At 43.3% G+C, this 288,091-nt stretch overlaps 9 protein-coding genes and 1 pseudogene across 16 annotated transcripts in view; 5 read left to right on the forward strand and 5 right to left on the reverse strand.

Annotated features, from left to right (window-relative positions):
- The window catches only part of RUSC2 (RUN and SH3 domain containing 2), a 51,684-nt gene extending 50,031 nt beyond the window's left edge, over window positions 1-1,653 (reverse strand). Inside the window, exon 1 of the mRNA XM_079790461.1 lies at window positions 1,353-1,653. The gene's annotated coding sequence lies outside the window, so the exon portion shown is untranslated. The remainder of the gene's footprint in view (window positions 1-1,352) is intronic.
- A 10,988-nt stretch (window positions 1,654-12,641) lies between these two features.
- On the reverse strand, window positions 12,642-75,007 carry LOC307111153 (phospholipid-transporting ATPase FetA-like; the record flags this gene model as incomplete). The annotated part of the gene is made up of 25 exons (XM_079790829.1): window positions 12,642-13,198; window positions 14,513-14,596; window positions 20,272-20,419; window positions 20,802-20,907; window positions 22,087-22,198; window positions 23,510-23,674; window positions 27,669-27,784; window positions 28,397-28,585; window positions 31,007-31,172; window positions 33,436-33,479; window positions 35,304-35,512; window positions 37,938-38,134; window positions 39,986-40,074; window positions 42,087-42,245; window positions 43,377-43,459; window positions 44,480-44,550; window positions 44,867-44,939; window positions 47,854-47,915; window positions 50,052-50,150; window positions 51,212-51,325; window positions 54,875-54,933; window positions 56,749-56,829; window positions 64,264-64,308; window positions 64,672-64,715; window positions 74,934-75,007. 25 exons carry the CDS (start codon window positions 75,005-75,007, stop codon window positions 12,824-12,826), a joined length of 2,964 nt encoding a protein of 987 aa, XP_079646955.1. The 3' UTR covers window positions 12,642-12,823.
- Window positions 75,008-75,143: 136 nt separating this feature from the next.
- UNC13B (unc-13 homolog B) lies at window positions 75,144-222,383 on the reverse strand. The gene is made up of 39 exons (XM_079789685.1): window positions 222,080-222,383; window positions 191,991-192,020; window positions 188,084-188,183; window positions 186,433-186,550; window positions 185,052-185,175; window positions 179,675-179,748; window positions 174,593-174,650; window positions 164,310-164,550; window positions 148,541-148,852; window positions 145,552-145,642; window positions 111,896-111,942; window positions 109,347-109,425; window positions 106,964-107,038; window positions 106,248-106,467; window positions 101,972-102,199; window positions 101,217-101,358; window positions 99,256-99,425; window positions 98,681-98,796; window positions 98,212-98,375; window positions 94,589-94,739; window positions 91,847-91,915; window positions 90,375-90,464; window positions 89,920-90,048; window positions 88,576-88,703; window positions 87,850-87,935; window positions 86,284-86,410; window positions 85,939-86,035; window positions 85,574-85,717; window positions 85,192-85,269; window positions 84,582-84,659; window positions 84,256-84,344; window positions 83,863-84,015; window positions 83,630-83,753; window positions 83,467-83,523; window positions 83,127-83,207; window positions 82,074-82,221; window positions 79,409-79,501; window positions 79,069-79,228; window positions 75,144-78,909 (listed from the first exon to the last, which is right to left on the reverse strand). The coding sequence occupies exons 1-39, from the start codon at window positions 222,099-222,101 to the stop codon at window positions 78,624-78,626; spliced, it is 4,779 nt and encodes a 1,592-aa protein (XP_079645811.1). The 5' UTR covers window positions 222,102-222,383; the 3' UTR covers window positions 75,144-78,623.
- LOC307111081 (uncharacterized protein) lies at window positions 150,106-159,010 on the reverse strand. The gene has a single exon (XM_079790778.1). The coding sequence runs from the start codon at window positions 158,898-158,900 to the stop codon at window positions 150,939-150,941; it is 7,962 nt and encodes a 2,653-aa protein (XP_079646904.1). The 5' UTR covers window positions 158,901-159,010; the 3' UTR covers window positions 150,106-150,938.
- Window positions 210,956-211,767, reverse strand: LOC307111082 (dolichol-phosphate mannosyltransferase subunit 1-like; annotated as a pseudogene). Its single transcript has one exon. The product of its transcript is annotated as a dolichol-phosphate mannosyltransferase subunit 1-like (transcript).
- A 6,472-nt stretch (window positions 222,384-228,855) lies between the features above and the next one.
- On the forward strand, window positions 228,856-240,707 carry ATOSB (atos homolog B). Of its 2 annotated transcripts, none has more exons than XM_079790275.1 (9): window positions 228,856-228,966; window positions 236,158-236,301; window positions 236,545-237,514; window positions 238,176-238,234; window positions 238,428-238,533; window positions 238,661-238,819; window positions 239,036-239,104; window positions 239,194-239,369; window positions 239,490-240,707. In XM_079790275.1, the coding sequence occupies exons 3-9, from the start codon at window positions 236,621-236,623 to the stop codon at window positions 239,641-239,643; spliced, it is 1,617 nt and encodes a 538-aa protein (XP_079646401.1). In that variant the 5' UTR covers window positions 228,856-228,966; window positions 236,158-236,301; window positions 236,545-236,620; the 3' UTR covers window positions 239,644-240,707. The 2 variants fall into 2 exon arrangements, with proteins under 2 accessions (XP_079646401.1, XP_079646400.1); XM_079790274.1 differs by lacking the exon at window positions 228,856-228,966 and adding an exon at window positions 233,363-233,627.
- A 1,019-nt stretch (window positions 240,708-241,726) lies between these two features.
- Window positions 241,727-245,008, forward strand: STOML2 (stomatin like 2). Its single transcript, XM_079789597.1, has 10 exons — window positions 241,727-241,859; window positions 242,067-242,204; window positions 242,664-242,763; window positions 242,901-242,959; window positions 243,051-243,152; window positions 243,291-243,425; window positions 243,555-243,699; window positions 243,831-243,910; window positions 244,144-244,272; window positions 244,720-245,008. The coding sequence occupies exons 1-10, from the start codon at window positions 241,815-241,817 to the stop codon at window positions 244,855-244,857; spliced, it is 1,071 nt and encodes a 356-aa protein (XP_079645723.1). The 5' UTR covers window positions 241,727-241,814; the 3' UTR covers window positions 244,858-245,008.
- Window positions 245,009-247,768: 2,760 nt separating this feature from the next.
- Window positions 247,769-257,528, forward strand: PIGO (phosphatidylinositol glycan anchor biosynthesis class O). 5 transcript variants are annotated; one of them, XM_079790466.1, is made up of 11 exons: window positions 247,769-247,839; window positions 248,600-249,111; window positions 249,708-249,851; window positions 250,037-250,160; window positions 250,468-250,627; window positions 250,820-250,999; window positions 251,255-252,779; window positions 253,385-253,591; window positions 253,806-254,023; window positions 254,861-254,931; window positions 255,086-257,528. In XM_079790466.1, the coding sequence occupies exons 2-11, from the start codon at window positions 248,601-248,603 to the stop codon at window positions 255,213-255,215; spliced, it is 3,270 nt and encodes a 1,089-aa protein (XP_079646592.1). In that variant the 5' UTR covers window positions 247,769-247,839; window position 248,600; the 3' UTR covers window positions 255,216-257,528. The 5 variants fall into 5 exon arrangements, with proteins under 5 accessions (XP_079646592.1, XP_079646589.1, XP_079646591.1 ...); XM_079790463.1 differs by having other exon boundaries at window positions 247,782-247,839; window positions 248,379-249,111; XM_079790465.1 differs by lacking the exon at window positions 247,769-247,839 and adding an exon at window positions 248,130-248,240.
- A 3,398-nt stretch (window positions 257,529-260,926) lies between these two features.
- Window positions 260,927-267,407, forward strand: FANCG (FA complementation group G). 2 transcript variants are annotated; one of them, XR_013814531.1, is made up of 14 exons: window positions 260,927-261,395; window positions 261,601-261,691; window positions 262,117-262,248; window positions 262,745-262,953; window positions 263,611-263,746; window positions 263,892-264,022; window positions 264,123-264,269; window positions 264,395-264,546; window positions 265,065-265,131; window positions 265,379-265,668; window positions 265,822-265,868; window positions 266,060-266,215; window positions 266,685-266,776; window positions 266,933-267,407. XR_013814531.1 is itself a non-coding variant. In XM_079790738.1 (14 exons), the coding sequence occupies exons 1-14, from the start codon at window positions 261,300-261,302 to the stop codon at window positions 267,036-267,038; spliced, it is 1,884 nt and encodes a 627-aa protein (XP_079646864.1). In that variant the 5' UTR covers window positions 260,927-261,299; the 3' UTR covers window positions 267,039-267,407. The 2 variants fall into 2 exon arrangements, 1 of the variants encoding a protein (XP_079646864.1); XM_079790738.1 differs by having other exon boundaries at window positions 266,653-266,776.
- Window positions 267,408-268,968: 1,561 nt separating this feature from the next.
- VCP (valosin containing protein) lies at window positions 268,969-286,352 on the forward strand. Its single transcript, XM_079789986.1, has 17 exons — window positions 268,969-269,271; window positions 274,109-274,220; window positions 274,406-274,578; window positions 275,670-275,812; window positions 276,605-276,735; window positions 277,246-277,377; window positions 278,979-279,081; window positions 280,183-280,316; window positions 280,396-280,531; window positions 281,115-281,227; window positions 281,638-281,802; window positions 281,894-282,016; window positions 282,277-282,489; window positions 282,683-282,991; window positions 283,264-283,419; window positions 285,372-285,526; window positions 285,693-286,352. The coding sequence occupies exons 1-17, from the start codon at window positions 269,255-269,257 to the stop codon at window positions 285,796-285,798; spliced, it is 2,421 nt and encodes an 806-aa protein (XP_079646112.1). The 5' UTR covers window positions 268,969-269,254; the 3' UTR covers window positions 285,799-286,352.
- Window positions 286,353-288,091: the final 1,739 nt, after the last annotated feature.

Raw genomic sequence — 288,091 nt, forward strand, 5'->3', positions numbered from 1 at the left:
AGGAATCTTTGATATCTGTCACACTAGGCCTGCCTGGGATGTTTATCCTCCTGACGGAGATAGGGGGTGGGGTGGTGGTGCGGGTTGGGTAGCCAGGAGCTAAAGGGTAAAATAACTAAGGTTCTTCATTCCTCCGACCTGTCCCCGAAGCGCCCGCTGACCAGCTACACTGAGTCAACTTTAAAGGCTGTGGCTAACCTCCAGAATCCTTCCCCAGAGGGAGCAGTTAGTCTCTTGGGCAAGAGGAGTGGTTCACCTGGGCAAAGCTCTTTCCAGATTATCTGGGCAGCCTCTAAGGCACTAACCAATACAAATTTCTGCAGCCCCAGCCCTGACTTTCTTTTTTCTTTTTCTTTTTGTAAGTAGAACATAAGTGGGAACAGCTGATACACAGAAGCTAGTATGTAAAAGAAATTAGATGCATGACTTGAAAGACTGAATATATTCCGTTTTATGCTCCCAATATGAGCACTGCAAGTACCCCCACCCCCACCCCCAAAGCTCTTCCTTTTTTACCCTTTCATGTGCCTAGTGACACCTGTCCCACTCAAGCACTCTGCTCACAGCCTCTGCGTCGGGCTCATTCATTTATTCATCCACCATCCAATATTTTACTGAGTGCCACCACGTGCCCCACACGGTCCCTGGGCACTGGGGGTACAAAGGAGTAGTGCGCGGTCCTCGCCTCCAGGGCGGTCCCCCGGGTCCACAGGGGCGGCCTGGCGGTCCCAAGCCGGTCGGGGGCAACAGAATCCCGGCGCCCTTCGCAGCAGGTGAGCGCAGTGGCCGGGCGCTGGCAAACGGCCAGGCCACAGGTTTCCGCGAGGTAAGCTGGATGCACCTGAGTTCCCCTCCCGGCTGATACCAACTGGGCACCGGGTACCGCGGGGCGGAGAGCGCAGAGGACCGGCTGGGGCTGGCCGTGCGGAGGTCCCCACCGCAGTCCCGGCTGCAGGCGGGGCCTCGGCGCTCCCCAGGCCGCACCAGAGGTACGGGCACAACGATGGCCACTGGGCGCGCGTCAGCCGAGCGGGTGTCTCCGAAGGGACAGTTTGAGGAGACGGTTGGGCCGGATCTGGGGTGGACTCCCAAGGGCAGAGGTGGCCCTGGGTGTTTGCAGGTCCCGTGGGTGGTAGAGTCGAAGGGTCAGGAAGAGGACGGAGGATGGTTGGGTCCGGAGGGTCAGGGCGGACGGGAGGATGGGGATGCGGGAACGAGCGGGAGGCGCTGAGGGAAGGGCGGTGCCGAGGGCTGGATAAGCGGGCAGACAGGGGGCCTTCTTCTAAGGGGTCCTTCGGGAGTGAGGGCGCAGGGTGGCCCGGACCCCGCTGGCCGCGAAGAGGCCTCCCTACCTGGTCTCTCGTCTCACGTGGTCGATCCTGCGGCGGCGGCGGCGGCGGCGGCGGCTCGCACCCTCCAGAGATTGCGCTGCAGCCGGGCAGGCCGGCGCCCCCCTCCTCTCCAGGCGGGTTGGTAACGCCCGGCCCCCCTGCAGCTGCGAGGCCGATGGTCCACTCTGGACTGCCCTCCAGCCGCCCCTCCGGACGGCGCGTGGGTCCGACCCACTAGGCTCCGGTGCTCGCCGACCTCTTCGGCTCCGGCTGGGAAGGGCGCAGCGAGTCACGCGCAGTGCTTTCCCGCGAGGGAGCGGCCGGGCTCCGGCGGGGGCCCCGCCTTCTGCCGCCCGCGCCCCGCCCCTTCGGGGTGGTGTGCGCCGGAGCGGGGCTTGGGTGGGCAGGAACCTAGAACCCCGGGCGCAGGCCCGCTGGTTTCCAAGGCAGGTGCCGCGGCTCAGCCACCTCCGCCTAAAACGGAGACGAGCAATCCTGCCAGAGCTCTTGGGGAAAATTGAAAAAACGACCAAACTAAGGCCTGATCGCAGCTGAGACCGATTGAATCAACCTCACTGGGGTGGTGCCCAGGCTTTGATAATTTTGAAAGCACCCCATGTGTAAGCCAGGGTTAAGAAGCCCTGGTACAACCTGGAACTGACAAAGACTCTCTCCTTTGACCCAAACTTGAGGCAGGCCCTTCTGAGACCCCTGCTGGACTTAGGCTTGACCGCGGGCTTCCCTCGCTGGTCTTGTAGAATCCAGTTTGAGCAAGGACCCTGGTAAGTCAGTTTAGTGAAGATTCCCCATCCTTAGTATTGCACCACCCTGGATATCTTAGCACCCTGGGCTGGCGTCAGCGAGAATTTTGTTGAATCAGTCTAGCAGGAAACCCTCCCCGCTGACGTTTCCTCTTAGTGATCGCTATGGTCTGGGTGCTAAGGTCCACATGAATGTTAGACCAAGTGCTATGGTCCAAAATTCATATGTGGAAATCCTAACACCCAAAGGTGATAGTATTTGTAGATGGGGCCTTTGGGATGTGATGAGGTCATGAGGGTGGAGCCCACATGAATAAGTTTAGTGCTCATGAAGATCTCACAGAGCTGCCCTAGCTGGTTTGGCTCAGTGGGTAGCGCATCAGCCTACAGACTGAAGGGTCCTGGGTTCCATTCCAGTCAAGGGCTCATGATTGGGTGTGTAGGGCGTGCAGGAGGCAGCCCATGGATGATTCTCTCTCATCATTGATGTTTCTCTCTCTCTCTTCCTCTCCCTTTCTGAAATCAATAAAAAATGTCTTTAAAAAAAATCTCACAGAGCTTCCTAGTCCAATCCTACAAGAAGTCTGCAACCTGGGGGGGGGGGGGGGGGGGGAAAGAACCTACTCAGCACTCTGATTTCGGGCTTCCAGTTTCCAGAACTGAAAAATTATTATTGCTTATAAGCTACCCTATCTGGTAGTATTGTAACAGCCTGAACAGATGAAGACTACTTTTCTTTCTTTTTTGTTGTGGTTTTTAATTCTCACCTGAGGATATTTTCTCCACAGATTTTTTTAAGAGAGTGGAAGGGAGTGGGAGAGACAGAACCATCGATGTGAGGGAGACACATCAATTGCTTGCCTCTAGCATTCACCCTGAAGGGGCCAGGGATTGAGCCTGCAAATGAGGTATGTGCATTTGTTTTTAACTGAACCTGCAGGTCTTCGGTCTGTGGGCCGATGCCCTAACCACTGAGACAAACTGGCTAGCGCAAGACTAATTTTTCATTCACTGACCCCTACCCTTGTTCCTTGGCTATAAATCCCTATTTGTCCTTGTTGGGATCTGAGTTGAGCTCAATCTCTCCTCCACTGCAAGACTTCATTGCAGTGGTCCCAAAACTTATCACAATAGTCCCCCTTAAATAAAGTCTGTCTTACCATTTTTAACAAGTGTCATGAATAATTTTTTCTTTAACAAAACTCATGCGCTTCCCACTCCTTATGGTAGACAGGGTGTGTGTGAGACATCGAGGATCCTACTGTCTCCTTCTTCTAGCTAAGGGCAGGGTGGGGGCAGGTGGTCATTCAGCAAATAGTTATTAGAAGCACGCCAGGTACCATGCTCCGTGGCAGAGTTAGAGACTGTGCCTTGTGCTCTGGGCACTCACAGGCTTGTTGGGTCACAGTCAATAAAGCAGATGTCACTTTGTGTAATGCATCATCCAGCCTCACCCAAGTGACGTGACCTGAGTTTTAAAGAATGAGTGGGAGATAAAGGGTGTGGAGGAAGCAGCAAAGAACAAAGGGGTGAAATAACTGACATGATGGAGGTGTGGGTGCAATGGAGAGGCACAGCAGAGATGGTCAGGGGAGTGATGTTGAAGAGCCTCCGGGGACATACTAAGGAACTCACCAGTAAGCAGTGGAGACACTGAAGGGCTTTATGTGGAGGCAGTAATGGCAAATCAAATACAAACTTTAGAAATAAAATTCTGAGGGTGGAGAGGGCTTGGACTACCAGCAGGGGGACCAATGAAAAGCCACGCTAGTACAGTTAAATGGTTCAGGGAGGAGACTTATCCCAAAATAGGCCAGTTAGAATCCCTTCCCTGAGAATTTGGACTTGGGGGAGAGAGACTACACCCTTACTCATGGTTAGACTTATAATGGAAGTTTGAAAACTGTGTGTGACTATCTTTAACTTGCCAAATGGCCTGAGTAGCAAAGAAACTCTATTTGCTAAGAAGACTCAGTCTGTTGTTGTATAAAGAGGAGCCCAGTCAAGACACAAAAAGACGGGTCCCAGGTTCTTGGGGCCTTCCAGCAGCCCGTTCCACTTCTTACTGAAGCCCAACTTGATTCCTGACCCGGGTTGATGACACATCCTTCTATCCATTCATACAGTCTCATGCAGCAAGTGTGGGTTACTTCCTGTTATTTGTGTCAAGGGATAATTTCCAAAAAGGTAAAATCATGTCTTATACAAATGTAAAATAAACACATATTAAAACTCACTAATTATGAGGGAACCAGCAAGATACTAAAATCAGTTCAAATGAGGATTTGACTTCCAGAAATGTCTATTTTCTACCAAAGTTAATTTGCAGCACTGGAAACGGGATTTGTTTGCATTGTTATGGGCGGAAACACCTTGCATTATTACTAGTATTTTGAACAGAATTGCAATTTGGAAATCTCAATCTAGTTGGAGTGTGAATATTGAATTAGAGGAAGGTAAAGAGGCCAGTTAGGTAATTATGATGAGAAGTGAGAGGGCCTGAATTAGGGCAGCGTCTGAGGGGTTAGATAAGAGGAGATAGATTCAAGAGAGTTTAGGGTGTAGAATCTATAGGACTTTATTGAAGTGTGTCATTGGGGGTGGGGGTGGGGGTGGGGGCAGAGTAGAGCCAATAGTCTAGGATGACTCCAGGATCCTTCAAATGCCGAGTCTTCTCCAAAACCCTCTGCTTGTATCTTAGAGGACCTGGGGCCAGAATTGCAGGGAAATGCTGGGTCTAGGACAATGCTCCCTTGTTTTCCTGTTTCTGGCAGTGATAAATAAGGTTATTTCCCCCACAGATTCTTAAAGAAAAAGGTGCAGGTGAACCATATGGTCCTGTGATCTCTCCTTGTTCCTGAGAGACTGTAGGTGAGGAACAAGTGTAAACCTGGCCCATGTAAACTCGGACTTGATGTTAGGAGGACCAACCCAGCTTCAGAAAGCCCCTTGTGAGGCTGTCTCCAGGAATGAAACTTCATTAAAGTGGCCAGACTAATGAAATGATTTTTAAACTTCAGACTTTAAAATTAAGGCTTGCCCTAGCCAGTTTGGCTCAGTGGATAGAACGTTGGATCCCAGGTTCGATTCCCATCAAGGGCACATACCTTAGTTGCAGGCTCCTCTCTGGCCCAGGGCCCTGGTCAGCGTGTGTGCAGGAGGCAACCAATCAATGTGTTTCTCTCTCAGAAATATTTATCTCTGTCTCTCCCTCTCTCTTTTCAACTCTCTGAAAATCAATGGGGAAATATCCTTGGGTGAGGATTAAAAACAAACAAACAAACAAATAAAATAAAGGCTTTTCCCATTTTCATGTTGGCCTTACTGCAAATGGCCATGTTGAGTGGGAAATGGAGGTGGCACCTGGCTGTCTACCTTCTCCCACTATCTCTTCTCCTTTCCCAGCTTGCTATCTCTCTTTCTCCAGGTTTTGTGCATGGTGGAAGGAGAGATGAGGAAGGTTCTTACTCAACTAATAGTATCACAAACTAATTTTAGTGCTTGGCGGATATCTAAAGCCAACTCTTTCTCAAGGAGCCCTTTTGGAGGTTTTTCAGAGAGTCCCTCCCTGTTGGTGGAGATTTCTCCTATACCTAGTTACTTTAAATACCTAGGTGAATTTATTCCCTTTATCTTTTTTACCAATAGGAAAAATAGTCTTTTAAAAATTATTGCTATTAGAGTGTTCACTAATAAAATCACATTTTCTAAATATAAAGGATTATGTAGCCAGCTATTTTAATAGCTTATATAAAACATTTTCAAATTTCTTTTCCTCCAGTTTCCCAGAAGTCTTCTGCTGTATTATAACTACTCATGCATAGACTCTAAAGTCTATGATTGTCAGTTAGTTGGGTTTTTTATTTGTTTTAAACTTCAATTCTCTTTAAGTAAAATCTATTAGTTTATAATGCTCAATATAGCTCATTCAAGAAAAATAAATACCTACACTCTTTTTTTTATTAAAGAGCTTATAATATTTATTCATAATATAATAAAAGTTTAATAAGAGTAAAATTAATTTCCTATGCTTATATAAAAATTTAACTTCAGAGTTGTAGAAAGTGGATTCACTTACTATTTACTTAAAAATATTTTTTATTGCCCTAACTGGTTTGGCTCAGTGGATAGAGCATCGGCCTGCAGACTGAAAGGTCCCAGGTTCGATTCCAGTCAAGGGCATGTACCTTGGTTGTGGGCACATCCCCAGAAGGGGGTGTGCAGGAGGCAGCTGATCGATGTTCCTCTCATCAATGTTTCTAATCTCTATCCCTCTCTGTAAAAAATCAATAAAATATATTTTAAAAATATATATATTTTTATTATTGACAGTATTACATAATTGGTCACTTACAACTCCTTTAGAAATCTCTAGGCATTAAAAAAATCAATTTTACTGAAATATAATTTACAATAAAATGTAGATTTTAAGTGTATAGTTTGATAAGTTTTGACAAATGTATATAAGATATAAAATCAAGATATAGAAAATTTGCCTGGCCAGAGTGGCTCAGTGGTTGAGTATCAACCTATGAACCAGGAGGTCATGGTTCAATTCCCGGTTAGGGCACATAACCAGGTGGTGGGCTCAATCCCCAGTGTGGGGCATGCAAGAGGCAGCCAATCAATGATTCTCTCTCATTATTGGTGTTTCTATCTCTCTCCCTCTCCTTTTATCTCTGAAATCAATAAAAATACAAAAAATCCTATCTAATAAAAGGGTAATATGCAAATTAACCATCACTCCGTCACAAAGATGGCAGTGCCCATAGCCACAAGATGGCGGCACCCAATCCTCTCAGCCCCACCAGAGTCCCCCAGTCCCGGGGGGGAGGTAAGGGCGGGCAGCCACTGAGAGTGGGCAGCGTGAGCAGCCTGACGGAATGCTTGCTGCCACGGAGAGCCTCTGGACAGCGGGTGTGGAGCAGCCAGGCCCCACAGAGAGCTTCCGGTGCATGGATTCGTGTGCAGGGCTACTAGTATATTTATAGAAAATTTACCCCATGCCCATTTACAGAAAATCAACCCCACCCTCAGGCAACCTTCTATCTAATTAGAAATCTGTAGGCATTTAACAGCATTATCTCATGTTTCCTTCTGCTGAGGTCTCCTTGACCTTTCAGATGCTATCTCTGACAAGATAAAAACACCCTACTAGGTCTCTTATGTGGCCCATATCTGGTCTATGGGGAGCACCCATGCATCCCTTTGTCCTGAAAGACAATGGGAATATTAGGCCTATCTCACCATAGCCACCTTGGCTTGCTCTGCCAGAGAACAAATAGTTAATTGTTCTCTTGCTTTTTAGATTTTCCAGTTATGTCAGGTATGAATTCTCTTGAGCCCCCCAAACACATTAATCATATCAATCTCTCCAAGTAATTTCCTTAAAACCATCTCAACTTGAATTGAACTGGGGTGGGGGTGGGGGACTCAAAGCCCTCTAGCAAGTCTGTCTAAAGATCTCTCTCTAATGTCTGAATTTCTGGCCCTTTTCTCAAGGTGGGTGAGATCATTAAGTGCTACAATTTTTTTTTTTTTTAATCTCACACCTCTTTTTTTGTGTGTGTTAATCCTCACTCGAGGATATTTTTTTTCATTGACTTTAGAGAGAGTGGAAGCGAGTGGCAGGGGGAGAGAGAGAGAGAGAGAAAGAGAGAGAGATCAGTTGCTTCCTGCACGTGCCACGTGCCCTGACCAGGGTTGGGGATCAAACCTGCAACCCAGGTATGTGCCCTTGACTGGGAATTGAACCCATATCCCTTTGGTGCACTGAGTACACCGGCCAAGGCTCAGACCCCTTTTTGCAAGTCTTGCATGGTCATCATACCTCACTTTGGAATGTCTTGGATCCTCAGCAGAGACTGACTCAGATTTCCCAAGATGCATATAAACCACTGGGAGAGGATGCCAATTGTTCAGGGTCTTGAGGGGAATATTATTGGTCCAAATTGTATTTGTACAAATTTCTTAAATGGGAGACCATGAGTAACCATGTTTCATAAAAAAGGCCCCTAAAGTATAACTGGAAACGAGATGCCAAAGGATAAGATTCATTTTGGGAAAAACAAACAAAAAAAAACAAACAAAAAAAAAAAAACACAGAGTAAGAGACAAGTTTAGGACAAATAAGGGGTGGTAGATTTCATTCATTTACTCATTTATTGAAAAACAGCAATCTAAGAGCTAGCAGTTTCCTGGGTGATAGGTATACAAAAATGACACAAAATTCTTGCCCTCAAGGAGATCATCATGGCCTAGCAGAGAAGTAAACCACAATTAAAATAGGCACGTGAGTGAAAATGCATTCAACTCTTGGTAATAAAAATAAGGGAGATGTACAAGGTGATTTGGTGAATAGGAGCTTGGGTGTCAGTGAAGTCTCCCAGAGGAAGCGACCAAAACTGGGAGTGAAGAGCAGTAGACATTAGCTAGATGAAGGAGGGATGTGTATACTAACAGGACAGAATAGAGAGATCCAAAGCATAAAGGCTTCTGAAGATAATGGGAAATTTGAGAAACTGTGTATAGTTTGGTATGGCAGAAATGAAGGTATAAAGATGGAGAGGTAGGCAGCACCAAGGCAGGGAAGTTGTGAGGAGTCACTAAAAAATTTTAAACTGGCAAATGGCATGATCTGATTTGTACTTTTGAAAGCTCATTCTCTGTGGTGTGGATAATGAATTGAAAAGAAGCAGAGTCAGAGGCAGGGAGACCGGAGAGGAGGCTGTTGCCATGTAATAGGCAAGAAATGATGAAAGCAATGGAACTGGAGATGAATAAGAAGGGAAAGATCTGAAGACATTTCTAAGACAGAGTAAGTGGAACTTGGTAACAGAATGGATTGCATTAGAGCAGTGATGGGCAACCTTTTGAGCTTGGTGTGTCAAACTTCGCCAAAAAACTGAGCATAACTCGGGTAGTGTGTCACTCTGAGGAAAAAACTAACTCCAAGACTCTAGTCGCAAATGTTTCATCCTCAGGAGCAGCAAATGTTTCATCCTTGGCATGCGGCCACGTGTCATCAGAAATGGCTATGCGTGTCAGTGCTGACACGCGTGTCATAGGTTCGCCATCACTGCATTAGAGGAATACCAGGGAGGAGTCCAGAAGGACTTCCAGGTTTCTGGTTTGAGGTATTTATTGGGTGGTGGTGCTATTTAGGGAAACGAGAAAAATAAGCAGAGAAGCAGATTTCAATTCTTTCATTTGTTCATTCATTCAACAGACATTTATTAAAGGCCCATTACATGCTATGAATAGACCATAAATAAATGATTAAAATGCCCTGTGAAAAGTGTCAATGATAGAGGTATGCACAGGGGAGCAATTGAATAAATATGATAGGTATATAAATCACATTGAGGAATTAGGGGAAGCCCTTGGAGGAGACAATGCCTAATCTGAGCTTCTTTAAAAAATTTAGGTGAAATTCATATAACATAAAATTAACCATTTTAAAGTATACAGTTCAGTGGCATTTAGTACAAAGTGTTGTTCAACCACCACCTCTATCTAGTTCCAACTATTCTGAATTTTGAAGGGTGACTAGGAGTTTGCTAGATGAAGAAGGGGGTGAGGGAAAGCATTTTGGGATATGGGAACAGCATGTTTGATGACATGAAGGACAGAAATGGAATGCAGAAGGGGGAGTAGTGAAAGACAAGGCTAAAGAGGGCCCGATGATAAAATGTCCCAATTTTAACTTGATCCAGAAGACATGGGAAGCCCTTAAAGGATGCAAAGCTGGGGTTTGACATGATCAAGTTTGCCTTTCAGACAGATTATCTGGGGATGCTTTAGACAGGAAGAAGCCAGGAAGATGAGTTGGGAGATTTTATGCAGCAATACAGGCGAGAGATGATTAAAGTCTGACCAAGGGCAATGGTAGTAATAATGGAGGGAAAACAAGACATAATAAAGATGGAGAATTCACACGACTTCATGACTTATTAGACATCAGACTAGATGAAGACTATAAGATGATTCCCATTATTCTGCCTTGGGTGACTGGAATGATGGTGGTAGCATACTGGGATGAAATTTTTTTTTTGGGGGGGGGGATTGTAATTACAGGTTGGTGGGTTGAGTGTGAGTTTCCTGAGATTCAACTAAGTGAAGGGTCTCAGAGTCAGTTTAGTAAATGGATCCGGATTTCAGAAGAGAGGTCTTGGATAGAGAGAGAATTGAGAATCTTTTTGTTGGTAAACGTATCATGAGATTGGATAAAATCAGTCAGGAAAAGTGTACAGAGAAGGATGAGCAGATGCTCATTAGGTTCATTTAAGGTGTGCTAAGAGGATAGAGCTGTATGGTGAAATATTGAGGTCAAGAAAGAGTTTAGCAGCAGGGGGCAGAAGAGTGGCATGGAGTTTTAAAAGGGAGAGAAAAGGGGGTAAGGGAAATGCTGGTTTAGTTTGAAGGGGGAGAGGGGTGAGTTTGTGGTTCAATGATATTGCTTGGACTGTGTTATTGGCCCTGGGGCCCCAACAGACCATACAAACCTCTCCACTCCAAAATAAGCAATTTATTGCTCCACCAACTTTTTTACAAACAATTTCACAAGTAAATACAATTTATTCTCAAAATAATTTTATGGAATGAAGACAAATGTTCACCAATTATGGCTATATCCCCTCAAGAAAAGATTTAATCCTCTGAAATTTCTTCTTCCCAATTCTAAGGCCCAAAAAATTATCAGTTTTGGGTCAAAGGCATCAAAGAGAGAAGAAGGCAAAATTTTGAACTGTCTTTAAGGCAAGAACCACCTCCATTTAAAGAAAAATTTTTTTTTTGTCCAGATACTCTCCTTCAGCTTCTTATGACCATTATTTTTACAGATGTCTCCTCCTTTTGTTACCCAAGGCCAACAAAAGACTCTTCCTGAGTCCCCCAGATAAACCTGAGAAGGGTGCCTGAATGGGACTGTTTGTGTGGGGCTCTAGCAAGGTTAATGGTTGTTCTGAGTATGGAAAACAGGACCCCGAGTTGGGTTCTTAGGTTCCATTTTCTTTTCCCTTCCTCACACTGCCCCTCTCAACCCACTACTTCCACATTAGCTTGTCTGGACTAAAACTTAGAAGGGGTGATAGAAGGGAGGCCTAAAGTCACTTTTTTCTTGAAATGCTGCAACTCTGACAGATATCTGGGAGCTCTTTCTTTACCTTTCTTTGCCTTACCTGGGCACAGCCTGCTAGGGAATGAAGAGGCTGAGCCCGTGGAGTGAGAGTGGAAGCGCAGGTTTATGCTGCTTTCCCAGGGTAACTAAGCCCTCCTTACTAAGTTAGGTGAAAACAAGGGAGGAAGAGCAATGACGGACTCCTTTGGGGTTTCCCTAAAGGCCTCTACTTTTTATGAGGACTGTTTCTCTTGGGCCACTTGGACTTCATAAACATGCCAGAAGTGATGAGGGGCCCAAAGCCCTGTTTATGGGAGAATGCGTAGGCAGAACGTCGAGAGCCTGTCATTTTCAGTTTACTCCGGACTGGGTATGTCAGTGGATGTCTCATGCCATGAATTGTGTCAAAAACCTATAGCCAGAGCAGGGGGACAGGGTTTTTATCCACAGAGGCAAAGGCAAAGAGGGTCATGAATTGCATTATATCTCAGTAGATTCCCTGTTCCACTCACCTTATCCACACTTAAGGGCCATAATAGTGGTTTGAGAAACTGGTACCCAATGGCAGGCAACACACAGAGGACCACGCTGAGCATAATACTCAGCCACAGTTGTGGCACATTCAGAGTGTTCTTTGCCACACCTGCAAACAATGAGCCAGGAGGGGAAAGGCTGAACCAGAGCATAGAGGAAGGGGCTGTCAGCCAGAACTTAGATACCTCTACAGTCCAAAGAAGGAAGTTATTGATTTGGGGACAGTTTAGTCTCCTCAGAAATAATATAAATGCAAAAGGATTGCAGTGAGGCCCTTTTTACAACCAAAGTCACTGTGAATTCACATGCCTTTGTCTCCCTCTAAAGGCCGGGCAGGACATGAGAGTTGGAGGTTGGTTATAGGAATCATAGAGCATTGGACTGGACACAAAAGTGGGATAGAGGACTTTTGGAGGAGGGAAATGAATGGCTTGATAGAGGTGGGAGCCAGCTACATCTACGTATATACTCTCCCTGTCCTCATCAGAGTGAATATGAGAGAAGGGAAATTAATATGGGAGACAATAAGGCAGGATCCCACAGTGAAAAGAATATTGGACTAGGAACCAGGAGACCTAGATTTGAGTCATTTAAAATTTAAAAACCTTCAGTATCTAAAATGGTGCTAATAATTCTTGCTCTGACTACCTCAGAGGATGCTTGTAAAGATCAAATTAGATAAGAAATTGAAAATGTCTTCAAACTCTATAAGGTAAAATAGTTCCCCTAGCTAGATTCTGAGTCCTTCTAGGGCAAACAAAGGTCATGTCTTGCTTCTGTCTATCTCCACAGAGCCTAGCACATAGTAATAGCTTCTCAGTAAACATTTATTAATGTCCCACCCTACCTCCCCACCCCCTCCCCCCGGACACACACTGGACAGAGCCTTACCTAGGAATTGGAAGATATTGGGTAATATTATGCACAAGCCATCATCACTGTACAGGAAGAATAAGATGCAAAAGTAGAAACCCAGGCTACCCCAGGTGAATAAGTGATTTATCATCGTCCAGTAGGTTGTCTCCAGGGCAATCTGAAAAACACCCTCTTATGTGCAATATTCTATAACCTGGGACCTATCAGCCACTTCCATTCTCCAATTCTATAATAGAGGATTCTCCCTTCCCACCTTCCCTCCTTGCTTCCCTCCCTCTCTTCCAGACAGCCTCCCCATCCAATGCCCTTACCCCCACCACTACTGTCCACACCTGCATTGTGACCACCCAAAGCAAGGAGGTCTGCACTATCAGGGAGAAGGACTGGTAGTCAGAGATTTCCTTCCCATCACTGCGCACCGAGTTGAAAATGGTACCCATAGGTATAAAGAACAGCACGAAGGAACTGTAGATCCCATGTACTAAACACTTGAAAAATTCCTTCTTGTTGAAATAGAGGTTGAGTTGGCCTGGCTCATACAGCTCTGGGAAGCGTAGGCTCCATGTTTCATTCACATCCTGGAAACATCAGAAGGTAAGGAGGAAGGCTCAGGAAGGTCCCATCTCCATCAGAGTAGAGGCTTCTCCCCATACTGAATCTGCTGCCAGCTGCCTAGGAGCTTCCTCATGGATTACTTGAGAAGTGGGACCAGAGTACAGATCAGTGACCACAGACACTGCTTTAAGTCCTACTCTCTAGGCAAGGATCTAGCTGGTGGAAGAAAGCTAGGAGAAGGTCAAGATGGTGGGAAGGACCTAGAGGCAATGAGGATTGGGGACTTTAAGAAAGGAGGCAATTAGGATTGGGATAGCTGGAAGGGAGGATTGGATCTTGGGGTGGGGGAGGCAGTTGGGATATGAGTCCCCAGTTTTAAGTATTCCAGTGGGAGGAGAGGGGGAAGCCAATGGGGACCAGAGAGTTGATGGGAGGTATCCATGTTCTGTGATGCCTCTCACATTCCCATGGCTACTGGTGACTCAGGTAAGAGGATTCTCTACATGGATGACATTGGATCATCCTCTTCTCCTAAATCTGAAACTCTGGATAACAAAGCTTGGGGCTTATTTTGAGAGGTTGTGGATCCCTAGAATTAGACCATTGAAGCTAGTTAGGACTGTTGAGTGACCCAACCCATCCCTCTTGCTCCTCTGAGGCTGGCAGCTACGTCATGGAGAATTTTCCTTCCTACCCTGCTGGAGATTGGGGACCATGATCCCATAATGTCCTCTTTCAGCTACTTTATTCCTCTTTGGAGACTCCTTTTCTATTCCATGTGCCCAGGACTGGAGGTTGAGGTAGAAGAGGAGAGAGAGGTAGGGCACCAGGACCTCCAATGCATAGGATATTTCTGACAGGGACAGATGGCTCCCTTGGGCTGACTCCCTATAATCCAAAGGTATCATACCCACACCCCCATGCTTAGACTTCAAGAACCCTCATCTAGGTCTCCCTGCATTGTCTTATCTCCTTATCTCTGTATGGGTCTCTCCTCTCTTAAAGTCCCTTGCTTTATCTAGTCCTACCCCAATGACTATTTCCTTTCACTACTTTGGTACATACTCAAATTATTACACAGCACAATTTCCATGTTACTCTCTACGAAGATAAAATGCACACAAGAAAGCTTGGATTTCTAAAACTGATGATTAGTCTATGTGGAGGAGGATTCTTTATCCCATGATACCTCTCCAGTGATGAGCCCCCTTCCTTGCTCTGGAAATTATTCCATTTACACATGTACAGCCCAGCTCTTTCTGTCCTCCTCACTCTTCAGAATATTCCTCAAGGGCCCAGGGGCTTCAGCTCTGACTAAGGCTTGCTGCTAGTCTTACCTGGTCAAATAGACTCAAGCCCAAGACCGGGAGGCAGGTGTAGACCAGGTTGTAGAAAGTGATAAACCAGGTATCATAAACTGTCTGAAAGGATACCAAGGTGATTTCTTAGATTCTCTTCTTCTCCAAAGTCCCAGCTCCACCTCCCAGGTCCCAAGCAGCCCTTCCCCCCCCCCCCCCCACCTGCCGCTGCCTTCCCCCTCTCCACTTATCCATCACTACCCTAATTTAAAGTAGGATTTGAATTTCAGAAATCTGAGATGGCTGACTCCAGTCTCTATTGGTCCTACTCTACCTAGAACTCTGGCTACCAAGCTGAGGCAAGGCTATATCAAGTTTGTTTGTGGCCAGCCTTATGGGGTTGATTTGGACCAACCCTACCATGACCAGCACTGCCCCCTCCCTGCACAGAAAGGACCTGGAGGGTGCTAGGGAATGCTAGCTATACCCCTCAGGAATGTAAACCTTTGGGTTTTTTTCTTTATCTGCTTTGTGGAATTAAGTAGCTTCTATAACACTGGACACTTTCTAACATTGGCAAGCAGGATAGGATAGACCTACTGACCCTTCCCTATCTAGGTGCTCCATCCTAGGGCCTAGAGAGGGCTCCTTTCCTTACTAGCCACAAGAGGTCAGCAGCAACACATACTACTGTCTGCTGACTAGTCCTTTTCTCCTGGAGCCAAAGGCAACAGAGGTAGTAGGGCTCTCCCAAGAGAATTGTTCCCGAGGATGTTTTTCTTGGGAATCTTTGAGAGACTCTTGAAAAACTTCTTATAGGAAAACTTCTCATAGGAAAAGGGACTCCTTGGGGAATATCAAAATCAAGGTGTCACTTCTCCCCACTACTGTGGGAGAGATTTCATATTCAAATGGGGAATTACCGTATTTCCCGGCGTATAAGACGACTTTTTAACCCAGGAAAATCTTCTATACGCCCAGTTGTCTTATACGCCGGAAAATACGGTAATTCATTAGCGCAGACCTAGATGCGCAAGAAAATAGACAGGGCTTGCTTAACAACATTTCACTGAAGAAGCTATAGGTCTGGGATGTGACTAACCACCATGATCTGCCCAGTTAGAAATGTGTGAGTTATTACAGCACCCCTTTTTCATCTGCAGAACTGTTGTAGGCAGTTAGATAGGCACAAGCTGAGTAGAAATGATAGCCCAGGTGTAGAGGGTGCCTAGCAACGGGCAAAACTACAAGCCCTTGCACAACCACTCCCTTAACTATCAATCCCTGGAGATGACATCTAGCCTTCGGCTGTGTTTCAGTTCCAGAGCCAGAAAAGTAGCAAAACCAGATGGAATGACTGACGCCACGGCTGACATCAGGACCAGCTGCATTGACTAATGACCACCTCTGCTCTGGTGCTGACCTATCAGTGGAGACCATGACGCTGAGGAGACACACCTGGAAAGCTGATGCATCTACCTTCCAATAAAAGCCTTCAGGATGGAGGACCCAGTGGGGGGTCTCTCTGGAGCACACCTGAGCCCTTCCCTTCTCCCCTCCCCCCAGGTGCTCCAAGAGGCCTTCTTTTGTCTCTCTAACTTGATCCTGAGCCCACTTATACGGCTCACTCCTGCTGCCTCTGAGACATTCTAAATAAACGTTCTCTTACAGTTTAAAAAAATAATTAGAACAAAAATAGTGTGTGGGTTTTTTTTTTTTTTTCTTTTGGAGGGGGGTGTTGGGTTGGGGAAGGAGAAATAAAGGGAAGCTGTGTTTCCAGGTATGGCTATAGGTGAACACATAACCAGCCTGCTGGCAAGACCCAGAGGCCCCTTGAGGCTTAGCCTGTTCCAAAAAGATTACTTTGAATGCTTAAAAAAATAGGAAGAAAGAAAGAAAAACTCCCATTACATATGTTTGAAAACTCTAGGTCTCTGTCAGGAAAAAGTTGAAAATATCTTATGGGAGAGTTCTGAAGGTAGGAGTCATGGCCAAATCAGAGCCAGGCCAGATAAATTAGGGTTTGGAAATCTAAGGCTAAGTGTAGGGTTCGGAGATGGGATGGGCATGGGTGAGGAGCTTTACAGATGGATGGCAGCATGTCAGACATTTGGTTTCTAGAGGAGAAAAAGTCTGAGCTGGCTGAAGTGGGGATGACGAGAGCAGACCCAGTTTACCAAAGTGGGAAATGCCACCTGACCTCCTACCTGTGCAGAGAACCCGCTGTAGAAGGAATACCAGAAGTGCAGCAGAGTGAAGGCGAAGTTTTTGTAAAAGAAGTAGCTGAGAAACTTGCACATGCGATTATAGGACCAGCGGCCGTGGACCAAGAGTAGACGCTGAAGATAGTGGAACTGGCAGAAGGTGAAGTCGCTGTTGAGCATGGCCTGCATCCCCTCCTGGCCACTGATACCGACCCCAATGTGGGCAGCTGCAAAAGAAACCCCAGAAGCTTCTCAGTCACAGATGTTGAAAGTGTAAAAGGAAGGCTGAGGTCATGTTGTACAAGTCCCTTATTTTACATTTGGAAAACAGTTAGACTCAGCTCAATATGGCACTTAGTGCAGCCTTTCCTCCTTAGTGGACTGCCCACAAGTCAGAAAACAGCTCCTTCATCTGCACTGTTTTGGATGCTGCTGCTCAAGAATGCCTGTCATGTCTAGTTTTAGAAATGGTCTTGAATGGTTTTTTACCACCTGCTATAGCCATCTGGGCTCTGTCTTACTGTCCAGATGTTGAGGTAAACATTTCTTCATATCTCTTGAAGCCACTTAAATCAATTAGAAATGCAGGATGGATGCCAATCTAACACAATATTTAATTATTTAAGTTTATCTAAGCAGCTAAAATCCAACTGTTGGGAGGAATAAGTGATCTACTACTTTGTTACTGTTCTTCAGGAAGTCTAAGGTGACTTTTTCTGGATAAAAAAGATAACATGGAAATTTCTAAAACTTTTAATTAGTCTGTTGTAGTGTAGGTCAAATTCATTGATTTTTTTCTGGCACAAAACTATTGCATTGCTTAATGGATAATTAAAAACTCTAAGGTCCTAAAAAACAGATACATTCTAGAAACTGGGGGAGAGAGAAAGAACACTTCCTAGTAGAATATCTGCTAGTGTTTCCTGTGTGGAGGGAGGCTGGACTGGAGGACCTCAAGATGTTGTCCATATCTCACAGAACTACAAGCTGTTGGAGGCTAACAACATTCAGCTGAAATTAAAACCAGTTTCAGCCATTTGTTTCTATTGGTCCAAAGTATCAATCAGTGAGTCTGCTATTCTCTTCCAGCCAGAGGAGTCAAGGCAAGCTCTCTAGAACACTGCCTTAGGGAGGAAAAGATCCCTGCATTGGGCCTCACAGTTAATTTCCTGGTTGGATGGCCCTGTCTTCAGCCTAATTTTGCTCAGGCCTAAAGCCTTCAAAAAAGGAAGATTATCACTCCTGTCCAGGGGTCCTTTCTGTGGGCTTTGATGCCATCTCAGAAAGATAGTGTGGTAGTAGCACAGCCTGTTCTGTGTATATATGCATGGGTTCTTGTGGGAGCTGTGTGTATCTATATGTGTGTAAGTGTTAAGGAAATGAATCTAAATGTGCATGCATACCTCTAGGTATGGGCTGATGTATATATCCTATCTAATAAAAGAGTAATATGGAAATTGACCATACCTCCGCTACACCCACAGGCCATGCCCACCAGCCAATCAGGAGCAAGTATGCAAATTAATCCAACCAAGATGGCTGTGGCCACGGAGCTGCAGCAAGCAGGAGGCTTGGGTTTCCCTGGCAATGGAGGAAGCCAAGCTTCCCTGCCTCCCTGGCCGGCCCAGGCCTATACTCAAGGCTACAAAGTTTCAATTATAGAAGATAAATAAATCCCAACAAAAATGGCAGCAGCCATGGAGCTGGAGAGAGCAGGAGGCTTGAGTTGCCCCCGGCAATGGAGGAAGCCAAGCTTCCTTGCCGCCCTGGCTGGCCCAGGCCTCTATTCAAGGCTACAAAGTTTCAATTATAGAAGATAAATAAATTTCAACAAAAATGGCTGTGGCCACGGAGTGAGCAGGAGGCTTGGCTCTGCTCAAGGCTACAAAGTTTCAATTATAGAAGATAAATAAACCCCAGATACCAGGGCCTCCACTTGTGTCACTGGGGTGCGTGGCCAGCCTGCAAACCACCACAGGCCCCTCGCCCAGGCCGTCCCAAGGGAATCCCCACCCTGATCCAGGACACCCTTCAGGGCAAACGAGCTGGCCCCCACCCATGCACCAGGCCTCTATTCTATCTAATCAAAGAGTAATATGCAAATTGACCATCACTCCAACACACAAGATGGCTGCCCCTATGTGGTCAAAGATGGCTGCCTCCATGTGGACATAAGATGGCCACCACAAGATGGCCAGCAGGGTAGAGCATTTGGGAGGGACCAGGTCTGCAAGGGAGGGCAGTTGGGGGCGATCAAGCCTGCAGGGGAGGGTAGTCAGGGGTCACCAGGCTGGCAGAGGAAGGAAGTTGGGGGCGACCAGGCCTGCAGGGAAGGGCAGTTGCGGGGGACTCAGGCCTGCAGGGGAGGGCAGTTAGGGGTGACCAGGCCTGCAGGGGAGGGCAGTTAGGGGCAATCAGGCTGGCAGGGGAGCAGTTAGGCATCAATCAGGCTGTCAGGGGAGTGGTTAGGGGGTGATCAGGCTGGCAGGCAGAAGTGGTTAGGGGCAATCAGGAAAGCAAGCAAGCAAGCAAGCAGTTGAGAGCCAGCAGTCCTGGATTGTGAGAGGGATGTCCGACTGCCCGTTTAGGATCGGGTCTAATCAGGGAGTCGGACATCCCTTGAGGGGTCCCAGATTGGAGAGGGTGGAGGCTGAGCTGAGGGACACCCCCCCCCCCCGTGCATGAATTTCGTGCACCAGGCCTCTAGTGTGTAAATAAATGGGAATGCAGGTATAGAGGAGCATGAATGTAGTTGAAAAACAGTATCAATGTACAATATAGTATATGATATACAGGAGTGTGAGCCAGTAACACAGTGTCACCCAGATCAGTTTTGCCAATAGAGGAAGGAAAGGGCAAGCCTGGGGGCTCACATGCCTTTGATCATGCCGACATCATTGGCCCCATCCCCGATGGCCAGTGTCACCACCTTCTTGTACTTCTTCACCAGCTCTACCACCTGGGCCTTCTGAAGGGGTGTCATCCGGCAGCAGACCACCCCATTGCTCATGCATGCTACTCGCAGCAGTTCCAACTCCAGGTTCCCTTCTAGAGCACAGGCCTGCAGCATCAGGGCACATCCACATTTCAGGCTGCCCAAAAGGTTCTCAGGGCAGGACCTTCCTAGGCCCCTCCCCGCCCCTCCCCCCCATACTCTCCTGTACTACAGAGAGAAATCAGGCATAGCTGTTCCCAAGGTGCTCTATCCCAAGGATCCTAGGCATCCTCACATCTGACCCAGCCTCCAGCAGGAAACCAGTCAGGGTCTCTCACTGGGTCTAATCAGTTGACTGGGCTATAAAGCCAAATTTCCTTTTGGAGGACCTGGTTCTGCTCACTTACCCCCTTCCCCTAAGTGACAGGCCACATCAGTAGTAAAGAATTTGGATAAGGAAGGAATGTACTCTTGGCTCCCCCCACCCCTCAATATTCCAGCCTAGAGAAGGCTTGGGAAAGGTGTTTGTCAGGCAAGGGCACCTGAAAGGAGGGGGAATGGGGTGACTCATGGGTCTTGAAATTTCCCTGAAGTGGGCTGGACCTAGCAGAAAAGTTCCTTGGAGGAAGAGAACAGAGCTGTAGTTCTGTGTTGCCCACCAGACTGTAGCCATTGATGATCAAGCCATAGTTGCCATTGGGCTCCTCCTCAGGTATCCTGACAGGCTTTTTGGGCTTCGTGGCGAGGTACCTGTTTATTGGGTCTGATTCCTGTAGAGACTCAGGTTTCATCTTGTATAATGCTGACCTGAAAACCAAGAGGAGTGGTCAGTGTCTGACCTGAAGCCCCAGAACTTAGGAAGGAAAATGTGCCCCAGAGTGAAAGTGGGCAAGATGGACATAGAGCCTCTGAAAAGCACCAGCCAGGATGTCCGACTTGAGACCTGCCACTGCCTTAGGTCCCTGACCATTCACACACCACACTTCACCTCCCCACCCTACCCCCACACTCCAACCTCTTGAACCCTAATGCTTATTCACAAAATTCTCTCAAATATTGTAGGCTTTTTGTTTTACCCCTCCTCCATTTCTCTTCTGTTCCTCTGGTAGTGTGGGGGTCTCACTAGGTGAAGAGGTGGGTGGGAACTCTTGTGTGCAGGGATAGGCTGTGGCCGCTCTCTCATCGATACCTGAGTTCTTTCTCAACAGTCTCATTATCCTTGCCTTCCACGAAAAGCAGCCCATCCATTTCATCCTCAAAGATGTTAGAGGCATAGGCAATGTTCACAGCAGTCTCTGCAGGGAATGGGGAACACAGGTCACACTTTCACTGGAACAGGGTGTTTTCACAGTATATAGTTACACGGACACTAACAGTAGGCTACCGAGCCCGTCTGTCCACATTTGCCATGGATGCAAAGTGCATTTTTCACAAGTCAGTGGAGACCATATTCAAACATGGTCAGACAGAAGACTGTCTACTTGGTAGAGACTTGTGAGTTATTTCTTGATAACTAGAATTATTCTGGCTTAGCCTTCTCTACAAAGCCTTCCTGTTTCTTAAAGCAATTTCAGTTTGTATCCACTTCTGCAGGCAATCAGGATGTATTTCCTTGAATAGAACTATGCACATTTCTATGCTGGATTTTATGAGAGACTGAGATGTTTAGGCTGTAGTCTTTCCTTTACATCAAGAAATCTGAAATTCAGAATAAATTCATACTAAGGAAAAAAAAAAAGTCCTGAACCTTGGCTGAAAGTGGTATTAATAGTCAGAGGAGAGTTGCAATTGTCAGAAAAACTTTCTTGGAGAAAGGCTTTGAGGATGAATAAGACTTGTCTAGGGGAAGAAAAACATTTCAAATGGGGAAACAACTCAAACAGAGGCTCTACAGGAGAAATTTGTTTTGGGACATATTGGAGGTAATGGTTGCATTAGGATGGAGATAAGGATGTGTAGGCAATAGGTTATCAAGGTCTGCAGGGCCAGACAGTAGAGTCCACCTACCATGTAGAGTCACTGTAGGGACGTGAGCAGCGGAGTAACATAAAAGCAGAATGTTTTAGGTTGTTTGTAGGTTATACTAAAATGAATAAGGGCTAGAAACAGAGAGAAGTGTCAGCCAGCAGGGGGACAAAGGCCGAACTAGGGTGGTGACATAGCCAAGAGGATTTTCAGAGGAACTGATGAGACATGGTGAGAGAATGAATCTTTGGGACAACAGAGAGGGTATAGTCAAAGACAACTCTAGAATTTTTAGGTTGTGAGCTCCTCGATGACAGACATCTGTATCCTCTGCCTAATACAGTAACTAGCATAAAGTATGTAGTTAGCAAATTGTATGTAAGACTGGAATTGTCCTAATGGACTTGACCTGGGTTATAAGGTATTTTTCAAATAAATGAATAAGAAAAGGAAGAAGTGGCTAAGGTGGATAGGGAACATGATTGGTCAGATGAGGTACTCCCCTTTACCTTGCTTATCTCCAGTTAAAACCCAGATTTTAATTTTGGCTTTGTTCAGCGTTTTGATTGTCTGAGGTACTTCATCTTGCAGCTTATCTTCTATGGCTGTGGCCCCTAAGAGCTTCGAACAGAGATAGCAACAAGTGAGGAAAAAGGAGAGTCACAGCATTTAGTGCTACCCAACAATTCAACGGGCACTTCAGCATCCTCTGTAGAAAGCTGGCCCTGTCCTGGCATGAGGAACCCAATAATATAAAACTCAGCACACTCTACCTCTCAACAGATGGAGCTTTTCAACCACACACTGAAATCAAATTTGGAAACAGACTATTAGGGACCAGAGAGGGAAAAGACTTGCTCAAGTCATACATGATGCTGTGTGCCACTTCTAAACCATTTGTTTCTCAACATACTTTCACTTCTCTCTGGATTCACAGCATGCTTCCTGCCTTTGGTCTCCAAAAGCTGTGGGTTCCAGATAAAGGACCCCCTACATCCCATTCCAGTTTTTATTTCAACCCTACAAGAGCTTGGGTGGACCTCTTTTGTTTGTACCTACTACAGCCCTCTAAGGTTTTTAAGGCCTTTACCCATGAAAAGGGAAAGAGCTAGATTAAAAGCTTCTGGTCCTCAAATGCTTCTCTGTCTCATGTCCTTTAAGTCTCTCCTTACTTGCGCTGTTCCAGCCACCCTAGCTGTCTTGCTGTTCATTTAACAAGATAAGCCTGCTCCTGTTTCAGGGTCTTTGTTCTTGCCATTTCTTCTGTCAAATTAATCCCAAAGAGACCTGCTTGGCTTGCCTGGCACACAGGAGGAATTTAATAAATATGCCAAATGAATGAGAGAATATTTTTGTCTTAAGTCTTCCATCAATTAGTTCTGGACTATATAATCTGTGCTTTATTCAGATCCTGATTTCTCCCAGATGACTTAGCTTCTGTGAGCAAATTTGGGATAAGAAACATTGCCAGAGTCTTACTTGGTTTGGCTCAATGGATAGAGTGTAGGCCTGCGGACTGAAGGGTCCCGGGTTCGATTCTGGTTAAGGGCACGTACCTTGGTTGCAGGCTCCTGACCCTGGCAACCAATCGATGTGGCTCTTTCACATCAGTGTTTCTCTCTGTCTCTCTCTCTCTCCCTTCCACTCTCTCTAAAAATCAATGGAAAAAATATCCTTGGGTGAGGATTAAAAAAGAAAAAAAAAAGAAAAGAAACATTGCCAGAAAGATGAAATTTATAACTAGTGCATTTTTCATTATTTATGGATTTCAAAGATCCAGGATATTCTGAATTAGCTTGGATTCAGTATCCAGTATCCAGAGAGAGCCTGAAGCTATTGCTTTGCTGGCAGCCACTCTCAGAGCCCTTGGTCAGTTGGCTGACCACCATCCCCCATCGTGCCCGTGTCTGTCCCTGGCTTCTTCCCACTAACCGTCAAGTCTTTTTCGATCTCTTCATAGACACTTGATATTTTACTTTCCCGGTCCTCCAAAGACAAGGAGACTTCACTGTGTTTCCTGTACCAGGCATGGAAGAACGACTTGTCCAGTTCTCGATAGGCCACCATGAGGGTGCGAAGGCCTTCACTGGCAAATTCCTGGAAGACATGTATGTGCACTGAGTGGACCTGGGCTGGGCTGGGGCTAAGTCCAGGGAGCGGCAACTGACTCCACAGGCCCCGTCTATCTGCAAAATAGGGTTTAATAGTTAGTACCATGGGCAAGTACCTACCCTAACCAGAAAGCAACTGCTGAGCTTTCTCAGCAAAATGTCTTTAAGGATTGAGCCAGCAGAGTTGGGGGCAAAGTTTGAGAGTACTGACAGAAGGTTTTAGCTTCCATCTGTAATTAGTTAATTTGCAGTGCGACCATAGGAGAAACCAAGTCTTCTAGATTTATTTCCTGTAAAATTCAGCCCCTACAGAGAAGTTAATGATGTCTACAATATGAAAATGAAGGGAGTAAAAAGAAAAAAGTTCTTATAAAAAAAAGTTGTTATAAAAAGGTATTTCTATTTTTGACAAGCATACATTCATTTTATTTTCCTGTCTCTGACTTCCTTCATTAAGCATTCAATGAACATCTCAAATAGCACACATATTACATATTTGTCTACAGCTGGTTGACTCAGCAGTGTTAGTGAGGCCACTGCTGAAATGCTTTCTGGGTGAGCTAGCATCTTTTTACTCCGTGGCCACTGAGATATATCCTAACCATAGCTGGCTGTCTTGCAGAAGTATAGTCCTGGTCACAAGGAGGGCTGGGTGAGAATGTGGGTGGTTTAGGGTAGAACTCAACTGAGGGTGGGTCAGAAGCAGATTTTGTATACTGAGAATTGCACATGAATAACAATTCTACATGATCACTGTTATAGTGAGCTTCAAAACAATTCACTTTTGCATTATAAGAACAAAGAGAAATAGAATTTATCATCTTGATATTTTGCTCTTAGTTCCCTGTGTAACTCCCAGTGCTTGATGTTAGCTGTCAGGTAAAATTAACATAAGGCAGTATATGTAAGGAATGCCATTTAAAAAATCTCTGTACTGTTGGCAGGTGAAGCTATGAAACAGAAGGCTGAGAGAAGATCTTAGAAACTTCTTAAGAAGAAAAAAATATGGCAGAAACTGATTTCGCATAGGATACTGATAACAGGAGTTGGCAAGCTTAACAATACACTGACAAGTTATTTTTTAAAAATATATATTTTTTATTGATTTCAGAGAAAAATGGAGGGAGGGAGGGAGGGAGGGAGAGAGAGAAAGAGAGAGAGAGAGAGACAGAGAGAGAGAGAGAGAGAGAGAGAGAGAGAGAGAGAGAGAGAGAGAGAGAGAGGAATATCAATGATGAGAAAGAATCATTGATCAGCTGCCTCCTGCACACCCCCCACCGGGGATCAAGCCCACAACCTGGGCATGTGCCCTTGACTGGAATCAAACCCAGCTTGGCCATCCCACACAGCCAGACGCCACCAGGAAGCACAGAAATGCCAAAGCCCCAATGGAACGGGTTGCGAAACAGACCCCAGTTCTCATACTGGAGCAGAAACAAGAAAACAGTGGCACCGGTTGGACCTCAGCTGGGACTGTGCCTGCGGGCCTGTCTGCAGGGTTCCTGCACCCTGGCCGTGGCCCAGTGGCCGAGGAAGCTCTGCAAGCCTTGATTCCGGAGTTATGGATCTTAGCAAGTAGGCAGGCGCACAAAGGTGGAGTCGGAAATAGCAAGGTTAGACTGTGTGAGTGTGTGCATTTATACACATATATGCCCATTTCCCCCAGTCTTTTTCTGAGCTGTTTGAGCGCATGCTCTACACATGACAGGATGCCTGGATACTCCCCTGTGTATTTACCAAAAGCAGACACTCCTACATAACAATTCTCCACCCAACCACGTGAGGAAATCTCCATTCAAATGGTATTAAGGTTCAATCCACAGACCCCATTTAAATTTTGACAACTGTGTCAACAATGTTCCTCATTCCCCCACCCCCAGGATCCCATCCACATAGGATGGGTCCTCTGTCATTCCTGTCCCTGACAGTTTTTCAGTTTTAATTAAAAATCATAGACTTTTGCCAAAACCGATTTGGCTCAGTGGATAGAGCGTTGGCCTGCGTACTGAAGGGTCCCAGGTTCGATTCCGGTCAAGGGCATGTACCTTTGTTGCGGGCACGTCCCCAGTGGGGGGTGTGCAGGAGGCAGCTGATCGATGTTTCTCTCTCATCGATGTTTCTAACTCTCTATCCCTCTCTCTTCCTCTCTGTAAAATATCAATAAAATATATTTTTAAAAAAATCATAGACTTTTGCCCTAAAATAAATAAATAAATAAATAAATAAATAAATAAATAAATAAATAAATACAGACAGACCCACTGGCGCTCTGAGTTAGGAGCCAGAGGTCCCGGATTGCAAGAGGGATATCCGACTGCCAGTTTAGGCCCAATCCCACAGGGCCTAAACTGGCAGTCGGACATCCCCTGAGAGATCCCAGATTGGAGAGGGTGCAGGCCGGGCTGAGGGACCCTCCCCCGCCCTGCATGAATTTCATGCACCGGGCCACTAGTCTTATATAAATAAAATCATACAACATGTGGCCTTTTGTGACTGGCTTCTTGCACAATGCTTTCAAGGTTCATTCACATTGTAGCATGTATGAGTATGTCATCCCCCCCCCTTTTTTTTTTAAATCCTCATCTGAGGACATATATATTGATTTTAGAGGGAGATGAAGGGAGAGAGAGAGAAACAATGTGAGAGAAACATCAATTGGTTGCCTCCTGTACGTACCCTGACCAGGGATCAAACCTGCAACTTTTCAGTGTATGGAACAATGCTCCAACCAACTGAGAGTCACAATCGCCAGGGTGCTGTCATTTCTTTTTGTGCCTGAATAATTCATTGTATGAATACACCACATTTTGTTTATCCATTCATCCATTGATGGGCATTTGGGTTGTTTCTACTTTTTTGCTATTGTGAATAATGCTGCTATGAACATTTGTGTATAAGTTTCTATGTGGATGCATATTTTTATTTCTCTTGGAAATATGCCTAGCAGGGAATTGCTGAGTCATATAATAACTCAACACCTAATATTATCAAGAACTGCCAGACTGTTTTCCAAAATGGCTCCATTATTTTATATTCCCATAAGCAATGTATGAAGGTTAAAATTTCTCTACGTCCTTGTCAATACTTACTATTGTCTGGTCATCTTTGTTATTTTAGCTACCCCAGTGATGTAAAGTAGTATCTTATGGTTTTGATTTGTATTTTTTTGATGGCTAATGACACTAAATATCTTTCATGTGCTTATTGGCCATTTGTTCAGACTTCTGACTATGTGTTAAATATAGAGTCAAGCCAAAATGGCCCAAATAGCATGTTCTCTAATATATTTCCTCTTTAAATATTTTTTTCTGATCTACCTCTTCCTCATCCCATTCCATGTCCTATACCCCCAACCCTCTATATATCCAGGTATAAGGATAGCTCCCCTGGCAGGAGAGAAGAGAGCAGCGAAAGCCCCCAGAGAATATGGATTTAGCTTTCCTTCCCAGTGCCAGCACACTGGAGCCACTCTCTGATATATCTCAAATCCAAGAGGTTGGATATGGAGTGGGGTAGGTAGAGGGGAGGTAGATTCTAATTCTGTAGTCAACAGAGGATGGTATAAAACAGTCCCCAAACAGCTCAGGCCTGGTGATTTCTGCTCCGTGCCCTAAAAACAATCTAATCTCATCATGGCTGGTGGGATGGGGCCTCCCATACCAGCAGACCTATTCTGAAGCAAATTCTAGGTCTGACGATGAGACCTCCAAAGCCAGGAATTAGAACTATTCTGATTGTGGTAAGTGGTCCCACCGACATAATCCTTGTTATGCTCCTGAGATCCTGTGCCATCCAACTCCTTGACAATGTGGTCAGTGATAATCCCACAGATTGAGGTAGTTTTTATTCTTCCATCAATTAAAGAGACACAGACACCAATATACACCCATATAGAAACACGACAGAGGGACACATGTGGACACATATCCAGGTACACAGAACCACCCTCAGCTTCCCTCCCCTACAACCTACACACTTACATCTAAATGTTCCATGGTCACATCTTTGAGGGCTGTACAGGATGGAAGAAGCAGCTGACAAAGGATGGTGTCTGCTCCCTTGCAGAACAACATTATCCGATCTTCAGGTGTCCTCACTAAGAATAAGCAAACCAAGCAAAGTAACCATATAGGCCCACTGTTAGAAGAACTTGTCTGGGCCACTAAGGGATAGCAGGTAAGTGATGTGGTGAAGGCTGGTGAGAATGAGAGAGCACTTTATGAAATCAGTTCTTCCATGGGTTAAATATCACCTATGGAAGACTGATGCAGATCCACATTTAGCTTCTCAAGTCTGAGTTCCATACTAAGGCTCACACCTAGTAAGTACCAAGGATGAAGAATGACCCAAACTAATTGAGCAAAAGATAGTATAAATTTCCCCTATATTTCTGCCCCCATCTCTTACTCCAGGTTAAGTCTTTATAGATTTATTCTCTGTTTTTATCTTAGCTTTAAGGGTTTTTACAAGGCACTACTCAGGAACACTAAAGAAGGGCCCCTACATATGGTAGCAAGCCCCCTTTGTGTTTAAATATAAAGATACGTAACAGAGAAAGTGGAAATGGCTGTGCGTTAGTATTTGAAGCATGGTACCTGTGAGAAGGCATGTGAGTGGGAGAAAACATGTATGTGTAAAGAGAAAGTCAATGTGTAAAAGTATATGAAAGACAAATAAGGAGAGAGGACCTACTGGGAGGGGCACCTACCAATAACAGACATCCTCTTGCGCACATTGCTGAAGTCCAAAATAGCCAGCAGATGGTAGACTTTGGTTTTTCCCATTTCAACTACCGTGATTGTCTCAGGCGAACGGGAACGCAACACAAAGCCAAAGTTCCTGGCAGCAGTAACCAAGGCACCTTCATCTGGGGACTGAGCCTGGTATACCAGCTCCCCTGGCAGGAGAGAAGAGAGCAGCGAAAGCCCACAGAGAGGTGCAACTGAAGTCCACCCAGAAGTGACACTGTCTTCCAAATGGTTTACATAAAGATGGTGCCCAAGAGGGGACATTTTTCTTTAAAAATTCCTCATAGTTTGGCCCTAAACGGCCAGGTTGTATAGAACAAGTCAAATTGTTTTCTTTCCAATATTTTCAACTCATTTCACAGACCTGAGTTAGTATTACAGAGGTACATGGTACATGCAACATATACAGATGAACAAAGACATAGGTAGTTATTTTCCACCTTTAGTGGATAAAGATGGCTTAGGGGGCTTGTTAAAAATGCAAGTTCCTTGGCCTACCCAAACTTACTAATCCAGACTCACAAAATCTCAGAGGAGGGCCCAAGAAAAAGAATTTTCAACACATCTCCTGTGTGAGTTTCATTCAGATGGTCCTGCATAAAGTGCTCCTGTATGAAACCGGCCAAACTTTATTTAAATAAATACTGCTAAATGGTAATAACATTGATGGTTTAATAAACAATTTAAAAATATATATGAATGAGTATTGTCATCTTTGAAATTCTAATCTTGACAAGCTAAATGACTTACCGTATTTTCCGGCGTATAAGACGACTTTTTAACCCAGGGAAATCTTCTATACACCCAGTCGTCTTATATGCTGGAAAATATGGTACTTTGTCCAATCAGTCTTTCAATCTGATATTACTCAAGACATTTCTTGAGTTCCTCTTTTAGTTTCTCTTTCACTACAACCTGAGATATATTTTGGATTATTTATCTTCTGAAGGACAACTTAATTTTTAAAAATAGTTATTAAGCCCTGACCGGTTTGGCTCAGTGGATAGAGCGTCGGCCTGCGGACTCAAGGGTGCCAGGTTCAATTCCGGTCAAGGGCATGTATCTTGGTTGCGGACACATCCCCAGTAAGGAGTGTGCAGGAGGCAGCTGATCGATGTTTCTCTTTCATCGATGTTTCTAACTCTCTATCCCTCTCCCTTCCTCTCTGTAAAAAAATCAATAAAATATATATTTTTAAAAAAACAAAAAACAGTTATTAATAATCAGAGTCTTATACTTGTGAATGAGGTAGGTGGGGAGTATAATTTTAGGTCAGCCATAAGGTATATCTATGGGACAATAAGACTATTTTCTACTGTATTTCTTTGTCATTCAAGGTATAGTAAACAAAGTCCAAATATGCTCCAAGCAATAGCAGCTTTTGGAATGTGAGGCCTGGAGAGGCGGGGTGGGAGCTCATGGGGTCAGGAGACGTGAAATTTGGCTTCCTATCTCATCTCTGCCATTCTTATGGGATTTTAGGAAAGTCCTTTAATTTCTTTTAGCTTCAGTTTCCTTGAAAACTGGGTTCATTTTTCATTTTTTGCTTACCTCAGAGGGCCGTTGTAAAGATTGTAGGAGATAATATAAATGAAAACAATTTATAAAACTGTAAAGTAATCAAGTAGAAGTATTATATAAAGAGTGTATTAACTTTAAAGGATGTGATTTATTCAGTTGCTTAAGTTCTTTTTTGTTAAGAAAAAAAGTCTTCTTAATTTAAATTGGTCATTTCTCATTGTTTCTAAAAAAGGTTTGGATAAATTCCTGGAAAATATAGTTATACAGGGTGAAGCAAAAGTAGGTTTATAGTTGTTTGTATAGAAAATAATACAATAATAAATGATAATACAATAATAAACTATGTTTCACATATCCACATCTACTGTTGCCCCACCCTGTATTTCATTACTAAAGAAACTAGGATATGTGGGGATTCCTTTAAATTATGAAGTAACAAAAGGACAATTCTATTCACCTTTCAGGAAGTCTTGTCAGAGACAGTGGGAGTGATCTTGGGGACAATTCAGATGGACTCTATGACAGAATATCACATAGTCTCAACATTAGAAGCTCCCTAAATAGCAACAAGTCTGACCCCTATCCAATGATTGAATCTTCTTTAAGACCAAGAGATTGTTTTCTACTTGACTATCTCCAGTGACTAAGAGCTCACTACTTATCTTGACTATCCATTCCATTGCTAGGTAACACTTCCTATTAGAAAGTTCTTTCTTAGCCCTGGCTGGTATTGCTTAGTGGTCAGAGCATTGGTCTGTGCACTGGACGGTCATGGGTTCAATCCCTGGCCCCGGTCGGGGTGCATGTAGATGGCAATTAATTGATGTGTCTCTCTCACCTCTCTCTCTCTCCCCCGCCCCCACTTCCCTCCCACTCATATAAAAGCAATGGAAAAAATATCTTCAGGTGAGGATTAAAAATAATAATAATAAACATTAAAAAAGAAAGTTCTTTCTTAGACTAAGAAAGGTAACGAACCACCCCCACCTCCAGCCAGCCTGGACTCTATGACATATTCTCAGTTCGTGAGGCCTCGGGCCCCTTCTCACCTTCCACTTTCTCCTCTGCCATGACAGTGTGACACAATGCGAGTGAGCGAAAAAACAAGTGCACCCAAGGATCTCGCTTTTTTACTGCATCCACCAATGTCTTGTCATAAAATGCAAACTTAGGATCAGCCAGTTTGTTGTAGCTGAAGTTGACCTTTTCTGTTTTCTGGAACACATAAGCCAGAACAAACTTCTCAGCAGCAGCTTGACACTTTGTAAAAGGTCAATTTGGGAGCAATTTCTGTAATGTGATAAGAACTCTTAGGAAGATGGGAAGAGAAAAGCAAGAGAACTGGTTTCTAAGGCCTTTTTAGCTCTGACCTAGACCACCCATTCATTTGGGCCAGAAAAGATTCATCCCACAGGAGACAAGCTGAGCACTGCTTGGCAGACCCTTCTTACTCCCTTTCTCCCCCAGCTACCACGAATGATCAATGGCCAGCTTCAGTCTCTATTCTTCCAAGTCCCAAAATCCATGATAATCAAACCTGAGGACAGGAGGGGGTAACTGCGCCCTATTAGTAAATGGTATCTGGAAAAAGTGTTGTCTGTAGCTGTCCTCTGCCTGATTTGGGGAGCTGGGAATAGAACTGAGTTCTGATATCACTATGGTATCAGGTCAGTGATATCACTGTGTTACATTATTCTGATTTAACTCCACAAGGAGGCTAGAGGAGAATACTGCAAGATACAGGCAAGGCTGCATTGCAAGGACTCTTCAGTACATGCCACTTGTTCCAGATTTCACTTTAAACCATTTTACTTGACCTGCCAGCATATCTGACTCCTTTCTGCTTCTAATCCGCATGGTCCTTGACTTTGCCTCAGTCTTTGGACTTAATATTAATTACCATTTTCCTGGCTATGACCTTGGCTCCTATAGATAGACATGCCTCTCATTCTCCATTTCAGCTAGGCTGCTGGTAGCCACCTTGGGTAAACATCTTTTTCTTTTTCTTTTTTTTTTTTCTGGTTTAATTTGCCTCTGAGGCTCTTTCATCCCCCGGAGTGTGATATTAACAGATTTCTCTAGTGCATACTAGAACTCTCAAGGATATTTCTCCAGTTCTTTATAGTTGTGGTACTACTTGGGCTGGGATCCAATATGTCAAATATAGACACAGTTGTCCTGCTGATGCTCTGCTGGGGTAAGGGGAGTTTGTAGTGAGCTATATGGGCTTTTTTCTATATCCCATATAGAAAGAGTTTTGTCATTGCAGTAAGGAAGTATAGTCAGGTCCAATGCCAAGCCCTAGACCTGGTCAACTACAGTTATAACTCTGGGAAGTTTGTGGGTTCAGTAATTTAAGATAAATCATAATATAGCATCCCCTGAGGCTTTTCTAGAATTGGGTTCTTGTACTGGCACATTCTTTAAAATTAGAAGCTGGTGTGTGAGGAGAGATAAACTGAAGAGGGAGGCATGAGGCTGATCTGCATTAATATGTGAACAGGCAGTTCACAAAATAACTTTAAATGGGCAATAAAGTGATCGGGAAGGAAAATAAACATAAAAATAGTTCAACCTGATTAGTAATCAAAGAAAGGTAAATTAAATGAGATATCATTTTTCATCAATTAAATTTCTAAATATTAAAACACTTTTAATAGCCAGTATTGACAAAGGTAGGGGAAAAATGAATTTTCATATATTATATTTTGATGTCATCTATCTGAAGGGCAATATTAAATGCAATAAAAATGTGGCTACCCTTTGATCAACCAATTTCACTTCTAAGACTTTATTCCAAGGACATATTTATCAGAAGAGGAGACAAAAATGTGTGTATTGGGTGCTTACCACAATGCTATTTATAATAGCAAAACAAAAGGGAACAAAAATAGGTCTTGGTTAAATGAAGGTATATCAATACAATTGGATACAACGCTCATTCAAAATGACGATGACATGGAAAGAGGACCACAATATAGTGTTAAGTGAATAGAAAGAGGCTGAAAATAGCCTGTATGCTATGATTCTTTTCTCCTTCCCTCCCTTTCTCTCTTTCTTCTTATCTATCTATCTATCTATCTATCAATCTATCATATTTAGGTTTATATGTATGTGTATATATACATAGGAAAAGCATATGTTACATTGGTTACCTAAACAGGATTAAATGATTTTAACTTTCTTCTTCAGAGATTTCTGTATTGTTTGAATTTTTTTTAAGTGAGCGCAGATTTTTTTTTAACAGAAACAACCCCCCCCCCCCGCACCAATAAAGCCATTTTCATTTTAAAACACAAACCCAAATCTCCTCAAATAAACATAGGTCATTTATATAATGCCTTCTGATATGATGGGGCCAATAAAAGCTTTAATATTTCAGGGACTAAGGGCCTCCCAACTTGTGTTAAGATGCCACCGTGTACCAAGGCCTCCCTCAGCTCCCATATGCATTTCACAGGGAACTGTAATCACTCACCTCAGAGACTTCCACCCTCTGTCCATACATGTCATAGACAGTACCTGTTAGCAAGTAAAAAGAGCAGAGACTTGACAAGGGTTTTAAAGAAAAGTTTAACTTTTTTGTAGTAAAATATATATAACATAAAATATGCCATTTTAAACACTTCTAGTGTACAATTCAGTGGCATAAATTACATTCATAATGCTGTGCAACTATCACCATTATATATCCAAAACTTTTTCAGCATCCTACACAGAATCTCCCCATTCTTCCCTATTCCCAGACCTTGGTAACTTCTAATGTATTTTCTATACATTTGCCTATTCTATAGATTCCAAAGAATCATACAATATTTTCTTTTGTGTCTGGCTTATTTCATTTAGCATAATGTTTTAAAGAACATCCATGTTGTAGCATGTGTCAGAACTTCATTACCTTTTTTTAATCATTGACTTTACTTTTTATGACTAACATTCCATTGTATGGATATACCACAATTTGTTTTCCATTTATCTGTTGATGCACACAGGAGTTGTTTCTACTATTGGGCTATTATGCATAGTACTGCAATGAACACTAACATATATCTATCTGCTTGAATTCTGTTGTCAACTTTTTGGAGTATATACCTAGGAATGAAGTGACCGGGTTACATGGTAATTTAAAGGAGGGTTTTTAAAAGCTTTTTTTCTTTTGATTCTATTATCCTAGACTTGCAGTCAAGCTGCCTGGAAGCCACTCAGGCCACCTAGTCCTCAGTGCTACAGTAAGCTTCCTTCCTCAAGCCCACGGTAAGAAGAAGGTATCTGCTTGGGTCCCAACTCTTTTCCCTTAAGTGAGAGTGAGGGGAGGCTGGAGGTTAGTCACTGGATCTATGAGAGACTTCATACCTCAGGAAGCTCTCCAATCAGAAAAGTTACCTAGGAGAGATCTGAAAATAGAGCTAGAATGTTTAGGATCTAGGTCAGTCGATAGTACAGACAGAATGGGGGTGGGAGGCATTCTGAGGCCAAGCACAGAAACACCTATGATCCTTTTCAACCTTATCTAGTATATGGTATGGTCTTACAATAAGCCAGAGAATAAGATCCTCACCCAAATCAATTCATCCAAAAATAAACCTTGTTTGACAGGGGTAATAGGAAATATTAGAGTGCTAGCTTTCTTTTAAAAGAAAAAATTTTAATTATTTTTTAGTTGAGGAGAAATTCATGTAACACACAAATAATCATTTCAAAGTGTACAATTCAGGGGCATTTAGTGCATTCACAATATTGTGTACCTACCACATCTCTCTAGTTTCTAAGTTTTTTCATCATTCCAGAAGACATCCCACAGGCTCTAGCTTTTTAGGTGTGATTGCCTATCTCTGCTAGTTAGTGCACTGGGCATGAATGTTCACACACATGAGGCCTTAATACTATCACAAAAACAAGCTTATGATTAAGGTATGAAATAAACGAGGAATGGGGCATGGAAGATACTGAGCAAACTCTGACTACACTTTGAAGGCTTCTCTCAAGACTGTTTATTGGCCCGAGGGAGAATCCGAAATTAGTAGCTACAGTAATATGCTGGTTTCTCTATCTGATTTAATATGAGAGTGAACTGACATTCCAAGACATCAGAAATTCCTTGGGACAGAGATTAAGTTTGTATATCTTGATATTTCCAAGGTCTAACATGATAGTTTGCATCTATAAGGTACTAATTAAATACTTTTGAATAGAACTGAATGGGCTAAGTGATCTTTACATTTTATCTAGTGAATAGAGAAGGCTATGAGAATAAGAGGCAAATGTGAATTTAGATCTTGATTATTCTTGAAAACAATCTGCAAAGTAGTTCTCCAGGACTCAGGAAAAGCAAGAAGACATGCATACCATATAGTGTCCCATGGATAGAACACTTGTTGAAAACCATGATGTTCTTAGTCAGGGTCCCTGTTTTGTCTGAGAACAGGTATTTGACCTGGCCGAGCTCCTCATTAAGAGTGGTGGTACAAGCCTGTGCTGGTGTGTTCTTTGGCGCATAAAACATCTTCTGATCCCAGTTGATATAGAAACTGTTGCCCAATCTTATTATCTCAACACTAAGGAGAAAGCAAGAAAAGAAGGGTCCTGGATCAGAGTAGGACAAACAAATACATTATCCTGGTTTCCTTACCAGTCCTGTGGTAGGCCATGGCCAACATCTGAAAATCATATCAGAGTATCTTCCTTGGGAACTTACAATCAATCTTGGATCACAGGACCCTTGCTACCAGCCAACCCATTGTAATTCTGATTTTGACCATTATCACACAAAGCATTACCATCTGGATCCAGAGATACCTGATTACTTTTGCTGGGGCATTTCCCTTTTCACTCTTTCTTCTTCCAAAACATACCTAGGAAAAGTCACAAATGTTGAACTTCTGCAGTAATGTAAGGCCTGCAAGAGCTAACTTATAAAAGGCTGCCCAGGCTTAATTAGATGATTATTGTTGCTGTCATGTAAATCCATTGTTGGGAGAGAGAGAAAGAAACTTGAAACACTCAGAGCTTTGTTGTTTCAGAAGAAGGGAAGGATCAATGAAAATCAGAAACAGCTTACAGGAGCTGAACCTCTGATAAATTTCCAGGCAGAAACAACCTAACTATAGGGTAGCTTCTCCCCCTATTGGCCTTCTTTTCATTTTATCTGACTTTTCCCTACTGCCTTTGTCACATTCAGAGGTAACAGAGAGGATATGAGAATAAAGAGAAAAATAACATGCCTTAAAGATTCTTTATGGTTAACATAAAGCATCTTCATTTTAAAACAGTGAAAACTATCAAGGTGCCTTCTTCCTATGATCATTCATACTTAATATGGGTTAGATTGCTTAATTAGCAGCCCTGTCTGAGGTGCATTTGAGCAACATGGATTTTTTTGTTTGTTTGTTTGAGGGAGGAGGTGCTCAGACCCACATTTTTTATTCTCTTCATTTGTTGTCACCCCCACTTCCTTCACCACACCAGCCACAATAGCAGCCACAATCTCTCTAAACAGAAACATTTAATCTCATTATTTCTTTCCTTAGAAAGATCTTTGCTGCTTTTAGGATAAAATCCAAACTCCTTGGCTTGACAATTAAGTCTTTCCTGGATCTGATCCTAAACTACCATCTAACATCTTAGTTTAGATTGTTCACTGTTCTATGACCAGATCAAGCTTTAAAAAAATCTCCCAAACTTTGTATATGCTGATATTTCTGCTGGCAATATTCTTTTCCTATTTTCTGCTTGGTGAATTTTATTCTTTTCTCAATTATGAATTTATTACCTTTTTCTGTAAACACCTAAGCCTTTCTAGGCAGAACTAATCCATTCCTTTTCAAGGCTCCCATAGCATTCACATATGTATTTCTATTACATAATTTTTTATATTGCACCATAATCATTTATTTAAGTATCTGTTTCCATGGCTATGCTGTAAGTTTATTTAAAGGGCTGCCTTGTAGTTAATGTTTCTTTCTCTAGCATCTAATACAGTGTGTGGCTCATAGTAAGTGCTCAACAAATATTTGTAATTTAACAAGATAATTTAATTATGTAGGATGCTTTTCAGGTTGGAATGCCACAGTGCAGGTTTTAGGAAATCTGGAAAGAAGGATGAGAAAATGTTTGAGAAGTGTGTATGTGAGAGGAAACGTTGAAAATAGAAAAAAGGAAATCAGAGTAAACACTTTTAACTATTTCAATTTTTGTCCACGGTACTAATGAAAAGGGGAGAGGAGACATCCTTCTTCTTCTCTCCTCCAACTTTTAGGAAGCAGAACGTAGGTCACAATTACACCTATCTACCATTTCTCACATTGTTTCTATGGGAAATGGATTCTGAGTTTTGAATGACTGATTTAAATGAATCAGTTATTCAAACTGCTAATGAATGTTTGGACTCTATCTCATTGATAAACTAGGGGCTGCCTGGTTTATGCTTTAGCATCACACAATTTGTGTGTATTTTTTTCTAGTTATCTCATGTGCTTGTATGTCTAATTCAGTCACTTACATTATAAGTTATTTGAGGGCAGGACAAATTTCTTTTTGTATAACCCACACAGTATCTAGCACAGTATGCTGGACATAGAAAACATTTATGCAATCTCTAGATGATTCTCAGAGTGTTTTGTACACCGGGCACTGTGGAAAGTAGTGGGTTAAAGAGCACACAGTCTGCCGAAACCGGTGTGGCTCAGTGGATAGAGCGTCGGCCTGCGGACTGAAGGGTCCCAGGTTCGATTCCGGTCAAGGGCATGTACCTTGGTTGCGGGCACATCCCCAGTGGGGGGTGTGCAAGAGGCAGCTGATCGATGTTTCTAACTCTCTATCCCTCTCTCTTCCTCTCTGTAAAAAATCAATAAAATATATTTAAAAAAAAATAAAGAGCACACAGTCTATGCTTTCTAAAAGTTCACACTGTAGTTGGGGAGTTCATCAGGGATTATGAGTCAGCTCCTCCACCTATAACCCAAAGTGATCGAAGAAGCCTACCTGACATAGAGTGAAATAGGCACCATCGTGTTGAGAATAATGAAGTAGGACCAGAATATGAGGATGGCAGACACAAACGATGAAGAGACATAGTTTTTCCATGGCAGAATATCCTGGAAGTAGTAGCCTCTCTTGCTCTCCCAAATGCTATGCCCAATTGCTAGGATAAAACACATGCAGCCTAAAAACAGGAAAATCTAGAAAACAAAAACAAAAACAAAAAGAATTAACATTTCATCCAAGGCATATGCTACTTCAGTTCTGCCCTTTGAAGCCTTATATCTCAACAAAGCTCCTCTCTCTTCTTGAAGGGTGGGGGAGCTTATGGGGAAAGTGCTGTAGGCGGTAGTACACAGGAGAAAGCCCAGCAGGAGCTATCCTTGGGGTTTTGAATGGATATGATATATTAAATAATATTTAATATTTAATTACTAAAATATATTAAATAATATTTAAGTGCCGGGAACTGTGCTAAGTACTTTACATATATTATTTTATTTAATATTTATAATACCCCTCTTTTAATAATAGACGAGGAACTTGATATTAAGAGTGGGAAACTATTTTGCCTAAAGTCATCTAGCAAACCTATCTAGGAGAGATAGGTTTGAACCAGTTCCAGAACCCAAACTCCTAATCACTCCATTATTGAAGTGAGATGCTGCTTTAACAAAAGTCTAAAATGTGGGGCACTGGCTTAACAGTTGGGGTTAGGTAGGTGGTAAGATACTGTTATAAAAGGCTTAAATATGACAATCACATTAATAAAGACTTTGGTAAAACGTGAAGACAGACCTGCTGAGCCTTATAGCTTCTAAGGGAGGTGGCTAGAAAGAATTAGAATATCAGTGTGTGTTGACTGCCTTTGACAAGGTATCAAAGAAAGAACTGAACTAGGAAAATAATTGTCCAATTTATAAGCAGAAATGAAAAAAAAAGAGGGAGAAATTTGTGTCATCAAAGGATTGAAAAAGCCTATTACTTTTAGAAAGTAAAGAGGAAGAGGTAAGATTATGATCTTAAACACACAAGTCCCAATAATTCTTTCTAATTGAATTTTGCCTGGAGGCAAAGTTGAGATTAAAGATGATACCTTCTTACCCAAGAGTATTGTTCCAGATAACAGCAATTTTCATGCCATTAAGTTGAGAGAGAAAGGCATGGAGGAGCATGGAAGCAAAGAAATACGATAAATTTGAGAACTATGTTTAGAAAAGAACTTTGGTGAGAGGAGATAACACCCCAGAACTCCTTTACAAGGCCAGCATTACCCTGATACCAAATCCAGACAAGGACACTACAAGAAAAGAAAGCTACAGGCCACTATTCTGATGAACATAGATGCAAAACTTCTCAACAAAGTAGTAACAAACCAAATTCAACAGCACATTAAAGAATCATATATCATGACCAAGTGGGAATTAGACATTACTGAAAGAAACTGAAGAAAATGCAAATATATGTAAAGATATCCCATGTTCATAGATTGGAAGTGTTAATATTGTTAAAATGTCCATACTACTCAAAGCTATCTATAGATTCAATGAAATCCCCATCAAGGTTATAATTTTTACAGAAATAGAAAACCAATTCTAAAATGTGTATGGAACCATGAAAGACTCAAAATAGCCAAGGCAATCTTGACAAAGAAAAACAGAGCATTACAACTTCCCACCCCCTGCCTTAGATTCATCTAAGTGTTTGAAAATCATCAGTTCAAGTAAGGGGTTCTATTAGCCATGTAAGATTTTATTAAAGTGGTCATGAGTAAGACTGGTTATGAGAAAATAAAAACACGTCTTAATTTCGAGGCCCTTGATCCATCTTAAATAAATCATGACTATCTTCCACAACAAAGGTATATACTAGAGAATTCCTTATCAATTGGCTCTGTTCTTTTCTGCTTCAGACTTTAGTATGTGGGGGTCCCAAATATTGCTTGAGACTTTCAAAGAACTAAATTCCAAGTTGGAAATACCAGCTACTCCCACGGCAGGAAGGGAAGTATGTCTATTCATAAAGAAATACAAAGAAAGTCTTTAACTTACCCAGAGCACAAGGACATTCATGAGATGGTCTATGTGTGTCCGTTTAAAAGAGGATTTTCCACTGTTCTGCATTAATTTGGTGTCTGGCCCTAATTGAAACAGGGAGACATCAGCTCTTAGAATTACTGAATATACCCAGAGGCTTGACATTGGGTTGGAATGTGCCTTTATGATCATCTAATCAAACCTCTTTTCAGTGCCAGGGAGAAAGCCCTGTGGTAAGGCTCATTGTTGGTGCAGTAACTCAAAGAATAGAAAATTTATATCTAAGAATAACTCCAAGTATTTCTGCAAAGTAATCTTTCACAGATAAGCTGAGTCAGAATAAAAGCCACAGCTTCTCTCTCAGTGCCACCTGGTTTATTTAGCTTAGAAAAGGGATTTTCTGATAAGGAGATTTTTATTTTTAGAAAACCCACCGTTGAACCAAGTTTTATTTAAAGTTTCTATTTGAGAAAGGGAGAAAGGAAAAGGCAATGATTTCTGAGTTGGAAGCTGGGGATCTGAGACTTCTTTGGAGCTGAGACAGAAAGTCCATATTTCTTCATGACAGGGCAGATAGTAAGCAGAAGTAAAAAGCTTTTAATGACCACAGGCACTAGAATTAGATATTACTGGATATTGGATATTACTAGAGAGATATGGTTGCAGAGAAAACGTAAGAGGTTTGGAAGAAAGTGTAAGTAGCAATTTCTCTGGCCTTTTACCATTTGATTATTAGTCTTATACTTATTCTAATAAAGGAATTTCATCAATGTTTACATAAGAGGGAGCGGAAACTTCCCTGGCATGTGGACAAACTTATGCAGTACATAAGCTATGCCATTCTTTCCTCTTAGGCATTCCTTGAAGGGCTGGAACTAATGAGAAGTTGGCTGAGAGACTGAAAGCTACAAAGGACAGTATCTTCCAAGGGTTCGTAGAAAGACCGCCCCTTCCCCAGGTTTCAAGAGGAGGGTGGAGATCACAGCAGAACTGACACATAAGGTAGCAGGAACAGCGATTCAGTTCTGCCCTGCATACCTTGAGAGGCTCTAGGTGGCATCAGTGCTCCTCTGTTCTGAACTCCCCAAAGTCCCCAGAGATTTTTCACTATCATGCAACCAAGAGTCAGAGGGAAATCTTAACTAGCTTTGTGCTGGTTGGCAACTTCACAGCTGTTGCTTTAAGGAAAAAACGTTTTGCTGAAAATGAGCTTTTTATGCATAGCAATATGTGTGGGTAGTTAAGTACAGTGAAAAAAGTAAGTCTATAAATCTTTTTTGAGTTTGGGACTAGGTAGCCTAGAAGCTGCCCCTTATAGGTCAAGAATCAATGAAGACAGTTCCACCAAGGCCTCCCTGGACTCTTAAGCTTCTCTCTAGGGCTTGGATCCCATTATTTTCCACAGAAGTGAGGCATCTAGGATCCCCAGTCTAGGAGTAAATTCTCTAGGAGGGGAGGTCTGAGTTGAGTAGAATTCACTGTAGTAAATTTTCCTTGATGCTACCTTCAGAATGCTATCTCACTATGGTTGTTGTCAGCAATGCCCACTGTCACCGAGGGCATAGAGTAGCACAGAAGGTTCCTCCATTTTCCTGAACCATATCATAACCCGAGAAAATCCTTCATTAAGTATAAGGGATTAGATCCTAAATGACATCTCAAGAGAGGCCACTGCTAATGATCCACATGTGCCTTTTCTTTGGCATGAACCCTTCACATTAGAGTTTACATTCTTCTCCATAGTGAGCACTGTGTTTATTCTCTCCTCAGGGGAGTAGTCCACATGTATACTCTCCCCTTTTACAAGTTCCCCCTTCATAGGCCAATTCTATGTGTACTTCTATATGTATTCCTTCTCTTGTGTCCAGTTATGATTTGGAACACAAAGCCTTCCTCTAACAAAGGAAGAGTTGATATGCGGGCAATTCATTGCTTGGGGAAAAAAGTTTTCTTTTTAAATCCATCCATCCATCCATCCATCCATCCATCCATCCATCCATCCATCCCATCCACCTCCCTTTCTATCTGTCTCAAAGCCATAGTGTTCTGATATATACCTGAGTACTACATCTACATCCAGCAGGCTGGGGTCTAACTGTGGCTCAGGGAGACGTACCAGTATAAATCACTAAGCCATAGCACCAATCTGTATTCCTGATGATGCATCCTCGGAGCAGCAGCCTATCAAGGTCCAGGAGGTAGTTTTTCCCCCTATAAGTTAGTACTCCTGTGAATCTGCCCAGCTTGTTATTGGGAGCATCACACCTCACTTCTCCTGAAAAAAAAAAAAAAAAAAAAGAGTAAGAGTGCTGGTTCTATAAATAAGCCTTTCCTAATAGGATAGAAGGAGGCTTAACATAAAAGAGGAAAGAATATCCCTCTTTCAAAATACATACACATCTTTTCCCTATCTTCTCCCCATTTCAGATGCTGCCCATTTCTCACCAGCTCCCTTTAGAAAGGCAGACAATGGTTTCTGGGCATCAGAGAAGAGTAATTCTGTTTGTGACATGGCTTATCCAGAGAGAGTCACAGATGAGAAAAACCCACATGGTAACTTATCACTATCAGTACCGCTAGATCATATGAGCTCTGAATCTGAAAAAAATTTAAAACTACTTAACTTAAAGCAAACCTAAAAAAAAAACACCACCACAAAATCAAACCTAGTATTTTCAAAATGAAAATAATTTGACTTGTTCCTGATTAGTAAAGCAAAATATGCCCTTTGTAAATATGTATATAATATTACAAGGAGAAAGGAGAAGTAAAATTCACCAATTGCCTAGAGATAAGTGCTATTAACCTTTTGAAGTACATCCTTCAACTTTTTTCTACACTTGTACTCATAAACATGTTTCAAAAAACAAGTTTATGCTATATATACTAAGCACAGTCTATTGTAATAATTTTCCATTTATGACTATCCTATTCCTATATAATAATAGGCTAATATGCAAATTGACCGAACTGCATAATGACCGGTTGCTATGATGTGCACTGACCACCAGGGGGCAGATGCTCAACGCAGGAGCTTCCCCATGGTGGTCAGTGCGCTCCCACAGGGGGAGCATTGCTCAGCTAGAAGCCGAGCTCATGGTTGGCGAGTGCATTGGTGGTGGTGGGAGCCTCTCCCGCCTCTGCCTCCATGGCAGTCAGACATCCCCCAAAAGCTCCTGGACTGCGAGAGGGTGCAGGCTGGACTAAGGGATGACCCCCTCCCCAGTGCATGAATTTCGTGCGCCAGGCCTCTAGTGTTACAAATATTTTTCCATGTCAATAAATACCAACTTGAATATTGTTTTTTAAAAAATTATATAGAATTCACTGTATGAATATAAATACTTTATTGAACCATTCCTATACTGACAAAAATTTGGGCGGGCAAACCTATATGCTAACTTACCATCGAAGGCAGAAAGCAGATTCAAGTCATTTTCCATTTCACTGGTAACATGGATGGCCTGCTTCACTTTCAGGTTGGTTTCACTAGAGTAAAACACACAGAACCAGCATACAGGACACATACACAACAGCAGTATAGGTCCAGTTTCTCCTACTTCTTCATGGAGTTTTAGAAAATAGATATTGCCAACAGAACTTGGGCTATAGGTTTGAGCTGTAAGAGTCACTCCTACTATTCTCTCTCAATGACAGTATTGAGGTGGAATGGCTCTACAAGGAAGCTATTTTTAGCACACCCTCTCCTCTCTCACGGCAACACACCACAATTCTTTTAAACAACCCATAAGATCTTGCTGAATAGATAGATGCTCTAGAGCAGCTGAAGAGACATCACAAAACAACGTGGAGGAGGCCCCTGCTCCCTTCAAGAATAAGGAGCATGCCCTGATAAAAACCTGCACACACCTTCAAGTAAACAAACTAATCACTTCATAAATATTTATAGAACTCATGAGGGGATCCCAATTAACCATTTGCTGATATAGGACTGCACAGAGACAGAAGCAAAAATAGAAGCCATATTTCAAAAATCTTGTGGTCACCAAGAGGAATAGTTGTGAGAATGCAGATCCATTCAAAACTTTATAGGGCAAGCTCTCTGAAGATGGTCTCTATCATCCTAAGACCTTAGCTTTTGTATGCTAATGAATTTCTACCTTAAATCCTTTATAGAACATGGTGTTTTATCAGTAAATAGTTACCTCCATACTGGCCCCAGAAACTTTGGAACTCTATTCTGAAAATTTAAAGTTCTGTTAACCTCTTTCCTGTCACTCAGCATTATTAAATACAGGCAGAGAATATGAAGTTTATTTGCCCAGATTCTGTGCCCAGTGAATGCTCAGTTAATGCTATCAAGAGCTTAGCCTTAGACTCGAGGTCCCAAGAGTCTGGCCTCCTATCTTCTTTTGGCTGGATATTTCTAGCCTCTTTAGTACTTCCACCTGAGAATACAATTCATTCTTGGCATCATGTTCTCCCTCAGTGAAAAATCCTCTAAGCTGCCTCAATCACCTTAATGGACCATTAGGAGGGAACACTTACCCATCCAGTTCTGCTGTTTCTATATATGTCATACTGTAGGGCTCACTGCTAGAGAGTAATAGTATATCAGCCTGTGGTCAGAAAAGTCAGAGAAAATAAGGAAAGCGGGAAGGCGGACTTTTAACATTCCAATGTGACAAGAGCAGTTACTTTCTTTGTCTAGGACCCATCACTGCTACCATATACTCTTCTCCCAGAACTAGTCTCACACTGTCTGTAGCTATGGTGAGAGGGGACAAGAACAAGCTTCTTATCACAGGAACTGTTGATCTCTGCATGCAAATTGAGGCAGATGAGAGTTCCTAAAAGCAGTGGCTGTACAAGTGCTAAAAGGGTTCCCTTATACACACTTAAGCCCAAAGAGAAAAAGCCCAAAGAGATACTCACTGTGACAGGCTGATTATTTTCTAATTTTATTATGTCTCCCACTTGGATATTCATCCATTTTTTCTTCTCCATCCTATAAGAAAATAACCCTTGAATACCTGCTTTGAGAATTCTCCCAAAGTTCGGTTTTGACAATCAAAGAAAAAAAAAAAAAAAGCAAAAAAAAAAAAAAGCTGAGATGAACTTAAGGCTCAGAGGACAACCAGTTTGTGATGCATCGCTACTACAATCAAGAATATGGCCCAATTTTTTCTTCAAATTCCAGGGTTATATTTCTTTAAATCTTACTCAAATCCAACTTTCTTTTAATCTTATACTATAAACATAATCACTATGTTGTTACAAAATCACTATTTATATATCCTTGAGCCTTTTTCCTTTGGTTTCAAGTATCATCTCTATGCAGATAAATCTCAATACGTTTATTTATTTTGTTCCTAATTTTCAAATCAGGGCAATAGTACTAAAGGGTAGTAGCTGTAAGCTTTGGAGAAAAACATCTGAGTGTTTTATTTTGTCTTGATTCAACATTCACTTTTGCCAGTTCTCTGGCATTCTGTCTGCCATGATTTTCACCAGTAGAACACAGCACTACAGAATTCGGGCTTCTCCTGTAGATAAAAGCTTGCATATATTACCTTTTAAATGTATGTTTTTAAAATAAAAATTTTAAATGTTATAATGTATAGTTATATTACATGTATATAATGTATATTTGTATTATGTATTGTTATATATGTTTTGTTATACAAGGAGCTGTCAAACTATTACTACTTTGTTCCTGGATATTATAACAACCATGTGTCCCAGATTCAGGAGAGGAGGAGATAGTTCTTCCCAATTTAAAATATTCGGTCCTATTGTGTCATAAGTACATTTTTAATTTCCAAGCATTTCATTCTAACTTTTGGTTTAGAAAATTTGGTCATATAGATAGGGAAGGCATTGCTTGGACTGCAGAGGAGATCACTTATGTTAAGTTCTCTGTTTTTTGTGAATGGTACCTCCTGGAGTTCCGTAACACTCTGGTACTTTTCCTAATACAAATACTTAGAAGTGCTAGATAAAATAAAGCCAACATTTTTTTTTTTTCAAAAGCAAGGCTATATTGAACACAAAGTGAGGAGCCAGGAAAAAAAACAGGATTGAAATTCAGAACAGAAGTATGTTCTGAAGTTGTTGTTGCCCTGAGTGGGGGAGGGGACTGCCAGTCAGTATTAATAATTAGTAACTTGAGTTTTACTTCAGACCTCCAAAGGGCCAAGAGATTAAGCCTTAGAATCTTGAGAGGCAGAGGGTTGGAACTAAGAACCCCTCATAAGCCAAGACTCTGGAAAGGGCAACACCATTAGAAAAAAAGTGGTCTAAAAAAAATCAACTCATTGGCAAGAAAGTTTGTCTATTTTACCCTGGAGGGTTGGGGCCAGGGAGTGGAGGACTCCCCTGAGAATTTGTAACCTCATGAAGCACGGGGGAAGGTGATACCCATGAGTTACTTGGCAAAAGCAAACAAAAAACCCCTCGGAGGGATACCACCTGAGCTCAGGCCACTTAGAATTCCCATAAAGAAAGTTCCACTAAGATGTGCTTTAACCAAAATTATTGAGAAATAAAAACAACAGAAATCACAACTTGCAAAACAGACAAACTTTTACAGTAGCCGCTCTGCTCAGACCCATGTGCTCTGAAGAAAGCTACTTCTGGAATATAGACTGTTTCAACAACCAGCCTCACTGACAATGTTCAATTACTCAGACACTCCCTGGGAGACTAAGTAAAGTCTGCTTGTGAACTCCCACCACAACACCACTCTGACAAATTCTTCAATTATCTCACAAAACCCAAGTGCTCAAATTACTTCATTTGATCAGAAACTCCCTAGCCCTGCAAATTTCTAAAACACTCACTTTTGTCTTTTCTTTTTATCTCTATTTATGTTCTTCTAAAATGTTCTTTTGACACTACTGCCTTTTTTGGTTGTACTTATGAAAGGCTTCAATAGATCAAAACACTTGAGGAAATAATCCACCTTGAGTAAGGATCAGCAACCACAATAAATAAAAGGATTAGATCTCCAAGAACTTCACACTATAGAATTACCTGATTAAAACGATAGTTACTGGATGTTCTATAAGGCCTACATGAAAAAAGACTGGACCTCAATCATGAACCTTCTGAGTTGTACTTCTTTGCAACCTGCTTCTGCACACACTGGTCAGTTTTCCTCTCATACAATCTCTATTTGTTGAATTCTTCCCCATCTCTTAAAGCCTAGCACAAACATCACCTCCCAAAAGTCTTCCTTAATTCCTTTAACCAGCTATGATTCCTCATTTTTATTAATTCTTATAATAATTTTTGTACCTCTTATGACAGTTTTCATATTTTGCTTTATATAGGAATTATTCCTGCCTCTCTTCATTCCTTCCATAAGTGAACTGCTCATATTTTGCAACACCCCACCCAATATAAACATTGACCTAACACTTGAGATAGCTATGACCAAACACCACAGCAGTGGGGTCAATGACAATACTTTCTTTAGATTGTTAACAAAAAGATGGTCTGGCCAAAGGCTACAGAAAGAATGGCCAATAAGGCATATTAGAATCCACTGAGGTTCTAAAGAGAGAGGTCTCCATGCTGACCACAGCACTAATAATAACCACTTGCACTTTAATACCATGTCACAATTTATTAATTGCTGTAATATATATTATTTCATTTTTATTTTCATAAACATCCTCTAAGGTAGAGAATATGATCTCTACTTTATGGATAAGAAATATGAGGTCCAGAGAGGTCTGAGGTCATATGGTGCGTTCAGGGTATGCTAGACCTAGAAACAAATTCTTCTTATGTCCAATCTGAGGTTCTTTTTATTGTCCTGAACTACCTTTCCAAAGCCCCCAGCACATCAAGTGTTCACAAGGCCAACCCTCTCCCGAGCCGGTCCTGCCTAAACTAGCTTCCCTAGAAGGACTTACCTGCCATTCATCAGGACCAGAACAGAACGGTTGTTGACCTGATTGTCGTTTTGGTGCCTTTTCTAAAATTATACACACACACAAAAAAAAGTTCAGGTAACAGAATTGAGCAAATGGCATGTAGAAACTTAATATTTTGAAGTATTATCCAATGTAGTTCACCCTCTTTGTAATTTTTCTCGACCCCCCAAAGTCATTCCACTATTATCCATTGACGCTTTTATTTCTCTATCCCTCTCCCTTCCTCTCTCTCTCTCTAAAAATCAATAAAAAACATTAAAAAACAAACAAACCAGGTCAAGAAGCTGATTGTCTCTGAGAAGCTGAAAAGGGAATTCTGAAAAAGAACCAAGGGAGAAGAAAGAGAAAATCTTGGCTTTAAAGATCAAAAGCCAAAGCCCAGGGGATGAGAACAAACAACTTACATCAAAGGCCACCGAGGAGAGAATGGAAAAACATGGGCAGAATGGAGTCTCATACTCCTTGGAAGGTACAGGGAAAGCTAATTATCCTTAAGCATACTCCCATCCCACCCCAACCATGGTCCACATTCAGAAGCCCACAGTGTATGCAATGAGGACTCCACAAACTTTTCCAATAGCAGCTCTCCTCAGTCATCAATGCAAAGACCAAATAGAAGGGGGACAAATACAGGGTATGTCCTGGTGCTAGGACTCACATGAATCCCCTCCTTTCAGTTGAGATTTCTCCCTGAGAAAAGGGTAGGACTGGGAAGGAGGCAGAGAGAATCCTGAATTGGTCAGAATATTTTATCCTAAAGAGATTGAGTTCTAAACCAGAAGTAAATGGGTTATTCTGAATTGGCAAGTTAAGTGTTTTGTTTTTAAAAAGGCCAGGGTGGTTGTTACCAGCAACATTGAGCTTAGTTATAGAAAAATAAAGTAACAATTTTGCATTGTGACTTCAGTCACAATCGAAATTTAAACCATGTGCTAATTCTGGGTTTAAAGAGTTACAGAGTTAAAGAGCTGGAGAAACATCCTTCTCTCCAACTTTGCTCTAAATATCTATTCTGGTAAAATCAGAACTTTCTTATGGAAGATGCAAGCAGGTCAACAGGACTGGCTTCCCAAATCCCACTAGTAGGCATGGTACTGGGTCCTCACCCTACCCTTCTATGCAGGACCTGCTGTAAGGAGCAAAGAGGAAGCCATGCAGCACTCACTGAGAGCGAGTTTCTCCCTCCAAGGACAGGAAGAGTCATAAGGCTTTCTAAAACCAGAGGGTTCTTGGCGGTGTATACTTAATAGCATTGAAAGTCAGAAAGGGAGCCCAGCCAATGTGGCTCAGTGGTTGACCTGGAGGGCACGGTTCAATTCCCAGTCAGGGCACATGCCTGGGTTGTGGGCTCAATTCCCAGTGTGGGGTGTACAGGAGGCAGCCGATCAGTGATTCTCTCTCATCATTGATGTTTCTATCTTTCTCTTTCTCTCCTTTCCTCTCTGAAATCAATAAAAATATATTTTAAAAAAATAATTTGAGCCCTAGCCAGTTTGGCTCAGTAGATAGAGGGTCGGCCTGCAGACCAAAGGGTCCCAGGTTCGATTCCGGTCAAGAGCATGTACCCTGGTTGCAGGCTCCTCCCAGGCCCCGGCCCTGGTTGGGACTCGTGCAGGAGGCAACCAATGGATGTGTTTCTCTCACATCAATGTTTCTCTGTCTTTCCCTCTCTCTTCCACTCTCCCTAAAAGTGAGGATTAACAACAACAAAAAACACCAAAAAAAAAAAAAGTTTGAAAGTCGGAAAGGGAAATAGGGAGAGTTGGAGAGGAGAAATGAAATGTGCAAAGGGGAGATGAGAATAGGAAAAAGAGTGAGGAGGAGACCAAAGGATGAAGGGAAAATAGATATAAAAACAAGAGAAGAGGGAATGGAGAAAGAAGGATGAGAGCAAACCCAGAGAAAGCTAAGAGGGGAGTGAAAGAAGAGGTGAGTTATTAAAAAAAATGGAAGGAAGCCTGGAAAAGGGGCTGAGTGGTGGTAATAGGAAGACAGAGAATGACCTTGCGTTGCCTCTTTCTGGCCATGCACAGACCACAAATCTTGGGCCTATGAAAATTACATATTCCTCTCTCCATTCAATGCTTCTTCTTAGCACTCGATAGTTCTGGGAAGTCCTTCTTGTCCCCTAGCCTGACTAGGTAGTGAGGAACTAAAGGCCTAGAAAGCCATGTTACCACGTCATCGATGGCATCTTTCACTGCTGTTACGGACAGCACCACTATCAGGGGTATCACAGTTGTGTACCAGGCCAAGGAGGAGATCTGGGGAATCAACTGTGAGAGGGGAGGAGAGAGAAACTTGGGTCAGAAAGCTTAAAGGACAATATACTTCCCCCTCCCACAACACCATTTTCATCTCCATAGGTTCATAATAAATTCAACTATCCTGGTTGCTTTTCACTGTTTGCAGCCTTCAGATAATCCCCAAATATAAGTAAACATCTCCCAAGGACTAAGGAAAAAAGAAGAGACTACCAGTTGCTACCTATGTGTCCTGAACTCTACCACATTTGTCTTGATGGCAAAGGGCCATTTCTCCTGTGAAAATGAGGCTGCTGGGGGTAGGCAGGTAAGAGTGGACATGGGAAAAATCACAGACCCTCCCACACTTCTTCAGCACAAGGAAATGAGATGATCAGTCCCTCTCTCCTAATTTGGGCCCAACCTGTCCTACTTCCTTGCTCTGTGCTGATATGCTTATGTTCTAGACGAGTGATGGGCAACCTTTTGAGGTTGGTGTGTCAAACTTCGCCAAAAAACTGAGCATAACTCGGGTAGTGTGTCACTTTGAGGAAAAAAACATTATTTCGCAAATGTTTCATCCTCAGGAGCAGCAAATGTTTCATCCTCGGCATGTGGCCGCCTCAGCGGCCGCGTGTCATCAGAAATGGCTACGTGTGTCAGTGCTGACACGTGTGTCATAGGTTCGCCATCACTGTTCTAGACCATGCTCTTCTGCAGCATGCCTGCATTTTAACTTTCTGTCAGGTAGGCTGGGACAAGAAGGAGGAATAGGGATGTAGCTGTGGTTTGGGTGAAGAGTCTTTAGCCTCCTATGGTCAGGCTGAACTGTGGCCGTGCAGCCATAACGAGGGGCTCCCCTTCCTTGGGACCCTGTGACCTTGTTTCCTTCCTCCTGGAGAGGCTTGTTTCATCCTGGCTAATCCTGACCAAAGCTACTCTAGAGGACTGGCCCAAGATCCCAGCCATCCACTTGCCTGTTACCTAATGACAAGAGGGCATTTCTCAGTTTAGGGATGAGACGGACGGATTATACAACCTGACCCCAGAGAGGCTGATAAAATGTTCTGTGGAAAAGGTCACAAAGGCAATACCTGTAGGATTAGCAAAACGAGAAAATATGCATTGGCGAGTCTCTGGAACTGTTCAAATAGGTTCATGGGCAAGAAGTTAAAGACATTATATTTTGAGGTCTTGATGGTATTGTTCTGTGAGTAAAAGAAAACAAGCACAATTAGAGGAACAAAAGACCCCCACCTCCCAGGCTTAACAAAAAGGACCAAGGCCATTCTGAAATGGTAAAAAGCCACAACCCCCTACCAAAGGAAGGAAAGAAGTATTTGTCTCCCCCTCCTGCAATGTTTTCTTTGAGGCCTAGAGCGGTCTAGAGGATGCAAAGATGTCGAGGCTGATCAATATGGGTTTTTTTTTGGGAGGCAGAAGGTATTTCTGCACTGGAGAGAATTCTTTGTTTATTGACACTATTGATAATGATAAAATCAACAATAAAAACGTACACTTAGTGAATATTTATTACCTGCAAGGCAGTGTTCTAATCATTTTTATATGTAGCCACTTATTTAATCCTCAAAACAACCCTATGAGGGAATACTATATGATCACCTTATGATGAGTAAATTGAGGCACTGAAGTTATTTGCTGAAGATCACACTGTTAGTTGCAGAGTTGGGATTGTGCTGTCCCCTGAGATTCAGTCCACTTGTATAGCCATCCAAATACTTTCTTTTCTTAGAATCATAAATCCTTCTATTTCATCTTACCCTCCTCACTTCTAAGTAGGCAAGTTATTTGTGTTTGCTCCACTCCAGAGTTCTCTAATGAAGGTTTTCTTAGTCTGGAAAACTCATTTTGTGTGTCTTTACATGCTGGTTTCATTGCTGAAGGATGTCAATGCCAAAAGCAAATTACTGTCTTTCACACCTAGCTCACTGAACGTTCCGACACTGGTTGCTGTCAGCATTAGAAAATCATCTGCCCCTTAATTGTCCTAAGAGAGATGGATGGAATAGTTTTGGCCTACATCTAAGCTATATTTTGCTAAGTGAAAATGGGAACTTGCTACCTCTTCAGTCTCAATCTGAAGATGTTGACAGAACCATCTTACTTTCTATCTTTGAGTCTACAATCATTTGACCTAAGATGTCAGAGCTTGAATCTAAGCACTCAAGAAAAGCAGAAGAATGAGACCAAGTAATTCCCTATGAACAGGGCTTCTCCTCCACCTCCTCCATCTATAAAGCCGAAAGAAAAGAATAAACCCACCTACAGGCCTGGAGTACAGATACTACTCAAGCATGAGGAATCGTGCTGGGCCCTGCCTTGGGAAGACATCAGCGTCCTCTTGGAGAACCAAAATCATTCAGTCCTGAGGCTAAACTTGCCCAGGAAGGCTAGATAGGCTACCCAGCCAAGACTTGCCCAAGGTCTATTTCCAAAGGGAAGAGAAACTGGTCAAATAGCTTAGCACTTAGGAGTTTAGAGATCCAAGCCAAAACTAAGGTTTCCTTGGTGTTTTTCCTTTATTTTCTCCATAATTTCTCCAATTAACAATCAATTGCACACTATACATTTCTCAAGGCTTGCTCTGTTCACAGCCCTATGTTGGGCTATACTAGTAGAAGCTGAAAAACAACTAAACAAGATCTATTCCCAGAGAAGCACAGAGCTTTGTCTTGCATGGAGTTCTAACTAAATGATCTATAAGGGCCATTCTAGTCCTGAGAGTATGTTATTCTAACACAGAAATAGTTTTCTTTTATTATTATTACTACAGGCCTGTTGCACAATATTCATGCAAGAATAGGCCTTCCTTCCCTTGGCTTCGCTCCAGGCCGCCTGGGAGCCTGCAAATCCTCACTCCCGGCTGGAGCACCACTCCTGTAACTCCCTCCGCTGCCCCCCATCCTCCTCATAGCAGGCGTCCCGCCCCTCCTGGCTGCTCCCATGCCTGCATATGCAAATCAACCCACCATCTTTGTCATGTTAATTTGCATAATCACTCCTGATTGGCTGTGGGCATAGCGGGGGTACGGTCAATTTACATGTTTGTCTATTATTAGGTAAGATAAGACACCTTGGATTTTTTTTTTTAAATATTTTTATTGATTTTTCACAGAGAGGAAGGGAGAGGGATAGAGAGCTAGAAACATCGATGAGAGAGAGACATCGACCAGCTGCCTCCTGCACACCCCCCACCGGGGGATGTGCCGCAACCATTGTACATGCCCTTGACCGGAATCGAACCTGGGACCCTCCAGTCCGCAGACCGACGCTCTATCCACTGAGCCAAACCGGTTTCGGCGACACCTTGGATTTTTGGTGTCTAAGTCCAAATGGCTCTGATACTTGGACCCAAAGACCTTTTCATCTCTTGCCTTACTGAATCAGCTGACTGTCACTATCGATTATTCATTTGATCTTATAGCTAATTAATGTATTTCATTTAGGTAGCATTTGTTTAGCAAATGAAGACAAAAGCCATGCTGATTCTGTCTCAAGACAGAAGTATCAGTACTTCTTCACTAACTTGGCAACTAGAGTGTTTTGTTCTACTCTTAAATGTCAAGTCAGAAGCAATATCTCAAGAATGTAGAACATCTGCTTAACTATGAACTTCCTCAGTGTTTAGTTATTTTGGCACATGTGATAAAATTTAAGCATGATAGAGGTGGTGGTGGTGGAATTTGGGCTCTTTATTTATTTGGGCAGTGTACTTGATTGATGGCTAAATGGGGGAATAGAGGAGAACAGAAGGCCAAGTACATAATGGAAATCAGTATTTAGGGGTTTGGAAGAGGAAACGGTGTAGGAATGGAAGAAATTATAGAAATAGGAGGAAAATGAACATTGGGAAGGGTCAGGGAAATGGAATCAGTCAAATCTGTTTATTTATTCATTAACTATTGGTTGCCTCCTGGACGTGCCCGCACTGTGGCTGGGGAATGAACCTGAAACCGAGGTATGTGCCTTTGACTGAGAATCAAGCCAATGACCCTTAAGTCTGTGGGCCGACATTCTAATCACTGAGTCACAATGGCCAGGGTGATGAAGACATTTTAAATGTTCATCAATAGGAAACTGGTAAAATAAATTAAGGTATCCTATATAATAAAAGGCTAATATGCAAATTGTCCCCTTGGGAGTTCGACTAGGAGACTGGGAGTTTGATCGCTGGATATGACATGCGCTGACCACCAGGGGGTGGTGCGGAACATGGCGGGCGACCAGCGGCTGAGGTGGAGCGGAGCGAGGGAAGGAGGAGGCGGGGAGGCTGGGAGGCAGGGAACCTGACTGGCCCTGATCGCAGGCCAGGCCTAGGGATCCTACCCGTGCATGAATTTCATGCACTGGGCTTCTAGTATCAATATAATGGAAAACTATGCTGCTATTAAATGAATTAGGTAGATCTATATGTATTATAATAGATGTCTAAATGAAAAAAAAATTGTGGATCTATGCTTTCATCTGTGTTAGAAAAATCAACAAGTATTTCTTTTCTAGGAGTTATATATAAAACCCAAAATATGAGATATATTATTCCCTGAGCCTAGGCCACTGGATTAATTTTGGTTCTGAGCCCTCACTGCACCAGCCTTCAATGTATAGGAATGTGAAAAAAAGCAGAACCTAAGTTATAGGATCTACATCTACAATGAAGTTCCTGCCCCACCAACAAAGGGGAATATTAGAGGGAGATTTCAGCACCCTTCTGAAATAGCCAGAGACCTGATACTCACTGGATATCCAAACATACTGTTGAATTCTTCATTGTTGGCTTGCAGATATCTCTCTTGTTCTAAGAAAGAGGAGAGAAATGATGAGAAGGATGCTTCTCTGCAGATCAGTCTGGGATGCTGGCTGCTAGTGAAGATTCACTACCTCACACTTTCTTGTTGAGGATATCTGTTTAAAAATGGGATTTTTGTCTCTTTATTCAAAGAATCAAGAAAGCCCTGGCCAGTGTGGCTCAGCTGGTTGGAGCATTGTCCTGTGCACTGAAGGACACGTGGACATGTGTTTGATTCTTGGTTAGGGCACACACCCAGGTTGTGGGTTCAATCCCCAGTAGGGGCGCTTACAGAAGGCAACCAATTGATGTTTCTCTCTTACACCAATGTTTCTCTCTCTCTCTCTTTCTCTCTCCGTCTCCCTCTCACTCTAAAATCAATAACAACATATCCCCAGGTGAGAATTAAAAAAAAAAAAAGAATCAAGTAATACAATAAAAATAAAACCCTCCAGGGTTTCAGTTTTCTGAAGGCAACAGGACAAGGCTGTTATAAACATTCATGTGCAAGTTTTTGTGTGGACATGTTTTCATTTCTCTTGGGTATATACCTAGGAGTAGAATTGATGGGTCATATGACAAGTCTATGTTTAACTTTATGAGAAACTGCCAAATAGTTTTTCACAGCAGTTGCATTATTTTATAATTGCATTATTTTACATTCCCTGCATAATGTATGAGGGTTCTCATTTCTTCACATCCTTGCCAACACTTGTTAGTGCCTGCTTTTTATTCTAACCATCTTAGTGGATGTGAAGTAGCATCTCACTGTATTGCCAGCATGTAACACGGTCATTGGCATTCATTTTGTGATCAATAAATATTTGTTGAATAAATAAATCAGTCTTGATTGATGATTACGAAATTCATTTGCCTTGAATTTACTACTCCCCACAGTATTCTGCTCTCTATTATTCTGTTCATAAGAACATGCAGGAGAAATTGGTCAGTTCATTTGTTTTCCTCAGCCCTTTCTCCTTTAGCAGCTATGAGAACAGGCGAGAACTGCCTGGTTTTCCCTTGGTTGGGAGTTCACTGACTTTCTCTTCCTGAAACTAGGGCCTGTGGCTTGGAATGGACTTCTTTCTGTAACTCAGGCCTGTGCCCTTAGAATGGGCTTCCTCCAGGAATCAGACAACTGCACAATGACAGAAAGTAAAGAACACAGAGTGTGGCCTTAAATCAGTGACCTAATTTCATTATCTGCACCTTCTCTATTCCTCAAAAGAAAGCTGAAATATATAACTACATTCTGGCTTGCTTTTTCAAAATTTTATGTTAAAAAATTTACCTTTTCCCATGTCAGGCAGTTTCATTCTGAAAGCTGGCTTGGGTGTGATTACCCCAGTTCCCTTTAGTATTTGGCTTCACCGAAGGAAAGCATGGAAGTAAATGAAAATACTTCCTGACACCATAGCCATATCCATTTGCTGTGGCCACAAATAGGCAGCAAAGCTTAACCTTATCTGCCTTGGCAACTTCTTTTCACATTGACCACTTCTTTTCGGCAGGAGGCAGTTGGGAAGGGTGGGGAGAGGAAAAGGAACACATGCTTTCCTGGTGAACTTCCAAATGAAAGTACAAAAGATGAGAGATTGTAACTACTCCAGTTAGAATTCTCAGATGTCAAAACAGTAGACCTTACACTAGTAAGTACAAAGTATTTACTTTTGTGAAGCATATTTCCTCTACTCGTCAGTTGTTTAGTAGATTGGCAGTTTGATTGGTAGACTGGATAGTCTGTTTATCTGTTATATGCAAGCACACATTTTTTAGAGGCAATAATAATGACATGCAGACTTAGATATCTCTGAGTTCACCTACCTCCACCACTTTGTCTTTCCTCACTCCGGCTTTCATATATAGACATTGCAGAGTAGTACCAACTATAATTCAATAGAATTTCTGTAAAGGAAATAAAAATATTTAGAATGAGAATTTCTCATGCCAATAATATTTTACTTAAACATGTTCTTAAGTAACAAGGAACTTGATCTCTGAAATTGAAAATAATCTACCTCTAAGATAGATATGCTAAATTTTAGAATTCATTTCATTTGTCCTCAACATAAAGTTATATTTTCAAAGCTTGGGAAACAGATTCCAGTTCCTGGCAACTAAGTCTAAACTGATGACCACAATCTGTCAGACAAGTTATCTGAACCGTGGAAACAGGTAAAAGAAATTATTAGGTGATCTTTCGTGTAATTCTGGGATTACACCTTTGCTTAGTTTTCTACTGCCTGGCCTATACTATAACTCTGTAGGGCAGAGGTTAACTTATATATATTTATTCAGTAGAGATACAAATATTTAAGTCTGGTGAAAAAGATAACTCCAAAGGTTATGATTTATGGACTTTAGGACTGTAAATGCTTAGCTCCTATATTTTCACTTCAAGTGGTCTTAACATCTTACTTGCTTCCTCATAAATTAATGAGTTTAATAAAATCTTTGATACCTGTTCATTTTATATATGTGAGAGTCATGTTCCTTAACCTTTTAAAAGTTATCAAATCCCGTGAGTTTGCTACACAGAAAATCCCTTCTTTCTCTCCATCCTTAACCCAATTCAGAAAAGGCCAATAAAGTATATTTTAGTTAATCGATATTTTTCAGGTCTCCTAATTCACTAACTGTGGATAAGCCAAGACTAGAAAACTGTACAGGCATTTTCATCTTAATCATCCCAAACAAGATTAGATGGGGGGGGGGGGGGCAGGAATCACTTGAGGGAAGTGCAAAAAGTCCAAGTAAAAGGGATTCCCAGGAAACCAAGAGATATTCAACTGCCAGAAAAACAACAACAAAACCCTGGACAACTATGATCACTTTGCAATGAGAATGAGATTCCAGTTCTGCCCTCTGTGAGTCCCAAGTGACTTCCTTAAGGATACAGTTGCATCAAATAACGTCAGGAGTCAGGGAGTTAACAGCAGTTAGGTGTGAAACAGTAGAAAATAAAGTGCTGGGTATTGTGACAAATTGGTGAGTGCATGCCTTCTATAAAAGTATCCAAATACGAAAAAGAAAATTAAGCATTGTGCAGGCCAAATAAAATTCACTTGTGCTTGTTAGCTACAAGTTTTGTACCCCAACCTAAGGTTTCTATTTCTTCTGTCGATAGAATCGGTGTTCTCCTACCCAATGTTAGTAGTTCTAATATCACCATTCTCTAAGCACCCAGTCCTACTCTCAGCTGCCTATACTCCCTAGATAGGCTTGGGGTTCCTGCTGCTGCTGAGAAAGGAGAGCCAAGGATGGGATGTCTTGAAGTTCTGGATTCTCTCCAATCCCTGTAGGGCCATCAAGCAGTTTTGAGAGGGCAGTCGGGCCAAATCCACACAGTAGCACAGCTTAGAATGTGAAATGGTTAGAAGGCACTAAGCCAGTGGGCACATGAGTAATGACTGTTTGGCTGGAATCAGACACTCACCCAATCTTGTGACATTCTCTGCAGGCACATCACATTACATAGCAGCCAACTGGAAAGTACATTTAATCTCAGAAGAGGGATGGAAGAATGTGAGGGAAGGGAGATAACAAATGGGATGGGGTTGGGGGGGAGAGAGAAAGGGGCGGGGGGTGGGAGGGGGAGAAGGATTAGGAGCCAGAGAACTGAGTTTTATTTCAAAGTTGGCCACTAAATAATGATAATGTGATTTGGGGTAAGTTATTAACTATTTCATGCCCCGAATTTCTTCTAAAAAGATAATTTTTTTTAAAGAAACAGGAAATAAAAAATTAGGCAGATACATGAAAGAGAAAGACTCACTAAGAAATAAAATTTTCAGAGAGAGGTTGAGGGGTAATTATGTGTTACACACTAAGAACAGCATTAGTTCCCATTATGGGGTTGAGAGGAAGAGTTGAGAGAGGATAAAATTAAATAAGGTATTAAAATGTCTGCCACTTTGCTTGGCACAAAGTAGTCAATCAATAAATGGCAGTGCTTTATAATTTTAATATATACGCCTGCCAGAAAGGCAAAATATTTAAAGTCTTAATAATATTGTGTTAAAGAGAAAATGTAACTTCCAGAACACTTACATACTATTGGTGATATTAAAAATCAGATAACCACTTTGGAAAACAATTTGGTCTTACCTAGTAAAGTTGATGGAACATTTACCCTATTTTGATACCTGTTCAAAATCAGATAACCACTTTGGAAAACAATTTGGTCTTACCTAGTAAAGTTGATGGAACATTTACCCTATTTTGATACCTTTTCCCTAGGGTATATACCTACATTTTTAGGTATATACCCTAGGGAAACTCTCATAAAATGGCATATACAAGGATGCTGTACAGTAGCACTGATCATAACAGCAAAACTTGAAACCAACCAAATAGCTATTAAAGGTGAATAGAGAAATAACTTGTGGTATGTTCATACAATGAAAGCTATGTAATAGTGAAGATGAGTGAACTACAGTTATACACATTAATATTGTTAAATCTCAGGAATATAATATTTATGAAAAAAATTGCAAAAAAAGATGTACAGTACTAATTCATTTTCATAAAGTTAAAGATCATGCAAAACTACATCATTAGGGATACATATTTTCATGGTAAGCCTGTAAGAAGCAAGAGAATAAAACATATAGAATTCAGAATAGAAGTTAGAGAGAGGGAGGAGGCAAGGGATTGAGAAAAGCATACTGAGAGCTTCCAGCCACACTTGTGCTCATCTTATTGTTGCCCTTTACAATTTACACATGTTATAAACTTTGTATCTATTCACTATATAATAACAGAGAGGAGAAACCAAGATGGCGGCATAGGTAAACACCTGAACTGCTGCCTCACACAACAATTTCAAAACTACAACTAAAAGACAAAATGGATATCATCCAGAACGACAGGAAGGCTGGCTGAGTGGAAATTCTACAACTAGAAGGAAAGAGAAAAGCACACTGAGACTCACAGGAGCTGTGGAAGTAAAGTGCAGAGGTACGGAGGCGCGTGCACAGAGAGGGCTGGCAACTGAGAGGACTGCCTTTCTCAATCGGGAGGGAGACAAAAGCTCCCGACTGCTCTGAACTCCAGTTCCGGGTGAGACTCTGGGGACCCAGACTCATATGGGGAGAAACTGGACTGTCTGGCAGCAGGCGGAACTCGAGGGTGGCTTTCTCTCAGAGGTGCTTGCAGTGATTACCGCGGGACACTGAGACCCAGGGGCCTCTTAGGACAGGGCTGACGGGAAGCCATTGCCATTTGTTCCACCCTGAGATCCCGCCCCATGAAGCCATTGCTGTTTGCTCCACGCTGCGACTCCACCCCATCCAAGCTGAGCGCAGAGGCTTTTGCATATGAATAGCCTGGTCCTCTAAATTCTAAACTTACCTAACAAACTGCAGCTGAGTCAGAGAGACCCAGAACATCCAATAGAAGGCCCAAGGCCCCGCAGCAGCTTGCATTCCTCACATCTGGGCCTCGTCTGGGCACCTCCAAAATCCAAACAAAGAAGAGGAATCTGCAGATCTCTCCATAGCTCCTGCTGGGTGGCCTCAGGCAGAGGCTAAATTAGCACCTCCTTGGAGATCCAAGAGCCAGTGTAGCCAGGGGTCAGAGTAGGACCATCCAGATTACAACTCCTCAGATCCATAAGGGACATATTCAGGGGGCAGACTCAGTGAGCACCAAAGCCCCACTGAAGCAAGTCTTGTCTCATAAGGGTGTCTCCAGCACAGAAGTTCTCCCATCGTAGACACAGCTGATCCTCACAGCCAATTGGCCTGGAGGTCAATTCCTCCCAGTGATACCAACAACAATCAAGGCTTAACTACAACAAGACTGTGCACACAGCCCACAAAGGGGTGCACCAAGAGTATCCACCTCAGGTAACTGGGGAGGCTGAGCCACTGGGCCCTATAGGACACCTAGCACACAAAGCCACTTTATCAACTCAGGGAAGCAGCCAAAATGCAGAGACAAAGAAACAGGTCACAAATGAAAGAAATGGAGGAAAGCAAACGACTGGATATAGAGTTTAAAACCACGGTTATAAGGTTTTTCAAGAACTTTCTAGAAAAGGCCGATAAATTTAGCGAGACCCTTGAGGATATGAAAAAGGACCAACTAGAAATTAAGCATACACTGACTGAAATAAAAAATAATATACAGAGATCCAACAGCCAACTAGAGGATCACAAGAATCAAGTCAAAGATTTGAAATACAAAGAAGCAAAAAACACCCAACCAGAAAAGAAAAAAGATTCCAAAAATATGAAGATAGTGTAAGGAGCCTCTGGGACAACTTCAAGCGTACCAACATCAGAATTATGGGGGTGCCAGAAGAAGAGAGAGCAAGATACTGAAAAACAATTTGAAGAAATAATGACTGAAAACTTCCCCTACCCGGTGAAAGAAATAGATTTAAAAGTCCAGGAAGCACAGAGAACCCCAAACAAAAGGAATCCAAAGAGAACCACACCAAGACACATCATAATTAAAATGCCAAGAGCAAAAGACAAAGAGAGAATATTAAAAGCAGCAAGAGAAAAACAGTTACCTACAAGGGAGCACCCATACGATTGTCAGCTGATTTCTCAACAGAAACTATGCAGGCCAGACGGGAGTGGCAAGAAATATTCAAAGTGATGAATAGCAAGAACCTACAACCAAGATTACTCTACCCAGCAAAGCTATCATTCAGAATTGAAGGTCAGATAAAGAGCTTCACAGATAAGAAAAAGCTAAAGGAGTTCATCACCGCCAAACCAGTACTATATGAAATGCTGAAAGGTATTCTTTAAGAAGAGGAAGAAGAAGAAAAAGGTAAAGATAAAAATTATGAACAACAAATACATATCTATCAACAAGTGAATCTAAAAATCGAGTGAATAAAAAATCTGATGAACAGAATAAACTGGTGAATATAATAGAATCAGGGGCATAGAAAGGGAGTGGACTGACAATTCTCGGGGGGGAAGGGGTGTCGGGGGTGTGGGAAGAGACTGGACAAAAATCATACACCTATAGATGAGGACAGTGGGCGGGGGTAAGGGCAGAGGGTGGGGTGTGAACTGGGTAGAGGGGAGCTATGGGGGGAAAAAAGAGGAATAATTGTAATAATCTGAACAATAAATATTTATTAAAAAATATATATATATATAATTACAAAAGGCCTAAAAATTTTAAGTGAATATATCAACTGTATAGGAAATACTCTTCCTGTATTACTCATAAAAGTAATTTTTAAAATACCCTTATTGAAAGAGTCGGTACAATTTGGGTTACTACATTTAAAAAAAATGTTTTGAGATAATTTTTAATTTTCAGAATATTTCCAAAAATAGCATAGAGAATTTCCATATAACTTTCACCCATATTACTCTTATGTAAACATCTTATAGAACCACAGAACCATGAACAGACTAAGAAGTTAACCTTGGCACAATGCTATTAACTGAAGTGCATAAACTATTTATTTTTTAACCAATTCTCTCCACTAATGTACTTTTTTAAAATTCCAGGATCCCACATTGTATTTAGTTGTATATTTCCTCCAACATGTGACTGTTCCTCATTTCTTTCTTGTTTTTTGTTATCTTAATACTTTTGAAGGTTACTGGACAGTTGTTTTGTAGAATGTGCCGCAACTTGAGTTTTGTTTTAAGTTAGGGATTCTTTTCACAATATTCACCACATCCCTCTTTCCCACTTCTCTCTCCAGGGGTAATCATTGTTCATGGTTATGTTTTGATATCTAGTAGGAAATATTTCCTTGTCCTTCTTTAAAAATTTTATTTTATGCTATTCTTACATTTTCTCCTAAAGAATATTGAAATCAATTTGTCATGTCCTAAAAATTCCTGTGCTACTTTTAGATTGAATTCCTTCAAATTGTAGATTAATTTGAAGAGAATGGACATATTTTCAACATCAAAAATTTTTACCATTCACTCTATAAATATATATTAAGCACCTAAGCACCTACTTTGTACCAGTCATTTTAGCATTTGACATACATCAGTGAACAAAACAGACAAAGAATTCTTATCTTTGTGGAACTTACATTTTGCAAGTAAAGGTAGGCAATAAACAATAAAATAATAAACAATTATAAATTATGTAGGAAAATTATAAAGGCTATATTAAAAGGGGGTAATAATAGTAAGATAAGGGTGATTATGAATATGAGGGTGAGAGGAGGTGCTAGGGTAATCAAGGTAGGCCTATGGAAATATTGAGATTGAACAAAAACTTGAAAAAGAGAATTAGCCAAAGGGCTACCTGTAGGAAGAGCTTAAATCAGAGGAATAATTACAACAAACATTAGGAAGGAACAGTCAGACTAACTGGAACAGCAAGGTAAGGAGCAGAGTGGTAGAAGAGGAGGTCAGGGAGGGTAGGGGAAGGGTCTATATGGTCTAAAAGGCTAATGTAAGGACCTTGGCTTTTACTCTGTATTCCATCCAGAATGCCTATATTTTGCCATTTATTCAGGCCATGATTTTGTCCATCAATAAAGTCTTACAGTTTTCTTCATATAGCTTTTGTGCATTTCTTTTTATATTTATTCTTACGTGTTTTAAGTTGCTAGTGTGAATAGAATTTTTATTCCAATACATTTTCTAATTGGTTACTGCTATTAAGAAAACTATTGATTTTTGTATATTGGTTATATATCTGGAGGTCCCTTAATTTTCATGAGGAGATTACCAACTTTATCCAGCGTGGGTGGTTATTGATATCTGATTCTACCCTGTGTCCTTAATAGTACCCTCTCCATACACTGTTGCATTAAAAGGCTCTTAAAATGTACCATAGCTGCAGGGTATCTTTCTAGGTTTTTGTGTCCAAAACATGCTCCATTGCACCCATTAGGATGGGTAGTATTGAAAAAACCAAAAACAGAAAAGAAGTGTTGGCAAAGATATGGAGAAATTAGAACGCCTATGCATTGTTGGTGAAAATGTAAAATGGTACCGCTGTTATGAAAGACAGTGTGGTGGTTCCTCTAAAAATTAAAATTATCATATAATCAAGCAATTCCATTTGTGTGTACATATCCAAAAGAACTGAGCCCTAGCTGGTTTGGCTCAGTAGATAGAGAGGACTGAAGGGTCCTGGGTTCAATTCCAGTCAAGGGCACATGCCCGGGTTGTGGGCTTGATCCCCACTTAGGGGGTGTGCAGGAAGCAGCTGATCAATTATTCTCTCTCATCATTGATGTTCCTATCTCCCTCTCCCTCTCCCTTCCTCTCTGAAATCAATAAACATATATTTTTAAAAATAAATAAAATAAAAATGTATTTTTAAAAAACCACTTCCTCCATTGTTATCATAGCTTTCTGTTTTAAACAACTTCAAAATTAAATCACTTACCTGTCTGCCTCAAGTCTTCAGGTAGAATGTTCCTCTCACTTCCCTCTAAAAAGAACATTCAAGCATTACTCTCAAATGTGAGGTAATATCACCAGTGGTAATAACCACTTTTGATAATAATCTCAAGTTCAGCATTATAACTTTTTTCTTCACACCTTTACAGCAAAAAAAATAGTCTTAAGCCCATCCAGAGGGAAGCGGGTTTTGCACTAAGAAATTTCTTAGAGATCCAAAATTGTAAAAAGTTTCTTGGTGAGCTTCGTTCAATCCTTTAATGAATGCTCTGACAGCACAAGCGGTCAATTTCTTGGCTTTGTGGGTGGAACATGGGACAGTGTAGTAGTAAGCAAATACCATTATTGATTGGTGAACTCCGGATATCTTAGCAGATATAAGCTGAGCACTTACCTGAAATATAAAGTTTTATGTATTTCATCTCAGAGAAACACCACCTAAGAATAAAACAAAAAACTCCTTGTCAGTCCAGGTCCTGCTGATATAATAATACCTACCATTTATCAAAATTTACTGTGTACTAGACACTTTACAAGTGCTTTACACATTTAATCTTGTTTAATTTTCACTAACACCTGGGCCTAGAAAGAGGGCACTTTTCTCCTCCTCCTCCTCCTCCTCCTCCTCCTCCTCCTCCTCCTCCTCCTCCTCCTCCTCCTCCTCCTCCTCCTCCTCCTCCTCCTCCTCCTCCTGCCCTTTCCCTTTTTCTTCTTCTTCTTTTACAAATAAATACCCTGAGGCTTAAGATTAAGTGATTTACTCACGATCAGACAATCAGAATGTGATAGTTACAGTGGCAGATTTGAATCCCTGCTTGCCTGACTGCTCTTGACTACTATACTATATCATCTCTTTATAGACTTGGCCACAGATGAAGAGATGGTTGTGAAGCAGGTTTTTAGGGCAGTAACTGAGAACTATGGTCAAATAAGAAGGAGTAGAATTTAAAGTCTTAAATACCCAGATGCTTCTCTTTGATAGATCAGACACTGAGCTCAGGGGGGAATCCATTAATCTGTCCCAATACTTCAGCATCCCTTATTTACGTTTGACCCACAAACTCTTAGAGCAATCTTTCCCAAAAGTGTGGTCCATAGACCAACTGTTTCAAAGAGACATGGAAAACATAGACACCTGTCTCCTTCCCTGGATGTATGGGATCAGACTCTCTGGGGAGGGTGGCAGCAAGAATTTTAGACTACTCATCATCTTGAGGCAAAAGAGTTAGGGTAATCAGAAGGAAGTAAATGGAAAGCTAACCTCCATAATAATCAGTCTGACAATGGACCAAATTGGTGTTAAGAAAAACATAGAACATAGCTCTCGTGAGAAAGCAAAAGGTCATAACATTGTTTGGACCTGTAAACTATTCGGAAAATTGTCTATTACAATGGTTTTCTAACAGTGCTCCATGAAGCATGAATTCTAAAATGGGACACAAGAAAAAGGGATTGGCAGTTGGAACTTAATGTCCTAAGACAGCAACTGCAGAAGCTTCACTGGTATGTATGTTGTAGCCTGGATTTTTGTGTAAGATTTTATCTAACTGCATGGTTTTGCTGATTTAAAAAAATGCAAAACCTTGGCTGCACACAGGGAATTAAAAAAAAATAATCTCAAGGCCCAGAATTTTCCCCAGACCAATTAAATTAAATATATGGGAGTGGCTTCCAGGCATCAGTCTTTTTCGGTACCACGTGATTCCAATGTGTTGCCAAGGTTGGGAACCAATCTGATCTCTGCTTTCTCATTTGAGATCAAAGGAGACTAAGATCCAAAGAATTTAAAGGAAATCAGGACTAGGATAAGGATCACCTGACTTCTAGCTCACTGTGCTGAGTTTTCTCTCCACAATTCAGAATGAACCAATTATTCCTCTAAGGTAGAGAGCATCTGAATCAAAACTGTTATGTAATTTCACCTTTACAGAGCTCTCTAGACTTTTAAAGAGTACTTCATATATATTCTATTTTTAAATTCCTATAAAGACACTGGGAAGGAGACAGTGCAAAACTTATTAGATCTGTTTTAGAGATGAGGAAATCAGAGGTCAATTAACTCGAAGTGGCTTAGAGGTAGAGCCACAATTAAAATCTTTATCTAACTTCTGAATTAAACTTGGCAAGTGTTTACTGAGTGCAGAGTATGTATTGTTGTGACATGGTCAAAGATGCAAAAATAAATAAAACATCATCCATGCCCTCAATTCGTGTACAAACTTCGTGGAAAGACAGAGACAATTAGAATACTGTATTACCTGGCTTATCCCTTGGACTAGCAAAAGCTGAAAACTTCCCTCAATTGGCCTTGATGACCAAGATCAATTCTTTCCAAATTCAGTCTGTAGCTTCTAGTTTCTTCATGACTATGGCTACTGAACCTAAGAGATTTGTATATAATTACTGCATCTCTAAGCAAGGCCATGTAGTTGAAAAATTCTTGATGGTGGTAGAGAAGAGAGAATGATGTAATTTCAGTGAGGTTCATTTCATACTCTCCAAAGCCAAGGATATGACTCAGCATAAGACTGGGAGATTCCAAAACAAAGAACTGGATGGGTAAGAAAGGGTGTTTACAGAAATAATTATTTCCTTTTCACAGTTTAGAATGTATATTATTGAAGATGACTACTGTACACCAAAAGGGAAAATAATATGCAGGAAATAATATTTGTATCTATAATTCAGAATGGTGAAGGTCACAGATGGATAAGAATGTTCCAAGACAACTTTTTCATGAATAATTAATTCATCAGACATTGCAAAATGTTGCATCCAGATTTTATTATATAAAAGTTAAAGACAGAACCAGGAACCCCGGTTTTATTTATAGACTGAAAAAATTGGCCAGGAAGTCTAGCACAGCTGTTTTCAAACTTTAGAATGCGTCAGAATCACCTGACAGGCTGGGTTCCAACCCCAGAGTTTCTCATTCTTGTGGTGGGGTTCAACAGTTTACATTTCTTACAAATTCAGGTGATGCTGATGCTGTTGGTTCTAGTCTCATACTTTGAGAACTGCTGCTTTATCCACAAGATACACACACATTCGTTGACAACTTAGCTAACTCTATCATTGACCTTGTAATGATACCCCACCAACCTAATGGCCAATTAAGACTAAGTAAGAAAAAAGGTATGACTAGTAAACTAAGGAGATAATTTATTTAAGAGTACAAATGAATGAATCTGTGAAATATGTGTTGGGCAGAGGCAACCAAGTGAGGTAAAACTAACAAGTAGGAAATACCATTGCCCTTCAAAAGCCTTTACCTATTTTGAGGCAGACATGAATTTTATTTCTTATACTCAAGATAACACCCATTGAACCTCTTCAATATTATCCAGGGTTCCATCCTCATTCTTTTTTCTTTTTGTTTCCTCACTGGTCATTTTTTCTGAGTTTTGTTAATCACCCCCATGATTTCAATTTATATATATATATAATCAGTGGTGGCCCCAGGTTAAGAGCTCCCTATCTGCATGCTAATGATTTAAAAATCCATACCTTGAGCCTAACATTTTATCCTGGGTTTCAATACTACATATCCAAATGTCTACTTAACATCTATATTTGGATGTCACATAAATGCCTCAAAATCTACACGTACTGATGAGTGACTACTTAATGGGGCTAGGGTGACGAAAGCATTCTGGAACTAGGTAGTGATGGTTGCACAAGACTGTGAATATACTTAATGTCACTGAACTGTACACTTTAAAATGGTAAAATGGCAAAGTTTACTTAATGTGTATTTTACCACAATAAAAAAAAATTACATTTACAAAACTGAAATCACCATCTCTTTTCCCACCTGTCATATACCCAAAATCTGTGCTTTTATATTTCTGGTCTTTAATATCAGTTACTAATCCTATGATTTACCTATGTGCCCAAGCCAGAAATCTGAGAGTTATCTTTGACAATGCTCTTTCACTCTCCCACTTATAATGAATCATGAAATTCTGTACATTCTCCTTCATTAATAGAGAGTTATCTTGGAATAGTCATCTACTTCCCTCTATCCCTAAAGTTTCTCCCTAAGTTCAGGCTACCATCTTTAGCCTTGTCTCATTTTGCACCTTTTCACCCTCCATTGCAACACCACTTCAAATAACTTCATTATTACCTAGCCAGAGTGATCTCTCTAAAATACTGTCTTTTTGTTACTCTTTTTGCTTAAAAATCTACCACTGCCTTCAGGAGAAAAATCTAAATTCCACTTCATAATCTGGCTTTTGCTTACTTTACTAGTCTTTCATTTTTCCATTTTTTTTTAATTTCAAGAAAAACTATTTTAAATATAATAATGTTACATGCAATAAACCTTAATATTTCAAGAATAAAAGGATTTTAAGTATAATAATACTGCCAAAACTATACTTAGTATTATATCACAAAAGTTATAGGAAATATTAAAAATCTGCAAATAACAGAATTACTTCTATTATATTCTAGTATATTTCCCCCGCCCCCCCCCCCCCGATCTATTTTTGTTCATCAGTTTATGTTGTTCATTATATTCCACAAATGAGTGAGATCATATAACATTTATCTTTCTCTGACTGGGTTATTTTGCTTAGCATGATGCTTTTAAAGTCTATTTTGTCAAATATGAGTATTGCTACTCCAGCTTTTTTTTTTCCTTTTCCATTTGCATGGAAAAATTTTCCTATCCTTTCACTTTCCATCCTGTGTGTGTCTTTTGTTTTGAGGTGGGCCTCTTGTAGATATCATATAGTTGGGTCATGCTTTGTATCCATTCAGCTACCCTACACCTTTTGATTGGAGCATTTAATCCATTTACATTTAGGGTTATTATTGAGAGGTACTTATTTATAGCCATTTTAATTCTGTATGGCTAGGTCTCTCTCTCTGTTTCTTCTTCTCAGCAATCCCTTACAGCAATCCCTTAGCATTTCTTGTAATGCTGACTGGGTGGTGGTGAACTCTTTTAGCCTTTGTGTGTGTGTGTGTGTGTGTCTTGGAATCTATTTGACTGTCTATTTTGAATGATAGTCTTGCTGGATATAGTAATCTTGGTCTCAGATCCTTGCTTTCCATTACCTGGAGTGCTTCATGCCATTCCCTTCTGGCCTGTAGAGTTTCTGATGAGAAATCAGGTGTCAGCCTTATGGGAACTCCTTTGTAGGTAAGTTTTCTTTTCTCTTGCTGCCTTTAAGATTCTCTGTCTTTAATTTTTGGCATTTTAATTATGATGTGTCTGGGTGTGGGTCTGTTTGGGTTCTTCTTGTTTGGGGTTCTCTGTGCCTCTTGAACTTGTGCGACTTTTTCCTTTACCAGGTTAGGGAAGTTTTCTACCATTATTTCTTCAAACACCTTCTCTATTCCTTTCTCCCTTTCTGCCTCTTCTGACACACCTACTATTCTAATATTGTTACATTTCATATTGTCCCACAACTCCCTTAAGCTGTCCTCCTGTTTTTTGTTTTTTTTCTTTTTAGTTCTCTAACTGAATGATATTTTCAACTCTTGTCTTCTAATTCATTGATTTGATCCTCAGCTTCCCCTAATCTGCTGAGTATTCCTTCCAATATGTTCTTTATTTGTGTTATGTCATTCTTTATCTCAGACTATTCTTTTTTCCTAGTTACTATATCTTTTTTCATACTGTTGAGCATTTTTAACATCATTACTGTGAACTCTGTTTCAGATAAATTTCTTATCTCTGCTTCATTTATCTCTTCTTCTGGAGAATTCACTGGTTCTTTCGTTTGGGGGTTGTTTCCTCATTTTGGTTGTCTGTTTGGGTTTGTGACTATGTTTTAGGTAGATTCTCTATACTTCTCCATCTCTAGTGCAGGACAGTGTTAAAGGCTGTTTCTGACTAATTGGATCAGGCAAAGACTCCAAGCCTCCAGAGACTGCCTCTGTTTACAGACTAATAGGATTCCGACTTGAATGGCCCCCAGGCAATCTTCCTCAGGTGTGGTGAGAATTCTTTTTCAATAGGGTGGGGCAGTTGCTTCTGCCTGGAGGGTAATTGTTACTTTTAATCTCTTAAGTGGCCTCAGGACAAGGTGTTTTCCAATAGGGTGTGTCCACTGTCTTCTCCACAGGCAAGGCAGATGTCTATGTGGGAAAGATGTCCTCCACTGTGTAAGGCAGGGATGGGCAACCTTTTGAGCTTGGTGTGTCAAACTTCGCCAAAAAACTGAGCATAACTCGGGTAGTGTGTCATTTTGAGGAAAAAACATTATTTCGCAAATGTTTCATCCTCAGGAGCAGCAAATGTTTCATCCTCGGCATGCAGCCGCCTCAGCGGCCGCGTGTCATCAGAAATGGCTACGCGTGACGCGTGTCATAAGTTCGCCATCACTGGTGTAAGGGAATAACTCATCCCAGGAAACTTGGGGTGTCTGCCTTCTGAGCTCTATCCCCCGAGTCCCCAGTCCTGGGTTCTGCTCTCACAGCTCTAGTCCACTTCACCCTTCCTCTGCCAGAGCACAAGATGGGTGGCTCCACAGGGAATTTTTGTGCATTGGCCCTTTAAAAGGGTGCCCGAACTTTCAACTGCCACTCCCTGGCAGACAGCACCCCACTGCTTTTCACAGCTAGATGTTATGTGAGTACCTCCTCAGTTTGGTGCTCTCTGCTGGGGAGCCCAGCTTCGGGATTAGATCCCAGAGTTCTCAGTGGCACCCTATTCCCCCCGCCCCCAGCTCAGATATCTCTCCGGGACTTCAGTTGCCATCTATGGGTGCTTGGCCAGCCCTTTCGCGCCTCCGTCCCTCCTACAAGTCTCTATGTGGTCTCCACCTTCGGTCCTTGGGTATCAGGGTTCTGTCCTGTGAATTTTCCATTGAGTAGTCAGGAAGCCATTCCGTATTTCAATTTTAATTCCAGCTACATCCTGGTAGCATGTCCGTGCCTACTTTACTAGTCTTATTGCTCACCATCCTCCTGCTCAAAGCCAACTGTCCAGTAAATATAAACTACCTGTAATTTCCAGCATACCACCAACTATTTATTTATTTATTCCAAGTGCACATACTACTCCAAATGCTAGAACTCCATTTTCCTCTGTTTAGACCTGGTTAAGTGCTATTGGGTAATATTAAGCTTACATTGTCTTCTTCAGATGCCTTTTAAGAATGAATCAGGTGTCCTTACTATGAGCTCCCATGGTACAATCTATGTTCACTCCTATCTTAACATTTACATCTGAAATGGAAATTGTCTGTCTCCTTCATAAGATCACATTGTCTTCAAGGGTAGGGACTATATATCAATGCATCTCCAGTGCCTAACATGTGGTATGTTCTAAATAAATATTTTTGAATAAACAAACAAGTGATAACCTAGTGAATGATAGGAACCCTGATGTCAGATGTCACACTATCCTGAAGAACTTTCCAATGACTTCCTACCTTACTTCTGTTAAAAGACAGTCATTACAATGGGCCAGAGGGACCTACATGTTGTGACTTTACCTCCTACTATTCTAACTTCATTAACTCAGTTCCAGCTACACTTTGAGACCTTGACTGGAAAATATATTTCAGCCAAGGAGTCATTTAGGCATGTTCAGAAAGGAAGAAAGGGACTAAAATATATTGAGCCTCTAATATGTATCAGGCCCTGTGCTGGGCACCTTCATATCTCATATCAGAATCCTCACAATCACCTTGGGACAAAGGCTTTACTATCCTCACTTCACAGCTAAGGAGACTAAGTCTTAGAGAGGGAAAAGTGCAATGGTGGTGACTTTTCCTTCCCTTGACTTCGTGTTTGCTGTCTCCTCCTGCTTAACTCCCTTGGTGCTGTTCTGGGAAGCTGACCTCTATGAACTATAACACCCAGACTACCTTGCCCCTGGGCTTCTGTTGGGTTTTACCAATGGGAAGTACTAGCTGAAGACTGGAGGACAGGAAGAAAGGTTAGGGCATTTGTTTTTCGGCTTCATCTCTGCTTTGTTAAATTCTTACAGTGACTGCTTAGCACTAATGACCTTAGCTCTTGCTAGGCTCTGGGTAACAACACTCTCTCCTCTTTCCCTTCAGGCTGAGGAGTGCTACTGATTTGCCACTGTTGTGTTCCACCATTCCATTCTAGTTATTTTAATAATAACTATACCTCTGTAGATAGCCCTTTGGTTAAACTCTCTTCAGTTAAACATATTTGAATGCAATCCTTTTTCTGCAAGGATTCTGCCTTATACACTAGGACAACAATGAATGGCATGTCCTTCTCCTTTGCACTTCAAATAATTCAATTTCCAGTATCTACAATAGAATCTCCTTCCTTTCCTCTAATCCCGTGGTCGGCAAACTGCGGCTCATGAGCCACATGCAGCTCTTTGGCCCCTTGAGTGTGGCTCTTCCACAAAATACCACAACCTGGGCGAGTCTATTTTGAAGAAGTGGCGTTAGAAGAAGTTTAAGTTTAAAAAAATGTGGCTCTCAAAAGAAATTTCAATCGTTGTACTGTTGATATTTGGCTCTGTTGACGAATGAGTTTGCCGACCCCTGGTCTAATCCAAAGCTTCCCATCCATCTGGGTCTACCCGGTCTCCCAGGAAATCTTTTTATATGCTCCATTACCTACAGAGAAATCCTGTTGTAACCACTATTGTGCTGAAGCTAGTGTGACATTAGCACTCTGTTGTCCTTGAAGTTCTATGACTGTTCAGTTTTGTTAGTCTGATCATCCCAGCAGTACAATAACTCCTTATAGGTAAGGAACTTTAGCAATTAGAATCTCTAAAGAAATACATTTTATCTGGAATGAACCTTAGAGTTTACCTTGCATAACCTCTTTATTTTACAGATGGGGAAGTTCAGTCTCACACAGGGAAAGAGTCTCTCACAGCTATATTAGTGGCAGGCTTAAATCCATAATCTAGATTCTTCCTACTACTTTACCATGCTATTATACTGCACTGGGTACTTAGTAGACTCTCAATATGCTGATGACTCACTCCTAAATTTATACAGGGTTTTTTGTTTTGTTCAATGCTAGGCTCCATGCCTAGATGAGCACCTGGAACACAGGATGTACTCAGCAAAATATTCGTTGATTTTGAACCTGGAAGCAGCAAGACAAATACCTTGAAAGTTAATCAGCACCCAGAATGTCATTAATAATAATAATAATGCCTTATACACTTACAGAAAACGTAGTTTTCAAAGTGCTTTCACATTTAATGAGCCCATTTGATCCCTCTGAGGTAAACATGGCAGGAATTATTGCTCTGTTTAATAGATGCACAAAACAGCCTCTGAGAAATTAAAGATCAAGGATCCCTGACTATTATGTAGCAGAGCTGAGATCAGTATTCACAGTATTATGCCATCTCCATTATTCCATGTTGTTTCTTCAGCTTTACCATTCTGCTTCTGGGTATGGCAGATTCATTCAGGGTGGGTCATACACTTACGCTCAAAGAAATGATTTTTGCTTCTTTAAAAATCCACTGTGCAAGGTCCTGTTCTACTTCTGATTAGAGACAACCTGCAGAACACTCCCACTCTTGACATTATGAGACCTGTTATTTCCCTCAGAGAAGAGGGTTACCATCTGTGTGTTTTGGCACAGAGACAGCACCATTGAGACATCACTTTCAGAATAGACCAGAGCCAGGCCCCTTTTATAACCAAGTATTCAAAAAGAAACAATACCTTGCCCTGATCTCATCAGAGAGGAGTTAACACAGTGGATTTCTTCAAGATCAAATGCACCAGGGAACAACCTACAGCTATTTTGGTTGAATTCTCTTATTTAAAAACCAACGACTTTAGTCCAGATTTCACCTTGGGTTTTAGCTACTAGGATGGTCTCTGGTCCTAATCAGAGCATTACAGAAACCAAAAGACAACCTAAACACAAATCCAACCTCTTTGTATGTCAGTTTCTACCAAGGGCTCAAAGTATCGATTCAGAAATTAAGTCCTACATCAGGGATCACAAACGCAAATGCCTACAGTAACAGGCAAATAATTGTAAAACTTAGTACAAATCAGAAAACAAGGAGTAATGTTGCCTAATGAACTGCAGTAAACTAACTTACCAGTTGCTTCTCAGCTCCAACTACCTGTCACTTTGTGAGAAGGTGAGCTAAGAGTTAACAGATCCTTCAATTTTTCAGAAAGCTAAAAACCTGCATTTTAAAACGTGTTATCTGTTTTTAAAAAGTTAGCTACTGAGTCAAATCTGCAAGCCTATTAACCACGAGTAGCCAGAGTTTGACTTTTCCTATAAAGTAGGTCCCCTGCCCTATGAGAAAGAAATTACAACAAATGTGCCACTTTCAGGTCAAATATGGTATAAGATTTATGCCTTCTCAGAGAATTTGGATAGTGCTGGAGAAGTAGATTAAACTCCCTGAGTTAATAATGTGCCTCTTAGCTGGGGACCGGCTCTGTGAGGTAACTGGGTAAATGGGTGCCCTGTGGGAGGTATATGTGGGATAAAGATCCCCTTTGCTAGGTATCTGGACAGATACATTTCCCCTAGTGTCTGGAAAACACAAAGATTCCAGTATAGGGAAGGGAAGTAACCTCGAGGAGTACTGGGAGAACAATTTACAATAAAGTCCGGGGATGGACCTGGACCGGTACTGGAAAGTACACAGAGGGTTTCGGATGTCAGGTAGTACAGGGATAGAGTCTTCAATGTTGGAAAGGAGGCTATAACCTCTTCTCCAGAGCCACCTTCGGGCTCCTTCTGCTCACCGTCGCCACGCAGACGTCCATTCCAGCGACGCCCATCTTAACGCACCTTCCCGCGCAGGCGCGCTGTGGAGCCCCAAGGTCCCGCCTCCGACCACGCCCCTTCCCCACAAGCCCGCCTCCGACCACGCCCCCTCCCTCACTGGCTTTCCGAAGGAGTCCTGCAGGCCTGGCTTTGAAGTACCTAGGCATCCTCTCTGTCCTGGCAGATGGGGAAGGGAGATGAAATACTCAGACCCTGCCTTGGGATAGATTCAGGCTGATGGGGAGCAGGCAGACCGATTATAACAATGTAGAGTACTGTGGGGAGGGTGTCCAGGATTGACTGGGTCCTAAAGGAAGTCAGGATGTCAGAACCCAGAAGGCAGTGGAAAAGGCTGCGGATATTCCAGTAAGGGGATAGGAGTGCAGTGTGTGTATGGCGGGGGCTGAGCGGCGGGGCAGGCGGGGAGAGCATGGGGAAGCCTCCCCGCCTTCCCCACTGCAAAGGAAGTGCTTTAGAATAGCCGCAGGACGGTGAGGGGTGCCTGCCCTTGTCCTGAAGGGTCTTGGAATTTCAGCCTAAAGACTACGATAGGTAACTACTGAATAGCTTTAACAGGAAAGAGACCAAAGTGTGTGAAGAGGGCAGGGGCAGAATGGAGGCAGATGATTAGATCATCTAGTAGTGGCTTGTAATCCAGATAAGAACTACAAGCCACTACTCCACTTGTGGTATTGTGTGTGTGTGTGGTTTTTTATTTTCCTTTTTAAATATATTTTTATTGATTTCAGAGAGGAAGGGAGAGGGAGATAGAAACATCAATGAGAGAGAATCATTGATCGGCTGTCTCCTGCATGCCCCCTACTGGGGACTGAGCCCACAACCTGAGCATGTACCCTGACCAGGAATTGAACTGTGACCTCCTGGTTCATAGGTCGATGTTCAACCACTGAGCCATGCCAGCTGGGCCACTTGTGGTATTGTAACTGAGGTGAGACAATGAATTCAAAAGGTAAGTTTGAGATGTTTCATCTTGAAGGGTGTTTGCTGGTTTCTTTCTGAAAGAGCTGCATTTAATACCAGTCTTTGCAGGTGACACTCATCATGATGACCGCTATTCAAATTGATCATCATTGGGCCTGGTGGCGACGAATAATACAGAAAGGATATTCAAGTAAAATCTGCCGACGTCTTATGATTATTTCTAGTATTACGTTTCTCATCGTTCATAACCTGATGGCCATTTATGACAGATACTAGGAGTCACAAGATGTCACCACAATCCAACTAGAATTACCAAGGTGTCTCATTAACAAGGATCAAATTGATGCCTCACAAAGGAGAAACGGACAGACACCAAGTCAGGTTGATCTTAAATTAAACCTGGACACCTTTGGGCTTTTGGGCCTTTTTAAAGTCTCTTGAGCATTTTTAAATAGAAGTAAATTTGGGCTTCACAAAACAAAACAAAACAAAACAAAACAAAAACCCAAAAGGTAAGCTTGAGGCAAAAATGATAGGCAACTGGTTTGGGAAAGGAAGAAGTTTAAAAATGACTGGGCAACTGAATTGTAAGGATTTATTTAGCAAGCAACTGGAAATAAAAAACTGGGAGGCTCTAGTTAGCTCCCTTCTCAGAGAATTTGGGTAGTGCTGGAAAAGTAGACATAACTCCCTGAGTTAATGTGCCTTAGTTGGGGGCCTGCTCTATGAGGTAAATGGATAAATGGGTGCCCTTTGGGTGCCACCCTGTTACGTGGTGACAGGGCAAGTTGAGAGTAGGTGAACACTTTCTCTGGTTCCCAGGCCAGGAGGCCTCACTTTTACCTTGTTTCTTCCCTGTTGGGAGTAGACTTTATCCTTGAATTTCCCTGCATGAAAGGCCACTGTGCACTCCTAGGCCTACACCTCTGTCCTGCACAGGCAGCCTCAACCCTCCCCAACCTCTGGAGACACGTCTCTCCCCAGGAGGCCCCTGCCTTGTTCTTATGGCCCAGGCTGTGTCTGTCCTAGAAGAAAAGCCTTGTGATCCTAGAACAGGAAAGACAGAGCATGGATTAGTTTTCACACATGCCATCTCCTATTTTCTGGAACTTTTGCAGGAAGCGTATGCCCTGGGTCTCATGCTTTTGTTAACTGGACTGTTTGGTCTCAGGTTAAGGCCAAGATGCTAGCACATTGGCTGCTTTACTGCTTGGTGCTTATCCACCACTTGCAGGGGCAGGGGTGAATGAGAGGTAGGTTTGGGGAGGGGGTGGGAAGAGCAGCAAAGTCCACTGGTCCAACATATGCCATTATATAGGACAGTCATTTCTACAACTTTCCACATTTTAGCAGAATTACAAGACCCCAAAGGCTGCTATAAGATAATTTATTACAGACTAGCCAATAATCTCCTGTAACAATGGCACATACAATAATTAACAACAGCAAATATGCTTAGTTTCTTGTTAAATGTAATGACCAGTACAGCTGTGGACAATGCAGAGTCCTCAGAAAGTCCAGGAAGGAAGTCCAGGAAGCTGCTACCAAGGATATTAAAGGACCGTGTCATTTCTCTGAGCAAAGGCCTGGAAAGTCCACATGACCCCTTGCAAGAGTTTGTCTCTAACTTCCCAGGGAATGTTGAGGCCCTCCTCCACCCAGGCTGTACAGAGGGATCATAGGCCAAGTTTCTTCCAGAGGGCTGAACACCTATAAAGGGGACACAGCTGACCTAATGAAAAGAGTGAAGTCAAAGGCTAGGTTCTTTCTACAAGCGGGGGGACAACCAGAAGGCAGTGGCCATAAGTGAGGAGAACTCCTTCTAGACTAATTTCCCAAAATTTTTGGCTTTGTTCGGGGCCTTCCCAAGAAGGAAATATAGTCCCCTCTCCTGGGTCCTTCAACTAGTCCTCGGATGCATACACACAAAAACAGCCTCTCATGTCCTGAAGCATCACTTCCCTTCCTACAGGAGTGAGGTAGAGGGACTCCTGGGAAAGTAGCCTCTGGTACTTGGGTTCCAAAGAATATTCTGCTCAAGGCTCTGAAGCACCATATGAACCTGCTTCTGCTCACGACAGATATAAACTGGGTAAGGGATTAACAGAGCTCATTTCTAGAGGTATCTTGTTCAGTTTCAAAGCCTCTTTCTCACTGGACGCACACAAAACCAGTGGATTCTGCTCAAGGGACAGTGTGAATTCTATTCTGTGTGCTCTAGCCCTGCTACACTTCAATCCAGACTACAGGGCTCAGTGATACCTATAGGCTCAACTGACTACTTAGCTGGCCAGGCACAAGCTCCTGGCCCTCTAAACTTGTTCTTCTAATGATTGGTACATAGGGGTCCAACTGGATAAGGTGCAGTATGGAGAGGGGTAGACATGGGGTGTCGAGTGGAGGTGTGTCTACCAAGAATGGGTGACACTCTCAGAAATGTCTGTCCCTCTCTCTTTATGGAAAAATCTCCCTATGCAGTAACCCCCTAGCACCACAGACCTACTGGTCAGGGATTCATGACCCTTTCTGTGAAAAGCCAAACTCCCATCACCCCAAAATTTTCCTTAAATTTGTTTAACTGAAGAAGTCAGCCTCTTCACTAGGAGGACCTAAGCTGGCTACATAGTAACTCCCACGGCCCTGATTTGTGGAACTGGTGCCATCTGGTTGGCACAGGAGCTCAGGTGCTCAGCTCCCCTCCTCCATGGAACGAGACTCCGATTTGAGCTTCACAAACTCTCGAGCCACTTCGTCATTGCTCCTCTGAGACAGAATCCGGAGGATGGTCATGCCTGTCTCATCCATGTGGATCTTCCGGCCCAAGGGGCACCAGCAGGCACAGCTGCCCTTGGCTGCCACATCCCTCAGAGGCATCACAGCCAGCCCTAGAACACGATCCTCTCGGGCAAAGCAGTAATCCTTCACACATATTTGCAATTCATAGGCTTCTGGCCCCTCTTCATTTCCCAGGAGGCTGTGATCACAGGGTAAGGTAGGAGGCCAGAAATGAGGGGATCTTCAACTTGAATTCATCCCAGCTGCCATTCAGCCCATCCCTCCTCTTCCCTCTCAAGTCTTACCTCCCAGTTCACCCCCATCCCACAGTCCTGCAAATCCCCATCCCATAACTTACAAGTGAAATGTCTCATTGTACTTGGGGGCCCAGTTGTTGCTTTTTGACTTGGTTGTGAACTTCCTCTTCTTATCACTTTGATGTGGGCCAACCATGGTCACTTCCACAAAGGGTCGGAACATCCCCGCTGTCTGCCACCTGAGGTCATTAGCAGCCACCACTGTCCAAACAAGGGGAACTTGTGAGGGATTACACCAAGTGTTCCCAGTTCTTGAGCCCCAGGTGGCACTCCCCGTAGAAGAGGGCTAAGCTGGAGGGCTGGGTTAAACAGGCTCTGCTTTTGACTGATGAGGTCACTGAGCAAGAAATGGTGTGAGACCCGTAAGTCCATGCCACTCACCTTTCACTGTGACCTTGTGCTCTCCAGTTCCAGGATGTGTAAACAAGTCCACCTGAATAGAGACTTCTCCAACAGGATCATCCACCCCAGACCCTGAGGGACAGATGGACACATCATCCTCCACTGAAGAAGATTTTAGGCCTAATTGTTCCAGATAAAACAGGAGTTAGGAGGCCACAACCCTATACCCTAAAGTGAGAAGCAGTCACCCACAATAGCCATGGGGAAGTAAGCATGGGAGAAGTGAATAAAAGGGGATAAAGAATGAGGCTGTGTATTAAAGTACAAGTTAGGCTGACAAGATATTAGGCAAAACGTCTTTTAAAAATGCACCAGGAATCTCTCAGGTTCCTCAAACCTCTCCTATCTCCTAGGCTGCAGATGTTGGAGAAGGAGAGTGCTGCCACCCTGTGTCTTTAGAAACTATGTCCATCCCATGGTCTTAATGGAACAAAAGCAGTAACCTCCCACCTATCCCTGGATTCCTGGAGGCCCCTGCTTGGGAGGCTGCTCTGCTCAGAAAGACATTATCCTACTCACATTTGGACCTCTCCACAAATAGCTTCCCAATATCAATGTCTGGCCAATTAGCAGGTTCCCCTTAGCAGAGGCCTCACTTTATTTTGGAAAAAAACACAAAAAACACAGCAGTACCCTGCACCCAGCTAAAACTTCTTTGTCCTAAGGTGGAGGGTAAGGATAATTCTGAGGACAGAACTATTGCTAACCCCATCTCAGACTGTATGAATACAATGCCCATCTCAGACTTGGGATAGAGCTTCTGAACTTTGACACCTAGTTCCTCCACTCCAAAAATAAGCAGCTCATGTTAGTTCACAGGTGACAGTGTTAGGCAATGTTAGGGTCATATCTGCATGGTTTATAACATACCCTTTTCCGGCCGAATGTCCTCATTAGCAGTAAACCTAATACCTTTCCCATCATGCACTGAGTGAGGACAGGAAAGTCAAGAGGTAGTAGCAGCAGTAGGACAGAGAAAGAAGAATCAGTTAGTGGTCTAAGGAGTTAACAGCCATTCAGAGCAGCTCTACACATATTCTGAGGGAGCATAGAGATGGGGCAGGGTGGAGAGAAGTAACAAAGCTGGGGTCAGTGCCTGAATACTCCAAATCAGACTTCATGGGTCAAAGATCAATCAAATCATATGAGAGTGAAGGTATCTAAGCCCAGTGGGGCACGAAAAAGAAAGGCTGTAGGCTCTAATTTCCTAGGCTCTTAAGTAATAAAGCAATGGGTAGAAAAATATACATATAAACTCAGATCCTCCCTGCAGTCCTCACTCCTACTCTTACCTCATATCTGTCTATTCCAGCTTCTGCTCATCTTTATATTTAGCTTAAAGCTCAAAGTTGTTGGTGTGTTGTTTTTTTTAAAGCCTTTCTGGATTAACTCAGAACCTTCCTAATGTTATGGACTTTTACATGTACTCAGCTCTGTAAAGGTTTTCTCTGTCCCCTTAAGCAAGGCTCATAACTTCTTTTGCTTCCTCTTCCTCCCACCCTAGACTTAAAATAAGAACAGATGTGGCCGAAACCGGTTTGGCTCAGTGGATAGAGCGTCGGCCTGCGACTGAAGGGTCCCAGGTTCGATTCCGGTCAAGGGCATGTACCTTGGTTGCGAGCACATCCCCAGTGGGGGTTGTGCAAGAGGCAGCTGATCGATGTTTCTCTCTCATCGATGTTTCTAACTCTCTATCCCTCTCTCTTCCTCTCTGTAAAAAATCAATAAAATATATTTAAAAAAAAAAAAAAAGAACAGATGTGAAAAATGTAGTACTGCAGGTCTTGTGTATCTTTTCACCTTCCATCAAGTCCAGTCTAACTGCTTAGATTCCTCTTCCCCTTCAGGTCAGCTTTACACTCCCAATCCATAGCTCAGTAAGGCCCAAGCCTTCCCCATCCCTCCTCCACCAGCTTCACTGCCCCAGGAAGCATGCCCACGTTTCCCTGGAACCAACAATAATAAATGCACCTGAAGGTCCTTCCTGGGAGGGCCCTTCTCCAAGGTCAGGGTCAGAATTTAGCCATGTTTATGCAGATGTGTTTTGTTATGGATAGGCCTGACTGGAGGCAGGGAGAGGTTCTGAAGGACTGGAAGTCACTGGGAGAAAACCAGCCCTCTGGGTCCCCTGTGCATTAGCATCACCCATGAGGCTGGAGCTCAGCTATGTATGTGATGTGCACCATTTCTTCAACTCTCCTATGGTTTGCCTCTCTTCTTCTTGTCCATGCTGGAGAATCTGGAAAGTCTTTTGCTTTCTATGCCCAGGACAACTTCCAACAAAGGTTCCCAAAGCAATGAGTCCTCATGAATGTCTCAATCACTCATTTGCTAGGCTTCCTCACAGATTTTTCCCTACCAAACAAGGTATACTACTTGAGCTCAATAAACATGCACTGGACAGGCAATGTCTGGGGAAAAAAATCTCAGGCACATTTTCCAGGTTCCTGTGATTCTCCTGTCTGGTATTGAGTATGGGGTGGGGGTAAGTATTAGGGTTCTTCAAGAAATCCTGGGGTCTGAGTTTGAAGGGGTCTATGAAGAAGTACCTCTTAGAGAGGTCTAAGAGCTAGAGGACCCTAACTCCATCGGGGCAGAGATAGATCAGGAAAGGGAGGCAGTGACCCAAAGCCCTTAGTCTTACCCTGGGCAGTCTGTGAACGCACAAAGGTTTTGATGAGTGTATCTGTAGTCTGTGTGTACAGAGATAGGGCATAGCGGAGGGACTGCAGATCTGGGCTCTTCTCCAGGAAGGTTTTCTTCAGTCCATTGCCTCCTGCATGAAAGTATTGCTGAAAGACAAAAGAGTACTTGCTACTGCCTCATGCCCTTATAGAGAGGCAGTTCCCCAACACTGTCCTCAGAGAAATGACATCTGAGGTTCAACAAAGATGTCAGAAGAGGATGGTGAGAACAATAAGTCAATCAGTAAACAACAAGATCAGGCGTCACATCTCTCAGGTGAAGAGGATTATTTGGGTCTCTGGTAGGAGGGGGAGGGGATGGCCATGTTACTAGATTTTGGTTTTGAAGGACGGATCTATCTGGACAAGCAAAGATATGAGACAGAAGCATTTCAGGCAGAGAGTAGACAGAAGTGCTCTTTTATCCCCTCTGAATTCTTAGAGAACTTTATACCTATGACCTACCTCTCCCAAGTGCCCTGAATCACAGTTCTCATATACCTGCCTTATAACCATTACAACCACCTTGAGGCTAGGAACCATATTCTTTCCGTAACATTCACAGTACACAGTGTCTGGTGCATGTTGCCTAATTGAATAAAGAAGTGGGTAGTAGAAAAAAAATCTGTTGAAAACCCAAATGACTTTATATGTAAGTGAAAGAGGGGACTATCAGCCAGATCTGGGGTATTAGGATCTGGAAGATTAATTCCCAGTGGAAAATATTCAGGAATGGCAATGAAGAGCTAAGTAAATTGAATGTGTGCAGTTCAGAACCCAGGAATAAGTAAGTATTCTAGGTCCATGGTGAGTCACCCTAGACCACACAGGAGGTGCCTTTTTGGTTGCTCCCAAGTAGGAATACAGACATAGCAGAGAAAGAAACAGACATAAAAACCACCCTCTCTGATGTGGGTGACAGGAGCCTGAGGGTCACCTAGTCTGGCAGAGTGAAATGCCAGGGCCAAGAGGGTGTGGTAGTAAAACTGTCTGGAGGCAGGGGAGGTCTCCACCTTGATGGTGTCCAGGGCGAGGTCAAGGACAGCACACTGCTTCGGAGTGAGACTCCGTGTTTCCTCTCGCACCATGTGGTCCTGGAACCACAGAGAAAGCAACAGCATCAGGTCAGCTTGGGGCTGTCATGAAAATCTTGCCCTTACCTGCCAACCCACAGCTACATGGCACTCTCCTTTCCCTCCTCTTCAGTCTCCAAAGCTTAAAATTCCTTCCTTCCTTCCAGGCAACCTCCTACTCCTCCCACCAGCCTCAGAAGGACTCCACACATCTAGGGCAGCAGTCACCAATGCTTTGGACCTCACGGACCACCAGTTGGCAACTGCTGATCTAGAGTACCTTGAGTTTGGAAAGATGGCTCAGCTCCTTGGCAGCAGTGAAGATCAGCTGAGTGCCCTGGGCAGAGAGGGAATCAGTCAAAAGCAGAAGTCCAAACTCAATCAGGAAGCATGGAGCGAGGCAAGGGAGACCGCAGAAGGAATTTGAAGGGAAGTGTCCTTACCGTGTGGTCAGTGAGTGGGGGCAGAACAATCATCCTTTCCATTGTGTTCAATACTACCCGCCAGAGCTCCTTCAGTACACGCTTCAGGACCGTCTTCTCACACACAGTGGCAAACAGGGTGAGGCTGCAGGCCCAGGCAACAGGTAAGGCTGAGTGGGTGAGTGAGGACCCCCCTCCCCAAGAGGCTCCTCTGCCTGCTTGTCAGGGAGGACAGTCCTGAATACTGTACTCACTTGCTATCCAGAAAGTCCATGAGAGGTCGGAGTACGCTATCTGCATCCTGAGCCACTGAGGCCCTGGCGTTGGGGGATGCATTCCCTGGGCCCCGCACCTGGCCCAGGATGTCGGCCATTTGTTTAATGCACTCATCAATCCGCACCTGGAAACTACACATGTGCCCATAGTGCAACCCTCTCCTTCCCAAACACACTCCTGTCCCTGGAGTAGCACCAGCTATTCGATCCTACTCCAGAACACTCATGGTACAGCTCCAATAGGGGGAGCCAACAGGAAGAGAGGGAAGATCCACACACCTGCAGCTGGATGGATGGGTGTGGGGCAGGGGCTTTGAGATTCATCAGGAACCACATCTGGCTCTGAGGACCATGTGTTTTGGGGCCACTGACCTGTTTCCAAACACCATGCTGAGCTCATCCAGAACTGTATTCAGTTTCACCTGCAGCTCCTTCAGACTGTCTGCAGCTTCAGGATCCAACTGTATCCACAGGAGGTGGGCTTGGCTTGGTTCAATTACCCTTGTCTCCCATCCTGTATCCCCACTCCTCCCTCCTTGGGCCTTTACCCCAATGCCTACTAAAATCTCTCAGCCCAAGCCAGCCTAGACCCCAAGCTGAACTCCTGGCCTACACCCAGTCAAGAAAGGGTAGAGTTCTGTGGTCAGAAAGCTAAGGAACAAAGGGAAAGTACAGCAACCCCAAACCCTAAGACCTACCTCCTTGCCTCCCATGGCCTCAAACATTTTCTCCAGCTGGACCCTCAGTTGCTGCATGTTGTTCATCAGGATGCAGGGCTTTGGGGACAGATGGAGCTGCTAAGTCTTGGCTTCTTTTAGCACAGGACTCATCAGCCTCGGTATCCCTTTCTCACACTACTCCAAAAGCCACAGGGAAATTACGACAGGTTTTACATGTGTCTCTCCCTAAGCACTGAGATCTGGAACCAATTCAGACAATTCTCCATGAATGAAGACAATTCTCCAGGATAGAAGCAAATGTTTCTGTTTTTAAGCTGGGGGGTGGGCCCCAGGTGTTCATAGTGTTATCCTTTAAAACTCTTAGAATTATCTCAACTTTTCTTTTTTTACTATTAAAAAAGAGACTAAGCAAAAGTCTAGCTTAGTAGAGGCTAAAGAACCAAATGGAAGCTCAGATGAACTCCCAGTCAAGTTCTTATTCTGTGGCACAATCAATATCAAGCGAAGCCCTGCTGGGAATCAGAAGTCAGGAGCATCACCCCACCCTCAGTTCTAAGAATAGCTTCAAAAGGAAGGATTCAAGTGGCTTCCATTCCCTTCTTCAAGGGTCCCAGGGCCGGATCCTCACCATTTTCTCTTTTGTGCAGTAAGCTGGGAAGTTCTTTGATAAGATGTCTGCATACTGCATCAGCACCTTCCCGATGGTCTGAGAAAAGAAAAAAGGAAAGGAGAAGGAAACCTTAGCTCTCCCCACAAGGATCTTGCCTGAGAGGTCATACCTCTCATCCTAGAACAAAACAACATAGAGGTAAAGTAGAATCTCACAGAAAGGACAAAGCTCCCTCTCAACCCCAGAACAGCACTGAGACAAACCCATCTGTCCACCGTGGACACGAACAAAGGATAATGGGGTAACCCAGGTTTCACCTCAAGGCCACCACAAGCTCAGGCCTGTGACTAGGCTGTGAGTGGTGGTAGGATGGGGAAGGGGAAGGGAGGGTCATGGTCACCTTAGCAAATCTCCTCATGTAGTGGGCAAGGATGTTGGGGTCTGGGCATTCCAGCTTTCGGATGATCTCAAAGCTCTGGTTGAGCTGTGTGAAGACGTCCACCACAGAGCAGGAAAAGAGTGCGTGCTCTGATGTCTGCTGGAACTAAGGAAGGCCACATACAGGGTCAGCATCTTCAGCCACTACTTTTCTCCAAGTTCACAGGGTTCAAAAGGGTTCTTCCCAGTCGGGGTGGCTTAGTGGCCCTCAACCACCCTCCTAATGGGCTCTTCAGGGCAGGAACAGCCCATCTAACTAAAGCCCAGGAACATTTGCTGACAGCCAATTGCTGGCCTCACCCTGTGCAGCCCAAGCCCCTGACTTACCCCATCCTTCTTATCTCGTTCCAGGGCCCCATGTAGGAATTCCAGGGATACATCCTCATTCTCATCCAGCCATTGTAAGACAAACTGCTCAAACCACCTGCATCCAGGAAAGAGAACTGGGGGCTGGAGCTAGTTGTTGGCATATGCCATATGCCTGACAGCTCCCCCAGACTGGGATCTTCTGGAAAGTAGGACATGTTTGACACTTTCCTCTTTCTATAGCAGTGCCCAGAACAGGTCTCAAGACTGGCTTACTGAACCAAATTGAGGATACTGGCCCCACCCCCACGCTAAGCCAGAGGGTCCCTCTTCCCTTCCCTCCATAGTGCCCACTTGATGACTCACGCTGGGTACTCAGGTACCTGCCCCTGGAGGGCAGGCAGATCCCGTACATATTCATTGTGGAGCCACTTCACCTTGAAGTGTAGGTTCATGTAGTCAGCACTCTTACACAGCCGGTCTTTCTCATGCTCTAGTGATAGGGAAGAAAGCTGGGTCAGTCCTGGCAGTAGAGGCCATGAGTTTTCTCAAAGGCAGCTGATCCAGTGAGGCAGCTCCTCCCAACCACCTCCTCATAGCCATGTTCCCTCTACCAGTGAGTGCTCTGTTCTCTAAGAGGCTGGCCTAAATCTTTTGTAAGAGACTAAGCCAGACTCCCAGATAAGGCCTATAGTCTTCCTGCTCTGGCTTTTGGAAGTGCCAAGTGAGGTACTGGCCTCTGGTAAAGAAGATGAGAAAGGGATATGGGAGCTAATGCTGATTGGTGGGGAGACTACCCAGAACTGGAGAGGGATGCTAGTTTTCTAGGGCTTTTCTAATCCTAGAAGCTTAAATGCAGGCTTAAAAATGTAGAGATGAGCCCTAGCCAGTTTGGCTCACTGGATAGAGTGTCGGCCTGTGGACCAAAGGGTTCTGGGTTTGATTCTGGTCAAGGGCATGAACCTTAGTTGTAGGCTCCTCCCCAGCCCGGAATCTGGTCAGGGCACGTGCAGGAGGCAAACAATCAATGTGTTTCTCTCACACCGATATTTCTCTCTGTCTTTCCCTCTCTCTTCCACTCTTTCTAAAAAAGTCAATGGAAAAACATCCTCGGGTGAGGGAAAAAAAATGCAGAGATGAGCAGTTGTACATGACATGAATGGGTCAATGACAATACAGAGACAGGGAAAACCAAAGTGGACCCAAGCTGACAGAAACTGCATTGAGCAGCCATGGTGCAACAGAATCTTGATACAAACCGAAGGGCCCAAGAGCAAAGCTGAGACCCTGAAAAATGAACTCTCAAAGAAGTTTGCAAATAAGAATAGTCAGTTTGGAAACCATGGATACACAGAAAATGGGATGCTCATTGTGGACTTGAAAGGGTCCATAATTTCCAGCTGAATCTCCAAAGCCTACTGGAAAATCTAGAACAAAGAGCTCTCATAGCTTGCCCAGAGTCTGGAGCACTGGCCGTAATCACAGGTTCTCGTCATCTATCCCCTTTATAGAAGAGCTTTCAAGGAAAGCCAGGCCAGGCAGTCCCCAGTGTGAGAAACGAATTCTATTTATGTATTTAAGGGTCTATGATTCGTTAACATTGTAAAGATAAATTTCATACGACTCTTCTCCAGGAAGTGGGCCACTTGTGAACACCCAGATGGGAGGAGCTGATTCCTGGGCTGGGAAAGTCTTAGGCAGGCACTTGTTCTCAAGCTGAAGGAACGAACCTATAGCCATTTACATTATTTGTTTAGCTGAAGCTTTGTCCACCCAAGACCTCCTGAGGCCTATTACTCACTATGTATGGAATCCCTCTATTTCTCACTGTACCATTCACCCTGAACTTGCAGTTGCTGGGAGAGGAAAGAGAAAGCAAACCAGGTGCTTGGACAAGGGGCCTGCAGCCCACTGCCTTGGGCACACCCTTACCCTCCAGTGCGTATTTCATGTCTTGGGCAAAAAGTTGCCACATCACTTCTGCGCTGACTTTTCCCACATTCAGCTCCTGAGGAAACCTGGATGATGGAAGAACCCTCAGTCAGAAAACAAGGCAAGAACCATTTGATTTGATTGATTCCAAGGCTAATGTGCCCAGTTCTTAGAGGTCATTGAAGAGACAAGAAGCCTAGGAAACATGGGTAGACTCACTCTGGAAAAAGGGGGTTCAGGGTCAGTGCTAGGGCAAGTGGGGGCAGAGAATTCCCTCAGGCAAAGTGGGCCCAGGGAAAGGATGCCCAAAAGGCAGGGAAGTAAGGCCCAGAGGAGAGGTGGAAGCTGGAAGGTAGGCCCAAGCTAAATAAGCTGGAGGAGGAAGGGTAAAGAGGTGGGCTATAAGAGGAAGGGTAAAGAGGTGGGCCTCTTTATTCACAGCAGACAGACACATACACACATGGTCTCTGGATCCCCTGGGACTCCCATTCCCAGAGGACTCTCACTCCAGGGAGGGTGGTGCAGTCTGGGCAGGGCCCCCCATTAGGTTTCCACACCTGTCTCCAGAAACAGCTACCCAGACAGATACAAGGGACAGAGGGACAGACGGACGGACAGGAGGAAGAGGTGGCACTGCAAACATACAGAGATAGGAAAGAAAGAGGCTGTTAGACAGATGGACAAACCAACCACCAACCAGACAGGGCCAAGTGGGGTGATACTCACTGGTTCAGAACAAGTGTGTAAGAATTCTTGTCTTCCTCTATGATTGACACAATGAGTGTGATAAGTTTGGGCCAGAAATCCAGGTTCCGAATGCTGGGTCCTTGTTCCTCGGCAGGTAGTTCCTGCTTCTTGTTCCAGAAGAGATAGTTACAGAGTCAGAGTAGAATGTGAAGAGTGTCTCTAATCTTCCTCTTTCTTTCTGCTCTCCAAGCTCCTTCCTCTAGAATCAAGTGCCCTTCCTAGAGTCTGTCTTCCGCAGGACTGCCCGATATTGGGAGGTCCTTGGACACAAAGAGTTCATCCCTGTCCCCACTTCCTCAGAAGCTATAGGTATTGTGACTCCTTGACCAAAGTAAGCAGCCCCTCCAGTCTTACTAAGTAGGTCTAGTTGCATGTGACCCACACTAGCAGCCCTCCTCTGAAACCCATCCCCCACATACATGCACATCTCAGCTCTGAGAAGCTACTTCAAGTTTTGCAGGAGCTACTGAACAGACCTAGCATGCAGGTTGGCCTAACTGCCAATGGGTTAGGACTTCCCTTAACCCCTGGAATGTCCTTATGAGGAAGAACTGCATTGAGGAAGCTACTTGCCTAGCTGAGTAAGAAAAGGCCTTGGGAAGCCAAGAATACCCAATGGGGAAAAGATAGTCTCCTTAATAAATGGTGTTGGGAAAACTGGATATTCACATGCAAAAGAATAAAACTGGATCCCTATCTTATACCACTCACAAAAATTAACTCGAAATTAGAAACAAAATACTATTGAAGAGATCGAGAAAAATATACAAAGTCACCAGGTACTAAGTTAGGATGCCAGCATAAAATAGGCGAAATAGGGCAGCCTTTCAGAGGACGTGGCCAGCTGTGATATTCAGCTGATCAATATATCTCAGAAGACCATGCAGTGCAGAGAGAAGTGGCCAAAGGAAAAGTTAAATTTCTATTAGCCAGTAGCTCAGAGAGACAGCTATAGATCTTAAAGGAAGGAGACTGAAACACAGAGGGATCCATATAAGTCAGAATAAAATTAATCTTGGGGGAGAAAAAAAAAGACTCTGGGATGGACTGCAAAATCACCCTCTGAAACTGCTCAAATTTTACTCATTTTCTTAAACTAAAACTTTCTGTTCCCACTGTTGTTCAACTCAGTTATGTCACACCTGGTCCCTGTCCATCCACAAATGTCTCACATGGTCTAAATGGTTCAAATCCTACAAAACTCACTCACCCTCAAGAACATTGGACTTTGTCCTGAGCTCCCTTCCACCATGACTACAGCAAAGGAAAGCTAGGCTCCAAGAGCCACTGACAGCTGGTCCCACCTGATCCTAAACCTCTTACCAGCTGATATTGGTGGCTGTATAAGTCATGGCAGTTGTTGAAGATATACTCATATGTGGAGTTCAAACAGGCCTTCACACAATCCTTTACCACCTGGCTGGCTCTTGGAGGGCTCTGCAGTTCTTGCACCTGCCAATTAAGAAAAGAAATATGGCCCAGGGTTCTGCTCACCTGGGTGGGATCTTCTCCTAGAACTATCTCTAAACTAGTCCAGATTCCTTCATTCCTCCATGGGTTCCTGTACCTTGCCCTGGATTTAAATTGCCAAGATATCTGATGGGGAGAACTGCCAAGCCCTTCCTTATTGATCCATTGTGTTCATCAAAGTAACCCAGGGAACAAATGTATGGAAATGTGGGCTTAGAGGAGATGATTCTTGTAGCCTCACACTGTGCCAAATGATTCTTATTTTCTATACCCCTGTGGCCAAGTCCCCAGACCAATTCATCTCTTACCTTCATCCTGAAGAAAGTGATGCTGGTCAGCAAATCCACTGTGGACTTTAAGTCTTGAAGCCGCTCAGGACTCCCAGCAGGGAAATTATTCTATTGTAAATCAAGCAAATGCAAGAAAGGAACAGAGAAAGATGAAAGCCTTCCCTTCCAGAAGTAATGAAATAAAAAAACTTCCCTAACTGCTACACACTGGAATTTTTCCTAGTTGAGATGGACAAAAAAGCTGTAATATTGAGATAGACAGGCCTTTGCCAAAAGCAAGGGCTAATAATCCCCAGCCCAGAAAGCAATGTTTCCTCCCCGCAAACCCTACTTCCCATGCAATGTGTGCATTTGCACAAATAAACACACACACAAACACACACACACTTACATACACACATTTTTCTTGGGTGAAGATTCTTACACCCAAATAGTGAGTTCTTCAAAAGTTACAATCTAACTGTATATCCTGGAATATAAGTGTAGCCACACTCCAGACCAAGACCTATACTTCCTGTACAGTGGGCTCCAGCTATTCCTCTGTTCTGGAGCCAGCAGATGGCAGAGCTCTGAGCAGAACTGCTTTTGGAATGAGTTCCTTAGGACGTTCCGGCCATGCTTCACTTCATTCCCTTTGACATGAGTTTTAGGAAGAAGCTGCCAATGACAGCTGAAGGGATATGTTGAGCCACTCCCCATATTAAAAACCACTTATTTAAACCTTCAAATAGCTACTTATATGCCAACTATAAGATATACAGTCAACTCTCCATTATTCATGCAAATAGAGGGCACTAGGAGTACAGATCATTAAAACCTCATTTCTTTTTTTTTTTTTTTACTTTGAGATTATTTTTATACTTACTTTTTAATGTGGATATATTGCCTGTCCTGGAAATTCACAGCACTTTAAAGCAAGTAATGAATTCATTCTAAGATGATTTAACTTAGGAAGAATTGAAAACCTGCCCCTTTCCCTGTCCTGCCCGTTCCAGGTACCTACCCTCCTACTATATCTATTTCCTCCCTCCATCCTAGGAATGAGATGACTTCTGCTACAAATTACTTGCCCAAGCCAAGCTGCTCTCTCTCTTCCCTTAGCTGGATTCTCCCCTGAAAAATGAGGAGAATATGGAATAATGCAAGAAGGAAACATAATTATCTAATTTTTAAAGGGGCATTTCCAGGAGAGATTATCCTCAGGAGACTCCCTAATGAGAATATCATCAGACAATTTGGTAGAGTTAAGTGAGTGGGGTTGGAAAGTCAACTGTCTCTAAAAAGCAGCCACACATACTGCTATTACACACTGCGGGGTCCTTGGAGTTTGCAGAACCACAGGTGTCGGTGGCATGGGCCATGCACATGGATGTGATGATGCAGAGCAATTTTCCTTGCCTTCAATCTTTACAGCCAAGATTGGCGTACAGTCTCTCTAGACTGAGCTAATATTATCTCTTACCCAGCCCCACAGCCATGTCTTCACTCACCCTGTATGTAGAGAGGTCAATTCTCAGGGAGTTGTGGAGCTGGTCCAGTAGTTTCACAAATCTCTCTTTCTGACAGTGAGAAACAAAAAAAGGAAAAGAGAAATAATCTGTTTCTGAGCCGCTAAAACTATAAAGAAACTGAACCACCTCTGGGTGAGGAGGAGACATTGGGTTGGGGACACATCACATCCCATCTCTCCTCATGAGGAGAATAACAACATGTAAGGGAGAAATAAAATTGATGGTCTCTGTTCCATCTCTTAGCAGCTCTGTTTCAAACTGGGCTATCTTTTCACACTGGCAAGGGGAAAGGCAGTCCCTGGGAGGGAAAACTGCTCTTTCTATACACGAGTCAATGGGAGATGACCAGAGAGTGCACCTCCATCCATTTGAAATGCTACCTCATCTTAGTCACATAAAGGGAAACTCCAAACATTCTCCAACTTGTTCCTTAGTCTGTGGTCTCCTGACTTATCTTGGGGTAGCTCAGATGAGTTAGTCACAGCCCAGCAGTAATGATGGGAGAGAGAAAGAGTAATGTATTTGGAAGGTGATCAGGTAGTCTTGAGTGGATTTCTCTTTAAACTACATCTACATCATTTCCCTCAGTTTATATAATATATACTAATTTAATAGTTGATTTTTATAGGAAAGGTATAATTTTTTTTATTTAATATATTTTATTGATTTTTTACAGAGAGGAAGGGAGAGGGATAGAGAGTTAGAAACATCGATAAGAGACACACATCGATCAGCTGCCTCCTGCACACCCCCTACTGGGGATGTGCCCGCAACCAAGGTACATGCCCTTGACCGGAATCGAACCCGGGACCTTTCAGTCCGCAGGCCGACGCTCTATCCACTGAGCCAAGCCGGTTAGGGCAGGAAAGGTGTAATTAAATGTGGATTTAAATGCCTATAGTCTGTGTGGCATAGCACTCCTAAAATGCATAGATTAATTATATTATACTAGAGGCCCAATGCACGAATTCGTGAACATTGAAAGGAAATTAATTAGAAGAAATATTTTAATATGGCTATTTGCCCTTTCTCCATAATAGAAGTGTCAACCAAATTCACGATTGACAATGATAGATCAAAACACACATAAGCGATTGGCACCAGCGAGAGCTTTATATATTTATAGGTAAACTTGCTTAATTAGACCTGCTTTATGATTTAGCTAAACTTTTTCCAGCCCATTGAAGCACCTCAACTTCTCTGTCAGGTAATTGTCAGCAACACAGCAGTAAATATCAATGCAAAGCAGATTATTATTGTAGATCACACAGGGAGAACAAAGGGTAAAACATTTAACTGCAGCAGTGTTTGACTATATTCTGCGCAGTGAGAAAACCTGAAGTCATTTTCAAGGTCCACCATTTCTTACTTCTTTTCAATCAGTTCAAGTTTCTAAGCTTTCTAAATCTCCATTTTCTGGCTAATGAAAAGAAAACAGGATTCCACCAAGTCTCCTATCTATCTACTCCAGGACTTGAGGATCAAATGAGATGAGGCATGGGAAAACGCTTCACAGACATTTGGTTAAAGTGTAAAATGTTTGCACTTGGCTGTAAAGCAAGACGTGTTCCTGGGCTGAAGAAACTCCAAGGAGGCTAGTTGCTAGGGAGAGAAAGCCGGGCGTTGCTACGTGATGTCATTACCCAGCGCCCACAGCCACCATTTCGGGCTGGGCTGGGCTGGGCTATGGGCCGCATTTTGCACTATGGGGTTTTGGCAGCGTTGGCTGGGATTTGGTGGGCTGTTGCTCCGGGGTGGTGGTGGGGCCTGTGTCCCACTTGGGGGAAGCCCAGTGTTGCTTTGTCGGCACCAGGTCCACGGTGCCGTTTCTTTATAAATGGCCAGTGCGCATCACAGCAGCTCCTGTGTTGAGCGTCTGCCCCCTGGTGGTCAGTGCACATCATAGCAACCGGTCGGAGGGACACTTGGCATATTAGCCTTTTATATGTATAGATACCTTTGGATATTAAGTCAACATATAATGGAATATAACAGAATGAAACAAAGGCTTAATCAATGATATTAATTCATCTATAGAAAGATTCTCTTTAATAACAAGAAAAAGTTGTTAGGTCCATAAACAGACCTAGTGGATTTGGGGGTATCAGTGATTTTATGCCTAAAGAGGTCATTTTTGTGGTGGGTCAAAGATATTTCATCTAGTTTATATTGAAGTTATGTCAGGTGACATTCTGAGTAAAGATTCAACTTCTCAAGTACCCTAACATAGGAAAGGGCCCACCCTGAATAGAAAAATAACAGTCCAGATACTAGAAAAGTGATAGGCTGAGTATTCACTGATATCCTTGCTTAGGCAACAGTCTCATATGAATTTAAGTGGTATGAATCTGTCAGAGAGAGACTGAGTAATATTAAGAAAGATCCATTTGTGGACCTGTAGGACTAACAAACATGGTGATTCAGCCACGCTCTTGGCCTAGAGAGGTTCTACCTGAGCCCAGGTGTGCCCCCAAACCATAGTGATGCTATTTTTCTCTCATTTATCTGTGTCTGAGGAGAGTCCATTAGTAAGTCAACATATCCATAATGAAATAAGAATAGTCTATCAGCATAGTCTGCATACTCATAAGGAAACAAATTCACCTATCTATGTGGCATCTATCTGAATTTTAGGCTCATCAACCAACTCTACAGTATTGACCATGAAAAATCAAACTTTATTAATTGATAACGGGTAGATATATTTTATATCACACTCACCCCAAAGTTGGAGGCTGCAAAGCGATCAGATGCAGAGACATTGGTGGAGGCAGTTGTGTGGGCATAGTAGGCATTGATGTTGGCGAGTAAGGTGCTCATCACTGCTGGCACACCAGGACACATGTACTTGGATGACAAACACGCAAAGTGCCTGAAAAACAGCACCCCCAGCCTCAAAGACTCTTCAGGGCTTGCAGGGGAAGCCAGGTAATTAAAAGATCTCACTGATGTGTAAAAAGCTTCCAATCACCTTGATATAAAAGGATCTTCATAGTTTATTTATTCAAATACACATTTAATAAATGCCTACCATGTGCCAGGCCCTGTACTAAGTACTAGAATCCAAAGATGTAATAGCCCAGCCCTGGCTGGATGGCTCAGTTGGTTGGAGTGTCATCCCATACATCAAAAGGTTGTGGGTTTGATTCTTAGTCAGGGCTCATACAGGAGGCAAGCAATCCATGTTTCTCTCTCTCTCTCTCTTTTTTCTTCCTTTTTCTTTTCTTTCCTTCTTTTCTCCCTTCCTCCCTCTCTCCTCTCCCTCCCTCCATCCTCTCTCCCTTCCTCCCTTTCAGTCTCTCCCTCTTCTTCTCTCTAAAAAAAAAAACAAAAACAAAAAACAACCAATAAACCTGAGGTAAAGATTTTAAAAGCCCACAAAGATGAGATAGCCAGGCAGAGAAAGTATTAGAAAGTAAGTCAATAATTCAAGGTGTGCTACAGAAACACTGTAGAAACATACAGGAAAAATCACCTAAATCAGAATGGTTCGGGACTGGAAGGATTAGAAAAAGAAGAGATGGTTTAAACAAGTCTTAAAGGATTAGTAAGAATTAATCAAATGGAGAAATGTATAGACAAAGGGAAATTGCATAAAAAGACAAATATATTCATGACAGAGTGATTTATTTGGGAAACAATAGTTTGGCTACTGTTAAGGTGTCTGATAGAGAAATACCAAGAAATGCAAGAGAAGTAGGTAGAGACTAGATAATAAAAGAGTTTATCCTAAATGCTATAGTAAACTTTTAAACAAAAGTATAGTGTAATCAGATTAGTCTTTCAGAAAAGTCCCTTTGAAGATAAATTGGAAAGAGAAGACTTGGACAAAGATAAGAATAAGACAGAAAGATCAGTTGAGGAGTTATTGCAATAATTCAGAAAAGAAGCAATAAAGCACTAAATAGAACAGAAAAATGGTTAAGAGCACAGACTGTGGGTTTGAATCTCACCCCCACCATTCACTCTCCTTGGATAAATTACTTAAAGTTCTCTATGTCTCAGTTTTCTTATCTGTAAAATGGTCAATAATGATTCCTACGTCATAGGGTTGATATGAGTATTAAATGAGTTCACATCTTACATAATAAAATGGTAATACATAAATTACCATCACTCCGCTACGCCCACGATTGGGCCAGCAGGAGGCGCAGGGGGCGGGACTCAGGGTGGCCGGGGTAGCTGATTGGGCCAGCAGGACGCTGAGCTCGCGGAGCCACTGGCGCCGCGAGCTCAGCGTCTGTACCATGGCTGCCGGAGGCTTTCGGAAGGCCTGGGGCACCGGTGGACAGCCGGCCAGGTCCCCCGCGATCAAAGGCCAAAGCGGGGGACCTGGCCGGCTGTCTGCTCCGGCGCAAGGCCTTTCGAAAGCCTCCGCAGCAGCCGGAGGCTTTCGGAAGGCCTGGGGCACCGGCAGACAGCCGGACAGGTCCCCCGCTTTGGCCTTTGATCGCGGGGGACCTGGCCCGCTGTCTGCTCCGGCGCAAGGCCTTTCGAAAGCCTCCGCAGCGCCGGAGGCTTTCGGAAGGCCTGGGGCACCGGAGGACAGCCAGCCTGCTGGTGCACCAGGTGCATGATTAAATCATGCACTGGGCCTCTAGTTTATAATATGCTTAGACCAGTGTCTGATAAATAAGGAAATGCTACATAGAAGTTATTATTATCATCATTATCATTATTGTTGAGCTATAGTAATAGTGATAGATTAAAAACATTTTTAGGAGATAGAAACTAGAGGTTTTAGAAATTGGATGTTGGGACTTAAAGGTACAGTAGTAAGTAAAAAAGAAAAGTTTAGGCTGACTGCTAAATTTTTTTGGACAACTACATAGAAAATCATACCATTTACTCAAGTAGAGAATATAGGAAGATGAGCATATTGGGTGAAAACAGTGTTGATTTGGAATTTAGGCAGGATGGATTTACAATGCCTATGGGAATACCCAGGAAGCAGCTGAAAATGGATCTGAAATTCAGGAAAAGGCCTGATCTGGAGAAAGTGACCTGGGAATCCTGATTCTAAAAGTAGTGGTTGAGGTCACAGGTTGGGATAAGGTCATCCAGGGTGAGTGAACAGAGTAAGAATGTCAGAGGGCCATTCTTAAACCTCATTGCTCACCATATTTCTTCTCTTCGTCTATCCTGAACTTCTTGTAATTCCTTGAATGTTCTTTGCTCTGTAGTATCTGAGTACACCAGTAAATGCCCTACCAAAAGTGCCCTCTCTCCTTTTCTGTATTTCAAGATTTAGTTCAAGTGTCAACTCTTTAATGGCTTTCTTCACAGGCCTCCCCTAAAATGCAGATGCTCTCAAAATACCCTGGGGTTACTTCTATCACAGCACTTACCACACTGTATTGTAATTGTTTGTTTACTGGTCTCTCTCTCCTGCTAGAGTAAGTTCCCCCAGCACAGAGGCCCCATCTTACTCATCTTTGTGTTCTCAGCACCTAGCACAATGTGTGGCACATAGAAGGAATGCAACATAAAATTTCAGAATAAATGAGCACAGCCAGGGCAACAGTTACCCTCTGCTTACCTAGGGCTGCTTCCTGTGCAGCCTCACCAATAGACAAACTGTACTTCTCATAGTAGATGGGAATTTCTATTATAGGAGGAGTCTTGGTCAACTCCAGCTGCTTTCCCTACAGTTCAGTGCCCTTTCCAACATCCACGCCAATTGAAGAAGGCTGGTCTGTCACACACATATACATGAGCACACATACCCTATCTCCTCAGGCCAGTGATATTTAGGCAGGTTTGTCTTTTACCCTCCCGTGCCCTTTTCCCTTCTTATGTCTGAACTCTGGGGTAGACAGACAAATACAGACAGTCCTCGGGTTATGTCAGACTCGACGTATGTCATTTCATGGTTACATCACAATCTCCCATTTATTTATATATATAAAAAAAAGTCCCGTCATTTCGATGTATGTACATATATGCTTTATGTTTTTTATTATTTATTTACCACAAGTAAAGGTCAGGAATTGTTATCTTTCTTTTACATTTTTTTTACTGTTTCACTTCATTACTGCTGTGTATGTGCTCCATGTGAGTGACATAGATGCTTATGTAGGTGGGTTCCGACTTACAGTGAAAATTGTGTTTCGCGCCGTAGGAACGGATCTCTGATGTAACCCGAGGACCTACTGTACCTTCTTCCTGAGTCATTGACATACCCTCTCTGCCTTGGGGCATACACACACCTCACTTAGCTCAGACAGGGAAGCAATGAATCACTGCATATTACCCTGCTAAGGACCTGTCTACCCTATCAGTGTGCCTTCATTAGCCACCCCAACGGTTAGTAGCCACATCCCAAAACCCCAGGAGAGCCTCACGTCATGGCCTGATATATGGATTCGATGCCATAGCGCATAGCAAATTCATCCACAATTTCTTGGGCAGTCTCATCAAAGTACACCTTCCAGGCATCGTCTCCTCGGGCCTCAGGGATCTGGACTCCTCCATTGCCCTGAATGTCTGTGAGGTAACGAAAAAGGTTCTGCAGGAGACAGAGCAAAGGAAGGAGTTAAATATATAGATTTTTAAAAATCTGGTGGTAAAGTGCAGGGTTTCACAGAAATTCTGTCCTTCAAGTCATCGCTCAGTTCCCCTGTGGCCCTAGTAGGCTGTGAGTGAAAGAGAACTGAGGCTGGGACTGTTACTTGGGCTGTGTAGTAGCACAGTAAGCCAAGGATAAAATAAAAAACAGGCTCCAAATCTTTAACCATCTAGCAAACCTATTCATCATCAAAGGCCCCTCCCAGCATTGCTTTCTGGCACCCCATCTACCAAGGGCTGGCTCACCTCATGGAGACACGTGTACTGCACATGATAAGGGGCAACTTTCTCCTCCCCCTTGATTTCCACACTGATTTGTAGTCGAATAGCCCCTGAGACGGCTGATTTGTCTGTCCTCTTCTCTAGGAAGAAAAGAAGACGGAAATTGACACCAATGCAACTATAGACAGCGTGGACAGTTCCCACTCTGGCTTAACCCAATGAAAAGGAGGCACTAACCCCAGGGTTCACCTAACAGGGTGAACTCACTCCAGTGACCACATAGTCCACAAACACCCCAAATATTCCCAATAGGAATCCTCCTATTCCATTCGAAGAATAGGGAGCTAAAGGCACTGGGATGAGTATGAAGATTAAAGGGCTTCTTGAAATCTGGAGAATGTCCAGCCAGAGCGAGTTCAAGCCACACCCATTCCTCTGTTCCCCATCTCTACCCATGGTCGGTTCTCTACTGGGAAGGCAGGTTCTGCATAGAGGTATGCTTTAGCAATTGAGTGGTAGTTTTGGTAGATAGTATTTCCTCTAAGTTCCTCATTCATTCTCTCCCTTCCCACCAACTTTATCTGGTCCTGTTTCCTCACCCAGGTTGTACCAGACATCCATCTCGCCACTCAGTGTCCGAACCTCGATGATGGTTTGGCCAAGAAAATCATCAGACTCTCGCTTTAGCCGCTGCTTTACTCTCGACTTGATGTCATCATCCTCATCCCACACACGTACCTTAATACGGTCAGAAGAGTTGTGGCACTCACTGTGACAGAATTAGGCAGGCTCTGTTAGGGACAGACCCAGCAGCCCCCATTCCAATTCCCTCCCAAAGCTCCATCAACTACACTTAAAGCCCTACAGAGGCAAAGAAGGAATTAGAGAACAGTGGTACTAAAGTTCCAAGGGAGTCAAGCTATCACAGCAAATGGCTCTTTATTCCTCAGCCTGGGTGGCTCTATATACCATTATCCAGTCCTTGTTGCCTTGGGATTAAAAAAGAGAGAGAGAGAGGGGAAAGAAGAATAATCAGAGATAATTCTGATTTCCTGTGCAGCTAGCTATATCAATAGCACCAAGAGGAAAACAGCTGGACAGATGCTACAGAGCCCTAAGAAGAAGCTGCTAGTTCCCTCTCCAGAGTTAGTAAAGGTGTTAATGTTCATGGTATGTCCACCTTGTCATATCTGCTTAACTTTCTATCTAGCTCCTCCATGTATCTACATATGTGCTTGGTGAACTTCTATCATTCTTTAATACACACTTGAATGATCATTTCCTCTATGGTGTTTGCTTTGGAGAGGGAATATGCCCAGGTCCCGGCCCCCTCCACCTCTTTCCCAAACAGTTGCTTTCTGGGTCCTGTTGCCTCACCCAAAAGTTGCACTTGACAAAAGTTGCTGCTCCTTTCTCTGTTCTCATAATATCTTTGCATGTTCATTAAAATATAATAGTATAACTACTGGTGTACTGATAAAATAATAAACCAACAATGAGCTTCTTGAAGCCAGAGACTGTCTTATTCATTTTTAGATACAAAACATCATGTACAGTGTCTTGTACAGAATAGGGGCTTGATGAATAGTTTACGAAATGGATAAAAGTGGGAAAATTGACAGCAGAGTCAATTCATTTAGAATAAATCATAAGAAGGATTCAAGCAAGAACCATTCAGATTCTCAAAGAACCAAGTGATCTCCCAGTAACTATTGCCTCTGGATTGGAGAGTGATTTTACTAGGCCCTAATCAATCCCTTTTCACATGAGTTCTCCAAGGAGCCATCAGAAAGTCTCTATATGGCCAGCCTGTTCATCCAGACTTCAAGTACTGGTCCTGGGCCTTAGGGGTGTGACAAAGCATCTCGATTCTCCAGACATTAGTCCAAATCCTAGACTAGAGCTTTCAACAACCATCTCTTAACTATCTTATAAAGTAGTCTAATAAAGTGAGATAATAGAAAAAAAATTGGTGGGGGTGGGAGTTGGGGTGGGAATGGGGGAAGCTGAGGCAGAAAGAAAAGCAGAGCCCTGTTAGGTGAAATGGAAACTCCTCCAGACTGCAAATTTCTTCCTTCAAGCCAGAAATATCCAGTTGTAGGACAAGAACATTTCTTCCCCATTTCCCAGAATAGCCTAACCTTTCCTAGGCAGGATAGCAGTGCTGGGAGGTACACAATAGGGTGGTCAGTCCCTGGTTCTGTAACTGAGCAGTAGTAATATTGTAAATTAGTAAAACTTGATCATTGTTATGGGGGGCTTATTATATTAGAAAGATTAGTAAAATCTTTCTAATGCTAGAAAAAGCAGTATGAAGTGCCCAGGATTCCCGTTAATAAGCCTAGTTAAGATAGGGCTTGGGTAAAGTAACCCTGATACAACAGTCCATGAGAAGAAAACCAGAAATAAATGGCTGCTGCCCAATTAAAACATGTGAGAAATGGGTTTTCTCCACTGCCTCTGCCCCATCCCTCTTAGGGGCCAAGCCCAGAATAACAGGATTTAAGGTTGCTCCCCAAACATACATAGTACCAGTAAGACAAAGTCCTCTGTGACTTACAAATGGAACTTCTCCTCCCAAACTGGATTCAGGTTCCCAAAAATGGTCTTGGTACGCTTCTTGGTTTTACCCACTTGCACAGTCACGTAAGGGTCACTGGATCCTGTCTTGTCCTTGGCTTGCAGGCCCTGAGCACACACCACTGCAACCCAAATACACAGAGGAGACGTCAAAGTATGCTCCAGAAGTCAGAAATCCTCCAAAGCATGACTCATACATTCTCCATCTTAGAAAAGCCTCTCTCTGCTTCTTGCACAGAAACTCCTCCAGATCTACCCTTAGTCCCAAGCCACCAGCCTTTCCTTCAAAGCCTAATTCAAGAATCTCAGCTCCCCATCAAAACCCTAACTGACCACTTACCCCTAAACTCTTCCTTACCGCCTCTGATAGATGCATCCTTCAGCCACATCTACCCAGCTAATATAATAAACCACTGGTTAACTATTTCCTGATCTCTTACCAGTCCCCTCTCCTTCACCCCCAGCTCTTGTATTACCAGATTGTTAACCAAGTCCATAATATCAGATTGTTACCAAATCCTTCTGTTACCACTCATATTGTTTGCAGGTGCCAGTCTTACCTCTCCCAGCCTCCTAGGAGAGGAGGAGTGATGAATAATGAGGCCCTCTTTCTTTCCCTCAGTTCTGCCTTCTTTCTTCTCAGCCCCTTGGTTCCCTCACACTCAGTTGACTTCTTCCCTAGGCTCCTCCCCATAGCCTAGTGCTTCCTGTCTCCTTACACTTTGGCCTACTCACCAGTGATAGTAATCTTGGCCGACCATTTGGAGGTGCCATCCAGTACACTCTGCTTCACTGTTTTCATCTGTTGCACATGGGCAACTTTGCTCACAGTGAAGACATCCCGGATAACTTCGAAGATCTCAGGCTTATTACGCTCTCGGATCTTCATGCGGTCCTTCATGGCCATGATAATGTTCTGGGTCCGGTCCTCAGCTCCATGTTTACAGCTCTTTTCTGCAGCCCCTGAAGGATGGCCAGAGGCAGAAAGTAAGATAACCAGCAGGCCATCTATAAGATGAAGGGTCAGGTTGAGGAATGGAGTCTGGGAGAGGTCACTGAGGAGTGGAAGACACTTAGGAAGACTGGGATATCTCTGGGAAACGCTCATCACTTATGAGGCCTGCTGAAGTTTAAAATGCAATTCAAAGGGTAGCAAAAACTTGATAAATGTTATGGGGTTTATTATATTATTCTATTTTTGTATATATTGAATTTTTCATTAAAAAAAAAAAGAAAAAAGTGTAGCTCAGTCTGCAGTTGGCTTTATCTTTCTTCCACCTAGATGATGGTTTGAGAGAGATACCCTTTAAGTCTAAGGCTCAAATATCACCAACGGATATCTCAGTTATCATGGAGGGGCAGTGGGTGGGCATGACAACTCCACCAATCTCATCCAACTTCCAAACCAGGACATAGACCCCAGAACTGGTCATAGCACACAGTTAAGTTCTGTCCCATGGCTCCAGTGCCTTTAATGTCAGAAAATAGTGTGGTATGGTGAGAAAAGTATGGCCAGACAGAGTAGGTAACAGATAGAGTTAGGTTCAAATCCAGATTCCAGTACTGGTAGCTGAGTAAACTGGTTTCTTTTAAGAGAAGAAAATATCACTTTTCTCTCAGGGTGCTATGAAGCATTACATCAACATGTATAAAGCATCTAGCCCAATGCCTTGCACCTAGCAGGTACTCAATAAATGGCCACTGTTACTATTACTATCATCATTATTATCTTGGCAGGATGGCAAGGGCCATCATCACTAGCTGTGACCCCAGCCAACTCATCTCAAAGAGTAGCAGACTTTCCCTGCTGTCCTAAGAATTATGAAAGAACACAGACTCCTCCAGTATATTTCATCAACCAGGCTTCTCAGAAACCATCCTCCAGCTTTATCAGCCCTGCAGACTGATTCTTACCTCTCTCTATTCTCCAAAGGTTTAGGCCTTTACTACAAAACCTAAGGGGGTGGGAGGGGGGGGAAAGGCCAACATCTGCATCCTAACCGTGGGAGGATGGCAAGCAGATTTTCTGTCCAGGGAGGCCCATAAAAGGGCATTTCATTACACTATGTGCTTCACAGAAACCTTAGGCAGAACATATTTGCTGATAAATGAAAATTGATATGGGCTGCATCCATTTAGCACCCCCTATGCAATGCTATGCCCTTGGACTGGAACTTCTGAAAGGACCTTGAGAAGAAAATCGACACTCTTGCTACAGAGCAGCATTTCAGAAGGTTTCTGGCAAGCAGCCCACTTGGCTGCTAGCAATTAAAGCAAAGACCTGCTGGCACCTGTGCTTGTCACCCCCTCATGATGGGTTTGGGCAAAGTCATCATTAGCATTCATCTTCAGACCGTCTTTTCAGAGCCCCATCTCTTCTGCCTACTTGTTCTACCAGTCTCTTCATGTCTACTGTAGCCATGTCACTGGCACCAATCTAGGGCTCTTCAAAGGAGGACATTTTTTCTTTTTTGGTATTTTATTTATTTTTCCTTTGTATTGAATTTATTGAAGTGACAATAAATTACACAGGTTTTAGGTGCACAATTCCACAACACATCATCTGTACACTATATTGTGTGTCCACCCCAACTCAAGTCTCTTTCTGTCACCATTTATTGTCCCTATACTCTCCCCCTGACCCCACCCCTTGCCCATCCCTGGCAATCACCACACTGTTGTCCTGGCCATGAGTTTTTTCTCTTTTTTTCTTCTTTTTTGCTCAACCCCTCCACCCACTCCCATCCAGGCTCCCAACTCACTCACTTCCCTCAACAGCTAACAGCCTGCTCTCTATCTGAGTCTGTCTCTATTTTGCTTGTTCATTAGATTCCACATTTGAGTGAAATAATATGGTACCTATCTTTCTCTGATTGGTTTATTTCACTTAGTATAATGCTCTCTAAGTCCATCCATGCTGTCAAAAAAGGTAAGATTTCCTTTCTTTTTGGCAGCCAAGAAGTAGTCCCTTGTGTAAATATACCACAGCATTTTTATCCACTCATCTACTAATGGGCACTTGGACTGTTCCCATATCTTAGCTACTGTAAATAATGCTGCTAGGAACAGAGGGATGCATATATTCTTTCTGATTGATGTTTTGGGATTTTTAGTATATATTCCCAGAAGTGGGATTGCTGGCTCAAATGGCAGTTCCATTTTTAATTTTTTGAGGTAACACCATAGTGCTTTCCACAGTGGCTGTACCAATCTGCATTTCCACCAGTGTGCACAGGGTTCCTTTTCTCCACATCCTTGCCAACACTTATTTTTGGTAATTTATTTATGACAGCCATTCTGACAGGTGTGAGGTAATACTTCATTGTGATTTTAACTTGCATTTCTCTGGTTAGTGACATTGAGCATCTTTTACATATGTCTATTGGCTATCTGTATGTCCTCTTTGGAAAAGTATCTGTTCAGGTCCTTTGCCCATTTTTTTAAAATGATTATCATCTGCTCTTTATCCTCTTTATTTCAGACATGATATTTGCTATACTGCATAGATGAACATTGTTTTGGTAGAAGCATTATTATTATTATTATTTGTTATTGTTAATCCTTACCCGAGGATATTTTTTCCATTGATTTTTAGAGACAGTGGAAGAGAGAGGGAAAGACAAGAGAAATATTGATGTGTTTCACATCGATTGGTTGCCTCCTGCACGTGCCCAGGGCCCGGGCTGGAGCCTACAACCACAGTACGTGCCCTTGACCAGAATCAAACCTGGGACCCTTGGTTTGCAGGCTGATGCTCTATCCACTGAGCCAAACCAGCTAGGGCTGCCCATTTTTTAATTGAATTGTTTGGGTGCGGTTGGTTTTTTTTGTTTTTTTTTTGTAAGTTCTTCATTAATTTTGGATATTAACCATTTATCAGATATACCATTGGCAAATATGTTCTCCTATTCAGTGGGTTTTCTTTTAATTTTGTTGATGGTTTCTTTTGCTATGCAAAAACTTTTTAATTTGATAGAGTTCCAAAAAATTGTTAATTTCTTCTTTTGTTTCCCTTGCCCGAGGAGATGTATCAGAAAGAAATATTGCTAAGAGCAAGTCTGAGATTTTACTGTTTATGTTTTCAAAGGATATTTTATTCTTCGAGGCCTGCCTCTTCCTGGGTCCCTTTTATGTCACATATCTTTCCTTGAGATAATGAAAGGCTTGTGAGTCTAAAGGTGACCTTCCTTTCTCCTACCATAATCCTTAAAGCTTTTGTTGCTATGGCTTGGCTCTGAATGACATCTGGGAGACGTGGAGGGGTGAGAAAATACTTTCCCACTTCCCCACCCCTGGGTCCGGCAGGACCAGAGCAAAGAGACAAGAACTTGGAGTGCCACCACCTCCAAAACAACAATAAGACAGAAATTTTGTTTTTCCTGCTCCTCTCCTCCCCTCCTCTGCACCCCCCACTCCATGAAGGTAGCAAAAAAAAAAAAAACACATTTAGTCAGGGCCTTGTGTTTCTGGCACATTCTCCTCTGCGACCTCTGCCATTTGAAACTTCTGCCCCGGCACTGTTGTTTAAAAGCTGCATCCATAAGCAAGGAATAAATGCTGCCTTCCCTGGATCCTAGAGTCTGTACTTCAGGAAGTTCCTCTCTGAGGCCTAACACTGAGAGTTCCTCTCACAGAATTCTCTTTCCTCATTAGTTTTGGTCCCCAACTAAACATGCTCTAGTCATTTAGGAACTGTGGCCACTGTGGTGTGTACACTACTCAAGTGCAGCCTCTGGGATCATCTGAATCCTGAAGAGATTCTAGTTCCACCAAAGGGCCTTAGAAAACTCAAAGAATTCTTCCTAAAGGTGCTTAAGAAAGTACTATAAAACTGGTTATTTGGAAAGGCAATGCACCTTGACTCAGGACTCAACAGTCTCTGAAAAGGAAAGAGCTTCAGAATCAGGTAGGCTGGAGGAATGACGTCCAGTCGTCCTAGCTCTGTGTGACATTACTTTGGAGAGGCCCTGCCGCCCGTGCTCCCCAACCCTCATCCCACAAGAGCACTCACGCTGTAGGCAGTCAGCATTGAGCAGGTCCTGGCACTTCTCATGGCATTTGACTCCACACTCGCTGCAGCGCATGCCCTGTCGGGCAATGCCCCAGAGCAGGCCTTCACACTCATAGCAGTAGGTCGGGGTAGTGGCAGACCAGACTTCAAAGTTGTGGGGTGTGGTGCACGAGATGGGGTAGATTAAGGCCTGCAGGGTTTTCTTATACACATGTGATTTCTGAAAGATACATATCATTACCCACCAGTGACTTTAGGTCTCTGCTGGGAGATACCAGAAATAAGACCTTGTAGGGCAATCAAGACCATGGTTTCCCCTCTAGTAGCAGAGAAGATTCTCTAGAATGGCCCAGTGCATAGTCCAGCCTGGCAGGAAGAAGCCCCCATATGTCGTGTGCTCCAGGTCATGAAAGACAGGTCTGACCTGAATACTGATTCTGAGCTTTGCCCCAGCATTCAAGCTTTCTTGGGAAACAGAGGGTTCTAGACCCATTATAATATCCCAAGTTCAGTGGTCCATACTCCCACATGAGACCTGGGCTTACTCCTTGCCTTTCCCAGTGTGGAAGACTGAGACCCAGTGCTATCTACCTGTTCCATTAACGATGTATGCCCAACACTGTTGAGTTCCCAATTAGTATGGCTACAGAGATGATCACCAGTGGATGGCTAGATCTTTAGGCCAGTGGATTCATGAAAGCCCAAAGGTCACTTACCAGCTCTTCATCCTTGAAAGAGGTACGAGTAGCCATTGCAGAAGTAATCCCTGCCTTCCGGGACTGGACCAATGACTGTAAGAGAAGACCTACTGTCAGTCCTGGCTACCACCAAGGACTGGCAAAGTCTTGGGAAGGGAGTTTCAGTGATCAAAGCAAACTGACTATAACTTACTGCCTTCAATTTTTACTGCCTTCAAGGCCCTCAGAGGACTGTTCTAACAATATTAGAATAGCACCTCTCTCAGGGTACCTATCATCCAAAGGTATCTTACCCCTTGTTTATAGAAAGACAAAGAAAAATGAAAGTTTAGAATTACAGTAGGAAGTAGGTCATTAAGAATAGAATATACATACAACTCTGTCAGGGTTACATTCAAGAGCCATCCCTGAGAACGATTCCATGCTATCATCTATCCCCTGGTACCACATCATGCCCACACAGTCCCAAGTGGCTTTAGATGTCAGCAGCTCAAATGAGCAGGGGACTACGAAAGTAAAAGGGGCAATGTACCCTCAGTCAAATCAAGCAGGGCAAGGGGGTAAATATGAGAGCTAGGGCTGCACCCAGCTAGCCTGTCTCTTGTATAGAGGGGCCTCGTGTATGCCAAGCCCAAGCATTAGGGGCAGCCCATGAAGAGGCACATGGTTTCCCTAATGCAGTGGACACTGGGCGGACAGAATAAAAATACTAGTCTAAGCAGGAAGAACAGTTAGGAGGGGCCGGGTGGTCTGAGATTTGGATTCATATAGTGGTTAGAAAGGGCTCTGGAGACACTCACCATTGCCTGCGCAGAGGAAAGCAGAAAAAGGAACAACATGATATTAAAGCTCCCACAAGGTCATTATAAAAAAAAAAAAAAAAAAAAAACACCTTCAGAGGCAACTGAGAGGTTCTTCCCTATAGTCCAATGTAGGGAACACATTCCAAAACTCTCTGCCTCTATTCAATGGAATTGTCTTCAATTCGACAGGTAGCCTGGGTGTAAGGCCTAGAGCTTCTATTAGTAGAGTTATGCCAGAAAGTGAAAGGTTAAAAGATGGAAGAGGGAAAATAAGAACTGAATGAGACACTGCTATCCAAACAGTTAAGCAAAGTGGAGGTGGTGAGCAAGAGGGAGTAGAGAATGAGAAAAAATAGGAGACAGAAGACAATGAAAGACAGTAAAAGAAGAGATAGCATCAGAATGTATAATGAAGAGCTGGTGGGAGAAGAGGTGCATTTGAAAGGAGGAAAAAAAGAAACAAGAAAATACACAATAGTAGGAAAAAAAGAAGAAAAGAAAAAAAGATTACGAGAAAATGGGAGAGGATAGTTCCATTCAGCCAACTAAAGAGAAAGAAACTGGTCGGGGGGGGAAAAACAGCAGAGAATGGAGGAGAAATGAGAAAAGAGGTGGACAGAAAAATAGATTGAATAGGGAGAGGAAAAGAGGGGTAGAAATGGTAACAAGAAAAAGGGTAAAAGTCTTACTGAACATCTAGTTTCAGAGCTCTGGGAGAGCCTGTACTCCACTCTATTCCCACTATCCACTCTGTTATGGAAAATTCCTTGAGCTAATCCTGCCTCAGGACATACAACCCAAAATGGGAGTTTCTGATCATCCTGGAGGTCCTGAGATCAGCTTTAACTCCTAAGCCCATTTCAATTCAATTCTACAAATTTTAATCATTACCTCTCGGTGACAGACACTAAGAAGAACTAGGGGCACGGAGATAGTCTAGAAAGCCTATGTCTTGGGAGGAGACTATCACTTGACCTCCAAGAAGTTATACCAGCCATGCTCATCACATGCTAAGCTCAATGATCTAGGTCGGAGCTAGAGGCAGTTTCCATTCTAAGTCATCAAAAAAGGCTGTAGAGATACCCAGAAGAACTAGATACCTAGAAGATAACCACAGAGCCCAGCTTTGAGGACCTAAGCCTTAAATGTTCCAGGTGGGAGCTTGAGCTCATGAAGAACCCCGGGTTCTGTAGGGAGTGAGGTAAAATAAAGTCTCACTAAAGCCATCACTAAATCTCAGTAAGTCTTTAAATGATTGGTCTTCTGCCAGGCTGGTGTGGCTCAGTGGATGTGTCGACCCATGAACCAGGAGATCATGGTTCAATTCCTGGTCAGGGCACATGCCCAGGTTATGGGCTCGATCCCCAGTAGGGGGCATGCAGGATGATTCTCTCTTATCATTGATTTTTCTCTTTCTCTCTCCCTCTCCCTTCCTCTCTCTGAAACAAACAAAAAAAAAAAAATTAAAAAAAGAAAAGATTGTTCTTTAGACCAATACTTGTCACTAAATGGACCACTACCAGTTTTGATAGATTACCAAGGTCCAATGGGGGATACCCCAAGGATACAGCCTAAGCCTGCACAAGAGTTTCACTCACCAGATCGCTGACAAGTGGCAGTGGCTTTTTTCTGCGTAGATCTGGCATGCTGTCGATGCCATAGAGCCCTCCTGCTGGCCTGAGGAGGGAAGAAAATATGTCAGAACCTTTAGTCCTGTCCATTTTCCTTGCTCATCTTTTCCCTGGAGGAAGATGTGCTTTCGAGGGGGGTAAGGAAGACAGGAAGTGAGGGAAATAAAGCCATGGGATGATGAGCAATGGAATCTGCTCTCAGAGTGCCCCTACCTGTCTCCTCCTATGGTTTTAGCCAAGGACCTAGAGCTCTTTTATCCCATAGTGACAGGCAACTCTGCTTACCTGAAGGACCTTATGCTCCATAAGGCAAGGTGGGAATTGATGGTTAAGAGGGCTCTTCTCTACCTTCAGGCCAGAGACACTGCTCCCCAAAGATAAGCCTTTCTTGGCCTGTGCTAGAACAGAGCCCATAGGAATAGCTCTACAGAAGAGCTGCTGCCTAGGTGAGCAAGACTACCAAATAGTGACATGTACAAGGAGATCGTCTCCATCCTGAGGAAAAGGGTGTCCATGGAAAAAGGAGCCCACATCATAAAGTGGAGGCAGGGGGCGGGGGAGGGTGGAGACTTCTAAAAGACCATTTAAGCCGAAACCGGTTTGGCTCAGTGGATAGAGCGTCGGCCTGCGGACTCAAGGGTCCCAGGTTCGATTCCGGTCAAGGGCATGCACCTTGGTTGCGGGCACATCCCCAGTAGGGGTTGTGCAAGAGGCAGCTGATCGATGTTTCTCTCTCATCGATGTTTCTAACTCTCTATCCCTCTCTGTAAAAAAAAAAATCAATAAAAAAAATAATAAAAGACCATTTAAGAAGGAAACAGCAAAAGAACTCTGAGTGTCTGGTCTAGCCCTATGGACAGACACATCAATAGGGACCAAGAAAAAATTATAGCTGGAGATTTCTAAAATTTTTATACTTTTTCTATGTTTATTAACTTTATTGTTCTTTGTCTGTTCTTCCATAACAATATCTAATAAAAATACAGAGAATGTCCTCCAAAGAACACCATTTTCACATTGCAATAACCCAGATTTTATCCCATACTCTTCTACTAACTCTCTATATGTCCTCTGCCAAAATCCCTTCCTCTTTTGGGGTCTTGGTGTCACTTCTATAAAATGAGGGGGATGAACTACAATATTTCACTGACCTTTTGGAAGCTGCCATTCTTAGTCTCAATGAAAAGAACTCATGCACTTGGTTCTAATGAGAGCAATGAGGTGGGAAATGTGGGGTGGCTGGGTTGTACACCACAGCTGGTCTGAAAAGGGGTATATCTCAGAAGAATAAGAAGGTACTGCCGGCAATATAGGCCAACAAATAAAAAATTTTAAAAAATGAAGCCGCAATTTGGGTCAAGGCCAGGAGTTGGAACAGGCAACCTGATATGTTGATTTCTAATAAAGTCGCTTCCTGAGTACAGGCAGTGAACTTTGTTTTCAATGAGACTACCAGACTTAGGGAAGCTCTAAACTTGTGGCAGCTTCCAAGGAGCTGAAGGGAGGAAAGACGACAATAGGGAGGCATTTAGAAAAATCACGGCATGGCTCCCTTTAAAAACAGCTCAGATATGTTCCATTGGCATGCATGGATTTTACAATTATTAGAGGGAAAAAGCTAAAGCCCTGAAGAAGGGCTGTTGAAGAAACAACTAGTGCCATGAGTTCGTGGCTAATTCTAAAAACCATAATATATACCACTTAAGACATGAAGTTTTTTGCAACATAGATGAACTTTTGACAAAAGAAGGGTGGTTCATTCACATGATTAACTCTTGATTTAAAAGAAAAATCACAAGGAAAAGGAGCATGTAGAAATGTAATAGATAACATTATGATCTGATCTTTTTTCTCCCCTGGTCATGAGGGAGAGGAGGCAGCCACTGAGAATTCTAATGTCAGAAGGTCTTTGTGGGAGAGAAGAAAGATCCTGACAAATAATTAATTGGCAGTACATGTGGGGAAGTGGAGGTAGAGAAGCACTTCAATTATTTTCTCTCTTAAGAATAAGCAGCAGTTGAGCAGTTTAAAATGACTCTCTGCTGCAATCACATGGGTCTGAAACTCCCAGATAAGAAGCACAGACAGAACACACAGAGCTCATAAGGGATGCTACTTATGTCTTGACTAGAGGGAAATGGAACAAGTAGGTGACTCACAACAGCTAAAGCAGGACAGAGCCCAGGGAGAAATCTAATCAGCTACTGCTATCTTCTACCTAGAATAATCACCCCTATGCAATGGATCAGAAATTCCACAGGCAAGAATGGGGGAGCCCTCAAACCCTTTCCCCTGCTCCAGGGAACCACTTGGCAAAGCTCTCTCTTTTGCCTCTAAGTAATCAGTTTGCAGAGTTCTCTCCTCTGACCCAGAGAACCAATCAATCCCTACAGTGGAACATCTTCCTTCCCCAGGATCAAGCATATGAAGTTGTTTCTCCTTCTTCCCAGTGGAAAAGTTAAAAGCAGCATGGGAGTCTGTACAAGATCCACAGAAACCTTGCAAGAATCACTTACCCTTCTGGGAGCCACTGGGGCAAAGAGGAGTCGCCATCATCTGGAATCTTTAAAAACAGATAGAAAAAAGTTAGATCCTAGGAAAGAAGGGAGACTGCCATCTTTCTTTGGTAAGGCAGTGAGCAGTAAAGTAGGAAGCTCAAAGGAGTATAGGTCACATACACCAAGTGGTGACATAGCTAGCCTGATGTCTAAGCCAATGCCCTGATGAGCCAAAGGCAACAAGCAGGCTGCTGAAATGAGCAGTACTCCATCTCCCCTCTCCCAAATGAATAGGAAGGATACAAGGCCAAGCTCACTGAAATCCCTGGGCTAAAGTCTACTGGAACTGTGAGAGCTGCCAGAATTTATATCCCCCCCCCCGCCCCCCCCCACACACACACAACCCAATAGTATATGTAACAGTAGCCAAGGCCGGGAAAAGGATCCATTTAGGCTTCCAGGCCTCACGGAGGCAAAAAGACAACTTCATATAGAATCTGGTCTTCTTCCAGTTATATCCCTAAATTCCTTTGGCTGCCACAGTCAGACCTGGTCTTTCTAAATTCCTCTCATCTTGTGATTTGACTTAGCTTAGGTTCCTTGAAGCCCAAACTCATTGACACTGAGTTCACTCAACATTTGATAAGTTCTATATTACCAGAGAATCCAAGACAGGTTAGACACTTGGATGATCACTCTGGTAAATTTTATGAGTTCTCTAATGAGAAGTTGAACATTGAGGCACCAAATAATTCAAGGAAGAAACAGGTCGAAAACAATTTTTAAAGGTTTCTGTACCAGAATACCCAAAGCAAATCCTTCCGGCAGTGTACAGAGTTGCAAAGCTGCCAGGGCTCTCCAGGGAACCAATGGCAAATACTGTTTAGGCTCAAGGGACCCAGTGCGAGCAAGTTCCCCTCCACCACCACCAACTTCCCGGCCACCTGAGACCTGGGCTCTCACTAACTATCCCGGAGCAAATGAGCTCCAGTACAAGGGAGGCAGAAGTAGGTTGCTCTGGACAGGGGGTGAAGTTTTGGGAGTGCTAAAGATGGGAGAAGTTATAGACTGAATGAGGCAAGATGGAGTAGAAAAGGGAGAGGTGTAACAGGTTAATGGATGAGGTAAAAGCTGGCAAGAACTACCTTAGGTCAGCTCAAAATGAACTTTGGATTTAGGACTCTTCTCAGTAACACCCTTCTCAGGTTGTCTGTGCCCTAATCAAGTCTATCCTGGCCTGTGGGTAGGATCCTGGTAAAGAACGGGCCAGACCCAAAAGGCAGCCAGAAGTGGCTGAAACAAGTCTCCTAAGGTTGTTTTGTGAATGGTGGCCATCCCTAAGTCCCCAAGTCCTACCAACCAGAACTTCTATTCCCTTTGAAAACAATTGCTGTACTGAGCAGATTTTTATGTCCTACCTAGAATTACATGCTTGCCAGAAAGCACTGGGCTTAAGGAAACAAAGGCACAAACAGTCTTTGGGAGCCAGGGTTCACTGGCTCAGATCATACACATTTCCTGTGCTTAGGGATACAGTAGGTCTACAGAAGCCTGCAGACACAGCAAACAGCACACACAGGGCACTGAAGGAGGGCCAGGGGAGTGAAAGGAGATCTAGACAAAGTACCTACAGGAGGTACATTCGTAGACATAACTTGTGCCCGAGGGAAACACAAGGTGAGCATGGACTCTGCTCTGTAGAGGGCTATAGAACCTGTGCGCACACCCATTTGGGGAGGATTCAGTGTTCACTAGGGCCCAAATCACAGACAAAGCAAACGCTCACAGTCTTCAAGAACCAGTGCTTGCAGGCACAGAGCATTAGTACAGTATGCATTCACATGGCATAAGGGAACCACATCACAGGTCTATGGAAGCTTGTGCTCACAAGAGGCCAGGAAATCTGCTCAGAAGCACATTCACATGTAGGGCCACAGGCAAGAGGAACAAAATGCCTGCAGCAACACCTGCGCTCAAATACGAAGAGTGTATGCATGCTGGGCTCAGAGAGGGTTCACAGCATATGCCAGGCACAGCAACAAGTAGAAAATGGACACACAAAGTAGGAGAGGAGGAGGGCAATCAGTGTTTGGGGGAGCCAAACTGAGTACAAATATAAGCACACACATGCCACACTGAATGTGCACCATGCTGGCACACAGATTCTCACACCGTGCTCCAGGGATGTCTGCAGGAGCACACACAAGCACGGAGCATGCACACACACTGCTTTTAGGAAAAACACACGCACTGCTTTTGGGAAAAACAGACTATCTGCCCAGCCAAAGCTCAGAGGCACAGATCATGTGCACTCGGCGCACACACACAAACACCCCGTGCCAGGAGAGAGGGGTAGAGAATAGACAACAAAAAGGCCCCAAAAGGCCAGACACACAACCTGAAGGGCTCCTCGTTTTCCTTCTGCAAGGAGAGAAAGAGCAGAAAAAAAGGGCAGAGAGGTTAGTAGATTCAGTCCTATAGCAGGGAACCCAAAGAAAATGCCAGCAAACCTCCAGGGACATGGAGGAGAGGGAGAGGTGCTCTGAACTGGGCAGTTCACAAAGCCCAGCTCCCAGAATCTTATATTGCTGGCCCCTGCTTTTATAATGTAGGACAGGCGTCCTCAAACTACGGCCCGCGGGCCACATGCGGGTGTTTTTGCCGTTTTGTTTTTTTACTTCAAAATAAGATATGTGCAGTGTGCATAGGAATTTGTTCATAGTTTTTTTTTAAACTATAGTCCGGCCCTCCAACGGTCTGAGAGACAGTGAACTGGCCCCCTGTTTAAAAAGTTTGAGGACCCCTGATGTAGGACATACCAGGTTTGGCTACTTAGACCAAAGGACAAGGTCTGCCTGGGGATTCCAGTCACCCTTTGGCCTTTCCAAAGTAGCCTGCATGCAGGATCAGGGCCACCAGGGCCCCCAGACCAGCTCTGTTACCAAGGGCCACTCCAACAGGCCATCTGAGCTGGCTGAGCACAGGCTGAGTTTGTTCCTTCCTCATAAAGTATAAGAGCTCACTCCGGATCTGGGTAAGTCCTCAAATCCCAAAGGCCTGGTGGCTGTTCCCTTTCCATTTTAAAGCAGAGTTGGCCATGCATTTTCCCAGCAAGCCCTAGCCTGTTTTCTCAGAATCTAAGGTAAGCGCGGCCATGTTAAGACCTGGAGTTAAGGCCAGAACCAGGATGCTCAACGGCTATAGACTGGGGTTATCAACTGACCACTTCCCTAACAGAAGTCACCATGATCTGGATGATAAAACTATGACTTCAATCTCAGGTCTGCTTATTTATCAAATATAGAACAATATTTCAAAGGAAATGAATGCTTTCAGAAGGATCCAAGTAAGCCACAATAGAGGAAGTATAAAGCTCAGAGGTAATTTGTCAGAGATTACATTGGCTTCTAGGCCACACATAGATAGGCCACACACAGCCTTTCTTCTCTATAGAAAGTCCAACCACCTAGGCCCATCAGCTCCCCTCTACTTTCTTTTCTCTTCCTGGTGTTACATAACAGGTAGAAGTGAGAATCATAGAAACTAATTCATAAGTTCCCAATTTTTCAAGCCATTCTGATGACCAAATGTGTCATCTTACTTGACAGAAGAATCAACTCAGGAACTGGAATCCTCCAAAACAGTGCAGCTACAGGAAGGTGGGTGAGATGAAAAAGACACTTCCTGGATTGGGGGGCGGGGGAACATGTCTCCTCTACATCTATTCCCTACCTCTAGGAAAGCACTCTGTTACTCTGCTCCCTTTGTTTTTGTGTGTGTGGTGGTAATTTTTTTTTTTTTTTTAGCACTCTGTTCCCTTTGAAAAGACAATTAGTCAAGGAACACTTTAATTGACCATGTGACTCAAACTGGAAAGGTTTCTGTCCTCCTCCACTATCTTAAATACATTTTACCATGTCAAAGTTACTTTGTGTCCTTCTGTTCTTCCCACAGTTTCCCATTATGCCTAAAGAATAAAATCCAATCTGCTGACAAGGCCATCAAGGCCCCCCCTGATCTGCCCTCTCACATCTACTGGGTAGACACAGACTTAATTTTTAAGACTTAGCTCAAATGTTAAATGCTTCTGTAAAAGTTTCTTTATCTGCTTTTCCATCATGTGCCCTTGGTACCCACACTTTTAAATGCACACTTCTATAGCAGTATGTTGCCAGTACTGCTTCACTGTAATTGTTTGTATAAATGTCTCCCTTATACACTGTTAATTTCTTGAGAGCAAGATATATATATATATATATATATATATATATATATATATATATATATATATCCTTTGTAACCTGAGGGATTAGAATATATCCTAGCATTTGTACGTAGTTAAAGAAACCCAAACTTTCAGAACTTAGAAAGCAACACCTTTTCTAAGAAAATTTATCTTGCCATCCATCCCCAGAGAAAAGATAGGTTTCTTTGCTAGTAGTCTGTGCCATTTTCTAGAAGCCAAGGAACTATTCTACTAGCTCTTCAGTTTGTCCCATCCAAACATAAAGAAACAAACACCTTTTCTTGTTAAGACCTGAAACTTTAGAAAAAAAAAAAAAACACAAAAAAACAGAACTGAAACTTTTTGTGCTTCCTAACTTCCTTAAATGCCTTAGGATTTTTCCACTAATATTTAGTTTTCAGTTAAAATTATATATATCTAAGGAACACCTACTTTGTAGGAGAATCCCTGACCCCTAAGAATGGTCTCACTCTTCCAGACAGTCCATTCCAAACTTCCTCATAGTTAAAACAATCTTAACTTCCTTGTACTTGGGAGTCAAAAGACTTGAGGCACTGATTTATTTAAGCCTGCATTTCCTAATCTGTAAAAAGTAGATAAGAAACAGCTACCTCCAGGGTTATTGCAAGGATTCCTTTCTTCAAAAAATACTTCCTGAGAACATACTGCACACTAGGCACCAGCGATGCAGCAGTGAATGAAACAAACTCCCTGATCTTGAGAAGTTCTACTCTACTAGGAAGAACAGACAATTAATAATGGTGGTGAAGATGACGATAATAGCTAACATTATGTGAACATATTATGTAACTGGCATTTTATTTAAATAAGTTCATTTATTTCTCATAACAACTCTCCTGGGTAAATACTATTAGTATCTCAACATTTTTGTTGATTAAACTGAAGATCCGAGAGGTTAAAAAACTTGCTTCAAGTCACAGCGAGCGGCAAAGCCAAATTCAAACCAGGCATTCTGGTTCCATGTCATATGTGATTGGGGCTCTGCTAAAAACTGCAGGTTAGAGGCAAACATAAAGTCCCCTGTGATCATGTTACGGCTGCTATTTAAATTTCATAAAAGGTTATAGGAAGGCCTCATTGATAAAATGACATCTAAGCAGAGACCTTAAGGAAATGAGTACAGAAGCTATTCAGAATTCCAGGAGAAAATTATTCCAGTCAGAGAACACGCAGTAAATACAAAGCCTGAGGTTCAAGCATAATTGGTGTGAAGCAAGTGTGCAAGGCTGCCAGTTCAAATAGGGCTCTATAGGCCCTTATGAACACTGTGTCTTTCATTCTGAGAGAGACAGAAAAATCACTGGAAGGCTGTGAGCAGAGAAGTGATATGATCTGACTCATTACTCTGCTGTGGGGAGAACAGACTGTAGAAGGATAAGGGTAGGAGCAGGGAGACCAGTTAGACTACTGCAATCATCTATTCTAGACGAAAGAAAATGGTGGCTTAGACAAGGATGACAGTGGTAAAGACAGAAATGTGGTAAAATTCAGGATTTTTTTTAAAAAAAAAGATAAAGCAGGCAGAATTTATTAATTGATTGGATGTCAGTTGTGAGAGAAAAGAAGTCATGAATGACTCTGGATTTGGGCACAAGCAGCTGCAAAGATGGAGCTGCCATTTACTGTTAAGGACCAGTACAACAAAGCAGGTTTGGTAGGGATTTGAGGAGCAGGAGCAGGAGTTTGATTTGGGTTATGTCCAATATGTAATGCCTATGTACATCCAAATGGGATGTTAAGTTTATGTGGAATCTGTTGTTCATGAAGATTCTGGGCCAGATATATGAATCTGGAAATGCTTATGAAACTCATAAGATTGAAAGAGATAACCTAGGAGACAAGCATGAACTTTTTTTTAAAAAAAGTAGTGAGGACTGAATACTACAAGGTTGGGAAGATGAGGAAGGACCAAAAAAGATGATTGAGAAGGAACGGTCAATAACGTTGGGGGTGAACCAAGACTGAGAAGTGTTCTGAAAGTCAAGTGAAGGGAGTGTTTCCAAAAGAAGGAATTGAGGCATAAGGACAGTCAAGAGATCAATGGAATAGAATTGGAATCCAGAAATAAACTCTTACATTTATGGTCAGTTGATTTTTGACCAGGGTACCAAGACCATTCAATGGGGGAAAGAACAGTCTTTTCCAGAAAATGGGGCTGTGATAACTAAATATCCACATGCAAACAAATTAAATTGTACCCCTACTCACACAATCTACAAAAATTAACTCAAATTGGATCATACACTTAAATGTAAGAGCTAACACTATAAAACCTTTAGAAAAAAAAACACGTAAATCTCTATGACCTTGGATTAGACAATGGTTTCTTATCTATGAAACCAAAAGCAGAATCAATGTAAGAAAAAAATAGATAAATTGAACTTCATCAAAACTTCACTTAAAACTTTTGCACACTACTTCATTATAATGGCTATTACAAAAAAAAAAAAAAAAAACCAACACTCCAGCAGGAAGTAACAAATGTTGGCAAGGATATGGATCAATTGGAACCTCTGTACACTGCTAGTGGGAATGTAAGATGGTACGCCCACTGGAAAACAATATGGCCATGCCTCAAAAAATCAATTACTATATGATCCAGCAATTCATTTCTGGGTATATACCCAAATAAATGAAAGCAAGAACTCAAACAAATATTTGCACACTCATATTCATAGCAGCATTATTCACAATAGCCAAAAGATGGAAGTTATCCAAGTGCCCATCAATAAATTAATGGACAAACAAAATGTGGTATATGTACATATAATAAAATACCATTCAGAAAGGAAACTGAGTACATTTTGCTAGGCTGATATGATGAACACAGCACCTTAGCCTAGAAGGAAGCATGTATAAGTGAATATACTGAGAACAGAAAGTACAAGACGAATCTGAACGACAGCAAAGTTTCCTTTAGGGTGGAGTACAGTGGGACTATGGGGGATAGCCTGGAAATGCAAACTAGAGACCAGTTGTAGTGGTCTTGAATGCTAAGGGAAGAAATTTAGACTTTTTAAAAATATATATTTTATTGATTTTTTACAGAGAGGAAGGGAGAGGGATAGAGAGTTAGAAACATCGATGAGAGAGAAGCATCGATCAGCTGCCTCCTGCACACCCCCTACTGGGGATGTGCCCGCAACCAAGGTACATGCCCTTGACTGGAATCGAACCCGGGACCCTTCAGTCCGCAGGCCGACGCTCTATCCACTGAGCCAAACCGGTCAGGGCAAATTTAGATTTTTTGATAAACTATAAGGAGCTGCCCTAGGGATATTTGAAAGGAAAGTGACATGATTTAAATTTTTTATTTTTAATTTAATTTTATGACTTGATATTACAATCACTGGACTCAAAATCTAAAAGAATATTAAAAGATATTAATGAAGAATTTTCTCATCCCATTAGTTTTTCACCTAATAACTTTTCCCACAGGAAATTGTGCATCAGTTTTTTGTATCTTTGTTACATATTCTATACATATACAAACAGACACTATGGGTTTGGATGTGTATTCTTTCCCACTCCTGTTTATACAACTCTGGACATCTTAGACATACTGTTTTATACCTTGTTTTAGTCACATGTCAATTTATCTTAGATATCTTTCTATTTCAGTAAAAAGCTACCTTATTCTTTTTATAGCTACATGGTACTGTATCCCATTGCTTGGACATGCCAGTAAGTTATTTAACCAGTCTTTCTTAATGAACAGTTGGGTTGTGTTCAATCTTTGCTATTAAAAACAATGCTTCAAAAACAGCCTAGAACATACGTCCCTTTCACAGGTGAAAATATACCTGCAGGGTATATCCCTGGAAATAATATTGGGGCTCAAAGAGTACATGCAATTCTGATAAATTTCCAAGTGCCTTCCTTGGGTTATACCAATTTACACTCCCATCCCACGAGCAATGTGTGAGTACCTATTCCCTCACACCTTTGCCAACACAATATGTTTCATAATTTTAATTTTGCTTTAGAAAGATTAATCAGGTTATATGCATAAAAGGACAACTCCATTTATATTTAAAACTGGATGAATGCAGTACATGCTCTTTGGGTAAATTTAAATTTGACTGGGAGAAGTAATTTTAAAGCTACGTATCTCCAAATGCCTAGAAAAAAAGTTCTCGTATTCCATGTAGTCAAAACCATTCCATTCTCTAGTTCTTAGGTGGGCAGCCTTTAGTTGGAGATGGAAGAATGGGAACATGGCCTGGGGAGGGCAGAGTCAGGCCCTTAGGTAGGGTCAGCCCTATAAACAGTTTCTGGACAGTTCCAAGTTGTAAATAAGGTTCTATGTTGTCAAGTCCAGAAGTAGGAAGGAGGCTGGTGGGGATAACGGAAATTCCCAGAGTGGCCTACGAAGTGCAGAAGCCCCATCAGCTTGTGGGGAAATGGCAATCTTATCTCAGCAAGAAATAAGGATAATTTTTAAATGCAACGTAGCGTTGTGTTAGCCCCTCTAGTGCCTGTGAGTCAATACGCCCTATCCCCCATTCCTGCCTCTTACTCTGCACCTACTTTACTCTCGATTATCCTAAAAGTTCTATTGCTGTAAACTACTTCTGCCCAAATGTTCTTCCCTCTTTTGAAAAGGTACTTTCTAAAGCCACCCACACACATACACCATTGCTATATAGGAAGTTCCTTAGGGACAGGAACTTCTTTCCTGTTGCTTTTAGAACCCTCTTTCACTCTAATTCCCACAGGATTCGTTTAAAATTTATACTCAAGTAATTTAGACTGATTCAAGCTGTGAACCTCCCCCTTCACCTTGTGAAACTCACCACCAAGCTAGGTCTTATGCTGGCCACAGAGAGCCCATGCCCAGCTGCAGCCCCATGAAATAGAGACTCGGAATACCTGGGTGCATGTCTTCTACCGAGAGATGGTTTGCCTTCTGGACCAGATCATGCAAAAGTTTTTTCTGCCTCAGTCTTTTCTCTCTTAGAACATTCTTAAAATTGTTGATGCACTTGTTGAGGTAGATGGTCTCTGCACACACTTGCTCTAAGCTTAGTCTGCCCTGCTTGGGAGATTCAGGCCTGGAACACATTTCACTTTCCAGACCCGGAGCCAGAGTCAAACCTGGCAATGAATATGCAAGAGGTGAGCTCTGAGAAGCCGGAGAGAAGTTGTTGGGATCCTGAGAGGTTTGGTCTCCCTGTGTGGAGATGCCCACTCGGCCAGAGACCACACTGAGCAAGCTCTCACTCCCCTGGCTCCCGGGGCTCTCCACAGAGAAATCCTGGGCACCCCATGAACTCGTTGTCCCAAGAAGTCTATCACTGTTCTCTGACTGGGAACAACTCTCATTGCTTTCCAGGTCCTCAGGACTGATTGACCCACTGTTCTCCAGCTTCTGAAACACTCCCTGCAGAGCTGAACGAAAGTGGTGAATTGCTCGGCCCAGTTTACTTGTATAAAACTTAATTTCTACATCTTCATCCTCCTGCGAGCCACTCACACCACAAGAGGACTTTTCAAAGACATCTTTAAGGACCTGAGCAGCACATTCCTCCTCTTCATTCAAGTCAATAGGAACCATGCCACTGAAAGTCTCAGGCCCTATGATAATTTGCTCCATCATGCTGTCACAGCTCATAGTTGCAAACCTTCTGGACTTGTCTGTCAAAAGGTCCTCTAGCTGCTTTGAGCTCAAAATATCAAGTCCGGCTTCACAGGCCAGGAGCTTGTCCTCTGTCTTCAGCAACCCAGACGGTGACAGGCAGCTACTGTCCTCACGTTTATCGTTGTAGTTGTTTTCTCTTTTTGCTACTTCACATGCTTCAAGTCCTTGACTACATGGTCTGAAAACCTGGGATTTCCCAGAATCCCCCTCTTTTGAGATTAACACTAGGGAAGGTTCCTCTAATTGACGAAGGGCAGACAGAGAAGCCTCTCTCTCTGTCAGTTCACCACAGCTGCCACCGATGACTTGGGATGTTTCTGATGTTCCTTTTACTTCATCCCCTGGCTTAGACAAATCACTTGGCTTTGCTACATTGTCCCTAGGTGGGAAGCAAAGGCTTTGCTGCTCAGGGATCAAGGGTTCGCTATGCTGATTCTGGGCCTTCATTTGATATGCTCCATTCAAGGGTCCTCTATCTTCTCTTTCGACGTGAAGAACTGGTTTGTCTGGGATTGAGTAACTTGAATTATGATCCTGAGGCTGTTGTTGCAAAAATGATAGAGACTCCTTTGGGGAATGCTTACTGTATTTCCCAAAGCACGGTGGCCAGGTTGGTTCTTCTTTGGTGGCAATCCGGACCCCTACACTTTGCAAGAGTATGGATTTCTGCAGGATGAAGTCTCTGTGCTCTACATGGGCAAGCTTCACAACAGTGGGCCTGGGGGCCTGGGCACTGCCTGCCCTATAAGCCTCTTTGATGTACCTATTGCACTGCATGCCATTAACACAGACATGCTTGGCCAGGAAGCTGTGCACCAGCTCCAAGGTATTTTCCCCATCTTGCTCAGGAAGTCCATACAGATACAGAATGGCTTCCTCAGGAAGTCTTCCCACCTGGGGCTCCTGGGCCTTTCCTCCTGCACACACCTTGGCAAGGGAGCTGCTGCCCACCTGCAAGCCTATTTCACTCAGAACTGAGTCTACACAGCTAGAGACTTCATCCACTGAACCCTGGACTTGGCTCAAGTGCTGCTGCAGCTCAGCAATCTCAGTTTGGAGACGACTGATGCCTTGCAGCTCTCTGATTATATAGTCCACTACATCCCCCAAAGGTCCTTGTTGTTCAAGGCTCCAGCCTTGGCCCCTGGACAAAAGGAACTTGGCTTGATTCCCTTCTGAGGGCTCTTGACAGCTGGTGGTAATGCTGGCAGATGAGAGGTCCTGAGAGCTAGACCTCTGGGCTGTGGAGCCCAGAGGAAGCGGGCTGCTGGCCTCCTGTCCAAAGCTGCTATACTGGGCCAGGCCCCCGTCTCTATCCCCACCAATGGCTGAGGCTGTTGACCCACAGCAAGGGGGCATGGAGCTGTCCTCTGGTAAGGATTCAGCAGGTCCTGAGGACTTGCTCTTGATGCCACACATGGTCTCTGCCTTAGCTTTATCTGGGGAAATCCTGGAGGAGGGTCCCAAGGTGACCATGATTTCTTCCTCTGACTCTTGCAACAATCGCTTCATTTTCTCCCTCTGGGTTTGAGGTATTCTCTGTTTCTTCCTCTTATTTCTGATCAGGATGCTTACTAGAGATTGTCTTGGAAGGCAATACCCTGTCCTGCTCTTTTCAGGCTACTTCTAGCAATAATTGCTGGCTGATGCCTTGGGCTTAGCCCACAGTGTTGCCTGGATTGGTCCCATGTGTGGTCTCCAAACCTGGCACATGCCCCTGGGATCCTGGCTTGACTCTTATCCTGCAGCTAGTGAAAAAGGAAAATAGTGCACTCAGGTCAGAAAGCAGCAGGATACTTTTAACCTGAATCAAACTGCCAAGAAGGAATAAGAATGTTACCCTCTAAGACTGTGGAAGTCAACCCTGACTTGTCTCCCCATGCTGGCCTTAAAAGCTATAGGCAATCAGTTCTCTTTCCTTGGCTTTTCATCAGAGTATTGATATAAAATTGAATCAAGCCCTTTTGTTCTGGGCAAGTACCCAAAGGCACAAGGATTGAGACAAACTCCTGGGAAGTAGGTAGGGGTGAGATCAATGAGTAACTGAATCTTTATAAAATTCAACACGAGGGTCTGGCTCAGGAATGAACAAATAGATGCTTAACTACCAAAGCTCAAGTCACATACACAGTGAACAAATGACAAAGACAAGATGAAGAATGTTATTTTTCTTTTTTCCTAGTTGGTTGTTCTGGTGAAGGCTCAGCTACTCCAGGTTCACTCCTGCCTGTGCTGATGCTCTATATTCACAAGAACTTATAGCACAAAGTGATAGCAACCCTTAACTGGAGAAAGGACCATGTTAAGTATTTAAAACTTGGAAGGAAAAAAATGTTTTCTATACCTAGTTCTAGAATAAGATAGCACAGTGTGGGCATACTTACTGTCCAGACTCAGGAGGCATTTAGCATGTTTGGATTAGAGGGCCAGATGGCCAAAGGCACACATATGATGGGCTCACAGGTGGGGATGAAAGAGGCTCAGGCTTAGCTGGAGTTCTGAACTCCATTTTATAGTCTCTAAGGGCCTGGTGCAGCCTAATCAATACACGGGTTTGGCTCGCCTGGCCCACAGAGCATCTGGTCTAATGCCTTCTTCAGAGCACCAGGGGAAGTGATTTTCTTGGAGTAACAAGAGGGTTGTTTTAGCCCTCTGATTGGCCTGTGAAGGATAGATGGAGAGTTGATTATATCACAGAGGGCTCCACAGTGCTTTGCTGTTCTCCAAAAAGGTAAAGACAGACCTGCCACCAGTCTTGCCCCTACAACCTAAGCTATTGGCACCTGTACTACAGAGGTTGAGATGACTATTACCTTACACGAGGTGGGCATCCATTCTCTTTTTACTGGAAATGTACAATATAGGGAAGGAGCAGAGTGGAAAGTACAAAGGGGAAAGCAGAGAGCCCAAGCAGACATGGAACTGCCAATACTCTGTCTCTGCTGGGTCTCCCTGGGAAGGGTAAAACCAGAGATGGTTTTCCCAATTTCTAGATTTGATCAAGATTTCTAAATCTTTTAAACCCTTGCCTCTTATTCTTTTTCCAGCACTCAAGTTAACCCCAAAAATGGAAAATAGCATGTGAAAAAAACAAACTGACTACCCTGGCTGAATTTGCTCAGGGGTTAGAGTGCAGGCCCTTGGATCAAAGGGCTGTGGGCTCAATTCCCAGTCAAGGGCATGTACCTCATTGCAGGTTCAATCCCAGCCCAAGTCAAGGTGTGAGCAGGAGGCAACCAATAATATCTCTCCCCCCACCCTCTCTCTCCCCCTCTTCCACTCTCTCTGAAAAACCAGTGGAAAAAATATCCTTGGGTGAGGATTAGAAAAAAACAAAACAAACTTATAGCTCCCACTGCAATTCATTTTCAGGAAAGGCTACCATCTACGGTCTATGGGCCTAAAAGTTAAAATCACTATGCCTCCCAGACTAGGAAGAACCAGAAGGATGAGTCACAAGATTTGGGATAAAGATGAAGCTGACTTTTTAAAAATAACTAGGCCAAGAATCAAGAAACAGAAACTAGATTAATTCCCATTTCATTTCTTCCCTTCTCTCTAGCTCACCAAAAACTCTACTTCATCTAGGAATTCCCCATCTAAGAATTCTACCCATCCTGTAAGGCATTTGAAAGGCCTAATTATTGCCTTTCTTTTTATTTTTATTTATTTTGGTTAATCCTCGCTTGAGGATGATTTTTTAGAGAGAGTAGAAGAAAGGGAAAGACAGAGAGAAACATCAATGTAAGAGAAACAACATCAATTGGTTGCCTCCTGCATGAACCCCGACTGTGGCCCGGGCCAGGGAGGAGCCTGCAACCAAGGTATATGCCCTTGACCGGAACCAAATCCAGGACCCTTTGGTCTGCAGGCCGATGCTCTATCCACTGAGCCAAACCAGGTAGGGCTTTTTAATTTTTTTAAATATATTTTTATTGATTTCAGAGAGGAAGGGAGAGGGAGAAAGAGATAGAAACATCAATGGTGAGAGAGAATCATTGATTGGCTGCCTCCTGCATGCCCCCTACTGGGGATCAAGCCCATAACCCAGACATGTGTCCCAACCAAGAATCAAACCATGACCTCCTGGTTCCTGAGTTGATGCTCATCCACTGGGCCACACCTGCCAGGCTAATTATTGCTTTCCAAGCATTATTGCTTTACTCCAATGTCTCAAGGGGCTGAGGTCAGCCACACCCCTAATCTAGCCAACTCAATCTAGTCTGTGTGTGAGAGAGGGGATGCTCTATATTCACAAGAACTCCTGGGTCTTGGGCTTAGTGTCCAGCTGCCTAAGCAGCAAAGCCCTCAATTCTAGTACTGACTTGTAAAATTATTCCTTTTCTCCTCCAACAGGTACAAAATTTATATTTCTAAAGCCACTCCTTTCTTTTCTCCCTAACTGTGCAAGGTATTAGCACCTTGGCCCTAGAAGGGCTGGAGCTGGCAATTAGCCTTTCAAGTTTGTCTCAAGGAGAAAGACTGCTTACTGAACCAAGATGAAAGCTCCGTGTATGACCACATGATGCCATGAGGAAGTGCTACTAGGCTGAGAATCAGAAGACTTAAGTTTGGGTCTTCCTTCACCAGTGACCTTTGATTAAACATTTGACTTATCTGTGTCTTAGTTTTCTCATCTGTAAAGGGGAAAGTAGGAATGTTATAAAGCTAAAATGTGAGACTGGTAATTGGTAAACAATAAAGAACTGCAGTGTTATTATTACTAACATGGCAAGTCCCTGAGACAAAGAAGCAGGGAAACTAATATCGAAGCCAAGCATGCAACCGTCTAAATAGTATGATTTGAGTGAACCATGACTTCTATTCCAGCCCCAGCTCCCTATCTTTCCCAGTCACTTTTAATGATCTACAGCAGTGCCTGGAATCCGACCATTAAGTGACATCCTTTATTAGTCTTGCTTCCTTCTAGAAGCTTTTTCTTTTTTTTTTTTTAAGGTAAGAAAAAGGAGGAGCAAAACATTCAGGTGACAACAGGCTTGCCATCCTCCCTCGGGCAAATTGAAAGTATGAGTAAGGGGCAATAACTATAGGAGGCAAGCTTTTCCTTTCTAATGCTGGTAAGGCCCAGAACTCATTTCCAGGTCCACCAAGTCAGCCTCACTTTGGTCCAGATGAGGCATTTTCTCAGGAACAAAAATGAAGCTAACTCACCTGCTATTGCTTCAGTGCAGGCCAGGTTAACTTTGGGCCTATCTGCTTCTGCCCCTCAGATCAGTACTCTAGAATAGATAGTGTTGGCCTAACTTCCTGCACATCTTGCCAGGTGAATCCTTCAAGAGTGCAGTGCCTACAATACTTGCTGGCCAGCCACACAGGGGCAAATGACTCTGAACTTGAAAATCACCTCCTGGGGATACAGGTTTCCTTAAGGCACAAAATCCACTCCGTTATTCAGATATTTAAGTTCTGAAGCAGGGGACAGAGCCCAATGTGATGCCCAGAGGATCAACCACTCTGCTCAGAGCCCAATAGGATACCAAAAGCCAAGGAGGCACTGAAGGGGCAAGCCTCAGGATCAGGAGGCCTAATTCAAGGCCATCTCCTTCCCCATCCTCTCTTTGCTACTACTGTCCATAGAAATGAAATAACAGGGGCCAAAGTAAGAGAAGGACAATTTGATCTCTAAATCAATTCAACCAATGTGCCAGGCACTAAGCTATGTGCCAGGGATATAAGGCATAGTTCCTGTTCTCTAATATATCAAGGTTTGAAGCGGGAGATGGGCATATAGACAAGCACAAGATAAAGTAATACATGTTATAACAGAAGGTGTAAAAAAGTAAATAAAAGCAAGCATTTAATTATAGGGATGGATAATATGAAGGCAGAGAGAGGCCCAGTAAAACCTGGGCAGGGAAGGCCACAGACAAGTAGTATTTGAGCTTATGGGATAAGGAAGCCTTGGGGTCCACCCAGCTCAAACCTGGTCCTTTAGTTTCCTCTATTACCTACCCAGTCCTGTCACTCTGCTCTATCCAGTTGGCCTATCCACTCTCCAAATCTCATACATATACTCTCAAATATAATACTTTCTGCTATCTTTCCCTAAAGAATGTCTAAGGCTAGGAAAAATAAAGCACACCTTTCAAGGAATATCTGTGTTTGAAAAGGGAACACATCAAAACAAAATGAGCTTGGCTGGCGTGGCTCAGTAGTTGAGTGTCAGCCTATGAACCAGGAGATCCCAGTTCGATTCCTGGTCAGGGCACATGCCCGGGTATGGGCTCCATCCCCAGTGTGGGGTGTGCAGGAGGCAGCTCATCAATGATTTTCTCTCATCATTGATGTTTCTATCTCTCTCTCCCTCTCCCTTCCTCTCTGAAATCAATATAAATAAATATATATTTTAAAAACAAAATGAATTAATCAAAAGGAGTAAAGCTCCAATGATAGAAAGCTAAGTACTATGGGAAGGAGTAAACCCCTTAAAGCCTACTCAAAGTCAGTTTTCTGAAAGAGCTCATTCTTTTACTACTTTCTGACTTATCAAATAAATGTGATTAAAATGTGAATATTCCTTGTAAAATTGCTTCTGACCCAAATCCTGGCTGGGAGAAAACAACTGGGGAACCTCTGGGGACGGCCAGGACTCTATGCATATCAAGCAGCCTCTCACTTTGTGTGAAGCTCTGAAAGCAGAAAGCCAAGAGCTCTGAGCCCCTTACTCCCCAGGGGTCATATATTCCTGGACCATTTACCAATTATGTTATATGGCTAATATAGTAGAAGAAATTAATTTTTAAATTTTCATTTATTAGAGAGAGAGAGAGAGGAAGGAAGACAGAGAAACATCGATTTGTTGTTCCACTTATTTATGCATTCATTGGTTGATTATTATATGTGCCCTAACTAGGGACTGAATCCATAACCTTGGCCTATCAGGACAACGTTCTAACAAAATGTGCTATTAGACCAGGGCCAAGGGGAGGAAGGGCTTTCTAGGGCCACAGCAGGTAGGGGTCCACAGGAATGGATGCTAACCTTTGAGAAAAAGTCAATGCTTACAGAGAATCTTGTCAGAGAAAATGATCAGGGTCACAAGGTATGAAGCGTGATGTTAACCAAATGGAATAAAAGAATGCCCTAGTCAGTGGTCGGCAAACTCATTAGTCAACAGAGCCAAATATCAACAGTACAACGATTGAAATTTCTTTTGAGAGCCAAATTTTTTAAACTTAAACTTCTTCTAACGCCACTTCTTCAAAATAGACTCGCCCAGGCCGTGGTATTTTGTGGAAGAGCCACACTCAAGGGGCCAAAGAGCCACATGTGGCTCTAAAGCCGCAGTTTGCCGACCAAGGCCCTAGATCAAATGCAGAGCAAGGTCAAAGGACGGTAGCTCCTAGGATTTATCACCCTTCCTCACCAGCTTTAGGGGTAACCCCATTTATAGGCCAAAAGCTGGACATTGTAAATGAAAGAAAACCTCAAGCATTGTACCAAGAGAGAACCTTGAGTAATGTACAGTAGCATGAGAGAGGAGGCAGCCTTCAGGGAGTTGGCATATGAGGACCTCAGAATGAAGACTGAGTGACAGTTAGGAGAGCTGGGGAGTCTGTGCCCTGCCCAGGCCTCCCTTTCAGCAGCACCAAGGTTTATTATACCAAAGAGTATAACAAACCATAAAGACACATGTACCCAGACTCTGATACTCATGACCAAGACTCTCCTTTGACCAAACTTGAGACAGGTTGCTCTGAGTCCCCTTTCTAACTAGGCCCCTGACCTTGTGCTCTGTTTAGTCCAATTTTAGCAAGAATCTTCCTGGGCCAGTTTAGTGAAAACACCCCACCTTTGATATCTGACCAAATTCCTTATCTCCCACCCTACCCAACTTCCAGCAAAAATCCTGTCAAATCAGTTTAGCCAGACTCTCCTATTCTCCTGATATTTCCTCTTAGTAATTTTCATCCACTTACTCTCACCCCTGCTCCTGTCTATAAATTTCCACTTTTCCTTGTATTCGGAGTTAGGCTCAATCTCTGTGCTCTATTACAATACCCTAATGTAGTAGTCCCCCTGAATAAAGTCTGCCTTACTATCTTTAGCATGTGTCAAAATAATATTTTCTTAAGCACTTATCACACTCTCTTTTTTCCTTATTACCTCATGGCTCTTGTGAACAGAATGAAGAAGCCACCTGAGCAGGAATCATGCCCCCCGCCCCCCTCCCAAAAAAAACAAACCATCCTACATTATCACTTTACTCTGCAATCGTTTCTTCATAGAACTTATTACCTCATTACCACCTGATTGATCATATATTTGTTTGCTTGTTTATTATTGGTCTCTCCAGACCTTTTATCCTAGAACGAGAGCAGGCATTCTGTTTTATTCATTGTTGTTTTCCTAGCACCTAAAACAGTGCCTGGCACATACGGTGCTCGAAATAAACAAAACAATCTTGCCACTGAGTAAAAGGAACCAAAACACAAAATTAGAAAATGTGAGAAGAGTCCTTTAGAGAATACTACACTGTGATATAGCCTATGGAGTAGTAGTTTTGTTTGGCTATCATAGCATTTTTCTTAATTTTAATATTTGCATTCCTTTTTTCATACTGAGTCCTTGAAGTCTGGTATGTATCTTACATTTACAGCCCATCTCAATTTAGACTAGCCACCCGACAAGTATTCAACAGTCACATGTGGCCAGTAGCTACCATAGTGGACAGCACAGGTCGAGAAGGATGGGGCAGGGTATACTCTGGAGAGCCTTCAAAAACCTGACAGCAGATGCTCACTGCAAAGAGCAGACTATCATCACAGGGGCAGCAGAATGCTCTGTTCTTTCACTCATCCTTTTACCTAATCACCTTGATACCAGTTAGAAGCAGCTTATTTCCATTTTGTGACAGATTCAATCTTTTTCAAGGCCACAAAGAATGAAATATTAAGACCCCAACCTGCAGAGGATGAGACCTTTTCTCTCTCTCAACCTGACCCTTTCTAGACACTTTGTAGCTTCCTTCTTCCCAATTCTCTGGGCAAAACCACAGGATAAACCTAATTACTTCAACAGAAGCTACCCCTTGTCTCACAGATAAGAGCATAATCTCAATGGAGCTGGATCAAAGGTATGCTATCCTACACAATTCACACTAGAGGGACAATAACAATAGTAAAATTGTATTTTTTATATGATTTATATGATTCCTATTTTATCATCACAACAGCCCTGTGAAGTGGGAGAGAAAAGGTCACTTTGACTAGGATTTAAAAGGGGTATTCAGTCTACAAAGTTAGTGCTCTTTTCACCACATATTCATGACACAAATGGACAGATTATCTATTATGCAAGTGTGCACACACTCAAGACTGAGAAAACTCAAGATGACTTTTCTATTTATATGGCATTGCACACGAGAGGAAAAAATTAATACATTTGACAAGAGGACAGTATACAGAAAATGGAAAGGTTTTAAGTATACACAGGCACAGGAAATATACACAAGAATAGGAAAGTTACTGAGTATGTGCAAACATGCATAAGATAAAGAGACAGCTATCTATATATATGTGTATGTACATGGAGGGAAAGCTGGCTTGTGTATATTCATATAAGATGAATGAATGAGTTGTCTATATATATATATATACACACAGAGAGGAATGAACATGTTAGCTATAAACATATGAACATATCGAGAGGGAGAAAACAGATTATTTGTATACAAGTATGCATACATCCAGAGGGGTAGATGGGTTATGTATATACATATAGAAGAGTACCAAGGAAAAATGGATGGTCAGATTATCAGTACATAAACATGCGCACGTGAAGATTCTATCCTCAGTGCTGAGTATGCTATTTTTCACTCATTATAATGACCCCCCACCAGCAAGTTGTCTCAAGCAGTTATATAATTAATGTAGCTGTTCCTTATCCCACCCACAAATGCTTTGCTTTTGTCCCTTCTTATCGTTCCGTCAGTCATACACTTGATACCACTTACCTTGTTGCTTCAACCAAAAGAAGAGTTAAGGAAATTTTACAAACCAACACATTAAAACCACAAATACTCAAGTTTTAAAATGCAAGTGCTGTCTGTAAGAGGAAATCCATTCAGAAGCACTCCTTGGTTTGATAAAGAAGCCACAGGATGAACTTTCTATGCCACAGCACGGCTGTTTGCCCAACCAGCAAACAGAGCCAAGGAGCTGTTATTCTCAGTTGCATCCAGCTGGCTGGCTCCACGGTGCAAAGTTGACGATAGGAACAATGCCCAGCAGAGAAATCCTCTCATTGAAAGGCTGGGCAGGAATCTTGCTGACTACAAATCTAGGAATCCAATCTGGTCCACACCTCTCTGCTGAGGGGGATTCTGACGACGAGCCTGCTTCAGCAATAGCAGCCAAACTTCAACTGGATGTGGAATTCTAACTCAATCGATTCCGGGCTTTGAGACTGAGACGGAAAGCAGGGCAGCTCCCCTGCTCCTGCTGCTGCTCCTCCTCCTCTCCAGCTGCTTCCTGCCTGCAACCTCCCATAGGGCACCAGCCCTCCTCACACATTCCTGGAGCACACACCCCCTTCCCCAGCACACTCACGCACACATAGACCTCACCAGCAAGCTCACTCGCACACCCTGGGTGAGTGTCTCTCCCTCTTGCTAAATATAGATCTTACTCTCTCCCCTCCCCCATTTCTTCCCCTCATTTTTCTCCCCGCTCCTTTCTTCTCCCCTGCCTATTCACCTCTCTCGTGTCTGGGCTATAGGATATAAAGACACAGAAGGAGGCCTATACTTTGAGGAGCTCCCCGTTTCAGAGGAAAGACAGAACATAGCAAGAAACTGCCAGCGCATAATATAAAGGGAGTTTTCCCTTCTGCTGAGACAAGCTCTAGGTTTTATTGTTTGATTGGTAGGTTTTTGTTTTGTTTGTTGGTTTTTGTATGAATATAATCTGCTGTCTGCATTTGGTGAATAGGTAAAGTACCCAAGTGCAGTTAGAAATCAAATAGAATCATGTTCTCAGACTAGATACCTAGTCCAGTTCTTCCTGAACAGCCACAGCAAGAGAAGCCACTGGAAAACAAGAATGCCTCTAGGCTATGCCAAGGCAATGATTAGAGAGAGGTAGGTGATGCTGGGTAGGCTGAGACGGACCCTCTGCTGCGCAAGTCATGACCACATATTGTTTTAGAATCCAAAATTAGGAACCAAGTAACCTAAAGTGATATCACACTGACCAAAAGCTGTCTAAGGTTCAAGGCCCTGGTATCATGATCCCAAATTTCCCAGTCCTTTGCCAGTAGCATTCTTGTCTCCCTAGAGACTTGCTAGTCAGGTGGCTCTCACATGGCCCTAATTCCTAATTATTCAACAATTCTGATTAGTACTCATCAGAAAATTGAATATCCTTATCTTCAAAGAGCACTCAAGCTGTTCAGTGCAACATGATGCCGAACATAAGCCACAAACATAAGCCACATATATAACATACATGACATCCCTTTCTGATCTGCAACCACAGAAGAGGAGAAAACACAGTCTGAGTCCAGAGAACTTAAGAATTCTCAATATAGAGTTCCAATCAGCCAATAACAAACCAGTGAAGCACTCCTAGTCTACCTCCTCTGAGCCTGTCGTCATGAGAAGAGATCCACTCTTTCTGAGGCAAACTGCAGATGGGCAAGTTTGATTCACCCAAACTAGGCTCTCCAATCTTGCTACTTCTGCTGCCCTGCAACATTCCTCATGACAATCCACAACAGAACACAGCCCTATTATACAGGAATCAGGTAGTCAGTCTATGGGGGCCACCACAGAATCTGTCACTGCAGAACAGGCAGCCCTATATGGTAGATAAAACAAGCTTTTAAATTAAGAATGATTTCCTTGGCTTGGCCAAGATCCTGAGGAGAAAGCGTTTATTCCACAGCTAACATTTGCCTCCCTACTGCCTTCTTCCAATATCATCGCTTCCCCCTCAACCAGGGAAGAAAATTTAGATTCCAAGACATGCTAAACAACCCATTTCTTAACTATCCACCTCATTATACAGCCAATGCTGACAGCAGAGCAAATACCTCCTAACCCAGTCAGGAGTTGGCTGGATGACAGAAGAGATAAGGATTGGCAGTGCAACTATAGCCACATCTAAATACAGAAAGGAAAAAAGAAACCTTGAAAACTGTCAAATTTCTGTGGAAGTCACAGCCAATTTATTGTGGAGCTTCCCATACTTCAGCCTGGAGAAAAAGGTAAAGGGTTTAAAACAAGAAACACAGGGAAGACTGATTAAGTCAAAATTCCTCAATCCTGCAGCCACTCATAAAGAGCCCAGGACAGAGGGCTGTCATTACTAGATTTGCATCTGGGCTTCCTAGACTGAGGAGAAGTTCAAACCTTAAGACTGGGGAAGATCCTCAGAACTAGGACAATGCTCAGAAAAAAAACTATTTCTTCCTGCCTCACCACCAGTGGCTCCAGGACCTGGCTGAGGCCTCTAGATGCAATACCAGAGGCTAATGTGACCCTGTCTTGTTCACCTGCCTCCCCAGACATCTTCTAAGCAGCTTGGGGTTTCCAGACAAACAAAGGCTCAGACAGCAGAAGATGTGTTTAGGACATGAGGCACAATAAATCTTCTCTCTCTAGTTATAGTCATGACTTTGACCATAAATTATCTTTGTATATTTCCACCTCCCCATGTTTCAGCAAAAGCAAGAAGGAGAATAAGTGGGAAACAGCAGTCAGTGTAAGCTCTGGTAAACAAGTACGACGCCTTCTGCCACCATTCAACAGGGCCCACAGAGTAGCAGACATCCTATGACCACAGGACTATCAGACCTCCTCAGTAGACTAGCCTTTTGGGATAGACACACAATTTCTGTTTCCTGAGCTGTGTGCGCAACAATGCAGCCTCCTGGTCACAGTGGATCTGGCTCTTGGGAACCCTGGGCAGGCTAAAAGGATGGGGGTGCTTTCTTAGAGGTAAGAAATAGCACAAGCACCCACCTCACTTGGGAAGCTTCCTCAACGCAGGGCTGTTTAAGAACTAGCTGGGCAGACCTGGAAAGATAGATTGGGTTAAGAAGGAAAAAGCATTTATTCAGAAGCTGTGGAATGCTCTGAACAGGCATCTCAAGGTCTGGTTCCCAATTTAAATCTTTTCAAGGATCTTTGCCTAGAGACAGATGAGTCAAGATGGAAATTCAATATGAGACACTGACACTCACGCAGAGTTGTGGGAAGGTTCAGAGCTGCAGGAGCTCTAAAGGGGAACTGAATGGATGGGTTAGTCAGAAGACCACCTGGCGCACAGAATTCATCCTCAGCTAAAGATTCGAGTGGTGTCACAAGGATACTGGAGGAGGGACTCACCAACCACAATTTTCCCCTCTTGTACAAAGTCTCCCTGGGACCAGATACAACTGTTCTGGAAGCAAAGAATGTACCTGCTCCACACCTGGCCTGCCTTTTCAGGTGTCACTGCTAGAGAGTGGCTGGGTCAGGACCAGCAGGTGCCTACCTTATCTCCCAATGTTGACAATGACACATACGGGGTGGAAATGATAGGGGGAAACCAAGTCCACTTATGCAAAAGTGAGCTTTGACGCTGTTCCTTCTCTACCACTAAGTGAAGCCAGAAGCAACATGAAGAGGCGGACATGTGGTCACACAGCTGGGACCTGTTTCATGAGGAAAATGATTTGTTTTGGTGGCTGAGAAAAACCTTTTATCCCCCCTGCAGAATTATGCCCTCCATAAACTACTCAAAAAGTATATGCAGCAGAGAATGATGGGCAATGGAAGATGATTCTCCTTCCTCCCTCAGGAACATGCCCCCTAGGGGAGTGATGAGCCTGGCAGAGATGGCTGACTTTACTGATGTGCTAAGACATAGCTGCTACACAGCCTAAATCAGACCTGACAAGCTGCAAGGCAGGCCTAAGGAGACACAAATTGCTGACAAATTTCAGTCCTACAATCAGGTCAAGCACCATCCCTATTAGCAAAAACTTGAACATAAAGAGCTGATAAATTCCTCAGGACTGCCCAGCTAAAGAGTTAGGTTTCTAGCCTGTACCTCTAAAGTCTATGGCCCCATTTCCATCCCAAAATCAAATGATTAAAAACTCATAATCAAAGCAGTCTACAAGTTACCTCTCCTCTCACATAAAGCTGGTTAAAAGTCACAGCTCCCAGATTTAGGACTAAGGCTGATCCTGAACTAGTGTCTGCTTATACATATTCCAGTCCAATTCATAAAATGCATTGGACCTGCCCCAGTCTCTATACCCCGAGGAAGCCAAGGGCCCATATGCTAAGGATTCGCTAATGGGAATCAAAAATTTTGAACTTCATGGGGAAAGTGAGCCTTTTGTACTAAAAGGAGACTATGTTCTAACTGGCTCAAATATCTCCTTCAGTTGTAAACCCAAATCTAGACAATTCTCCTGGTGTAGAGTCTGTTTCTATAAGCTTTTCAAAATATGCACTTAGCCAACATATAGTATTCTCCATATACTCAAGAATATCTGGTATGAGGCGCTGAGTTATATAAAGCTAGCTAATGTTCAAAGGGGGAGAAAAAGACCTAAGGGAGACCCATCCTTAGTTGGGGATTTCTGACAGGGTAACAGGGAATCATGGTGGGGAGAAAGGGAAGCACTCAACTTCCATGAGCCAGGAGAGAGAGCTAGACCAATTCAAAAAGCAGGTCAAGCAATTTGCGATTTGATCCCTTGTTCCACATCCTTGACTGGACATATGAATTTCTCCCAAGAGGAGGTAATAAAAAGAATATCAAAGGCTCAAAGCAGTTTTCTCAACCTGCCTTTTCATGCCCTGGTTTATTCCAACTGACAGGGCTCCTGCCTCTAGCATTACAGCCCAATTAGAGTGCCTATCTATCCTTCGGGCCTGGAGTGAGAGAGCAGCCCTTCAGCAACTCCTAAAGGTTAGAGTGAGTAACTAATATGCATGTATCATAAGAGACACAGATGAAATGTAAGAATTTGAGAGAGGAAAATATTTCCAGCTTTCAAGATGCTAGTTCGGAAGGGAATCAGGGAAGGGTCTGTGAAAGAAGTGGTATCTGAGCTTGATATTGAGGATAAATAATATTTAGATATGTGGAAATGGAAAGGAAGAAAAGGCAGATTATACAGGATGAGCAAAAATATAAAAAAGAGAAAAAGGTATGTGTTGGAAAGAAAAGGAAATTAACATTTACTGAATGCTATCAATATACCAGGCCCTGCTCTACATATATTATCTTATTTAACCTACATCCAATCACGGAAGAAAAATGATATCCTATTTAGAGATGAGAAAACTAAGTTTCTAAGAGACTGGGTAACTTGTTTAAGTCTAAACAAGTGGCTCCACCAGCTAGTAAGTGGTGGAGCCATATTTCAAACTCAGTCTCTGGCTGATTCCAAGGCCCAACTTCTAACCATACAATATGGCCTCAGGGTTAACAAGGTTAGAGAAGTAGGTTGGGCCAAGTCATGGGTGGTAATGGATATCAGGCTAAAAATGTTGAGACTATAACTTAACTACCAGTGGAAAGAAAAATTAAAGGTTTTTTTTAGAAGAAATTTTCCTTCCATTCATTCACTCACAATCTGTTATGTGAGCTTGCTAGGTGCCAGGCATTGGGATATAAAGTTAAATAGACACAGTCCCTATTCTGTATTTCCATGCTATTTTCATTTAGCATTTATTTAAAATTTGTATTGAATTATAACATACATACAGAAAAGTACACAAATCGAAAGTACACCAGTGTAAACAGAATACATATTAGGAACAGAATGTTATCAGAATTCCAGAAGCCCCCTTGTGCTCATAACTAGTCACTACCAGCCCCCTCCTCCAAAGATAATCACTATCCTAAAGTCTAATACCACAGATTACTTTTGCCTATTTCTGAACTTCATATAAAAGGAATCATTCAGTATTCATATTATTTTAAGAAATACATGATCTTGAGGGCACACTCACTCAATTCTAGGACAATATGATAAACTATAAATTAAACCAAAATTAACTATATGAAATGCTATAGAAAAATATAAAAATGAATATCTAACTCTACCTGGGGATTCTGGGAAAGGCTTTAAAGGATGTAACATCTAAGTTGAGCTCTGAGCATAACTGATAGCCATGACTAGTGCTCTGTTTCAGGAAGATAAACCTGGCAGTGGTATATACAATGGATTCCAAGAAAAATATAAAAGCAAGGAAACCCTTGGAAGGCTAATACTATAATCTAAGCAGTAAAGAGGGGAACAGAGAAGATGAGACAGATAAAAGAAGTCACAGAGACAAAAAGAGCAATATCTGGCAAATGATCCAATGTGGGAGGCGAGAGAAGGAAGAATGACACCATGCTTTTGAGTGGGTGACTAGCAGAATGATGGTGATTTTAATACAAATACAGAACAAAGGAAGAGGAACAGACCCAGAAGGGAAGTTTCAAACATTGGAAAATTGTGGTGAAAAATAACCAGTAGATAACGAGACATGAAGGATAGAGCCTAAGGTGAAAGGGAAGGGTTGGAAGTATAGATATGGAATCATCTGCTTAGAAAGGCTGATTGGAAGTCTACTGGCTGCCTATCACAAGCCAGGACCACGCACAGTACTGGCCTTACAGTGGTTGCTCAATTAAGGATTCTGGATTAGAGGCTGAGGAGAAGCAGATTTGAGATTAAAAGAAATGCCTGAGGAGAAGGCTCTAGAAAGAAGAGACAGAAACAGGAAGGAAAGGAGATAAGCAAAGGAAGAAAGGAAGGAAGAAAATTGGGAGAATCTAGAATAATGGAAGCCAAGAAAAGAGGAAGTTGTAAGTAGGGAGTTTCAAAAAACACTATGAAATGCTACTGAGAAAAATGAGAATAAAGACTGAGGAAGGTGTCTGAGGGGGTGGTGGGAGTATATAAATATTTAACTGTTATCTATTTATATCTCCCCTGTGGCCTATTACCTCTCAAATAATAAGAAAATGTCTTACAAATAGCCCCAACAGCAACCAGTGGTTCTCACTTATTAGTTGGCTTCATTTAAAATAGAGTAATTATGTTAGTTGCTTCCTTTTGGATAATTCTGGCAAAAGGATTTCCTCTCACAGACGAAAAGTTCCTTCCCAGCCAGTATCAAATGTCCACGTTGGTTGGATGGTCAAACAAGCAGTAGGAGTTAGAGAAAGTAGTAGAAAGAAGGGCTGCTTTGCTTATTATTTGGAAGCAAGTAATTTTGTACTGAGGCATCAATCAGATTTATTCCATAAGAGTTTATTAAGTACCTTCCTTTACTGATACTTGTCCAGAAAATACTGCCAGCTGGAACTAAGGTCTGCTGCCAGTACCTGCTACCTTCCTCTGATTCTAGGCAGGTCAATGATATCATGGCATTCCTCAGAGATGTTTTTATATGCTCCTCAAAAACCAGTGGCAAATTCCACCCTTTCAAACAAGCTGCCCCAAATTCCAGTCCCAGATGTGACGTTTTATAAATCACCAGGTTCAGTCACAGCCTACAACGAGATCTAAGGTTTACAAAAGACCAACATCTTAATAAATACACAGATCCAAGCCATGAACATGTCCAGAATATTTCAGAGGAAGGGGAGGAAGCATTTCTCCTGACAAGTATTCAAAAATAGCTCTTGGAAAATATTCCAACAGCAGCCCTGGACCCCCTTCCCCTAGACTCAAGTTAAGGCACTTCACTGACTTCTTCCTTAAGAGACCGGGCTTCATCATTTTTTTTTCCACAAGGGAAATCCCTTTTTCAAGGTTTTAATCATAGCACAAGAAAGAAGTATTTTTGCTTGGGAGAGTTACAAGTAAGAACAGAACTTTGCAGAGAGAACATTCGTTTTCTGTCTTAATGATCATCCCTGAGAAAATGCTGATCCGTCTCTCAAGCTGACCAGCTACTATCTTGGATCTCCTGGGATTGCTCCATTTAAGCACAGCCCGTCTAATCTATATGCTCACTTCTGTCTCTGCTTACTAAGCCTCTCCGTCCTCAGCTTTCTTTAGCAACAACCTAAGAGCTTCTGGCAAGGCTTTCTCACGACCTACCTCCATGCCTTCTCCTTCACTGTCCCTTCCACCTGGAACACCCACCCACCTGCTGCCACCGCAGTCTCCGTTTCTAGAGCTAAAAGTCTCACCTCCTCCCCCAGATTTTTCTGCAGCTAAGCCAAATAAGGTAAAGAACCATATTCATTCCACCCACACTACCAACATTACTGCCTCATCAGCATTAGCAATGTCATCAAACACTTATTAATAAGTACATATGGCCAGGTACGCAGCCAGCCCAGATACAGAGATGCCCTATATGATCTCTTCCCTCAAGCTGCTAACACTCTTATAGGAATGGCATAAGAATAGTTCCTCAAAGTCTACTGAATGTAGTATCAGCTAAAGAAGTATAAATGTCCTATAAACTTACAGGAATATTCAAATCACAAATAAAGAACTGCAAATAAAAATAATGGTGTATCATTATTCTGCCAAATTGACAAAATTTTTCTAAAATGACAATGTTGGAGCAGCATACTCAAATATTCAAAGTACAAATTGGAAAGATTTTCTGAAAACACATCTAGAAGTTTATCAGAAGCCTTTAAAAAGTATACTGTATACTCTTTAACTCTAATTTATTTGACTCCACTTTACTTTGAGAAAGCTAAGTTAAAAAAATAATCAGAAATGAAAATAGACTTAATGATGTTCATAATAGCATTGTTTATCTTAGTAAAGAAACAAGAGAAATTGTTTGGAACATCTACATGATGGAATATTATTAACCTATTAATAACCATTAAATGTTTTCAAAAATATTTAATAACCCAGATTAAGGCACACAAAAACAATCTAAATGAGAAAAACTTTAAATCCACACATAATATGGTCCAGATTCAGTAACTTTATATTCATGTGGTCCAGATTCAGTAACTTTATATTCATGTATATAAAAACTAGAGGCCTGATGCATGAAATTCGTGCAAGGGTAGGCCTTCCTTCCCCTGGCTGCTGGCTTCACAGCCCTGGCCCCTGCCCACACCCACCTTGGATTGGCACTGCCTGTGTCCACTGCCACACACCCCCAGTTTCCCTGTTCCACGGAGACCCCTGATCGATCATCCCGCAGAGGGTGGCCTGGGCCTCCCTCTTTGGGGCAATCACAGAAACCGCCCCCCCCTTGGTCACCCCGCTGGCCAGTGGCCTGGGCCTCCCTCTGGGGGGCGATTGTGGGGAGATGGCAGGGCCCCCAATCAATCACATTGCACCCGCCTTGGCTGGCCTGGTGTCAGTACGTGTCATAGCGTGATTGTCCAGATGGTCATTCTTGCTGTTCGGCCATTCGGTCGATTTGCATATTATGCTTTTATTATTACAGATTATATTAAAAAACATAGTTAATATTTTGCTGTTATTGGCTTTAGGTACTTGCCTTAGGAAAATAAAAATAGGAATAATTAAGAGAAGATAAAGAAGCACAGGGTAACTTCTGTGGAAATGCTGATGGGCTTTTCTGGCTTCTTAAGCATCCATAAAAAGCTGGCTAAATATTCTGCTAGCTTCTACATTGGCTCTAGAACACCAGCAATAAAAAGTATAGCCCCACATTCAAAGATCTTACAAATACACAGAAAAATGAGATGTTACAGCAAACAAGTAACTCCATTACATCATGGTAAATGCCAATCTAGAAAAAGTATGCACAGAGCCTGGAAGCTTTACACACAAAAAACTTGACACCTGAGTGGGTGTTTTATTTTTAATCTTTATTGTTGAAAGCATTACTTATGTCCCTGAGTGGGTTTTAAAAGATGTGAATGAAAACTGAGCTAGGTGGCCCTAGCCAAGTGGCTCAGCTGGTTGGAGTGTCGTCCCATACATTAAAGAAGTTGTGGGTTCGATTCCCAGTCAGGGCACAAACCTAGGTTGCAGATTCAGTTCCCAGGGCACATATGGAAGGCAACCGATCAATGTTTCTCTCTCTCTCCTAAAAAAAGAAAAGAAACCAATAAAAATATATCCTCGTGTGAGGATTTAAAAAAATATGAGCTAGGTGGAGAAAGAGAAAGAATATTCCATGTATGGGAAACAGCAAGTATAAAGCCTCTGAGATTCTGAAAAATAATTTTATATGTTGGAAGTGTTGATGAAACAGAACAGTAGAAAGAGGTAAGACTGCAAAGGAATATTGGGTCTATATCAGGCTTTTCAAATTCTTTTTGTGAAGGATCTGTTTTTTATTTCCAATATGTCATGGACTGGTAATTTTGATCTATACCCTGTTCAATGACATGAGACCACTGATCATGTGCTTGATGTCACAGCAATCCAAATTGCCTCTAAATGTTCACTTTCAATTTCAGTAATTATTTCAACAAAGACTAGAAACAAACCTCCTGAACTGGGCTGGTCCATGGACCACACTGAGCTGAATCACAAAAGTTTTATTTTATCATGAAAGCAAATTTATGGAATCATTTAAGTATATTTTTTTCTGGCTTCCTCTTTTTAAATCATAGTTTTAATACATAATTTATAATCCTAAAAGAAAAGGTACTATTATTCTCTTCATTTTCTGGATTAAGAAAATGTACCTCATTAAGATTAAAAAACTTTCTCACAATGATACACTGAGAAAAAATATTGGACACTCATCTCAGGTAAGAGTTAATTCCCCTAAAACAACAAAAAGCTCCTGGGATTCAAAAGCTTAATAGGAAAAATGGGCAAAAAAAAAAAAAATGAACAGACTGTTCACGGAAAAGTAAATACTAATAGCCTTTACTTATATGAAAACATGCTTAACTCTACTGATAATAAGATACGTAAATTTAAACTCTACTGAGATACACCATTGCCTAGCAGACTAGCAAAAATCCTAAAGCCATTCTATTAGGTTTGGGCAGCAAAAAGCACCGTCGTGACATTACTGGTAGGAGTATAAATCGATACAATCTCTGTTGAAGGCAGATACCCTTTGGGGTAGTCATTAAAGCTGTTCACAGATCCTTCCCTATCTCTTTCAGGGTACAAGCACTACTAACTTGAAGTTATATATATGGCTTTATGATTTGCTTTAGCTGGGGAAATGTGAGCAAAAGTGACATCGTGTATCTTCTGGGCACGAGTTTTAAGAGGCAGAATGCAATTTACTATGTTCTCTTTCATTTGTTATCTTTTCTTTCCCCCTACCACCAAGACTGGCAATGTTCTAGGTGCAAGCTATGCCATCAATCTGGTTTGCAGAGAAAACACAATTTAAAGCAAAATATAAGAACATATAGAATGACAAGTAGCGTGAGTAAAATAAACCTTTGCTGTTTTAAGCCACTGACAAATGGAGGGCAATCTAGCAATATTTATCAAAATTACAAATGCATATCCCCTTAGATACATGTGCATACATGCAAAATGACACATGTAAAAGTTACTCATTTAGAACATGGTTGTTATAACAAGTGACTGGAAACAACCAAACAAACATGAACAGAGACTAGTTAAATACTTGTAGTATATTCATATAGGGGAATATTATGCAGCTGTTTACAAAAGAAAAGTACTCTTAGAGCTAATATGGAAGAATCTGTAAGTGAAAAAGCAAAATGTTCTCAGTGTGTATAATATACCATATTAGTAAAAGTAAAAAATTGGGGGGAGATTGGAATATCCTATCTAATAAAAGAGTAATATGCAAATTGACCATCACTCCAACACAAGATGGTTGCCCCCATGTGGACACAAGATGGCCAGCAAGGGGGGGGGCAGTTAGGGGCAATAGGGCTGGCAGGGGAGGGCAGTTAGGGGCAACCAGGCTGGCAAGGGAGGGAAGTTAGGGGTGACCAGGCCAGCAGGGGAGGGCAGTTGGGGGCCACCAGGCCTGCAAGGGAGGACAGTTAGGGGCAACCAGGCCAGCAGGGGAGGGCAGTTAGGGGTGACCAGGCTGGCAGGGGTGCTGTTAGGCATCGATCAGGCTGGCAAGGGAGTGGTTAGGGGGTGATCAGGCTGGCAGGCAGAAGCGGTTAGGGGCAATCAGGCAGGCAGGCAGGCAGGCGAGCAGTTGGGAGCCAGCAGTCCTGGATTGTGAGAGGGATCCCAGATTGGAGAGCGTGCAGGCTGGGCTTAGGGACACCCTCCCCGCCCCCTGCCCGTGCATGAATTTCGTACACCGGGCCTCTAGTATATTCATATTTGCTTACACTTGCATAAAGAAATTCTAGAATAATAGAAACTAAAAAAAATTATTATCTTGGGGCAGAGTATTAAGGGGTGACTAGATGCAACTTCCCAACTATTCAGGGGGAAAACTCTTGATGTCATACTTCTTACTGTCTCACAACCTCAAACAATCTGTCAGCAAATCTCATCTTGAGTATAAATGGTGTACTTCTGCCTCTATCTTAACCTGTTATCAAATCCTTCTTTGAACTCTGGCCTATCTTTCTTCTCTTGGCAATACTCAATCAGCTTCCAGTTACATTACCTATGTTAAGAATATATTTATAATTGTTCTCTTATTCAATTAAGTGGCAATGGCTCTTAATTACTCATAAGTGAACCATGCCTTTCTCTAAATAATTCCAAGCTTTGGCAACTGTTTTTAGCTATTGTTTTTGAGAGACTCTGAAATGCCTTTTAAAAAGAACATCATAACAAACTGTTTCTGCTCCAATATATATTCTTATTTTTCTCATTCAGAACTCTTCTTTTATGTGAAGGTTATTTACTTTACTTTCCTTTATAATAAGAATTACAAGACCCTTATTTCTTAAAAATTAGAAATAAAATATTAATAAGTATCATGACATTGACTCTTCATTATTTTTGAAATTGACATTTCATTATTTTTGAAATCATAGTTTACAGAATGATTTGAAGGTCTAGTTCCACATCTATTATTTCAATACTTAGTTTTCATAGCTGTCATAGCTAAAAAAGATATTGATACACCAGTCAAATGAAAAATGTACAATTATGTCCTACATACCAAAGATTTTGTTGAAATCTGGCTGTTTTCATCTTCTCTGATGTCTTACAAAATAGTCAGAAATATTTTTATATTTCTAACAAATAAGTTCAAACCTCATTAAAACTATCATTTAATACATTAATAGCCTCTTTCCAAGATTTTAAAATATGCAATTATGAGTTTTTGTAACACTCATTGTTTCTAGTAACAAAAGAACAGACACACACACAAACACACAGAAGCATTTTCAAACATATGTATTGAAAATGCTTCCTTCAAAGCAGCTACTTTTTCAATCATTTCTAAAACATTATCTTCTTGCTAAAGGGTCAAATGAACAGTGCTTATACAAAGGACAATTTAAAATAAATGATAGTAAGAAATTCATGTAATAAATTAGGAATCAATGAGTCCACATCGATATAAATTGATGGGAGAAAAAGGATATCTCTTCCTCATAGTAGAATGCCAATTAATGAATGTAGGAAGGATAACAGAAATAGAAAGTTACCATTTGGCTGATTATGGTACTGAAAATAGTATATAACTTTATCTTCAGACTCTTAACCCACTAGGCCTATTTGATTTTCATTAATCAGCATAGAGGGAAGCCAATGGCCACCTCCCATCATCTCTTAAGGCTCTGGTTCACCTGTCGTATATTCCCAGAAACACACTAAGAAGATGACTAATCACTGATTGCTTCTTTGGCACCATATGTCTCCCAATTTCAAAGGAAAAATTATTCCAACTAGTACTAGAACAATAGCCTGTTCATTTCCTACCTCCTGCAGCTGGAGTCGAACCTTGGTAACTGCTCGGATCCAATGTGCTCTGGCTTGGGTAAATGGCGAAGATGCAGTCTCCTCAGGAAAACTTTATTAGAAAAAGAAGAATAGTCCTTAAAAATAGTCCAGGCCATCTAGTAACAGGAAAAACTGCCGAATATCTAAAATAAAATTATTTATATTCATGCCTACACTTGTTTAGTGATTATTCAGGCCACTAAAACAGCATGGATGTCCAATGTGGAAAAAAATAATCTTCTCTGAAATGACAACTCCTTTGAGCTTTTCATCTATCCCTTCTCTTCCTTTCCCCTTTTTTCACTCATCCAATGAGGTAGAGTTCACTAGGACAGTCAGGGATCAGGATACTAGCAGCAGTGGCAAGGGTCTGAGTTAATGTCTAGAATTAAAACTGTGCAGAGAGGTGTGGAATAACTCTCTCACCTCACCTCTTAAGACCAACAGCCTCCTTTGGGGGTTCTACATGGTATCCTTAGGGCAGAATTTTGTTCCTGAAAACCCCTGCTGCTCTACTAAGTATTTGGGAAGGCTTACCAATTCCTAGACTACATCAAAAGTGCTAAGAAAAAAAGCACAGCCCTTTTTCTGCCATGATATTATTCCTTGAGCTGCCTCAGGAACATCCTCAGTGAAATGAACAATAAATATAACAAAACAGCTTTGAGACAGAAATACTACCCTGTATTAGAACAAGTCATCATCCAGATCCTTAACTGTAGAATAGTGGTTGATTCTTGGTGATAATACTTCTCCTATCTCCCACTGTGGTATTCTGCCAAGGCAACAAACAAGTGTCTACCATCTAGACATGTAAGAATGTATATGCTGGGCTCTAATGTCATCTAACTGGATCAATTGTTCTAAAACATGTGTAAGCCCTTCTGGCCAAGGTAGAACTGGAATTCACTCGCACAGCTAGGATCTGAGAGGACACAGCCAGTAGGGAAGGACAAATGCTCATGCTGGTCACTTCTGCTGCTCTACCAACTCTACACGGACAACACTATCTACCAAGTCTAAGTTAACAGGGAATAAAAACTTAATACTACTCTGACTAACCATGAAATGGAATTAGAATAAAATGTACTAACAAACTGGTAAAAGAAACTCATATACTGACAGTTTCCTTATAAGAATATTGCAGGCATCAGCAATTCCAGTTCCTGCTTGTACAAGAAACAGCCTTGACCACAACTTCAGTTGATGCGGATCACCCAACTTCAGGAATTTGGCTAGCACTGACCTCCAGTATGCTGACATTAAAAATCCATATCAGGCCGAGACCTGGTTTGGCTCAGTGGATAGAGCGTCGGCCTGTGGACTGAGGGGTCCCGGGTTCGATTCCTGTCAAGGGCGTGTGCCTTGGTTGCGGGCACATCCCCGGTGGGGGGTGTGCAGGAGGTGGCTGATCGATGTTTCTCTCTCATCGATGTTTCTAGCTCTCTATCCCTCTCCCTACCTCTCTGTGAAAAATCAATAAAATATATTAAATAAATAAATAAATAAATAAATAAATAAATAAAAATCCATATCAGGACCAGCAAGGACACTGCCTGCATGTCCACAGCCCCTCCTCCTCATCTCTTTGTTCTGCTTTCCCTCTTCCTCCTTATAAAAACCCCTGATGAGGGGTGAGTTAGATCTGGCTTTGATATCAATTCTAAGCTGGGCCTTACGACAAGTCCCCCATCTTTTCAGGTTACCAGCACTTGAATAATTCTCTTTCCTTTTTCACCAGCATCTGTCTCACAAGTTTGGCTTTCATGGTGGCAGGCAGCGGAACCTTGGTTCCGGTTACATAAGGTCTACAAAGAGTCATTTTTCAGTGGGTTGTCAACCCAGTAAAAAAGCTGGTCCAGAGCTCAGTTTCCTGGATGTTTCATCTATTAGATGAGCCACCAGAGATGACTAAAGATTAAGAAAAAGGAAGAAGAGAAAATATGTTTATACTTTCAGTGGTGGAGTTGACATACCAACCATTCTCTCACTTTTACCTCGTAATCAGCATTCATTGCTCTGATCTTTTAGTGAGAAGCTTTACTATTAGATATTGACATTTGAGAATCTAAGTCACACCTACCCCTTATCACTCTCCATAAGTGGTTTTCAAAAGGGGCTACGGAAATCTGGCAATATCTGGAAACATGTTTGGTTGTCACACTAAGGGTTGCTATTGGCATCTAGAGTGTACAGACCAGGGATACTACTAAACATCCTACAATGCACCCAATAGCTCCCCAAAACAAAGAGTTATCTGGCCCAAAATGTCAATAATGCCAAGACTGAGAAATCCTGCTCTGCCCCAACCTATCAGCAACATTACTGACCAATTTAGCTCAATAATAACACTCAAACTCTGTACTAAGTTTCATCATAAGTCTGTTAAAAGGAAACATTTAAATTTTTTCTTATGGGTACCAATTGCCAGATACCCTGCTAGGCCCTGGGGAGGCTGAGGGGTGAATTAGATCTGGCTTTGATATCAAGTCTATCTCAACTCTGTCCTGGTTTTCTCAGCCAGGGGGAAAAACACACACACACACACACACACACACACACAACGAAAAGCAATGTTCATAAAATCATTTTAAATATTAATGTACTTGGAAGCCTATTTCATTCTAAGCAGCTCCTTTGAATGAAATAATCTGCAGGGCTAAGGTCAGTTCCACACTCAGAGGCTACCATATATGGGGTCAACTAGTAAGCCAAGAACTTCAAATTCAAAAAAGACTGGTACACTGTAGCTAACTACAAAGATCCCAAGTATTCTGAAGAGATCTTTAAAATATCTTGAGACTTATACCAAAAATCAAAGGGAGCAATGTAGAGCTAAGCCTCAGTACCCTGATCACCACCAAACCCAACTGTGGGGGGGTAGGGGGCGATGAAAAGCACATATTCAGCAATATAACAGGGTAGGACTGAGGAAAGCTTGTGAGATCCTCAAGCAGCCATCACCTACCTCTCTTGGGGACCTTGGACATGGTCTTTTTGTAGCACCAGATCTGGGGTAGGATGGGTTGTGACATCTTTCATCTCCTTGGGTTCACATGCTCTCCCCTTCTCTTCTTCACCAGTCACCTCCAAGGTTTTCTCTTGTTCTCCAAAACCCACTTGGACATCTCTAGAGAAGCTACCAGAGCTGTGGCAGGAATGAATTGAGTCCCTCTCCCGACGGTCATCATCTTGTTCATGACACTGGTCTAGTTCACTCAGCTGAGAGCTTCCTTGGCTCACATTACAGGAGGAGCCATACCTACTACTGCTGGTGGGGCTGTGAGAAGGAGAGGAATACAGATGAGTAAGTAAGTGTAAACTAAGGATCAGAGTAAAAGTAATAGATTAATCCAGGAAATAATGATTGTATCAATGGCAAGAATCACAAACAGGAGGTTCCTGGGAATGGAGGACCAAACTTTACAATCTAAAAGAACTAGTCTCTACTCAGCAGTCACAACAGGGAAAAAAACACATGCTGGGTTCTTAAACAGCACTTAACCTCAACACAGAAACTGACTTTGAAGAATGCCTTGTCTTAATGTGATATAAGTAGATTAAGAATTATTCAAAAGTCTAAAATTCTTTACTCAGACTTCTAAGGAAACTTGTCCAGTGGCTATGATTAAAGTTTTCTAATTTTCACATAATAAAATGGATGAACTCTACTCCCTTTTGTAATTATTTGTTAAATTGAGGTCCCCTTTCCTTCCTGTACAATTGTTAATGTGGATGCCTGTGCCTTAGGATGAGCAAAGGACAGTGGACATGTCCCTTCAATTATCTCTCACACATCTGCATAATAAGGTAATGGAAGCCACTGGGAGATGGAGGTTAGGATCAAGAAATTCCTCATGGGATTTCATTGACCATTCATCTCATGAATGTTACAATGATAGTCCTGACAGCATACAGAATGTCCCATAGATAAACTTGCCCATCTGTAACTAAGTTGCTCTCAGGACATAGCTTAATTTTGGATAAAGTGGACGTCTCTAGAGAAGCTACCAGGATCTAGGTCAGGGCCATATTAATGAATTTCTGTACCTGAAGAGAGGTCAACTCAACCCTCTCTCAAACACCCGAGTTCCCATACCCAGAAAGGAAATTTGTTCCCCTGCTATGAGAGTTAGCAGCTGTAGCAGAGTGTAGCAGTGACTCACGGCCAAAAAGAAGAGCAGTACCCAGAAGTTATTCCCTTCAGCCATATGTAGAATCTAAGACATTCCAACCTATTCAAGATAGAGGATTTAGTGACAATCTACAAGACCTATCCCAGCCAATTTGGATAGTTCCATCCAAGTCAGGGGCCCTCATTTTACTTCTGGCATCCTGCTGGAAAGCCTGAGGGTCAAGCCTTCAACTAAAGGGCTTATGTTTACTCTTGGCCAAATGAAGATACATGGTTGTTTTCCACTAATATTTTCCCTATTCCTCCCAATTTCCTGGTATTTTCAGCTCGTTCTCTCTCTCTCTCTCTCTCTCTCTCTCTCTCTCTCTCTCTCTCTCTCTCTCTGTCTCGCGCGCGCGCGCGCACACACACACACACACACACACACACACACACACACACAATCTCTAAAGCCCCTGACCAGCCTCTTTAGATAGTTTTTGGCCAGAGATCAAAGCATCATTCTTAAACTGTACTGTATGGTGCTTCTTAGGAGAAATAATAGTACCCTTTGCAGATAGACCTGACAATGGTCCAGACTGAAGAACTACAGCAAATAATAGCCCTGAGCTCCTGTGAGACTTCATTCAAAGCATTTATCAGACACAAGTCTCATAGATAATAAAAGGCACAGACTGGAAGAAGCTATGCAAATTCATGTGGAATAGGATATAGAATTTAGATTATCCCAAGCCATCCTTTGAATTTTGTATTTTACTTAATACCCTCATTGCCACTGAAGAAAGTATCTTAGAAGACTTGGAAAAGGGAAGTAAAGTAGGTCTCTCCCCAGCTATTACAGATATAAGTGCTGAAGGCCCAAGGAAGCATCCTAGCCCATCATGTGGTTGTAAATAATATATACTACTCAACTACTTGCTGCCTCTTCCTACCCTCCCTTCTCCATTCCATGTTATATAAGGCAGAGCAAATCAGAGTGAGTAAATGTCAAGACCTACCCTTTCCTTTAAGTAGGAAACTCCTTGTTCCAATAAATAAATCTAAATTTGGCACGAGAGAGAAGGGAGAGGATGAAAAGACCCATACATTATTTCTTGTTACTTAACCTCTAATTAACATGAAATTCAGGTGCTAGGAAAGACAGAGGAAGGAGGAAAAGCAGGCTATATCTAATCTACCTCTAAGTCATTGCATCATAAATGATCAATTCCTTGAAATCATTTATGATGCTTTAGTTGAGAACAGGCCTTTCATTGGTCTTTGTTTCCTTGATGCCATGCGGAGTAACTGGCAGCTGTCCATTCAAAACAGAGTCAGAGCTAGCAGGCACTGCCTCCCCTCCTTGTGTTTCTGGCTGGTGAAGTAGCTCAGAGACAGTACAGTGCTCTTCCTCATGACTCCCTGAAGGACTGGTGAGGCCAGAGAGGTAGCCTTTGGTATTCCAGTCTTCTCCAGATGCTGGGATTTCTTGCTGGTTTTCCACTTCTCCAATCCCTAAAAGCCCATGAGCACCTATACTTGGCTTGGTCTCGAGCTGATGAGAGGTCACAGAGAGCTGAGCAGAGACCTTAGCTGGGTGAGCACTGGCCCCAGACATTTGAGAAGATTCCGAGGCTTTGTCAGCCTCACTGGAGTTAAGGTCCTGATCACTGCTGACAATCAAAATTGGAGTGAAGGATTCTGTAGGCATTTGTTCAGGGTCCCCTTTGTGCTCTTTTGGCCAAGGGAATAAAAGATCCAGCTTCTTTCTAAACCTTAGTTTAGTATCATTTGCCACTACACCGCCTTTTCCCTCATTACCTCCCTCAAACAGAGTTGACAACTTCTTAAAACCGGACATTAAACTAGTCTCTGCTCCCCTATTGCCAGAGGAGGAAGGTGGGGAAAAGAAAGAGCTCAGTGGTTTCCCATAGTAAGCAGCAGAGGATGGGAAATGGAGCTTTGGCCAATTGGTCATGTTTGGGATCTCAAAACGTGGTCTTGGCTGCTCTGTTTCCTGGAGGGCTGCAGGTGGATCTTTCTGGGCATCAAATATCCCATAACTTTCTTTGGCACAAAGCACAGGTTCCTCCCACAGAGGGTGAGAAAGGGATCCTTGGGTTTCCAGTGTGGCATTCTGACCAACTGAACTTGCCTCACTGAACAGTGTTGTGGTACTGGTTTCTAGTGAATTGGTTGCCTGTAGCTCTAAGATGTTTTGTTTTGTGAAGGCAGATCGCATAGCTGGCTTTGGCTCAAGAGGAAGAAGTGGCTGAATTGGAGAAGGAAGGTCTTTGGCAATCCAGGTAGGATCTGGATGGGACTGTGTTGGCAATGAAATATGCTCTGCTTCAAATGATGTCTCTGTGTCTGTGTCCTGCAACACCCCCATGTCTCCTTCATCACTCAGAGATAATACTCCTTGTCCAGTGTCATCTCCTGATATAGAAGATGTAGCCCCAATTGTTTCAGAACTCTGGGGTTCTGGAATATTGTCAGGAATACTGTTTTCCATTTCAGTCATTAGTTTTAGATCATCTGTCAAGGTATGGTCAGGAATATTACTGTTTCCCACTTTGGTTGTTAGGCTAGGACCATTTGTCAAGGTCTCTGAGTCTGACTTGGCTCTAAGCACAGTCATTCTATAGTCATTGAGAGCAGATTCTGAATTGAATGATGTAGAAGCAGCCTCTCTCCATAAATTTTCTGGAGGTACTGATCCTACAGCATCTCTGGAACTATCATTTTGAAGCCATGCAGTAGTTGGGATAGATGATTCTTGTTTGCATGTGTCTGGTATGGGACTTTTGAAAATTCCAAATAACTCACCTTTGAGTGGTGGAGATGATGCACCGGAAGCAAGAGAGAAAAAAGAGCTTTTCTTTGGAGGTTTAGAAGAGGAGAAAAATCCAGAGAAAGTTTTGGGAGGTTCAATTAAGCTCTCAGAGAAAGATTTCACTTTGTTCACAAACCCTGAAAGCATTTCTACTGAAGAGCCCAACAATGATTTGTCTTCCTCTTTATCTGTGTCTCGGCTCTGGAGGTGCCCTGCACACCCCGGCTCTTCAGAGGAAGAGGTTGGCTCCAGATTCTGTGTTAAGATCTCAACAGGGGCCTTTTCTAATGGCAAGTTCAATGGTTCACCAGAAAATCTTTCATCTTGGTGATGGTTAGTACAAGTGTCTAAATTGTTGAGCTTTCCAATCAAATGACTATCATGTGGAAAAGACTTGGCCAGTGAGCCGCTGAGGAAGGCTTCCTGTATGAAATCTCCTTCATGAGAAGCTACCTCAAAGGTCTCTGGACCAATAAGCAGTGTTTCTGTCTGTGCCTGATATCCTGGTGAATGAGGAGCAATGTCTGTTTGCAACTGATTCAACTGGAAATCTGCTAAAGATATCCATGATCTGGACCCTAGCTTTCCCTGATAGTTCTCCCCTACATTGAGTTCATCATCAAGGAAGGTAACCTCAACGGTGTTGCTAATGGAAACACAAGGAGCCATTTGCTGCTCATGAATTAACTCCTGGACTATGCTACCTCTATTGCCATTGGAACCTTCATTCACTGTGCCAGACATGTCTACAAAAACACTTGGCTTCTTACAGGGCTGGGAAGTCACTGGAGCAATAGTTGAGAGGCTATGCTTTTCCCCAGGAGTCTGCTGTTTTTCATCCAAAAAGGACAAGCTGAAGAAACTAAAGGAGCTATTATGAGAGGCATCCTTCTTGATGCTTGAATTAGTGGGGAAAAAGGAAGGGAGTGTGAATAGCTCTTCTGCTTTAGATTTGGTTCTTGGTAGAGTAGCAGAGGCTTTGTTCTCAGATTTTCCGGATCCAGTCAGGAAAGAAAATATACTCTTTCTGGTTGGCAACTCCGGCTGGGGTGGAGATATTGTGACAGTTGAAAAACTTAAGTCTTTATCAGAAAAATGATCTTGTTCATTTGAATTTTTTCTGCTCAGAATATCAAACGATATTTTATTACTTCCTGAATCTTCTGTCACTGTAGACACACCACTGGTTTCTATTGAAGACTCTCTTGAAGACACTTTGAAACAATTTGTTGTGAAAGATGGATTTGGTGACTGCTGGATTAAGTGGTCTCTGGAGGGTACCTCTTTATCAAACAAATTATTGCCCTGGATATCCTTAGTTGATGGTTCCTTTAGCCCAGTATCATCAATAGTAGTCTGCTTACTCAGACTTCTAACACGAACCTTCCCTTTAGAGGAAACTGGTGCAGCAGGAAAGTTCCCAAAATCCTGGATAGTTTGCTTTGTGGGATTAGGACTTGACTTGACCTCATCCTTATTAGTCCCTGAAGAAACAGACCTATTTTCAGTTGTCTGTGTAGAAGATACATTGGTTTTAAAGAAATCCCCAAGGGTACCAAAAAAATTTGAAACACCAGAAGATTCATTCTTTTCCTGAGATGTTGTTTTTCTATTTTTATCACCATTCTTTTCCAAGTTTGGTGATCCTTCTTTATTCATCTGCGTTTTAAAGAGGTTCAAAAACCCAGATGCCTGTTTTTCATTTGCTGTTGCACTTACTGAAGAATCTTCTCCCTGACTAAAGAGTTTCAATGCACTTTTAAATAATGTTCTCTCAGACTCTTTAGAAGACTGGTCTTGGGGAATATCACTATTTCTGTGTTCATCCCTACCAAACTGTGATGCAAGAGGAACTGAAACAGAGTCAGTTGTCATGATTTCATCATCTTCTATGCCTAATTTAGCCTGAGGAGTTATTTGGCTTACCTGGAAAACAGATTTCAACAGACTTTGTTTTTTCACATGAATGCTTTTATTTAAAGGAAATTCTTGCTTCACATTTTCAGTAAATTCTGGTTGCTGAACATCAGATACTATTTGTCCCTCTGAATATTTAAGAAGACTTTCCTCCTCATTTTGGGATTTACTCTCTGTGTGCTTACTCAAGATTAATGACTGAAGCTCGTCATTTGTGAGCTCTGCCACGTCTGACTGCTGATCCTTCTTATGTGTGGCCAAAGACTCTAAGGATTCGTTCTTTTCAAAATTCAAAGTACTTCCAACTGGAGCACCCGAAGCAGAAAATAATGAAGTCACTTTGTTCAACAATAACATCTCTTCTGTTTGTTGTGGGCTGTTAGTCATATTCTCAAGATGAACCAAAGTAGTACCTTCTTCAGAAGCCTGAAGCCAATGAAAACTGGGAAGGTAAACTAATGAATCCTTAACCACAGCCTGGTTCTTGTCTCCCTCTTTAATTTGATTTTTATTTAAGACATGATTACCAACACTTTGGGGCTGATTTCTGAGATCCAATGTACATTCAAAGTCTTCAGAAACACACAACCTTTCTTCAAAAAATCCAAAATCTCCTTCAAACTTCTGAGAATTACAGACTGAAAAATCTAATGGTCGATCCCTTTGGCTGTACCCTGACTCTTCAAGAACTTGTGAAAATGTTCCTAAATTTAGATACATTGGTCCCTCACTTCTTGGCAAAACTATAGATAAATCAAGAGGGTCATCAGTTGGTTCCTCTTCAACATACCACAATAATTCATCTTCTTTATCTAGTACTCTAAAACTACAGGCAGAAATAATGCTGTCATCCAATATAATACCTGATAAACCATTTGTCTGTAAATCACAATTTAAATACTCTTGATAAGGACAATCAGGTATAAATAAATATGCATACTGCCCAGTAGAATCAGTGAGAAAAGAATAGATATATTGACCATCATGGAACATATAATATCCATAGTCTCCATCCTCTGATGGCCACCACACTCCATTTTCAAGACATGACAACCATTGCTGGTATTCATAACCAACATCTGAAAAAGCAAAGTTTTCATCCATTCTTAATGATTCTTGATCATCTATGGGATATGAAGTCTTCTCATAACCTGAAGAACTTAAGTCAATGGGTAATTCTTCTAGTGAAGTCTCAGTCTCATTAATTGAAAGATGACAAGAATTTCTACATGAGTTAGCTGCCCACATATCACCTCTTACTAAGTAATCTTCATTAAATGCAAACTGATCAAATGATTCATATGGTAAGTCACACCAAATGACACTGTTTGAATTTGTTCTCCACTCCAAGATATTTGCATTTTGATCTTTTTGGCAAAAATTTATTGCTGGGTTTTCTGAATCAGGCCACACAAAAACATCAGCTGATGGAAATGTATTTTGATTCAACATATGATAAACTGGCTGAAGTATTCTGGAATCTTTAGATAAATCTTTTATATCAGAGCCCCATTCAAAACAAAAATGATTGTTCATCTCTTTAAAAGCTTGGTTTGATTTATTAAAAATGTTAGTATTTAATATAGGTGCATTTAACTTATTTGAATTTTCATATAAGTTTGCCTCAACAATATGGTGTGGTGTTGGCCTCTTAACCAAAGATTTTTCTAAGAGGTCATCCTGAGCATTTGGTACACTGTTCTCAGAAGAGGGGCAATGCTTTTCACTGTGCTGGTTTTTCCATATATAGGGGCAATGATGATTATCAACCCAAGCATCAACTAACGGTATGTTTTCTTTAGGTGAAGATAAGAAAGTTTTTATGAAGCCAGAAGTTTCTTGTTTTTCATCATGATTCCTCTGGTTCTCAAAAGTCACACATGAAGTAACAGGGATCTCATCATCCAAGAATAAATGCTTATTTCCACTCAAATTCTTTATGTCGCCTAAAGACATGGACTTTGTTTCATCTGGTTTATTATAATCAGTCATACTGTTACTGGTTATCAAGTTAAATATTCCTGAGAGTAAGCTTGGGGTATTATTCCTGTGATGAGAATCATCATTTTTCAAATTTAATTCTTGTATGCCAGACAAGTTTTCAAGAGAAGAGAATCTGTTAAACAGTCCAGAAAGGAGGCCTCCTTGGGTTCTTTTCTTGGAAGCTTTATCTACAAGTTTGTCTTCACTAATTTCATTAATCAAGGTGGGTTGTGAAATGCAAGTCAATGCTAATGAAGAGTCTGATACTATTAAAGATGTCACTTGTGTAAGAGTCTTACTTTCTTCTGAATCAGAAGGCATATGTTCTTTGGGCACAACTGCAAGGATGGCTAAAGTATCTCTTTCACAGCTCTCTTCTGCTGTGTGGTCGCTGGAATTTAATACCTCTACATCCCCAAATTTCTCAAGATCATTATTAGTATTTGGAACTGAATCAGACTTTATTTTATTAAGTGTGCCATCTTCAGGACAATTTTTGGGGTCACTTTTATTCAATTTCTCTGTGTCTCCAAATTTTCCTAGATTATTATGAATATTTGGAACTGAACTAGATTTTATTGAACTAAGTTTGGTATTTTCATGGCAGTTTCTATGCATCTCTTCATCAATGGCTAATTCTGAGCCATGAAAACTGTGGTCATTGACAGTGATATGGCTGTCAGTGAAAGGAAATTTAAACAAAGGAAAAATGCTTCCTTTCTCTCTTAAATCCTGCTGCTTTTCAGAATGACTAAGAACACCGAGAAATGGAATATGTAATTTTCCACTAAAGGAAAAGGAATGTCCATCTTTCTTAGGGATCCTTTCCCATCCATTTTCCTCCAACTGATGAACTTTCCTAGATTCTGACAAAGTTTCCTTTGAACAGTTTTCAGTGGAAGTGAGTAAAAACTGGCTAAAAGATCTTCTGAGTGGCTCAAGGAAATCATCATCACCAGTAACTTTGTCTCTTTCTAATGCCGTTGAAGAAGCCTCTTTGTTTGCAGTTCTACTGCCAGCTACACAAGGATGTCCTGGAGTATCTTTGGCACATACTAGTACTTTTGGTTCATCTGGTAACAGAGAGAGGTCTATGTGGGGTTTTCTTTCCAACAGATTCTCAATATCATCTTTCTTACTTGCAGAACTAGCTAAGTTTGAAGATTCACTGGCTGCTTGGGAAGACAACAAATTCTCACTTACAGTCATTTGGGACAAGCCTGTACTGTCTCCATTACTCTTATCTAAAGCAATGATGCTACTGTCATTGCCAAGTGTATCTTCCTTTTGACTTGATTCTGAACCACACCCGATGAAGCTTTCCTTTCTTGTTGGCTTGTTCTTATCTTTTTTGGTTTCATCCTTTTCTGAAAAGATCTTTAATGGAGTTAGCATGCTGAAAACAGACTTTATAACTGAACTCTGATTCTGTGGAGCAGTGTCCCTTCCAAGAGTTTCTGCTGCATCCTGAAAGCTTAAACTTCCAGTTTTAATACCTATGTGCTCATTTCCAGAGGTTTTGTCATGTCTGCCAAAATCCTTATTATCAATTGTTTGAGAAGGTAATGGAGATTGCATGGAAAGATCCTTCTCTGATACTGACTTGGCTCTGGGTCTAGGTCCCGAATTAATTGTCTCTATTTTAATAAGAGTTTCTGTTCTCTCTGGAGCTAAAGAACCCAGCTTTTCCATAGAGAATGTTAGATGCTTTGTGCCTGAGCCCACCTTTTCTGTGAGTGAACTGAACAAAGAACCAACAGCACATTTCACTCCATTCAACTCAGGAAAACAGATGGCCTTGTCCTTGTCATTCTTAATGTTTATAGGTGGTATTTGATCCCCAGGTTTTTTTTGTTCTACATTATCAATAGTACTATTAATTTTATATGTTTTTTTAGTTTTTGAAAGGGAACCATATTTATCAATCTCCTCTTCCTTCTCTGCTAAATATTCTGAGACTGTTTCTACAAAACACTGAAGCTCATCTATTGTATCAATATAGTTCTCCTTAGGTTCAGTAGAAGAAAGGGTTATCTCTTCCATGGGACACCCAGACAGATCTCCAAGTGTGTTTGCATTGCAATTCATCCTTTGTAATGGATGAATTGCTGGATTTGCTACATAATATTCTTTAGGAAAGCCTCTAACATGATGGACATTGGATGGATGGCATGTTGGTGACAATAAACCTTCATGCTTATTAGAAGAAATGGGGGAATCCAGAAGTTCATCAGAAGTACTGCTAGTAGAATCTTCAAGAATATCCAATGGAATGAAATCAGTGACATGCTGGGTTAAGCCAGATGACTTTTCACAGTTCTTAAAACAACCTGGAAGATCATAATCATGACTTTCCAATTTAGCGGCCCACATGCCACACTTAACCACAAATCCATTTTTGTAGGGGTGCAAAACTGGGTAATTATTTCTCTTCTTTTCAATGTCGCAAAGGTTACAATTTTCACTATTAGGATACATACTTGTGAAGTTAGTCTTAGTTCCTAATCTATCATTATATTGTCTTCTTTCATTGTCTTCCAAATGACTGTACAAGGGTTTCTTTTTCCTTCTTCTATCAATTGTATCATATTTCTGAGGATATCTAGAGGAAACAGATGCTTCAAACTTAAGGTCAAAGTTAGAGGCAGTAGAGAATTCTGTCTCTTGGCTCTGAGAGGGTATCTTTTTCCAATTCTTATAACTTGGTTGTACTTGTTGGCTGTAACATTTATCAGTTTTTGAAAGAGTTCTAATTCCCTTTACCTGTGCTTCTTTTACATTTATGTTACTGTTTTCTAGAAACTCTTGTGATGTTTTCCCCTCTATCTGCTCATATATACCTTCTTGCTTTTTATAGTCAACATCAGAGAAAGCTGAAATAATCCTAATTCTGTCAGTTTTAGCCTGTAAGCCTTGTCTAGTGTAAAGGGATAAGTTTGAAGGAATATGAAGCAAAGAAAAAAGGAAAAACAGGGAAAAGAAACAAATAAGATTTAGTTAGAGGTTTAGTTAGAGGGACAAGATTTCACATCCAATAAGAAAACTAGAATTAGTAAAATTATCAATTTAATAAAAACCATTCAGACTGAAAAATATAAGGAAATCCACATGATCTTAAATTAATATTATAGCAATGTAGTAAAAGTATTTTCCACATCAAAAAAAGAACAGCTATAATAATAACTTTTAAATACTTTACTAGCTATCATAAGCGTTTTAAAATCCTTTATTTTCTAAGAAACAAGCTAACAAAATGAACATGTCTCAGCAATATACTAGTATAGCAGCGATTTTCAATCTTTTTCATCTCCTGGCACACATGAACTAATTACTAAAATTCTGCAACACACCAAAAAAATACATTATATTTTTTCCCGATCTGTCAAAAAAATAGGTATGATTTTGATTCATTCACACCGGATGGCTGTTGTTGTTGGCTGTTGTCATTTTTTTCTTGATAATCTAAGGGAAAAGAGGTCAGTGCCCCTGACAAAATAGTCAGGTATTTCATGTTTTCAAAATTCTTGTAGCACACCAGTTGAAAATCGCTGATATATAGAATATATCTACAATGCCAAGTTCAAAACTGTTAAGTATTCCACGAAAATATATCAAGGGATTTCAAGAAACCTAAATTTGTTGATAAATTTGGGTCTGAAGAGAAGCCAAGCTGTTAACCTGCTGAAAGTTATATTTGAGGCAGTATAGCCAACAATATGGTCAAACACATTTCTTTTAGAAAGAAAAAATATACCCATAATAAAAATAGTCTTTGACTATCAGAAGTCAAATCTTGTTACAGCACAAAAAAAGCAAATTATTTAAAGTGTTATAATTGTTATTTGTGAAATCTAAGACTACATGCATTGAGGATTACAGTGAAATGAAAAGCTTTCTCTATACTGAGTACAACAGCAGAAGCCACATGTTCAACTTAAGTCAGTGAATACAGAAGAGAGCTGACCTTTCTTTCAGTTAGGTTAGAGACTGCCTACTTCCCATGTAGTGAGGTAAGGGTGTAGAGAGAGCCTGCAGACTAGGAGCTTGTCAGCTCAGTGTGTTCTTTTATAGATCTAACATCCAATAGCATTTATTTAGGAAACAGAAAAAAAATCAAAGTTGTAACTTAGTCACTAAAAATCTTCAAGATTTTTAGCCTTTGAGACTGATAGTCTTTTTTAAATTTTTTTTTAGTTTTTAAAAATTTTTATTTACTTATTTATTTTTTATTGTTTAAAGTATTACAAATAGTAGTATATATGTCTCCTTTTTTTCCCCATTGACCTTCCCCCGGCCAGATACTGCTAGTCTTTTGAAACCCCTTAACACTAGAGATACTTTGGTGATATAACATCTAACAAAGTCTAATTCTACTATCAAACCTCAAATTATGTATTTTTACATAATTTACATACATTTCCCATTATTCTGGACTCATTAGGCGGAAATCCATTTGAGAGACTGAGGAAATCAACTTTACATATTTTTATTTTTACATGCAGTTTCGTTACTCTCCATTATTCTCAAAAACTCAAACTAAACTAAGTCCAGTCCGGAAAAAGTCTTTATAGTTACAACATAAAATCAATAGATAGCCAGGGATAGAGTGAATGAAGCTATTTATTTTTATACTTCTGATTTATTGGGAGATACTGCAAACATGTTTATTCCCTCAAGGTTTTTAAATGTTCTTCTTATAAAACTGTACAACTTAAGAACTTAGACTATTTCTAAGAATTTAGTATTTATAGTAATAGAGAAGTTTAAAATATCAATGCTAGTTATATAATTTCTTCAAAAAATTTTAAAGGAGAAATTTCAAACATTTAAGTTAAAAATGTCTATAATAAAAGTTTACTTACAGGGGTGGACTGGAGGGGGTCGATGGGGGGAAAAGGGGAACACATGTAATACTTTCAACAATAAAGATTTCTTTAAAAATCATGTTGCCCAGCTGGCATGGCTCAGTGGTTGAGCATCGACCTATGAACCAGGAGGTCACAGTTCGATTTCCAGTCAGGGCACATGCCCAGGTTGCTGGCTCAAATTCCCAGTGTGGGGCACGCAGGAGGAAGCCAATCAATGATTCTCTCTCATCACTGATGTTTCTCTCTCATTCTCCCTCTCCCTTCCTCTCTGAAATTAATAAAAAAATATATATTTTTAAATCATGTTAATTTTTCCTCTGCTGGAACTGATAAAGTATTTACTTTTTAACCTCATTTCATATAATACAGTAAAATCAAATTTATATGGGATCAATTAAAGAAAAAATTTAGGGGAAAAAATTTGCAACTTAAAGTACATCACTAATGCTCCTCTAAGTGTTATTTATTATAGCAGTAGCCCAGGAAGTAAATAAAATTATAATAGGGTATTTATTAGGCAACTGCAGTTGTCCAGCAGAGTATGTAGTCATTTAGGTTGATGTGCCATTATTACTACTGGCCTGTTCATCTAATGCTTGCAAATACAGAGGGGAAAGAGGGCCAAAAATGTGGGGGGGGGGGGGGGAGTTGTTGTGTTTTGTTTTGTTTTTGCTATTATGTGTGTGTTTTTTCTTAAAGTTAAACAACTAAAATCAAATTAATAAAATGTACAAATATTTAAATACTAAACCAGCAAGGAGTAGGGACCAACTATAGTAGGATTCCTGGCATGTTTCTTTTTAGAATCAGATTATAAAGAGTGAGAATTCTATTTGATGGTTGATATATGAAAAAATTTTCATTGAAAATATACTCAGTAATGATAGTAAATTGAGACAGGATGCTGTCTAGCAGATGGACCATCATCTGAGGCTCAGGATATAAATATTCACCAGTTTGGTAAGGTGGGGCAAAAAATGAGATCATCGCCCAGCCGGTATGGCTCAGTGGTTGAGCATCGATCCAGGAACCAGGAGGTCACAGTTTGATTCACAGTCAAGCAAATGCCGGTGTTTCAGGCTCAATCCCCAGTAGGGGGGGGGGGGGCAGGAAGCAGCCAAACAATGATTCTCTCTCATTATTGTTTCTGTCTCTCTTTCCCTCTCCTTTCCTCTCTCTGAAAAGAATAAAAATATTTTTTTAAAGAGATCATCCTAAGGTAGGTGAATTTCAGCAACCAAAATATGTGCTAAATTGGAATGGTTTTTAAAAAACTAACCTCCAACCAATGAAACAATTGATTTAGGTAAGGATCATCAATGAATGCTAAAGTCAATGGGTTAAAGGTTGTTGGGGAAACAGAATATTGACACAACCTCAGATATAACCCAGAAATCCTTAATTACAAAGGGGAAAGGTAACTTTACATTGGAAAAATATGGTATATACAGATTTATTAACCAAGAGATAAAACTAAACACCAATAATGAGACTATTTTTGCCAAAATGTTTAATCTGATTCTAAACATGAAGAAACAATTGGACAAAAACAAAATTAAGGGCATTCTCAAAACAACTGGCCTGAATACTTCAAAAAATGTAGTGTCTTAAAAGACCAAAATAAAAAAGAAAAAGAAAGGAAATTTTGTTAATTATAGGAGACTACAGAATCAGGAATATCGAATGTTTTGCACCATGATCACTGACTGACTCCTGGATCAAAAAGGAAATATACTAGTATATATATTACTGGAGAAATTAAAATATGGTCTATATATTAAATAATTTCATTACATTATTAAATTTCTTGAGTATGATCATAGTATTGAGGTTATGTAAGAGAAAGCTCTTTTTCTTAGGAGTTATATGCTGTAGTACTTCCTGGTAAAGTAACATGGTATCTGCAACTTACTTTCTTTTTCCTTTTTTCTAAATATGATTTTTTTTTTTTAGAGAGAGAAAGAGGAAGGAAGAGGGATAGAGAGATAGAAACATACATTGATGAGAGAGAAACATCATGGATCGCTGCCTCCAGCACGCACCCTATTGGGGATCGAGCCTGCAACCTGGACATGTGCCCTGACAGGGAATCAAACCTGTGACCTCTTGGTTCCTGAGTGGACGCTCAACCACTGAGCCACATCAGCTAGCTGCAACTTACTTTCATATGGTTCAGGGAAAAAAGGTACGTGTTTATTAATATACATTAGAGAAAATGAGATAAATGTGACAGAATGTTAATACAACTGTGAATCTAGGCAATGTGAATATGGGTGTTCATTGTATTATTTCTCTAAATTATAAGTTTGAAATGTTTAAAGTTAGAGGTGTGGGGGAGCATGTATTTATGTATTTGCTTTTATAGTCATAAATATATGACAATAGTCTATGGAAAGATACATAAGAAACAAATGAGGGTGGTAAGAAAACTGAGAAAGGAAGGGGATGAGGTGAAGGAGGACAAAAAGTGTGAGTGGGAGATTCTTTGCTGAATGCTGTATTGCACCTTAACATTTTTTTTTAACCATGCAAATGTTTTATATATTTAAGAAATTAATAAAATAAAAAATTTAAAGGTTCAGAAAAAGCACTGAATCTGCTATAGAGAGATCCATAGTAGTTTTCTTCTGAAATTCCCAGGGAAATGTTTAGGTAGGAAGGGTTATCCAAACATTTAACATCTGTGATTTTCTTTTTTAAATTTTGGTAAAAGGTAAATCAAAATCTCTGGGCTGGGCAGAGAAGTGAGCAGGCTTTTCCCAGACATCCACCCCCAGTGGGCATTCTCTCACCATTTGAGAATCGCTAATCATAAAGAGGAATATTACTGATGGAAACGTATAAATGTGAATGTGTGGAAGAGAAAAAAGATAACTGTACACAAAATAACTGTATCTTGTCCCATCTTATTGCTATACTTCCATCACCACCTCAGGTTAAAGTGCCCAAATCCTGGATGTCAGCTGTATCCTGGGCTCAGCATACTAGGAAAAGAAAGTGCTTTGTTTTCAACACCCACCTGAGAGCCCGCCGCTCTGGGTAATCGAGGTCATAATCATAACTTTGCATAGAATCATTGCAAGAGTCCCGGGAACTGCCCTGAAGTAGCAGCTGCTGCGGCAGTCGCACAGGCACAGGGAACTGGTGCACAGAAGCGTTGGGCTGGGAAGTCGAATGGTAAGGAGGTGGGATGCTGTTGCTGGTCTCACTGCGATAGTCACTATCTCGGTCATCGACAGCACTATCAGGATCTTCAAAAGCTGTGGAACAAGCACAGTCAAAGCTTTATTTAATTCTTCAGAATTTTTTCTGCTTCTAACTTAGGTAGCCACAAGCTGTGGGATCAAGAGCAAGCTGAGTTGCACCCGAGTCCAGTGACCTCAAAGCCGTGTGCAGAACTGTCTCAATACCCACTAGTTTCTCCCCTTATCAAATGAGAGAGAATACTTGGTTTAATTTTAGTGTTGATTCTTAGAGGAGTTGCATTTTTCCAATGCAGAATTCTTTGAGATTCTACTTCTCTAGCTATCATAACCCTAGGGAAAACCTGCTTTTAAATGTCATAAACAGATTCTGGTCCTCTACTACTATCAAAAGGAGAAAAAAAAAATCGTTTTCCCCTATCTTAATAAAGAGAATTTTTTGTTTAAAATTGTCTTGTTTTCAGACGTTAAAATACATGGCTGAACCAAACAAACAGGTCCAACATCAGAAGCTGGCCAAGGAAATCAGGAAGGTCAAGCCAAGGCTTAAGAGTCACCCTAAAGGTCCGGCACTAACCACTGAACACAGCTACAAATCCTGCTCTAAGCAAAAATAAAAATGTGCAACACTGTGCTTGGAAAGGGAGCTCAACCTTACTGTGCTTTATAGGTAACTATACAGGGAAGCCATTTCTGACACCATCCTCATATGTACCTAATTAATAAATTCCCATATTTCCTTTCTTGCCAAGTTCCCATTTGGCTCGCAATGAGGAAAACCAATATTCACCATCCCAAAAAGGAGATACTTTTAGCAAATGATGGACTCCTCATATTAGTAATTTAAAAAAAAAAAACACCTTGGTAGTAGTATGGGAAACAGAAGCCTCTTGAAGACCATAGGTTAGGCTTTTACATTTTCTCATGAAGGAGATAAGGACCTGCATCCATACAGCAGAAATTAAAAGGAGTTAATGAACTAGGGTGGGAGGAATTCAGGAAGAAATGATAAAACTTGGAAACAAGCCCTGGTTAGTGTGGCTCAGTTGGTTGGGCATCATCCTCCATGCACTGAAAGGTTGCCGATTCAGTTCCCAGCTGGATCCCAGGTAGGGGGCGTGCAGGAGGCAGCCGATCAATGTTTCGCTCTCACTTAAATGTTTCTCTCTCTCTCTTTCTTTTCCTGTCCCTTCCTCTCTCTCTCTCTCTCTCTCTCTCTCTCTCTCTCTCTCTCTCTCTCTCTCTCTCTCTCTTTCTCTAAAATAAAAATAAAACTTGGAGACAAATGGAAGGTAACAGAAAAATGACCCTTGGGCTTCTCCATTATACAGCCTAGTAGGTAATTCCACAAAAAGAGACAGGAAGCAGCACAAACGTGGGCTTTACACACAAGGAAGAACATTTGAACACTGGATTCCAGACAACACTTGTGGATACAGCACGATACAGGGGTAAGCTTTTCCCATTTGAATTTAATGCAACATGTGAGCATAAGAAGAAAGAAAAAAGAAAAAAAAAAGAGGTTAGTGATTAGAACCCCAAGGGGAAAAAATCAGTACGAGAAAGAGGCTAACCTTCAAAATGGGCAGGAACAAGATCAGTCAAAAAATACAAAGCATTCTGATCACATAATTAGGAAAAAGACTTTGGAGGCACTGGTTTTAATCCTTGATGTATTTGTTGTTCTGAAGACTAGAAAGGATCAAAGAATGAAAACCAGAATGCCTTTCAGGTTTAATTCTCCGTGAACCTACAGAAGGAATAAGTGTGGGAAAAGTCAGTACTGAATTATTCATGCATACAGGGGGAGGGGGCAGATACAAAAAAGAAGACAGAGCAAAAAGTCTACTTAAATTCTGGCAGGAGAAGAATTAGCACATAATCCAGAAAACCAAAATTGAGTCTCCAAAAAGGAAGCCTTGATAGACAATCCTACTGATTGTGAGGCCAGGAGAGAGCAGCTCAGACAGAAGTAGAAGCCCATGATTCAGAGCCAGGAACTTAGTATAGAGACCCTTAGTTTCTCACTGAATCTGACCTATTACTTCTAAATAATGCTTTGCTTGTGTGCATGTGCGTGTGCGCGTGTGCGTGTGCGTGTGTGTGTGTGTGTGTGTGTGTGTGTGACTGTGTGATATTCATTTTTATTTTAATATATTTTTATTGATTTCAGAGAGAAAGGGAGAGGGAGAGAGAGATAGAAACATCAATGATGAGAGAGAATCATTGATTGGCTGCCTCCTACACTTCCCCTACTGGGGATCGAGCTCATAATCCTGGCATGTGCCCTTGACCAGAATTGAACCCCAACCCTTCAGTCCACAGGCTGATGTTCTATCCACTAAGCCAAACCGGCTAGGGCATGCTTTGTTTTTTTATTTTGCTAGGTTAAGGGGAGGAATATTCCAAAACTTTCCTAAAGGCTGACAGCATTTCTATACTAAAGAAATAAAGTACAAATATTAAGAAACAAAATGCCTATGGAAAGAAAAGATGGGAATAGAAGGAAAGAGAATATGAAAAGTAGGAGGGAATGGGAGAAAGGAAATATAGGGAAGTGAAATGAGACAAGAGAAACAGAAAAAGAGAATATGGAAGGAAATGACAGAAAATAAACCTGTAAAAGTAAACTGGAGAAGAAATCTAATCTGGGACAAATCTGGGCCACAGGCACAGAGCAGGCACCCAAACAAAACTGAATGAGATACTGAAGAGTGAGGCTCTCTGGTGTGGAGCGCTCCTGGATTAAGTCCCTGTCTTTAAATCCAGAGTACAGACAGAAATTTACCAGCTAGAGAAGAAAGGAAAAATAATTCAAACCTTTTTATTTTTCATTAGTTACTTATTTTCTATTTAAGTTAAAACCTTAAGTTATCCGAGCTCTCTTAGGCTGCCTTTGAGCAGTTCCCTAGTGAAAATACTCAGGATTCAAATCGCAGAAAATACATACTCCATGAGAAATTCCAGTAACAGGACAAAATTTAGTGCCTCTTAGCACCTATTGGACACCTAATCACTGGGACTCAGCCAAAAACCCCTTGCCAGATGGGTAACAACCAGTAATGTTCGCCTAGGGCTGTGTATCTTGCTGGAAAGGACTGACTACCCACTCTCCAAGCTCTAGAACAAAGTTAGCCTACCTGGGCTGCTTCAAGCAAAGTGAAACCATGTCATGAGCCTCTTGCTCACTTCACCAAACCAATGACCTCCCCCAGAATAAACCTCCTCCTTCTAGTCACTGCACTCCTTAGTCAAGAAACCGAAGGAGAGGGCTTCCTACACTGGCGGCTGATGGTACTACTTGTCTCTGGCAAAGAAAACTCAGGAGGTCCTGTCAGAATTGTAACTGGGACTTTGGTTTGAAATTTATCATACACACACAGTCTTCAAGAAACCAGCCTGAAAGGATATAACATTTCACTAAAGATAACTATCTCCCGAGGTTTAAAGAGGGGAGGGGGATGAAAGGAGGGGTGTGAAGTTATATATGCTTGTATGCATGAATATCCAGCTTTATAGTTCAGAGAGAGTATGTTAAAGGATAAGATCAAGAAAATTATAAGGAATTCAAATTCTTACGTACTCTGCTGCTCTCCCCAGCCCAGATAGGTCCAGTGACCTAAGAACACCGCAAGTGGTAGCAAGAAGAAGAGTGACAGAGATAATTTTAGGAAGAATTCAAAGATCATTTCCCCAGCCCACCAATTATTATATACCTTACCTTATCTGAGCCTTCCCTACTTGTATTCCATTAATTTTACATTAACATGTAAAGAGCATCTGCCTTCTACCAAGCATAAGACAAATCTACATACAGAGTACTCTTGCTACTAGTCACTATATAGGGAATAACAAAAAACTACTGCTTCCATACTCTTTTTAAACCTCCTCTGGCCTACAACATCATTTAGAAGCTGATATACCCTTCCTTACTCCAAATGAGAAAAATTCAACCCGCCTCTACGAAACCCTTCCTTGTCTCTGTGTTCATTAAACCTGAGCCTACCACAGTATACCCATGAGAGGCTCAGTCCTGATACAGTGGGAGGGTGATTCCCTTTTCTGGAAGCGGTGGTGTCCAATTTTGCTTCTCTCCATTGAAAGTTAAAAGGCCAAAGAACAATCACACTCTCTCATTTTGCAATATGTAATAAAACACTGTAGCCTGTTGGGTCCTCAGAGATAGCATTTTTTCTCAATTACTTATAAACTTTAAATAAAATCTATTAAAACACAGAAGCTTTGAATGACAGGAGAAATTACTTTTTCTACTCATTTTTCAAAATAAAAAATTCAATATTAATTAAATTTAACTCCTATTCTACACTCAAACTAAATTTGAGGCAACAAATGTGACAAAGAAATCACTAAAAATAGGCCTTTATCCTAAGAAACAATGAATAATTTGGCTTCATGTTGGTATTGAAGTCAAAGCTAAGCTATTCTGGCCCTGCCACATACTAGCTATATAATCTTGAAAAAGTTGTAAGGATTACAAGAGAAAATTAGTTTTGTCATATTGCCAGGTTTTTGCTTGCCTTATAGGTTCCTGATAAATAGGTAATGGGAGGGTCAGCACACTCTAACAGCCCTAATGTTTGCTGAAAGATCACCAATGTCTGGGTTAGAAATCCCTCAGAATTCTGAGGATGCAGTTCCCTTGAAAGCTTGCTGTAAAAATCAAATTCTAGAAGCATCGAATGATGCCAACACAGGCTGGCTTCATTACCTGAGCTAACTTCCAATCCTAGGGATATGGGACTACTAGTCACAGGCTGTTTAATTTAGCTATATACTGAGTGTCAGTTTTCTTCTTATGTATTTAACTTCTTCCTGCCACCTATGTCTTCTTCTCTGAAAGAATACTGTGCCATTTTTAAATTTTAACAATTTATTAAACTTTCTAACCATGGGGAGAGAGGGACTTCAGCTGAAAATTCTCCCAGGCCATAGCACAGTTGTCATAGCAACTGCTAAGGGGTAATTACCTTGTTTCTTTTAAAAAGAAAACTGAAAAATAATCATATAGAACTTCAGATTAGCTTGCAACCTAGATTGCTCCAGGCAAGTAACAATACTGTTTCTCAGTGAAACTCTGGGACCAAAGAAGCCTCTCCTTACAAGACGTTGCCTCATTCCTCAATGTTCCAGAGCACTGCACAGCAGTTTCTTTTACATAGTAAGTGGTCAATAAATGCTTATAGCATGAGTAAACCAAACAAGTGACCCAATTCCACTACGAGGTTCATTACTAACCCATTAAAATAACAATAGTTATGCTGTCTGGACGGACAACCAGTTCCCTATTCTCATTTAATAATGTTACCATTATTATAAGAGAAATAACACCAGGTTAATTGAAGCCAGTTACCTTCTCCACCCCCAAAATGCACTAAAACATTTCACTAACCAGTAGAACAATGAGGACAGTTAGATTTTACTAGGGACAGTACCAAGAAAGGGAGGGGGGAAATATTTCAGGTAAATAAAATTATACATACAAAAGCATATTTAGTGAACTGATAATAATGCTAGCATATTTGAAAAAGAGGCTTCAGGGTAGGGGCATGCAGGAGGCAGCCGATCAATGTGTTGCTCTCAGATGGCTGTTTCTCTTTCTCCCTCTTCCTTCCCCTCTCTAAAAATAAATTTAAAAAGCTTTTTAAAAAAAGAATTCATGAGTTCATAGTGACAGTCATAAAAAAAGTAAGATAGGAGAAGAGGAAAAGATAGCTACTTGATGTAAAAGTAATGAGAGAATTAGAAAATCATCATTTTGCAACCACCAATGTGGCTATGATCATAACAGATTCTAATATCCTATGTAATAAAGAGGTAATATGCAAATTGACCATCACTCCAACACACAAGATGGCCACCCCCATGTGGACACAAGATGGCCACCACAAGATGGCCGGCAGGGGAGGGCAGTTGTGGGCGATCAGACCAGCAGGGGAGGGCAGTTGGGAGGGAACAGGCCTGCAAGGGAGGGCAGTTGGGGGTGACCGGGCCTGCAGGGGAAGGCAGTTGGGGGGACCCAGGCCTGCAGGGAAGGGCAGTTGGGGGCGACCAGGCCTGCAGGAAAGGATAGTTGGGGGGGACCCAGTCCTGCAGGGGAGGGCAGTTGGGAGTGACCAGGCTGGCAGGGGAGGGCAGTTAGGCATCAATCAGGCTGGCAGGAGAGTGGTTAGGGGGTAATCAAGCAGGCAGGCAGGTGAGCAGTTGGGAGCCAGCAGTCCTGGATTGTGAGAGGGATGTCCGACTGCCCATTTAGGCCCGATCCCACTGGGGTCAGGCCTAAACGGGCAGTCGGACATCCCTTGAGGGGTCCCAGATTGGAGAGGGTGCAGGCTGGGCTGAGGGACACACACAACCCCCCTTCCCTGTGCACGAATTTCGTGCACCGGGCCTCTAGTTAATGAATAAAAAGTTATGAGAAAATAGGATATGTACACACAGTCTCAAAGTAGTATGCCCCCCCTCAGATTACTTATTAATTACAAAGGGGGAGGGGGCGGAATACCCTAATAGTGGAAAGATCCAGAAAACACCATCTGAACTAATAATTAACATCAGCATCACAAATAATTTAAAAAAATTAGTATCAGCTATGTAGTAACCAGAATCTAATTATAAAGAAACAATAGGACAAATCCAGATTTTAGGAAATTTTATAAGACAATTTAACTGGATCCTTGCCAGTTGTTTTGTAGAATGTGGGTGGAACTCTTTAACCTTTTGCAAGAGCAGCTATTGGTGAAGAGAGGTTAGCCCATCCATTCCCTATCTCCTAGGGAGGGGAAAGATGAATGAAGTTTGGGGATGCTGGCAAAAAATGGGAGCCAGACAGATTAGATGTCTACATAAGGAGGAGAATTGCTAATCTGAACTCTATACCTATTTGTAGGTACAATCTAGAGCTCATTTACACCAATTCTTCTTTTTTATACATCAAGAAACTAAAGTAGACAAGTGGAAAGACTTCCAAAGACACTCAGAGAGACGACAGCAAACACAGATCTAGAACAAGGACTCAATGACTCCATTACTCCTCTTAATAACTTTTAACTAGTAAAAGTAGTACTTAGTTAATTATTTAGAAAATGTAAGAACTGGAAGGGTTTACTGGACAACACTCAACCAACTAAGTCACACTGGCCAGGGCCCTTCCTCTTAAATTGTAACTGGTAGCCCTAGCCAGTTTGCCTCAGTGGATAGAGCGTTGGCCTGCGGACTGAAGGGTCCCAGGTTCAATTCCGGCCAAGGGTACATGCCCACGTTGTGGGCTCAATCCCCAGTAGGGGTGTGCAGGAGGCAGCCGATCAATGATTCTCTCTCATCATTGAGGTTTCTCTCTCTCCCTCTCCCTTCCTCTCTGAAATCAATAAAAATATATTTTTTTAAAAGTCATAATCCCACTACCAGAGACAAATTTGGTTAATATTTTGGTGCCTCTTTTTTCAGATATTTTCCCTCCAATTATATAGATTTGTTTCCCTAAGTGTATTAGTCTGCTCCGGGCTGCCATAACAAAATGCCATATCCTGGGTGGCTTAAACAACAGAAATTTATTTTCTCAGTTTCTAGAGGCTGAAAAATCAAAGATCAAAGTTCTGGCAGGGTTCAATTTCTGGTGAGAGCCCTCTTCCTCACTTGCAAATGGCCATCTTCTTGCTGTGTCCTCACATGGCAGAGAAGGCTCTGGTGTTTCTTTTTTTATTTATTTTTTATTTTTTTGTTAATTCTCACCCGATATTTTTTTCCATTGACTTTTAGAGAGAGTGGCAGGGAGGGAGGAAATGAGACAGGGAGGGAGGGAGGAAGGGAGGGAGGAGGAAGAGGAGAGAGGGAGAGAGAGAACACATGTAAGAGACACATCAATTGGTTGCCTCCCGGACGCACCCCGACTGGCGCCAGGGATCGAACCTGCAACCCAGATATGCGTCCTTGACTCAGAGAACCTGAGAACCTTTGGTGGACAGGCTGACACTCTAGCCACACTAGCCAGGGCTCTTCCTCTTTTTAAAGGGGCACCAGCCCTATCAGATTAGAGCCCCACCCTATGAAATCATTTAACCTTTAACACTTCCTCAGAAACTCTATCTCTAAATACAGTCACATTGAGGGGTTAGGCCTTCAACATGAGTTTTAGAGGACACAATTCAGCCCAAAAGCATTCTGCCTCTGTCCCAAAGCCACAAATTCATATCCTAATCATCTTCAAAATATATTCATTCCATCCCATCAGCCCCAAAAGTCTTAACTCATTCCAGCATCAACTCAAGTCTCAAAGTCTCATTTAAATATCAACTAAATCAGCCCAGCTGGCATGGCTCAGTGGTTGAGCACTGACCTAAGAACCAGGAGGTCACAGTTCGATATTCGATCAGGGCACATGCCCGGGTTGCAGGCTTAATCTCCAGTGTGGGGCGTGCAGGAGGCAGCTGGTCAATGATTCTCTCTCATCATTGATGTTTCTATCTCTCTCTCCTTCTCCCTTCCTCTCTGAAATCAATAAAAACATACTTTAAAAAGAAACACACACAGAGAGAAACTTTCATCAAGTTAGTGACAGAAAAATAAAAATAAAAATTTGCTCATTACAATAACTTTGTAATGAGTTATTCAAGTGTAAAGAACCTATACACTTGAATTCACAACCTGGTCTTCAATTCAGATTCTTTTGGTCTCTATAATCCTAAATGTTTGATAAATTCTATGTCCTAAATAACCAAAAAGGGGGAAGAGTAATAAATCATGAAAAAATAGGTTTTCTTAAATAAAGAAAAAAATGTTGACCTCTGCCATTGGTCTTACTTTTATCAGGAAAGTAGCCTATTGGGTGGAAGGCAACCAATGGATTTATAAACCATAAATAGAGGTTTTCATTCTCAAAAACAATATGATAGAAGTAATATAACAAAGCGGTTCAAGGCATGGACTATCAAGTCAGGTTGTCTGTGTTTGAATATTTACTACACCACTTAAAACCTATGTAATTTGTGGCAAATTATTCAATCTCTGTATGCCTCAGTTTCCTCATCTGAAAAATGGAGAGAGACAAGAGTAAAATTTATGTCTTAGGGTTATTGTGAAGATCAAATAAGTTAGTACTTTTTAGTTCTTAGACCAGCATCTGGCATATTCTAAGACCTCAAAATGTTAGATGCTATGGTTCTTATTATTAGTAGTATTATTACAATTACTATTACCACCAATTACCACATGCAATTGATAAGAGTTTGACATGTGGTTCAGAAAAACGATAGTAACAACAACAAAAGTACAACACACACACACACACACACACACACACACACACACACACACACACACACACACGCACGCACCACAGGTTGAAAAATTGAAAGAGAAGCAACTCTAAATCAGTCCTTTAGTGAATCCTCAAGCTGTTTTAAAAGAAATTAAGGAGAAGGTAGCAATATAGCAACAATGCATGGCTCATTTCAAGAAGAAATCTGTGTGATTTGGATAAGTAATCTCAGGAGAAATGACATGTTCTCTCACTCAAACATTTATCAAACTTTATTGAGGCGTAATATACTATGTGTCAGGTAATGAACCAGATGCTAGGAATACAAAAAGGAAGAATGTCTATGCCTTTAAAAACTTTTTGTTCCTGTCAAAGAAATATACATAGATTATAATACATGGTAGTTATATAATAAATGTATGCACAGGGCACTATAGAGGAGAGACAGCTGGCTAGACTTGCGGGAAGGAAAAAGAGGCAGAAAGATTTCCCAGAGTTAATGACATTAAACAAAGTCTTAAAAAATAATAACTGGTAAATGGGGATAGAAAAAGTAAAATCATTCCTCCTGGGATAAAAAGTTGGCAAATGGACAAAAAAGATGAGCACCATTGCCCTGCCTACAACCACACAAAACCAAAAGATCTCTTCCTAAAGCTACTGGGCAGAGATCCACTGGAGGCATGGGTCTGCATAGGTGTGTTTCTGGAATATATTCTGTTTACACACACCACAACACCATCCTCCCCAATTCAAAAGAAGTAACATTTGGAGAACTCACAGAAAGCTGTGATTAAGAGCTTCAGAGATAAGTTTCTCACTTACAACACTGGGCGGCAGCACTGGGCAATGGCTTCCTCTGGCTTTCTTCTTGAATAGAATACTAGAAGCAGAAAGAAGAAAAAAAATGCATATAATAAGAGGCCCAAGTAAAGAAGGGGGAAATCACAGGTACCTGTAAAAAGGTTTAGTGTTTGACAAGAGTCAAAATTTTTATTGAAAAGAAATAGATGATCCTGCTGCTGATTTCCCTGTGTGATCCCAACATAAAGGCCAAAATATCAGATATGACACTGGTCCAATTCAACAGGCTAAATCAGGATAACAGAGACCATTCTGGCCAAGGACACCTGCCAAGTAGCTGTAGAAGGCTTAGTCTCTTTTTTTTTAACTTTTAAAAAAATTATCACTGGAGGACATTTATTGATTTTTTAGAGAAAGAGGAACGGGAAAAGAGAGACAGAGAAACATCTATGTGAGAAACACTAATCAGTTGCCTCCCGTACACACCCCGACCAGGGATTGAACCCATAACCTAGGTATGTGCCCTGACTGAGAGTCAACCCTGTAACCTTTTGGTGTACAGGACAATGCTCCAACCAACTGAGCCACCCGGCCAAGAGAGAGAAAACTCAGTCTTCTAAGTTTTCCTACGGATAAAGTATAGATTTCCCCATTGGAGTGATGGAACTGAAAACCTCTCCGAGACTGAGTTTCTGATGTTTAAAAAAAAGTAACAGTGCTTCTTCCCTCATGAGGTCATGCGTGCAATTACTTATTTAAGCATCCAATGCAACATCTGAATTCTACTCGAGTCCCCTTCCCACTTACACTCTAGCCTTCCCAACCCAAGCCACCACCATTACCACCAAAAAAAAACAAATACAGAGTGCCCTGGCTGGTGTTTCTCAATGGTTAGAGCATTGGCCTGAGCACCAAAGGGTCATGGGTCCAATTTCTGGTCAAGGGCACATACCTGAGTTATAGGTTTGATCCCTGGTCCAGGTCCTGGTCTGGACATGTGGGAATGGCAACCAATTGATATGTCTCTTTCACACCAATTTCTCTCTCCCTCCCTCCCTCCCTCCCTCCCTTCCACTCTCTCTAGAAAGGAAGAAAAGGAAGGAAGGAAGGAAGGAAGGAAGGAAGGAAGGAAGGAAGGAAGGAAGGAAGGGAGGGAGGGAGGGAGGGAGGGAGGGAGGGAGGGAGGGAGGGAGGGAGGGAGGGAGGGAAAGAGAATTGGGTTAGAATTAACAAAAACAAAATGCAAACACAGAGTACTGAAGCCATAAAAAATTTTTCTCTAAAATTTTTAATTAAATTTAAGTCTTGAGGATGGGCAGGATTTGAAAAGGCAAAACAAAAATAGAAAAAGACATAAACAAATTAACACAGGTACATAGTTTGAAAGACAGAATAGTTTGGTGCAGATCCCACTAGAAGATTGGGAAAACATAACGTGGTCCAGCAACTTGCAAATAACCTGGAGTTTTCATCCTGACTCTGCCACTTATTAATAAGCTGTGAAATCCTGGGCAATACAGAGCTTTTCTAACATTGCGAATAAATGTGTCACTCATTTAACAGATATTTCTTGAGCACTTATTATGTGCAAAGCCTTATTCCAGGCAATGGGGAGGTAGAGTATGTAAACCATGGTAAGGAGTTTGGATTTTATTCTAGTGTATTGGGAGGCCATTTAGAGTTTTAACCTTTTGCACTCGGATGTTGAGTGTGACTCGACACGGTTAGCATTAGAATAAAGGAATCGAGAAAAAAGCAAGCGAGTGCAAAGGGTTAAACACAAGAGAGATGTGACTTGATTACACTTTAAAATCACTCTGGCCCTGCCCGGCTAACTCAATTGGTGAGAGTATAGTCCTGATTTGCCAAGGTTGTGGGTTCAATCTCCAGTCAGGGCATATTCAAGAATCAACCAATGATTGCATAAATAAGTAGAACAAATCAATGTTTCTCTCTCTCTCTCTCTCTCTCTCTCTCTCTCTCTCTCTCTCTCTCTCTCTCTCCTCCCCTCCCTCCCTCCCTCCCTCCCTCTATCTCCCTCTTCCTCTCCTTCCCTCTCCCCTCCTCCCACCCTTCCTCTCTCTCTCAAACCAATAAACATTTAAAAAATCACTCTGACCCAACAGGTGTGTCTCAGTTGGTAGAGCATTGGCCCATGTACCAAGAGGTCACCAGTTCCATTCCCGGTGCCCAGGTTCCGGGCTTGATCCCCAGTAGGGGGTGTGCAGGAGGCAGCCGATCTATGTTTCTCTCTCATTAATGTTTTTATCTCTTTCCTCTCCCTTCCTCTCTCTCTAAAAAAAAAAAATCAAGAAAAACATATTTAAAGCCTTAACCAGTTTGGCTCAGTGGATAGAGCGTTGGCCTGTGGACTGAAGGGTCCCAGGTTCAATTCCGGTCAAGGGCATGTACCTTGGTTTCGGGCACATATCCAGTAGGGGGTGTGCAGGAGGCAGCTGATCGATGTTTCTCTGTCATCGATGTTTCTAACTCTCTATCCCTCTCCCTTCCTCTCTGTAAAAAACTCAATAAAATATATTTTTTTAAACATATTTTTAAAAAAATAAAAAGTCACCCTGGCTACTGTGTGAGATAAACTGTAGGGAACAAAAAGGGAAATAGACCAATGACTGCAATTATCCAGACAAAAGTTGATGATGGCTTATATAGCAGTGTCAGTAGAGAAAGGCCTTTCAAGTGGTTGGATGCAAAATACAAAACATTTTTTGTATAAAAATATACTTTTATATACAAAATACTATACAAGCAATAACCTATGATACAAATATCAGAGGTAGATAGGAAGGATCAGAAATCAAGTACAAGCCGAAACCGGTTTGGCTCAGTGGATAGAGCATTGGCCTGCGGACTGAAAGGTCCCAGGTTCGGTTCCGGTCAAGGGCATGTACCTTGGTTGCGGGCACATCCCCTGTGGGGGCTGTGCAGGAGGCAGCTGGTCGGTGTTTCTCTCTCATTGATGTTTCTAGCTCTCTATCCCTCTCCCTTCCTCTCTGTGAAAAATCAATAAAATATATTTTTAAAAAAATCAAGTACAATATATTTAATTTTGAAAAATATGTTTTTATTCATTTTAGAGAGAGGAGAAGGGAGGGAAGAGAGAGAGAAACATCAATGGGCTGCCTCCTGCACACCCCCTACTGGATGGGGATGAAGCCTACAACCCAAGCACATGCACTCACTGGAAATCAAACCAGCAGCTTTTTGGTGCATGTGACAATGCTCAACCAACTGAGCCACACCAGCCAGGGTGAAGTCAGGTACTACTTACCGTATTTTCTGGCGTATAAAACTACTTTTTAACCCAGGAAAATCTTATCAAGAGTCGGGGGTCGTCTTATACGCCGGGTGTCATCTTATAGGGCGGGTATATCCCAAACTCTATATTTTAACTGGAAAAGTTGGGGGTCGTCTTATACACCCAGTCGTCTTATACGCCGGAAAATACGGTACTTATTTATCTATTTATTTATTTATATTATTTATTATTTATATTTATCTATTTATTTATTTAGTCCACGGGCCAACACTCTGTCCATTGAGCCAAACCAGCTAAAGCCTACCTTACTCAGAGTTCATATTCTCTTTATTGTTTCAAATATGTCTTGTCACAGTTGATTTGTTCAATTCATGATCCAAACAAATTGTACATATTTGGTTATTATGTCTTTCAAATCATTTTAATTCTACAGTTGTTTCCCCTTCTCTCATTTGTTATGTAGAATTCTGTACATTCTAGATTTGGCTGATTATATCCCAAGGTTTCATTTACCATGTTCCTCTATCCCTCTTACTTTCTTCTTTTTTTTAAAAAATATATTTTGTTGATTTTCCACAGAGAGGAAGGGAGAGGGATAGAAAGTTAGAAACATCGATGAGAGAGAAACTTGGATCAGCTGCCTCCTGCATACACCCCACTGGGAATGTGCCTGCAACCAAGGTACATGCCCTTGACCGGAATCAAACCTGGGACTCTTGAGTCCGCAGGCCGACGCTCTATCCACTGAGCCAAACCGGTTTCGGCCCTCTTACTTTCTTTAAACTGGAAATTATTTCTAATAGTTTGAGGATTCGTTTGAAATTTAGATTGAAGGTGTTTTTTTTTTTTTTCTTTTTGGTGGGCTGATGGTGTCTTATGTCACTTTTAGTGATACTAAATTTCAATAGTGGATTCAACTGGTATCAGCCTATTTCATCCCATATGAAATGATCCCACCAGCCTTTCACCAAATGGTTTTCACAGCATAAAAAGACATAAAATTTTTAAGCAGACATAAAAATGAGCATAGTAAACTGAAACCTTTACACTTACCTCCAAGATTCAGTAATTATCAAGATTTCATAAATGATATATCCAATAAGGGGTTCATATGTAAAACACAAACAACTCAATAACAAATAAATAACCCAATCAAAAAATGGGCAGAGGACATGAAAGGACATTTGTCCAAAGAAGATATAGATGGCCAACGTATATATGAAAAGATGCTCAACATCACTAATCATCAGGAAAATGGAAATCAAAACCAGAGTAGCAAAAGTAATAAATGATGGTACATTTCCACAAGTAAAATAACTTATTTCTCCCTCCACCACCAATATCAAGAGCATGCCCTATTCCTGATGGCCCAGATTGAGTTGTGTTCTTTTCTGTGCAACAGACCCATTTCTAGAGATAAGTTAGGACAGCAGGACACCAAGCATGTAATAGTCTAACCATCCTTCAAAAGAGCACACAAATAAGGATATATAGATCCAAAAATCTGGAAACTAGCAGAAGAAATGCCTTTGTTCATCTGTGTAACAAGAGGACAGTTTTTCTAGTATACGCTCCTTCCCCAACAGTCTAGAGCCAGACTAGTGCCAATTCAGCCACTTCTGGGCAACAACAATAAGAATAGGAAAAGCAGGAGAAAAATCCTTCTAATGAAATGTCAGGCAATCTCCCAGATGCCTTTTTCTTTAACACAGTTTAAATTCTTTCATTCTTCAACATACTCACAGGTTCCTCTGTTGAAAAACTATAAAGTGTTCTATAAAACAATTTTCTTTATCTCTCCATCTTGCAAATAAGGCTGTTCCTACCTCATTGTCAGCACCCAAGGCATTGATTTGCTCCAATTTGTAGGTCCAATATCTGGCTTCTTCCTCTGGGATATCTACCATGAAAAAGAAGAAATCAGATTACAAGGTTAATAATTTAATCATGGGCCAATAATACTTTGTTCAATTGGATAATCAAACTTAAAAGGGTGGTAGCAATGGACTGATTTTACTGGTAGCTTCATTCTTTCTATGAACATTATCTTGAATCTTTACAAAAAACAAAAACAAAATAATGTTCTATTATTCCCACTGGACCAGAAGACTTGATATTGTTAATATATCACTACCCAAAGTGATCTACAGATTCAATGTGATCACTATCAAAATCCCAATATGTTTTTTACAGAAATAGAAACCACATCCTAAAATTAATATGGAATCTCAACAGATGCCAAATAGCCAAAACAATCTTAAAAAGTAAGAATAAAGCTGGAGGACTCACATTTCCTAATTTCAAAACTTACTATAAAGCTATTTTAATCAAAAATAGTGTGGTACTATATTATGTGACATGATAGAGGTATCAGCTAATGTTATGATGGTGGTAATCATTTTCCAATATATAAATGTATCAAATCAACACATTGTATACCTTAAATTTACAGTGTTAAATGTCAATTATATCTTAATACCTGGTACAAATATTTTAAGTGGGGGGAAAAAACAGTGTGATACTGACATAAAGACAGATATATAGATAAACAGAATAGAGAGCTAAGAATTAAACCCTCATATATGTGGTTAAATGATTTTTTGACAAGGATACATTCAATGGGGAAAAGAATCTTTCAACAAACGTTGCTGAGGAAACTGAATATCTGTATGCAAAAGAATGAAGTTGGATCCTTACCTAACACCATATAAAAGAATTAACTCAAAATGAATCAAGACCTAAAACCATAAAACTACTAGAAAAAAGCATAGGGCAAAAGCTGCATGACATTGTATTTGGCAATGATTTCTTGAATAGAACACCAAAGGCACGGGCAACAAAAGAAAATATAGACAAATTGGACTTTATGACAATCAAAAAATTTCTGCAGTAAAAGATAATACCAATAGAATAAAAAAGCAACCAACAGAATGGGAGAAAATATCTGCAAATCCAGTATCTGATAAGGGATTAATACCCAAAATATACAGAGAACTCCTAAAACTCAACAACAAAACAAAAACCCAATTAAAAAATGAAGGACTTGATAGATTCTCCAAATATATACAAATGGCCAATAAGCACATGAAAACATGCTCAACAACACTGATCATTAGGGAAATACAAATCAAAACTACAATGAGATACTACTTCACACCAATTAGGATGGCTACTGTAAACACACACACACACACACACACACACACACACACACACACACACACAAACAGAAAATAACAAGTGTTGGTGAGGATGTGAGAAACTGGAACCCTTGCATACTATTGGTAGGACTATAAAATGGTATAGCCACTAGGAAAAACAGTATGGCAATATTTTAAAAATTGAAAATAGAATTACCATATAATGCAACAATTCCATCTCAGAGTAATAATATACTCAAAAGAAATTAAAGCAGAATCTCAGAGATTTATGCACAGCCACATTCATAGCAGCATTATTCACAGTAGCTAAAAGGTGGAAGCAACCCAAGTGTCCACCAATGAATGAATGGATAAGCAAAATGTAGTATGTATATAAAATAGAATATTATTCAGCCTTAACAAGGAAGGAAACACTGACATATGTTGCAATATGGATGAACCTTGAGGACATTATGCTAAGAGAAACATGCCAGTTACAAAAAGACAAATACTATATGATTCCACTTATCTGAGATGCTTAGAATAGTAAAAAATCATAGACATAGAAAGAATGGTGGTTGCCAGCGGCTGAAAGGTGAGAATAGGAGTGTTTTTTTTTTTAATATATTTTATTGATTTTTTACAGAGAGGAAGAGAGAGGGATAGAGAGTTAGAAACATCGATGAGAGAGAAACATCGATCAGCTGCCTCTTGCACACCCCCCACTGGGGATGTGCCTGCAACCAAGGTACATGCCCTTGACCGGAATCGAACCTGGGACCCTTGAGTCCGCAGGCCGACGCTCTATCCACTGAGCCAAACCGGTTTCGGCTGGAGTTATTTTTTAATGGGTATAGAGTTTGATTTTTACAAGATGAAAAGAGCTATGGATATGAATGATGGTGAAGGTTCATGACATTATGAATGTATTAATCTCACTGAACTGTACACTTAAAATAGTTAAGATAGTTAATTTCATGGTATGTGTATTTTACCACAATAAAAAAGAAAAAAATAATAATGGTATATACTCATTTATACATATTTAAGATTGACTATTACAACTTACCCCAAAACAAAACTCACCTTTTATAAACATCAGATATATACAGCATGAAAGAAACAATGAGAGAACATATGGATCAGAGCAACTCTGGAGACATTTAAACAGATACATCTTCCTGCCTAAAACTTTCCCTCCTTCCCCTCAAACTGCTCTTCAGCAATTAGTGGCAGCAATTCAAAGTCTTATAATAAAACCTTCAAATAATCTACTACCTAGTTTGTGTAGCACTTCCTCATCCATAAAATGGTGTGCCCTGTAATTATTTAAAAGAAGTGAGAGGACAGGAAGAGCTGCCATGCTGCAGATCTATAAGTTCTGATGTAGAATAATGTAGAATGAATGATTCTCTAAGATACGCTGTGAAGTGGAGAGCAGCAAGGACACCAAATGTGTTGGAATATATTACTATTTGTGTTTTATAAAGAGATTAAGTCTATATTTGCTTATAGATTCAAAGACTGACTCTGCAAAGATACACAAGAAAGTACTAATCATGACAGCCTATGAGGAAGAGAACTTATTTGTGAGGGAGGCTTAGTAGTTTTCACTGGGTAACTTTTTAAACCACAGTGGATGTATTCTTGCCTTACCCCTCAAAATAGTTTTAAGAAAAATATAGAGCTATGATTATGTTTACTGCAGTATTGTTCATAACAGTATAAACTTTAAACAAACAAAATACCCAACAAGAGGAGTGGTTAAATGTATTATGGTTTAAATTAAAAGTCCTGGCCCTAGCTGGTTTGGCTCAGTGTGAACAGTCAAAATTAAAATAAAACTAAATTAAAACAAGATACCATATGAACCAATTAAACAGAAAAAGGTTAAAGATTGTGAAATACAAAATGTTAGCAAAGATGTGTAGAAAGGGACATCTCGTATACAGCTGGTAAGACTATAAAATGGTACAATCTTTCTCACAAGTAACTTGGCAATACTATGAAAAGTAATGGTGCATAGCCGAAACCGGTTTGGCTCAGTGGATAGAGTGTCGGCCTGCGGACTGAAAGGTCCCAGGTTCGATTCTGGTTAAGGGCATGTACCTTGGTTGCAGGCACATCCCCAGTAGGGGGTGTGCAGGAGGCAGCTGATCGATGTTTCTCTCTCATGGATGTTTCTAACTCTCTATCCCTCTCCCTTCCTCTCTGTAAAAAATCAATAAAATATATTTTAAAAAAAGAAAAAAAGAAAAGTAATGGTGCATATACTGTTTGACCCATTCTTTATTTTTTTAATTTAAATTCTTTATTGTTTAAAGTATTACATATGTCTCCTTTTTCTCCCCATTGACCTCTCCCCGCCCCCTCCCAACCCCTTGACCTATTCTTTAAATTCTGCTTTAAGGGTTTTTTCCTAGACTCACAAATGGGCACAGATATACAAAGCTGTTCATTACAGCAGTATGTAATATATATATTAAAAAAACCTACATGTCAATTAATAAAGGGTTGCTTAGATAATTTATCATATAGGCATCTGTTCAGACCAGCAAGATAGACCTTAAGTATAACATAGAACAATGTCCCAGATAATGTGATTTTGTAGTTCATACAAAACTTTATGCAGTTATGTGAGGCTTAATAACAAGGTATGTTCTGAGAAATGCATCAGTAGGCAATTTCATCATTGTGCAAACATCATAGAGTGTACTTACACAAACCTAGATGATATAACCTACTATACACCTAGGCTTTATGGTATACCACCATCATATAGGTGGCCCGTCATTGACTGAAATGTCATTATGTAGTGCACGACTGAATCACTATATGTAGTATATACATACTAGAGGCCCGGTGCACAAAATTCGTGCACGGGGGTGGGGGTGTCCCTCAGCCCAGCCTGCACCCTCTCCAATCTTGGACCCCTCGAGGGATGTCCGACTGCCCGTTTAATCGGGCCTAAACGGGCAGTCGGACATCCCTCTCACAATCCAGGACTGCTGGCTCCCAACTGCTCACCTGCCTGCCTTCCTGATTGCCCCTAACCGCTTCTGCCTGCCAGCCTGATCACCCCCTAACCACTCCCCTGCTAGCCTGATTGATGCCTAATTGCTCCCCTGCCAGCCTGTTTGCCCCTAACTGCCCTTCCCTGCAGGCCCGGTCACCCCCAACTTCCCTCCTCTGCCAGCCTGGTCACCCCTAACTACCCTCCCCTGCAGGCCTGGTCCCTCCCAACTGCCCTCCCCTGCTGGCCTGATCGCCCACAACTGCCCTCCCTTGCAGGCCTGGTCCCTCCCAACTGTCCTCCCCTGCTGGCCATCTTGTGGCAGCCATCTTGTGTCCACAGGGGGAGCAGGATCTTTGACCACATGGGGGCAGCCATCTTGTGTGTTGGAGTGATGGTCAATCTGCATATTACTCTTTTATTAGATAGGATGATTCAAATTTTATCAAAATAAGTTTCTGCAAAAGAAATTTCTTATTTCTAAACCAAGACACAAGAAAGTTAATAGTGGTTTATTTCTTTAACCACTGCAAATGGATTGCAAAGGAGGTGGGAAGAGAAACAACTTTTATCCATGTACGTTTCCATACTATTTGAATTTTTGCCAGGGCATGTATTTTTTGTAATTTTTTAAAATTTCCTTTTAAATTACTATTCTACTTATTAGTGCTACTTCACTGTTAAAATGAACAAATCATAAGATATACATTCACTTCAAGACAATAAATGTTAAAATATTATCACAAGAATAAATTATTGATGTTCTCTAACAAGTAGGTATTTCGTAAGTCATACTAAACAGTCATAAAAAAGTAGATATTTAAAGAGAATGCTTTTAGTATAGATTCTTTAATTAGCACCATTCTAGCGTCAACTTTGCATCATCTCTGGCATTATAGGAAATAGAGAGGAAGAAGACAAGAATTCCCTCAAAAGAGACAAGAATGCCCTCAAAAGAGATGGCTGATAAAAGACACAGGAATAAAATAAATAGCAAACAATATGGTAAAAAGTATTAAATGACATTAAAAACTAATCAAACAGACTCACCAAAAGGCAACTCAAATCTTGTATCAAGCAAAATTTTATGAGGAGTTGGGTTTTTAGTTCCACAGATCTCATCACCTTTCATTAATGTCTCTGCCTCCAATGTGGACCACTCCCCGGGCCCTTCCTAGAAACAGAGATCTAAGGTTAAACTTTACTTTCTCATGATTCCCCTCTTGGCTTAAGAGCCAAGTGTTTTTCTCTGAATTTCCTTGTTGGAGAGCTTCTGAGGGCCACTCACTTCCTGATAAGGCAAACACACCACTGTCACCACCTACCTCTCCTGCTCTCTGCAAGCCCACTGAGGAAAGAATTTCTGGAGTACCAAACTGAAAAACCAAGCATCTCCATGGATCAATATTTAATCTGCGTCATTCTTAATGACTGTGTCACTTCACGTGTTTCTATTTCTAATCAGTAAAGAGCTACTAACATTGCTAGTGAAGTAGACTTGAACTGGGCCCATTGCCTGGGGGAATACAGATTTAACCAGAACTAAAAGAAATTCCGGAAGGAGGGTCACATTTCACCACCCCCACTCCCAGAGAAAACTCCCAGTCCATGTAAAAGATAAATAGGAATACTATAGATTCTGTCCAGGTTCAAAGTGAGTGTGTATGGAGAAATTATGCTGAATTCTAACCTGGGGAAGTGGAATGGGAGTTCAGTCTTGGAAATAATGTACAGAGACGATGTGAATACCAATTGCCAAAACTGGTAGTTCCTTAAACTCTGTTAGGGTTATATGTAGAAGGAAGACTGAAACCAGTTCTCTGGGGATTAGTGACCCAAAGAAAAAAGGCAGAAAATAGGATCCAGAGTAGAGAACAGAACCCATCCAGATGGCTGAGGAAATTTAATGGACTCCTCTCAGGAAAGTATCTTAGTGGGAAAGGTAAAAACCACAGGTACCCTAAATCAATCACACACACACTCTCTCCCTTCCCTCATTTACCCTCCTGATATCTCTCCTCTCTATCTCTCCTCTCTCTCTCTCTCTCCCTCTCCCCGCGCGCCTCTCTCTCTCTCTCTCTCTCTCTCTCTCTCTCTCTCTCTCTCTCACACACACACACACACACACACACACACACACACACACACACAGAACCTCAGAAGGGCTACCTCAGAAGGGCTCTCTACCTGGTAAGTTTAAAGAGATGTTCTAGCACCTTTAAATTCAGTCATAGGGCAGAGGAAAGATCAGACTGAAATAAAATCCCCTGAACCTCTAGGTGAGGTGAGGAATAAGCTGGTTGTATGCCCTCTAATTAGCAAGGGGGAAGAAAAATCTGAGATGTATGGATGAATATTAGTTGAATGGAGCTTGAGTGGGGAGAACTAAGGGCTAGAACCATACCTATAAGTGGGCAATGCAAGGACTGACCTCATTCGACTGTCGAATAGTCTTCAGTGCAATCCACACGGTACCCACCATGGTGTCCCAAATCAGTCCTTTGTTCCATACCTCCACACTTAGACCCAGGTCCAGGCGACTAATCTCACTAAAAGAAAGAAGAAAATCCTTTAAATAAAGCCAGATAATATGAAGGAAACAGCTACATCTTCTGTTTACCTTGAATATTTTATTACCAGGATTTTGTCATCAAGGAAAATCAAAATGCCCCAGAATGCTGCACCCATTGTTTAGATTCCTAGAAACCTATGTAAGGTAAAAATGCCTTTGTTAGTCTGTCCCCTCTCCTTTGGAGCTACAATTATGATTAGATTAAAAGTTTCATTTTAAAAAAAAAAGTGAAGCCAAGCAATGTGGGCATTACTACAAAGGCTGCCTGCATACACTCTTCATCCACCCTTAGGCAATAGTCTTATATGTTTTCTTGTTAATACTAACACTGCCCACAACTTATATCTATGGATTGTATACAGGAAACTTTTAGAAAAAACAAGGCTTCTTCACAAGATTTATTAAATGGGTTGTAAGCAGAAGAAAAAACATCCCTGAGAACATCTAAGTTTGATGGGAACACATGGTCAGGGACAGGTGAGGGACACCAGTGTGCCAGTTCATACCACACAGCCCCTCATTAGACATTAACTCATTAGACATTATCAGTTAAAGTAGGCACTGTCACTTATTAACAAAATGATCATCACAGGATAATGGTAATGATTTTCCTATAATAATAACTAAGAAAATTTTTTAAAGAAACTATTCTGGAAAGAGCCAGATAACCAATAAGCAAAAGCAATGTCATGTATTGGTGGAATATCAGCTTAGAAGGGCTTACTCAAACTTAACTATAGCCTTACGGTGAAACAAGCAAACACTTATGTTAATGCTAAAAACATTCTCCAGAAAGCTCTTATTGAAACACAAGATTATTTGTGAAGAAATGCAAGAAAGATGAGAAAAGGCCAATTCCAGCAGAAAAAGCAAAAAGGTATTCTCAGGGAAACAACATCTATTTATCACATGTAGAAGTTTCAAGTTAACACTTTAGAAAAAGCTTGGCTTCCCTATTGTACTATTAAGATAAATGTTCTCAGATTCAAAATTTTGGGATGGGATATTATAATCATAGAATTCATATCAAGTGTGTTGAAAATAAGTGAAGCAAAGAAAAAGTTCCCCTTTACATAAATACAATAGAATATAGAATGTAATAATGAGCTCATGTGTTCATTTACTTAATGTTTCCAGAGCACATACATATGACTTGGTTCTTTGGGGAAGACATAATCCAGGACCCAGTTCCTGTCTCTAAAAACTTCCAACCTATTGGGAGTTGACTCACATTCATAATTCGTCTCTAAGAATAATTACGAATCCACAAGAGAATAAAACTGCAGACATACTTCACCTTCCACACACCTCACTTGTTCCTGTAACTCTGTAGTTTTCAAAAAGAATATTTAACATATGCTAATACATTGAAATATGTTTTAAATATTTAACATATTTTATAAACCTTACACATACACAAAATCTTGGGCCTGTAATTGTTTAACCCAATGTAATTACCTTGAAAAGATAATCAAATACTGTAGGTACGCTGCTGCTGCAAAGTACTTACAACATAAAATCTTGTTCCCAGGAAGGCTGATCACCACGAACGGCTACAGTCGTGCTCTTCACATTCTGCACTTTCAGGGTCACATATGTGTTAAATTTATCTTTGAAAAAAATGCAAAATGAAAATGCAATACTTAGCGCTCAGACTATTACCCAATCTCACAAAGCCTTTGGAATTAATATCCAAAGTAAAGCATTACATATAGAAGAAATGGAAACATATATTGTGCAAAGTAGCATCATTCAAAACATAGTAGAGATGCAAAAAATATATAAAACACATATTGCCTTCAAAAACATAACCTATAATTGTTTTACAAGTTTAAAAAATATATTTGACCCAGGAGACACACATAAACTAGAACAAAGCTTCATAAAATATGAGATGGTACATTGATATTTACTATTCTATTTCATTTAATCTATAAAAATGTTAACATAACCAACCAAATTGATTTTATAGCACACCTGCAGCTTGAAAAAACTAATATAATTTATCTAATAGGAAAGATATGTAACTTTAAATGTAGAAAATAAAAGTGCCATTAAGAGAAAGAGAAAAATAAAGGATTGTAGAAGAGGAAAGGGTAAACTCTAGCTGTTGAAAGGGATAAGAATTCAGGATAAACCCTCATAAAGGAAATGAATTTCAAGCTTGATCTATTCAATTATCAGAAATGTTATTACAGAGTTGGGAAAAGGAAATTCTCTGAGAATGTAAGTTGAGTATTAAACAAAGGTAGGTAGCCTGAACCTCAAAACTCAGAGATCTGACCAACGCTTAACACAGCACATTCTATTCTCACCGTATTACCTTCACATCAGCCATGATGAGGGCACTGAATTGAGAGTTCTTTTATATAAACACTGAGGCTCGATACACGAAATTCGTAGGCTCGGTACACAAAATTCGTGCACTTGGAGGGTCCCTGAGCCCAGCCTGCGCCCTCTTGCAGTCTGAGACCCCTTGCTCCTTTACCACCCACCTGCTCGCTACTCCTTAGGGCTGCCACGGAGGCGAGAGAGGCTCCCGCCACTGCTGCTGTGCTCGCCAGCCGTGAGCCCGGCTTCTGGCTCAGTGGCACTTCCCCTGTGGGAGCGCACTGACCACCAGGGAGCAGCTCCTGCGTTGAGCGTCAGCGACCGGTCATTCCACTATTTGGTTGATTTGCATATTAGTCTTTTATTATATAGGAAGTTAATCATCTATACTAATAAAAGCCTACATGGTCCTCACATGTGACGCTGCCACATGATGGCCACCACAAGATGGCTGGCAGGGGAGGGCAGTTGTGGGCGATCAGGCCGGCAGGGGAGGTCAGTTAGGGGTGAACAGGCCAGCAGGGGAGGGCAGTTGGGGGCCATCAGGCCGGCAGGGGAGCAGTTAGGCATCAATCAGGCCAGCAGGGGAGCAGTTAGGCATCAATCAGGCTGGCAGGCAGAAGCAGTTAGGGGCAATCAGGCAGGCAGGTAGGCAGGCGAGCAGTTAGGAGCCAGCAGTCCTGGATTGTGAGAGGGATTGGGCCTAAACCAGCAGTCAGACATCCCCCGAGGGGGTCCCAGATTGGAGAGAGTGCAGGCTGGGCAGAGGAACACCGCCCCCACACACCTCCAGTGCACAAATTTCATGCACCGGGCCTCTGGTAATTTTATAAAATGAAAAAGCAAGAAAGTTATCTTTGACTCATCAAACTAGCAAAGACTGCTTAAAATGATTACCTAATGTTAGAGATGTGAGAAAATGGTCCCTGTCATGCACTCCTAGCTGAAGGTAAATCTTTCTCTTAAGTATCATTAAAAAGTATGTAGTTTGTATGTCCCAGTGCAGTAGACTACTGAGCTATGTTTCATATCATATGATTTTGTACTCCACTCCCCATATCCAACCATAGTTCATTAGATGAGGGGCAGATGCCACTCAGGAGCATCCAGTCTATGGGATGACTAAAAGGTGCAGCCAATATGATTCCTTCTCAAAATATTATAAGTAGGGAAAACAAAGAAACAGTGGTAGCTGCGGGTTGGTAAAGCTTGAATGAGAAGCATACACACTGCACTGGAGAAGCCATCATGGACTGTATGCAAGCATAGAAAGCCAGCTGGAACAGATTCTTACCAAAAAAAAAAAAAAAAGTCTTAATCCAGAACCAGTGGAGAGAGTAGAAAGCTCAGAACCTGCTTTAGTTCCTGTTGCACTCAAGGTTTTGTTTGGTTTTTCAGATTTCCCTGGGTTCCCAACCATGTTCATTTTTTTCTAGCTATTTCCAGAACTCTTCCCTTCCCCAGCAGTAATCAGAGTAACTTGACATTCACAATTAAGGAAATATAAAAATAAGGAGATACTATTTTTATATTCAGGAAGTGTAATGGACAAAGATTAAAGAGTTTCATATTATTTCATGCTGATAAGGATTTGGGAAAATAAACCCTCACACACTGTGTATGTTAGTATAATCTAGCAAAAACTTTCAGAAGGTCAATGTAGCAGCAGCTACCAAATTTCTCTAAAATACATACTTTTGGCCCAGCAATTCTATTTCTGGACTCTAGCATACATTTACATTTGTAAAAGCAGGCAATGATAAATGCACAAGAACATTTACTTCTTAAAATAGCAAGAAATTAGAAACAACCTAAATATTCAATCAAGTATCTAGGGTACAAAATCTACAACAAAATTCTGTAAAACATTTTTTAAAAAAGAACCAGATAGCCGAAACCAGTTTGGCTCAGTGGATAGAGCGTCGGCCTGCGGACTCAAGGGTCCCAGGTTCGATTCCGGTCAAGGGCATATACCTTGGTTGCGGGCACATCCCCAGTGGGGGGTGTGCAGGAGGCAGCTGATCAATGTTTCTCTCTCATCAATGTTTCTAACTCTCTATCCCTCTCTCTTCCTCTCTGTAAAAAATCAATAAAATATATTTTAAAAGAAAAAAAAGAACCAGATATACACACACACACAAGAAAAGACTTTCATGATGTGCTGGAAAAAAACCAGGTTGCACAAAGATATGTGTAGCTAATCCAGTAGTGTATACACACATATACACAGAAAAAAGTCTAAACGATATATAAAAACCTCTAAATAGTTACTTCAGGAAGTGTAATTGAGTTGATCAAGAAGTAAGGAGACTTGAACTTTTTGCTAGATGGATATATAGATTTTGATTTCTTTAAAGTTTTACAACAGCATTGTTTTTCCCCCCAGCTTTCCTGAGGTATAATTGACAGTTTAAAATTATATATTTTAAGGTATACAACCTGATTATTTGATATAAGATACACTGTGAAATAATCACCACAATCAAGCAAATTAACATATTTATCATTACCTCTTATAGTTACCACTTTGAATGAGTGAGAGAGGGAGTATGTGTGTTGAGAACACTTAAGATCTTCCCTCTTAGAAAATTATAAGTATAGCCTACCAATGTGGCTCAGTGGTTGAGCATCAACCCATGAACCAATACATCACTGGTTCGATTCCCAGTCAGGGCACATGCACAGGTTGCAGGCAGGCTTAATCCCAGTAGGGGGCATGCAGGAGGCAGCCAATAGATGATGTTTCTCTCTCATGGATGTTTCTATCTCTCTATCCCTCTCCCCTTCCTCTCTCTCTAAAAATCAATCAAAACATTTTTTTAAAAAGAAAATTACAAGTATACAATACAAGTTAACTATATACACATTGCTGTACATTAGATCTCCAGAAATTTTCATCTTGTATAACTAAAACTCTGACCCCCTTGACTAACATCTCCCCATACTGATTTTTTTAAATTAATGTTTTAATGAATTTAGTATATTTAATTAATTTAATAACTGAATTCAATACAATTAATTTTTTAAAGATTGCTTTTAAATCACAGAATGTATGAGGGAACATAGTAAGTAAAGATGGATCTTACCTGGTGAACCCTGGAATTTGGCTCTTTTAACTGCAAAAGAAAAAGAAGGCACCATGAAAATTTTCACAAATTATTTAACCAACATTTCCTGAGCACCTATTAGGCCAAGCATTGTTAGAGTTAGGACTAGATTTATTTTTTTTAGAGTCAATTTTTTAAAATCTTTATTGTTGAAAGTATTACATATGTCCCTATATTTTTCCCATTGACCCCTTATAACCTACCCCCACCCCTCCACCCCAGGCCTCCACCACCCTATTGTCTAAATCCATGGGTTATGCATATATGCACACAATTTCTTTTTTTTTTAATATATTTTATTGATTTTTTACAGAGAGGAAGAGAGAGGGATAGAGAGTTAGAAACATCGATGAGAGAGAAACATTGATCAGCTGCCTCTTGCACACCCCCTACTGGGGATGTGCCCGCAACCAAGGTACATGCCCTTGACCGGAATCGAACCTGGGACCCTTCAGTCTGCAGGCCGACGCTCTATCCACTGAGCCAAACCGGTTTTGGCTATATGCACACAATTTCTTTGGTTGATCTCTTCCACCATCCCACCCACCTCCGCTTTCCCTCTGAAATTCAACAGTCTGCTCTATGCTTCTATGTCGCTGGATCTATTTTGTTCAACAGTTTATTTTGTTCATTAGATTCCACATACCAGGTGTGCCGGTTAATACTGCGGATTTTGTAATCAAAGAAAACACAATGATTTCAAGAGAAACATCAAAAGTGCTTTATTCAAAGTAATGTCCACCGCTAGCTACACATTTCCCCCATCTTTCAGGTAATTTGTGGATACCGTCCCAATAGAACTTTTCCTGTTTTGAGGCAAACCATTCAGAGACCCAATTTTCCACTTCTTCATATGTTTTGAAGTGCTGCTCAGAAAGTGTGTGTGCCATTGATCGAAACAACCTGAAGGAGCAAGGTCTGGTGAATACAGTGGGTGGGTTAATATTTCCCAGGCAAGATCTTTTAACGTGTCTAACTGTTTTTGAAGTGTGTGATGGTGTGATATCATGAAGCAAAATTACTTTGCTGTGTCTTCTGGCCCATTCTGGTCATTTCATGATCAAAGTGTGGTTCAAATTGATTATTTGATATCAGTAGCGATCAGTATTAACTGGTTTCACCAGTTGCCTGCCTGCCTGATTGCTCCTAACCACTCGCCTGCCTGCCTGATCGCCCCTAACTGCTCACCTGCCTGCCTGCTCGCCCCTAACCACCTCTGCCTACCTGCCTAATAGCCCTTAACCACTCTGCCTGCCTGCCTGATCACCCCTAACCACTCTGCCTGCCTGCCTGATCACCCCTAACCACCTCTGCCTGCCTGCCTCATTGCCCCTAACCACTCGCCTGCCTGTCTAATCGCCCCTAACCACTCTGCCTGCCTGCCTCATTGCCCCTAACCACTCACCTGCCTGTGTGATCACCCCTAACCACTCTGCCTGCCTGTCTGATCACCCCTAACTGCTCACCTGCCTGCCTAATAGCCCCTAACCACCTCTGCCTCGGCCCGACGTCTGGATGACGTCCAGAAGGTCATTCAGCTATCTGGTCTAATTAGCATATTATGCTTTTATGATTATAGATTATTAAAAGAAATTGAAACCAGGCAAGTGTTGCTCAGTGGTTGAACATCGACTCATGCATGAACAAGAAGATCAAGGTTCAATTCCTGGTCAGGGCACGTGGCTGGGTTGCACATTCCACCCCCAGTAGGGGGCATGCAGAAAACAGCCAATTAATGATTCTCATCATTGATGTTTCTTTTTTTGTTTTAAGAAATTTTTATTGATTTCAGAGAGGAAGGGAGAGGGAGAGAGAGATAGAAACATCAAAGATGAGAGAGAGTCATTGATAGGATGCCCCCTGCATGCCCCCTACTAGGGATTGAGCCCACAACCCAGGCATGTGCCCTTGGCCAGAATCGAACCCGGGACCCTTCAGTCCACAGGCGGATGCTCTATCCACTAAGCCAAACCAGCTAGGGCAGTGGTCGGCAAACTGCGGCTCTGGAGCCACATGCGGCTCGCGAGCCGCGGTTTGCCGCTCTGTTGACTAATGAGTTTGCCGACCACTGACCTAGACTCTCGATTACAATAATTACAGGCTGTTGTTGTTCCTTGTGATTAACCCCCTATCCCAGTGGTCGGCAAACTCATTAGTCAACAGAGCGGCAAACCATGGTGGCTCTCGAGCCGCATGTGGCTGGCGAGCCGCAGTTTGCCGACCACTGGGCTAGGGCATCATTGATGTTTCTATCTCTCTCTCCCCCTCTCTTCCTCTCTATAATCAATATATTTTTTTAATCAGAAATAAGAGATGATACACTGTGCCTACCCTCAAAAAAAGCTGTAACTTCAGCTCTTGAGTTTCTCTGACCTTGCTGAAGAATCAAATCTACAACTGGCACCCTTGAGATTACAGAAAATAATCCTATTCACCCTGGCTCTGCATCCAGTGACCTGGTTCCTCAGGGACAGGGAATGACTAAACTGCCTTGTTCTAGCCTGTCCTACTCATGAAACAATTTCTGAAGCCTTTGGAAACTAGTTCCCTTGTTTGCAACTCTCCTGCTTCAGAATCTAGAATTAAAGTGTGTCACCTCTCACATATAATAACCACCATTTCCTTTTTTCTTTAAAGGTTAACATTTTAAATGATGGAAATCGTATATAATCCCACTACCCTGTTTTCAATCTAGCATAGTATATGTTTTTAAATATATATTTGCAATTATTAATTTGTCAAATATTTCAACATAAAGATGCACTAACTGTGACATCTGTTAGCCAAATGACCAGCTGTTCTGACTGGCTAGCAAGATGTCCTTATTCCTTCCCCCTCCATTATGAGTAACCATAAAAGTTAAACACTCGCCGAAAGCGGTTTGGCTCAGTGGATAGAGCGTCGGCCTGCGGACTGAAAGGTCCCGGGTTCGATTCCGGTCAGGGGCATGTACCTTGGTTGCGGGCGCATCCCCAGTGGGGGTTGTGCAAGAGGCAGCTGATCAATGTTTCTCTATCATCGATGTTTCTAACTCTCTATCCCTCTCTCTTCCTCTCTGTAAAAAATCAATAAAATATATTTTTTTTTAAAAAAAGTTAAACACTCAGTTTAGGAAGAAAATAGACCATGAAAAATCTTTTCCTCTCAAAGTAACAGCAAATATTTTCCAATGTTTATTCAGTCTTTATAACTATCATTTTAATAATCATCAAGGATGATGGTTATTAATAAAGTTACCAAAATGGCAAAAAAGGTAGATCATTTTTAATGGTTCCCTACAATCTCATAATGTTTTAAGTGTTATATTATATATTAAATCATTCTCCCTTATATCACACATTTAGGCTTTAAAATTTTTTTACACATATGTTTTAGCTCTTCATTTTTATGAGGGAAAATGAAAGCTGGTTCTTAAGAAAAAGATGGCTTACCTTTTTTAAAAACAAAGGAGGCCCTAGCTGGTTTGGCTCAGTAGATTGACCTTCAGCCCACATACTGAAAGGGGGGTCCCAGGTTCAGTTCCGGTCAAGGGCAGGCTCGATCCCCGGCCCTGATTGGGGCCTCTGCTGGAGGCAACCAATCAATGTATCTCTCTCACATTAATGTTTTGTTTTTTTCTCCCTCTCTCCCCTTCTCTCCCTTCCTCTCTCTAGACCTAAAATCAATAAAAGCATATCCTCAGGTGAGGATTAATGTAAAAAAAACCCACAGAGATGATCATAATGTGAGGACAGAGTTAATAAATGTAAAACACTTAGAACAGATTCTGGCACAGAATAGGCAGTTAATAAATGTTAGCTATTATGATGATGATGATGATGACTAATAGTTACCAAAATGGCAAAAAGGTAGATTATGCAAAAAAAAAATACACTAATAAATATTGACTCCTGTCCATAATAGGACATTCTCAATACACTTCATTTCCACATGTTCAAAGTATTCCTCATTCTTCAACACCAACCTCGAATATTATCTCTCCTACTAAACTTTCCCTGATCTTTTTCCAAACAAATGCTGTCAAAAATACCGTCTCCCTGCTCACAATCCCCAAGGCAGTTTATATGCACCTCATGCACTTCTTGCTTTCCATCTCTCCATAGCAGTTATTCCTATCAAAATCTTAACTTCCATAATGATTAAAATCTCTTTAAGGACGGAATTCATTGTTTTATTCATCAGGTTAATTCTTCAAAATTCCTTGAATATAATCTTGGTAAGCAGCCCCTGAGACAATTCCTTTTTTGGAACCGATTAACAAAGCCTCAAACAAATATCATAAATAACTCTTTGCAACAGAACTTTGGTAACCAGACTAACATAATTAGAAATCTATAGGCCTTATCTCTATATAATTGGTTGATACAACCTAATTCAAATAAAGCAGTTTTGAGTTTAGATGCCAATGCTTTATCTAAAATAGAAACCTGTGATTGGCTTTTTACTTTTATGTTTTTCAAGGATCAATGGATTATTTGTTCCCAGTCCCAGCATGCCTGGACATATTAAATAGTCAGGACAACATCTAGTTAGCCACATAAAGCAAAAGAACCAATGGCCATTTTTCTGGGACAGCTTGAGAAAATGGAACTGGTGGTGGAAGAACTCAGGTTCTTTGAGGACTCAAAGGCTATTAGAAGAATTCTATCCATCCTTCTTTGATGTCATATAACAAAAAATATATAACCTTCAATTTTCACACTTAACAAAGGAATCATCCATTTCTTCCTTTACTCAATCTTAGGAGGCAGCATTAAAGCTTGTTTATGTTTTATCCAGGCTTTATAAATCTACTAGAGGCCCAATACACGAAATTCGTGCAAGAGGCTCGCCCCCCCCCCCCCCCCCCGCCGCTGTGGCGGCTGCCTCGACCCCCACTGCCGTGGCGGCCACCTCTGCCACAGCCCCCTCCCGCCATGGCAGCTGCCTCTGCCTCAGCCCTCGAAGCCCCCACTTCATCCGGAAGGTCATCTGGAAGGACATCCAGAAAGACATCCAGTCTAATTAGCATATTATTCTTTTATTATATAGGATGTTCTCTGTACAAAGGCCCATTAATTCAGAGAAACTCAAACATTAGTCTTTATTCAGATTAACCCAGTACTCTTTCTTTATAATACTTATGACAAATTTATATTTACATATTTATTTTTGGTCAACTGTTTGTTGAATTTTCTCCCACTAGTCTATGACTTCCATGAGAGCAGAAACCATGTTTTATCTACTACTTATCTGGCACTCTGTAGTATCTAAAACATAAAAGGCATTAACAAATACCTGTTGAGTAAATAATGAAAGAACAGATACTGAAAGAGAACTAAAAAATTAAAGATTATGGTTTTCAAATGTGATTTTTTTTTTAATTTGGTTTGATTTACGTTGTGGAAGGGGCAGTAAATTTAAACAGGACCACAAAGAAGTAGGCATTCTTCAGATGGAAAATGAGAATAGAAGGAAATACAAGTAAGGAAAGATAAGAAGCAAAGGCATAACACAATATAAATGCATGGCTTCTGTGGCTAGAACAGTATTTCATCCTAGGGCACAGTCCCAAGTGAGTTTTCTAGGAAGTTCTGGAACTCATGGTGCTCTTTACACTAACAAAACTTTTGAGAATGTACCATAAAGAGGAATTCTAACTACAAGGGTATTGATCACAATTATATTTATAATATCAAAAATTAGAAATATCCTAAATTATACCCATTAATAAGGAAATATTTTAGTAAATCATGTTACATATAATGGAATATTATCTAAACATTTAAAACAATGATATAGATCTATCTTTGACATACAAAGGTGTCCAAGTTATATAAAGTGAAAAATCAAGAAAAGCATGGCCCTAACTGGTTTGGCTCAGTGGATAGAGCTACAGCCTGCGGACTAAAGGGTCCCAGGTTCGATTCCGGTCAAGGGCATGTACCTTGGTTGCAGGCACATCCCCGGGGGGGGGGGGGGTGTGCAGGCAGCTAATCAATGTCTCTCTCTCATCGATGTTTCTAACTCTCTATCCCTCTCCCTTCCTCTCTGTAAAAAATCAATAAAAATATATTTTTTTTAAAAAAAGAAAGAAAGAAAGAAAAGCATGTATAGCCCTAGCCAGTTTGGCTCAATCGATAAGAGTGTCGGCCTGAGGACTGAAGGGTCCCAGGTTTGATTTCAGTCAAGGGCACATGCCTGGGTTGCAGGCTCGATCCCAAGTAAAGGGCATGCAGGAGGCAGCCAATCACTGATTCTCTCTAATCATCATTGATGTTTCTATCTCTGCCTCTCCCTCTCTGAAATCAATAAAAATATATTTTTAAAAAAGAAAAGCATGTATAATATCCCACTTACATTTTTTACATATTTAAATATATATTTGTTTAAACAGAAGCTGTCATATAAAACAGCTAAACTTTGCTATAGGAAAAAATAATAATTAATAAAAAATGTACTGACTATACTATTGGCAAGATATTCTTTTAAGTGCTTCACATGTATTTTGTCACTTATTCTCTACAATAGCCTGATTAGGTATGTACTAATATTATCTCCATTTTATAGATGGGAAAATAGAGGCACAGATTAAGTAACTTCTCCAAGGTTACACATCTAAGTTACTATGTCAATAAAACATAGATTCTTATCACTAAGATATAGTAATAGCAAAAATCATTAAGTGATTTTTTTAAAAAATTAGAATCCAACTGCTACTCTGAGAGTTCTACCTAAGATCAAAAAAATAAGGCCAAAAATAAAAGAGTATAAGATTAGTTATATCTGTGAAATAAAAAATTAAGGGTCACTATCAAAGCATTAGAAAAAGTATTTTTAAACCAAAGAGAGATAAATAAAGTTATAAATATCATAGAAATTTCAAGAAATGCCTATTAACATTTTTTATTTCTTTATTGATTAAGGTATTACATATGTGTCCTTATCCCCTTATTGGCCCCCCCCACCTACCCCATATTAACATTTTTTAAAAGTTTAAATTCTTTGCTTTTGACCTAACAATTCCACTCCAAAAAATGTACTATGGTTTTCTTTTCTATTATGAAAGTGGCATAAATTCATTGCATAAAATTTAGAAAACCTCAAAAAAGATAGGCATTTCCATAATTCTACCATGTTACTTAATCTTTTAAACATTACTATGCATATATATTTTTTTTACCTGTAAATAACTACGCATATATTTTTAGTCTTTTTTTTCAATCAATAGACAAAATTTGTGCTTTACCTAGCTAGTTTGGAACTTACTGTACCTAGTTGTTTTGCAATCCGTTTTTTCCCCATTAAAAATATTTTTAAAATATATTTTATTGATTTTTTTACAGAGAGGAAGGAAGAGGGAGAGAGAGTTAGAAACATCAATGAGAGAGAAACATCAATCAGCTGCCTCCTGCACACCCCCTACTGAGGATGTGCCCACAACCAAGGTACATGCCCCTGACCGGAATCAAACCTGGGACCCTTGAGTCCGCAGGCTGATGCTCTATCCACTGAGCCAAACCGGTTAAGGCCCATTAAAAATATTTTATGAACATCTTTCTGCGTTATTAGGTATTCATTTAAAACATAATTTTTATTAGCTATTGTTATGGACTGAATGTGTCCCCTCAAAATTGCTATGTTGGAGCACTAGCCCTCAAAGTGATAGTATCTAGAGGTGGGCCTTATGGGCTAACTGGGTTTAGATAAGGTCATGAGGGTGGGGTCCTCATGATGGGATTAGTGTCCTTATAAGAAGAGACCAGAAAGCTAGTTCTCTCTCCCTCTCCACCATGTGAGGACACAGTGAGAAGGTGGCCATATGCTAGCTTTCAAGAAGGTCTTCAGCCCTAACCGGTTTGGCTCAGTGGATAGAGCGTCAGCCTGCGTACTCAAGGGTCCCAGGTTCAATTCCGGTCAAGGGCATGTGCCTTGGTTGCGGGCACATCCCCAGTAAGGAGTGTGAAGGAGGCAGCTAATTGATGTTTCTCTCACATCGATGTTTCTAACTCTCTATCCCTCTCCCTTCCTCTCTGTAAAAAATTAATAAAATATATTAAAAAAAAAAAAAGAAGGCCTTCAGCGAGAACTCAACCATGCTGGAAACTTGATCTTGGACTTCCCAGCCTCCAGAACTGTGAAAAATAAATGTGTGTTGTTTAAGCCACCCAGTCTATGGTATTTTGTTGTAGCAGTCAGAATTAAAAGAGCTGCATAAATAGTATTTATTGTCCACTCCTACAGGACTTTTATCTTGCTTCCAATTATCAAGTATTATTGTTATGGGTTGCATTATGTCCCCCTAAATTTCATATGTTGAAGTCCTCACCCCCAGTAACTCAGAATGTGACCTTATTGCCCTGGCTGGTGTTGCTTAGTGGTTAGAGCATCAGCCTGTACACCAAAGGGTCTTGGGTTTGATTCCCCGTCAAGGGCATGTTGTACCTGAGTTGCACGTCCATTCCCCAGCCCTGGTATGGTGCATGCAGGAGGCAACCAATTGATGTGTCTCACATAATGTTTCTCTTTTTCTCTGCCCCTCTCTCTCCCTCCCTCCCTTCCTTCTACTCTCTAAAAATCAATGGAAAAAATAACCTCAGGTGAGGATTAACAAAACAAAAACAAAAAAAGAAAGGAATGTGATCTTATTTGAAAACAGTATCATTTCAGATATAATTAGTTAAGATGAAGTCATTAGTTAAGATGAAGTCACTAATGATACCAGTTAATCCAATATAACTGGTATCATTATAAAAAGAAGAAATATGGACACAGAGACAAACACACAAGGAGAACACCATGTGAAGATGAAGGCAGAGATGCTTCTACAAGCCAAGGATTGCCAGCAGAAGCTAGGGGAGAGGCATGAAACGGATTCTCTCTCACAATCCTCAGAAAGAACCAAACCAACAGACACCTTGATCTTGGTCTTCGAGCCTCCAGAACTTGGAGACAATAAATTTCTGTTGCTTCCTTGCCTAGCTGGTTTGGCTCCATGGATAGAGCATTGGCCTGTGGACCGAAGGCTCCCAGGTTCGACTCCCCTCAAGGGCACATACCTCCAGGCCCTGGTCGGAGCATGTGTAGGGGGCAACCAATCGATGTGTTTCTCTCAAATCAATGTTTCTCTCTCTCTTTCCCTCTCTCTTTCCCTCTCTCTTCCACTCTCTCTAAAAATCAATGGAAAAATATCCTAGAGTGAGGAATAACAACAACAAAAAGAAATGCTTCCTTTATGGTGTGCCAGAACACCCAATGACAAGTTCCAAAAAAAATAAATAAAAAATAAATTTCTGGTAAGTCACCCAGTTTGTGGTACTTTGTTATGGCAGCCATAGCAAACTAATAAAATTATAAATAACTTCTGATGACTATCCTTACAGATAATCAGAGATGTCTAAAAAAATTGCCTTTGTTAGGATAAAGTCCTAGAAGTGGAACTACAGTTAAGCAGCAGTTTTATAGTTCTTAAACTATAAACTGATCATTTCTCAACAGGCTTTCATGCATTCTTTAACTTCTTCGTAGGATCTCCAGAGGTGGTTGGGGAAAGAATTATTAGTTCCCTTATAGACAGAGGAAAACAGGCTCAGGAAAAATTCACTACCTATAAGCTCAGGAAATTAGTGTACTAGTAATCAAACCAAGCATTCTTTTCAACAGACTAGAGCTGCAACTGTCCAATATGGGAGCCAGCAAACACAAGATAATTTTAAATTCATCAAAATTAAATAAAACTAAAGATTCGGTCCCTAGGTCATACTAGCCACATTTCAAAAGCAGCTCAGTTGCTTCACATCACTAGTTACCACCATACTGAAGAGCACAAACATGGAACATTTTCATTATCACAGAAAGTTCTGAACTAGAACGGTACTGAACTAGAGCATACTAAAAATCTAGAATACAGCCTTATAATGCTTGGTACAACAGATCTTTGAATACATACTAAAACTGGTTAACCAGGATCCTCAAGAAATTACTTATGATGATACAGCAGAGGACATCTGTAACACAATAAAGGCAGGAACCAAGCTAAGATACACTGAAGCACAATGATAACAAAAGTACACCTGAGAAAGCACAGGGACCTTCTCAAGAATATTCACAAATGCTGTGACTTATCCTGGAAAAGCAATGAGTAAATAATGTGTATAGTAAGTAGACAGATTCACACTTACAAAGAAAAAATGTCCTTTGTCTACACAGAACTGAATGTTCATCCTACTGAAAAGTTTGAACATCACCTAAATAGGTTAGAAAATTTTATACTTCTCTAGACTCCAAAACAATGTGCTGTTTTTAACAGAGACCATTGAGTATTTAATCTGTGCCATGAATTGTACACTAAACTTTTTAAATATATTATTTAAATGTTTAATACATACAGACCAAAAAAAAATTATGACCTCCCATTTACCTAACAGTCTGACTATCCAGATCTAAACATTGTGCCATATCTGCTACACATTATTTTTTCAAAATTTAATAACATTACAAATACAACTGCAATCCCTACTTAATCCCATTCCCTCCCTCCATTCCTTTTTAGTATCCATTATCCTGACATTAATATATATCATTCGGTCTAAATGTTTATTTTTAACTACATATGCTTATATCCATAAACAATATACAATACTGCGTTTGCATGTTTCTAATGTTAAATATATGGTATCATACTATATCTGTCTGCAACTTGCTTTTCTTCCCATTTTGATTTGAGATTTAGCATTATTGATAAATGAAGCTTAGTTTATTCATTTAACTTAGTTTAGTTTAGCATTCCATTTGATGAACACCTCAAGGTTTATTTATCCAAATTTCTACCATGGGACTTTTAAGTTGTTTTCAAATTCTTGCCATTATAAACAATGCTTCGGTGAACATCCTCCTGCATGGCTTCTTTGACCAAGCACAATAATTGCAATCACTAGGCAATTAGATGAGAGGATACACATCTTCAACTTTACTAGGTACTACTGCCCAATTGTACTCCAAGTTGTCATATAAACTTACACTCTCACATATTTATAAGAGTTCCCAAAATAATACTTAAAAAAAAAACAACCTTTCTATGTCAAATTACTTTCCATACGCAATAACAAATTAAAGTAACAAACCAGCTTTTATTTTATAGCTCTTGGAATAAAGACCAAATCTGTATAAACACAACAAAATCCAATAAGGCCAAAATATCCAATAAGACTTCTCCAACGCCATTTTTCTTTCAGTTACTATCTATGAAACAGGAGCTATACTTGACACTTAATCCTAACAACTTTACAGATGTTTTTCAAACTGTTTTTAACCCAGCCTAGAGTGCATATACATTTTTGGGGACACCCTGTATATCTTACATTGCAACAAAGTTCCCTTATACTTACATACATATTTATATACAGTATGAATGTGTATTATGAAATAAAGTCTCACAAAATACCATACTTTCCCTTATTAGCTACAGTTCTATATATTTTTCTCCTGATGCTGGTTACCCACTTAACTCATTTCAGGACTAATGAATCATGCCTACAGTTTACAATTTCCACTTTACAGATTAACAAAAACACAAAGAGGTTAAGTAACTTGCCCAAGGTTTCAGACTTAAACAGGGAAATCTGAAATTCAAACCCAGATTCAAAAGCCATACTTATTACAGTCCACAGCTTTCTCCTACAGTATTAATATCAATTCCATAGCAACTGAAACAGCTAATGCTTCCATTTATGCCCATATGAACCAAGGCAAAGAAAAATAAATATAATAAATTCTTTTAAAATATGGTGGTATGAATAGAGTAATAAATAAAACCAAAGTTGCACACCAATATTATACCTCTGATTTCATTCATTCATTCATGTCCAGATTTTCTTCTGAGAAAACCTTAAATATCACTGCTAACCTTCTACCTGCCTTCATAGCAATTTATTATAATTTAAAGAGAATACTAATAAAATATACATAAATATACTACCCTGCCCCTGAAAAAAATTAATTTCTGTAAGAATCAACAAAATTCACTACCTATAAGCTCCTTTTCAAACCAAAAGACAAACAAGTACTTACGTCAAACTTCAACTAACAAAACCAATGACTAATTCTAGAGTAAACACAGTCCAGGTTATAATTGAACATGTACAAATGCTCAAATATATCTTTTAAAATGTTTTCTAAATAAATAAACCTCGGTTGGAATAGATTTTCATATACACAATCAGATTTCTATGGTTACTATTTATTGGAGCTCATTCAAGCTTGGTTATACATGGACAGCACAAGGACATTCTTTAATTCACTCAGCTTAATGTTTTAACTTTTTAAAAAATATATTTTTATTGATTTCAGAGAGGAAGGGAAAGGGAGAGAGAGATAGAAACATCAATGATGAGAGAATCATTGATTGGCTGCCTCCTGCAAGCCCCCCACTGGGGATGAGCCAGCAACCCCAGGCATGTGCCCTGCACGAGAATCGAACCCGGGTTGATTTCTGGGTTCTCTGTTCTGTTCCATTGACCTAGATGCCTGCTCTTGTGCCAGTATCAGGCTGTTTTGATGACAGTGGCTTTGCAGTATAGCTTGATATCTGACTTTGTGATCCCTCCAACTTTGTTCTTCTTTCTCAAAATTGCTGTAACTATTCAGCGTCTTTTTTTAGTGCCATATAAGATTTTGGAGTATTTGTTCTCGGTATGTAAAATACTAGAGGCCCAGTGTGCGAAATCGCATGAGACCCAGACCCGCCACGCCGCGAGACCAAGACCTGTCGCCCAGCAAGACCCATCAATGCACCTCCTGGTGACCGGTCGTTGGGTCGTTATGGCGTTAATGTCACTGGCTTTTTATAATATAGATGCCATTAGTATTTTGCTAGGGATTGCATTGAATCTATAGATCAATTTGGGTAGTATGGACATTTTAATGATATTAATTCTCCCAATCCATGAACACGGTATATTCTTTCCACTTGCTTATACCTTCTTCTATCTCTTTTTTCAATGTTCTGTAGATGTCAGAGTACAGGTTTTTTACGTCAGTGGTTAAGTTTATTTCAAAGTATCTTAATTTTTTTTTGTTACCATGGTAAATGGAATTGTTTTTTTAGTTTCTCTTTCTAAGAGTTCATATTGGTGTATAAAAATGAATCAATTTCTGGATTTTAATTTTGTATTCTGCTACATTGCCAAATTCATTCATTAAATCTAGTAGTTTTTGTGTGGAGTCTTTAGGGTTTTCTATGTACAATATCATGTCATTTGCAAATAATGACAATTTTACATCCTCCTTCCCAATTTGGATGCCTTTTATTTCTTCTTCTTGTCTGATCACTGTGGCTAGGACTTCGAGTACTATGTTGAATAAAAGTGGTGAAAACTGTCTTGTTCCTGTTCTTAGGGGAAATGGTTTTAGTTTTTGCCCACTGAGCATGATGTTGGCTGTAGGTTTGTCATATATGGCCTTTATTATGTTGAAGTGTGACCCCTCTATTCCTACTTTACTGAGAGTTTTTATCAAAAATGGGTATTGGGGGAGGGGTGGTACTGGGGTGAGAGGGTCAATGGGGGGAAAAGAGAACATTCATAATACTTTCAACAATAAGGATAATAAGGATTAAAAAAGAAAAAATGGGTGTTGGGTTTTGTCAAATGCTTTTTCTGCATCTATTGATATAATCATGTGATTTAAAAATATGAAATGCTTCACGAATTTGTGTCATCCTTGCACAGGGGCCATGCTAATCTTCTGTGTATCATTCTAATCTTAGTGTATGTGCTGCCAAAATGAGCACCAGATTAAAATTATTGATGTAGTAATTAACACACTCCATTCCTTGTCTATTTTGTTTGATTTTTTAATATATCTTTTCAAATAGTTTATAAATTGCTATCATAATTTCAAATGAGTCATTATATTGGCACCTTTTAGCTTACTAGGTTTAGCTTGTTAGAGGTTTGTAAAAGATCCTTTCCAGTTTCCAAAACCTAAAGATATAAACCCAGAGAGGCCTTGTCAAATTCTAATCTACAACATTCTACTAAGAAAAATAAATCAGGATAAACTGTATACAAAATATTATGCGATTTTATGTAAAAGAAAAAAGTTAATACACAGACACACACAATACAGAAGAAAAGACCAGTGTAATTATAATTTTTATTTTTCTCTTGATGTATTTTCCAAACTGTCTAAAGCAGGGGTCCTCAAACTTTTTAAACAGGGGGCCAGTTCACTGTCCCTCAGACCGTTGGAGGGCCGGACTATAGTTTAAAAAAAACTATGAACAAATTCCTATGCACACTGCACATATCTTATTTTGAAGTAAAAAAACAAAATGGCAAAAACACCCGCATGTGGCCCGTGGGCCGTAGTTTGAGGACGCCTGGTCTAAAGCATGTATATAGTCCTCTTATAAATGAGAATAATTGTCACCAAAAAACTCTCCCTTACCACCCAGATGAAATCTGTTCAATTTTATTTGTTCTTCTAATGCTTATCATATTCTGTTCTATATCATAATTACCTCCTCTTATATCTGACTTCCTGTTAGAGGGCAAACCAGTTGAAGGATGGACCACATCTGTGAGCCTTAATAAGTGTTCACGAAGGCTATATTGTGCTTCAGCTAAAAACAGTAAGGCACAATAGGCTAATTTCACTTAGAGCACAGGACCTTTGTCTCTTGAATAAACTCCTGTTGAATCCACAACAAAAACTAATATATGTACTAAATGCATGTGCCAACATTATAGCTCTTTTAACTAGATGGTTTCAAGACTAAAAGTTAAGATCTTCAAGTATCATTTGTCCAAGGCCAGCAGACCAGCACCTTGCCAGACCTAGCCAAGTAGAAAAGTCTACAATTTTATCTCGAGTTGAAAGTCCCAATGTAATGATTACCTTTCTCAATTTACAAGAAAGATGGCTGTATTTCAATTGATTCCCAGGCATGTTTTATACCTTAGGCCAGGCTTTATGAGTCTTTTCCAGCTTCTAAACTTTTCAGAACATTGTACCTACCACTCTGCATTTGTCTGCAAGAGTGCGTTCATATCTACTACCAGTTGGACTCTCACTTCAATCCAGTGAAACTGGCACAGTATTATCTTTCCCACTTGACAGAATATGATTCTGAATGAAATTAAGAGCCTTAGAGATAAAATTTTAGTCATTACCTAGTGAGACTCAAAACAGAGTTCTCTTGAATTCAAAATCCTGGATTTTCCATTATGCCACATGTCCTCGCAAGAAAAAAAAAAAATTTAGGTTGTAAACACTATTAAACTAGAGCCATAATGAACTCTCCAGCCTATAAAACACCTGCTATAATATTGCCCCTGAATACATACTAAGCAAACAGAAACCACAGCTATAGAGAAACTGATTCACAGCCAACATTGTGCAAAGTCATCTTCCCCTAAGTACTATTTAAAAATAAGACTTCTTTCATGCTCCAAAACACTATCTGATATTATTAATTTTGTAGTTTATAGTTTATAATAAGCCAGAAAATTCTAAATTCAACTTTACAATACATAAACATACTAACTTCTGTGGACCCAGTGACCTAATATGTAAAATGAGAATATATAATAAGCAAGGTCATTTTGAGAATTATTAATCCATACTTGCTAATTAGCAGAGAGCTTGGCAAAGAGTAGACTTACTAAATGTTAACCTCAGTATTTCACTGACTCTAAGATGGTGAGACATTTTCTCATATTTTAAGAACTCTGGAGGGGGGATGAAGACAAATATGTCATACCTTAACCAATAAAGAAATTAAAACGCAAATAAATAAATAAATAAATAAATAAATAGAACTCTGAAGTCAAAATGTGTCTTAAAAACAATTATGTGTCACCCTGGCCAATGGCATTCAATTGGTTGAAGCGTCATCCCATACACAGAAAGGTCAAGGGTTTGATTACCAGTCAGGGCATATGACCAGATTACAGGTTCAATCCCCCCATCATCCACTAAGGGGAGGCAACCAATGTTTCTCTCTCACATCAATGTTTCTCTCTCTCTCTCTCTCTCTCTCTCTCTCTCTCTCTCTCTCTCTCTCTCTCTCTCTCTCTCTCTCTCTCCCCCACCCCCATTCTCTCTAAAATCAACAAAAGCATGTCCTCAGGTAAGGATTAAAAATAAATAAATAATACAATAAAAAAACAATGATGTGTCATAACTAAATCAATAAAAAAAAATTTTCCTCAATGGTACCTAAAATAATGATGAGTTTTACAATCTCTGGCATCTTGTAGTCAATGAAATGCAGTATATTATGATGCTGAGTAAATGTTTATCCTGCCACCATTCCTCCACCCAACAGATCACACCTTTAACCCTGATCTTCCAAGCCATGTTTCCAACTATAACACATGGATAGACTGCCAGCACCACAAATTTAACATGTCCAAAACCAAAGTCATTATCTGCCCAGAAGCTGTCATTCTTTTTTTCCGTTTCCTATCCCAATTAATGACACCATAATGAAAAACCTGACTCCATCTTGACTTCCTTCCTCTTCCTCTCCCAGCTGAGGCCTTTCCTGTCTCTCAGTTGGAGAACACTCCATTTCTAAATCCCATTTTATTTTGTACCTCTATCTTAGAAATTACCAAACTGTATCTTGCAACATATTTAGTTATACACATGGCTGCATCTTGGCTCTCAGTTTCTTGAGGGCAAGGTCCATTTCTTACTATTTTATACTAGTGGCCCGGTGCACAGATTCATGCACATTGAAAGGAAGGCACCAATTCGCACCTGGGACCCAGACTTCCCTTGCAGCCCCAGCTTCGTCCAGGTCATCGGAATCTATACCAATAAAAGGACAATATGCTAATTAGACCGGACATCTTCTGGACGTCCTTCCAGACAAAGCCACGGTGGCGGGGGCCAAGGCAGAGGTGGTTAGGGGTGATCAGGCCGGCAGGGGAGGGCAGATTGAAAGGAAATTAATTCGTGCACATTGAAAGGAAATTAATTAGAAGAAATATTTTAATATCGCTATTCACCCTTTCTCTATAATAGAAGTGTCAACCAAATTCACAATTGACGATGACAGATCAAAACACATGCGTGCGATTGGTGCCAGCAAGAGCTTTATATGTATCACGCGTGCGCACAGGCACGAGTCAATTTAGCCTTTTATCTATAACTAGAGGCCCAATGCACAAAATTTGTGCAAGAGTAGGCCTTCCTTTCCCCCGGCTGCTGGCTCTGGCTTCCCTCCGGCACCTGGGACCCAGGCTTCCCTCCAGCTGCCGGCAGGCACCTGGGACCCGGACTTCCCTTGCAGCCCCAGCTTCATCCAGAAGGTCATCCGGAATCTATACCAATAAAAGGACAATATGCTAATTAGACCGGACATCTTCTGGACGTCCTTCCAGACAAAGCCACAGTGGCGGGGGCCAAGGCAGAGGTGGTTAGGGGTGATCAGGCCAGCAGAGGAGGGCAGTTAGGGGCAATCGGGCCGGCAGGGGAGCAGTTAGGGGGGTGATCAGGTTGCAGGCAGAGGAGGTTAGGGACAATCAGGCTGGCAGGAGAGGGCAGTTAGGGGCGATCAGGCTAGCAGGGGAGCAGTTAAGGGGAGATCAGGCCAGCAGGGGAGGGTAGTCAGGGGCGATCAGGCTGGCAGGCAGAGGTGGTTAGGGGCGATCAGGCCAGCAGGCAGAGGTGGTTAGAAGAGAACAGGCAGGCAGGCAGGCAGGCAGGTGAGCAGTTAGGAGCCAGCGGTCCTGGATTGCGAGGGGGATGTCCAACTGCTGGTTTAGGCCCAATCCCTGGGTGATCGGGCCTAAACCAGCAGTTGGATATCCCCCAAGGGGTCCCGGATTGGAGAGGGTGCAGGCCGGGCTGAGGGACACCCCCCCCCATGCACAAATTTTGTGCACCAGGCCTCTAGTATAATAATAAATGCATAATATGGTAATTAGACTGGACAGCTGAACAACCTTCCAGACGATCTTCCAGATGAAGCCAGGGCTGCGAGAGCCAAGGCAAGCCGCTGGGGCTGTGAGGGCCGAAGCAAGCCACTGCAGCTGCAAGGGCCGAGCCCCTTGCACAAATTTCGTGCATTGGGCCTCTAGTATATATAGAATAAACTTGCTTAATTAGGCCTGCTTTCTGATTTAGCTAAACTTTTTTACAGCCCAGTGAAGCACCCCAACTTCTCTTTCAGGTAATTGTCAGCAACACAGCAGTAAATATCAATACGAAGCAGATTATTATTGTAGATCACGCAGGGGGAATAAAGGGTAAAATATTTAACTGCAGTAGTGTTTGACTATATTCTGCACAGTGAGAAAACCTGAAGTCATTTTCAAGGTCCACCATTTCTTCTTCCCTGCCGGTGGGGCTTGACGGGGGACCCCAGGCCATGCCCCCCACCCAGTGGGGCTTGATGGGGGACCTCAAGGCACGCCCCCACCCCGGTCTGGGCTGGGAGACCTCAGGCCACGCCCCCCGTCCTGACGCCCGGCCAGAGGACCTGAGGCTACGTCCCCTGCCCGGCAGGGCTTGGCAAGGGTGGGACTGGCCAGGTCTGGATCTAGCCCAATGGGGGCAGGGGCCGGCCGGTCTGGGTCTCATGCGATTTTGAGGTGCATGTGGGTGGGCGGGGACTTGACTCTGGGTCCCGTGGTGAGCGCCAGACTCTGTCAGGAGGAAGGTTTTCATATACATTTTACTAATTTTCTTTCATCTCTAACACTTGTATTATAGAGAAAGGGCAAATAGCAATATTAAATATTTCCTCTAATTAGTCCCCTTTTAATATGCACAAATTTCATGCACCAGGTCACTAGTTTGATATATAAAATGGAACTTCTTCAGAAAAAAAGATTTGCATGAAATTTACCTTTCCTATGATTTATGCTCTAAGAGTACATTTTATAAAAATCAGCAACCAGGCTTCCTCTATGTTTAAATTGAAATGAACATGATAAATAAATAACTTTATTTTATGTAGTTGCAAAAAGAGTCAATAATCCTTTCAAGAAAGAGACTATTTAATTTCCTCCCAACTTGGATTCACCATAAACACAATCCACAAATGTTATTGGAACTTTGCCAATAGTATAATTCAACTGTCTTGCTCGAACAATCATTTCCATCTGGAAAACATAGCCTTTAGAAACACATTTTTCTATTAATTTCTGTAGAACTTCTTTTCAATATAACCTGAAACTTCCTGTTAAATCAGATGCTCCTGGTCTCAGCAAAATTTGAGTTACAAAATTGGCCCACGGCTGATTAATTTTCTTTTCAAATCCCAGCCATAACCACCTCCATTTCCTTTGTAACAAGTTCAGAGACAATGTCAAAATTACCTTCCTTTTGCTTCCTAATGAATTCAGGAATAAATTTTGGATGGTGTGAGAGATCAGCCTCCATAATAATTATGTAGTTTCCTGTGGCATGTTTCATTCCATGTATATATGCAGCTCCTAGTCCCAACTTTTTCTCCCATGTTCTTAGAAGAATTTTGTCTGATCCATACATAGATCTTCTCCAACTGTTCAGCAACCTCCCTTGTTCCATCTGGGCTCCCATCATCTATGATTATAATTTCATAGTCGATTCCACTCTCGGACAAGCTTTTCACCAGCAGCCATATGATGAGTGGCAGGTTCTCGTGCTCGTTGTAGGTGGGCAACAGCACCGAATACTTGTCCTGTCCCAGGGTGCGCCCCTCCGGCTCCCGATGAGATCTCAGAGGGGTATGATTTGCTGTCTTGGAGGCCAAGGGAGAACTGTGCCTCACAGCTGCATTTTATCAACTTGTAAGATTTTCCTTTGATTAGTAATGTCTAGTTCCCTCACTCATCTATACAACTTCCAAGAAGGCAAGGGATTTTTTAAAATCATAATTCTGCTCCAAGTACCTGGCACAAGAGCTGTTGAAAGGATGAATAAATAAAACCTTTTGTATGCTCAAGCTCACTAAATCATCCCCACCTACTTTCAGCTGATAAATCTTGTATTCTGCTTTACAGGGAAACCAGTTATCATCTCTTCCTACCCCATCTCATCTTGACCTTCCTCTTCTTACAGATTCCTTCCCTTCATGCCCCAAACATTCAGATTTCCTCTCTCACAAGACCATTCTCAACCCTTCTCTTCATGGCAAAACTTCTCAATGCAGTCTATACTTGCTAATTCTACTTCTTCACTTCCCAAATATACTCCTCAACCACTGCAATATGCTGCCTACTCTCACACTACTCTAATGAAACTGCTCTAATTTTCAGATCCAATGACCCTGCTGTTTTTTTATCTTCAACCAGTATCATTAATCTCTATCATCTGATTATCCCTTCCTGAAACTACCTCTAATTTAAGCTTCAGACAGACACAGAATTCTCCATTTTCCTGTAGTTCTGACCACATCTATCAACTCTTCTGCCCATTCCTTTAGCTACAGCATTCATTCATTTTTCTCCTCTTTAATCCTCTGTAGGCAAATTTATTCAAGCTAATGTGTTTACTATCAAACACCTTCAACTCCCAAAGATTTATCTCTAACACAGACTTCTCTACTAAGCTATAGACACTCATTTTCAGGTACCATTTTCAAGGGTCATCTGCAACAAGATTATTGATACTTTCAACTCAACATATCTTATATGCAATTTATCTTACAGATTAACATCAACGACAAAAAGTTTTTATTAAGCTCCTATTTTATTAATCTTCACCTGAGGATATTTTTTTTTCCATAGATTTTTTTAGAGAGAATGGAAGGGAGGGAAAGAGACAGAGAGAGAGAAACACTGATGTGAGAAGAGACACATCGACCAATTGCATCCCGTACACACCCTGACCAGGGCCGGGGAACAAGCCTGCAAATAAGGTATGTGCCTTTAATTGGAATCAAACCCGAGACCCTTCAGCCTGCAGGCTGACTCTCTAACCACTGAGAAAACCCAGCTAGGGCTTTTAAATGGATGTATAAATATTAAAGATGTGGAAATTAAGATTCAATTAAGTTAAGTAACTCAAAAGTGGAGCTGATATATTACCAACTCAGGTCTGTCTAAAACCAAAGCTTTTAACATCTACCCTATATCACAGTACTAAAGTACTAGTATAGTGAGAGTAAAAGCTAGAAAGACAGACTGGAGAATATGATCAGATAGATGGAAAAGTTTAAGATTACAAAAGCAGCCCTGGCTGGTTTGGCTCACTTGGCCTGCGGACTGAAAGGTCCCAAGTTTGATTCCAGTCAAGGGCACATGCTCAGGCTGTGGGCTCAATCCCAGGTAGGGGAGGTGCAGGAGGCAGACAATCAATAATTCTCTCTCATCGTTGATGTTTCTATCTCTCTCTCCCTCTCCCTTCCTCTCTGAAATCAATAAAAATATTAAAAAAATAAAAAAAAGATTACAAAAGCAGAGCACCAATCCAAGGAGCAGCATGCTCTATGATGTGATCAGGGGTGTGAATGGCTGACATGAAGTAGACATAGATGTTTATATCTATACTAGAGGCCCGATGCATGAAATTTGTGCACGGGGGGGGGGGGGGGGGTGCGGGGGGGGGGGTCCCTCTCAGCCCAGCCTGTACCCTCTCCAATCCGGGACCCCTCGGGGGATGTTTGACTGCCGGTTTAGGCCCTATCCCTAAACTGGCAGTCAGACATCCCTTTTGCAATCCAGGACCACTGGCTCCTAACTGCTCACCTGCCTGCCTGCCTGATCGCCCTAACCGCCTCTGCCTGCCTGCCTGATCACCCCTAACTGCCTCTGCCTGCCAGCCTGATCACCCCTAACTGCCCTCCCCTGCCAGCCTGGTTGCCCTTAACTGCCCTCCCCTGCCAGCCTGGTCGCCCCTAACCGCCTCTGCCTCGGCCCCCACCACTGTGGCTTTGTGCGGAAGGACATCCAGTCTAATTAGCATATTACCCTTTTATTAGTATAGATCATGCAACATAAGCTTTAAGGTAGAATTGCATTAGTAGAAATGAAGAGACATTTCATTAAAAAATGTATATTGGTTTGATATGATTCAAATCCACTTGTTTACAACAAAAATCAAGTCTTTAAGAATAGGATTGCTTGCCCTAGCTTGTTTGGCTTAGTGGCTAGAGCTTCAGCTTGAGGACTGCAGGGTCCCAGGTTCAATTCTAGTCAAGGGCACATGCCTGAGTTGCAGGCTGGATCCCCAGTAGGGCGCTTTACAGGAGGCAGCTGATCAATGATTCTCTCTCATCATTGATGTTTCTATCTCTCTCCTTCTCCCTTCCTCTCTGAAATCGATAAAAATCTATTTTAAAAAATAAAAGAATAAGATTGCTTTGCTATCAAAGCCAAGTAAGGTGTGTCATTCGTTGTCCCTGATGAAGTCTGAGCAGCTCAGTTGCTAAGTGACTTCGCTGGGTTCTTATCAAATAAAATCCGTGGAAAAGCAACTGCGCCCACCATGCATTTAGGCTATAAAGACTGAAAGTTGGAGAGGACAGAGGGCTTCTGGGGTAGGAGACAGTGAGGGTCAGCGGCTGGGAGGCAGGGAAGATGCAGGAATGCCCAGTGCCTGGAAGCACCGGAGGGTCTGGGATATGCAAATCTGCTGGGGGTGGGGTCAGGCCTGCACTCCAAGAGGTCAGGTCCGGAGAGAGGGCAGGAGTGCGGTTCCGGGGATCCCCTTCCTGCGAGGCTCCTCCTCCTCCCCTTAAACCTCTAACCTGTCCATTTGGATGAAGGGGGTGGGAAGCAGGTACGCAGTGCCTGGGTGGGACACCCCTCAGTCCCGGATCTCTCCCAGGGTGGGCAAGGGGTGTTTGTATTGGTTTATTTGATTCTTCTTACACGTTGAAGGGGGTGGCAGGGGAGTGTCTGCCAGACATGGTTTCCTTCTGCTTGCTCACCAGAGCTGCCCCATGTGATGCCTTTTCCCTTCCTTCCCCGCTGCCCCGAGCTAACACGCATGAGATCCCCAGGGATGAAACTGGGGCCCCCGTTGTATTGTGTGGAGATTGCCCTCCACAGGAACTTGCCTGATCCAGGGAGGGTTGGGGTCATTCACTGCAGGAAAGGCTCGATTTAAACGAAGCCGCCGCTTAGATAGGCGCTGGCTGAGCCATTTGCAGAGGGTTTATCATCCCTTCTAGCTGTTTCCTTGGAAACCACAAACTCAAGATACCAGAGCCGAGGGCCACCCCCAGGCCTGGTGGCCACCCGGACGGGCAGCGAGGCAGGCCTGCACACGCCTCCACCGGGGGCGCCCTGGGCCAGGCTGCACGGAGGCCCTCCTGGTGATGGCAGTCCCCGCCCACCTGCTCCTGCTGTGCATGCCTCCCGCTGAGTGGTTGTGACGTTACAGAGTCCTGGCTAATTTGCATATTCCTCTATTATTATTATTATTATTATTATTATTATTGTTATTATTATTATATAGGATCATTTAGACCCTTCTCCTTGGCAAGCAGATTTCCTTTTCCCTTTTGCAGACGAAAGCTCTACAAATTTGGCTCATAAATAATAGATAGAAATCATGTAGGTGAGCTAGCCCTTCGAGTGAATCATCTTTATCACACTCTGACTCATATAAAAGCAATTATCTTCCCACTGTCCAAATGCCAGTCTCTCCTTAGTTGACAGGCAGATCTTCCTCACTTGCTGCCTTCTGGTCTCTTCCCTCTCAACATCACTCACAGTAAAACATTATAGAAATTAATAAAGCAAACAGCTGCAAAAGAAATTACCAGCCCAACACAATCCATAGGCCTATCTGTTCTCACAGTCCTACATAAGTACTTACTTAATGCCGAGAAACAGAAGACACAGAAGCAGCAATAGGGCCCCATTTCCTAATGATGAAGAATTGCTTTTTTTTATTATTTATATGATTATTTAGGAGAAAATAGCTTGTATATATACACCCTAGCACAAATTCTCTCCTATCATATTTTACCACATATTTTATCACTAGCAAAAAAAAAACAACAAACAAAGACCTCTTGACTTTTTTTCCTTTGATGCCATAGGCCTCTCACAAGTTCAGTGGATAGTTTAGTGCTATATAAAACTGAGACTCAGAGACACAGACAGATAACGGGATGGTGGTTATAGAAGGAAGGGAGGGTGCAGGGTAAAGGGATCAAATTTATGGTGACGGAAGATGATTTGACTAGGGGTTGAGGGTGCACAATGCAATATACAGATCATGTATCATAGTAATGTATACTTGAAACCTATATGACCCTATTAATAACTAATGTCACCCAAATAAATTTAAAAATAGAAAAAGAATGAAGTTCATTAATTTAAGAAACACTAAAACTATTCTACGGTATTGGAGTCAGATAATGTGACCTTTGGGAAAGTGGGAGGGAGTAATGACTGAGAGGAAGGATAAGCTGTGCTTCTGGGGCTGTTAGTAGTGTTCCATTTCTTGTCCTAGGTGGTAGTCACATGAATGTGTTCACTTTGTGATAACTTGGTGAGGCTTACACTTAAGATTGTACTTTTCTTTATGTATGTAATAAGTGAATAAAAAAACTTTAATATACAAATAGCAAATCATCTCTGAGCTTTAATAAAAGCCTACCATTGAGTGGAAGCCTTACCAATAACAATAGAAAGTATGTATAAAACACTCCTCAAACTTAAAAAATTGTACTTTAAAATTTAGAAAATAATAGCATAGTGTTTTTCCACTCCAACAGAACCTTAACTTATTCTGCTTATCCCATGTCAGACCTAACATTCCTAATGGATTCTGGGTTTATATAAGAAATGAGATGTTTTAAAACCTACTTAGCCCTGGCCGGTGTGGCTGAATTAGTTGAGGGTTGTCCCATGCAGCAAAAAGGTCCGCAGTTTGATTTATGGTCAGGCACATGCCCAGGTTGCAAGCTCGATCTCCAGTAGGGGGTATGCAGGAGGCAGCAGATTGATGCTTCTCTCTCATCGGTGTTTCTCTGTCTCTCTCCCTCTCCCTTCCTCTCTCTCTAAAATCAATAAAAACATATTTTAAAAAAATATTTCTATTCCTTGGGCTCTTATCTATTATATAGATATGTATCATAAACAGGTTCAGAGAAGGTCCTCAACAAATATTTACTAATGATACTCAGCCCAAACTTTAAACAAACTCACATAGCAAAGTCTAAAATACATACCACAGGTAAAATAGGAGAAAAATTCAGCCTACTGGCCTAAAGAGTGCAGCTACCAGAAATTCCTCTTTTCAAAACTAAGCAATTACAGAATGGACTTCTTATAAGGAAGAGAATCATTTATGACAACAGTTATCTATGACAAAGGAAATTGGTGTTTTCACCCTTCACTGCTGCCTAGCTCAGACAAGGCACAATCAACTTCCTGATGCCACAGCTAAGCAAAAGGAACCCAGCAGCAACTCAGCTTATAAGGTCAGGGACTATAATGTGATGTAAACCCAGCAGCAAGGAGTTACCTGAGGTAGAAGACAATAATGTTGGGGGGGGAATGAGAAGTACTTGACTCTAAAATCTAAATTCTAAAATCATTACTATTCCTACTTTCCACAGTGAAAGTAAACCAAAATACAGTTGACCCTTGAATGACTCAGGGATTAGGGACACTGGACCCCACTCCCATAATCAAAAATCCACATTTAACTTTTTACTCTCCCAAACTTAACTACTAATAGCCTACCATTGAGTGGAAGCCTTACCAATTACAAACAGTCAATTAATAAATATTTTGTATGCTATATGTATTACATATTGTATTCTTACAATAAAGTATGCTAGAGAGCCCGGCCAGTGCTCAGTGGTTGAGTGTTGACCTATGAACCAGGAGGTCATGATTTGATTCCCAGTCTGGGCACATGCCCAATTGCGGGCTCAGTCCCCAGTGGGGGGCATGCAGGAGGCAACCGATCAATGATTCTCTCTCATCATTGATGGTTCTATCTCTCTCTCCCTCTCCCTTCCTCTCTGAAATCAATAAAAATATATTTTTTAAAATGTATGCTAGAGAAAATAAAATGTTTTTATTGATTTTAGAGAGAGAGAAGAAGGAAGAGGGGGAGAAAGAGAGGAAGAGAGAGAAACATTGATGTAAGAGAGAAATATCAATCAGTTGCATCCCATATGTAACCTGACCCATGATCAAACCCACAACCTGGGTATGTGCCCTGACCAGGAATTGAACCCAAAACCTTTTGGTGTATGAGACGACGCTCTAACCAACTGAGCCACCTGGCTAGGACTAAAAAGAATGATTTAGACTCACATTAGCTTATAGGAACATATATCATTAAGTTTTTGTGGTTGTTTTTTTTTAAAATATTTTTATTGATTTCAGGGAGGGAGAGAGAATCATTGATTGGCTGCCTCCTGCACAACCCACACTGGGGATTGAGCCCACATCCCGGGCATGTGCCCTGACCAGAAATCGAACAGTGACTTCCTGGTTCATAGGTAGACACTCAACCACTGAGCCAAGCGGCCAGGCTATTTTTTGTTTTTTATTTTTTTAACAAGTCAAGTGTAATCACTTCTGGTTCAAATTAGAGGAGGGAAAGCCATGGCTCAATTATAAACCCTGTGGCAATTACAAAGAAATATGGAAAGACTCAATTCTCAAAATGCTTTTAATTTGTTTGTAGAAACTAGTCATGAACACCATGACAACGAAAGTTAAAGAAAATTCTTGATTTAGTTTACTGGAGTTGCTAATGTTGTACTGGCACCCATGGAAGCAAAAATACATCAGTATTCTGAGAAAAACTGTGCTAACTATTTGCAGAAAGATTAAGTAAGTTCTATAAAAGGTTAGTTTCTTAAAATTCTTCAAGTCTAGCCTCCCACTCAACATAGATATCTCTTTTAGAACACTGTTACCATTCATTCAATTTCTGTTTAAAGCATCCTATGTCAAAAGATCCTCATAAGTAGTCCATTCCATTTAAGAACAACCCTAATTGTTAAAGTTCTTCCTTACATTAAGCTAATATCTAATTTCCTACAATTTTCAATCATTATTTGACTTGTCCCAGTTCTGTCCCCTGGAACAACAGTTTTTTTAAATGATTTTCATCTACTATAATGAGTCTTTCCCTCTTAGATCTTTTCAAAACTAAACCTCTCAATTCCTAAAATGGCTTCTACACCCTTCATTATTCTAATTATTCTCCTCTGAAGAAATTCTAGTTTTTCAAAGTGCCTCTTAGAATCAAATACCCCCCTGAACACAAAAATTCCAGATCTCATCTGACCAGTGCTATTATCCCCTTTGTCTGGGTCACCATGAGTATAACAATACAAGACTAGATGCCAGGCTGTTTACAATCCATTGCCAAATTAGTGACACTGTTCAGATCATAAGTAATTTGTTTTAAGAGTTTAAAGAGTGTAAAAAAGAAAGATGACTGAGGAGTTGTGGAAATTTTCAATAAACACTATAGACTATAAGCTGGGAAAGGAAGCATACATTTAAGATAAGCAGAAAATACAGAAAGAAAACAATTTCGGGGGTACAAATACAGAACAGGGCAGAGACAGGGATGAACCAAGTTAGTACTAGAGCAAAGTACCTATGTAAGGATATGCAATAACGTAGAGCCAAAAAGCAGAGCTGGAGTCATACTGCTTGTATTGTGAGCCCTTAACCTGCATAACTAAAGGATTAGATCAAGAAATTGAGCCCTAGCTGAAACCGGTTTGGCTCTGTGGATAGAGCGTCGGCCTGTGGACTGAAAGGTCCCAGGTTCGATTCCGGTCAAGGGCATGTACCTTGGTTGCGGGGCACATCCCCAGTAGGGGGTGTGCAAGAGGCAGCTGATCGATGTTTCTCTCTCATCAATGTTTCTAACTCTCTATCCCTCTCTCTTCCTCTCTGTAAAAAATCAATAAAATATATTTTTTAAAAATAATAAATAATTAAGAAATTGAGCCCTAGCTGGTTTGGCTCAGTAGGTAAAGCGTTGGCCTGCGGACAAAGGGTCCCAGGTTCGATTCCAGTCAAGGGCACATACCTTAGTTGCAGGCTCCTCCCAGGCCAGGGCTGTGTGCAGGAGGCAACCAATCAATGTCTCTCTCACATTGATGTTTCTCTCTCTGTGTCTCTCCACTATCTCTAAAAATTGATGGGAAAATATCCTCAGGTGAGGATTAACAAAAAACGAAAATGAAAATGAACTGTTAGTTGAGATGGTCGGGGTGATTAAAATCAGTATCAGTTTGCCAATTTCTACATCAAATCAATGACTGTTTGAAATTTTACTTCAATGAAAAAATTTCTAATTCATTTCTACTCTAAGATGAACAGAAATTGAGTTGTTCTACAATATCATTACAGTCTTCTTTCAGAACATGAACAACATTCTTAACTGCCAAAGTGTCATTTTAGAAAGATTTCTTTTCATCCATTTGTGTAGATTTCCCCAGAATGAATAATTTGCCATTTAACATGAATACTTCTAGTCAAAGTAGCTGCTTGTTTCAGTAATTAATAATCTTCAGGATCTCCATTCAAAATCCTCCAGGTCAAAAAACTGAAATTTGACTAATGAGCATTAAAAGGTTAAGATGTTATACAGCAGAATTTCTAGGCATGAATGCTGTCCAATATTACAACAAATAAAAATAACAGCTGCTCCATCTCTGAAGTGATTTAAATTCAATTAAATAGGAATTTTTGGTTTACTATTGCTCCTGCCTAAAGACTCTTTCATAAAGACTAGCTCTGTAATATGATGTGGCAGCAGAGATTTAAACTGTCCAAGAGACAGTGCAAAACCCTACCTGTCCCAAATCCTGCTACTCAACAGCAGGGATCTAAAAGAACAGATTCCCAGCTGCTGAGAGAAATGTCTTACTAAAAGCAAAGCAAAATTCTCATTAATGAAAAATCAACCATGAAAGAAGAAAATTCTGTGTGTCTCATAATCCCCGGAAATAGCCAAATCCATTTTGGGTTAATGCAGGTTTAACAAAACAGTGCAAGCGAAAAGAGAAGAGCCGTTCCGTTTGCCAGCAGCTGAGAGAAAACACTTATCAGAGAGATCCCAAACAATGCTTCCAATCCACAGAGCCAAAAGAAACGCGAACTCGAACTCTCCAATAAAAGATTCAGCCAGGAAAAGGCTCTTGTGGATAAATTCTCTCTCACACTCACAAGCCACCTTACCCTATCTTGTTCAGCACAGGTATAACAGGCTGTAACTTAAATTTCCCCAAGATCAAATTCAACAGGTAATCCCACCCTGCTTTTTCTGATCAGATAATCTCTGAAACCACAGTCCTTGCATCCATTCAAAACCAGCTTAGACCTTGTCTGTCAGGCACAGAAAATACAAAAACCTGTAAGAAAAAGTCTCTACCCTCCTGGAGCTTAGTCCATGCAACTTGCTTCATCTGAACCCCAAAACTCTTGCCTTGAAATGCCTTCTTAAGGATGGAGCAAGTGTCCCCGGTTAAAAAAGCAATAAAGGCCCTTCATCTTTAGTTACTGTGACAGGAGCAAAGTAAGTCAATTCAATGAATCAATCACTTCCTATGCTCTGCTCGGGAAGGAGAATCCAACACGGCTTTGCAAGAATAACCTTATCCTAGATTACAGGGAAGGAGCCGGGAGGGGACAAGACAAGCAAGAGAGGAGTGCAAGCCAAGAAATACGACGGAAGAAGGGATGTGGCAGCTGTCCCATCACGTATTCAAAGATTTTTCTAAAAAGAAAAGAACCTGCTACTAAGCCCACTGTAGCTGAGCAGTGCAGGGAGGAGAAAGGAAAGAAGAATGGGAAAACTGCCCCCTATCGACAGACACCAGCTCTTCCCGGTCTCCTTCCTTCCTCGGTCCACTCATTGGGGAGAGTGCCGGTCACTGTTTGTCTAACAGGATCTGGGCCTGTCACATGGCCACTGAAATGGAGAGGTAGCAGCACTCCCTTCCCGGGAGCGTGAGGAAAAGCAGGAGCGGGAAGAACTCTCCAAATGCTTGTAAATAAGTTAACAGCATTGTCCCCCGAGGCACGGACGGGAAGTGAAGTTTGGAAAGGATGGTACCCCGACGTCCACTGGGAGCAGCGTGTGGGGGACCTCTCAGCTCCCCGGCCCTGCCCTACCCCAACCCCTCCGTGCGTGCGTGCACTCACCGCGCACGCAGAGCAGAGACATGGCCGAGGTGCGGGCGAGCCGCCGCCGCGCCCTCTTTCCTTTCAGCAGGTGCCGCGGCTGCTCCCGCAATCCGCCCCGCGGCTTTGGCCGCTCTTCATGGTCCCCGTGGCGGGCAGCGCTCTGCCGCTCCCTCGGACCCGCTCCAATTCTCACCGCCTGAGGGGGTTCTCGATAACTGGGAGTCCCGGCCGGCAGGCGGGGTACTGGGCGCGGCAGCACGGCGCCATCGCCGGGAGAAAGGAGCGAGCGGGACTCCCTCCCTCCACTCCACCCCACCGGGATCCGAGCGGGCGCCGGACAGCACCACCCGTGGCGCCCCGCCTCCCAGCCAATCAACTCACGCCCAGTCCACCAGCCCCGCCCCCACACCAGCACGTAGGGGGCGGGGCCTCCCGCTGCCTTCCGAGCGTGCCCGAACGGAGGCGGCGCCGCCGCTGAGGAGGCTTAACGCCGAGAGGGGCGGGCTTCTCACCTGCGTGAGCTTTGGGATTGAAGCCCCCGGCTCTGCCCTCGCGGGCGGGCTTCCAGCCGAGAGCGGATTCTTTTCATGGAAGATTTCCATTGGACTGCCTTAAAGGGTCTGTTAGCTGATGAAGTACTTACCTGTAATGATTTGACGAGATTGTACCACACAGCACGGAAGTTTTTAAATTAGCAACGACGGCGGCCAGGGGAAGGGGAGAACATGAGTGAGCACAAAGTAAAATATCTGGAGCCCTCAGTTATCTCTATCTTTTTCATGCTCCCCATTTTTGTCTCCAATGTCTGCATTGTGCCAAGTATAGAGTAATCAGTCCATAAATACCTACTGATGGAAGGGTGGAGGGAAGATAGGCTTTTTAAGCTGAGGACTTCTGGCAAGAAGATGGATGAATGCACATGCGATGGAAGTGAAAAAGGCCAGAGCAGAAAGCAGAAGACTCATGGTAATGGTGTACAACACCCCACCACCCCAAAATTCTGGTTTAATTGGTTTGGGGTAGAACAGTGGCATCCTATTTTTTTAAAAGCTCCAAAGATGATATACATAGCCCACAGACAACAGAGTGGTGAAGGCCAGGGGAGGGGTGGTGGGAGATGGGTAGGGGTGGGAAAAAGTGGGGGAAATGGGAGATATCTGTAATAGTGTCAACAATAAAAAATAAAAATAAATAAGCAAACATTTGATAGTAAGTTATCCATGGTCACACACACAAAAAGCTCCCCAGATGATTCTAATATGATGCCAGGTTTTACTACCATTAGACTAGGTGCTTTCTAAGGCCTCATTAGCCCAGCTCAGGTTTCAGTGTTTGCAAGCTCTCAGCCCCATAGGATTCTTCCTGCCAGACCCAGGCAGGGTCTGTTAATCGACCAGGGCCGTGGTCTGCAAACGGCGGCTCGCGAGCCATGTGCGGCTCTTTGGCCCCCTGAGTGTGGCTCTTCCACAAAATACCACAGCCTGGGCGAGTCTATTTTGAAGAAGTGGCGTTAGAAGAAGTTTAAGTTTAAAAAATTTGGTTCTCAAAAGAAATTTCAATTGTTGTACTGTTGATATTTGGCTCTGGTGACTAATGAGTTTGCCGACCACTGTACCAGGGTATTTGCCTTCCAAAAGCAAACCTAGCTACCATATGATTCCTCTCACTGGAATAAGTGCTATGAGAGACTGACACTAGAAGCCTCAAGAAGGAAAAGAGAAGACTTGATCTTTCCACTGTGTATCCAGATTTGGAGCAATACACAGAAACATTTTAAACAGGGCAACTCAGGCAGCCTCATCAACAGAAACACCTGACCCTAAGACAATGGGCATTCTCTGTGCTGCTGGAGGTTGGAATATCTAGCTAAGCCCAGCTTTTGTAAACCACAAGAGCATGAAACTAAAAAAAAAAAAAAAAAAAAAAAAAAAAAAAAAAAAAGTGTTAAACTTCTGGACTCTGGAACCAGAGATTCTCCTAGGGCAATGGTCGGCAAACTGCGGCTTGCGAGCCTCGGTTTGCCGCTCTATTGACTAATGAGTTTGCCAACCACTGTCCTAGGGGGTGCACAAGCCACCCAACAAAGAATGGAAAGTCACTCTGCACTTGGAAACAGTGTAGAATAGTGGGAAACCCAATAAAATTGTAAAGAGCATGAATTTTGGAACCAATCAGATTCACCTGGTGTATTATCCTACCTAATAAGAGTAATATGCAAATTGACCCTAACTCCGCTACACCCACCAGCCACGCCCACCAGCCAATCAGAGCGAGTATGCAAATTAACCCAACCAAGATGGCTACAGCCACGGAGAAAGTAGGAGGGAGGCTTGGGTTTCCAAGGCGATAGAAGAAGCCAAGCTTTCCCCTGCCCTGGCCGAACTAAGCCTCCACTCAAGGCTACAAAGTTTCAATTATAGAAGGTAAACAAATCCAAACAGAAAAGGCTGCCGGCCACGGAGGAAGCAAAAGGCTTGGCTCTACTCCAGAATGCAAAGTTTCAATTGTAGAAGGTAAATATATCTCAGATACCAGGGCCTCCACTTGGGTCAACAGGGGGCGTGGCCATCCTGAAAACCACCACAGGCCCCTCGCTCAGGCTGCCCCACGCCCCAAGGGAACCCCTACCCTGATCCGGGATACCCTTCAGGGCAAACCAGCTGGCCCCCACCCGTGCACCAGGCCTCTATCCTATCTAACAAAAGAGTAATATGCAGATTGATCATCACTCCAACACACAATATGGTTGCCCCCATGTGGTCAAAGATCCTGCCCCCATGCGGACACAAGATGGCCACCACAAGATGGCCAGCAGGAGAGGGCAGTTGGGAGGCACCCTGCCTGCAAGGGAGGGCAGTTGGAGGCGATCAACCCTGCAGGGGAGGACAGTTAGGGGTGACCAGGACGGCAGAGGAGGGAAGTTGGGGGCAAACAGGCTGGCAGGGGAGCAGTTAGACATCAATCAGGCTGGCATGGGAGTGGTTAGGGGGTGATCAGGCTGGCAGGCAGAAGTGGTTAGGGGCAATCAGGAAGGCAGGTAGGCGAGCAGTTGGGAGCCAGCAGTCCTGGATTGTGAGAGGGATCCCAGATTGGAGAGGGTGCAGGCTGGGCTGAGGGACACCACCCCCGCCCCCGTGCACGAATTTTGTGCACCGGACCTCTAGTCTATTATAATGAAACAAATTGCCCCAAATTTTAGTGGCTTAAAACAACATTTATTATCGCAGTTTCTGTGGGTCATAAATCTGGGTATGGCTTAACTGGATCCTCTGGTTCAAGGTTTCCTACAGACTGCAATCAAAGTACCAGCCTGACTACAAAAGGATCCACTGTCAAGCTCACTCGTGTTATTGTTGGCAAGACTCAATTCCTCCTGGGCTGTTGGACTGAGAGCTTCAATTTCTTATCGGCTATTGGCTGGTCTCAGTTCTTTATCACGTGGGCCTTTCCAATGGCAGCTTGCTTCATCGAAGTATGCAAGCTAAGAAGGCAATAGTGTCTGCTAGTGAGATGGAAGTCTTAGTCTATTGTAACCTAATCACAGAAGTGACATCCCCTCATTTTTGCTGTATTCTATTTATCAGAAGCAAGTCACACTCAAGGGAAGGGGATTACATAAGAACGTGAATACCACCAGGAGTCAGGATCTTTGGAGGGGCCATCTTAGAAATCTGCCTATCACACCTGAATTTGAGTTCTAGCTCTGATACTTGTGACCATCAGCAATTTTCCAGGAAATAATAATAATATCTACTTCATAGGATGGTTTTGAGATTTAAATGAGGAAATGCATTTAAATTACCTGGTACATACTAAATGCCCAATACATGTTTATTATTACTTAGGTTGTGGACACAGGGAAGGGAATGTGGCTGGGAGGTGAAGATTGGCTAAGCAGAGCAGGAGTCAATGTCTAAAGGTGTGGTGTAGGCTCTGAGGCATCCCAGTTTACCAGTTAAAATTTTTTAAAATACATTTTTATTGATTTCAGGGAGGGAGATGGAGAGAAACATCAATGATGAGGGAGAATCATTGATTGGCTGCCTCCTGCACACTCCCTACTGGGAATTGAGCCTGCAACCCAGGCATGTGCCCTTGACCGGAATTGAACCAGGGACCCTTCAGTCCAGAGGCGGAGGCTCTACCCACTGAGCAAAACTGGCTAGGGCTCCTAGTTACAATTTAAGAGGAAGGACCCTGGTCAGTGTGGCTTAGTTGGTTGGGTGTTGTCCAATGAACCCTTCCTCTCTCTCTAAAATTAATGAATACATTTTAAAAATTAGAAAGTCTTAACTGTCACAGCCAAGAGGAACTTGAGACATGACAACTAAATGTAATATGCTATCCTAGATGGGATCCTGGAATAGAAAAAGAACATAAGGTAAAAACTAAGGAAATCTGAAGAAAGTATAGGCTTTAATTCATGTATCAATATTGATTCATAAATTGTAACAAATGAACCATACTAAGGTAAGATGATAATAAAAGGGAAATCGGGCATGAGGTATATGGAAACTGTGCTATCTTCACAATATTTTTATAAATCTAAAATTGTTCTGCCCTAGCTAGTTTGGCTCAGTGGATAGAGCATTGGCCTATGGACTGAAGGGTCCATGTTTGATTCCAGTCAAGGGTACATGCCCAGGTTGTGGGCTCGGTCCCCCATGTGGGGTGTGCAGGAGGCAGCTGATCAATAATTCTCTCTCATCATTGATGGTTCTATCTCTCTCTCCCTCTCCCTTCCCCTCTGAAATCAATAAAAATGTATTTTAAAAATAAATTTTTTTCTAAAATTAAAAGTTTATTTCTTTTTTCTTTTTTTTAACATATTTTGTTGATTTTTTACAGAGAGGAAGAGAGAGGGATAGAAAGTTAGAAACATTGATGATAGAGAAACATCGATCAGCTGCCTCTTGCACAACCCCTACTGGGGATGTGCCCGCAACCAAGGTACATGCCCTTGACCAGAATCGAACCCGGGACCTTTCAGTCCGCAGGCCGACGCTCTATCCACTGAGCCAAACCGGTTTCGGCTAAAAGTTTATTTCTTAAGAAGTCAAGTAGCCCAGCTGGCGTGGCTCATTGGTTGAGCATTGACCTATGAATCAGGAGATCCCGGTTTGATTTCTGGTCAGGGTACATGCCCAGGTTGTGGCTCCATCCTCAGTATGAGGTGTGCAGGAGGCAGCCGATCAATGATTCTCTCATCATTGATGTTTCTATCTCTCTCTCCCTCTCCTTTCCTCTCTGAAATCAATAAAAATATATTTAAAAATAAATAAAAGTCAATTAATTTACCCAATCCATACATTTAGTAAATACCCAAAGTTCAAGACCAACCCAAATGATTTTAATGTGCTTTTTCCACTACACAATACCCTTCAAACTTTATTCTCTTTAGGATTAAATAGGTATTTGTATGACTATCTAAAACAAGTCCCTTAAAGGCAGAGAAAAAACATTTCCCTCTAGTACACCATTAGTGTTCAGTAAACCAGTTTAAGTTAACTACTAAAAAAAAAAAGTCATGGAGACGTAAAGAAACTGAGATTTGATCAGATCTGACCTACCACACAGTCAACTGTACAGCCTGCTCCGTAGTGAGGCCCCTTAAGGCTCTGGACTGAGGGCCGCTCAGTTCAGCAAGAGTCCTGTGCTGCCATCTACCGGTAGCTGGTAAGCATCGACTTCCCTTGCTGTATTTCGGGAACTAGTGGGGAGTGGGGAAGTTGGAGAGAAGACTCAAAAGCTAATTAAATTACAGAACCTATAGGTTACGTGTTACAAAGTTCACTCAACACTTGTTCAAGGCAAAGGCCCTACTTTTCTTGAAATATTTTAGGCTTTCCTATCTCCGTATTAAATCTTAGGCTTCTAAAATCCAGACTTCCTCTCTAACCCACCTCCACGGGTACAGATCTGACTGTTATCGCCCATCTCCCAGAACTCAGACTCTCCCGCACATGGTAGGCTGCAGAAAACCTTAACCTCACAACCTTGAGACCCTCATCGTCCAATTTCCCCATTTTCACACACACACACACCCTCCCCAGAGACCCCTTGCACACTACCTTGCAAACACCACAGACCTCTCCCATTAGGGCAATTGCGCGAGCTAACCCACATCTCCCCACAAAAGAGGCTCAGGTTCCGCATGCAGCTGACACCAACGCGAAAACCTGGGGAGAGCCCGGGTCAGGCTCGGAGCTCTCAGGCTAGCGCTCTGGCTCCGGGTCCCGCCCCCATCCCCGCCGGGATCCGGTCAGCCCGGGGCCCACAGCCTGCGGGCTGAGACCCCGCCCTTCTAGACCTGTCATCACAGAAGCCGCACGTGGCCGGGGTGGGACCTCAGGCGACCTGAAGCAATCACTTTGTCTCCCTTGCCATCCGTTGGGGGCGCTGCCGCCAATCAGAACCGGCGGATCCGGGCTGGAGCTCCCAGTGCCTGGGTGAGGCGAGCGCGAGGAGGGTTGGGGGAGGAGAGGCTCTGAGACGGGAGGGGGCTAGTGTTGGAAGGGGGCCTGGCACGGGTTCTGCCAGGCTGGAATTCTAGGGGGCGGGTCCTAGTAAAAGGCGGAGACACCAAAAGGGGGCAGGGATCGGGGTGGGGCCAGGGACCAGCTGAGGATCCTGGGGAGACAACCAGAAGGCGAGAAGAGGCGGAGCCCGAGAGGGGCGTGGTCTAGGTTACAGGGGAGGACCCCGAGGAATTCAAGAAACTAGGAAAGGGGACGAACCCGGGGAAGGTGGGAGGTGGGACAAGGGAGAGGGTGGGTTTGGGCGTTGCGGGGGCGGGGCTCCGACCTAAGGGGCGAGGTTTGCAGGCCTAGGCTGCAGCTGGGGCCGCTCGGTAACTGCACCAGTCCACTACCTCCCCAGGTGCAGCGGAATTCACGGAACTACAGGTGTGGGGCGGCGGGCGGGTGGAAGAAGGGGAAACCGCCGGGGTGCGCTTGCGCAGACATGAGGAGGTGGGGGGGACACGTCAGGGAAGAAGAGGATCTATAGGTTGTTGGGGGTAGAAAGACAAGAGTTTGGGAGGAGTTGGGGCTCAATGTGGGGGCCAGGTGCACTCTTCAGGGGCACTTGTGGGGGAGGGGCGGGGCTGCTTTGTGGGGGTGGAAGGTGCTATGTGAAGAGGTGAGGTTCTTGTCTGATGTGGAGGTTTGGAGACGATACTTGAGCGGGGGGCGGGGGAGAGGGGGTTCGAAAGCACTTTGGGGGAACAGGGTGCTGTGTGATGAAGAGCTGGTGGTCCAGAGTGTGGGAGCGACGGAGGGACTGTGGAGGAAGAAAGCACGGGGCTGTGAGCACTGTATGAGGGGAAGGGGTCGTAGGCCCCAATTGATGAGACAGAACCCCTAGTGTTTTGAGAAAGTAATAGTCTGGGGGCATTGCAGAGACTCCAGGAAGATGTTTGTGTGCTGTGTTTTAGGAGTGAGGGTGATGGAATTAGTGGGGTGAAGAGGCTAGTCTGTAGTGCTCCTGGCTCCTCAGCACCTAACTCCACCTTCTGGCCTGAGCACAGGGGCTTGTGTAACTGTCTCCTCAGTCTGCTTTGAGTCTATCTGGCTGAGACTGGGGTTTCTTCCCCTAGCTGGTGTCCCTGGGGACCCTTCCCCCATTCGGTTCCTGTTAACCCCCCCACTCCAGTTCCTGTTCCTTCCAGAAGCCTGCCTTGGTCCCTATCTTCCCCCTCCCCCCACTTTGCTCTGCCCTTATGCTCTGGGTGTGCTCATTTCCCACTTCCTTCCTCGCCCTGGGGCCTGGCCTGGTCCTTGCCCGTCTAGGCGCTGTGCCCTGCCCCAGACTTTGTACTCAATGACCAGAGACCCTAGTAACCAGCAGCAAGACCCAGACTCCACCCACCACTACTCTGAAGGTCTCCCTTAACAGCCCCCAAGTGACTGGTAGCCATATTTTGACCACTTGCCACAGACTGATTTTCCCCACCTTTTTCATTCTCCTGGGTGAGGATCCCCAGGGCCCTCAAAAATTCTGGACTTCTGTGAGAGGAAGGACATAGTGAGGAGTATTGAAGGTATTTGACCTATGTTTTGAGAATTGGACCACGATTGTAGGCTGTACTAGGGATGTGAGCTTCAATTGGGTAAGGAAAGGGAATGGCTTCCCACACTCCTGGTTTGGAAGCGGACTGTCAGAACTGAGACTAGAGCCTCGTCCTCTTGGGGGCTCCTCTGGTTCCCGGAGGGGACTTGATGTAGTGCCAGAGTTCTTTTTGCCTCTGAGTTGACTAGGAGAGGGTGGGAAAGGCCTGTCTTCCACACAGTGGCTGAATGAATGTGACAGTGTTGCTGAAAGGGGCCCCAAGCCAGCCTCTGCTAGCTGAGAGACTGGCTGGGGAAGGAGGGGGTGCTAAGGCCAGACAAAGCCTTGGGGTAGGGTGGGGTAAAGGAGGGCAGGCTGATGCCTTTCAAGGAGGAGCTGATTGCTATGGCAACCCAGCTTCCCCGACTGTCTGTCAGAGAGGCGGGCCTAGGGCAGACTCACTCCAGCTTCCTCAGGATTGGGGCATTTGTGTGAGTGGGTGGGGCATGAAGAGAAAGAGCATTAGTTTACTGTGCTGAGGCTGTTGTATGTCGCCTTTCTGCTTCCATACAAGCTGCAGGGCATTCAGACGCTTGGACCCATCTTTTGAAAATGGCTATGAGTGAACAATAGCCATTAGAATTGTAGTGGTATAAGGCCAGAGTCGTAGAGGTCCTCAGTGGTCATCATTTATGCAAACCCCTCATTTTACAGATTTGGAAACTCACCACCAAAGAGACTGATTTTCTCCAGGTTTCACAGTAAAAGTGCAGGAATTAGGACCCAGGTCTCCTGATTGCTCTTTGGCCAGGGCTCATTGCCTCCTTCAGCCAATGTTTAGTGAACATCTATTGTGTGCCAGGCACTGATGTTGATTCTGGGAATACCTGCATGAACAAAAAACCAAGTTGCGGATTTCAATGGAGCTTCCATTGTAATAGGGGGAGAAAGAAGAGAGAGAGAGAGAGAGAGAGAGAGAGAGAGAGAGAGAGAGAGAAGGAGGGTCAGCTGTTGATAATGGCTATGAAAAAAAATAAAGCAGGTTAAGAGTTAGGGCAGCTAGGTAAGGCCTCTTGATTGTACTATGCTGCTTTTCCAGGGCACACTGAGGCTTAGAACATCTTTGATCTTTCCCTCTGATATCCTGACCTTTGCAGGTTACCAAGGCCTGGGCCTATATTAATGGCACTAAGAGAACAAGGTAGGGTCTGTCACCAAGGGATTATTCCTTTCCTACAGTGTTCTTTGTCTACCAGAAAGCTTTTACTAAGGCAAGTAGACTCTGACATTGGTACGCTGCAATTTTGTCCAGGGTCTTGAAAATTCCTTTACTCCTGTTTCATACCATCGGGGAACCAGCGAGGAAGTCAGTGTATGGCAACTGGGTTCTTTTTCAGGGCTTTTCCTTGGTTTGAGGTGAGGAGAAGGTAGAGGAACTAACTTACTTGCTTGCCCTTCCTAAGTCTAGGGCACAAGGAGAAAGTAGGGGGAGGGGAACCTCTTTTTACTGTCCAGTGACAACCTCAGGGACCTTGAGGCCCACAACATAGGTATGATGGAAACAAGGACCTTGGGCCTTCTGTGGCCTCCGAACTACAGAAGTACAGACTCCCCATGTTCTGGGGGTCCAACCAGGGAGCTGCCCTGGCTGTTGTCAATTCTCCAGGGCCTCAGTTTGAGTCGTCCATCTTTTGGTTCTTGTGTTTGCCTCCTGCTTCTGTGGAAGACTAGTTGAAAAGCCTCCTAAGTTCCAAACTATTTGACTTGCTGACAAGTGCAGGTAGAAAGATAGGCAGTGCCATCTATTTGCTTAGCTTTCCCCTAGAGCAGCCCCTCTGAAAAGTTTCTTTTTAACTTACAGAGGTTTCCATCCTGGTCATTTAAAGAATAAGAAGACAAGAATTAGGAATGCTGGTTCTGCTGCGACTTAATTTGGCTGGGCCTGGGGCCCAGTGACTCAGGGGGAGGGTGGGGAGTTTCGAGGGAGCTGTGAGTCATAGGGGTGAGCTCCATCACAAGAGTTGGGCATATTTCCCCCACTCTGGGCAGAAGCCTTCCATCCCACTTCCCATGGGTGTTCTGCCTCCTTGAACAGGGGCCTATGAATGGAAATTACTGGCAGAAGGGATGAAGCAGACTAATCTCAGAATGGGAATTCAGAGACACAAAGAATGATGTTCAGGTCTCTGAATTAAAATGTACCTCTATCTCGAGAGCTCTTGGGGTCCCTCTAATAAAGGCAAAAGAATATCAATATAGAGTAAGAGAAGAAAGAATACCATTTCTCAGCCCTAGCCGGGTTGGCTCAGTGGATAGAACCTCGGCCTGCGGACCAAAGGTCCTGGGTTCCATTCCGGTCAAGGGCACGTACTCAGTTGCAGGCTCCTCCACCAGCCAGGGCCTGGGCCCTAGTCCGGCTCTGGTCCAGGCGCATGCGGAAGGCAACCAATCGATGTGTTTCTCTCACATCTATATTTCTCTCTCTTTCACTCCCTCTAAAAATCAATGGAGAAATATCCTCGGGTGAAAATTGGGAAAAAAAGAAAGAATACCATTTCTCAATGGAAAGAGATATATCCCACTTCAGGACTTTTTTCATCACCTGGCTTCCCCAGGGCAAGGGCTCAAGAGGCCAATTGGGATGACTTGGAGGTGGAAGTACAAAGGAAAAGGCGCTTCCTGAATCCATATGCTCTGGCATGAAGGAATCTTCCTAGGCTCCAACAATTCTCTGGTCTCTGGAGCTCTGGTTTGCAAAACATGGAACGGTGAATGGGAGTGGGGTTATTTGGGGTCTGGTGTGGGAAGAGCAGGTGGATTTTGGAGGTGGTCCAGCTGTGTCTATGAAAGCTCTAGGACGTCTTATTTATTTACTAGCCTCCGTAGAGGAAGGGGTGGGGGTAGGAGAAGTAAGAGGCCTTTGCCTTTGAAAGGGTTACACGGCTGGGCCGAGAGATGCTTTGAACTTCGGCAGATGAGGAGTTAAGGAGGTGGGCGGGGCGACTCTGGATAGGCCTGCCCCCATATGGACCAATGGGTGTGCATCTCTTGGAGGGGGCGTGCCTCACTCTTGAGGTCGTGGGAGGCTGGCCTCCTATGGGCCAATGAGCATGGTCGCTGCCGTGGAGGGCGTGGTCTGAGGGGGCGTGGCGGTCGCGGCCGCCGCGGGGGTGGGGGGGCTGGGACGCTGGGCGGGGCGGGCAGCCCCATCAGCTGGTAGGAAATGGCCTGTGAGTCAGAGGGGCAGCAGAGTCGGCTGCGCGGAGCCGGGGCGGCCACGGGGAGGAACAGTCGCGGGGAGGGGCGCAGCAGTGGCTGGGAGGCTGCCGACGCCAGGGCCCGCTAGTGTTGCACACGAAGCTAAACAGAGAAGAGCCTAGCAGAGCAGGACTCAGCCTGAGCCACCCTTTGTTTGGGTTGGGGGCCCGTGTCGGGGAGGACTGGGGATTCGAAGGGAGGGACGGGACGGAGGGGCCTGGAGCTGCGACCGCCGTGGCGGAGCCAATTTGGGAGCGGGGTGAGTGTGTACTGTGGGAAAGAGCAAATCTACGAAGCTTCAGGATGGGATGGGGCCTGTCCCAGGCTGTGGGGAGGAGAGGGGTGAGAAAGGACCTGGGAGGCAAAGTAGGGAGTGGGGATGGGGGATGGTCCAAAACAAGGAGTCCAGGAACCCTGGGTGAGCATGCCAGGTTCAGTTTGGAGTTGGTGCTTAGCTCTGCTCCCTCTCCACTGAGGGTGGAGGGCTCTAGGCCAGTAGCCAAGAGGGTGGTGAGAGAACAGTGGCTGACCTTCCTACCCACAGTGGTGATCGATGGGAACAAGCCCCCTAGTTTGCACATGTGTAGGGACAAAATTTAAAGCAGCTAGCAGCAGTTCTCTCTGAACAGGATGAGGGTGGTAAGCACATGGAGAGGAATTTCTCTTCCTGCCACCTTCCTTGATCAGAGTAGAAATGGGTATCTTTAATACTGAAGGGAAGGGGAGAGTGAGCCTGCTAACACCCACCTCCCCCACCTCCCAGGCTAAGCAGGTGTCTGAGGGTACAGACCCCATGGTATTCTGGTACTTGTTGTTTTTGCTGGCCATGCTCCCTTGGCATGTTGGGAGCTGTAGTCTTGGCCAGCCAAAGCCTGGCACAGCTGTTTGAAGCCAGCTGCTGCCCACCCCCTGCACTGAGAGGAGGTTTGGCCTACCCTTCCCCCAAAGTCCTGCCCCATGAGTCAGCTTGAAGCCATGGTCTAGAGCCAGACTGGCTGGGTGGCAGGGAAGTGAGTCTTAGAGCTTCTCATTGACAGGACGGGAACTGAGGGCTCTGGGATAATGAGCAGGTGCCACGCATGCTGGGGTCAAGTAGGGCATCGTGTCATCACCTGGCTTCCCCAGGGCAAGGGCTCAAGAGGCCAATTGGGATGACTTGGAGGTGGAAGTACAAAGGAAAAGGCGCTTCCTGAATCCATATGGCTTGGGTAGAGGAAAAGAGGGGTGGAGAGAGTACAGATTGTTCTCTGACAGCACTGCCATTGGCATTCTGTCCTTTCCCGCCACCCCACCCACCACAGGAAACCAGAATTTTCTTAGAGATCCCAGTTCTAATGAGAACTTGGTGAACTAGGATAGTGTGGGATGCAATGATGAGAATTTAGTGTCAGAGAGCTTTTCAGTCCCTGGGTGCAAATCTCCCCTTTTACCCTGCCCCCACTCCCACCTCTGTTGCTGATTCTCATTCTCCATATACTCTCTGCTTCTCTCATTCTGGAAGTTTTCCTCTGCATTGTCGGGACTGCTGCCCCAATCTCTGGGGCTTGCATTCCACTTTTTTTGAGCCCTGCTGTGTGCCTACCCCTGTGCTTGGAACTGGACAGAATAGTGGGGTGTAGACCTATCCTCAAGAACCCTATGGTCAGTCTAGGAGATGTCTTACCCACAGAGTGAACAGAACTGTCACAGGAGATAGTGATACTGCCATAGGTGAGGTCTCAGAGGAGAACGATATCTGTGGTCTGAAGTGGCCAGAATGGGCTCTCTGGAGGGGGTGACATTTGACCTAGCCAAGGAGAAAGGTTAGGTCTTGGGGTAGACAAACAGAAGGCATTTCTTGAAGTGGAAAGGGCATTGTGGATGTCAGACAGCAAAGGCTATTGCCCAAAAGAGAAGTATTTCCTTCCATGAAGGAAAATGGTCTTCAATTTGGCATTCCCTTCCCCCGGTATGGGCTCCTGAGGGTGGACTAGTTCGTGAAGACCATCTTGTGTTCTGGCAGAAAAGCAGTGGTTTGGGTTTTTGGGTATTGGAAATGTGTTGGAGAGGAGCAGAAAGGTACCCTTAGTTGCTTCTAGCTGTCTGACTGCAGCTGCCTTATCTCTAGTTTGCAGGGCCTAGGGGGAGGAGTAGTGCCTTCTGGCAGGCCCCCCCCCCTCCCCTGCCCCCCACACATACTTGTTTATGCTTAGATTTGTTGCCTCCTGTTAAAGGGACAAACTGCTGGAGGCAATTGGTAGTTTTAAGACTGAAGGGTCCACTTTGAGCTGACCTGAGGTTTGTACTACTGAGGAATGCTGATGGGGGGGGGGGGGGCGGGGGGCGGTGAGTTTCTGCAAGATCTCTGCCCTTAGGGCTCCGGGGTAGCACTTGTCTCTTTAGAGACAGAAATATGGGAAGGAGTTGTGCAACTTGGTGGCGTTGACGAGAAGGGCTGAATTCTTGTACGGCCACCTCTCATCTGGTGTGGTCTTTTGAATCTTGGGGTATCTCATCCCCCTTCCCATTCAGAGCACAAGTCCCCAGAGTGTTGGCCCGAACAAGTGGTAATCCTGCCTCAACTTATCAGATCCTCATTACATTGAGCCAAAACCTGCCTCTCTGTAACTCCTTGGGTAGCCCAGCTCTGCTCTCTGGGACCTGGATCCCAGGACTGCCCCTTCTGTTTCCGAAGAGCTCCCCATAAGGGCAGCGGATGTCCTGCGGTGTACTCCATTAGCCCACACTTGGAGAGGAGTCTTACCACTGACTACAGGGATCCTGGTTTACATCTGTTCTTCTCTCCTCAGGGTCCAGCTGAGCCCGGGAGCTGCACGGAATGGTGGCAGTCACCTTGCCAGTGCAGCGGGCATGGACCAGACTACAAGCTAGGAGAGCAGGACATCAGTCAGAAAGAGGGAACACTCAGCTAGGCTTAAGGCCTCTTCATCGGGGTGAGTGCCAGAAAGAGGGAGGTGGAGCAGGCCCAGTAGGAAACCTGAGCTAAACATGTCACCCTCTCAGAAGCTCTGGAGTGGCCTCTAGATTCCATTAATCCATCTAGGGATCTGAACACCTTGATCCCCACTAACCTTCAAGGTCACCACTTCAGGCCAGGGAAGGACCTGAAACTCAGCTGGGAGGGAGAAAACTCATGGATTCCTCTGACCACCTTTTTTTTCTCTTCTTTTGTACAGATGTCCCCAGACCCCCCAGCCCAGGCCCAGCATAAAGGCTGTGAGGGGGGGCCCCCCTGACACAAGGGGGGACCTCATGCGCCACGTGCAGGCGGAGCCATCTCCATCCTCAGAGCCAGAGGCTGGCCCTTCGCAGCCTGCAGTCAGGCAGGGGGCCCTCCAGGGTGGCCTGCTCATGGGCTACAGCCCAGCAGGAGGGGCGACATCCCCCAGGGTCTACCAGGTATCCATCTTTTCCTCTCCAGCTGGTGCCTCTGAGCCTCATAGGGCCCTGAAACGGTCATCCCCGCTTACTGAGGGTCCCCGGGAGCTGAAGAGAGGCCCTGGGCTGGGGGTCAGAGAGGGACAACCCCCTGAAGAACCACCTACTGTGGGGCTATTGGGCCCAGAGGGGCTGGGGCTGGGGCTGGGTGTGGCCAGCCAGCATTTCTGCCATCATGGCCTGTGTGTTGTAGAACAGGGAGGTAGCTCCACCTCACCTTGGACTTCAGGGGCCCAGAGTCTCCCCTGGCCCCCATCAAATGCTTCCTGCAATACTTTGCACACCAGAGACTGGGCTTCCCCAGATCCAGGGGGACAGGGGTCCCTGGGGGAGTCTCCAGGCCGAGCCCCTCCAGGCCAGCTGCACACACTTGACACTGATTTGCACAGTCTTGCACAAATAGGGTGTAAGAGCCCAGTGGCTGGGGTGGGCAATGGGGGCAGCCCCTGGCCTAGGGAATGCCCTGGCACTGCCAATGGGCACAGTCCCGAGCACACACCCCCTGGCCCTGGACCTCCAGGCCCCTGCCCCACCAAGCGAAGGCTGCTTCCTGCTGGAGAAGCTCTGGATGTCAGCTTTGAGGATGAGGGGCCAGCCCCTCAGAAGCGCCGGGGAACCCTGGGTCACCCTCCTGCTGCCAACAGTTCTGATGCCAAAGTCACACCCTTCTGGAGCCACCTGCTGCCTGGGCCCAAGGAGCCTGTGCTGGTAAGCCAGGAGAGGAGGTGGTCTACTATTTTTTAAAATTTATTCTAAATTATAATTGACACAGTATTATATTAGCTTCAGGTATACAACATAGTGATGCAACATTTATATACCTTACAAAGTTGCCCTGACCGGTTTGGCTCAGTGGATAGAGTGTTGGCCTGCGGACTGAAGGGTCCCAGGTTCGATTCCAGTCAAGGGCATGTACCTTGGTTGTGGGCACATCCCCAGTAGGGGGTGTGCAGGAGGCAGCTGATCGATGTTTCTCTCTATTGATGTTTCTAACTCTCTCTCCCTCTCCCTTCCTCTCTGTAAAAAATCAATAAAATATATATTTTTTAAAAATCAATAAAATATATTTTAAACAAAAACAAAGTGATCACCACAATAAGTCTAGTAACAATCTGTCACTGTACATAGTTATTACATTATGACTCTATTCCCTATGCTGAACGTTATGTCCCTGCGACTTATTTTATAACTGGAAATTTGTACTTCTAAGTCCCCTTCCCCTTTTCTGTCTAACCCGCTATCCTCCTCCCCTTTGGAGGAAGGTGAAGGCCTGGGGGAATGTTCCTATGAGAGTTCGTCATGAGCCCCTGCTCCTCCAAACATATCTGGCCTCCACCCAATCTTTTTCTTCAATCTTTGTTCTCCATAGGATCCAACAGACTGCAGTCCTATGGGACGGAGGCTGAAAGGTGCCCGTCGCCTGAAGCTGTAAGTGACCAGCTTCCCTCTTTGTCCTGTCCCTGGAAAATGGGGACAGAAGTCTATAATCCTCTTTCTCACTCTAGGGTAGGGGACCCCAGGGCAGAAGCCCTGGGTAATGGTAAAGGGCGGGGTCTAAGAACATGAGCAGACATCCCAGAATACCTCAAGCCAACCCACTGTGTATCCCCTGCCCTACCAGGAGCTCCCCTCGAAGCCTCCAGAAGGGCCCAGACCTGCTGAGCCCCCCCAGTGCCTCCCCTGTTCCTACCCCCGCAATCAGCCGTACCCTGTTGGGCAACTTTGAGGTAGTTACCCCTGGATTCCATGATTTGGGGGGGGGGGTGTCTTGAGGGAAGTGGGATGGTGGAATGTGTCTTGGATGGATAAGGAAAACAGCTGGCATCTCTTTCATAGCGTGTTTTCCCACCCTAGGAATCATTGATTCGAGGACGCTTTGCACCATCTGGCCACATTGAGGGCTTCACCGCAGAGATTGGAGCTAGTGGATCCTACTGCCCCCAGCATGTCACGCTGCCTGTCACTGTCACCTTCTTTGATGTTTCTGAGCAAAATGCCCCGGCCCCCTTCCTGGTATGACCCGATTTCAACCCATAAACAGCTCTTAAGGATGAGGGATTGGGGGCATGAGGTATTCTTTAGGTGTTCCTCACCTAGAAAAGAGTCAGGGCAGTAGGGACAACTCTAGTGGGGGACAGGGCCAGGTCCCAGAGTGAGATTGTGGAGATGAATGAGTATTCAGGGGTCTCCCAATGCCCAACTTGGCTGATGGCTCTGTGGCCTTCCCAGGGCGTCGTGGACCTGAACCCCCTGGGGAGGAAGGGTTACAGCGTGCCCAAAGTGGGCACCATCCAAGTGGTGAGTTTTCCCTGAGGGGGAGTGTGTGTGGGAGTGGGGAGAGGAAAACAACCCTTTGACCCTACCAACCTTGCTTGTCCTGCCCCCAGACCTTATTTAACCCCAACCAGACTGTGGTGAAGATGTTCCTTGTGACCTTTGACTTCTCGGACATGCCTGCTGCCCACATGACCTTCTTGCGCCATCGCCTCTTTTTGGTGCCTGTGGGTGAGGAGGGAAATGCTAGCCCCACCCACCGTCTCCTCTGCTACTTGCTGCACCTCAGGTGAGGATAGGGCCCAGGGACAGCTGGGGAGACCCAGGTATCCTTTCACCAACACATGTATCCCTTCCCTGAATAGGATCTCTCCTCGCTTCTCTTTGTGATCACCCTTTCCTCCCCCAGGTTTCGGAGCTCCCGCTCAGGCCGCTTAAGCCTGCATGGAGACATCCGCCTGCTTTTTTCCCGCCGGAGCCTGGAACTGGACACAGGGCTCCCCTATGAACTGCAGGCTGTGACTGAGGCCCCTCACAATCCACGTTATTCACCTTTGCCCTGATTACCAGTGCCCTGAACCATGTGGGCCAAGGACTAGCCCATCCTGCTCCATCCTGGACAAAGCCAACATGTGGAGAGGTGGCAAGAGACCCTTCAGGCTTGAATTAAAGCCCTCACCATGCTTATGCCCAAATTGATGATTTGGGTATTTCAAGCTTCTGATCCTTACCACAATCTGCCCTACTCTGGGTTCTCCATGTGCCTGCCCGCTCCCTTGGAATTTCCAGACCAGCTAGGGAGTGAGAGGAGGAGCTGGAGGTACCCTGAGGTTGTCCCAAGTTCCCAGGCAAATCATGCCAACATTGCCTCCCTGCCCTAGGCAGGGGCCACTTATTATTTTATTTATTTTTAACTAATAATTTATTCGGATTGGATTGCCTTGGTAACCTCCCAAACCTGATATTTGGCATTGCTCCACCTTCTTTCCCACTCAGATATTGCTCCAATTTCAGGAATTGAAGAGGCTGATGTTGGGGCTGAAGGAGAACTGCTTTCCCTCAGCTGAGGGCAGAGAGGTTATCCCAGAAGGACTGAGTCACTAGCCAAACACTCAACTTCTCCTGTCCTTCCCTATATTTTTCACTTCCTCTATCCTCTGACCCCTCTCTGAAAGCAACTTATGTGTGTGTGTGTGTGTGTGTGTGTGTGTGTACGTGTACACAAGCTTGTGTGTATGGTATGTGTGTAAGAAAGAGAACATGCATGCATGTGCACACACCTGGGGTTAACTACCCCTCATCTAGGGCTCCAGACTCCAGTTGTCCCTCTCCTGCTTGTGTCTCCTTGCTTTGGGGTCCTGACTGAGGAAGGTCTTCTGGGGGCAGAGTCAGGGCCAAGGACCAGGATGCTTCCTCTCACCTGGCCAGACTCTGACCCACCTACCTCAGCTGGGGTGAAGGGCACCCTTCAAACTCAATCATGTGGTTCCCAACTACCCCATGTCCCACTCCAGACTCTGACAGCCTTAGCCCTGACTCCTGGGGCTGGGCTGAGGGGAACAAGCATTTGTTGAAACTTGAAAAACAAAACACCGGAAAAATTGTACCTGGTACTTTTTTTTTTTTTTTTTTAGAGAAAAAAAAGACAGAAAGAAAATAAATTCTTGTTTGGAAACTTGAGCTAAGCTGTACTTTTTCTGTTGAGAGCATGGGAATGGGGATGGAGGGCCAAATTGAAGTTGGGATTCTGCCCTTTCTTTCAGAAAGAGGGCCTGAGGCCATGAGGTGTTAGGTGAAGTCCTGCAGAGCCTCAGGGTCTGGTCTTGCTTTTTTCAGTTAATGGGGTTAGGAGGTGGGGAAGATTTAGTCATAAAAGTTGAACTCTCTGTGTACATGAATTTTTGTACTAGTTCTGTTAATGATTTTAGCCCCTCTGAGCTTTATTGCCCTGATATATAAAATGAGGGTCAATATGCAAGTCTCTTAAAGGATGTGCCAGGGCATCAGGGATGTGTGCAGGGTGACATGTTCCAGACTAGGCTGAACTTTGGGGCTCTGTGCTGGACTCTATGTAAGGGTATCAGACCTGATAGACCCTGACTGGGGAAGGGGTAGAAAAAGCTATGGTGCCTTGGGAAAAGAGGGAAGGGGGAAACCTCAGTCCAATTACCGGACAATGTTAGGACCAGTCACCATGGAAACAGGAATGGGGTCAGTCCCCAGTGGGAGGGCTGGGTATATCACAGCAGGACTGCCAGAGACTGTCACCATGGCAACCGGCAACCGTGCCTACGAGAGTCAGCTCCAATACCCTGGTCGTTACGGTGACAGATGGGCGCGGTTATAAGCTCAGAAGGGTGTAAACTGTCTCTCTCTTGTGGGGGTAAGAACTCGGTGGGAGGTGTTTCTGGGCCACCAGCACACGGCAAATAGCCTTCATTTTGGTCACCGCGTCCGGGATCTTCAGCTGGATCAGGGAGAACCAGAACAAGCTCCACCCTTGGGCCCTCTCTAGGTCTGCGTTTCCCAGGAAACACCTGGAAGCACGCTTCTGCCAAGAAGTAAACGCTGATTGGCTGAGTATGAAATGCGTGAGGGAGGAAAGAGACGACCGGAAGTACATCCGGAGGAGTGGAGATACAGGAGGAAAGAAGCCTTAGGTCCGCCTTCTAGTCTAGAGCGACCGCTCTGCTCCGCATCTCGTTGGTTCCGGAGGTCTCCACGGCCGTGGGAAATGCTGGCGCGCGCGGCGCGGGGCACTGGGGCCCTTTTGCTGAGGGTAGGAACGAGGCAGCCTCCTCCAAGGGTTGGGCTAGAGATCACCCGGGTCCTTGTCAAGGAAGGGGAGGGATTCAAAGTTTAGTTAGAGAGCTGGGGTCAGAGGTCATGGTCCCCACGTGAGCCCTTCTCCGGCGGTGTAGGAAGATGCCTCCCGAACAAGCGCCCAGCCGGCTGGGATCTCCGCTAACCCTCGTCTTCCCTTCAGGGTTCCCTGCAGGCTTCTGGCCGCGCTCCGCGCCGTGCCTCCTCAGGATTGCCCCGAAACACCGTGGTACTCTTTGTGCCGCAGCAGGAGGCCTGGGTGGTGGAGCGAATGGGCCGATTTCACCGCATCCTGGAGCCTGTGAGAACCGCTTCTGCTCACCCTGGGCCAGCCTGATTCCCAATTCCCTCACGACATGGCGGGGGTGGTGATGAGAGTACCTCCTTGGGGCCTGCCCTCACCTTTGGCTTGCAACTCCCTAGGCCAGACCGGGCAGAGCCCAGGCTGCTGACCGTCATAACCCTGTTCCCACCTCTTCCTGGTGCCCTAGCATCCTCCATTCGCGGGAGTCTCTCCTACCCACTCTCAGCTCCACCCGTCTGCAAGGAGAAAGATACACTGCTGGCTCCCAATCCCTTGATTCTCCCATCCTTTCAGAGGACAGACTTCACATTCCTGTTCTCTTGGGCTTCCCTACCATTGACACCCCCAGCCTTCTGCTTTTCTGGGCATGTCCATATGTTGATTCCCTACCCATTCCAGGCCTAGCTTGGATACCAACCCTACATCCTTCTGAAGACCCATGACTCTTCTTCCCAGGGCCTGAACATTCTCATCCCTGTGTTAGACCGGATCCGATATGTGCAGAGTCTCAAGGAAATTGTCATCAACGTGCCTGAGCAGTCAGCTGTGACTCTCGGTGAGGGGTGCAGGGTGACTTGGGGGCTCTGAGGCTATTAGGATATGGTTGCTGGAGACCCAGTGCTTAGGAGAAAGAGCTGATTGGGACCTGGAAGTCTGACCTTCCTCCTTTTCTCTCCTGCTCCTGCATTGCAGACAACGTAACTCTGCAAATCGATGGAGTCCTTTACCTGCGCATCATGGATCCTTACAAGGTATCTGTCTTCTGCTTTATTCAGCTCCTGATTTGCTCTCCTCACTAAAACCCTGCACCCAAGCTTCTTACACTACCCATATTCCTCTCAGGCAAGCTACGGTGTGGAGGATCCTGAATATGCTGTCACCCAGCTCGCTCAGACAACCATGAGATCAGAGCTTGGCAAACTCTCTCTGGACAAAGTCTTCCGGGTAAGGGGATCTGAGCCAGAGTTAGGGTTTGAAGACATAGGCTTGGCACTCTTCAGTCCTTTCTGGGGGTCAAGATCAATCCTGAATTCTTCTCAGCTTAGACCCCTGATGACCTCTTTTACACCTCTCTTCCTCCAGGAGCGGGAGTCCCTGAATGCTAACATTGTGGATGCCATCAACCAGGCTGCCGACTGCTGGGGCATCCGCTGCCTCCGTTATGAGATCAAGGATATCCATGTGCCGCCCCGGGTGAAAGAGTCCATGCAGATGCAGGTAGGGCCCAGGGAGGACTTCCCATGCTCTACTTGTATGGGAACCTGGATTCCCTTCCCTCTTGTGATGGGTACGGTTGCAGGTCTGTATAAGAGTTTTACTCTGATTGGTGTTGCTGGGGGATTCCAGGTGGAGGCAGAGCGGCGGAAACGAGCCACAGTTTTAGAGTCTGAGGGGACCCGAGAGTCAGCCATCAATGTGGCAGAAGGAAAGAAGCAGGCACAGATCCTGGCCTCTGAGGCAGAAAAGGCTGAACAAATAAATCAGGCAGCAGGTCAGCAGAGGGTAGAGCCTGAGGGAAGAGCAGGGCATGGGTCTTTGAGGGTTGGTTCTGGGACAGGAGCTTGGGGGGGCGGGGAGGGGCACCCTGACCTCATGGGTCTAGTTCTGTCTCTTTTCTTCCAGGGGAAGCCAGTGCAGTTCTGGCCAAGGCCAAAGCCAAAGCCGAAGCTATTCGCATCCTGGCTGCAGCTCTGACACAACACGTGAGAGGCCCCCGGGTGGGAGTGGGAGACAGATTGACAGTGGAAAAGGTTCTCTTGCCTACCCTTGGGAGAAGTTCCTGCCTTTGTGGGTTTCGTTGAGCCAGATTATATGATCTCTTGTGATATGCCTGTCCTCTTTCCAGGAACCTGACTTTTCCTCTCCACTCCCCCGCCCCACCCTACACCCTTCTCTCAGTCTGTGATCTCTGATTTTATCCCTCCTGTGGCCACAGAATGGAGATGCAGCAGCCTCACTGACTGTGGCTGAGCAGTATGTCAGCGCGTTCTCCAAACTGGCCAAGGACTCCAACACTATCCTGCTGCCCTCCAACCCCAGTGATGTCACCAGCATGGTGGCTCAGGTTAGCATGCCCTGAGGATCTGGCACAAAGCACCCATGCCAGAGATTGAGACCCTGCCGCCACCAGCACCATTTATATACCATACGCGAGCATGTCAAACTCTCGGCCTGCTGGCTACGGGTTTGACATGCTTGTGGGGCTTTCAGAGTGCCCTGAGACCTAGACTTCCCTTCATTTCCTGTAGATAATGAATCTCTAAGGATGAGATACCGGCCTCATCCCTTGAGATAGGGAAGCTCTTAAGACTTTTTTTTCCCCCCCCAGATATTTGTATAGTATTCTGAGGGTGGCCCTGCTCTGGTAGTTTGTAAAATTCCTAGAACTTGACTCCAGAGCTTATAAGACTGACTATCGAGAGAGGGAAAAAGGAAAAACAAGCTGACTAACCACAGCCCCACCTTCTGCCTTCTGCCATATGTCCTAATGGCTCTCTCTTCCTCTTCTCAGGCCATGGGTGTGTATGGGGCCCTCACCAAAGCCCCAGTACCAGGATCCCAGGACTCAGGCTCCCGTGGGAACAGCAGAGATGTCCAGGACACAGATGCAAGTCTTGATGAGGAACTTGATCGAGTCAAGCTGAGTTAACGGAGCTGGGCTTGGCCAAAGAGGCTTGGACAGAGAAGCAGCACTCCCTAACTCTGGCTCTAGCCTCTTTGCTAAGAATTTGGTTATTATTTTTTTATTTGAACTTTAATCATGTAATAAACTGGCCAGTGGTAAACCAGAAACTGTCCTCTCTGATTGGGAAATGAAGTTGAGAAAATCATTATTGTTTTCCATGGATGTTCACTCCCACCCTCTAGTCCTTTCAGGTCTTGCAAGCCAATCCTCTGTGAGCAAGAATGAATCTGATATAATAGAAAATCACCCTTTTGTTTTCAGCAGAAGCTGTGGGATAGGGTGGAAGGATTAAGCCACATGTTAACTGAACCGCCAGTGGGATAGGGTGGAAGGATTAAGCCACATGTTAACTGAACCGCCAGCTGGGAGTATAGTTCCCTCCTGCCAAGTGTTGGGCTGTGATTTTGAGCAGGTGTTTGGGGGGATTTTTAATGGCAAAGAGCATTTCTCTGGCAGGGTAGTACTGCTGAATGCTTAAAGGGTTTTCAGGGAGACTGACACTTATTCATGTATTCAAAAACATTTAATGCTGTCTACAATGTGCCAAGCTCAGTGCTAGACATGGTTTACAAAAATAACCGAGACTCAGCAGCCCCTGGTTTCACAGAATACCAGGTCAGGGAGAGGAGACAAACAAGGAAGCAGACAGAGATACAAAGTGGTAAGGGCTGTCATGGAGGAAAATTCTGGCTGAGAGATACTGGAAAGAAAAGCATGTCAGCATGTGGGTAGCAAAGTTGCCAACTCTGCCATTGAGTTCAGGATGGGAAGATTAATGCATTCACCAAGCTAGGGTTTGGGGCTAGAATATGCTAAGGCCCACAGCTCCAGAGAAATTGGAACATTCAGAGTAATTTGCTGTGGCTCAAAGATGGGCTGTTAGAGGGATGTGACTGTATGGCAAGGTCCAAATCACCGAGTCCTGAAGAGTTTGGACTTTACCTTTAAGGTAGTGGGGAGGAGAGCCCATGAAGGGTTTTCCCCTCTTCCCATGAAGAATTTTAAGAAGATTTAGGTAACTACCTTAGTGTTTTAGATGATAGCTGTTTTGTTGCCATCTGGACAGGGGATTTGAAGGAGAAATGGGAAGCTGGAAAGACTAAGAGGGCTGCTTCCCTGATCCCCGAGAGGGTGATGAGGCCTGAACATCAGTGGAGGTGGAGGGATAATTTGACGTATTTCTGAATTAGAATTTATTCATTTATCCATTTGGTAACTATTGAACCCCAACTATATGCCAGACACCAAGGATATAGTAATGAAGAAAAAATTCTCTGATCTCAATGAGCTTACATTCTCTTTGGAAGGACCAAACCATTAATAAGATGTATCGTATTTCAGATGCTGGTGAGTTGTGCTAAGGAAGGGAAGGAAGATGGGGAGTTTGGGGGTGGGGGGTTCTGTAATTTTAAGTAGAGGGTTCCAGGAAGCCTCACTGATGTTCCATTTGAATTTAGATAAGGAGATGAGAGGAACCTGGGAGTAAATTTGGGCCTCTGGTAATAAAGCTGATGAGATTGATTGCAAAGGCCCTGAGGCAGAGCATCTCTGTCTTATAACTGGAAGAGCAAAGGAGCTGTACTGGATGGAACAGAATTAGGGAAACAGAAGCATCTCCTAGATGAATCAGGGAAGTGGGGAGCAGGTGTGTAGACATGTAGGGCCACCACAAGAACTTAGGCTCTACTCTGGTATGAAAAACCAGAGAGAGATTTTTGGCTTTTAACAGTAGTTTTACTGCGATGTAATTCACATGCAATACAATTCACCCACTGAAAGTGTAAGTTCAGTAGTTTGTAGTATATTCAGAGTTTTACAGCCACCACGATTTTAAAACATTTTCATCACTGCTCCCTCATCTCCACCCTGCCACAAAAACCCTGTACCCATTAGCAGTCACTCTCCTCTCCCCCAGCCCTAGGCAACTACTAGTCACTTTCTATCTCTCTCGATTTAGGTATTCATATAAATGGAATAATGTAATATGTGTTTTGTGATTGGCTTCTTTCAGCACAATGTTTTTAAGGTTCATCCACGTAGTAGCATTCCTTTTTATGGCTAAACAATATTACATTGTATAGACATACCGTATTTTGTTTATCCATTCATTAGTGAAGGCTATATGGGTAGATTTCACCTTTGGACAATTACGGATAATGCTACTGTGAACATGAACGTGCAAGTTTTTGTTTGGATATATGTTTTCATTTCTCTTAGGTGTATATCTAGGAGTGGAATTGTTGGATCATAAGACAACTCTATGTTTAACTATTTGAAGAATTGCTAGACTATTTTCCATCCCAACAGCAGTATATGAGGGTTCAAATTTCTCCACATCCGCGCCAATATTTTTTATTTGTCTTTTTTATTATAACCATCCTAGTGGATTTGAAATGGTACCTCTAGTATTTCCCTGATGGCTAATGTTGAACAGCTTTTCATGTGTTTATTGGTCATTTATATATCTTTGGAGAAATACGTATTCAGATCCTTAGCTCATTTTTAGATGGTATTATTTGCCTTTTATTGAGTTGTAAGATTCAGTGAGAGACTTGGAGAGGGGGAATAATAAAATCTATCAGCTGGAGTCAGTTAAGGGGAAAGCAAGTACCATATATCCCTATTTTACAGATGAGGTAACACCCAATAATGACAGGGAGTGGAGGATCTAAGGTTTAAGCGGTTTGACTCAGAGACCTAGCTCTTAGTCTTACCCAAGAATGGACAGTGGTTCCCTGAACTTGCCTAACTTTGTTTCTTGTACCCAGTTCTCCTAAATAATCTCACATTAAACTCCACCTCTTGCCATCCCTGCGCTCCTTGCCGAACTTGCTCGTAGGCGCCGGCAGATGGCGATGTGGCCCCGCGGGCCGCTCTGTTCGGCGCGCGCACGTCTGTGGTATCAAGACCCAGGCGCCTCCGATGCACTTCCGGGCGCCGTTCAAGGTGAGCTAGGGTCTCCGAGACCCCCTCATCCACTCCCTCTCCGCGAAGGAAGGGAACGTCCCCGCCAGCTCGCAGCCTGGGTGCCTAGGACTGGGGTTGGGGTGCCCAGGCGGGGGCCGAGTAACCACCAGAGGAAGCAGAGCCGTTGGGACGACTGGGTTCCCGGCGAGGCCCCACCGGCTGCAGACCCCACCGGCGCTCACCCGCTGCACCGAGGAGGTCGCGCCCTGGTCTGGCGATCCTGGGTTTCCGGAAGCGGAGTGTGACTACCCCCCTTTCGTCCCCTCGGTCCCGCCCGGCGGGGTTCCCCTGAGGCTGCGAGCCCTGGCCACCCCAGGGGTGTTGAGGTTGGCCAGGTGAGGTGGAGAGCCGGGCTGTCAGAGAGCAGTCTACCCCTTGGAGTAAGTTTTCCCTCGTGGACTGTTTCTCATCCTTAGTATCTCCTGGAGTACGTGTGCGGAAATCCTATGCCCCACTCCCAAAGATCCCGATTTAGTAGATCTGGGGTGGGGGCCAGGAAATAAACATTTTTTTAATAGCCGTTCCAGGTTGATGCCCACAGTCTACAGCTCTCGCCTTCAGAAACACTGGTATCACTGGTGGAGAGGAACAGTGCATTCGGTTGGCTGTGGAACTGCTTGATCTTCAGGAAGGCTTCCGAGAGGAAGTGATTCTAGCTGGGCTTTGTATGGAGGCACCAGAATACCCAGTGGTTCTTTGCCCCAGAGTGATGCATTCTCTGCCCTGCCACCACCACTAGGATGCAGAAGATCTCAGTGCTGCTCTTCCTGGTCTGGGTCTGCTTCCTCTTCTACGCTGGCATTGCCCTCTTCACCAGTGGTTTCCTGCTCACCCGTTTGGAGCTCACCAACCAGAGTAGCTGTCAAGAGCCCCCAGGCCCTGGGCCTCTGCCATGGAGGAGCCAAGGGGAGCCGGGGGCCTGCTGGATGGCTTCCCGGTTCTCCCGGGTTGTGTTGGTGCTGATAGATGCTCTGAGATTTGACTTCGCCCAGCCACAGCGCTCACACGTTCCTGGGGAGCCTTCTGTCTCCCTGCCCTTCCTGGGAAAATTGGGCTTCTTGCAGAGGATCCTGGAGATTCAACCTCACCATGCCAGGCTCTACCAATCTAAGGCTGATCCTCCCACTACCACCATGCAGCGCCTTAAGGCCATCACCACTGGCTCACTGCCTACCTTTATTGATGCTGGCAGTAACTTTGCCAGCTACGCCATAGTGGAAGACAATCTCATTAAGCAGCTCACCAGTGCAGGTCAGTCTAGGCCTCTTTGGAGGCTAGAAGTACTTTGACAAGTTTCTTCTTTAGAAGAACTTGGGGTGTCTAGCTGCATGCTTGACAATGCTGGGGGGAGAAGAGGGGGAGGAGAGGAGAAAGAGACTAGGTTCCTGAATGCAGGGAACTTTGCCCTTCTGAAGTTTCTGATGTGCATGGGGTATGGTTTTACTTTTGGGGCACTCTCGGTAAAGGAGCAGGAGAGAGACCAAGAGGAGAAGATGTGGATCTGGACAATGTACAAGTGTGGAGGAAAGAGTAGAGGGGCAGGCCTTGTCCATTCATTGACTTGGAAAAAGCAAGACATGCCAGGAAAAACAGCAGCAGAGATAGCCAGAAACAGAACTAGCAGAACTTTTTGTAGGAACAAGGAGTGAGAGGTCTGGGTGGAGAGTATGGCTATCAGGAAAAGCTTTCTGGCAGAAAATTTTAGACTTTGAAGGATAAAGACTTGCTGGATGGAATTTCTTTGCCTTAAAGTACATGGCTGGGATTTCTGATGGGTTTTTAAAGGGCCTCCTCTCCTCTTTTCCCCCGCCCCGTTCAGGCTGTGACCCACTCTCATGCCCCTGCAGGAAGGCGTGTGGTCTTCATGGGAGATGATACCTGGAAAGATCTTTTTCCTGGAGCTTTCTCCCAAGCTTTCTTCTTCTCCTCCTTCAATGTCAGAGACCTACACACAGTGGACAATGGCATCATGGAACATCTCTACCCAACATGTGAGCATAGGGCCAGAGGCAGGCCTGAGTTTGGGGGCTGGGAGGGCTGCTTCAGTCCTCAAATTCTGAGCCTCCAATGGGTGCAATGGCCAGGGCTTGGTGCTTCTGGACATAGAGCATCAGAACCTGGCTGGGTTTGGGGAGTGGGCCTTCATCCCCTGTGCTCAGTCTTCTCCCCTTCACAGTGGACAGTGGTGAATGGGATGTGCTGATTGCTCACTTCCTGGGTGTGGATCACTGTGGTCACAAGCATGGACCTCACCACCCTGAAATGGCCAACAAACTTAGTCAAATGGACCAGGTGATCCAGTGAGTGTGGGATTTTGGGTTGGGAGATTGGGTTTGTTTCTGAGAATCTCAGGATATATGGTCCCTAGAGAAAAAGTCCTTCCATTGGAGCCTCTTTCCTGGTTGGATCTGTCTTCTCTAGGCCATTTTCTGAAGCTAGGGGCTCTCATCCATCTTGAGTAGTTCAGTGTGTGGCCTTGGGCAGTAGGGTTATTACTGAAGAGGTATCTCTCTAGGCCCTGATAATGGAAATTATGGCTGGGGGTGAATGGGCCCCTGAGAAAAATCTTTATCCATCCTTACCCCCTGACACATACCTGGCCCCCAGGGGAATTGTCGAACGTCTGGAGAATGACACACTGCTGGTGGTGATTGGGGACCATGGGATGACCAAGAGTGGGGACCACGGCGGGGACAGTGAGCTGGAGATCTCGGCCGCACTCTTCCTGTACAGTCCCACAGCTCTCTTCCTGCGACCCCCACCAGAGGTGAGGCCTGAGTTGTGCTTTGGTTTCCAGGTATTCAACCCTTGTCATGATAACAGCCTCTATTTTAGGCCTCAAATTGATGACCTCTTGGCATCCCCCATTCTCATTTCCTACCTACACCCTATGTCTGCCATCCCAAATGCTGACTTCAGCTCTGTGGTGAACCTATTGACCCCCGTCGTTCTCCTCTAGGAGCCAGAGGTAATTCCTCAAATCAGCCTTGTGCCTACGCTGGCCCTGCTGCTGGGTCTGCCCATCCCATTTGGGAACATCGGGGAGGTGATGGCTGAGCTGTTCTCAGTGGTTGAAGACTCCCAGCCTCATTCCTCTGCTCTGGCCCAAGCTACAGCTCTCTATCTCAATGCCCAGCAGGTAGGTAATGGGTTGGGCTTCCAGGTTATAGAACTAGGACAGACATGGGAGAAGCATAATGACCCACTCTTGTCCTTTGTTTAATCTTAATTTCACCTCCCATAGCCATGTCCTTCTTCCATTATCCTTCCCTTCCCCCCTGTCCTGGATAGAGTTTGGGTCCCTGATTTCTAGGTACCCTCTTTGGTAATACCTGTCTTTGCCTCTGTCCTAATATCTGATCTGTGCCCCTTGGCCTCTGATCTTTTCTGCTAGGTATTTCGATTTCTTCACACCTACTCAGCTGCTGCACAGGACCTCCAAGTTAAGGAGTTTCATCGGCTGAATAACCTCTTCTCCAAGGCCTCTGCTGACTACCTACGGCTTCTGCAGAGCCCCCAGGGGGCCGAGGCAGCACTACAGACTGTGATTACTGAGCTGCAGGAGTTCCTGCGGGGAGTTCGGGCCTTGTGCATTGAGTCTTGGGCTCGGTTTTCTCTGGTCCGCATGGCAGGGGGTGCTGCTCTTTTGGCTGCTGCCTGCTTTCTGTGCCTGCTGATAGCCCAGTGGGCAACATCCCCTGACTTTCACCTCCCCCCTCTCCTAATACCTGTGACCTGGGGCCTGGCTGGGGTTGTAGTGTGTGCTGGCCTTCTGGCAACTACTGAGCTGAAGCTGGATCCAGTGGTTCTAGGGGCTGTGGCTGCAATGGGTTCAGTCCTGCATATTCTGTGGAAAGCCTGGGCTGGCTGGGGGTCCAAGAGGCCTCTTGCAGCCTTGCTTCCCATCCCCAGGCCTGTTCTATTACTTCTGCTCATTCGCTTTGCTGCTTTCTTCTCTGACAGCTTTGTTGTAGCCGAGGCCAGGGCCATCCGCTTCCTTTTGGGCTCACTTATCTTGCTCCTGGTTGCCCAGCTTCACTGGGAGGGCAAGCTGCTGCCACCTAAGCTACTCACAATACCCCGCATTGGCTTCCCGGCCCCAGCAGGCCCCTCCGGGCACAAGGGAACGCATGCCCTGGGGCTTGGAGTTGGGTTGCTTTTGTGTATAAGGCTAGCTGGGCTTTTTCATCGCTGCCCTGAAGAGACACCTGCTTGCCACTCCTCTCCCTGGCTGAGTCCCCTGGCATCCATGGTGGGTGGTCGAGCCAAGAATTTGTGGTACGGAGCTTGTGTGGGGGCACTGGTGGCCCTGTCAGCTGCTGTGCGCCTGTGGCTTCGCCGCTACGGTAATCTCAAGAGCCCTGAGCCCCCTGTGCTCTTTGTGCGCTGGGGGCTGCCCCTCATGGTACTGGGCACTGCTGCCTACTGGGCATTGGCATCGGGAGCAGATGAAGCACCCCCACGTCTCCGAGCCCTGGTTGCTGGCGCATCAGTTGTGCTGCCTAGGGCTGTTGCCGGGTTGGCTGCTTCAGGGCTCTTGCTGTTGCTCTGGAGGCCTGTGACGGTGCTGGCAAAGGCTACGATGGGTGCTCCAAGGATCAGGACTGTCCTCACTCCCTTCTCAGGCCCCCCCACTTCTCAGGCTGACCTGGATTATGTGGTTCCTCAAATCTACCGACATATGCAGGAGGAGATCCGGGGCAGGCTGGAGAGAACCAAATCCCAGGGTCCCCTGACTGTGGCTGCCTACCAGTTGGGGAGTGTCTACTCGGCTGCTATGGTCACGGCCCTCACCCTCTTGGCCTTCCCACTTCTGCTGTTGCATGCAGAGCGCATTAGCCTTGTGTTCCTGCTTCTGTTTCTGCAGAGCTTCCTTCTCCTGCATCTGCTTGCTGCTGGGATACCCATCACTACCCCTGGTAAATACATATCTCAGCCCTGACTCATCCAAGGACAGTAGGGATATGAGTTTGTTTTCAGGCTGGTGTTAAATCCTCAGGTTCTTCACCTTGACACAGGCTCTCATACCTCACACAGTTGGGAGGGTCTTTGTGATCTCTCTCTCTATCTGCTGTAGCCAAGTTAATTGATTCCTACCATTAGCTCTGAGGGCCAGCAGGGTTCAGGAAGGACAGAGATAAGGAGTACTCTAAGGCTCATGCTTAAGGAAATGCTGCATCCTCATGAATGCATTTTCTGATTTTCCAGTCATGGGAGTGGTGAATTATCCATATATAATGTCATAGTGAGCTATGTGTATATGAGAGAGAGAAGAAATTGACCACAGAGGGGTTCAGATTAGAGTAATGGGGCTTTGTGTCTTAGAATAACAATATTGACGATAGGAGGTTGGGGTAATGGGCATATGTGTGTATGAGAATTAGCATTGAAGAAGAAGAAGTAGTAGTAGTAGTAGTAGTAGTAGTAGTAGTAGTAGTAGCAGCAGTAGTATATGATCATGGGGCAGTAGGCTATGGATTAGGAAATGGGATATGACTATAAAGAGGCATGTTTCTTTCCCCAGGTCCTTTTATTGTGCCATGGCAGGCAGTCTCTGCTTGGGCCCTCATGGCCACACAGACCTTCTATTCCACGGGTCACCAGCCTGTCTTTCCAACCATCCATTGGCACGCAGCCTTCGTGGGATTCCCAGAGGGTCATGGCTCCTCTACCTGGCTGCCTGCTTTGCTGGTGGGAGCCAATACCTTTGCCTCCCACCTCCTCTTTGCAGGTACCTCCTCACTCCTCCTTTGCTTCCACTGTTTACTCTGGCTTTGTAGAAGGAAATGAACCCCCTGGGTTTGAGTGGGGACATGTAATTTTGTTGGATCTCTGGCACCCTTGGCCTATGTTAATTGGAGGCTGAGTGAACTAGGCTGATTGAGGGCCAGGCTGCCTAGACCCTGGGTCCTCCATTAATTCTGCCCTGCCTTCCTCTGAGACAGTAGGTTGCCCATTGCTCCTGCTCTGGCCCTTCCTGTGTGAGAGCCAAGGGTCCCAGAAGAGGCGGCAGCCCCAAGGGAATGAAGCTGAGGCCAGAGTTGGGCCTGAGGAGGAGGAGGTGGAGCCACTGATGGAGATGCGGCTCCGGGATGCACCTCACCACTTCAATGTAGCACTGCTGCAGCTGGGCCTCAAGTACCTCTTTGTCCTTGGTATTCAGGTGGGTTCAGGGGAGAGATCATGGAATTCTCACTGTGTGCACATCACATTCTTTCTTTCATACTTTGCCAAAACCCTGGGAGAGAGCCTTGACTGAGGTACAGATAAATGAAGTGGTTGCCCAAGGTTAGTGACCTCAAATGGCAGTATTAAAATTTGAACCTAGCCGAAACGGGTTTGGCTCAGTGGATAGAGCGTCGGCCTGCGGACTGAAAGGTCCCAGGTTCGATTCCGGTTAAGGGCATGTACCTTAGTTTCGGGCACATCCCCAGTAGGGGGTGTGCAGGAGGCAGCTGATCGATGTTTCTCTCTCATCGATGTTTCTAACTCTCTATCCCTCTCCCTTCCTCTCTGTAAAAAATCAATAAAATATATTTTATTTTATACTATACAGTATGTCTTTAATCCTAGACTTAAGATTGTTTCCTGTCTACAAGCTAGATTTAGACCCTGTTGTTGCATTTGGGATTACTCCATTGGTGTTCTGACTAGAAAAACTGAAGTGATGGCCAGGATTCTTTCCCAAGCTGTCATCATGGATCCTCCTTTCCTTCAGAGGCAGGGGTGTGATTGTGACATCTTCCTCCATCCTGGGAGGCAGAGCTTGAGTGTTAGCAGCACAAATGGATAGTGCTTGCCCAAGATCACCCATCGAGTCATGTTGGGGCCAGGCAAAGAATTAGATCTTCTAAGTGATTGCCCAAGCCCAGTTTTTCCCCCCACTGGCACACACTACTTTCCTACTCCTCTCATTCTTCACAGGGGCCTACAACAACTCTCTTTGACCTGCTTCTTCCTCCTCTTCCCAAGTAACTTGACTCCTCCTCTCCTCCCTCAGATTCTGGCCTGTGCTTTGGCAGCCTCCATCCTCCGCAGGCATCTCATGGTCTGGAAGGTGTTCGCCCCCAAGTGAGTGGATTTTTCTTGGGGAGTAGAGGTACTGGGGAGGGTGAAACTGGGAACAAAGAATGAACATCCAGAGTGGACAAGGTTTTGCCTCAGCAGGGAAAAAGCTCTAGACCTGCTCTCAGTGTCCCCTGATATTCTTCACCTTTCTTTACAGGTTCATTTTTGAGGCCATGGGCTTCATTGTGAGCAGCGTGGGACTTTTCCTGGGCCTAGCTTTGGTGATGCGAGTGGATGGTGCTGTGAGCTCCTGGTTCCAACAGCTAGTTCTGGCCCAGCAGAGGTAGCTTAGGCTGTGGATGTTGACTCCTGGCTATGGGGAGAACTGGAGAACAATCTAGTCTGGCCTGTAAGGGTGCTGGATCATCTGCAAGAGAGGCTCAGCCACACTTCTTACCACCATGCAGCCAGGAGCTACTGGCATAAGGGACTTTATTATTTTATAATTAAAAAGCATAGTGGGGCTTGATCTTTAACTCCTGTTTTAAATGCATCTTTGGGACTGGGGGTGGTCTCCAAAGTGGAATAAAATAATATAAATGAGTGTGTCTGAGATGTAGGGAAGCCCCCACTGTCCTATATGGGCTAGCGGGAGTGTAAGTCACCCTTCCCACCTGGCACGGATGGGATCAGTTCTGCAGATCTGCTTTACCTAAGAACCTTTGGGAAATAGTTGCAGTTGTATGAATTCACTTCCCCCAGCTCTTCCCAAATCATGCTTTGATTGTGAAAAAATGGCTGAAAAGACAAGCCCAGGCATCTTGGAGCACACAGACTTTCACTGTGCGAAGCCTGAGTAGTGCTGTCTCTCTCCTGTGTGCTACATCCCAGAACTCCCTTTGCCCTTCACTTCTGTGGAGGCCGCCCTACTTTCCCAACCAGTGTTGCCTTTTATTAGACCTACTTGCCCAGCTGAAAGCATTCTACTTTGTCCCGTTGATTATTCCTAACTTGATGCCAAGACTGTTTGAATCTAATGCTCCTCATACTTATCTCTTGTGTGCTCCATCCACCTCACTACTCCTGTAACATGTGGAAATGCTGACATGAAATCCTTGTGGAAATGTCCATCAAAAGAGTGAGGAACAGCCTCTGAGGAGAAGGGTCAGGACTGGGGTTTGAGGTTTGAGAGTACTCAGGACAGGATGAGATAAGACCACTGAAAGAAGACTGGATGTTAAAATTGTGGGATAACATCTACCTTTACCTCACAAGGTAAGAAGAGAAACTGAGTAGCAGTGTTTGTGCAGTAAAGGCATTCACTGCTGTGGTAGCTAAAGGAAGAGTCCTAATGATTAATGGCCAACAGTCCTTAGTGCTATAAAGGTCAAATAGGAAGATGACGAAAAGTGTGTACTGTTTCACGTAATTAGAGGATAGGACATTAGATCCTGGCAGGGATAGATTTAATAACGCCAGGGGAGAAGTTAGGCCCCAACTAGCCTATAAGATGAATTAGAAAAAGTCCCCTCAATCTGGTGGACACAACTCCCAGGCATCATTTAGTGAGCAGACCAATGCCTTTGTGAAAAGAAACAAAGACCTTTTCTCCATCTCAAGACCCAGGGGAAGGATTTTAGGTACCTCCCCGCCTCCTGCTTTTTCTTTGTCGGGAGCTCCCTTCCCTGGAGCCTAAAGATAACCTGGTCTGCCAACCACTGTGTCCATTTCTCCCGGAATATCTACAAGATTCTTTTAGAGAAAGACCTGTTAGCACATTGATTTATACTATTAAAAATTTGTATCCCTGCCTTTTACTTGACATCAAAGAGCCCATCCACACTAATTCATTGTGTTTATTTTAAAAAAGAGCTTTACAGAGGTACTATTTACCATAACATTTACCCATTTAAAGTGTACAATTTAATGATTTTTAGTATATTTACAGAGTTATATAGCCATCACTATAGTTAGTCTTAGAACACTTCACCAACCCACAAAGGCATTTCTCCATGCCTCCCCCCTGCACCACCAGCCCTAGGCGACCACTATTATGGACATTTCATAAAAATGTATGGCCTTTTGTGACTAGCTTCTTCCATTCAGCATAATGTTTTCAAGATGCATCCATATAGTACCAATTTTCTCTTAAAATTCAGGTAAAATTCACATAACATAAAATTAACCATTTAAAAGTACACAGCCTGGCCCTAGTCGGTTTGGCTCAGTGGATAGAGCGTCAGCCTGCGGACTGAAGGGTCCCAGGTTTGATTCAGTCAAGGACATAGGCCCGGGTTGGGTGCTCCATCCCCAGTAGGGAACATGCAGGAAGCAGCCAATCAATGATTCTCATCATTGATGTTTCTATCCCTCTTCCTTCCTCTCTGAAATCAATAAAAATATATTGAAAAAAATGAAAGTGTACAATTCAGATCTTCCCTTAGGGAAAGGCAGGGGGTCTTATTGTAGTATGCAGTTAATGAGCAGAACAAGGACAATGAGCCAGGTACAGAAAGTCACCTAAAAAAAAAAAAAAAGAAAGTCACCTAGATGGAAAGCCCAGGTGCCTAACAGGACCTCCCCTAAAATCATCCTTAAAACCCTTAGGATGGAGGACCCAGTGCACTCTCTCCCTCCCACCCCCGCCCCAGGCAGGTTACCTGCTTCCACTCTCCTAAGCTCCAAGGGCCCTTCCTTTACTTCCATAACTCATTTCCTAAGCCCTTTTCTTCTAGGAATTACTTTTTCTACCTCTGTAATTTGTTCTAATAAATGTTCTCTTGAAAACAAAAGTGTACAATTCATTGGCCCTTAGTACATTTACAATGTCTTACCATCACTACTATTTCTAGAACATTTCCATCACCCCCAAAAGAAATCACTTATTCATTAGTAGTCACTTGTAATCCTCTTTGCCCCCAGCCTCTGAGAACCACTAATGTGTTTTCTGTTTCTGTGGATTTGACTATTCTGGATATTTCATATAAATTGATTCATATGTGGTCTTTACCATCTGGTTTCTTTCACTCAACCTAATGTTTTCAAGGTTCATCTATGTTGCAGCATGAATCAGTACTTTGTTTTTTTGTTTGTTTGTTTGTTTTTAAATATATTTTACTGATTTTTCACAGAGAGGAAGGGAAAGGGATAGAGAGTTAGAAACATCGATGAGAGAGAAACATCGATCAGCTGCCTCCTGCACACCCCCCACTGGGGATGTGCCCGCAACCAAGGTACATGCCCTTGACCGGAATCGAACCTGGGACCTTTCAGTCCGCAAGCCGACGCTCTATCCACTGAGCCAAACCGGTTTTGACAGTACTTTGTTTTTTTGTGGTCAATTCTATTGTATGGATATAGCACATTTTGTTTATTCATCTACTGATGGGACATTTGGGTTGTTTGCACCTTTTATTTTATTATTTATATTATCTATGTGTGCACATACATATATTACTGATTTCAGAGAGGGAGAGAGAGAGAAAAACATCAATGATGAGAGAGAATTATTGATCACTGCCTCCCACATGCCCCACACTGGGGACTGAGCCCACAACCCGGGCATGTACCCTGACGGGGAATTGACCTCCTGGTTCAGAGGTGAGCCACGCAGGCCGAGCAGATCCTTTGTTTTTTAATTGGCTTTTCTTTTTATCATTGAGTTATAAGCATTGCTTATATATTCTAGATATATAAGTCCTTTATCACGTATATGATTTGAAAATATTCTATCCATTCTGTGGGTCATCTTTTCATTTTCTTTTTTTAAAAATATATTTTATTGGTTTTTTACAGAGAGGAAGGGAGAGGGAGAGATAGAGAGTTAGAAACATCAATCAGCTGCCTCCTGCACACCCCCTACTGGGGATGTGCCTACAACCAAGGTACATGCCCTTGACTGGAATTGAACCTGGGACCCTTCAGTTCACAGGCCGATGCTCTATCCACTGAGCCAAACCGGTCAGGGCTCTTTTCAGTTTCTTGACAGTGTCCTTTGAAGCACAAAATTTTTAAGTTTTGTTTGTTCATTTGTCTGAAGGAGACTGGCAGCCTTACTATTTAGTTATACTGCTAATTAACCTATTTATATAGCACATAAAATAAAATTTTAAAGTTTTGATGAGCCCCGACCGGTTTGGCTCAGTGGATAGAGCGTCAGCCTGCGGACTCAGGGGTCCCAGGTTCGATTCCGGGCAGGGGCATGTGCCTTGGTTGCAGGCACATCCCCAGTGGGGAGTGTGCAGGAGGCAGCTGATCGATGTTTCTCTCTCATCGATGTTTCTAACTCTCTATCCCTCTCCCATCATCTCTGTAAAAATCAATAAAATATATTAAAAAAAAAAGTTTTGATGAAGTTCATTTCATTCTATTTTTTCTTTTGCCACGTTGTTCTCTTCATATCATATGTAAGAAACTATTATCAAGTGCTACAATTTAGTTTTAGAAAATTTTCATCACTTCCACAAATTCCCTGCCTTTGTTTACAATCAATCCCCAATCCCACCCTTTTTGTCTTTATAATTTATCTTTTCTGGACATTTCATATTAATGGAATGCAATCAATGTGTGGTCTTTTGGTTTGGCTTCTTTGACTTAGAATAAGGTTGTGAGATTCATCCCTGTTGGTGCATTATCACTTTTTGCCCCTAGTTATTGCTGAGTCATATATTCCATTGCATAGCTATGATCTGATGGACATTTGGGTTATTTCCAGTTTTTAAAAGCTATTGTGAATATGTTTTTAAAAACTGCTATGAGCGCCCTGGCTGAGGACTGAAGGGTCGGGTCGCAGCATGTACCTTGGTTGAAGGTTCCATCCTGTGCGGGAGGCAACAATCGTGTCTCTCTCACATCGATGTTTCTCTCTGTGTCTCTCTTCCCCCTTCCACTCTCTAAAAATCAATGGGGAAAAAATATATCCTCAGTGAGGATTAACAACAACAAAATAAACTGCTGTGAGCATTTGCATACAAGTCTGTTTTCATTTCTCTTAGGAGGATTTTGTTAATGTAAAAACATTTAAACCTGTAAAGAATTTTTGTGAGTTTATTTGAGCCAAACTGTCAACAATTGCCAGGAAGCAGAATCTCAATGGATTGGGATAATGTTCTGGAGAATGGTGGTTTTTTACCTTGTTTTACATTGAGTGGCCAGATTATGATGATCTCTGAACGCATAATCTGGCCACTCAGTGTATATCCTATATAATAAAAGGCTAATATGCAAATTGTCCCCTCGACCAGGAGTTTGACCACCAGACAGGCGGACCAACCACCCATGTCCCCTCCCCCTGGCCAGGCTGGCCTGACCCCACCCATGCACAAATTCATGCACCGGGCCTCTAATATATATAAATATACACTGAGTGGCCAGATTATTATGCATTCAGAGATCATAATAATCTGGCCACTCAGTGTATATTTTGATTGATTTCAGAGAGGGAGGGAGGGAGAGAGAGATCAATGATGTGAGAGAATCATTGATCAGTTGCCTCCTGCACGCCCCACACTGGGGATGGAGCCCACAACCCAGACATGTGTCCTTGACCAGAATTGGACCATGACCTTCTGGTTTATAGATCGAAGCTCAACCACTGAGCCACGCAGGCCAGGCTGTGGTTGAATTTTCTTGATGGTGTCTTTGTAACGTAAGAGTTTTTCATTTTAATGAAGTCCAACCTCCCACTTATGTGTGGTAATGGTCGCAGTTCGTTTTTGTTTGTTGCATATAGATAGCCAAGTCTCCTGGCTCCATTTGCTGAAAGGATTTGGGCAAGTACTATACCTGTGAGCAGCAGTGCAGGCTGTGCAAACACAGGGCCAGGGCGCGCTGCCAGCAGTCAGACTGCAGGCGGTTGAGCCGACTGTGATGAGAGTGTTGATGCTCTATGGTGAACAGAAAAAGGATGGCCCGAATACCCAGGGCCTTGGTCTCCCGCCGGTTCCTTTTGGAGACACTTTCTTCCCGGCCCAACTTTTCTAGCTTCTCTCGGCGGTACTACAATTCCCAGAATGCACCGCACGGCCTGCCCTCCGCAGAGGGCGGGGAAACCAGCAGACCTGGAAGTGTGGCCGCGAGGGAAGCGCTCCCGCGGGCTGTTTTCAATATCGATTTCTTAAGGCCTCGGCGCGAGAGTCCAGCTGGTGGAAGGGCGAGCGGTAGAACTCCTCTCTGAGACACGCCTCCGGCCTCCGGCCCGCCTCTGCCTTCCTCACTGGCCTGTCCGGAATCGTTTCTTTTTCGAGTTTCCCGCGGGGGAGTATGCCTCGGAGACGACCAACCGCAGCTGAGAGTCTTGCCGGCGCAGCCAACTAGAGGCGAGGGTGAGAGCCCGGCGGGGCCGCCAGGAGAGCGTGCACGGCCCCTCCCCCTAGGTGGCGGCTGCGGTGGGGACAGGCTTACCCTTTCGCAGCCCTCTCCCGGGCCCAGCCATGTCCCATCAGACCCCTCTGGGCTCCTCAGTGCCCCAAGCCAACTGCCTGGACCTGTGGAGGGAAAAGAACGACCAGCTAGTTCGACAGGCCAAGGTAACGTGGTTGCTTGGGTCTCGCTTTGCAGCCCCAAAATACCAGAAAGAGGGTTTGCTGTGGACTTACCCCAGGCACTGGGGAGGGGGCTGAGCTTGACTTCCTCCTAAAGCCAGAAATGACTGGAAAACGACATCCCTTGCCACTGCTGCAGGAGTAGAGGAAATGGCTTATTCTTAGTGACTCTACACCCCATGTTTGGCAGGTGGCTCAGGACTTGGGTCTGTCACCCAGGCGACAGCAGTTGGCTCAAGATGCGCTGGAAGGGCTCAGAGGACTCCTCCATAGTCTGCAGGGTAAGAGGGGTCCTCTCCAGGATGGTCAGTTCAAACACCCACCACCACCACCACCCCCAACACACACACACACACACACACACTCCTGCCCCTCCACAGCCAGAACCTCTTCACCATTTCTGGGATTGAGGCGATTATTCAGGATGGGTGGGGGGGGGGGGCTGTTTATGGCACACACAGGGAGTGCATCTTCTTTGTACAAGTGAATCTACTGGCCACACACACACACACACAGAACAGCATTTGAAGATGTGGTTCCCAGAATGGTCTAATCTGGAGAACTTTTTGCCCTTTCCAAACTCTGCCCAAAGAGTTTTTTCTTTTTTAAAGGGTGCGTTCTTTATTGAGGCCATTTGGTGGAGGTGGGGTGTGTAGGGACTCTTTCATGGGGGAACAGCCTGTGAGACCAGCATTTGTTGCTCTAGGACTCCCTGCAGCTGTTCTTGTTCTCCCCCTGGAATTGACGGTCATCTGCAACTTCATTACCCTGAGGGCAAGCCTGGCCCAGGGTTTCACTGAGGACCAGGCACAGGATATCCAAAGGGGCCTAGAGAGAGGTGAGGGCCTCAGAATGTCTCCCATGCCCCTGCCAGCCTCAGTCTGGGTTTCAGTCCTTGCAAGGGGGATGGGAGGAGCAACATAATCTGCCACCTCCATGAAGAGAGATGCGCTTCTCTGCCGAAACCGGTTTGGCTCAGTGGATAGAGCGTCGGCCTGCGGACTCAAGGGTCCCAGGTTCGATTCCGGTCAAGGGCATGTACCTTGGTTGCGGGCACATCCCCAGTAGGGGGTGTGCAAGAGGCAGCTAGCTGATCGATGTTTCTAACTCTCTCTATCCCTCTCTCTTACTCTCTGTAAAAAAATCAATAAAATATATTTAAAAAAAAAAAGAAAAAAAAGAGAGAGATGCGCTTCTCTGATCCTCCATGTGCTCCTCAGACCAGGAACACCTTGGTGGTCTTTGGGCTACTGTAAAAAAGAAAAGCCAGAGATGAGGTCCTATCTCAGCTCTGTGTGTGTGTGTGTGTGTGTGTGTGTGTGTGTACTCTACAGTGCTGGAGACCCAGAAACAGGTGGGGCCCAGGCTAGAATCTGGGTTCGGGCCCAGGGGCCTGTGGAACTCCGTCCTCCATGCTTCCTCCCTTCTGCCGGAGCTGCTCTCTGCCCTGCACCACCTGGCTGGCCTGCAGGCTGCCCTTTGGCTGAGCACTGACCATCTTGGGGACCTGACCTTGCTGCTGCAGACCCTGAATGGCAGCCAGGTAATTTGGGAAGTGACCTGGATCTAAGGGACTTTTCCCTCCTCCCAGCTGTCGTAGGATCATTTTGTGCTGGAAAGGCTGCTGGGTTCTCTCAAGGAATCTTAGGTGACCTTGCTCTGGTTGGTCGCTCATTGGAGGGGTTCTCTAGGGAGCATTTTAAAAGTAGCTTATGTCCTGCAAGTTAGCTCAGTTGGTTGGAGCAGCATCCTGATGCACCAAGGTTGTGGGTTTATTCCTCGGTCAGGGCACATGCAAGAGTCAGCCAATAAATGCATAAATGGGCGGGAAAACAAATCGATGCTTCTCTCTCTTTCCCTTCCTCTCTTTCTAAAAAAGTCAATAAAAATCACACTTAATCTTGGGTGGTGGTAGGGTTCTCGTGTCCTTGCAGAAGTCACTTCCCAGTCTGTCTTTTCAGCAATAACTCAAACATGGTCCTTGCCCGGTGTCCTCACAGGCTTATCCTGAGTGAGGAGGTTCACTAGAATAGGTGATCATTGGTTTTTCTTCCTCCCTTTATCCTTTCCCCACAGCTATCTCTTAGAATTGGGGGAACAGGACTCAGAAGGACCCTTGAATTCAAGGTCCAGCCAGGGTAGACTGAAACAGAAAAAGAAATAGTTACAGACTTGGATCCTCTTTGTCCTTCTCTCCCAGAATGGGTCCTCTGAGGACCTGCTGCTCCATCTAAAAACTTGGAGCCCCCCAGCTAAGGAATCAGATGACCCACTGACCCTGCAGGATGCCCAAGGCTTGAGGGATGTCCTTCTGACAGCATTTGCCTATCGCCAAGGTCAGCAGTCTGACTCATTCCTTCCTCCCCATTCCCCATCTTAAGGGGTCTCTAGCCTCATGACTTTCCTATCATGTTCTATGTATAAATCTGTTTAACTCATGTCTTATGGGCCTCTCTAAGCTCACACCCTGATTGCTCTCAGGCCTCCAGGAGCTGATCGCAGGAAACCTGCCCAGGGCACTGAGCAGCCTGCATGAAGCAGCCTCAGGTCTATGCCCACGGCCTGTGTTGGTCCAGGTGTACACAGCGCTGGGGACCTGTCTCCGAAAGATGGTAAAGAAAGTGCTAGGGTGGGTTGGGGAAACCATGGGTGTTATGGACAGCTTTTTTCTTTGTGAGGGTGGCTGAGGCTTGCGTCTTCTCACCCCTCTAGGGCAATCCACAGAGAGCTCTGCTATACTTGGTTGCAGCCGTGAAAGGGGGGTTAATCTGTGGTCCCCCGCTTCTGGAGGCCTCTAGGCTGTATCAGCAACTGGGGCACACAGCAGCAGAGCTGGAGAGTCTGGAGCTTCTGGTTGAGGTAAGGAACTATTCCAGTTGAGGATAGGGGGCTTGCTGAGGTGCTTGTGTGAGGCATTTAGTCAAGTGGAAGGAAGCATGGCTCTAAAAGATTGTAGATATACTTTCTCATTTTGTCTCTTTTAGGCCTTGAGTGTCACTCCTAGCTCTGAAGTCCCCCATTTTCTTATTGAGGTGGAGCTGCTACTCCCACAACCTGACCCTGCCTCCCCCCTTCACTGTGGCACACTGAGCCAGGTCAAACACCTGCTAGCCCGCCGATGCCTACAGACGGGAAGGTGAGGTCCTGCCTTGCTCACACGAGCTCCTCTCCCCACTTCTGATACCTCTGTTTCTGTTCTTGTGAGTGAGAGGGATGGATGAATCAGTGGCAGGACCTAGGTCCCCACTCCTCAACATCATGCCTTGCCACTGGACCTGAACTCTTCTCCCAGACACTAACCTGTATATTATTATTTTGTTTTTTAAAATTTGTACAGGTTTATCTTTTTAAAATTCTTTATTGTTGAAAGTTTTACATATGTCTCCTTTTCCCCCCATTGACCTCTCCCGGCCCATTCCCGTCCCCCAGCATATGCCCCCACCCCTCTATTGTGTGTGTACTAACCTATATCTTTAAAACTCTGAAGTCTCCTCCCAAATCTATTCTGTAAGTAGGGTATATCCATACTTAGCCAAGGTTGGAGCCACAAGACCACCCACTCCCCGGGACCCTTGAGCATCCTTCCCTTAGCTAGGAGTCCTTGGAGGTCCCTGCAAGGATCTAATGTAAGGCTCATGGGCTATGACTCCTCAGGACAGAGGATGCTGTAGAGCATTACTTGGACCTACTGGCCCTGTTGTTGGATGGCTGGGAGCCAAAGGTGGGTATATCTTCAAGGTTCTCTACAGTTGGGGTGGGGAAAGAGTTGGAGTCTCCTTTAGAAGAGAGCAGGATTGCTGTTTTCTGTTTTTCCCTCTGCTGTTCTGTCTGACCAGTCTAGGGAGTAGAGGGAGCAGACCAGTAAGGCTTCCCAGAACAGGGGATCCAGGGCAGCAAGCAATGGGTGGTTTCCATGTGCTACCAGAGGTTGGGGGGGGTGGCTCACTGCATCTTTCTCTCCACCCCAGTTTTCTCCACTCCCCTGCCCTCGAGGGCTGTGTATGCCTGAGATATTCTTGGAGGCAGCAGCAGCACTGATCCAGGCAGGCCAAGCTCAGGATGCTTTAACCGTATGTGAGGAGCTGCTGAGCCGTACATCATCTCTGCTTCCAAAAATGCCCTGGCTGTGGAAAAATGCCAGGAAAGGAACCGAGGAGTCACCACACTGCCCACCCTGGGCCTCTGCCACCTACTTGCTTCAGGGACAAGCCTGGGTGCAACTAGGAGACCCAAAACAAGCAATTAGTGAATTTAGCCGGTGAGCCCAGGAAGCCAACCAGGGGGCCCTTGGGGAAGTGTGGAGGGATAATTTTCTCATTGGGACCTGAATTGGTGAGCTCCATTCTTACCTATTCACCCCAGAGTTTCTGAGCTTGACTCCTCTTTACCCCTGTTCTGTGTCCCACTTCAGGTGCCTTGAGCTGCTCTTCCGGTGCACCCCTAAGGATAAAGAACAAGGTGATCTAGACTCAATTTTCCTCTTCCCTCCTGGAAGTGGTGGTAGTGGATATCAGTTCCCTCTACTCGTGTCCCAGCCCAACAGGAGATTTAAGAGAAAGAGACTCCGGACACAAGATATAGAGGGGGCTTGGGGTTTAGTTAGTAACTTTGTGGCTGGTAACACACTTCTTGACTTTGGGGATCCCCAGGGCCTGCTTCCAACTGTGAACAGGGGTGTATGTCAGATGTGGCACTACAACATCTTCGGGCAGCTGCCCTGATTAGTCGTGGACTAGAATGGGTGGCCAGTGGCCAGGATACCAAAGCACTACAGGACTTCCTCCTCAGTGTGCAGGTGTGTCCAGGTATGTATATTTGCATGACATCAGCTATGCATAGATGCACAAGGATGTAAAGGCTCATGAGGGAGGTACTGAGTGATGTTCCTAGATAGGAGGGGTGAATGGGATTGTGCTGTATATAACTAGGGATATATACAGACGTACACAAGACATACAAGTGTGTATGAAGGCCTCTAAGAGTTCCCCACTCTTCCCAATGTCCTCTGACACAAAGACAGTGATGGTGTTGGGAGTGTGTTGGGCAGGAGCAGAATTAGTTGAGCCCTTTATCCTGGGCAGGCAGTGCTTAGGGGTAGGAATGATTGGGAATAATCTCCTGGTTTAGTATGTGACTGTAGGCAAGACAGTTCCCTGCTTTATGCCTCAGTTTTGCCTTTTATAAAATGATGCCTAAGACTGGGTCAAGTTCTAAGATTCTGTATTCTGGGGTGGGACCACAGGTAATGGAGATGCTTCATTTCACCTGCTTCAGACTCTAAGGAGACTGGATCGGAGGGATGAGGCCACTGCTCTTTGGCGGAAGCTGGAGGCCCAAACTAAGTTGCCACAGGAGAACGCTACATGGTGAGGTTGAGGCCCGCTGGCTTGGGTCTAGGAGCAGTTGGTGTCCTGGAATCCTTGGGCCTATTGGGGTGTGTGGTGGTGAATGAAAGGGAGGGAGTGGCTGCCCAACCTTCTGCCTACCCTTTACTCTTAGACCTCACCCTTCTTGCTCTCCAGGTCTCTCCCCCTGTACCTTGAAACCTGTTTGAGCTGGATTCGTCCTCCGGACCATGAAACCCTTCTTGAAGATTTTCGGACATCTCTACTGGAGCCTTGTAACTAGTAACTGCCAAGTTTAGAAGAATCTGAGCTGGGGCCCTAGTGGGCCATTTTTCTGTGGGGAGGGCTTTCTGCTTTACCCTCCTTGGGGAATGTGTTTGGAGCTGACCATTCCCATATATGTCCAGCTTTTGAAAGGTTGGTGATATTCCTGAAGAAATTTTTGGCCTTGTTATTGCCATCTGGTTCCAGAGATACCCCTCCCCCCAACAAGGCATTGACTTTGCTCAAAGTACCTTTTTCCCTGTTTCTCCTTTTCTTGTGTTGAGTAAAACCTCATATCTATCTCTTGTCTGCCTATTACATATACTACATACACAGCTGTCTGATTCATTTGAGTGCTGGTTGTTTAAGGTGCCATCTCCCAACATCATCTACCTTATGACTTGAGGTCTGGGGTAGAAGAAAGGGCCAGAGGAATCCTTACTCAGAAAGCAGACTTTAGCCCTTTCTATTGCCTAAAACAGTGATGGCGAACCTATGACACGCGTGTCAGTAGCCATTTCTGATGACACGTGGCCGCTGAGGCGGCCACATGCCGAGGATGAAACATTTGCTGCTCCTGAGGATGAAACATTTGTGAAATAATGTTTTTTCCTCAAAGTGACACACTACCCGAGTTATGCTCAGTTTTTTGGCGAAGTTTGACACACCAAGCTCAAAAGGTTGCCCATCACTGGCCTAAAAGCAAAGGCCCAAGCCCCAAGATCCTGTGTGAGTTGACAGAATGAGTGGAGGTGGGTCTGCAAGGTGGTCTAGGCCAGTGGTCGGCAAACTGCGGCTCGCGAGCCACATGTGGTTTGCCGATCTGTTGACTAATGAGTTGGCCGACCACTGCATAAAGCATTACCCTTACTCAGAACTTTTGACTTCAGGTTAAAGACATTAGTACATTATTAAAATGTTTTTTAAGTGTTTTTCCCTAAGGCAGTGGTCAGCAAACTCATTAGTCAACAGAGCGGCAAACAAGCCGCATGTGGCTTGCAAGCCGCAGTTTGCTGACCAGTGGTCTAGGCAGGCCTTCCATGACAAGGGCAGGTATTTGATTCTTAGAGGGGAGAGACAAGCAAACCTGAGTCTCTCAGATTGACTTCCCATCCCTTCCTTAATCCCAAATTCTAGGAATTTGAGAGTTGACTGCCTCAGTCAAATGTGCCTGAAGGATGAATCAAGTTAACGAGCTACCAAAGCTGCTTGTTGAATATAGTCAGGGCTAGCTGGCATTTTGGGCCCAAAGACTTCAATTCAGCATGCAATTTTCTTGTTGCTTTGGGCTCTCTTGAATCTGGTGTGTTCTTTGGTAGCCTTTTGACCTCTCTCTGGACTTGGTGCCCTCCATCCTCAAATCATTAATATTCATACCCAGTGGTAAGAGGAAGAATGTACCTCCAAGCACCTAAGAACTGTAAAGCCTCGTGGGACTAGCGTTAACCAGAGGGTGCAATGACTAAAATAGAGTGGATTGAGAGCTGCAGTGCTAGTTCAAAAGGGTCCAGAGTAGGGGTGGCCTGAGCTAGCATTTTGAAGGAGCAAGGAGAGGGGTTAGGGTGAATCCTCATTTTGGAAAAAGATAGATGTGTAGGTTAATACTACAATAATACAAGGGTTCAATCCATTGTGCCAGGTTTTTCCAGCAGGATAAACTCAGGAGCCAATGAGCTGGAGCCAAGTGGGAGAGACCGCCTCTAAGAGATTGAACCCTCCTTCCGCCAGTCGATCTGGTCCCATTCCTTTCGTTGATTGGTTGAGAATACCAATCCGTCGAGGAAGCGTAGTGTTGCGGCCAATTGACGTGGAGATGCACACTTGAGGCGGGAGCCAGGCCAAAGCGAATTTTCTGATTGGCTCTGGCCCGTGGGTTGCTGGGGAGAGGCGCCGAGAGGCGGGCGGGAGTCCCTAGGGCAGGCGCTGATTGGCTGAGGTGAGAGTACCTCTTCTTCCGATGATTCGGCTCTTCTCGGCTCAGTCTCAGTGAAGCGTCTGTAGCCGTCGTTTGAGTCGTCGCTGCCGCTGCCTCGCGGATCAGGAGCCAACGTCTCCTGCCCGCTCACCGCACGGGTGCCGCTGGGAGGAAGCGACAGGGAGGCTGCCTGCGGGTTTGTCGCCGCTGCTCGACACCCCGCCCGGGAGAGCCGAGCCCGGGTCCAGACGGTCTACTGCCATCCCTCGTAGCCGTTACCCTTGGGCTGCCACAGCCGCCGGCCGGGAGAGGCACGCGCCATGGCCTCCGGAGCTGAGTGAGTGTGTGTGTGCGCGCGCCCGCCCGCCCGCCGCGGGTGCGCGCACAGGGGGGCCCTTCAGCGCTGGGTAGGCCCGGGTGGACCTGGCCGTGGGCGCGTCTAGGAGGTGGAGACCGGGAAAGAGGGAGACATGGAAGGAAGGAGACGAGAGGACGGGAGCGAAGGAGGGGCCGGCTGGGCCAGGCTACGCACCCGTGCGCCCCCTAGGCGGGGTTTGCGTTGGGCCCGGGTCGGGGCCTGGGCCAGATCGTGCTGTGTCATGCAGGCCCGGCCGACCTGATTGTCTCCCTTGGAACGGCCATGCGGGCCTAGTGAGGTCTGCTGGCCCACACTGCCGGCGCGGAGCCCTGGGGCCTTGAGCCCCCGCGCCCCCCCGCGCCTCGGCCTACCACCCGCTGGAGGCCTTTGGTTCCGGGAGAGAGCAGGCCCCAACGCCCTGACTGGGCCCGGTGGGCGTGGACTTTGGGCCGGGTGAAGGCCTTCGGAGCCGGAGACAGAGGCGGAGGCCGTAGCGGGGGAGGCCCGGCGAGCTCAGGGGAGCTCTCGGCGCTTTTGGAGCCGAGTCCGCCGCGGCCGCGGTGAGCATCCTGTGCCACCTGAGTATGAGGGAGAGAGGCCCTGCCTTTCGCTCTGGCCTTGTTCACAGGAGAAAGCTTTAGTCAGTTTTCCTTGATGTCATGAAATAGGCGTAGGGAGAAAGGGACTTTTTGTTTACTATTTTAGGTTCTTGCTATATCGTTCGAATATGAGTTCGTATTTTCTAGGCCTTCCTAGATTTCAGCCCTCGTGGTGTGTAGATTAGAGTTGCTCTAACTCTCCCAAAACACACGGTTTCCGCCCCCCCCCCCCCCCCCAAATCTGCTATGTTGAGAAATCCTGGGCCCTCCACCCTGAGGAAAGCATCCGATAAAATCTGGCCCCTCTGTCCACTGAATTTAGAATCAAGAGCTTTACATACTGGGGGGAAGGGAGGAGACACCGCCATCCTATGGAAACTCCTCTATGCAAATCACCTTCCTGACTCAAAGAGATTTTTTGTTTTTGGTGTGTTCCTTTATTTTCAAGTTTCTGAATCTAGATGAAGTATTACTCAGTCATCTATTTAAAAGGTCCACTTACTAATACTTAAAACTTAGGTTATCCAGTCAGTCTTTCGTTTTCAAAACGAAAACTAAAAATTCAAAATTAGTGGAACCTGGCAGCATGGATGGTTTCTAATCTCTAGGTCATCATCTTAATGACTCTTACCTGAACTCTCCCTCCAAGTCCCCTGTGGTCCTTTGGGATTCTGGAAAGGACCTGACTCATGCAGAAGACAATAGGAGGTGTCTCCAAAGAGCCTCCAGACTGCTGTTGGGCGATATTCAGGCTGAATTCTCTTAGACCTTCCTACCTTTTATCAGTAGATAGATGTGGGATTAAAGATCTTTATCTTAAGACAGGTGGGGAACCTTTTTTCTGTCAACAGCTATTTGGATGTTTATAATATTTCTGGGTCATACAAAATTACCAACTGAAAGATTAGCCTGCTATATTTGGTCAAACATTTAATTAACTCACTCCTAATGCCTTGGCTGTGCCAGACCAAATTATTTCTTTTTTGTTTTTTAATTTATTGATTTTTTACAGAGGGGAAGGGAGAGGAATAGAGAGCTAGAAACATCATGAGAGAGAAACATGGACCAGCTGCCTCCTGCACACCCCCCACCGGGGATGTGCCTGCAACCAATGTACATGCCTCTGACCGGAATCGAACCTGGGACCCTTCAGTCCGAAGACTGACGCTCTATCCACTGAGCCAAACCGGTTTCGGTCCAAATGATTTCTTGGGCCTTACGGCCCTCAGGCCGGATGTTCCCCACCCCTGTTAAGGGAAGAGTATACCACTCATCTCCAATGCCAGGGTCCAGAATGGTAGGCAGATTGGAGCTATTTTTAGAATGTAGCCTTGGGGTTAAAACACAAACTGATGATTAGAGGCAACTTATTTTTTTTTTCAGTACCGGTTCTATAGGTTAGGCAGGAAGATGGGCAGCCCTTGGAGGGTATTTTGAAGTCTGAGGGAGAGGGAGAATTGATGGGTTTAAATTGCCCTCAGATGTCACATTGACCATGGTTGCCCTCCAGGGTATTGATAAGCATTGGGAAAACTTGTCTACTCTGCAGCTTATGCCCAAAGTGCCACACTTTTGGGTTTGGGGAGGCAAGTTTAAGCCTAGGAAACTCCACTCTTGGAAACTAGTTTAAAGGTGATGATTAAAGATGCAACCTGTGTAAGAGGATCAGCAGAAAACCTTTAATTTTATTAGAGAACGGGATTTGTATTTCTTTTGGGTATATCAGGACCAAAATATGTAAAAACCGCATAACTCCACAGTGCGTATTCTGGAGCATAGGCATCTCTTTTCTTGCAAGTTGTGAAGACATTTCTAATAGAAATACTATTTTGTTTTGTTTTGTTGACTGATAAGTCCCTGGATCCCAGAACAGTGCCTGGCATATAATACATATACTCGTTAATTTGTTGAATGGAGAAATAATTCATGGAAGACATTCTTTTTTATGTATTTCTTCACTTCCTCCATTATCTGGCCTCCCTATTAGTAAGGCACATGTTTTCTTGAGCCTTACTAATAGGAGGTAGTTCTTCAAAGGGGGAGAGCCCACCAAATTGAGTTAGTGAAGGCTGGAGAATAAGCTAGGTAAAAAATTGGTGTCCAGGAAATATTTGAAACTGGACAGTTTATTATTTTTTGTTTGTCCTCACCCAAGGGTATTTTTCCATTTATTTATTTTTATTTTTATTTATTTTATTTTATTATTTTTTTTTTTTAGAGAGAGGAGGGAAGTGGAGAGAGAGAAACTGAAACATCGATGTGAAAGTGAAACACATCACATCGATTGTTTGCTTCCTGCATGTGCCCAAACTGGGGCGGGGATTGAACCTGCAACCCAGGTATGTGCCCTTGACTGGCAATGGAATCTACCTTTTGGTGCATAGGTCCACCACACTCTAACCACTAAGCAACACCAATCAGCGCGAAACTGGACAGTTTAAAGTGGTTTAGACTCAAGCAACCTTGATTTGGGTGAAAGGGATTTGGATTTGCTCCATGTCTCAGCATTTCTTAGTTTTGAGTTTTTTTTTAAATCCTCACCTGAGGACATGCTTAGTGAGAAGGAGGGAGAAACATCAGTGTGAGAGAAGCATCAATCAGTTGCCTCCCATAGATGCCCCAACCAGGGATAGAACCAGCAACCCAGGTATGTGCCCTGTCTGGAAATCAGAACAGGCAATCTTTTGGTGCACAGGATGACATTCAACCAACTGAGCCACTCTAGCAGGGTGGTTTTGACTTTTGAACCAACTCCATGGAGTTGTATGTCTTACAGAGATTACTGTTTGAGCTTAATCCTCTTTCTGAAGGTTCTAGATCTGTTCCTGTTTTTGTTGTTTTTAATATGGTGGTATTTAAGTTTGACATTTCTGTGGTATATAGAAAGCTCTGGCACTCAGCAGATTTAAAGGAGGGTAGTGCTAATTTTGCTTCATATGTCCCTAGCCTTGCTTGGTGGTACTTGGGGCCTCACTGAATCCTAAGAGAAGTTGTCTAGCTCACTTCATTCTTTGCCTTTCCCTTTCCCTTCTCCTCTCTCCCTTTGCCTTCAGAAGCAATACCATTAGCTTCCTCACTCCCAAGGCTCCAAGGGCCCTTCTTTTATAACTTATTTCCTAAACCCATTTCTTTTTTTTTTTCTTCTTTTTTTAAAATATATTTTATTGATTTTTTACAGAGAGGAAGAGAGAGGGATAGAGTTAGAAACATCGATGAGAGAGAAACATCGATCAGCTGCCTCTTGCACACCCCCTACTGGGGATGTGCCCGCAACCAAGGTACATGCCCTTGACCGGAATCGAACCTGGGACCCTTGAGTCCGAAGGCCGACGCTCTATCCACTGAGCCAAACCGGTTTCGGCCCTAAACCCATTTCTTATAGAAATTACTTTTTCTGCTTCTGTGATTTTATAAGTAAGTGTTCTCTTACCAAAAAAAAGGGTTAGCAAAGAAAGGGCTTGTGCTTTGTTTGGCAGTGCTAATTAACTGTAGTGACCATTAATATTATGTGCCAGGCATTGTGTTGAACATTTTGCATTCATTATCTCACTTAGGACAATAATCCTGAGGTAGATACTACTATATCCCCATTTCACAGATTAGGAAATCAACTTTCAAAGAGGTTAAATAACTTGGCCAAGATCAAAGTTAAGTAATGGTAGGGTTGGAATTCAGGCCCAGCAGGTCTGACTGCAGAGCCTCTCTTAACCACTATTCTATCCTAAGACTGTTTTCATTTCTGTAATTGTATTTAATCTCCACTTGTATTTCACCTTTTTAGGTCATGGTTGGTTTTTTTGTTTGTTTGTTTTTAATTCTTTATTGTTTAAAGTGTTGCATATAGTATTACATATGACTCTTTTTTCTCCCCATTGACCTCTCCCCGGCCATCTCCACCCCCCCAGCACATGCCCTCACCGCCCTAGTGTTTGTGTCCATTGGTTATGCTTATATACATGCATACAAGTCCTTTGGTTGATCTCTTACCCCCCACCTCCCAGGCCATAGTTTTTTGACCCTTGGGCTTTATAGCTGGCATACTAGCATCCAAGAGCTACTGGAATGGGAATTGTAATATGTGCTAGGTATTACTCATGACCTTGGCTGAACTTCCACTTCATCTACTCACTATTTCTTTTCAAGTGTAAGTTTTAGAAATTGGTGGGGTCCCCGGGGCTGGAGTATGTATTGGGACTGACTTCAGTTTCTCTTTCTAGTTCAAAAGGTGATGACTTATCAACAGCCATTCTTAAACAAAAGAATCGTCCCAATCGGTTAATTGTCGATGAAGCCATCAATGAGGACAACAGTGTGGTGTCCTTGTCCCAGGTAAGTTAGGTCCACAGTCCGGTCTTTCCTTATTTCACTTAACCTGAGGGTTTTTCCCAGGATTCTTTTCTCATTTTTCTTGCAGTGACCACAAATAGAGTGGGGTTTACTGGGAATCCCAACCTCCAGGGCTGCTCCTTACCCCCTGGCCCAGTGACCCAAAGGCCTTAACCTTGTTTCCTCAGCCCAAGATGGATGAGCTGCAGTTGTTCCGAGGTGATACAGTGTTGCTGAAAGGAAAGAAGAGGCGGGAAGCTGTGTGCATTGTGCTTTCTGATGACACATGTTCTGATGAGAAGATTCGAATGAATAGAGTTGTTCGGAATAACCTTCGCGTACGCCTAGGGGATGTTATCAGGTGTGTGTGGGGTTCTTGGCCCCTCAGGGATGGGAGGCCAGAGATAGCCTGCCTTATAGGCAGGACCCCTATGAAGGCCTTGGCAGCTGCAGGTATTAGAAGCCTCCTAACCATGGAAAGATTTATGTATCAGAGTTGGTTTTAGGCTTTGGTTTTGCCTTCCTGGGACTTTAAAATCTGCTTCTGCTTGACTGTTGGGACAAATTGGCATTTCTATGACTTTCTTAATGCCTTTTTTTCTTTATTATTTTCTATAAGAGGTATAACTTATCACACCTTAGACCCTGGTTTAGGATGCCATTTGAGGGTGTGTATCTGCCAAATAACCTTACTACTGTGTTAGATTAATGATTTGTGTTAGGGCTCAGATAAGGTGGGAGAATGGGTGTGGAAGTTGAACTCCTAGCAGGTCTTTTTAAGGATCCAAATTAATCTAGGAGAGAAGCATAGTTTGAGCTAAAACCAGGATAGCTTCCGTCTGACTGATTTTGGACTTAACTTTAGGCAAGAGGCTTTTCTCATCTTGGAGTCATATTTAGCTACTGCTACCCAACCACCTGTTAACTGGCCATGAATATCAGACTTCTGATTCTTTTTTAAGATTTCTAGGTTTCGTGTAGATTTCCTGGAGGGTCTTAGTCACTTTTCTCAAGGTGCTCTGACCACCTGACTTGAGATTATTTTTTCATTTCTGTTTCTCTGACCCTGACACTTAACAGGCTAAGTCCTCCCTTTTCAATATTGGGTCACCAATATCCAGAATGGGTCATCCTTGGATCTCTCTCACTGAAGACTATCTCTCCCGTCGTCTTTGTAGGGGTTCCAGATGTGTGGGTCTTCCTTTTAGTTCACTGATTGGGAGCGGGCAGCCCCACTATTGGCTTCTACCCTTCCCTGAGTGTGACCTTTCTTAGTTCTGCTTGGCTGTTCCTTTGTCCTCATTCCCAGTCTATCCTGCCTCTCTTCACCTAAAGCCATCCCTGCCTTTTCTCTTTCGCTCGCCATCAGCTCTCTGTGCCAGGCCCTTTCGGACACCCAGTGCTTGGGGCTGCAGTGTGGTTGGTAATGTGGAGTCTGCTTGTCATCCTCAGCATCCAGCCATGCCCTGATGTGAAGTATGGCAAACGCATCCATGTGCTACCCATCGATGACACGGTGGAAGGTATCACTGGCAATCTCTTTGAGGTATACCTTAAGCCATACTTCCTGGAAGCTTATCGACCTATCCGGAAAGGTGAGAGACAATTTTAGAGACTGAGCTTAAGATGGCTGTTTGTGGGGATACTAGTCAACCTTAGAACATCTGTCTCAGTCTCATAGCCTCCTAATAAAAGGGTAATATGCAAATTAACTGTCACTCCATCACAACAATGGTGGTGCCCAGTCCTCTCGGCCCCACTGGAGTCCCCCAATCCCAGGGGCGCAGCTGCTGAGAGTGGGCAGCGTGAGCAGCCTGGTGGAATGCTTGCTTCGTTGCTGCCCGGCCGCAGATGGGCCAAGGAGAGCCTCTGGGCAGTGGGTGCGGAGTAGCCAGGCCCCGCAGAGAGCTACTGGTGCACGGATTTGTGTGCAGGGCTACTAATGTGTGTATACATGTGTACTTTCTCCTTCCCCCTGCCCTCCCTCCCACTCCCCTAGTTACCCCATTCCCACTCCCTGCTCCAGGAGAGTAAACTGTCTTTCCTTAAATCTCTGGGCCATTTTGGCTGTGTCACAGTCAAGAGTATTTAATGTTTAGCACAGCTCTACCATTGGTGGGTGTTGTAAAAGCTTGGGTGCCTGAACCCCAGAAGTCAAAACCTTATGGGCTTCTGGCACATCACATTGTTCACTGTCCCTCTTGAGAGTCAGAAGGACACTTCACAGGCTAGCTTTTCTCCTCTTGCCTCATGTTTAACAGAATCATGGGGGTGGGGAGACAATATCTAGTGAATTTGGCATTCTAGACTCCAGATTCTGATGAATAATTCTTCCTTAGTCTTATAGTTGACACCTCTAACTGCCCTCATGCTGATTGTTCTCATAGGAGACATTTTCCTTGTCCGGGGTGGAATGCGTGCTGTGGAGTTCAAAGTAGTGGAGACAGATCCCAGCCCTTACTGCATTGTTGCTCCAGACACAGTGATCCACTGTGAAGGGGAGCCTATCAAACGAGAGGTGAGTCCTCTTCTGATCCCAATACTGGACTACATGATACTCAGTGGGACAGTCATGTGATGGTTATCAAGCAGGGTGCTCTTTGGAATTAAGCTTCTTACAGAGATGGGAAACCTCTCAGTTATTCATTTCTGGGCTTAGGTGTTTCTTCGAAGTATCTGGTACCAGTAACTTAAAAAATCTAGTTTGAACCAAAAGGATCTAAGTAGTCAGACTATATTTTGAAGAAGTGATGCTGATGATGGAGCTGGAATTTCCGTTTTCCAGAATTTCTAGCTTCACGTCTTAGGGGAGCCCTTCCCAGTAGACTGAAGGCAGTGTGAGAGGGAAAAGCTGTGCTAGAAATCTTTGCCTTGGGATTTTGAGTTGTTCTTTGAGGCACAGTCCCCTTAGAGGACAGTCTTCAATTACAGCAGATTTTCCCACACCAGATTGTGGAAGGATTTGAAGAGACTCTGCTTTTGCTGATGATAATATCCCTGCCTTCTCCTTTGTCTCCTCCATATACAGGATGAGGAAGAGTCCTTGAATGAAGTAGGCTATGATGACATTGGTGGCTGCAGGAAACAGCTAGCTCAGATAAAAGAGATGGTGGAGCTGCCCTTAAGACATCCTGCCCTATTTAAGGCAATTGGTGTGAAGGTGAGCATCTGGGGCTCTGAGGGATATAGTCTAGGGTGGTGATTAATATATATAAAATAACTTTAAAGATGTAAAAGCTATTCTTATGAACCCTATAAAAACAAGTCTCACCATAGTTTGCTAACTGGTCTAGAAGAGTGCTGCCCAATAGAAGTAGAAGTTAAGGAAATTTGCAGTGTTAAGGGTCCTGACTCTCAAACATTTGAGAACTGCTGGTCTAGAATGGAACTTCCCAACCATTTCCATGTCATGGGATATACTGAAGATGAAATTATTATCCCTTCCCTTAGTATGCACCATATAAATAACTTTATCTTTTTTTTTTTTTTTTTAACTTTATCTTTCGTGTGGGCACTTACCATGTGTTGCCTGTGGATGAGGCCACAGAAAAGACAGCTTCAAATAGGAAAACTTGGGATTGGCGGTAAAGAAAAGCATTCTAACATAATAAATCCTGAAGGGTTGATTACTGAAGTGATTGAGTCTCTGGCAACACTTTTTCTTGAAAATGTATTTTTAATGATTTCAGAGAGGAAGGGAGAAAGAGATAGAAATATTAATAATTAGAGAGAATTGTTGATTGGCTGCCTCCTGCACACCCCACACTGGGGATCGAGCCATAACCCGGGCATATGCCTGACCAAGAATCGAACTGTGACCTTCTAGTTCCGTGGTCGGCATACTGCGGCTCGCAAGCCACATGCGGCTCTTTGGCCCCTTGAGTGTGACTCTTTCACAAAATACCACGGCCTGGGCGAGTCTATTTTGAAGAAGTGGCGTTAGAAGAAGTTTAAGTTTAAAAATTTTGGCTCTCAAAAGAAATTTCAATCGTTGTACTGTTGATATTTGGCTCTGTTGACTAATGAGTTTGCCAACCACTGTCCTAGTTCATAGGTCCACACTCAACCACTGAGCCATGCCGGCCTGGCTCTGGCAACACTCTTTTGAGTAAGCTACCAGTAATTTAAAAAATCTTGGTCTATCTAAAGTCAAGTTCTTGGCCTAATGGCCTCTTGCTTTTGTCTAATGCCAGGATCTTTATACTCAGTTGCACTGGTTTCTTGGTTTTCTCTGCCCTTTATTTCCTATCTATGCTAATAAAAGGGTAATATGCTAATTAGACTGGATTGACCAGACATCTTCCAGACAAAGCCACGGTGGTGGGGGGCCGAGGCAGAGGTGGTTAGGGGTGATCAGGCCAGCAGGGGAGCAAGCAGTTAGGGGGCGATCAGGCCAGCAGGCAGAGGCGGTTAGGAGCCAGCGGTCCCAGATTGTGAAAGGGATGTCTGACTGCCCCCAAGGGGTCCCAGTTTGGAGAGTGTGCAGGCTGGGCTAAATTTTGTGCACTAGGCCTCTAGTGCAAGTTATAATCATAGATGTTAGCCTTCTATCAGTATTTTCCCTGCTGATAAGGGGAGTGAGTGTGACCTGAAGGAAGCTGTCTTTCCAGCAGCTATGGCTAAGGACTCAATTTTACTGGTGTCAGGGTTGAGCTGTGATCCTCACCCTCAGTAAAACCCTAGTTAAGCCATGTTAGGCTGGATGGGGTTGGGAGAAAGTGGGAGTCAGAACCTAATTATATTCTCTGTACTGGTCCTCAGCCTCCTCGGGGAATCCTGCTCTATGGACCTCCTGGGACCGGGAAGACTCTGATTGCTCGAGCTGTGGCAAATGAGACAGGGGCCTTCTTCTTTTTGATCAATGGTAGGAAACTTGGTTCACCTTGAGTTTGGCTGGACGTAATTCTGAGCTTAGCATGACCCAGTCTCCTGAGCTGGATAAACCATGGACATATTTATTTGCACACATGCTCTTGTGTACACTTTAGCATGTTTTTTTTCTGCTGGGATCCATTATCCTACATAATAAAAAGGTAATATGCAAATTGCATCACTCCGCTACGCCCACCATTGGGCCGGCTGGAGGCGCGGGGGGCGGGACTCAGGGTGGCCGATTGGCTGGCGGTAGGAGTGGGGGGCGGGGACTCGCGAGTCCCCGACCCCCGCTCCTTAGGCCGGTGCTGCGGAAGGACCCGTGGGGCCGGTGGAAGACTCTGGTGGCAGAACTCGGGGTGGCCGATTGCGTGGCTGCCGGCACTAGTTTTCCGCCAGCACCAGTTTTCCTCTGGCCACCCGCTGATCGGAGCGCCTCTAGATCGGAGTTCCTCTCGGGGTGGCCGATCATGCTGGCTGGAGGCACTCTGATTGGCGGGTGGCCAGAGGAAAACTGCTGATGGCGGAAAACTGGTGCCGGCAGCCAGGTGAAGGAAAAGTCTATTGCACGAAACTTCGTGCAACGGGCTTCTAGTAGACAAATAAGCAACAAGGGAAGATATTTTCCTCTTGTGCCCCCAATCTATACCTCTTTGAGAAAGATTATAAACAGGCTGAAAACATTTAGGGGGAGCAAGTTAGGATGGGAAATCAAAAAGTGTATGCTTATTTATTTTAGAGGGTTTTTGGGGAAGGTCAACTGGATCTAAAGAATGCTATTTAGCTGTTAGAGGTCCAACTGGTGTGCTGCTTCTCCTGCTCTGGCCAGAGGTCCTAGAGCATCTTCTGTCATCTTCACACTTTCATCTCAACTATGAGATAAGTGTACTAGTTCCCTTGGTTTCTCTCAGTCTGGCCTGTTGGTTATCCTGGGATAGTGGCTCATAGAGTCTGTGAAAAAGTAGGCAGAGGTTATCTACCATCTTGTCACCCAGGACCTGTATCTGGTCGTCTTAGCAAACAACATATCTGCTTTCATTTGGGAATGAGGAAGGATATAGTTTGTCATTGACTTTATTCTGAATCCTTTCAGGTCCTGAAATCATGAGCAAGTTGGCTGGTGAGTCTGAGAGCAACCTTCGTAAAGCCTTTGAGGAGGCTGAAAAGAATGCTCCTGCTATTATCTTCATTGATGAGCTGGATGCTATTGCTCCCAAAAGAGAAAAAGTAGGGCTTTAACCCAGGGGATTAGTGGGGGGTTGAAAGGTCTTGATTTCACTTCTGACCAGATATCCTGTCCTGACAGACCCATGGGGAGGTGGAACGGCGCATTGTATCACAATTGTTGACCCTTATGGATGGCCTTAAGCAGAGAGCACATGTGATCGTCATGGCAGCAACTAACAGACCTAACAGCATTGACCCAGCCCTACGGCGATTTGGTAAGGACCCCAAATTTCTTTAAACTCTGTCTTCGCTCATAGGGAGATCATAACTCTACTTGGCTAAATTTTTTTTCCTTTTTAAAATATTTTTTTTTATTGCTATCAGAGAAGAAGGGAGAGAGAAGCATCAATGATGAGAGAGAATCATTGATCAACTCCCTTCTGCAGGCCACCTACTGTGAATCGAGCTCAAAACTCAGGCATGTGCCCTAACTATGAATTGAACTTATGACCTCCTAGTTCATAGGTCAGTGCTCAACCACTGAGCCGGGCTTTGTTTAATCTTTTTAATCCCGCATCTGTCATTTATCTAAATCATCTAATCCTGCTCATTTCTTGAAGGTTTTTGTAGTGAAAGGGACTGGCTGTCCTTTCCCTTACTTCATGCCCTGTCTAGGGTGAGCTGTCCTGGTATGCCTGAAATGAAGGGTTTCCCAGGACGTGGGACACATGGGCGTTTGGAATGCTAACATCAGAACAATCCTGGGTGTAAACTAGGTTGGTTGGTCACGTTAGGCCTGTCCCTTCTTCCCTTTGGACCAGAAATAAGCCCTGTGTATATTCACGCGTTGTCCCACAGGTCGCTTTGACAGGGAGGTAGATATTGGAATCCCTGATGCTACAGGACGCTTGGAAATTCTTCAGATCCATACCAAGAACATGAAGCTGGCGGATGATGTGGACCTGGAACAGGTGGAGTAGTGATGAGAGCTGAACAGGAGTTTTAGGATATCTATTTCCAAGCAGTTGAAGGGAACTGTCTAGGAATATAAACTTAAGATGTGTGAGGAGACTGATTTTGATTTTGGGGCAGAGAAAAGGAAGTGATTTGAGATTGAATCCAGGAAACTAGAGTTGGCATATTTCTTGGTTGACGTTGTATTAGAGCAAACCAGAATTTTGGGGGCAGCTTTATTTCCAGGCCCCAAGTTCAGGTTTGAATACTTAAATCTGTCCTGTGAAAGGACTGCTAGTATGTGTTCTAGTAATTGGGAGGACCCAGAAATAGGAATCAGGGGAAGGGACTAGGATTCTGTTATCTTTGATCCTTTAAAGCAACCAGGTCTTAGAGACAGTATAGTAAGTAGAATTTCTCTCTGCAGGTAGCCAATGAGACTCATGGGCATGTGGGTGCTGACCTAGCAGCCTTGTGCTCTGAGGCCGCTCTGCAAGCCATCCGCAAGAAGATGGACCTTATTGACCTAGAGGATGAAACCATTGATGCTGAGGTCATGAACTCCCTGGCAGTTACTATGGATGACTTCCGGGTAAGGACTGCACTGCCATCTTAGGTCCACACATGTGCACTTTCATGCCTTCCCATGCAAATTTCATTTCCAATTTTACTTCTTTTTTTAGTGGGCCCTGAGCCAGAGCAACCCGTCAGCATTGCGGGAAACTGTGGTGGAAGTGCCACAGGTAACCTGGGAGGACATTGGGGGCCTGGAGGATGTGAAACGTGAGCTTCAGGAACTGGTCCAGGTAGGGTATCTTGGTTCAGGGTGAGTCATTGCTTAAATACTTTGTAATTGAACTGGCTAGTCTTGGGGTGTTGGCACATTCATTGCAGGAATTGTGAGAGAATAATTCAGGAATCTGCTATTCTCAGGTCTGAGGCACTAAAGGGGCCTGCTAGGGAAACTGGTTCTTTAACCAGGCGATGGTAGGGGTAGGCTTCTGTTTGGTTAGGTTTCTTTCAAACTGTAGAGGTATCCCTGAACCCTCTTTCTTTTTCCTTTTAGTATCCTGTGGAGCACCCAGACAAATTCCTCAAGTTTGGCATGACACCCTCCAAGGGAGTACTGTTCTATGGACCTCCTGGCTGTGGGAAAACCTTACTGGCCAAAGCCATTGCTAATGAATGCCAGGCTAACTTCATCTCCATCAAGGGTCCTGAGCTGCTCACCATGTGGTTTGGGGAGTCTGAGGCCAATGTCAGAGAAATCTTTGACAAGGTGAGCTATAAGCAGTTGGGCTATTTTATTCACTTGCTTGAAGGCAAGATAGAAATAGAGGCTGTTTTCTTTGGGAGAGTTAAAAACCTCTCATTCTGGCAGCTCAGCTGGAACAGTGAAGGTCTCTTTATTTTCCTTCTCAGATCTGAGAGACCAGTATACTAATGCTTGAGTCCATCTGTCCCTCCCATAGGCCCGCCAAGCTGCCCCCTGTGTACTGTTCTTTGATGAGCTGGATTCAATTGCCAAGGCCCGTGGTGGTAACATTGGAGATGGTGGTGGAGCTGCTGACCGAGTTATTAACCAGATCCTGACAGAAATGGATGGCATGTCCACAAAAAAGAATGTTTTTATCATTGGTGCGACCAATCGGCCTGACATCATTGATCCTGCCATCTTGCGACCTGGCCGCCTTGATCAACTCATCTATATCCCGCTACCTGATGAGAAGTCCCGTGTTGCCATCCTGAAGGCCAACCTGCGCAAGTCTCCAGTTGCCAAGGCAGGTGCAAGATCATGGGCCATGGGGACGTCTATGAGTCCTCAGGCTACTGTGGGGTGTGTTTGGTTTCCAGACAAGATTTCATTGGGATTTCTGGGATTAGGGTTGTAAAGGGAAGATGGAAGATTTGAGGGTATTAGGAGAATCTAGAATTGGGAATAAACAGTGGTGAAAGATGGGATAGATTGGAATTGGGAGTGCTGGAGTGGCTCAGAGATTGTGTTTGTATATCATGGGAGGAGAGACTAAATGCTAAGATACTCTACTTTTAGGATGTGGATTTGGAGTTCCTGGCTAAGATGACTAATGGCTTCTCTGGAGCTGACCTGACAGAGATATGTCAACGTGCTTGTAAGCTGGCCATTCGTGAATCCATCGAGAGTGAGATTAGGCGAGACCGTGAGAGGCAGACCAACCCATCAGCCATGGTGAGTTTGCATCCTTTCCCCAGATGTGCCAGTCATGGGGTGCTGGGGGATAATCCTCACCATGCCCTAGAACAGCGGTTTCCAACCTCTCGGACCTCACAGACCACAAGTGGCCCGCAGACCACCAGTTGGTGACCGATGCTCCAAAGGTTGTAAGGTTTTGAAAAGATCATCAGATTTAGGTATTTAGTAGGTCATGAAAGAGTAGCTGAGGGTTAACTTCAATTTGGGATTATAAATGGATGGATAGATGGATGCTTTCTCTACCTTTTGGAGGGGGTCTGTGACATCCCTCTTGTCTCCCATAAAAACTTAAAAAACTGATAAACTAATGCCAGGGAGCAGTCTTTTAAAAAAATATTTTTTTTTTATTGATTTCAGAGAGGAAGGGAGAGGGAGAAACAGAAACATCAATGATGAGAGAGAATCATTGATTGGCTGCTTCCTGCACACCCCGTACTGGGATTGAGCCTGCAATCTGAGCATACGCCCTTGACCAGAATCAAACCCAGGACCTTTTCGTCCGCAGGCCGACACTTATTTACTGAGTCAAACCAGCTAGGGCAGGGAGCAGTCTTTCTTTTTTTTTTTTTTTTTAATGTATTTTATTGATTTTTTACAGAGAGGAAGAGAGAGGATAGAGAGTTAGAAACATCGATCAGCTGCCTCTTGCACACCCCCCACTGGGGACGTGCCCGCAACCAAGGTACATGCCCTTGACCGGAACCGAACCTGGGACCCTTGAGTCCGCAGGCCGATTCTCTATCCACTGAGCCAAACCGGTTTCGGCAGCAGTCTTATAACTCACAGCAATTGGAGTGGCTTCTCAGTGGAAAAGATAGGATTTGAGCTGGGTTTTTAAAGGGAGAGTACAATTTGAATAAAGAAAATAAGCCCAAATAATCTGCTGCTAAGTAGGATTACAAAAATTGGGGAAACCCGGGTAAATTTAAGAGGGTATGTGTTACTGAAAGTGAGGCCACTAGGTAAGGTGTAATTCAGATGTAAACACTGAGAGGCGTTGATATTTTTCTTATTTATATTGTGTTAATCCTCATCCAAGAATATTTTTTCCATTGATTTTTAGAGAGAGAGTGGAAAGGAGGGGGAGAGACAAAGAGAAACATTGATGTGAGAGAGACACATCGATTGGTTGCCTCCCACACCCGCCCTGACTGGGGCCGTGGATCCAGTCTGCAACTGAGGTATGAGCCCTTGACTGGAATCGAACCTGTGACCCTTTATTCTGCTGGCTGACACTTTAACCACTGACCCAAACTAGCTATATTTTCTTTCTAAAACTTGGATTTACTGAGGCATAATCCACATATAGTAAAAATCCACTGTTTACATACTTTTTTGACAAATGTGTATAAGTTCTGTAACTATTACTACAGTAGAGATAGAAATTTCTGTCATCCCAAAAAGTTCCCTTGGACCATTTTAGTCAGTTACTCTTTTTAAAAATTATTTATTTTTGGGGTGTGTAATTAATCCTCACTCGAGGATATTTTTTCCATTTATTTTTAGGGAGGGAGGGAGAGGGAAGAGAGACACACACACATGTATTGGGATTGAGCCTGCAAACCAGGTACCTGTCTTTTACTGGATAGCAAACCTGTGACCCTTTGGTCTTCGGGCCAACGCTCTCACCACTGACCCACACCAGCCAGGGCAACCAGTTTCTTTTTTTTTTTACTACCCTAGGTTCCTGGCAGCCATTGATGTGATTTCTGTCCCTACAGTTTTGCCTTTTTCAGAATGTACTGACAGGTTTTTAAGCAGGGCAGTGATTCGGTTGTATTAAGATTGTCCTGGTGACTTGCTTAGGTTGTATTGGAGAGGCAGGAAGACCAATAGGTTACTGTGGTAATGAGGGGCAAGAAGGCCAGGGAAGGGATCCAGGCTGAGTCTTAACTATCCCTGGTGGTCTGTGTTTACCAACCCTTTAGGAGGTAGAAGAAGATGATCCAGTGCCTGAGATACGCCGAGATCACTTTGAGGAGGCCATGCGCTTTGCCCGCCGTTCTGTCAGTGACAATGATATTCGAAAATACGAGATGTTTGCTCAGACCCTTCAGCAGAGTCGGGGCTTTGGCAGTTTCAGGTAGGCGACAGTGGGCAATGCTTAAATTGCCTTGTGGAACTACACAACCAAGTTCGTGGGAGTCCTAAGGAGGCTAGAGGGGTAGTTGTGAAAATCCTATACAGGCCCTGTCCTAACCCCTATCTTTAAAAAAAAAACTTTTTTTTTTTTTTGCTTTTGTGCACAGATTCCCTTCAGGAAACCAGGGTGGAGCTGGCCCCAGCCAGGGCAGTGGAGGCGGCACAGGTGGCAGTGTATACACAGAAGACAATGATGATGACCTCTATGGCTAAGTGACGGTGGCCAGTGTGCTTCGAGCTGGCCCGCTGGACCTTGTTCCCTGAGGGTGGGGGCGCTTGCCCAGGAGGGACCAGGGGTGCGCCTGCGGCCTGTTCCATTCCTCAGTCTGAACAGTTTAGCTACAGTCAGACTCTGGGCAGGGGTTTCTGTTGAAAAAAAAAACAAACCACAAAACAAAAGCGATAAAATAAAAGCGATTTTCATTTGGGAGGCAGAGAGTGAATTACCAACAGAGAATTGGGCCTTGGGCCTACATCATTTCTCTTGTAGTTTGGGGCAGTGCAGGGATCCTGTGGGTGTGAACCAAGGCACTACTCCCCACAGTAAAGCAACTGCACTTCACTCAGTGCTTCTTGAGCCCTCCCTTCTTCCCCCTACCCAACCTGGGCAGGAGGATGAAGGGCCACAGTTGCTGGGTGTTTATATAGAGGGTAGGTTGATTTTATTTTACATGCTTTTGAGTTAATGTTGGAAAACTAATCACAAGAAGTTTCTAAACCAAAAATGACATGTTGTAAAAGGATAATAAACGTTGGATCAAAATGGAGCCTGAGTCCTGGCCCCTGTGCCTGTTTCTTTTTCTGGGAAGGGCCTTGGGCTACCCCTGACTGCCAAGGCATTCTTCCAATGTAAAATCCTATAAAATTCTGCTCTCTTCCCCTCCTGATTAACATGGGTATGATACTGCTGCCTAGCCCCAATGTCTTCAGTATCACTGGATAGGACCATGGTAGATGGAGGATAGCCTGATGGAGTTCCAGATATGGACAATGTGGCATCCTTTACCTACATTTGAGGTGGATGGTAAGGCTAGGTCTGCAGAGAGTCCCCTTTCCTGACCAAAGACTGGATTGGGGTTCCCTCCAAAAACCTTAAGGTTGCAAAAAGATAGAATCTCTGTCTCGAGGTGGATGTTCTTTTGGTGCATCAAAAAATCCCAAACATTTATTCTCCGGTTGAGGATCACTTACAATTGTGTCCACCTTTATTTTATGTAACTTGTATTATAAAAAAAAAAAAAGCCTTTTCTAAGACAAAACAATAGTATTGGATGTGTTTTTTCCTAAATTAAACATCCTCCCCTGCTCTGTTTTTCAGATGATTGCTTGAATAGTTTTATCCAGGTATAGAGTGTACTCTTCTTCAGCAGCTACCATCATAAATCATTTAGTGCTTCTGGGTTCAGTACCATAATGCCTTACCCAAAAAAAGATTATGGTGCAGAGAAAATTATTCACAGTCAAATTTGTGTTGCTTGTCCTAGTACTTACACCAGGCTCTTATCTGGTCTAAACAGATAGAAAATCTTTACCAACATAAGAACATTCTGTCTTATTCCTAAGTTGACAGCCTATCCTTAGGGCTAAAGACAGGGAAAGATATTTCGTACCTCTGCATTAAGCTATGGGAGCATAACAGAAGGCAAGTGATATTTTCCCACGAAATATGTAGAGATAAGTAATAGAAATTTGTGTTGAAACGATTGCTTTGTTTTCACTTGTCACACAGTGTGTCTATATGGAATATGGTTGGAACTCTAGCGATTCTTATTTTGAAATATGTTTTTATTGATTTCAGAGAGGAAGGGATAGAGAGAGAAGCATCAATGATGAGAGTGAATCATTGATTATCTGCCTCCTACATGCCCCATACTGGGGATCGAGCCCTCAACCCAGGCATGTATCCTGACCAGAATTGAATCGTGATCTAGTTCATTAACTGATGTTCAACCACTGAGCTACGCCAGCCGGGCTCTAGATTCTTTAAGAAAAATCAAGATCAGACTTGTAGTGAGAGGCCTGTTTCTAAGGCTGGCACTTGAGCTTATAGCAGTGTAGCTTTCTGACACAATGATTGACAGTGCTTTATAAACAGTAGGAAGCAGTGAGGGACTATTTGTCATCTGCAGAAGCCTGCATACTTAAACCAAGAGGTAAGTTGTATCAGCAGTCTATCTTTTTCCCTACAGTGTTCCCAGAAAGAAATTGGAATATAGTCTTAACTAATCACTTCTTCCCACAGGGTAAGTGCTATGATTAAAAGATGGATTTTTGACTAACATTATGGCATCAAATTGATCACAGAGGACCAACAGTATGCCACAGATGAAACTATAAGTCTAACATCTTTGAGATATATTTGGATCCAAGATATTGATCCTACAAGTTGCTGTGAGAGTCTAGTGGTTGGTTACACAATACCCATGAGGAACACTCACCTGCTGGTCATTAATTTGGTCTGCCAATTATTAATTCTTGTGAACTATGGCAAATCTTAAGTGTTTGG

The sequence above is a fragment of the Cnephaeus nilssonii genome (assembly GCF_951640355.1).
Source record: "Cnephaeus nilssonii genome assembly, chromosome: 14".
NCBI lineage: Eukaryota > Metazoa > Chordata > Mammalia > Chiroptera > Vespertilionidae > Cnephaeus > Cnephaeus nilssonii.

Bases quoted from the DNA above. Each gene is read 5' to 3' on its own strand.
- VCP (XM_079789986.1), top strand. The intron at 274,579-275,669 runs GTGTGTGTGGGG...TGTCATCCTCAG, and splicing joins CGCCTAGGGGATGTTATCAG to CATCCAGCCATGCCCTGATG. The intron at 277,378-278,978 runs GTGAGCATCTGG...ACTGGTCCTCAG, and splicing joins TTAAGGCAATTGGTGTGAAG to CCTCCTCGGGGAATCCTGCT.
- UNC13B (XM_079789685.1), bottom strand. From the start codon at position 222,101: ATGTCTCTGCTCTGCGTGCGCG. The intron at 185,176-186,432 runs GTCAGTCCTTGC...CTCTGTTTCTAG, and splicing joins CTATTCGACAGTCGAATGAG to GAAGGGCCCGGGGAGTGGTC. The intron at 145,643-148,540 runs GTAGGTGATGGC...TTTCTAATAAAG, and splicing joins GTCCAAGGTCCCCAAGAGAG to TTTTCCTGAGGAGACTGCAT.
- FANCG (XM_079790738.1), top strand. From the start codon at position 261,300: ATGTCCCATCAGACCCCTCTGGGCTCCTCAGTGCCCCAAGCCAACTGC. The intron at 261,692-262,116 runs GTAAGAGGGGTC...TTGTTGCTCTAG, and splicing joins ACTCCTCCATAGTCTGCAGG to GACTCCCTGCAGCTGTTCTT. The intron at 265,132-265,378 runs GTGGGTATATCT...TCTCCACCCCAG, and splicing joins TGGATGGCTGGGAGCCAAAG to TTTTCTCCACTCCCCTGCCC.
- STOML2 (XM_079789597.1), top strand. From the start codon at position 241,815: ATGCTGGCGCGCGCGGCGCGGGGCACTGGGGCCCTTTTGCTGAGG. The intron at 242,205-242,663 runs GTGAGAACCGCT...TCTTCTTCCCAG, and splicing joins TTCACCGCATCCTGGAGCCT to GGCCTGAACATTCTCATCCC. The intron at 243,911-244,143 runs GTGAGAGGCCCC...CTGTGGCCACAG, and splicing joins CTGCAGCTCTGACACAACAC to AATGGAGATGCAGCAGCCTC.
- PIGO (XM_079790466.1), top strand. From the start codon at position 248,601: ATGCAGAAGATCTCAGTGCTGCTCTTCCTGGTCTGGGTCTGCTTCCTC. The intron at 249,852-250,036 runs GTGAGCATAGGG...TCCCCTTCACAG, and splicing joins GGAACATCTCTACCCAACAT to TGGACAGTGGTGAATGGGAT. The intron at 250,161-250,467 runs GTGAGTGTGGGA...CCTGGCCCCCAG, and splicing joins CAAATGGACCAGGTGATCCA to GGGAATTGTCGAACGTCTGG.
- ATOSB (XM_079790275.1), top strand. From the start codon at position 236,621: ATGCGCCACGTGCAGGCGGAGCCATCTCCATCCTCAGAGCCAGAGGCT. The intron at 237,515-238,175 runs GTAAGCCAGGAG...TGTTCTCCATAG, and splicing joins GGCCCAAGGAGCCTGTGCTG to GATCCAACAGACTGCAGTCC. The intron at 238,534-238,660 runs GTAGTTACCCCT...TTCCCACCCTAG, and splicing joins CCCTGTTGGGCAACTTTGAG to GAATCATTGATTCGAGGACG.
- LOC307111081 (XM_079790778.1), bottom strand. From the start codon at position 158,900: ATGTATCCTAATAGTGAAAATTGTAACCTTTGCGACATTGAAAAGAAG.